Here is a 288358-nt window from a genome sequence, read left to right on the forward strand (position 1 = left end):
AGCCTTCCGCACACTTCCATACACTTCAGTTTTGTTGCCAACCCAGCCAATCTTTATCACCTTTCTCCATATAAATGTTCAACCCATTGACCCCATCTTAAACTCAGTAGATTCTTACTGATTTTGTACAGAGCCTTTCGTACTGCATATCATCCTAGGGTGGCAATCCTCCAAGATATGTTGACATCGTGACTTTAAATGCTTTTTTCGCAATACATGGCAGATACATGTGATTTGTTTGTTTGTTTGTTTATTCATTTATGTTGCGTGCCAGACCCGAAGGTATGAGAGCGCAGGAGCAGCAAGGTTATTCTCAGCTTGGTTACAGTGCTGTACATTAAATTACAGTGTGTACATAGGTTAATACAATTACAATGGGTACAGTGAAATATGGTTTACGAGTATACATATATACAAAATGTACAAAGGCGATGTCAGTTATTGGTCATTGTTCTTTAACCACTGAATGTAATTACGTCTAAAGTGTGGGCAGGTTTGTGGTGTCCTTAAGGAGGGTGGTAAGGAATTCCAGTGTTGGGCTGCTTTCACCTGGAAACTGTTGCCGCCCATTTTGGTTCGTTTGAACCGAGGAACTGTAAGCAGGTTAGCATTGCTAGTTCTGGTGGGTCTATTAGGAGTGTGCCTTCTTATTCTGTTGGCTAATTAGTGGGGGGCTGCATTATTGAGGCATTTGTGTGTTAAGGAGGCTACTTTGAGCAGGATTTTATCGGTGGTTGTGAGCCAGTTAAGGGTTCTCCTGATGTTAGAGATGTGTTCTCTCTTAGGGATGCTAAGCGCTGCTCTGAGAGCATTATTTTGTAGGGTCTGGATTTTATTGGTAACCTGTTTGTGGGCTCCTACATAAAGGGTGTTACAGTAATCCAGTTTGGATAGTACAGGGGCCCTGGCTAGATTAATGCAGTTCTGAGTGGTTAGGAAGGGTTTGGCTGCTCTTATAAGCTTACATGTCTAGGCTGTGGTGGAGGCCATGGAGCTAACCTGTTTATGGAAGGAGAGTGAGGAGTCAAGGTAGATTCCTAGGGTTTTCACTTCCTTGGCTACCTTGATGGGATTGCCGTCTATAATGAAGCTGGTGTAGTTGTGGTCCAGTTTGTTTAGATTTGGGGTGGATCCGAGGATGATGAGTTCAGTCTTGTCATCATTCAGGCATAGACTGTCGGAGGCCATCCATATCTTGATGATGAGGTACACCTTGTTCACCAAGGCCAAATCCTTGTTGTAATCTCCCGTCAATGGGATGAGGATCTGTGTATCATTGGCGTAATTAGTGTAGGTGATACCCAGACAGTCAAGATCATCAAACAGGGGCTTTGTGAACACGTTGTACAGTGTGAGGGGGACGCATGAACCCTGAGGGACCCCACATGTGATGGGGATGGGGTCAGCGGAAGCTGAGGTGGAGAAGACGTGCATAGATCTGTTGCTCAGGAACGACTCAATCCAATCAATGGCTTCGTGGGAGAAGTGGGCAGCCGAGTCCAAGTGGTTGCAAAGAATTTTGTGATCAACTAGATCGAATGCTGCAAAGAGGTCTAGGAGAAGCAGTAAGGCAGTTTTCCCATTATCTCTCAGAGTGTCGATTTGGGCCTTAAGATCGATGAGAGCATTTTCTGTCCCATGTTGGGGTCTGAAGCCTGATTGCCGGATTCCTAGGAGGTGGTTTTGTTCGAGGTATTTTTGTATTTGTAGATAGGCTGTCTTATCTAATATTTTGAGCAGGAAGGGGGCGGTGGTGATAGGTCTGTAGTTAGTGGGTAAAATATAAAAATAAATGTAATGTACATAAAAGAATCCCAGTTTGGTTACTCTAACACAACCAACACATGTACAAGACTTCCTCACTATGATGTATATCCTCGTCTGTGGTTGCGCGTTCCCACTAGTGTGGTAATAAATGGCAGGCCGTGTGAGAGAACTGCAGAGTGACAAGACATTGCTCAATTTCATACCCATTGCAAAAAAGCTCTCTGAGCTTTGTGCTCAAATCCGAGCTCATGCATGTGTACATTGCTGGGATCATTCCTACAGTGCTTGGACAGCAGGTTTACACATAGCAGATACAGCAGGTGAAGTAGCTCACAAGTTGTAATACACATAAATAACAGTACCATCTCCAGAACCAGGGTACAATGGTACGGGGAAGGGGAAACAAGGTGCAGAAAAGTCTGCAGTCAGTTTCCCCAACTACCATGTCAAACACAGGCATGAAACCTTGGTGCCCTTAATCAGAGCATATTGAAATATTTCAGCTCATTTCAAAATGTATGAACATCTTACAAGTGACCAAAGGAGGCACAAGGCACTCTCCAGGAGGTTGATATAGCCATAACAGGGACATTTGTTCACCCCACTGTTATGGAAACAGACTCAACGCTGCAATGGCCATTGCATACTGGAGTACGCAATGGTCCCTGTGTGGTAGCTCCAAACCCCCAAAACCATTTGGAATCAGTCTTTATTAAAATTGACTTACTTTGGTGCTTTTGTTGTGATGGTTTCAAACAATTGTATTACAATACAAAAACCACTAACAGTCACAGTCACATTTAGAGTACTGTTTGTACACCATGAGCAACATCTACCATTGCTGCTTGGATAGCCGATCTGCTCTGTTCACTTGTGTCTCTTTATTGAAACAGCTTTATTAAAACTCATTAACATAACATTTACAGAAGCCATCTGAAACGGGCACACACACAAGTGTGGTCGTGGTCTGAGTGCTACAAAGCAGCATTGGATGCCACTGGGCTTTGAACCTTTGTTTCCCCAACAATGTTGTACAAGGTACACCAGAGCTGGCCCTAACACACAGCAACAATATTGTGCAGCAGCACAGATGACCAATAACATATCGACATATGTCACCATGCACTCGCCTCAGGTAAACGCCTGCACACAGGCAGCTCATTTTCTGGCTACTACAACACGATGGAGGAAGTGGTGCAGTGAAGTAACCTTCTCCTTAAACCTATTGGTGATGGGCTAAAACAAATTAAGCACTGGTCACTCAACAAGACAACGGGCCTAGCATCAGAGCAAAGGGCGCATTTTGTGCTGACCGATATTGCAAGTATCGATGAAAGGTACTGTATATTTATCCACCAATGCGTTTTTCTCCTCTACACACGTCATACCATTAGTTCTGGCTCCTCCAGGTGGGACTTTGGTTCCATCTTTGTTTATACCCTAAAAATGAAAATGAAAACAGCGGAGATGGGAGCACCACTGATGAAAATTCATGAAAATAGAATATAGATATAAAATAAGAAATAGGGAAATTGAATCGATAAATGATTAAAGATAACAATCATCAAAAGAAGACAAGTGCTGCCATGTGCCCACCCTCTGAGATCACCAATGACCTAAAGCTCCTCTAGGCTTAAAAGCCAAAGAAACTATGGACAGATTGTCTTTGCTACTGCATTGATGCTGCTATAGCCAGAGTGATGACGAAGGAAGACAGCAGCAGATTATGTCAGTTCCCTGACTTGATCATGAGCATTATTTCATGGTTGTGTTCATTCAAGCCAATTCATTCCAGTACATCCAAGACATTTTGGCATCAGAGTTTCAGCTAGCATTCTTAGCATTCCTGGGTCTCCTGAGGATGTTGCCTTGTTCCAGATAGTTATGGGTCGGGTCTATTCTGACACCATCTCTGGCATCTTTTCATACGTTGGTATTCCGGTAGCAGGGAGACAGGAGAAAGAGATTGCCTATTATCCTTCCTTCTTCACTCCACTACTCTCTGCTTTCCACTTTACTGCTCTCTGCTGTCTACTGTATAACTCCCATCTCTTGACTCTACTACTCTCCCCTATTCACTCTAGTGCTCTCCACTCTTCATCCTACTACTCTCACCTATGCACGCTAATACCCGCCCCTCTTTACTCTCCGGTCTCTACTCTACTGCTACCCCCTATCCACTCCACAACTCTTTCCTCTGCAATACACTCCACCACTCCTTCTCCCACAGACACCAGTTTGGTTTGGTTTGGTTTGTTTATTTGTATAGCGCAGCCAAACCCTAGGGTAACTGGGTGCTTTAATCTTACAGAGCAACATGGGTTATAGAAAGTTGAACATACAAGAGACAGCAGAAGATGATACAGTACAATAAGTGGCATGAGGGACCTGGTTACAGAATGGTCTGTGATAAAGGTTATAGTGACGTTGTAGAGAGACAACTTGGAACATCGCAGTGGCAGTACACGTTAGATGCAGGAGTACAGGAATGAAAATGTAGCTAAGTGCAGTTAACAGACAATTGCTGGGTTGTGAGCAGTTCCTTTACCTTAGCTCTGAACGACCAGAATGATGTGTCAGCTCTGATTATCATTGGTAGCTCATTCCAGCATTTTGCTGCTAGCACAGGGAAACTTGCTCCCCCAGCTTTTTTCAGGTTGAACTTCGGGATGTTAAGTTGGGGTAAGTATGGGGATCTGGTTGGTCTGGTAGAATTATGTCTAGTAAATGTGTCTGATAATTAACATGGGGCTGTCAGGTAGAGCATTTGTGTGTGATGACAAGTGCTCGTAATTTAATTCTCTCGCCGATAGGGAGCCAGTGAGACTCCTTTCTGAAGGTGGAGATGTGGACCTTGGGGGGAGATTAAAGGCACATCTGAAGGCGTTGTTTTGGAGTATCTGAAGTCTGTTCAAGTTGTGGTTAGTGGGTCCAAGGAAAGGTGTGTTACAGTAGTCCAATTTGGACAATATGAGGGCCCTAGCCAGTGTGAGACAACTGTTGGTGGATAGGAATGGTTTACAGGCATTAATGAGTTTATTAGTATAGGCCGTGGATGAGATGGTGGCGTTAACTTGTTTTTTGATTGAGAGAGTGGAATCAAGATACACCCCCAGCATTTTTACTTCTTTTGACACTTTTATGATGTTGCCATCAATGTTCAAGGATTGGTATCTAGTGTCGAGTTTATTGAGACAGGCCTGGGAACCAACGATAAGTAGTTCCGTCTTGTCATCGTTTAAGCAGAGGCTATGGGTGGCCATCCATGCTTGGATTTCAAGGTAGATCTCGTTTAGTTTTGCAACATCGTCCTCATAGCTCCCCGTGAGTGCGATGACAACCTGGGTGTCATCACCATAGTTAGTATATGTAACACCCAGATCATCAAGGCGGTCGAAGAGGAGCTTGGTGAAGATACTGTAAAGCGTAGGGGAGATACAAGATCCTTGGGGGACTCCACATTGTATTGGGATGGGGTCCGCTGCAGCGCCACCTGAAGGTGCGAAGACCCTGGTTGTTCTGTCCGATAGGAAGGACCAAATCCAATTGGTGGCCTTCTGGGAGAATGCAGCAGCCGAGGCAAGGTGTTTGGTAAGTATTTGGTGGTCGACTAGGTCGAAGGCTGCAGACACATCCAACAAGAGCAGGATGACCAGATTGCCCTTGTCTTTGGCTTCATCCATTTGGATTTTTAGGTCCAGCAGGGCCGTTTCAGTCCCATGTCTGGGTGTAAAGCCAGATTGTCGCAGGCCTAGAAGTTTATTGTCTTCCAAATGTCCTTGTATTTGGAGGTATGCTACTCTGTTAAGTATTTTGAAAAGGAAGGGGACGGTCATAATGGGCCTATAGTTCATTGGTGTGTTAGGGTCAAGGTTATGTTTTTTCTACAGAGTTCAAGAACGAAGAGTTGATCAATGTAGTGATGAAGGGTGCTAGGTCTTTAGCCACATCCTTGATAACTGACGCAGGACATAGGTCCCCTAGACAATTATATGGTTTTAGACTGGCAATTATGTTACTTACTTTATTCTCTGTGACTGGTGAGAACTGGAAGAGGGGGCAGTCAGGATGAGGAGAGATATGTGTGTAGCTAGTGTGATCTTTGGCAGCAAGGTTAGCTATTTTAGACTCTTACTTTGGCTTGCAGGAGGGATATTTTATTAGAGAGAGCTTGTTGGATGTTGTTACACCAAACTTTGTCCTTGACGCAGTCATCAGTGTGGGACACAGGTGATTCCAATTCTCTTAGGATAGAGAATAACTCTTTTGTGCCAGATTTGGCATTGTGGATTCTAGTATTAAAAATATCTTTTTAGTGTTCACAATGGCAGCTTTGTAAGTGGCTGCTGCTGACGAGAATTTTTCTTTAGTGGAGGGGGCTTTTCTCCAGCTAGTTTCAGCTGTTCTTTTGAGATTACGGAGTGCTTTTAATTCTGCCGAGAACCATTTGTTCGCTTGGGCAGTTGGTTTGATTTTTCTTAATTTAAGTGGTGCTATTTGGTTCAGGGCTTGTTCCAATGTGTCGTTGTAGAGTTCGACTAGGGACGTGGGGTTAGAGTTGGTTATAGTATGATCAGCAATGGTGATTGGATGTAACAGGGGTCTGAGATTCTCAATGGTAATGTTGCGTTTGTTCCTGGCTAGGGTTTACAATGCAGCCGTAGGGGGATCACTTTTTTGAATAACTTTGGGTATGGTGAAGGTGATAAGGTAGTGGTCTGACCAGGCGCATGGTGTAATAGCCGTCAGGGAAATGTCACAGTTGACATCGGCTATCCAGTCCAATGTTCTGCCTTTAGCATGTGTAGATTTGTTAATGCGTTGTGTCAGTCCTAATTGAGTGATAGTGTCATTAATCAAGGAGGGGTTTGCATCAATAAGGTCTTGAAGGCAGAGGTTAAAGTCGCCCATTAGGATAATTTGGGAGCATGGTTTTGTATTGGATGTCAGTAGGTGGGAGATGTCTTCGTCAAAAGAGGTGATTGCACCTGGGGGTCTGTGTATGAGGTGGAAAAGTATAGTTCGGGAGTTAGATAGTGGGAGTTTAAAGGATAGGATTTCGGCGGATGATATGTCTGTCTTAGTGACTTCTCTAATGTGTAGGTTGGATTTTGCAATGACGGCTACCCCCCCACCCGCCGTCCCAGATGTTCTGTCTGCACAGATGATCGAGTAGTTCTCTGGGATGTCAATTGTGAGTAAGGGTTCGGAAGCAGAGTGTAACCAAGTTTCTGTTACTGCGAGGAAGTCTAGGTTGTTGGATGTGATCATGTCTGCGATGTCAAGAGTGTGCGCTACTAATGAGCGTGCATTGATGAGGGTGCCCTTCATTGCAGTTACGTCAGGAGCCACTGGGTCATCAAGTAGGAGATCACGTGTCGTTGAGGGGCTGTGGTCGTTGCTCTTGTCAGTATTGGAAACTTGTGGAGAGGGGGGCGGTGATTTGATGTCCCTGAGTGTAAGGTGGGAGTTCTCGGTAGCATAGGCAAGAGGCTGGTGCGTGAGCTTAGTCTAGCATTTCTCAAATCAAGGGGAAATGCAATGTCGAGATTGGTGAGGTTGGGCATGTTAGAGCGGCAGCCTAGTCTTCCGTTTCTGAGATGCGTGGGACATGGGACAAGGGGTGTAGGTGGGGAGGCCAATTTGGAGAGCCACTCTGCTGGTGACAGAGGTGGTTGTAGGCGGGGCGAGGCACCAGTGGGTATAGTAGGAGGTGCTTTTTCCCATGCATTGGGTGGGAGGTTAGAGGGTGATATGTTGTGGAATAGAGGGGGGATGGTAGCCATAGTGACCTGTTTTTCACTTTCCCATTCACTCGGTACATGCACTCTCACGTACACCCCTATTTTTACTCTTAATCTCAGTCACTCTCTCCACTCACAATACATGCTCTCAAACGCAAGTACCACTTCTTCTCACTAAACAATACCTCACCTCGCACATGCTCTTTCCAATCTTCCTTCATGCTCTGCTGTACCATTCTTCTGCCTCTTGGTCTCTCGGACTGCCTCCTTCTCCCTCGCCCATTGGTCCTGGCTCCCGCCTGTTTGCCTGGGCCAATCAATAGTCTGTCTTTCCCCCTGGGTCGTGGCTTAGAGGTGTGACAGCCTCCATCACAGGTCTGCAATGGCGGCCTGTGAAATACACTATCAGTCTTAAAATTCCTAGCTGGATAGTTTCTGAACTTGGTTCTGCCTGAGTTCTCTAAATGCGGCCAGCAATGAACTTATTTCCTATGCAAGTTCTTAGGTGCTTGGTCTGGAGTCTGGAGTCACCGGGTTGCTGCGATTCAGCGTGCACCCCTCCAGCTCTCTTACCAGCGGATCGTGTACCCTTTCCTCTGCTGCAAGCATTTCAGGATCTTGCAGTCCTACAAGAGAAGAGAAAAGAAACTGGTGAGGATTTTGTATGGCAAGTATGGGGTGATAACACCAGGCACTTGACATTTGTTTGACAGGCACAAGTAAAGGGGACAAAGACTGTGTCACTCCCAACTCCAATACCCCACATCTGTGGCAGGACGGCCTCTGGAAAACGCCCTGGTAGGCATCCTGCCCCTGGTTGTGAAAGGTCCCCATCGCCTCTTGACAGGGTCAGATGTCTGATCCTGTCACAATCGCTGGACTGGAATTTGTCAAATGCAACCATTTGAAGATTCTCTAGGAGAAAATAGCTTACAACCTTGACAATACCAACGTGTGCTTTAGAGACATGGTTTTTCTTTGCTCTGTGTCACCACCTTTACTACTGATGCACTAAGCATAACCTGAAAATAGTTATGCCATAACTAAGATCGTTGTGAGGCTGTCTAATACCAAAGGCAGTAGACAGGAAGTATGTTGCCTTATACAGAGACATCTTCGCACTAGTCCCTATTGCAACGCGTCCAGATTGCTGTTTTAGGGAGCAAATTGGTGACCATTGAGAACCTGTACTTGTCGTATCCAAGGAGACAGCCCAGGAATGCATTGCTTTAGAACTGCCTCAATCTGATACCCAAAAGGGAAGGTGTTGTTGTAACCTGAAGCCCCTCCTAGTGCTTGTGGAGTGTCATGTGTAGAGTGACGCGTGGGATGGCTGTCCTCATGATAATAAAAGCGGCACACGGCTCCCTGTGCGCCAGTCAATACCATCAGACACCTGCCTGCAGTGTGTTCTCTGGCACTGCGCCAGCACCGCCTCACAGGCAGTGGGCCTCCACCACATAGCCCCCCACCCCCACTGGATGCCGGCCTCCCCAGCATTCTACCAGTGGAACACCATCGAACCTTGCAGCCCCTGGTGCACTAGCGCAAGGCTAGGCGCTGGTTCTGAACTGGCCCAGTCACCTCAACACTGTTTATGGTCCCTCTGCAACTCAACGGGTGTGTTTTCGCTCTCTATATGAACCACTTTGCAAAATGAAATGTTCTAACATAGACAACATGGCGTCTACTACATTTGTAATGTGTGGGACCTTAGCCACATTGGTTGGTGAGGTCCATGAGTCACAGAAAGTCTGAAGTAAACAGTCACAATGCATCAAATAAGAGTGCCCAGGCCCTGTAAGAGTCAGGCAGTCACCTGCTACCTGCTCCCTGCTTAATGATAGGGTCTAACACAACAAAGGTTGCTGGGATGGCAGACCTCTGGTTACTGCAGCCTTTTTTCTCTTAGTGCGTTCAAATAAATGATGACTATGGTCGTTGTCTATTTTCAGAGATCTTTGCATACTTCTAATAGGTTTAGAATACATTATAGAAAATGATTGCCCTGTTACAGATCACTGTCCCTCTAGGATGGGTATCAGGTAATATTATCCCCATATATGTGGTCGCCGTAAGTAATATCGCCGGGAAAAGGTTGCGGCGATATTATATGGGTGACCATATATATGGGGACAGGGGCAAAAAAAAAAAAGAAAAAGAAATGTTTGGGGGTTGCGGGGGTGTCCCCCACATGTTCCATGCAATAATGTCGCCACAAAAAACGGCCATTTTTCGGCGATATTTTTGCATGGCGAGATTTTTGTGGCGACATTATTACATGGAACCGTAGGATGCTGTCCCCTGGACATTCCCAGACAAACACTGCACCTTCAGAAACAAAAATGAAACCCTTCTTCTTAACTGGACGTACACCTGCTGTACTTCAGAATGACATTTGAAAATATCACTTGTTTTACTCTCCTGAAACTGCCATGTCGTCGACACATATGGCCTCTATTACCGATCCAAAGATGAGGCTGATGCAGATGCATGAGGCCTTGTGTATCATTTCACCACTAAGTATCACCTTGTCACTCAACTTGGGTCATCCTGCCCGCACATCCTTTACATATCCAGAACACACATAGGTGCTCTGTTCTCAGGCACATAAGTGCTCAGGTGCACGTCATAGCCAGAGAATTGGTGGACTAGAGGTTAGAACACTCGCCTATGGAGTGAGTAGCCATAAGTGCTGGCGTTGAGCCTTATCAGTGATGGTATACTTTAACGGTTTTTACTTTTTTAGAATTCAGACTATTAACGAGATTTAAATAAAGGCTACACTGCAGGAAAGTGCTATACGTTAAATGACATTTTTACTGAGCTCATACAAGTACTGCGTAGTAGGTAGTGAAAACCAGATGTGCAGAATCAGTCAGGCATTGGCAATCTAGGGGAAATTGTTGAGCCTGTAGAATTGTACAATCAGCCTAAACTCATATATTTATATTCTAAGAGAGCTGGAGAAGGCAAGCATTGTAATCTCTCCACCTGTCAAATTCTACACCCCAAGATGACGAATGCTATTTTTAATTTATTTTACAACTTCAGTGGCTGTTAGCGTAAAGGCTTTTGGTACAAAATGGGCAATAGGAAATATACTTGCAAAAGTCTATCGACAGAGTAAGCCAACAAAATGTTTACTAAATGAATTCTAAAGAAAAATGTGTTTTCCCATTTCATTACCTAATCTGAGAATGTCTATCTCCAAGTTAACACCTGGCAGAAATTAATTATAACCCCATAGCAAAGAATTTTGTTCTTCTCATTCTAGCATGGTCAGCAATGTTCATCACAGTGCTTCAGGTATTTACAAATGTATTTATGAGTTAAGTAACAAATTAAAGGAATGGTCACACCCATTGCTTTTCATGATGAACCCTCACTCTCACAATCATATCCCTGATACTCACAAGAATTAACTACGTAAACAGCCTCTACCTAGGAATGCCAAAAAGACTCACCAAGAAACTCCAAAGGGTGCAAAATACAGCAGCCAGGATGCTATTTAGACTAAACAGAAGAGGACACATTACGCCTGCATTAAAAAGCCTACACTGGTTACCAGTAAAAAAATGCATGAATTTCAAAGCACTCTGCATAGCCCACATAGCCTTGCACAGACAAGGAGCAGAATTCCTCCAAGACGAGGTTAGTCTGGACTGCCCAAGAAGGGACCTAAGATCCAGCAACAACCTACAAATAGAGACAAAACATTACGAAAAAAGGAAATTCAGCGGAACAGTGGTCTTACGTCTAATTGCTAACCTCTGCAACACCATGCCTAAAGAAATTAGAACTACAGAAGACCACATCCATATCAGGAAATGACTCAAAACCTGGTTATTCAACAGACAAGGACAACCACAAAGGGACACCGACAGCAATAACATCACGGATAAACAACTAGAGAGGTGGCGAGATGGTCTGCTGATCTACAACCAAGAACCTAGGTAGACACCATCAGGCGGCAACAAAAGAGTCACAATAGAAGCTCCAAAAAACAGACAGAATGACTAACCCACTTCCCCTTCCTGCTCCTCCGACATAACCAACGCCACTACTCCAGACCTTGTGCTAGCCACAATGCACATAAACAAACCAAGAATCAATTCTATGTTCACACCCACCATCTCTGAGATGCTGGAAACACACCTAGAGTGAATCACCCCACATAGTCCATAAAATCGTCAACAACGCAAGTACACACCAAGACACCTGATATTCTTACAGCGACGGCCACCTGCGACTCTGGATCCCTTATGGACACTATCTAACCAGTGCGCACCACCACAACCCACCCCAACACCACACAACACACTAACACCAACACACACCAGAGGCACTGAGTCTTACACATATGGTTACAACACGCAGACATTTCCTCACCAACTCCCCCACGCAAATCAACACTCACAGACGCCAGTTCCTCCTGGTTCTGAACCCATCCTCTCATCCTATCCTCACTAACCGCCCCACCCCCTTTTCTTCCAGGGCCATGCAAGCGTCCGTAGAGTGCCCCTGGATGGTACAAGTGCGTGGTATAAATTAACATTACATTATAACATGAACCGTCAGTACACCGGTTCCGCACCTCACAGCGATGTATTATAAGTGTGTTTTTCTATGCAGCATCAATAACTTACATTTCCATGCTCTCATCACTACGACCCATCCTTGTACACCATGGCCTTCTTGTGGTAATATGAATTCAGATGTGGGTGTGTGTCTAGTTGTTTGTTTAGTGTCTGAAACAACATTTCTGCTTTGCCAATCACTTTCTACATCTTGGTGAAGCTACAACACACTGGATCATCATCTACAACAGTCGGAGTAAGTGTTTAATCTGGTATATTTTACCGATGCAGCGTGTATTTGCAGAGGAATGCATTTACCCAGCAATTGATTTTTCTTTTAAATGTTTTCAACTTTGAAGGGATCTATCACGACTGCATTTCACTAAACAGTCTCTGGAAAAGTGATTTTTTACATATGCAATTGCCCAAACTTTATTAACACGTGTAATGTAAAATCATTGTGTGTTAAGCATTTTCACTACATACGTCTCTAGGTTTGTTAATTTTACAAACTGTGTGATTACCATTGTTCTATCATTTAAAATATTTTCACTAATATGTCTTCTATCTATACTTTTGTTTATAGGTCGTTCATCAACGCTATTAGATGTGTTTCCCCAGCCTCTTTAAAATGTATAAAGAATTTATGTTTGGTTCAGAGTGCACTGACGTAGAAATGGAAGCAAGAAAAAGTCAAGAAATGCAAGTGCAAGGCAGTGACACTGAAGATTAAATTCCTGAATCTGAACCAACTCATATGGATGACATACCCACTTGGTGCCAATGCCAGCAGTTTGAAATGATGACTTCATTACCGGAAAACACCTGTTGCCAGGAGAATTCCACTCACAGGCCCACCCATCTGAAGAAGAGCCCACACAACACTGCATTTCTTTACAGAAGGAAGGAAGATTGCCAAAGCACACACCGCAGGAAGTCTTGATTCTATTAAAGACACGGAGGTGAGCATTATGCTTATTTTTCTTTAATGCTACCAATCACAGCAAAGTTTGCATGGATTTCCCGCAGAAGATTGCCCACAAAGCAGATCTCCTAGTGGATCCGAGAGGCACACCTCATTCCCTGATTCAGGACAACTCCCTGAGCCTAATAGCCTGCAGAATTTCAGGCACAGATGGTGCTTGCCAGGCCTTTCAGAAGAAACTACAGAGCTTATCAAAGTACCATGGGCACCATCCACAATCCAGAGCTATATTTCCACTTGGGAAGCCTGGGAATTATGGTCCAGGGGGAGGTGTAACGACTATCCGCGTTATCTATAATGTGATGCATGACTCCAACATGGCGACTCTCGCAGACATGCCTGACTCCAACATGGCGGCTCTCGCAGACCACTGCAGTATGTGCAGCAGTCTAGTCATTGCGCCCCAGAATGCCTTGCAACTTTTCCGGGTCGCTGCGCCGACATCTTATCAGCCTGCAGATCCTAGACAAGGACGCGTTGCTACTCTCCAAGGAGCTGGCGAATGCTACGTGAGTCCGTGTCAGGGAACCTTTTCCTCTTTCTACACAGGCTTGCTTTTTGACTTGCTTTCAACTATTGCCACTTTTACATTGGAACCTTATAGATCATTGTTGTTGTTTGTGTGTGTTTGCTCTAGGACGTCTCGGGGGCATTCAGTTCTGGTTTCTTACCGAGGTTGCCAAAGCAGCTCGCTTTGGAGGATTTTGTTTCCTGCATCTGCCTTCGGCCGGTTTGGTTTCCTAGGGTTTCCTTTGGTAGGCATTCGTTTCGCCTGAAGCATTGATGGGAGTTATGGTTTCTTTTCTTACGGGTTCATTGTCTACTCTTTAATTCGTGATACAGATCCATCGCCCTTTGCTCTCATTCCTTCAGAACACCTGTCATCCCTCAAGGTAGAGCGGGCCTCCGTTTATTCTGGGTAAATATTGCTTTCTTCTTTCATCCTTGAGTTTAGATTGCCCCCAGTTACACCTCATTGTCTGTTTAGCACTTTTTCCTTGCTTTGCTTTGTCCAGTGTGCCCAGTCTTTCAGATCGTACCTGGTCTTCTGTTACTTTCATTTCACAATCTTGTTACCATCAGATCCTGTGGTAAGAGTTCCGCTTCAAGAGTTGTCTTTGCCATTACAAGGCAGACTCTAAACTAATCACTTTGTTTCACTATCTCCCATCAGCCAACCTGACACTTCTGCTCTGGATCAGATCCTTTAAAGACACGCCCATTCATCATCAGACTCCCGGGATAGCATAATCTACATCTATGGGATGTCTCAAGGAGCCTACATTCACTAGCAGCTCCGCAGGGTTTTATTCCCCAAGAGGGTTTCCCTGGGAACCTTCCTGTGTTCTGGCCTTTGTGCCGGTTCGCTGGGTGTTTCTCGGGGGGAATTCAAATTGTCATCTGAAGATAGATACAGACATCAACCTCCATCTGGGTATTCCATTTTCTACATTAACTTCTACTATTCTTGCTCCAACCCCCAGGTGAGAGAACTTTGTTTCTATGTTTTCCTTACACGGAACATCTTTGGTTGTAAAACAGTGAAGTATTGTATTCATTCATAACAGTTAGCAACGCCCAAAAAAGGAGTTTTTGTTTCAGCCTTCAGTTGTCCCTGGTAAGGAATTCATTTTGACCATTAGGCTAGGATGGATCCACAGCAGCAACAGATTCAACAATTGATTCATGCGGTTCAATCCCTAACAAATGAAGTTCAGCAATTGAAACAGGAGAACACCTCCTTGAGACAGCAACAGCAGCATGCTTCTCAACAGATTGCACAACAAGCTGCTGTGTCTCGTATTCCCCATTGTTCCGAGGTTCCTCCCGGACCTCTCCCGGGTGGGCAATTTGATGGGAACCCACATAAGGTGAAAGAATGTCTTGATGCATGTGCTGTGTAATTCACATTCAAAGCCAATTTTTTTCATACGGACCGGGATCGGGTAGGCTACATGGTATCCCAGATGGTAGGACCCGCATTAGCCTGGGCTACTCCTTTGATTACTAACAACAACCCGATATTAGACTCCCACACAGCCTTCTGCAATAGCATTCGTACTATGTTTGGGCGACAGGAGATTAAAGTTGCTTCACAAGAACATCTCCTGGACCTCAAGCAGGGTAATCTAGACATACTAGCATATATCACAAAATTTAAACAAATGGCCAGTGAGACCACATGGTCTGACGATATTCAGGAGGGGATTATCAGAAGATCTCAAAGACGAGGTCTCTCGAGTTCCATGTCCCACCACTCTCGCAGAGTTCATCGCCCTAGTCATGCAGATCGACTACAGGATGAAGGAAAGGATGGCTGAAAGGAGGAAGGGAAGGATCACGAGAACATCCTTTGTTCCTTCAACCTCTAAATCCCCGCCAACCAATGAACCTATGCAACTGGGGTCTGAAATCGCAGTGGGGTCTGAAATCGCAGACGAAATCTGGGACTGTGCATGTATTGTGGCGCCAACACCCACTCTGTCCAGGAATGCCCAATTGCCCCTGTTCGGCGGTCGGGAAACGCCAACGCCCGGTCGTAAGAGGAACCACGGTCCGGGAACCGAAGTCTGAACAAGGTTCCTCACAAACTTCACATTCTTTCTATTGCACCAACCTCTCAACCACCAACGTGTTGGTATTAAAGTTATCCTTCACCATAGGAAACCTTCTCTGTTCCGGCTGTTATTGATAGTGGGGCAGAGGGAAATTTCGTGGGCGATCACTGGGCCGATTCTCAAAAAATTCCACGTTCCTCCAAAGAGGAACCTATTCCTGTCGAAAGCGTGGATGGTAGCCCTCTGATCTCGGGGCCCATCAAAGATCAGACTGAAGCAATCCTAATGTCCATTTCTACCCATCAGGAGATTCTGACTCTAGATATAATCCGAGCAGCCCACCATCCGGTAATCTTAGGGCTACCTTGGCTTAGGAAACATAACCCGTTTATCAACTGGACAGCTGGGTCATTCTTTCTTGGTTCAGAGTTTTGCTTGGCACATTGCATAGGAAGCCACCAGAGGGTAGCCATAGAATCTTCTCCTGCCCTAAGTAATACTAAAGAGGTACATTCTCTCAATCAGATCGCTGGTCTTCCTGAAGTCTACGAGAAATTTCAGGACGTATTGTCGACATCTGAGCATAACCAGTTGCCTCCCCACAGGAGAGAAGACTGTGCGATCGAATTGATACCTGATCAACCTCTGCCCTTTGGACGTATGTATATTCTGTCCAACAATGAAAAAGAAGTTCTGCGTGAATATCTTTGCTCCAATTTGATGAACGGTTTGATAACAGAATCTACATCCCCAGCTGCCGCCTCATTGTTCTTCATTGCCAAAAAGAATTCTAAGGAACTACGTCCCTGTATTGACTTCCGCGGCTTGAACAAAATTACCGTTCCCGACAAATACCCTATGCAGCTTACCCCAGACATTCTGGAAGCAGTAAAAGGGGCTACTATATATACTAAGTTGGACTTAAAAGGAGCATACCACCTGATACGGATAAGGCCCAGCGACAAATGGAAAACGGCATTTAGAACGCTGTTTGGGAATTATCAGTACAGAGTCATGCCATTTGGGCTATCTAACGCCCCTGCGATATTCCAACGTTTTATGGACCATCTTTTTCCGATCTTCTCTAACACAGTATGGTGGTTTACTTAGATGACATTTTGGTATTTTCCTCCTCCATGGAAGAACACATACAACATGTACAAGAGGTGCTCCGACGCCTGCAACAAAATCATTTGTTCTGTAACCCCGAGAAGTGTACCTTTCATCAATCTAAAGTAACGTACGTGGGATACCCTCTATCCGCCAAGGGGATAGCAATGGACCCGGAGAAGGTCTCAGCTGTACGAGACTGGCCTACACCTACGTCAGGAAAAGAAATTCAACGCTTCATAGGGTTTGCAAACTTCTATCGGAGATTCATACCTGAATTTTCAAGACTTACTCAAACATTTACTAATCTTCTAAAGAAAGGGGTCATGTTTGTCTGGTCGTCAGCTACTGATCAAGCCTTTTGCAAGCTTAAAAAGCTATTTACTTCAGCACCAATTCTTCTAACTCCAAACCAGAACCGAAGATTCATCGTGGAGACTGATGCCTCCCAACACGCCCTAGGAGCCGTCCTACTACAACTGGATGACCTCGATCAGGAGCGACCAGTATCATTTCTCTCCAAAACTCTTTTGCCCTCTGAGATCAACTTCACGGTTTTGGAGAAGGAGCTTCTCGTCATCAAGCGTGCCTTTGTGGAGTGGCGGCATTTACTTTTAGGAGCCAAATTCCCGGTTGAAGTACGGACAGACCACCATAATCTTCGGATACTTCAATATGCTCAGACTTGTAACAGCCGTCAGGCAAGATGGGCTCATTTTTCTCTCCCTTCAAGATCACGTTTTCATTTATTCCCAGAAAGGAGAATTTAAGAGCAGATGCCCTGTCTCGCAAGGATCATCCTATCAACAATCCTTTTAGATCAGAACCCATATTTCCACTAATAACCATGGGACTGGTATCAGCCCCAGACTTTCTGTCTCGCCTTAGAGCTCAGTCTTATTCCACCACAAAGAAATCACTTTCATTATCCAACCGATCGGTTCTGGTTAAAGAGGATGGATGTTATTTCATGGGACAAAAGGCTTACATTCTGACTCGTCCTCTTCAGAAGGAGGTTTTGGATATGTGCCATAAATCCAAAATAGCAGGACATTGAGGCTTCACCTCCACGTTGGATCTAGTTTCATGTTTCTTCTGGTGGCCTACTTTTCGAAGAGACACCAAGGAATACGTGAATTCATGCCCCACCTGCTTACAAAATAAGATACCTAGACAAGCACCATTGGGGGAACTGGTCAGAATGCCCTCGCCATCCCGTCCATGGCAAATAATATCCACGGATTTCATTGTAGATCTGCCCCAATCTCAGGGCTATTCTACTATTATGGTTACAATTGACACATTGACAAAATTGGCACATTTTGTCCCTTTGGTTTGGGATGCCCTCTGCTTCTTAAATGGCATGTATTTTCATCAAACATGTCTTTACCCGTCATGGATTACCTGAAAAAATCATTTCGGACAGAGGCCCACAGTACACTTCTCAATATTGGAAATTAGTTTGCCGATTTCTTGGGGTATCCAGGGCTCTTAGTTCTGGTTAGCACCCCCAATCGAATGGTCAAACAGAAAGGCTACATCAAACATTAGAAGGATATCTCAGGAGTTACATCTCTGCGGCACAGGACGATTGGAAGGATCTCTTGCCACTAGCTGAGTATGCGTATAATAACTCGTATCATTCGGCCATTCAAACATCTCCTTTTCAGTGCACGTTTGGGTTCAGTCCTACATCTTTTCCCACTATGAAAAGATCTGACACTAAATTCCCAGACCTAAATAACCTAACGGAACAGATTCATCAAAGACACCGCTTTGTGCTTATCGCTCTACGCCATTCCCAGGACAGGAGAAAACACTTCGCTGATCGGCATCGAACACCTGCACCTATCATCAAACCCAGAGATTGGGTATGGCTTTCGTCAAGATTTCTACCTAGACATCTAGTTCCGTCTAAACTCTCCTCTCGGTATTTTGGTCTTTTCCGAGTAATTGCTGCCATAGGTTCAGCGGCTTTCAGAATCTGTTTACCTAACTCCTGGACAAGAATACACCAAGTTTTTCATGTGTCACAATTGAAGCCCGATAATCGGAGTACATTTCATCCCACAGTTTCAGACCGTCCTGCACCCATTATTTCTGACTCAGGGCCAGAATTTGAAGTCAAAGAAAATTGCGATTCGGGGTCGTCTTCAGTACTTAGTTGACTGGAAGGGGTACTCTCCTGCTGACCGTACCTGGGAACCAGTATCTGCTATCCATGCACCTCGGTTGATTAAAAGATTTCATTTGAGACATCCAGACAAACCGGGAGGTGCCAATCCTAAGGAGGGGCATACTGTAACGACTATCCGCGTTATCTATAATGTGATGCCTGACTCCAACATGGCGGCTCTCGCAGACATGCCTGACTCCAACATGGCGGCCCTCGCAGACCACTGCAGTATGTGCAGCAGTCTAGTCATTGCGCCCCTGAATGCCTTGCAACATTTCAGGGTCGATGCGCCGACAGCTTATCAGCCTGCAGATCCTGGACAAGGACGCTTTGCTACTCTCCAAGGAGCTGGCGAACGCTACGTTAGTCCGTGTCAGGGAACCTTTTCCTCTTTCTACACAGGCTTGCCTTTTGACTTGCTTTCAACTATTGCCACTTTTACATCGGAACCTTATAGATCATTGTTGTTGTTTGTGTGTTTGCTCTAGGACGTCTCAGTGCCATTCAATTCCGGTTTCTTACCGAGGTTGCCAAAGCAGCTCGCTTTGGAGGATTTTGTTTCCTGCATCCGCCTTCGGCCGGTTTGGTTTCCTAGGGTTTCCTTTGGTAGGCATTCGTTTCGCCTGAAGCAGTGATGGGAGTTATGGTTTCTTTTCTTGCGGGTTCATTGTCTACTCTTTAATTCGTGATACAGATCCAACGCCCCTTGCTCTCATTCCTTCAGAACACATATTAAACTTGTTAGCATCCCTTACTTCAAGCAGGAAAGCATTTAGGACAGTGGGTGTTTATAGATCAGCCATCTCAGCGGGGCATGATCTAGTGGATGGAGCACCAGTAGGAGAACACCCAGCAGTGGCCCAGCTGCTCAAAGGAGTTAAAGTGACAAAGCCCCTGGGGCCTAAGTACGCAGTCCTGTGGGATGTCAACAAGGTTCTACAGTTGCTAGAACAATGGCCAAGGAATGATCTATTGTCAGGGACACAGTTGTCCGGGAAACTAGCGACATTACTCTGTTTGGTATCATGTAGAAGAGTATCTGATGTAAAAGCATTAGAGATTGACAGAAAGATTTTCTATCCGGCAGGAATAGCGTTTAACATAGCGCAGTGCACTAAGACTAACTCAAAGGTCATATCTTATCCCTATTTTCCTTCTAACAGTAAGCTCTGCGTAGCCCAATGCATTAAATGTTATGAAGCAGCGACCGCAGCAGTCAGATCACACGGTGTAACTCAGTTGCTCATAGCGTGCAGGAAGCCTTTTAAAGCAGTGGTCCCAGCTACTATGGCCAGATGGGTGAAAGAAGTCATGGAGCAGGCGGTCTTAGACATTTCTGTCTTCGGAGCGCACTCAACCAGAGGGTATATGGCTTCCGGAGCTTTTGCAGCCAGAGTTCCGCTGCAGGAGATCTTGAAGGCTGCAGATTGGTCCAGTGATTCAGTTTTCAGAACCTTCTATTTTAAGCCTGTGGAAAACATTGCAATGGTAGTGGTACAGTGCTTTGAACAAGCATAATGCTCACCTCCGGTCTTGTCATAGAATGAAGATTGCCAAAGCGCACAGCACAGGAAGTCTTAATTCTATTAAAGACACAGAGGCAAGCATTATCCCTCCCAGAAAGAATGTCGCTGAGGGAGAAATAAATGATTTGGAAAATGTATGTGCTTCTCGTGTACAAAAGTGATGAGAACAGCAAATTCCCCCCTAATGTTTCCTTTCTCTTTTACTCAAGGGGAAGAGCAGAACAACTCTTGAGACTAAGTAAAGGTCAGACCAGGAGTTGGTAGCAAATCTTCAGAGAGGAGCAGTTCAGCGAGGGAGCACTTGCAGTCTATGATTTAGACCAGGACACTATAAGTTTCAGTTCAACAAAAAAGAAGAGGAAGGCACCTGCAATCTAGAGGGACTTATACGAACAGGAACCCTCTCATTGGAGGGTGATACTGAGGCTGGGACTACTGCTCACAGAGAGCATCATGGGAGTAGTAGTGGGACACCAGTGCAAGAGCTTTCAGTCTAAGAAGTTTCAAAAGTTTTATTTTTATGTCAGTTTGGAAAAAAAACATTTATAAGGAAATGGTTATATTTGAATTGCTGTGATTGGCAGTATTATAGTCTTTGTATGCTAATTAGATTGATGCAGGAACTACAGGGGACTGCAAGGGGACTGTAAATCTGCTGGTCACCACTAATGAGTGGGTACCACATTACATTACTAAAAAAAAGGCTTTAAAAACATTACTGTACTTTCACCAGCCCGACTAGCTGTATTCTTTTCCATGGGACTAGATAATATATTAATAACCATTAAATCCATCCATGAAAAATGAAAATATCTGACTACAGCACGTTTACTTGACCAATTTCTAATTATTCCTAAACATTTTGTGGTTATGCTCAAAGGTTGGACTGTGATATTCTGTCAGGCTTCAGAGGCAAATTATATGGCCATTGTATGCCCAGTGGAGGTTCCTGTGGCGTGTATGGGACTCCACTTCCCGATGGCCATGGCGGCTCATGATGCCACGCTTGGCTCTTGGCCAATGGGAAGCTGTGGCACGTTATATCATGATGCTGCATGACACGGACCGATGGGAGGACGTTCGCTGCATCAGGAAGCCGAGAGGATACAAGAGGCAGTGAGTACATACAAGCCCTGCTTCTCATTGTTTCCGTGAGTGGCGTTTTGTAGAACCCATGAGTTCTTCCTGGGATTACCTAATCTTTTGTATTTTTACTGGTTTTCTGGTTGTCTGGATGCTCTCTTGGATTGCCCATATTGGATTTGGTGTTGGCTGTATTGTCTTCCGGGTTCCTACCTGTTTCCTTCTAGGATTGGCTCTTGGATTCTGTTCTGCTTTTGTTGCCTGGATTTGTACAGGAACATTGTGTTTGTTTTGTTTTATTTTCTGCTGGGCGCCTGACCTCATCTGTCTTCTTGATTCCCTTTTCTTTGTTTCCTGCTAGGACCCTCTCTGCTCCTACATTCATTACCTGCGATCCCCAGCCTCTTGGTCTTCCTTTGGGTAAGTCCTTGCAGACTTTTAGGATTTGATGTGTGGAACATGCTGTTTTCAGGGTGGTGGGGGGGCAGGGTTCTGGTCTATGGACTAATATCATCTACCACCCTGGGCAAATTAAATTATGTGCAAACTGAGAACTAGGTAGGTCTAGTGTCAAGGGTGGCTGGGAACAGGGGCTGGACCAACAATATGTCATTGTTTTGTGCTCTCTTGTAGGTGATGGTTCCAGTAGGTAGCTGTTGGGTCCTCTTTTTGCTTGCTCAACTGGTGGATGTATATATATATATTAACATTTCACTGGTATATTATATCAGGAGAAAGGTTATTTGTCTATGGTATTGGTCTGTGGGTCTTGACAGATTGAGAAGCCTACTACCCTTTCCTAGACAGTATCGATGCTGTTGTGGACCCTGTGGCTGCTCTGAGTCAGGCCCTTCAAGCTAACATGACATATGCTCATTCAGCTGTTAATCAGCAGGTGGACGCTATTCAGAGCCCTGCTCACTGGTTACCTCCGGATGATGAGTTTGGTGGTCTGCTGGGGCCACCCAGGGCGTTGTGGGTGCTCCTGCTGGCCCCAGTGGCGCTCAGGGTCCCGTACTGCAGGTTCCAGTGGTTATCCTAACCCTGTTTCCAGTAACTGCTCCAGAATGCTTTTCAGGTGACCCCTTGAAATATAGGTCCTTCGTAAACCAGTGTAAACTGCACTACTTGTGCAGGCCTTCTGCGTTTCAGGATTCAATTACCAAGGCAGCTTTTATTCTGTCCCATCTTGGGGGGCTCTCAGCTACTTGGGCTAATCCGTTATTAGAAAACCAACAACTCAGTGTTATATGATGTGGACTAAGTATGGTCTGCTATGAGTCGGGTGTTTGACACAAGGCATAAAGCACAGGTTCTCAACCTAGAGCTGTTGGACCTTGTGCAGGCGAAACAAGGGCTCTTAAAATACCTTGCTCATTTCAACCAGCTTTCTGCGGAAATCTATTGGCCCGAACACAAGAAGAAGGATGTTTTTTTTTTTTATAGAGGTCTGCCAAATTATCTAAAGGAGGCCATGTCAGTGATTCCAGCTGTCCCAAGTGATTTTGCAGCCTTGGTTTACTTGGTTCACTCGCGTTGAACAGAATGGCAAGGTGAACGTAGGAGGGCTTTTCTGCTTCAAAAGACATCTGAACGGGACATGGGGGAAACAAGTGGTATACCAGAATCCATGCAAATTGGGACTATTCAAGGACTCTTAACCCCAGAGGTACAAGACTGGCCCAGGGTGGCTGATCTTTGGGCCTCATTACGAGCATGCCGGTCCGGTAACAACAGTGCTGGTAAGCCTACCGGCACCGCTGTTACCAGACCGGCACACTCTGAGTCTGTGTGCGGCTGCCATCCAGCCCGCCAGGTCCAACCTGGCGAGCGGAACGGCAGCCGCTCGCAGACTTTCACTGAGGCAACGGAATTGTTATTTATGGTGTCGGTGCCTCTGTGTTCCCCATTCCCATTGAGTCCTAAGGGACTGAAATGGGAATGGGGAATACCATTTTCTGGCGCCTGACTTCCCGGACCGGCGGGGTTAGAATCCCCTGCTGTTACTGGTAAACCAGGTGCCTGAAAAATTCACAAGTCCTCCATCTTGCTACCGCCAGACTCGTAATGAGGCCCTTTGTCTCTTCTGCAGGCAGTCAGGACATTACATCCATTCGTGCTCTCGAACACCCAGCCAAATAGCAGGTAAACGCCTGGACTCATCCTCAATAACGGTACAAGCCGGTCAGATTTCGTCATGGAACACAACACCTGTGTGCTTGGGTGCTAGAGTTTCTGCCGCTGGATGTCAGGATCATAAATGATTCTAGCACAACTGCAATTACATGGACACCTCCTGGGCTCAACAGGCAGGGGTTCCGTTGGTGTTAAAGGCCTGTCCCAAACCAGTCAGGGTAGTAGATTGAACTACCCTCATGTCTGGTCCAGTAGTCGAGCTGACTGTGCCTTTGTTGATGACCATTACAGAAGGACACCATTTATTGATACGCTTCAATTTAATTGTGGGCCATACTTCCGGTTTATCATTGGCATTCTGTGGTTGCAACAGCATAATCCTTCTATTGACTGGGTCCAGCAATCAGTAACATTCAAGTTTGACTATTGTGCTAAAAAGGGAATATGCCCTTCCAGTGGACCTATTTTGGTGTGTCAGGCTTTGCTTTCCTGATGTCATGAAATAGGGACCGTGCTATCTACTATTCCGGTAGAATATACAGACTTTTCGGGTGAGTTCAGGAAAAGCTGGTCAGAGGTATTACTGCCATATCTAACCTATGATTGTCCTATACATCTGATTGAAGGGGCTCACATTCCATGTGGAAGAGCCTACTCCATTTCTCAGAACGAGGACACGGTTCTAAAGGAGTACCTAGACAATGCCCTCCGGGCTGGATTTATTCACCATTCGATGTCTCCTGTGGCTTCTTTGCCTAAAAAGGAAGGGGTTCTAGGCCTTGCATTGACTACCATCCCTTAAACCTTGTCACTGTGATGAACCGGTATCTGCTACCCTTGATTTCAGTCCTTTTGGACTAGTGACAGGCTGCAGTGGTCTTTACTAAGTTAGATCTCAGAGGTGCACACAACCTTGTAAGAATCTGTGCTGGTAACGAATGGAAGACCGCGTTCCGAACTCGCGATGGTCTTTTTGAGTACCTGGTGATGCTGTTTGGGCTTTGCAATGCCCTTGCCACATTCCACATTCCACGACTTCATGAATGAGGCCTTCTATGATATTCTGGATTAGTAATTGGTGGTGTATTTGGACTAAATTGTATTACTCTGGACGCCCCTTGAACTCCACTTGCACCATGTCAGGATTGTGTTCCATTGGCATTGGGACCATGTGTTGTTAGCTAAACTGAATGAATGCGTCTTCCATGCTTCCGAGATGAAATTCATTGGTTTCATGTTAACATCACTTATGAGTACTGCTAAGGTAAAGGCTGTCATGGAACGGCCAAGCCCAATGTCTGTGAAGGCATTGCAGTCGTTTCTCTACTTTTAGATTTTTTTATAGACATTCTATACATTCCTTCTCGTCAATTGTTGCCCCGCTAACAGACCTTATGCGGCCTTCAGTTCTTTTTAAGTGGAATGAGCAAACAGAACGTGTTTTTGATATACTCAAACGTGCTTTTACAACTGCGCTGGTCCTGCAACACCTTGCCCCACAGCATCCCTTCATTTTAGAAGCGCATACCTCTTCCGTGGCCATTGGGGCTGTGTTGTCACAGTTTTGTCCATCCTCCAATCGCCTGCACCAAGTGGCCTTTTTCTCAAGGAAGCTGTCACCTTTGGAAAAAGTATGCCTGATCCTGGAACAGGAGTTACTGACCATAAAATCAGCCTTTTTAATGAATGGTGCCACCATTTATTGGGCTTCCCAACATGATGTGACAGTGTACACAGACCATAGAACCCTGCAGGCTTTGGCATCATTGCCTTGTGTTATGGCTAGACAAGCACGGTGGCATCTGTTTTTACTATGTTTGATTTTATTGTTACCTACAGGCTGGCCACGCTGAACGGAAAAGCAGATGTTTTGGCCCACTCATATGATACTTTGACCACTGCTGTCTTACCAGATACGTTCCTGCAACCTCACTGTATCCTCAGTGTCTGCACATCGTTCATGGGTATCAGAGCACCCAAATGAAATGAGTGAGCTACCATACACTCTGTTGAAACCACGTGGAAGGCCGGCCATTCATACCATCTCTAGAAGGACGTATCTTTCGCACTGTAATGGTGTCGTGACATCAAGTTCAGTGGCCACTCAGGGCCAGAAAAGACAAAAGGATTATTGCCCCGTTGGCACTGGTGGCCTGGAGTGGGGAAAATGATAAAAGTATACATACCCTCATGCCCAATCTGCATGCAGGAAAAGAACCAGCCGGGTAAACCCTTAGGGCTAATCATGAACATGCCCGTTCCTACCAAACCATGGTCCATGCTCTCCATGGACTTTATATGAGAACTACCTGAGGTTAGGACAGAACACTGTTTGGGTTATCGTGGACATGTTCACTAAGATGGCACATTTTGTTCCATCAAAACAAAAGAGTTGATGGGTGGAAGGTTTAGAATTAATCCCAACCTCTGGCATTGCTCTGGGCAACCCTTCAAACCATTGTTCTTCACCTGCCAAGCCATTACAGAAGGAAAAGACCATATGCAAATCAGGCCTGCTCCCACCCCAAAAGGGGCAGCCCAGCCCGAACAACTTGATCACATCCTCTCTGCATGAGAACACATGCTTCTCCTCACTGATGACACCCAACACGGCCGAAACATGTCTAGGGATGCTTGTAGTCTTGTGCAGAAGGGATGTGACCTAGCAGCTTGGACTGGCTTACTCCGACAGGGGGTGGGACGAAGTCTGATTTGCATATGGTCTTTCCCCTTTTGTAATGGCTTGGCAGATGAAGAACAATGGTCTGGAGGATTGGCCGGAGCTATGCCAGATGTTAAGATTTATTGTAACCCTTCCAGCCAACACCTCTTTTCTTTTAACATTTTGTTCCATGTCATGGAATGCCGTCATCCCCAGTTCTGACACAGCTATTCTTCCGTCATTTGTCCTGTTTCTTTGTGGGTTTACCTTCTGTTTTGATTACAGACAGGGGCTCGCAATTCACCTCAAAATTCAGGATGGAACTAATGAATCTGCTATCAGTGAACACAAGGTATTCCTCTACTTGACACCTGCAAACAGAGGGCTCCACTGAATGGACCAATCAAATCATCAAGCAACACCTGTTATGTCTTTGTCTCCAATACCAAGAGTCATGGGTGTCCCTGCTCCCTTTTGCAGAGTTTTTCCTATTATAATGCTGCACACTCCACTACCGGGAAGTCTCCTTTCGACACCCTTTTCGATCAACATCCTTGGGCTAGCCTGAAATGGACCTGCTTTTGATTGTTGTGCTGCAGCTCCTCTTGTCCATACGGCAGCACCTTTTGGAAGCCCAAGGAAGGGCAAACTACCAAGCCAACAAGCATAGAAGAACGGCACCCTCCTACTAAGTGGGAGACCAGAGTGTGGCTTTCCACCAAAAACCTTATGACACTGCTGGGGTGCCATAATCACCTACCCTGCTTTGTGGGTCTGTACGTGATAGAACGTGTGGTCAATCCTGTTTCCTACCACCTTTTGTTGCCAAAGACTTGGTGGATCCATCCTATCTTTCATACCTCTTTGTTGCAACCATGTCACCTGGACTCTCAGTTGCCAGCGGCACCGGCCCGATCCTTGTGCAGGGTGAAGAAGAATACGAGGTAGCTGATATCCTGGACTCATAGATTTCTAGGCGGTGGCTCTTCTACCTTGTGGACTGCAAAGGGTACGGTTCCAAGGACAGGACTTGGGAACCGGTGGAAAATGTGCACGCCCCTCAGTTGCTTATCTGTTTCATGCTTCCCACCCACGGTGCCCGCCCATGTCACAGGCTATGAGGGGGGCAGCTGTCAAGCTTCAGAGGCTGCTTATGCAGACACTCTACACCCGGTGGAGATTCCCTTGGCATGTGCAGAACTCCACTTCCCGACATTATGACGCGAAGTGACGCTCTTGGCCAATGGGAGGCCACAGTGCATGACATAATGACGCTGCATGATGCGGGGCGACGGGAGGATGTTCACACATCCAGATGCCGAGAGGCATTAAGTACATACAAATCCTGTTTCTCAACATTTCCGTGGGTGGCGTTTTATAGAATCTATGAGTTCTGCTTTAGAATACCTGATCCTCTGTGTTTTTTTAACCTATTGTCTTTGTTTTTTGGGTACTCTCTTGGATTGCCCTTGCAGGATTTGGCATTGGCTGGATTGCCTTCCTGGTTCCTACGTAGCTCCTTCTTCTAGGATTGGCTCTTGGATTTTGTTCTGTTTAAAGGTTGTGGCTACATAGTGAAGTAAATCAACACAACAAAATGTCACCCTTTGATTAAAAAAACAGACCAATAGTACCATGTTGGCCCTGTACATTTGTCTTTAATATTGCTGCTCTAGATACCTGTCCCAGCTTCAGCTCACCTTGTGGTCTGCAGTCAGGGTGTATGGGGGTAGTAGGAAAGGATGTCTGGCATGAAAAACAAAAATGTCTCATAGGTAATAATTTAACAAATGTTCTTAAAACTTCATCAATTTTGTATCTCTTTGATCAAATGAACATTGTACATCCTCTCAACTGATGGCAATGTGTTCTGTCATACAGAGTACATACTTGGTGCATTCACAGCAGACTTTGAACCAAAGCGCATTGGGGGGTCCCTGAATGTGTCATATGTTCTAACTGTGAAGAATTTCCATCTTCTACTGGACATTTTGTGCAATGTTAGAGTATAGAAGATATAGAAAGAGCATGACTATAACAATATTTTTCCAAAGCATATACATTGCACAGCTATTTAAAAAAAAAAAATAATAAGTGAATGTGAAAGGGCCAATTGTCGTCACTGACAAACTGTCTGTTAAACAATTTAAATGTATTCCTGTAGAATCTTGTTATGCATCAACTCTTCTCTGATCTCTTAAAATCGAACCTGAATATAAAACACATACAAAATATCCAGTTTCAAAATGAAGAGGTAATGAGGTGTCATATGTGTGAATTTGATGTGCCAGGAGAACAGCACAGAATGTTCCTATTACTTTTTCCATGTAACAACTAAATAAATATGTGCCTTTGACTATCATCTAATGTTTTCATTTGGTTCTTTTATTTCGCTGATTATTGCATTGAAAATTGAGAATTGACCAGGATGTGCCACTGGGGTGTGAAAAACACCCTTCATAGAAGACATTACGCTAATTCCTGAACCAGCTTACCTTGATGTGGGCATGTATTTCTTTTACAGATAGTGCACACCTGTTTCAACACAATTATCAAAGGTAAATTGGCCTCAGAGACATTCCACAATCTGCTGCACACATCTCTAGCCATCTCTAGCCATCTCCACACATTGTATGTCTAGCAGGGAAAAGTCAAACTGCTAACAAACATACACATAACACAAAGGACTGTACACATAGAATCCACTCACAAGTTGCATAACCCTGTCAAGAACACAAGATACACAATAGCATTTGCAAATGAGAATTGACGTGGATGTCCCCCAAGGGTGTGCTAGAAGTCTCGAAGATGGCACAAAAGTCCTATTTTCACTGAAAATGTAATGATCAAATGTAAAAAATAGTAATCTTTCCACAGTCCTCCAACCCCAGCCCGAGACATCTATATATATTGTGTCTCTAACTCGGAAAAGCCAGAAGTTGAAAATACAGAAAAACAAAAGAACAGCCTATCCAGGCTGTGCTGCGTGTTGCATACCTACATCAATAGACCACTGTATGTGGGAGTGGGGCCATTTGGAGTGTGATGCTAATCTTTCAAGTTGGGGCATCACTGCTTCTGCCACCATCTTATCTTGGTCAAGTAATTTATCATGTTATTGAGCACTTGGGTGCATTTTTGGTTACATCAAAAGGTACAATAGCTTCAATGACATTCCACAATGCGCACGCTCACAGTCTTAAACATCTGTACACATCATATGTCAGGAAGGGTAAATGCAGACCAGTCAAAGACACAAAAAACCAAGGACTGGCCATCCCAGATCATCCCACATGAACCAAAACCACACCAAGAACACAGGGTATGAAATATAATCTTTCTCAAAACTTCCATCTTCAATGCAGTTTCAATTGGGTACACATCCTAGCCATGCCAGAATCTTTCAACAAGGCCGTGCACTAAAGGTAAGCAACTATTTTATGCTTTAAAGTTGTGTGCATGGACTAAAATTCCTTCTCATTCATCCTTGCTGTAAATTCAGCAACTTACAAATAAATTAATTTAAAATGTGGAGTTAATTGTATTTAGAATTATGATATTGCTCATTCAAACTTTGCAAAGATGTATAAAAACTAGGGCTGTACTGAATAGCATATTTAGTATTCGACCGAACACCGAATAGTTTGTCAACTATTCGGCCGAAGCCGAATATGAAGCCAAATAGTTGCTTTATTTAATAAATCATGTTCTAAACGTAAAAAAACACACTTATTAAAAAAACAAATAAAGCACCATTTTAAATACATTCTATACTTTTATTTCTCATCATTGTAATTAATGTAGCTTATTTATTTAAAGTGTAAAAGCCTGAAATAAATCCTATTTCCCCAAAATGAAGGGACCAAATGTACCGAAGATTGTTGCATATTCAGTGCCAGTTAAAGTAGGAGGTTTCACAAATACAAAAGGACGGCCTTTGTGAATCAAATGCATTGCATTCTCTATCCAGTTGCAAAGTCAATGCGGTTGAGTTTCAAAACTTCTTTGCAGCTCACATAGAAATGTATAAAATGGTTCATGTCGGCTCATGCAGGACACACGTCAAGAGGAAATCTGAAATGTGTGAACTACATCTACCAACTATTCACCCCATCCAAACAAATGCTGCTCAATTTTCACTTATCCTAGCTACTCTTTCTCGTCAATACACAAACATATGCAACTTATAATTTCCTGATAAAATATCAGATAATGTTAAACTCAAGAATCAAGTCCTTACAAAAGAAAAGGGGGGGACTATGACGTACGCAATGGAAAGTGACATGACAGGAACTGAAAGTATCTATGCACATTTCTTTAACTTTATTTTTTCTAACTGAAAAAGTGCATATTGCACATAAACATTTGCCAAAAGAAAAGATGTTCCTGTATTGTTGCAGTCTAAGTATAAAAGATGAGCACCTTTTTGTCTAAGAATCTGTAAAAAACATGCCCTAAAGAGCAGTTTACAATATAAGATATGTTTCAGCTGTGTGATAGCAATTTGTCCGGTCTAATTCTATTCAGTTTTACAAACTGAAGTCTATATTTGCATTTCTGAGTTCATTTTGCATTGTATTCAAATGAGAATGTCAAAGTATTCGGCAAGAACCGAATAGCTAGAAACTATTCGGCCGGCGCCAAATAGCTTTTTTTCAGCTGGAATTCGGCCGAATACTTACTCGAAGCCAAAGTTCGGTACACCCCTAATAAAAACCAATACCATGTTAATATTATATGGTCTTATTTTGGCAAGTGCTTTGTGAAGAATTCTAATAGATCTCATTTTCCTTTATTTTTTATTTTATTTTATTGTTATAGTTGTATTTAGTTCCTAAACACTTTTACAACTGTTACTACATATATATATATATATATATATATATATATATATATATATATATATATATATATATATATATATATATATATATATATATTTGCATAAAATGTATATCTAGATTCATTCAATTCATTATGTTATATTTTCCTTTATTGCAGATTTTGTTTTTGTTTGTAAAATGACATCTTGCATCATCACCAGATGTGCTGACAGTATGCACACTAAGATTCACAATACTGTTTCTGTACCATCCATTTCCCCCCAAACAAATATTCCTCTGATGGCAGTGCAACAACAATGGCTACTCAATTGTGGAATTGAAACAGATGACATCTATAGATGTACCAAGAAGTATTTGAAGATAAAAGAGGAAATCGATTCTGCATATGCATGCAGCATTCCATTGCAAAGTTGTACGTGTTAGTGACATTTACAAAGAAGGGCCATCCTGGACGGATAAAGAAATTACTTGCTGCTACTGTACCAATGTGTTGTAGGGCAGTGAGTCCAATTTAGATCAATGTTGTGAAGTTCTAAGTATTGCCCCATTGCATATGTACTCCGTATGTCTCAATTGGCCCCTTTTGTCTTGTCGCATTTCATGACTTGTCCTCTGGAGGAGACTGGTGCCGTCACTGTTGTTTTGATGCTCTCAGACACATTGCAGGCCACCCTGGTTTTCCAGTCACATTTCGTTTGGTGAGTATCGTAAATGTTGTAAAATCTTCAAATCTGACCAATTATGTTGCAGTCCATGCAGGTCTGATAGTCATGGTAGCAACTGTATGTAATGCTTGATGAAATAATTCAGGTCCACTCATGTGTCTGCCCCACAAATATCCAATAGAGGGGCAACTTGGGCATTTGCCTAAAGGCTTTCCATGCACCTAATAGACCGGCCATGAATTCTGGGTGAGAAAGGGCACACCCAAGACTTTGTAGGCAATAGCGATAGCCGATGTAATTCATCTACTTATTGAGATGGTTGAGGCCTTTCTTCCTATTCCGGCTGCACCAAAAGTTACAAACAAATTGGCTTTCTAAAAGAAGAAGTTATTTCTAAATAGGTAAGAAGCACCCTTCGGACGCCTAGGTCGTGGCACAGCTGCCCCCTCAGATGTGTAGGGCTCTGGGTAAAAGACCTGGAGAACAACATCCTGAGACTGATGCAATTTTTAGAGGAATTTGGGATGAAAAGTATGGTCACATTTTGGGATAAGGGCCTCTGAAGGACAGTTAAAAAGGGAAGGAAAGCACAAATAGTCCCTATATCCCCCGGCCTCCAAGCCAAGTAAAGCACCAGGAGCCGCAAGCCCCGCACTAGAAATGTGAGACAAGTTGCCTCCTAGGGTTCAAGTTGAGGGATCACGTGTGGACGGCGTCCACTCAATTTTTTGAAACGGTGGATGCTGTCCTCCTGTGTTTTTAAGGAATAAAAAAAAATAAACATTTTGTTTACACCCTTGAAGAGTGCAGCTATGTGCCATGAAGTAGGGTTGCGTGGTTGAAAGCCAACACTGTTAGCCACAGACCAGAAGAGGTCTGTGTGAAAACACCATTAAATGTCTTCTGTGTTCACTTTCTGTGATGTCACTTCCCAATGCGTGCGTCACTGTCCCCCGGCTCTTTTATTTAGGAAACAAGCCCTGCTGCCACTGGCCTTCTCCTAGTTCTTGTCAGGATACAGGAACTAGGGATTGTGGGTAAAAGAGGTATTAGATGTCTCCAAGAGGGGTGAGGCGGTGGGTCAATTGAAACCGGTAATGGGTTTCTGTATTGAAGTTGGCTCTTCTCAAAAGTAAGTACTGGGATGAAGAAAAGGATGTGGAGGTAATGTAAAGTGGTTTTACAAAGGTAGCGGGCGCCCCTCTCTCGCAAGAACAGACATGATAACCTGTTCGGTGGTTATTAACCACTTGAGAGTTCGCAGCCACTGCTTTTACTCACTGTGCCTTTCACAGATGGGAAATATCCATTTGCATATCAGTCTTTGTCCCGCCCAGGGGCAGTCCAGCACCGAAATACAATGGCAATTCCAATCTGAACGAGAGTACCACCAGCAACCCCATACACGTGTTTCACCCTTGTTGGGGATCATCAGTGAGGTGAAGCTGATGCCTCTCTAAGCACAGTGAGAGGGAGACCACGTCTGGTTGCCCCCAGGAGACCTAGGGTTACCAATCCCAGGTTCCTTAACAAATAGTTTTACAAAGGTAGCGGGCGCCCCTCTCTCGCAAGAACAGACATGATAACCTGTTCGGTGGTTATTAACCACTTGAGAGTTCGCAGCCACTGCTTTTACTCACTGTGCCTTTCACAGATGGGAAATATCCATTTGCATATCAGTCTTTGTCCCGCCCAGGGGCAGTCCAGCACCGAAATACAATGGCAATTCCAATCTGAACGAGAGTACCACCAGCAACCCCATACACGTGTTTCACCCTTGTTGGGGATCATCAGTGAGGTGAAGCTGATGCCTCTCTAAGCACAGTGAGAGGGAGACCACGTCTGGTTGCCCCCAGGAGACCTAGGGTTACCAATCCCAGGTTCCTTAACAAATAGTTTTACAAAGGTAGCGGGCGCCCCTCTCTCGCAAGAACAGACATGATAACCTGTTCGGTGGTTATTAACCACTTGAGAGTTCGCAGCCACTGCTTTTACTCACTGTGCCTTTCACAGATGGGAAATATCCATTTGCATATCAGTCTTTGTCCCGCCCAGGGGCAGTCCAGCACCGAAATACAATGGCAATTCCAATCTGAACGAGAGTACCACCAGCAACCCCATACACGTGTTTCACCCTTGTTGGGGATCATCAGTGAGGTGAAGCTGATGCCTCTCTAAGCACAGTGAGAGGGAGACCACGTCTGGTTGCCCCCAGGAGACCTAGGGTTACCAATCCCAGGTTCCTTAACAAATAGTTTTACAAAGGTAGCGGGCGCCCCTCTCTCGCAAGAACAGACATGATAACCTGTTCGGTGGTTATTAACCACTTGAGAGTTCGCAGCCACTGCTTTTACTCACTGTGGCTGCGAACTCTCAAGTGGTTAATAACCACTGAACAGGTTATCATGTCTGTTCTTGCGAGAGAGGGGCGCCCGCTACCTTTGTAAAACTATTTGTTAAGGAACCTGGGATTGGTAACCCTAGGTCTCCTGGGGGCAACCAGACGTGGTCTCCCTCTCACTGTGCTTAGAGAGGCATCAGCTTCACCTCACTGATGATCCCCAACAAGGGTGAAACACGTGTATGGGGTTGCTGGTGGTACTCTCGTTCAGATTGGAATTGCCATTGTATTTCGGTGCTGGACTGCCCCTGGGCGGGACAAAGACTGATATGCAAATGGATATTTCCCATCTGTGAAAGGCACAGTGAGTAAAAGCAGTGGCTGCGAACTCTCAAGTGGTTAATAACCACTGAACAGGTTATCATGTCTGTTCTTGCGAGAGAGGGGCGCCCGCTACCTTTGTAAAACTATTTGTTAAGGAACCTGGGATTGGTAACCCTAGGTCTCCTGGGGGCAACCAGACGTGGTCTCCCTCTCACTGTGCTTAGAGAGGCATCAGCTTCACCTCACTGATGATCCCCAACAAGGGTGAAACACGTGTATGGGGTTGCTGGTGGTACTCTCGTTCAGATTGGAATTGCCATTGTATTTCGGTGCTGGACTGCCCCTGGGCAGGACAAAGACTGATATGCAAATGGATATTTCCCATCTGTGAAAGGCACAGTGAGTAAAAGCAGTGGCTGCGAACTCTCAAGTGGTTAATAACCACTGAACAGGTTATCATGTCTGTTCTTGCGAGAGAGGGGCGCCCGCTACCTTTGTAAAACTATAGGTAATGTAAAGTGTCCTGCACAACCCCCAGAATAAGAATACACAATGTCAGAAACATTTTGCACTTTCAAGAATCAGTGATCAGGCGAACACTACAGGAGCATTTGATAGGCACATCTCTCTATACAACAAAGTGATAGGCCGGTAGTGACATTGCTAACCAGAGAGGGATGCTAGGTGATAGGATCTTTACAGTTGTATGTTAGCATATCATGTGAAAGTGTTCGGTTCGGTGCAGAATGGGCTAATCACAACAACACAGCGGTTGTGATATTTTGGGCTACCCACAAGCTAACATCACACATCTACTAATGTAATACTTCGACATTGTGTGTAGGCACACGTTTGGTAGCTTAGTCATTTGTTGCAAGTCTTATAATTGCCACCATTTCAATAATGTGCCACTTATGGAACCGCTAATGACTCACCTGATAGGGGGGAGATGCCTATAACAGATATGTCCTGTGACGTCCTTTAGGACAATTAAGAGATGAAGAATAGAAGTTTCAATTTGCATATTATTAATCTACATTGATTATACAGCCATTAGAAAAGGTTTCATCCCAGGGTTATAATGGATAATAATCACCTATGTTAATTTACCATTTTAATAGGATTTCTGAGACAGAGTTCCTGTAACAGAAAGTTTGCTTTCAATGGCTGTTTCATCAAAAAAGCAGAAAACACTTTGCTTTGTACAAATGGAAATTTAATGTACTTGCCCTTTCTCCTCACCTCTCATTTTCTCTCGCTGCTCTCACTTTGAGCCATTATCTGGCTATTATTGTGAAGTTTAAGGATGTAGCCCAAACTGCAAAACAGAACATTGCATGTGCCATTAAAAAGCATAGCTAGGTAAGTGGGCGTAGTTTAGCTCTCACCGGGCTGCATCATTGGCCTCCCAGAAAGTGAGCCCCCAGCCCCAGGGCTGGGAACCAGACGAGGGCGGATAATAGAGAGATGTGACAGTGTGAGGGCGGGAAGACTCGGACCGATTCACACAATCGCCCCATAGCTCTTCAAAATAACCCCACAAGCAGAATTAGTGTCGACTGGGGAGGAGGAGGACGGCGATTTGTCTTTGCTCACAGTTGGAGCGACAAGAGCAGGCCCGGCAGCGGGAGATCAGTCCTGGGAATAGTTTCTGGGAGGCTTCTGTTCCCGCAAAGTTTTTGCACTTTCCACTGCCTCCTTGGCAACGTTCCTGTAATTTTCCAGACATAAAAGGCGAAAATGCACAAAGGAAATACGTTCTGCCCCGTTTGCCTTCACTACAGTACAGTCATACCTGCCTACATTCCAAAATGAAAAACCCGGGGATCTACGTCACTGGAGTGCTCCGCCCACACGTTCGCAAGGCCACGCCCACACGATCACAATATATTTTAGTTTGTACTATATGAAGTGGTAGAAATGGGAAAAATTTGGTGTGGGATCCAACAAGGGTTTGGGGAGGGGGCAGTGTCCGAGGAGGCAGGGTTTAGAGGGGGCAGAGCTGGCAGTTGACCTCTGATCAAAGGAAATGTCCAAAATAATAGTTTAAAACACTGCAATTTCTTTTATGCTGCTTCTTTTCCATGGCACTGGTGCACCCAAAATAGTATATCATTACCACTTGAAAACCGCTTTGGGGTCCCATTATCTGATGAGGTGTGTAGGCAGGCAGAACGCGCTGTGGTAGGGCTTGCAGTCAGGAATGAGGACGCAGCCACGCTGAATTTCTTTTTCAGTGTTTGCACAGCACTTGAGGGTACAAGCAAAAGCAGCCAGCCTGTAATCGTGCGCAGCGCAAAGCACAGCATGCGCAGCCTGTAGCATGTACGCTGTGCGCATTTAATGTCGTGAATTATTACAGAAATAAGTTGTAATGTCACAGTCTGAACTGAACCCCCCTACTGGCAGTGCCCAGTTTGCACCACAGAACCCCAGCAGGGTGTGGTGAGAGTCCTCTTAGCAGTGCCCCTTCAGTGAGCTGTCTCTTGCAGTGTCTCTCAATACTGGAAAGCACCAGAATTGTGACCTTCATCCGGCCGTGCACCCGGCTGAAGCGCTAAATGTGGCTCGTGCCACATGTGTTAAGTTCCTCAAATTCTTTGGGATTTTTTGCAGGCTTTATTAACACAATATTACAGGTCCCAGAATGCAAAGAGAAAAGAAGCTAAGTACCATATAATAACACAAAAGAACTTAAGAGTTCCCCTAACAAACACCAGGCAGTACCGGCTTCCTCCAGTATTGGCCAGTCAGGGGTCTAGCAGTGCTAATGGGCCCCAACAGTGTGAACTACCACCATCAGTAGTCTAGGACCCACTCTAGCAGGATGACCCTCTTCCCCCATCCGTGTAACCTGTCTCTGCTATAGCACCTCCAAAGTGTGGTCGTGTCTCCTCCCCCACTCCCACAGCAGTGATCTGTCTCTGCTGTAGACCCCAGCAGTATGCACTTCCATCATCAGCCCCCCTTTGCAGCACTGCCTGCTCTTAAAGATTGGGCTGCTGTGTGCATGCTCTCTGCCCCCGCGGGGAGGGAGCGAGTGGGCGACGCAGAGGGAGGGAGATGGGGAGAGTATGGGAGGAAAGGAATGCAAAAATGACCGCAGGGCACGATCGAGGACAAGATACAGAGAAAAGTGCTTACAAGTAACGACAGTGAGTATGAAAACGGCGTTGGTGGCTCCAGAATCCAGAATAATGATTGTGATGGCGAAGGCAGCTACGCAGCAGGCTGATGAAGAAGACATGGCGGCTCCTCAAGATAGTGTAGGCTGAGTGCAGGCCGAGTCATCCTTAAGAAGGCCTTCGGCCTGGTGTCCTGCTGTGTACATGTAGGGGGGCGGAGCTAGAAGAGTGCTCATGGCGGCAATGTGCTGCTCCACCCCCCTACTCCATGCCGTCGAGCACAGAGCATGGGTTTGGGGTGGCTGACTCTGGCCGGATCCCGAGATCGGGCTGCACATCTGGTGGCAGATCTCAGATCCGGTGAGAGCCGGACCAATCACCAGCGCTGACTAGATGAGTTTCATAAACTCCCAGGATTGTAATAAGCACTAAATGTGCAAAACATATTAAAGGATCCATCATAAATGTGTAGTTTCAATTTTGAACGGGTATGTACACTGAGTGCATTATCAAGGTGATAATAGAATTTCTCAAACATGCCACAATATGGCCGCAGTGTACACGCCAAGGTGTTTTCGAATTTTAACTGTTAGCTTTTTTATGTTATGTTAAACGTTCTTGTACCGCACACCGTTGCCACCTGTGTGGTTTCTTTTATCTTGAAATGGGTGAAGTATAACAGTGGTTATATAGCATGTGTTCGCCATAGCGTGGGCCGTAATGTGTGCGCTTCATTACAGTTAACCCGCTTGGAAGGCAAACATGAGCGCATTTCAGGGAGCAGGGGGAGAAGCAAAGAAACCTTTATTCCTGTCAGATGTGCCGTTAAGAAGCGCCGAAGGACCCAACATTACTTGTCGGTATTGCGTGGCGGGAAAGAGATCAAAGCACAGAAATCCAATGAATGTAACTTCATGCTGAGTGAAGACTGAAGCAAAATATTTGTGGGTCTCCGCCCACACATCCATGTAATTGGCTGGGTCTCCGCCCACACATCCATGTAATTGGCTGGGTCTCCGCCCACACATCCATGTAATTAGCTGGGTCTCCGCCCACACATCCATGTAATTGGCTGGGTCTCCGCCCACACATCCATGTAATTGGCTACTAATATCATTCTTGTAGTCAATCACATGGAGGCGTGGGTGGAGACGTTTGGACGTCCGGAAAACCAGGAGACTCCAAGCTCTTCCCTGGAGACCCGGAGAAGAGTGTAAAAACCTGGAGTCTCCGGGCTAAACCCGGAGGTTAGGCAGGTACAAGTACAGGTAAAAGTTAACAAGACTGACACACTGCTTGTGACTTGGACCGCAGGAAATGGGGCAGAACAAGAGGTAGCGGGCAGGAGCGGTCTGGTCTATGGGGATTTCCCGGTAGGCTGCTGCACCCTGGCCCTCTTTTGTGTGGTAACCTATTTTATTTTCAAATGTTTTCATAGGAAAAGGGTTGCGCTTGCTGAAAATGTGTAATATGGGGCCACTTTGAAAAAGAATTCCAGAGCCTCTTTTGGTTCCCAGTCCAACTCTGCTAGCAGAGCTCAGGCCAAGTATGTCTTGCCCTATCGCTGCCAGAGGCATATATCCTAACCTACAAAACTCCCAGATCTGATACCAGAGCAGCCAACACTTCAGAATACTCGGCGCGGTCGACTGAATGCCAAATCCTCATTTCCTGTTCAGAAGCTGTCTGAAATGGTATATTTGCCCTGCAATTTTCACACATTTTTTTTGCTAGGGTGAGCATTGGGACCCATGAAAAGAGCAGGGTGCAACTTCCATTACCTGCTCAAAATGGTTTATTGCTGAATCACTATCAAGAAATGTTTCAAATTTAAAATTGTGGGCATTCTTATACTCCCCAAATGCTCTTTTTTTATCCAAATTGCCAGTCTTGGGCTCCATGAAGAGATACTGAGTTTCATGTTCATCAGGGACACAACTTAGAGCCTGGCATAAGGCTTTCATGCATGTTTAATACGTCATGCCCCATTTTCAATCATTTGCATGGCGGAGAGGAGGGGTGGAACGCAACTTGCATTTTCGCCTCCTTTTTTCCTCTCTGTCATACAAATGCTCCATCATTTGCACCATTATGGATTGTCATGCCATGGCAAATGCTGGCGAACCCTATGGGGTCCTCCTGTATTATGCACCAGCATAAAGAAGGCGGACCCCATAGGGATCCATTGTAAACGCTGCCTGCCATGCTTGCAATAGTAGGCAGCGTTTACAATCACAATGAAAGTCTGACTGGCATGCTTGCATGTAGGGCAGAGTTTAATTGTAATTGTGAGCACCGCTCGCCTTAAGAGCATGCCAGGCAGCATTTACTTACTTTGCACTGTGCAGTGCAAAAGTGAAGGGAAAAACACACATGCATGCCACCTTTAACGCCGCACATTTCCACTCTGTCATTCAAATGACAAACATTTGGCGGCGAGTAGCCGTTTACGTTGCAGTGCTAACGTAATGGCTCCCTGCTGTCAAATTACGAATTTGAACAATATGAGCTCCACTGTGTTGCATGACCTGGCCTGGGCCAACACCCCTTGGCATCAGCCCCGCCCCCTAAGGAAGAGGGGGCTCCCAGAGTAAATTTTCCCATTTCCAGCCCTGCCTTGGACAATGGAAATGCAACCGTTGCACACATTTGTCACTGTCTTGCGATCTGCATAGGTTCTGCTACTTTACGATCTTGTCCCCTGCCACCATGATTCTTTGTGTTTTAACTGGAGATTTCAGCCTCTGTTTGTACAGAGGACGCCCTTATGGCAAAGCAGTGCTTACTGATCATTTGTCTCACTCTTTTCACGGGGGCACAGAGGATAGATTGGCAGAACTGCTATGTTTCAGCATTCTATGGCATGGCATAGAGTCTTCCTATTATGCAACTTATTTGTTACTTTTATTTGCCAGCAGTATGAAAGAGAATATTACAGGAGAAGAGAAGTCGCAGGGCCTCATTATGAGTTAGGTGGTGTGGTAGAAAAGTGGAGATCAGTCTGTTACCGCAACATTTTTAGGTGGTAATGGAATTAATGTCACCATTCCCATACCGCCAAATTCCGAGTTTGGAGTTAAAGTGGAAGATTCCCCTCCAGAAAAAAGCAGTTTTACCCTTTACTCCAAAATTGGCAGATTTACTGCACAGTATTATCTCTCACTGGAAATGCACCAAAAATCCCCATGGTAGTCCTATGGACTCCAGAAAAGGGGTATTTACACCTCCCTGCCACAACTCGCAATTCTGTGGTAATACCACTAGACTGAGTGGCAATAACAGAGTGAGTTTGTTGATAAATCAGCAGATTTACTGTCGATTTAGCGACAAACTCATAATGAGCCCTCTGAGTCCCTTCAGGACGACATGACCCAACATTCCAAGTCTACTGCCATCCTGAGTCCTTAGTCCAGTTATAATGCTACACTCCTCATATAACATCCACCATGCTATTACTCTTCTTACATTCTTACTCAGAGCATGACAGATCAGTAGGGTGTTCCTTTTGTTCTTGGTTCCTTATCTTGGGGTTCTGTTTTAGAGATAGATGGAGGTGTAGTGCGGGTATTGCATTTCAGCTGCATCTAGTACGCAGCGTCAAAGGTTCCCTCCTGGGGAGAGCGCTGCGTCTGGGAATGGACCTTGCGGCGTGGTGTCCCCGGGAGACTCGTGCTGGAGACCAGTGTTCAGGCAGAACGCTGACAGGAGAGCAGTGGATAAGCGAGTCTGGCGAATTCCATGGATGATGCTTTGGTGATCAGAAAGGGCACACGACTCAAGGATTCCAATATGCCTTGGGTGCCAGGCACTGGGACTGGCTAAGACAACAAAGAGTACTGACTGGTGGACTGGCCAAGAGAATGTATGCATTTTGTTGAAACCTCTTTGTCAAGGGTATTGGACAGAGGCTTTGATAAAAAGCTTGAGGTTCTCCCTGAGACTTTTGAGTCCCATATTGACAAAGCCATTATTAGGTTCTCCCAGAAATCTCACACTCTCATCTCCCAAGGGGTGGGGTAGACTTCAGCTAGCAATATGGATTCTGCTCCTTCTCAACCACCAAAGGTAAACAGCAGCAACATGAGGAGTAGCGTGCAGAGACTTTCCCAGACTCACCGACTCCAGGTCCGGAGGCAGTACCATCATTCAGTGTGCTGCTTGCAATTGTGTAAACTTTTGCCAGGAGGAGAACTCTAAACTGGCTGAAAGAGCCAAAGTGGCTCCAGGTCTGTCACCTTTCAGATGTGTGCCCACCTTTATTCCTGGGTGATGATGTTGACAATGATGGGAATGATGGTGATCATGATTCTGGCTTGTTGGGGTATGATAACATCTACAATGGTGGGCATTACCAGTGTAGGGTCCTTCTGGGCTCCGAGAGAACCTAACATGGTGTACCATAGAGTGTTATTGCAACCCGATTTGGAGAGATTATAGAATCATAATTGGTCGATTTTCTTTTATCATCATTCAGGGTCTAACTTTGCTTTGGTTTGCTCTTGACTGCAAATACTGTTTGGTCAAGGCTGGTTCCATCCGCTTATTTTTCATAACTGTATGTTCACCCTCTCCCACATCCACCTTTTCCAGAAACAACTGAAACTGGTTCCTCTTTAGAAAACCCTTCAGCACACAAATGGCCAGGGAATGCCTACTCTATAGAGTCCATGTTGAACTGTACTTAATGTGCCAGGGTGAGTAAGCTGTCTTTGTCAGGGGGAGACAAGGGCCCCTTTAAGCCTGGGGTGGGATGCCTACCAGGGTGGAAGCCAGAGCCACTCCTACCCCAGAGAGGGAAGATGGCAGTTGGGAAGGCCTAAGTCCCTCACCATTGTTTTGGGCATGACTGCTTGACACAAGAACCACCTTAACGTGTTCAATTCCGAAATTACACTATGCTCACCAGTCTATCTCTGCCTCCCCTAGGAAAGTACAAGACCCGGCAGGAAAACAGCAGGCAACTGACCTGACCCGGAGAGAGATGGACAGATATCTCCAGGCAGCGGTAAACCTCAATGAGCAGAACAACAATACAAGCTGCCTACACGCACAGAGCCCCATCCAGGACTGCGCCCAAGAGCTGAGCACACAGCGTTCCGTACAACAGAGCTTCAAAGACAGACATAAACAAGAGACTGCTACCAGCTACTGGGACGTGCACGGGTCCGTTTGTGAATCCAGCAACCCATTTAGGACGGGACGCAGACACTGTGGGTTGCTGTAGTGGGCCGCCAGTACTAAAACCTGGGAGAGCTGTGCATCAGAAAGGGACAGGGTATAAGACCCCATTTATGCCTTTACTCACCTATAGTACATCTCTGGGGGAAAGAGAGCAAGATATTGGCCTTTGGAACCAGGTGAGGGGGATAGCCAATGCAATAATGTCTTAAATTTTTTATAGGACCTACAACTACTCATGTACGAAGTTATGAGCAACCTTTCACCTTGAAGTTACTACAGCCTTATGCAGGTCAGAAATTCTGCCACCAGTGTTTGCTCAAGTAAAGTCTGTAAAGTTGTTATCAGAAAGTTGTGTGTACTTTCCATCTTCAAGACATTTCAGTTGGGAAACTACTTCACAAAAACATTGTGAGCCTAAGTATGATCCCGCTTAAACGAGTTTTCCCAATATTTTCCATGAAGAAACGATATTTGAAAACATTTCCAGGCCCGAAGTTATTCCTGGGATCATAGAGTGAAGGCCAAATTCACACCATGAGATAGATTGTATCCTGTTTCCTGTTTCCCTGGTGGTCATTGTTCTGCGAGGAAGAAGCAGCCATGTCCTGTCCTTTGTGATGTGTGTTACTGATTTACTTGTTATTGTCTGAGTTTGTTAGTTATGGGGTATCCGTGAGGGTGATGCTTTGAGAACTGTGCTGGCGCACTTCACATTTGCCTGGTCTACTCTTTGGAATGCATGCAGAAGGTGAGGCTACAGTGGAGAATGTGAAATGAGGGGCACTGCTTGCATAGGTAGTAGGGAGTGCTAACACAGGCTGTTGCTTAATTAATGATCCATTATGAACTTCATTCGCCATCTTCTCTTTTCTTGTGCCTCAGAACTGCAAGCAGGTGCAGGGCAGAGCCAATTCTCATTTCCTTTTTAATGATTTTATAGTGCACAAGCCTTGTGCTTGATGGTGTTTTGCCTGATATCCAATATACTACAGTCCATTTACAATTTCCATTAAAATATCATGCATGTGTGCACAAGTCTGGGAGCTCCTCCTGAGTACTTACCTGTGTCTGAATCTGACCGTGTGCCTATGATGGGCTTGTGGGGTGGAGAACTATCTAGGTTTGGCAGCCCATGGGTGCTACAAGCCTATATACACTCGATGCTAATTACTTATTAATTTAATTAGGCTGACAGGGATAGGAAAGAGTCATTACTCGCTTTCATTTTCGCAAATCACAATACTTGTGATCGTTGATGTTTTGCCCGATCCTGAAAATGCTGCACATGATTGTAATTTCTTTTGAAATCGCGTGTATGCATGAATAAGTCATGGAGACCCCCCTAACCTTAACCTGCGTCTGATGCTGTCCCTCTGCATAGGATGGTGGTGCGGAGGATGGGTAGGGGTGCGGGCAGGTGGGGGGGTACAGTTCGGCACATAGGGAGTGTCATGCATTGTGGGGTTTGCTTATTTGTAGTGAAGTGAGGCAGTGTCAAGTGAGGGAGTGGTCACTCTAATGGAAGCAGCAATCCTTCGGTGTAACACACATTGTGTACAGGTTAGTAAACCTCTACTTGGAATTGAGAAGTGGTGAGAGCAATCCACACCAACAAGACGTAGGCCACTGTTGCTTGCTTTAGGCAGCGTAAATGGTTAATGTTTTAGGACAGCACTTATGTGAACAGTGCATATCTATTGTGACAGCAGTGTTTCTCTTCTTTCAAGACATTCAAGTGTGTTAAACGTCATGTTGAGTCTTGTGATATTTGTTGTTCACATACCTGCGTGGAACTAAAATAAGTAATCCATTTGTGAAACATCAACATGGCGCCCCAAAACATTGAGCTGCCCAAAAAATAACACCATCATCAAAGTCGGAATGGTAAAACACGCTATTGGCAAAAGCAACGCAGGGGGGCAGCGTGGATTGGATTCCACGGATGTTGTTGCTGCTATCTTTACTCAAGTGGAGTAGTCACAAGATGCAACAGTACCAAGAGAACACACTGAAGACACTATTCCACTACCAGAAGGGCTGTCCAAAGATCTTGCAGCCATTATTTTTCGTCATCTCCCTATTTAATCTGAGAGTGGGGAAGATGCAGAGGCTGAACATGGATTCACAGTGCCTGGCGATGCGGAAGGCAAGACCTTGATGGAGACAGCCCCAGTAGCAGTGCCGAAGCCACGCTCCTGTTTTTGGAGAAAAAAAAAGACTACCACGGTCAAAGACTAAAGTCAAAATCAGCAGCAGTTCCAGGAGCAGCTATCATGAGCAGCACTCGTGACAGGGTTGGATAACACTTCCCTAAACTCCTCCTCACCTGTATCTTCCAAGGAACCTTCGGGTGTTGATTGAGTCTTTCTTCCTTCTGGATTTCTTTAACTCCTTGGTCTTCTTCTCCTTCTTGTGATGTAAGTAGGGGCGTGCTCCCTCGGTGGCTACCTTGACCAGAATATAACCCATGCCCTGGGGACCCCCGAGGAGCAAGCTCCTTGGTGCAGGGAAAAAGCCAATAGGCTAAAAAAATCCTGGATGGTGAAATTAGCTGTGCTCTCTTGTCCGGACCAATAGGAGCTGATAGGCATGTAAGAAACAGCTTTCTAATTGAAGAAAGTCCTTGTCACAAAATCCAGATTAGTCAAAATGAATAGTTCAGCTGGCAATATTGTCCGATGCTCCCACAGATTCCAAGGAGCAGCCAAGGAATAATGTAGTAGGTGGCAGCTCCCACAAGAGTATAGATTCCTGCCCGAAAGCCAGGAAGTATGAGTATGTGAATTTTAGGAGATGAAAGTCTGCCTGCCAAGCCCTACTTCAAAGGAGGCCCATGTTGTGACCAAGCACTGCATATGGCACAGTTAATTAGGGAGACACTTTGATGTACAGCAAACAGGAAGATGGGTGGGACTCAGAAGTATATGTTGTCATCCTTTCCTTGTCTGTTGCCATTCTGACCTGAAGCTTCACTGAAGATTGTTGGTGGGGACCCAGGATTGGATCATTAAGGTGGACTTAGCCTGCACCAATCATTGTGGCCCGTTTGGCTTTAAAAGAGGGCAGAGCCCCTCAGTGATCAGATGATCTGAAGACTTCACAAGGAGTAAGAAGAAGGACTCATTTTGACCCGAGCTGAAGGTACAGTCTACCTTACATCTTCCGCCCGTGAAGGAAGGACAGGAGTTCCAAGAGGGAAGCAAGATCCCTCCCCTAAACATCTCCCAGGGAACAGAGGGAGATACCGGAATCAGAGGACCCATCCAGCAGCTCCAGAACTGGTACCCAGCCAGCACACAGCGTGTCCTGCTAGGTTCTGACAGCAAGCTTCCTAGGTGGGAAATGCCGGAGAGTCTCTGGACAAAGGACAAGGCTGTTGCCTGCTAACACCCTCCTGAGCTTTGGGCCTTCTGGCTTGAAAGGACACAAGCCCTGCAAAGAAGCTAGGAGGAGTGCCACGCAAGCATCATCCAGCATCCATCTTTTCAAGGACAATTTCGAGACAGTCGAGTCCTCGAACCGCATCTGGCTGCACTGCTGACTGTTGTCACGCCACAGTCACTAGAGCCGTCCGAGATGCCTCGACCAGCATTTCAGATCCGCCAACCAGCCCAGAGACAACAATTCTAGGCCCTGAGCCACTGCGCTGGACAGCTTGCAGAAGTCGATCCAGCCTTGCTTGCCGAACTGCCTGCCGCCTGATACCCGCAGCTGTCTCCCACCACTAACTCTGTCTCACAGGCTGCAAAGCACCCTGGAGCTGCCTTGACAGTGTCGAGCACCAAGAACTTCTTCAGCACCAGGTACATTGTGGTTCCGCCCCCTGGCCCTTCTCTGAAGGCCCCTCAAGACAGTTACAACCCTTTGCCCCTTTGGTGTTGAAACCAAATAACCTTGAACTGTAAGACTGATTACTTTACCAACTACCTTTGTCAGTATCCAGAGTGCAACCCTTTCCTTCGTGAAACTATCTGTCCTCTGTGTTCCTTTACAGTGTGGGTTGTAATTGTAGTGTGCTAGAACTGTATGTTGGAGTAGTAATAAAGTAGATATCTGTATACAACCTTGAATGAACAGTCCCTTTTATCATTGGGTAATAATTTTATTCTCGCTGTGTTGCAACTAACCAACGATCCATGACCTTGCACAGATAAGCCTGCTGTTCCGTCCATGTTACCAAAATTGGACAAGAAGGTCTTATATTTTACTTATATTCCAATCTGTTCAGATCCCTTCTGTTGTACTAGAGGTGTGGGGTTGATTGATGGTTTAGAAACCGATATTCATCCCTGGACCACTTGTGCCCTGGAAGTTGATCCATCACAATCAGTAATGCACAGCATCCATCCAACAACAGACATGGGGTGCAGTGGTCAAAGTGTGTATCACCAAATGCCGGGCCAACTTCAGAGCTTTGAACACCAGCGCAAGCACCACCAGCACTGTTGTGCAGTCTGTCCTCCAGCATGAGGTTATTGCTGTATGCAGCATGGAATAGCCCCACTTGGCTACCAAAACAGTGCTGGCATGTAATATGAAGGTATGGAATGGCTTTTGTTGCCTCTGAAAATGGCAAACATTTTGCGTCCACTGACTACTCGCAGATACTACTAAATGCCACATTTTGCATATTGACCCCCGAAATCCATTGTTCAGGACTTTCTAGAAAAAGTTGCAAAGTTGATAGCCATATGTTAAAAGATTTATGGACATTTCAGCTATTGTTTTAAAACACGGGAGAACTTGCGCAAGTTTCAGAAGGAGAGTGGATTACCCCAGCATCGACTCATTCATGTAGCGGGAACTGAAGTCTCTATGCGTTTTAATCTCTCAATGTCTCTGAGTGGCATAACGGCAGCGATTATTTTGTGATGCAGGTTAAAATTGAACCTAGTTTACAAATTTGCAATTCATTTTTACACGTTCGTCTCCCAGGCATTTTATGACTGAATACAAAAAAGTGAAGGTGATATCTAAAACATGCAGAAAGTGCTCATGTGAGTGAGCACTTTATTCCTCAAGGCTTTACCGCTGCGCCACAATTCTGGCTCCTTGATACATATATGGCCTGCCTTCCCTTCTGGCAAATCTGAGGCTGACCTGGAGAAATACCAGCTCTGGGTCCTAACACGTGTTGTCGAACATTGTTGGGACCCACTGTTGGGTCCTAACTTTTGGGTCAAAGCTTGACGCACCCCGTGCAACTGGAGCAGCGTCTGCTACCTTGTTTAATCATAGAGATGTGCTAGCATCATCACCACCACAATAGCCTGAAAGCCAGACAAAATAGTGAGTACACCTGTTTCTAGTGAACCCAGCACTCCTGCATGCACAACCATGTCCTTGCAAACAATGGCCAGACCACCAACAGCTTCTGCTACAAAACGACAACAAAGAATTTGCCAGTGCCTCATTAGGCTTGCGGTTTTGGTTCTTGCCAAAAGGATTGGAGTAACATCAAGGTGAAGTAGGCCAGTGGAGCGCGTGATCAAAGAGTACATGAATGGCAGCGTAGAGGTGGCTCTGGCCCAAGAGCCACTGCTCCAATGGCATGAGAAGATGGATCAGGGGCCTAATTTATGGTAACCCACTACAAAGCACTTGACATAACCTGCAGCTAGTCTTTCTTCTGATTGTGTCTTCGGTGCAGCTGTGTCAAATATATGTAATAGAAGGACATATTTATGCACGGACAACTAATATCTGCTGCTTATTACCTAACTAGCATCTGCAGGATAGGCTCCAGACACTCAGCTGACCAGCAACACATGCTTTATCAGACAATCAAAACCTGCATTTCACTAAGGATTCTGGCATCTCTTTCACTGGCCACCATTTATTTCTGCCCATGCACGCTGCTCTGCAGCCTCTCCACCCAGAACAACCTGCAGTGGCTAACCTCACCCCCAATCACAACATCCCTTCTGTGGCCCACCACCTCCCACTGCCATCTGTGACCTTCACCCTCTTTGGCACACTCCGTCCCCGCTAGGGAAATATAAGTATCTCATGGGAGCTAGCTCCATATACAGTTTCTCTGGTGGCCATTTTAGCTTGTAATTTTGTAGTCTGTGCACAGTTTTCTCTAAACAAAAGGCCATTAGCACGCAGGCGTTTTGGCAGGGTGATAATAGAATTAATGGGTGCTGGAGAGATCTGGATTATCCTGCCTGTAATAGCCCCCTGCCCTCTGTGACATCCCAAACAACGCCTCACTCTCTGGCTGGCAGGCAGGGTAAGCCCACATCGGTGGCCAATAATGCTTAAAAGTTACACTTCTCCAGAGTTAGTCAAACCATCAAAGGCCTCGGCTAAGCTGACAGATGTCGAATTTAGATGGACCCATGTTCATGATATGATAAGAAAGGTTATTCGCGGGGATTGAACCTGTGTTGCTCCATGTCGTCTTGCTTTCAAGGCGAGCACATTGCCCCTGAGCTATCCTCCCGAGCTCATCTCTCAGAAACAGACAATGAAGAAGGAAGGTGTGTATATTGAACTTGAGTGCAAATAGAAGTTTGAATTGTCAGTGTTGGAGAGATGGTATAATGAAGTAGTTATATGAGCTTGCGGCTGCTAAATTCTTTCTAATTTTCCACTGTGATCATTCTCTCTACTCCATCATCGTGGATCGTATGAGATTCACATTGATGAAGTATGAAAATGTCCAAAAAGGAATGGAAGAATCTGGCCTTTTTGAAGCCTGATTGTTTGGCCCATTAGCTAACACTTTCTCAGGGGTCTGCTGGGTACATTTTACAGTCAATCAAAACCTGTATTTGTGAAATTTGGGAACAGCTAACAGAATGTGCTATGGCCCACACATACAAAATGTATACATTCCCTATATCACTCTCTTTTTCCATCCCATGCTCTCTCAAACGCACTCTTGGTACATCTAATTATAGGACCCACTTCAGTGGTAGCAGCACTGCTCAGTTGAGAAAGACTGTCCTAAATCCAGACTGCAATTTGGCCTTTGTTATCATGTGCACACATTATTTATTTATTGGTTATTTATTGGTATTTGTAATGCACATATGAAAAACAGGTTCGCTTAAGAGCGCAAAGGAATCAGCATCAGGCATGTTGAGGATTATGGAAGGAGAGTGATCAGAAAGAGAAGGGAAAGAGGTAAGTCTTCAGGTGTTTGCAAAACTGAAGTCGGTTGTCATTGTTTCTTAGGTGGATGTGTAGGCTGTTACATAACTTTGGGGCTTGGACTGCAAGCCCTTGACCTTCATGACTGTGGTTCTTTAAGTCTGGCTGTTGGTGAAATTAGGAGTCCGCTAAAGGAAGGGGCCTGATTGGGTGTACTTCTTGAAGCTGGCCTGCGGTTAGGTGGGACCAAGTTCAAAGATGGATTTGTATGTGATGCAAGCATTTTGAACTTCACGGGGGAGAGACCAAGTCTAAGCAAAAATATGCACATTTTGAACACACATAGAACAACAAAACCTGAAAAAGATACACACATTATTTATAAAACATGGAAGTGTTAAACAAAGTTGCTGCTCCACATAAAAGAGAAACACTCCCCCTAAATTAAATAACAAGTTAACAGATGTCATCCCCCAAGTCCTAAGAAAATGTGGTTTACTCTGGACTCCCTAGAGCAATAGTATTCAAACCTGTTTAGGCTGAGCCTCCCCTTGACTAATAATAGTGTTGCTGGGACCCCCGCATGCCACATCTAATAATAGTGTTGCTGGGACCCCCGCATGCCACATCTAATAATAGTGTTGCTGGGACCCCCGCATGCCACATCTGCTTATATTTTCTATTGAAAGCAGTCACCATACTCCCTTTTTAAAGAGCCTCGTGCCCCCTGGCCATCCTTCAGGCTCCCCTAGTAAGCCAGCCCCACAGTTTGAAGACCACTGCTCTAGAGGAATTCACTTTTTGGAGGGTGGGTTTTAGGTGTTCGCTTCTTTCTCACTGGAGCACACCTCTCGTGTAGGCTCAAGCAGTTCCCCCGTTTCAGGTGCCCTCCACCTTATTCAATAAGCGCCTCTCCTCAGCGCTCAGTCCAGAGACACTGTGTGTGATACCAAGTTTTAAAGAGTTCCCCATTCTCCCATTGGCTGTGGAAAACGTTCAAATTGATTGGAGAATTGGTTTCCAAGTCCAGGAGAGTAGTTTATAAAAGGCTTACTGCCATTTTATATGTCTTTCACGTTGTCTTTAGTGCAAGAGATGGAGTTGGTTTGACGCATTGCTCCTCCCTTGCTTCCTGGCTGTTCCCTTGCAAGGGACATTGTAGGGTGTTTCAGGTGTTTGAAATGCTAACACGGGGGAGAGGAAAACATCTTGTAAGATTCCCACCTGTGAAAACCCTTTTTCCTTTGGGAAGGTGGAAGGAAACATATCTTTTCTTAAACGCTGTAGCTGCAGGGTAGAGGGAATGGTGATGTGCTTTAAAAGCAGTACTGCATGGAGGGGAAGAGGAAGGGTTGGAATGAGTTAGGTTTTCCGCTTTAAGGATCTTCACCTGTGGTCTACGAAGCCCACTGAATGTGCTACTGTGTCCCCAAAGCACATCTTCCTCTGAATTTCCAGTAGACATTACAGAATCCACCCTGGGCTTTGGAGCTCTAAACAGGATACATGTTGGGAGATTCAGTCCTTAATGTACTGTTTCTTTGGTACATGGTTGTTACCAACCACTTGTTTTCTTAGGGAGTTCAGAAATAATTCAGGTCAGGGAGGCTCTGTCTAACATCTAGGATCTGATTTAGAGAGATGCACTGGTAGAGTCTTAGGGGAGATTCCTGTGGGGTTTTAAGTCACCCCAACCCCCCGTGCATTAATTCTTCTCTTTGCATTGCATAACACGCAGGATGTGTAAATGGTCGACTTGGGGTGTGTATCAGGGTCATGTCAGTCTTACTCTCAAGAGGACAGTGGGCAGGTAAAAAGATTGACACTGCTACTTTGTCACATAGTCTTATATTCATAAGTTTAAAAAAATCTGTTGACACAACCCATATCATTCCCAAAGGTTTTTTTAAAATGTATTTCTGTCTGTCCTTGAACGCTGCACCACGTAGATCCCAATCATTTGTCAAATAAGGATCACATTAAAGGTTGGTGGCCTTAACATTTGTTGGTGCAGAACCAAAACAATTGTATTGGCCACCATCAATGAGACGCCACCATTGACTGTTTTGGGTGTGAGAATCGACCATTATTCCTGCTGACTTGAAAGAAAGTTCACATTGCCTCCCCTTTTCTTGACCTTGATGTTATCCAAGACATCACATTCAATTTCTCTACAGATTTCTTGATAGTGATGCACTAATCTTGTTGGTACTGCACCCAAAGGGATCCATGAATGATACCATTGGAGAATGATCCAAAATGATAGTGAAAGTGATTTGAGGATTGTTCAGTAGAAAGATACTATGAGCTTCTGGGAAGTAATAAATAATCTAGGTACTAGTCAAGCTAATTGCTGGCGAATTGTATTCCAGAAAGAGAATTGGCAGGTTTTCCTTAGGGAAAATATGCTACAAGGGCCTGTGATGTGGAGTCTCAGAGATGGAGATAGAAGCTTGTGAGTCAGTGTGACATGGCCTTTGATAGTGAGGATGTATTTATGATGCTACAAAGAGCTGGTTCTTCAAAGGCCATGAGACCAAATAGGTTAACTAATGCTCTTTTTGAAGCTAATCCTGCTTTTTGGGCACTGGTTCTGGATATCTTGTTTAGGAAAATATTACAAACACATATTTTTCCCTCCACCTGGCATACGTCCCATGTGCTGCCCATATATAAAAAGGACCAGAGAAAATGAGCTTAAGAATTATCGCCCTATAATTATTTATTTATTTATTTATTATAGTTGTTTATAGTTCACAGAACTATAACAACATTAATATTTTCTAAAACATTTAGACACTTTACTATTATAATAGTTAATTACAAAGATATCACATTGCAATTAATAAAATAATCTAGATAACACACATTCGTGCATTCAAATATACAAATTCACATTCTTGAAATTTACCATACTACTTACATTTCATCTGAATGACAATATCAATCTTAAATCATGCTAAAAGTCTAAGACAATCTCACAATTTTCACAAGCTTGTTACAAGACATTCTGAGCTTAATATTCACATATCATTAGACCTTGCCATATACAGACCCAAAGCTAAATGCTTAATAAAACAGTGTATCAAATAGATGTCAAAATCACCCTTTTCACACAATAATGGTCCACCTTAGTTTGGCAACCAACCATACCCTATATAATGCAATATGTAGGGAGTTAGAAGGTGAGTTCAGACAGAATTGCCAAAAGTGTACTGTTGTTTTTGAAGAGTGACAATATACATAGCGATCATACATACATCGGTATACTGTTTCAGGTTTTGGACATTCTGTAAGAATATGTCAAACTGTTTCAAGGTTATCCTTTACCTTACATATCATACATTGGCGTTGATTATCATGAAGTTTCCACTGTGTACCATAGGTGGCTCCTACTGGCAATTGATTAGTTCTCATTAGACGTTTAAACTTACGTACTGCTGGACTGAGGCATCAAATCAGGTATTTTTGAGGTTTAAGATAGAAATAAACTATACCTTCAATACATTTCATATTGTGAAGGTTACTCATATGTTCAAAGTTTTTGAACCAATCATTCTTCTGAAGTTTGTTTTTAAAAGCTGTTTTAATGCCCTTAAATCGACCGCATTGAGAATGATCAATTACCCAATTCAATTCAGCGAAGATTTCACTACATCTTGAGTCACACAGACTCGGTTTCTTCTTATTTGGAATCTGAATAATATCAGTCCCTATTATGCAGAGTATAGGACTCACCGGGTGACAAAAAGCTTTCAATACAAAAAGGCCCCGTTGTTGTAGTATTATACCTATTAATGAAGTCAAATGTAGTTCAGTTCGTATATATTGAATTGGGCACATACATGGTAGACTTAGCACAGTACGCCAGAAAAAGCTAAGCTTTTGATGGTTATTGCTTCCAGGCCACATGATACCACAGGAATAAACCATTGTGTATGAAGCATCACAATGCCCCTAAAAGAATAGCCTGCGTATTGGATGACAAAACTACGAACAAGCATGGCTATGTCATAATCACTATTGCTATCTATTTCTATTCCAAGATATTTACAGGAGTTGGTATACTCAATGGTGCCCCAACTGAGGGTTGAATTGGGAGAATGGAAGACCAGGCTCCCGTCCTTCGCCTCTCGCGCATGGCCTAGAGGGTCACGACCCAAACACCCGCCACGAGAAGAGTTTGTCCATTTGCCAGACGACCAGATACCATGGTACAGGAACATACGGATGTGTCCATCTGCCTGCCCAGCAGCCCGCACTGGCCATGCCGACACCTGCGGCACGGATCAACTAGACTAAAACCTACACGTCGTTAGAGATGCCATGACGACCTAGACAACGGGAAGCACATCTGTACAAATGTACACACTGGACATTCCCACACCAACCTACACGAAGAATATACTCAGTGCTATGACGTAGGCGACAGGCATATTCACGGACGTGCATCTTTATTATTTTTACATAGGCTTTCAGAATGCAGAAACGCAAGACGCGTCATGAACTCTTCTACTAGCTTGCTCACGCTTCTCTTGAAACCAGTTACCGCCATGAGAAGTATAATGAAGACAATACTGGTCATGAAATTATATGCTCCTATAACCTAAAGCACCTGTGCACCAAACGGACAACTTATGCACCAGGCCCAAGGAGGCCTCAAACAAGAGCTCCCGTGGACATTAACAAGGCAAGAGTCAGTTGCTGATCCTGCAGAATGAGCTCGGCGAAGCAACCAGCCAAGGTCGCAATGTTGCAAACCTACGTTCCAAGAGCAAATCATCAAAGGCACGATGTTGCAACCTCGTACTCCATGCACCAACGTTAAAGTCACCCCGACAAATTAAACCAGACGCGCAGTAGAAAAACAATATTAATTGTGCAGAATTCTGCCTCTTTCACAGTCCCTCCCCACGTGACCAAGCCGAACCTGACGAGATGCCAAACCCAGGAGAACAGAGGCGTCTGGATCCCTCGCTACGAGACACTGGCAGATAGACTTGAAAGGCTCAATGGACATCTGCAACAGTGGGAGCGGTCCCCCGTCCAGCTATGAATAAGTCCTCACATTGTCTGCATGTACCCATAGTGAAACATTGTTACAACTTACAGGTACACCGAGAGCTGGGAACGATGGTGGTCCCAGGCTGGGAAGCTCACGGGCGCACCAATCAGAACATGGGGCTCTTATCACTGACGCCAGCAAATTTAGCCAATCCTCAGGAGTCTTCATGTAACAATTCTCATGTATCTAATTGTAGGGACAACCCAGATATACCACCTGACTACACCTTGTCCACTAATATCATTTTCTATATGTGTGCTATACTAACCCTACCACTCGAACACCCAATTAAGAGTGGCGATAGGTTTTTTGTTAACTTTCTGAAGTGACGCAAGTAGCGCGTCATAATACCGTAAAAAGGGCCTGCGAGCCCCACGATTGTGTGTGTGTCAGGACGAACGCGTACGCTCCTTGACCCATCCCTGCCGTTTTGTCTAATAAACAGCAGAGTCACCTTGCTCCTTGTGTGCGTCTCATACTCTATCTCATCTCATCTGGGATATACACGGGAGGAGTTGGGGCCTCCCTGCCTGGAGGTCCGCGGACGGCCCGGCCGACCCCGGCAGAATTTCCCCCCGACAAGTTGGAGGCACTGCTGAGATCTGTTTAAGATCGACTTTTTATTTTTACTTTTTCCAGGCACTCACATTGCGAGGAGGCCCGGCGGCGCGGCCCCCTCTGCCGTTGCCCCCTTCTGAGGACTACAGGACCATCGCAGAGCTGCGAGAAGACCGGACAGCGCAATCCGGATATTGGCCCTCGGGAGCCGGTTGAGAAGTATCCCGCCCGCGGTTGGCGAGTGTCCAGACGTGGTCCAGACGAGGGGAGGTGGCGAGCCGCTTGGAGGGGTGCACGCAGTCGAGCGGCCCTGCATCGAGAGAACTTGGTGAGCATGACACGCACAACGAGCAATGCGAAATTGTGAGGGAGGGGGAGGGAGTAAATAAGGGAGGAGGGAGGTATTGTACAGATGCGCGGCGAAGGTTTAACAACTGAGTGTTGCTAATGGAATGAATAGGTGACGAGACGAGTGCGAGAGCAGTCGGCTACGTCACGCAAAAAGAGGGGGGCGGAGCACGAAAACATCACGTGTGGCCGCTCGTAGACACTGATTGGCCTAAATCGCGACTAACGTGTAGGGGTGGGTGTGTGTGGTTTCCTACGATTTGACAATTATTGATCAATGAGTAGATGAGGTTGCCTATTGTTCGAGCAAGAAACTCGATAGGTAGATGACGAGGTTCCCTATTGTTCGAGCAAGAAACTCGATAGGTAGATGACGTTTCCCTGTAGGCGGTAGCTAGTTACATAGTTGCCCAATACGGAAGATAATTGGCTGGTTAAGCCCTCCTGTTGAGGGGCGTATCACACGCGAGGCGACGCAGCGTGCGCAGTCCGGTTATATTATTGATGAGATTACCTTGTTCCAGGAGAGACAGGAAGACAGCTGTAGGGTTAGCGGGGTAGATTGCAAGTGTATTTTGAACTTAAAGAACATAATAAGAATGTACCAGTAGCTCGAAGAAATCGGTGACGTCACCAGTAGGAATTTAATAGGATATCGCGAGCACAAGGAACTTTGGGTTTGAGAGTGATGGGGAAGAGAAACATGATAAAGGAGCGGATACGGAGATAAACGATAAACGAGTGGATCGAAAGAGGAGAAGGGGAAAGGGGCGTGGCTGCGCACGGAGAACGCCGGCCACGGCAAGTGTAAAAGGGGGAGGAGAACGGGGAAACAGGACGACTGTATAAGATCGTCGTAAGGGGTACGCAGCCACGGGGGGCTGCGTGCGCTTCGGCCGCAGGGGGCCGTAGGGGAAGGAATATAATATAACATCATACATATATACATATATATTTGTTTTTATTATTATTATTTTTTTTTTTTTATATTATTATTGCATAATTTGTCAAAGGATTGTCGTAAGTCCCCACACTTGCGGGGCAAGGTAAGCAATACAAGGTTGTATATTGTAAACTGTTAGTAAAGGGAAGGGTAACAAGGGGAGTGCCACTATGTCATACGGGAGAGGGTCGGGAGGGTGGGGGAACACCCTCACTACCCCACTACAACACATATGCACCACACTGCCACCACATAGGGAGAAATTAATTAAGTACAGCATAGAGTGGACCCAGGGGACGGACAACAAAATGTTAACACCATGGCCGCCTAATGGTAGTTTCGATCCATATGCCCAACATTCACTGCTAAACCATCTGCACAATACATACAAGGGGAAGAAGTTGGCAAACCATGTGGAGGTGTTTAACTTATGGAGGATGTTCCAGGGGTCCCGACCAGGACAAAATGGAATGTTCACTATGGGGGAAACACCGGAAGAAAAGGAGATTAAGAAAGAAGGAACGGATGGGGAAAAGGGGTGTGAAAGGACAAAGAATACGGGGAATGAAGGAGAGGGAGGAGAAAAGATTGATAAATTAGACAACATAAAAAAGGAACCGAGCAACGAGATACCCATAACACCGGGAGTGAAAACAGGGGGAGAAGGGTTGTACCCTTTAAGAGAATTAGGAGAAATAGAAGGACAGTTAAGGGCGGCTGAAGGATACTCGAACCCGGCATACAGCCCTCCACCATATGTGGTTCATAGGAAGATGACAGTGGGGGAGGGGAGGATTGGAGAAGAGCAGATTGTAGAGATAGGACATGATGAGTGGGTAGCTGCACAGATATTATTAAAATTACGGGGCTCACTAACGGGAGAAGAGAGGGAGGCAGTAAAGAGAACAGACGAGGATAGTACAAGGGAGAGTGAGATGAAGGGGGAGGAGCTATTACGACAAAGAGAAGAGATTTTGGAGGAAAAATTGGCAAAGCTAAGGGATGAGCAGAACGAATTAATAAAACAGCTTGAGAAGGAGGAAAAGGAGAGAGTGAGGAAAAAGAAAGAGGGTAAAGACGAATTGGACAAATTAAGGGAACGAAATGAGGAGCAAAGGATAGAAGCTGAAAGGGTAAAAGCAGCAGCAGACAGGGTGTCAAGAGTAGTGTTGAGAGAAAAAAAGAAGGAAGAAGAAGATAAAGAAAGGGAAATGGAAATATGGAGGAGGAGGGTAGTATCAGAGGCAGCTAAGAAATATGAAGAGGGGAAAGCACTAGAAAGAGAAAGGGTGAAATGGGAAAGGAAGAAAGAGGATGAAAGAATATTGGAACAGATGAGCAACGAAGTAATGGAGGAACTAAAAAGGAAAAGAGAGGAAAATAGTAGGGAGATGGAGGAGAGGAGTGAAGGGGAAAGAGAAGGGAGTAATAGGGAGAGTGAAAAATGGGGGGATGTATATAGAAGTAGAGAAGTAGCAACAACATCGACACCAGGGGGAGCAGTTGGTAACAAAGGAAGAGGAGAAATGGAGCTAATAGACTTAGAAACAGTAACAGTAAAAGGGAAAAAGGCAGAGTGGGGGATACCATTTATGACTGATTTTTGCAGTGAGGAGGAAGAAGGAGTAGAGAGGGGAGGAAGAAAGAGTGAAAGGGAAAGCTTAGATAAGCTGTACCTCACTAGAACAAACATAGACTCGCCATGGATCAGTAAGAGAAGGGAGGAGCTAGAACGAAGTGAGGAGAGGGTGCACCAACTAGTGGAAAAACAAACCCATGAAGCCACACTATCACCATCTCCATCACGCCCTCCCCCATCGCACCCTACATGCTCAACCGCCACACGCTCGCTGCGCACAATAAAGCTTGCGCCCTTCATGGACGAATTGACTCCCTATGCATGTCGGCTTAGAGACCTCCCTAGCCGCAGGCAAGACAGACAAATAAACATACCCATATTAAACACAGGAAATGACGAAAAAAGGGGAAAGGAAGAAGAGGGAGGTAGGAGCAGGGGTAGTAAGGAAGAATTTGAAGTGGTAAAGGAAACGGGGGAAGAGGAGGGGTGTGAGGACTCAATATTATGGAGCGTAAAGGGTGACACAAGACACAACTTAATGCCACTGCTGGAGAGAGGAGGGGTTAGACCGCAGTATGTACCTTGGAAGCATACGGATAAAGAAAATATAAAATGTAGGCTCCCATCACTAAGTGGAGGTGCGGGTAAGTGGATATATGAAATGGAAAAACACACCGCAGGACAGAAACTAGCAGTAGGAGATGTGAAGGGCCTGTTAATATCAATATTAGGGGATAGAGCGGACGACATCTGGAAGAGAGCGGGATTCCATGGGGTAACAATAACGAACACATCGCATGATGGGGCGCCATTTGCAAACTGCAGACATGCGCTATGGCAGGCACTGAGAGTACAGTACCCAGACACATCAGACATAGGAGCAATTACTTCCCGTAAGATGCGTGAGAATGAGGATCCTGTTGATTATATCCAGGATATTCAAGAGAAGTGGCGCATGGAAACTAGAGAACAATGGGATAAAACACCAGCCATATTTTATCATATACTAGTACAAGGGCTCCCAGAAGGAGTTCAGAAACAACTAAAGAAAGTAGTGGGAATGGAAGCAAAACCGTGGCCAGAAATACAGCTGACTATAGTACATCACTGCAGGATATGGCAAGGAAAAATGAAACAAAAGGAAGAGGACAGGAAAACAGAAGAGGCCAAACTAGTACAGAAAAAACTTACTAAATACACAATGGAAGGGGCACTAATAACTACGCCCACACCAATGGCCCAAAGCCCCACACAAGTAGTGGCTGCACAAGATCCAGCTCAAATAGCACCCCCACAAAGTATAATACAGCAAGTGCCGCCACTGCAATTACACGCACCAAACGTGGGAGGAGGGTACCCAATGCAAGGAGCTGGGTATTATAGTTATAACAGAGGGAGAGGAGGATTTATGAGAGGGAGAGGATACGGATATAATACCCAACAGCAGGTGGGGGGACGAAATCCCTACCCCACAGGGCAACTGGTATACCAGGAAAACACAGGGAGCTTCCCATGGCAGAGTAGGGAACCACCCGTGTGTTGGAGTTGTGGATTATTAGGACACATGTCACGTACGTGTAGGGTCAGGCCAGGAACACCAGCATGGAATGAACAGGCACAACCTAGGCCATCACAAGAACAGCAGGGCATACAACAACAACAAATAACGCAACAACAGCCACAAACATATTCAATGCCACAACAACAAGTAGCGCTAACACAGCAACCCTAAACTGAACAAACGCAATTGGGTAGGGTGACGGTCTTGGGACACAACCCTTACACAGGGAATGGCCAATCATTGTACCCCCAATAGGACAGCCCACAGACGGCCTTGGTGTGTCCCATCCTGTCAGTAACACCTAATAGTGTGGAGGAGCCACGCATAGAGGTAACGATAGGTGACAAAAAGTTATCATTCCTTGTTGACACCGGGGCAACCCGGTCTTGCATAAGGGAAGGTAAATTTAAGATGTCAGGCGAAGCCATGAACACCCAAGGATTTTCTGGGGCTAAAGGGTTGGTTCCTTTTACTGATAACGTTCCTTTATCTATCGGAGATTATGATCTGTCAGTTCCACTTTTGTATTATAGTGCCTCACCAGTAAATATACTGGGGAGGGACATAATGAATAGGTTAAATATGACAATCTCCTTTACAGAGGATGGTATAATTTGCTCTACTCCAGGGATTAACATGCTAGCAGCACGACAGATTATGCAAGCATACTGCGGACAGACAGCGATTAGGGCGGAACCAGTAGATGGCGAGCTATTCCAGTATGGAACAGACATGGCATTTGCATGGATGCCAGGGATAGAAGGGAAAATATGGAGGAGGCCAGCAGCTTATCTGTTCCGACCAGAAACACCTGTTAATGAACAAGAAGGAAAGGTGTTTGTAATGGACATTGAGAGCATTATTGCAACAGCTGAGTATATTGCTGTGCACGCCCAAGACAAAGAAGGAAGAGCATGGAGGGCAGTGATAGCACTAGCAGAAGGATGTAGGTTGACCCAGGTGTCAGATGAGGAGCTGTTCTCAGAAGAAAAGGAGGAGGGGGAAATGGTGTTCATGATGAGTGTAGAAATATGGCTAAGAGTGGCTCACAAACAAATAGCACAGAAAATTGCGATGGCACTTGAGGCACCTGCATGCACCCCAGTCCCTTTCTTTAAGGAGGATATGTCAAAGGTGCCCAAATCATTATGGACCATTAGCCCTTATGACGTAGGATGCATAAAAAGCATAGGGGGTGTACGGATAAAATTGAAAAAAGGTGCCATACTACCAAGAGTAAAGCAGTACCCACTGTCAAAAGAGGCAGATGAGGGCATATATGAAACTATAACGGCCCTTATAAACAATGGCATATTGGTCCCCTCAGAATCACCATGTAACACGGCTGTGTACCCAGTGCGCAAGGCTAAAGGAGGGTCTTGGCGCTTCATACAGGACCTCAGGCCCTTGAACAACATAGTAGAAGCAGAATATCCAGTAACAGCAAACCCGGCCACAATATTGTGTGGCATCCCAGCAGAAGCATCACGATTTACAGTAATAGACCTTAAAAATGCATTTTTCTCAATACCATTACACCCCGACTCACAAGATTTGACAAGTTTCACTTACCGAAATACAAAATGGAAACATACCAGGTTACCACAGGGGTATTGTGAATCACCCTCAATTTTCAATAGAGTAATACAGATGGATTTGGGTAACGTTGAGGTGGAAAGCACAGTGTTACAGTATGTGGATGACATAATAATTTGCAGTATAAATGAAAGTAAATGTAGAGAGGACTCCTTAAAAATGTTGACTATATTGGCTGAAAAGGGGTACAAGGTAGACATGGAAAAAATACAATACTGTCAGGAACAGGTACTTTACATTGGCCAACTTATATCCCAACATGGAAGAAAGATTGCACCACAAAGAGCACAGGCCATCTCAAGCACTCCCATGCCACAGACTGTGAGAGAACTGCAGCAATTTCTGGGGCTGTGCAACTACTGTAGAGCATGGGTATTTGATTACAGTTCATACATAGGACCCCTGCTTGAGGGTTTGAAGGAAGCAAATAAAGGGGAGAAAAAGTTGGGGTGGAGTATGGAAATGAGGGAGGCATTTGACGAATTGAAGGACGCGATATCAACAGCTCCAGTACTGGCATCCCCAGACTATGAGCGACGCTTTTTTATATTTTCACATTGCGACTCAGCAGTAATGAAAGCAGTATTGGCCCAAAAAACAAGCATGGGCTATAAACCAGTAGCCTTTTACAGCGGTCACTTAGACCCCGTGATGTTAGGCCACTTCCCTTGCGAACAAGGTCTCGCTGCAGCTGCTTTTGCAGTAGAAAAAGCATCAGCGATAACCATGGGGTGTCCAACTACACTGTTTGTGGAACATGCACTATTTGCAATATTGAATAAACCCAAGTCCACACTAACGACACAAAGGGCATCAGGTTATGAGATCATTTTGTCTAGGGCTGAACTAGCGATTGTTAGATGTAGCACTGTTAACCCTGCAAGGTTCCTAGCAGAAATAATTGAGGAGGGAGATTACGCCCACGACTGCACCGAACTAAATGAAATATATTCATGTACTAGAAAAGTTGAAGAAAATGAACTAGAGGGAGGTGAGCTTTTGTTTATTGATGGGTCATCAACTATTGATCAAGGAGATGGGATACGGAGGACTGGGGCAGCAGTGGTAAAAATGATGGAGGCGCCGGTGTGTGTGGCTATGAAGTGTGTACAGTTACCACAGCATTACTCTGCTCAAGCCGCAGAACTAGTTGCACTAATATTAGCATTAAAGGAAAGTTTTAACAAACGTGTAACAATATATTCCGACAGTGCATATGTTACATCCACTGTCCACTCAGGGCTATCAAAATGGAGAAGAAGAGGGTTTAGGAGAGCTGATGGCACTCCAGTGCAACATGCCCTCTTGTTGGCTGAATTAATTGAAGTAATAAACGACCCCCAAGAGCTAGCCCTAGTAAAATGCACCGCACACACCAATGGTGAAGACCACGTCTCAAAAGGGAATGCAGCAGCAGACGCACATGCGAAATATGCTGCATACTTTGGTGAGATATGGAACCCCACAGACTCACAGAGAGGGAGAGGGAGGGGAATGGCTAGGGAGATGTTAATAAGAGAAGGGTACACCCATCTCCCAGCCACACAGATTATGGAATTACAAGCGGCTGCACCAATGGCCGAAAAGGAAATATGGGTAAAAAGAGGATGTACAATGTCACCAACCGACGCACTATGGCGCCAGGGTGGTACTGGGAAAGTTGTAATACCATTGGCACTTTTAAATACCGCCCTGAGCCAATTACATCACCCAGCCCATACAGGCAAGGAAATAATTGCAGCACGAATTAGAGAAGATTGGTTCTGTCCCGAGTTGAATTCCCATGTGTCAAATTTTATCAGCAATTGTCTCACATGTCAACAGTTTACGGCCGGTCATACCCTAAAAGTGATAAGAGGTACCATACCCCGGCCAGAAGGACCTTTTCGGCACCTTCACATTGACTATGTTGATATGATCAACATATGTCAAGGTAATAGGTATATGATTGTAGTAGTATGCCCATTTTCTAGGTGGATTGAAGCAGGGCCCTGTTCACACCCAGATGCATTTAGAGCAGCCAAATTCCTAGTAAGGGAGGTCTTCCCCAGGTGGGGAGTGTGCGAGGTGTTAAGATCAGACAACGGCCCGCATTTCGCAAACGAAATGTTCCAACATATCACAGCCCTGCTGAGCATAAAGCACAAATTTGCATGTGCATATCACCCACAGGCTAACGGTGTATGTGAACGCCTGAATGGCTTATTGAAGGAGGCAGTTGCAAAGATACAACAAACAACAAAGAAAAGTTGGTTGTATTGCCTTCCGTTAGCCTTATTCGAATTAAGGAACAGGCCACGGTCCGACCACCACCTCACCCCACACGAGGTGGTTACTGGACGTCAAATGCGCCTTCCCCTAACGCCAACGTCAAGGGCATTCACTGACCACGAAAGTTCAGCGAGTGTACTAGGTGATGAAATGTATCAATATGTGTCGTCTTTGATTACTAGTGTTGTGTTTGTGTCTCAACAGCTCGAGCGCACGCGGGGCGGGTCCACCAGAAATCAAGAAGAAGGCGCCAGTACAGAATTAGAAAAAGAGAACTTGTGCAAACTTGCCAAAGGTGACCACGTGCTACTTCGCAATTTCAATAGGAAGTGGAACGACAAAAGGTTCACCGGCCCACATCTGGTAGAAGACGTATCACCAAGAGCAGTAAAACTAAAGGACAAGCGTGCCTGGAACCACCTACACGATGTAAAGATATATAAACTGCAGACCCGCCCCAGCGCCAACGACAGGTCCAGTGGAAGAACAGCAACAACATCCCCGACGGCGGAAGGAAGTTCTACCACAGACAACGACCCAATTCACTACCCAGCTACCCCAGAGACAACAACTGACGAAGAAAGGGGTGATCCCTACACTGCCCACCCCATGGTCACACGTTCAAAGAGTAAAAATACTTCCGCCATCTGAGCGCAAAAAACCCCCCCCCCGCCCATTGACTCCCAAGGACAGTTGTAACTTAAACTGAAAGCCACTGGCCGCACAAATACACATGTAAACACGTGAATGTTCTCTTTTTCTCTCGCACATACAGGAACTGCGTATTATTGTATAATTGCAATTTAAACTGAATGTTCTCTCGCACAAATACACATGTAAACACGTGAATGTTCTCTTTTTTCTCTCGCACATACAGGAACTGCGTATTATTGTATTGTTAAGTAGAGAGCTAATTAACAAGTCCACTGTCCAGGCGTAGATGGTACTCCCAGACGATAATTACCCAGAAGAATTGTCACACCAATTTGTATACGAAATAAAAAGGCCAACATACCTAAAAAGAAGAAGGGTACGTGTCTACTACACAGCCTTTCTCCTGGCCATAGAATATTACATGCCCCACCTCCGCCCATACTTGCCGGTCCTAAGAGACCGATCACTTAGAGTAGCGTGGGAGCAGCTCTTCGCCTGGGCACTGAATGACTATTTGATAGGGAGAGCTTAAATAAAACAAAACTAACATCTAAAAACGAGCATTTCTGAGAATTTTTAGGCGGCCAACTTTAACGTCGCAAGAATACGCTGCCAGGACTGCAGCAAGGTAAGAGCAAAATGCCGGTGAAATTAGCAGTTGTAATAAAAATAATAGGGATTTTGATGATCACCGGATTTTTGGCTGCCTCTGTCTGGCAGTACAGCTGTGCTATCAATTTTATTGCTGCACCCAAACCTAATATACCCCCGTTCCTTGCTGCAACAGGTGTTACGTCAGGTGGTAGTAGTAACATTGCACCCAAGCAAAATAGAGTTAAACGCAGCACATACTCAGACAATAAAGGTATTGATAATTATGTACAAGATTCAGCACACGTCACAAACAACATATGGTACCAACACATGACCCGCATTGGTAAGCAGACAACTGAGGATAGCTGCTACGTCTGCTCATTAATACCATACGCCATGAGTGCTTCACGAACATTTGTTGCCACAGAAATAAATGAGAAGATAGCGCAGTGCATAATATACTTGGCACTGTTCCAGACGAAAGGAAGATTCCAAGGAACTGTAGTGCACATGACATGGAAAACACGAGACTCATACCCATATGAAAACAACTTCCTCAAGACCTACTTGAGTTATCACAAGACCAGTTTACATGCTGAAGCATTCAAATATATAACAAGTGGCCCTGCAAAAGGAGAAACACAGAAAGTAACACTGCAGTATTTACCATGTGATTGGTACGCCACTGAAGTTCCGGGTAAACAAGGATGCTGGGAGAGGCCGCTACTGACGATAACAGGAAAGGTGTATCTGGACAACAGCTGGGAGATAGGAGTGATTGGCAGCAACATGGTAACAAAAGAAACTATCTCAACCATCGAGACACACAATCACCGATGTTGGACGACGTGGATCAAGTATGTACCAATGCTCACGTGGGTAGAAGAAGATGAAGACCCAATAACGATACTACCGTTGACTGCGCCCAAGGTATGCTACCAGCATAAAGGAGAGGTGGACGTAGGATATAACACCAATTGTGCAAGTGTGACGGAGTTACCTGAGGGGGGAGCGGGAACAGCAGTAATAATGGACCATTATTGGGCCTGTGGAGAAAAGGCATACCATACGCTGCCTCCCCTGTGGAATGGTGTGTGCACAATGGTACACGTCAATGTGCCATCACTAGTGGTACCTAAGAAGCATGTCAATGTGGCGAAATTTCCTAGAATGAATGAAGGGGATAAGAGAAGAAAGAGATCTGCACCACTGCAGGAGGAGCAAGGGAACAGGACCAACAGCAATGACACTGTCCTAAATAGAAGAAAAAGACAAGGAGAGCCGCTGACAGGAAATTACCTGTGGGGAAGGTCGGAAACGGCACTAACATCAATACCGCCAGAACACAGACTATTTAGCAGAGCAGCAATGTTCTTCTCCTCAATAATACACCCGGGACTACAGGCTTACGCAAACGCAAAATGGCTCCAAATAACTAGATGGGAACTAATGATGACCATCAATTCTACAGTAAATGGGTTCAACGCAATAAAAGAGGAGCTGCGAGCTGTAAGGATGGTAGCACTACAGAACAGATATGTATTGGACCTTCTCACAGCAATGGAAGGAGGAGTTTGTGCAAAGATAGGACAATCATGCTGCACGTTCATACCTGCCAATGATGCTGACAATGGTACACTGACAGAAGCAGTTTCGCAATTGGCCCAGATGCACTCCAAAATGATGGATGAAAGCAACGGTGTGAACAAGGATAAGAGCTGGTTTTCACTGTTATGGTCATGGATGCCATCTTGGCTATCAGATGGACTGAAAATAATAGTGGGCTGTACTATATTGGCTGGAGCTACCCTGATCATAATTAGATTTTGGAAGGCACGGAAGGCACGCACTACTGACGAGTTGCTGGAAATGGTGGGAATGCACCCCTTGATGCCAACAGATGACGGCCAGCATACAGGTGTAATAATACAGGAGAGGGAGAAGCTGCGCACCCAAATAATCACCAACCATCTAGACCCACCATCAGTGAAGATCGAGAACCCAAGAAACCCCAGGAGCTACATAGGAAGATGGGTATACTGTACTCCTGGAGGTACCTGTGAATATATGTATTGGTCCTTTGAAGATCATGTAAACCACTATGGACATCTCGGAGGAATAACTAAGATATGGCGAGTAAGAGGAGATAACGAGAAGGATATGTTTGTGGTCGACAAGTCGACCAGAGGGGGGACTGAATTGGGAGAATGGAAGACCAGGCTCCCGTCCTTCGCCTCTCGCGCATGGCCTAGAGGGTCACGACCCAAACACCCGCCACGAGAAGAGTTTGTCCATTTGCCAGACGACCAGATACCATGGTACAGGAACATACGGATGTGTCCATCTGCCTGCCCAGCAGCCCGCACTGGCCATGCCGACACCTGCGGCACGGATCAACTAGACTAAAACCTACACGTCGTTAGAGATGCCATGACGACCTAGACAACGGGAAGCACATCTGTACAAATGTACACACTGGACATTCCCACACCAACCTACACGAAGAATATACTCAGTGCTATGACGTAGGCGACAGGCATATTCACGGACGTGCATCTTTATTATTTTTACATAGGCTTTCAGAATGCAGAAACGCAAGACGCGTCATGAACTCTTCTACTAGCTTGCTCACGCTTCTCTTGAAACCAGTTACCGCCATGAGAAGTATAATGAAGACAATACTGGTCATGAAATTATATGCTCCTATAACCTAAAGCACCTGTGCACCAAACGGACAACTTATGCACCAGGCCCAAGGAGGCCTCAAACAAGAGCTCCCGTGGACATTAACAAGGCAAGAGTCAGTTGCTGATCCTGCAGAATGAGCTCGGCGAAGCAACCAGCCAAGGTCGCAATGTTGCAAACCTACGTTCCAAGAGCAAATCATCAAAGGCACGATGTTGCAACCTCGTACTCCACGCACCAACGTTAAAGTCACCCCGACAAATTAAACCAGACGCGCAGTAGAAAAACAATATTAATTGTGCAGAATTCTGCCTCTTTCACGGTCCCTCCCCACGTGACCAAGCCGAACCTGACGAGATGCCAAACCCAGGAGAACAGAGGCGTCTGGATCCCTCGCTACGAGACACTGGCAGATACACTTGAAAGGCTCAATGGACATCTGCAACAGTGGGAGCGGTCCCCCGTCCAGCTATGAATAAGTCCTCACATTGTCTGCATGTACCCATAGTGAAACATTGTTACAACTTACAGGTACACCGAGAGCTGGGAACGACGGTGGTCCCAGGCTGGGAAGCTCACGGGCGCACCAATCAGAACATGGGGCTCTTATCACTGATGCCAGCAAATTTAGCCAATCCTCAGGAGTCTTCATGTAACAATTCTCATGTATCTAATTGTAGGGACAACCCAGATATACCACCTGACTACACCTTGTCCACTAATATCATTTTCTATATGTGTGCTATACTAACCCTACCACTCGAACACCCAATTAAGAGTGGCGATAGGTTTTTTGTTAACTTTCTGAAGTGACGCAAGTAGCGCGTCATAATACCGTAAAAAGGGCCTGCGAGCCCCACGATTGTGTGTGTGTCAGGACGAACGCGTACGCTCCTTGACCCATCCCTGCCGTTTTGTCTAATAAACAGCAGAGTCACCTTGCTCCTTGTGTGCGTCTCATACTCTATCTCATCTCATCTGGGATATACACGGGAGGAGTTGGGGCCTCCCTGCCTGGAGGTCCGCGGACGGCCCGGCCGACCCCGGCAGAATTTCCCCCCGACAGGGTCATTGTGGGTCTATTCACATTTTTAGTAGAGAACATGATTTTTGTTTTTTTAATATTGATGTTCATATCATGTTCTTTGGTAAAACATCGTAATTCTTCAAGCAGTCATTTCATGTCTTTATACGTGTGGTCAACTATGGCCAGATCATCGGCATATAGTAATGCCGTTATCTTGGTCTGTTTAAATCTCACTGGACAATTGGCACAGTTCTCCAGTCATATAATCAGTTGAGCTACACAGCTAAATAGTAATGCGGCAAGCATACACCCTTGCTTAACATCTTTGTTGATCTTAATATGGTCTGATAGTCGCCCTTCATTGTCTAGCCTTATACGTGCTACAGTGTTAGTGTGTCATTTTATAATGACCTCTGGTAGCCACTGGGGACATTTCAAGTCCTTCAAGATTTCCCATAGTCAACCTCGATTCACCTTATCGAAGGCAGACCTGAAGTCTACAAAGGTAACATAGACAGATGGATTAGGATGTTGTTTTGCACGGGTAGTAATGGCATCAAATATACGTATATTTTTTATGGTATTACAACCTAAACGAAAACCCAACTGAAAAGGATGTAATAGATTATTAGCATCAACCCAGCACTGAAGATGATCAAGGACAATGGCTATAATTATTGGGTAGTAATCTCAAGCCAGTCTTGTAGACCGGGATGAGGATAGATGTAAACCATGAAGAAGGGATGGTTCTTTCAATGCAGACTTTTCAATACAAATGTATAAAATATCCGCCCATTTAATGGGATCATATTTGATCACCATAGATGTTAGGCCATTAGGGCCAAGTGCTGTAGAATTTTTGAGTATGGCAATAACCTTCATTATATCATCTTTCGTAAAATCCAATGGCCATTCATCCACTTCAGTGTTAAGTCGAAACTCACAAGCCTCGTCATACATGACATTCTGAAGATAATTAATCCATATATTCTCGCCAATAGCATTGAAGGGTTGTGAACAAAAAGAACCTCTAACCTTATTGAACAAGTTCCAAATCAATCGGGTATCCCCATCATCATCATCGCCACATAATGCTAATGGTCGCCGATAGTAAGATCTTTGTATCATTGGCTCTTTTACATGTGGAAAAATGGGCAAAAGAGAAGAACATTAAAACAAAGAATCAGATATGGTTCAGAAGTGGCCATGGGACATCCTTAAATGGGTTTGTGGTTAGGTGTATCCAGGATCTAGCTTGGGCACGTAAATATGATTTCATCTATTCAGTAACTATAGACCTTACAGTTGCTTTTGGTATGTTACTGCGGGGGAACTTTTGGTTAAAGTTAGCGGATTGGGGAATCCACCAGGTCTTCCTTCAATTTTGGTTAGACTTCATGAGCCTTCTAATATATAGGTAAAAATACATCAGGATGGTCGATTGCCTGGGAAAATTGAAACGTTGTTGGGTCGAAGGCAGGGCTGCCTGCTTGCGCCCTGTCTTTTTAACTTGTTCATGTTGGATTTGCAGCTTCCTTTGGAAAAGGTATCCTTTGTGGCACCAAAATTGGGAGATAACCGGGTTAGTTGGATCTCCTATGCAGATAATTTCATGCTTTTTAATGCTACATGAATAAGGTTGCAAAGGCTTATTACGGCCTTTACTGATTTCGCAGAAAATAATGGTCTCCAGATCAGTCCACAGAAAACGAAGGTAATGTGTTTCTCAATAGTAAGAAAACATAAGAGCTTCCTCTGGAAGATAAGCAAGAAAATATGTTGATGGTTGAGAATTCAATATATCTAGGATTTCCATTTTAAGTTAGCCAACAAAGAACAACCCTTGGATCCTACTTAGAAATAAAGCTACTCAACTGGCGGGACAGCTGAGGATGATTAATAATACATTGTGTACATTTTCAGTCCTCCTATTAGTGAAATACTATGAGGGGAAAATTGTACCAAAATTGGTTAAAGGGATAGAGACGTTTCCAGAATGGGTGCACGGGTGGATGGAGAAACTAGAAGTCCTCATGTGGAGAATGGCTCTTGGCTTCCATCCTGTACTCCAATTACTTTTATTAGATATGAACTTGGTTCGACATCCCTACGAGCGAGGGAAAATTGGAAGCTTCTAACATTTTTTTATAAAGTGTGGGCACATCTGTAAATAGACTGTATGAGGACTTGTCTGTATTATTGGATTCAAGACAAAATGTAATCGTGAATACTCTGAAAGATTAAATTAAAGAGAATTGGTGGAAAATTATTGTGAGTGGAGTGAAATTAAAACTTTATAGATATGATCTGATAGCAGCAGTAGAGGGGATGCATGGTGGTAAATCATTGTCTCACATGAATACAGAACATGAGAAATTGGGGGAGATGGCAATGTATTTGAGCAGGTTCCCGAATGGTGCGCACAAAATGTTCTGATGAGATTACGAGCTAATCTTCCCACACAAGAAATTTGAATTAGCAGAGATGTGATACCCAATGACCAAACTTCTGCTGACTTTGGAAGGATATAGAAATGGAAGAAACTTGGAAACCTATATTTTTATTTTGTCCCACATTAGTGTTTTTTCATGTTTTATTTAAAAAAATGTGTGCATAATATTAATTACATTGACGAGGAACTTTTGCTTTGTGGGAGAGTTTGATTGGACTTGCCTTGCACTCAGATGCACTCGCTGTTGGGGATTTATTAATAATTTGAATGTTTATATTTTTAATGGAAGGGACTAGTTTTAATAAGTTCATAATGTATTATATTTTTAATGAAATGCTTATATTTGTTGGAAATGTTGAATAGGGTATAGTGATTTAATGTGGTTTTATTTCCTATTATAAATTGTATGTGGTATAATCTTGTTTTGTAAAGGTTGAAGTAGTTCAACCGTATACAAGAAAGAAAGTTAAAAAAAGATAAATGAATAATGTTCTGAACTCAGACACTTGCGTTATGACTGATAAAAATCAGATTTGATGGGAGCTTCTTACAATAGGGTGAGTTTGAGGGGCATTCTGACCAGGTTTTGGAGGGGAGTAAATGCAACAGTCACCAGGGTCAATATATAAGTGGATATACATAGATTAAAGACCACGAACATTGGACATTTTTTAGGTGCAAGTAGGCAGTACGGCCAGCTGTGCTCAGAATGGGACAATGATCGGTGAAGTGCTAGGGTGGAGGGAGAGGAAGTGAGCGACATAGGCAGGCTAGAGGTGAGGGAAAAATGTTAGCTAGTTGACAGATGAGCTGTAAATTAAGAGAGTAACTCAGAGGCTAAGAGATAGGCTTTAAGTATGGTGTTGGATCAATATGTGTGGACAGTTTCTCGAACTTATTGTTAAGAGAATTCCATGAAAGTGGAGCAAGAAGAGAGAAAGTGGGGGAGTGAGAGGAAGCACCGGGATGGTGAGAACCACAAGGGTAATCAAAGAGGCAGAGCAGAGATTATAAGAAGGCTTGTAGATTTGGAAAGCGGAGAATAGACACAGTGGTGCCTTATCATGGATTGATTAGTGAACCAGGAGAAGACATTTTAATCTGGCCCTGTTTTGTGTTGTCAGCCCTACAGTCTGGCTACGGTACATGAAAGTAGGTGTGAAGTGATGGAGTTCAAAGAGAGTCCTGTTAGTAAAGTCACGGAACTTGTCGAGAGGACCAAAAGCATAGTTGGGGAGACCAAATAGGATGCTGGCACAGTAGTCCAGTTTGGAGAAGACAAGCGATGCTTGGTGCTTTTGAAAGGAAGGAGGTGCCTGATTTTCCTAATATTGAGGTGGTTGAGACAAGCTGCTGTTCCAGTTTTGGAGATGAAAGTAGAGAAGGTGTGAGAAGGATCATAGATGTTGCAGAGGTTTCTAGCTGAAAATGAGTAGGGGAGAGTGACAGGTGGAAACTGGATAGGCATAGGAAGCAATGAGAGAGAGCTTTTGGCAGGGAAGTAGAGGACCTCTGTTTTGGTAGAGTTTAACATCAGAGAGTGCAACATCATCCAATATTTAATGACAGAGAGATAGTTGGAAATTTTGGTAGAGAGATCAGAGGACAGTTCAAGAAAAGAGAAGCAGATTTGGGTGTTGTCCTCAAAGAGTTAGTATGAGAACCCAAAGGAGATTAGTTCCCCAAGAGCAGAGGTGTAGGGTGTAAAGAGAAGCAGAGCAAAGAGAGAGCTTTGTGGAACACCAACAGTTAGAGTGAGTTGAAAGGTGTTGGTGCTCCAGGAGACTGATAATTGGCAAGGTGCAAGGTAGGATTCAATCCAGTCAAGGGCTCAATCATGAATTTCTAGAAGAAAGAGAGTATTATGGAGATCAGAGTGATCAACAGCGTCAAAGGCAGCAGGCAGCTCAAGGTGTAATAGGATAGAGGATAGGTTGGAGTTCTTAGTAGAGGCAATGAAGTTGGAGATATTCTTGAGAACAGTTTCAGTGGATTGACAGAAGTAGAAACCTCCTTGTAGGGGTTCTCTAAGGTTGTGGATGTCTAAGAAATTGGTAAGATGGTTGAACACAACCCTTTCATGCACTATAGGGTAGTGCAGAAGGAGAAACACAGGGTGAAAGCCAGTACTTTTGGGTCAGTCCCTTGCTTTTTGTGGAGGCTGACCGTGGCTGTTTTGAAAACAAAAGAGATTACCGGGATATCTAAAAAATAAATCCCTTGTACAGAATTAGTGTGTAAAAATCTGTTAAAATCGTGCTTTTCGTTTGTGAGCAAACACTGTTTTATCTTTTCAATTTGCAAATTGCAGTTATCACATTGTTGTTTGCCTAGTAGAATATTCATCCTCACTGTACATAGAATAATCATCCCTCCTGGCCACTAAAACTCAGCTCCTCCTCCTTGGTGACCTCAACATTCACCTGGATGCTTCCTGTCGCTACTCCAGATTCTTTCGCGATCTCTGCGATTCCCTCTCTCTCTCTATTCTTTCCTCCGGCCCGACTCATTCTGCAGGGCACACCCTTGATGTTCTGATCTCCTCAGACCACCCCCTCTCTATACCTCTCACCACTCCTCTCTCCTGGAGTGATCACTATCTCCTTTCCTCCCATCTCTCCCTCTCTATCCCTCAGGTCAAGCCAGCTCAAACAGGTCATTTCCTGTTCTTCCAAAACCTTTAAGGACCACATTGACACCCTTGCTCGTCCCCTGGCTGACTTCTGCAACCACTGCTTCACCACTGGAGCCTTCCCATCCCCCTGAAGCACTCTATTGTGCACCTTCTTCTCAAGAAACCCTCTGCCGACTCCTCATGCCCAGGAAACTATCGCCCAATTTCCATCACTCCTTTCTTGGGCAAACTTCTGGAAAAGCTGACCATCTCCCAGCTTAATCTTCACACTGAATCTGTTGGTTGTCTCCATGACCATCAGTCTGGTTTCAGAGCAGACAGAAGCACGGAAACTGCTCTCCTGAACATCCATGAAGTCCTGCTCTCTAACCTCAATTCTAATCTCTCCTCTGTCCTCATCTTACTCGATCTCTCCTCTGCCTTTGATTTGGTTAAACATGCCATCCTGCTCAATCGTCTCCGTGATAACCTGAGTATCACCGATCAGGCCCTGGAGTAGCTGTCCTCTTTCCTCTTTGACCGACCCTCCCAGGTCCAACTTGGGTCCTTCCTTTCTTCTATCTCACTCTCTACTTGTGGTGTTCCCCAGGGGTCTAACCTCTCTCCCTGGCTTTTCAACCAATACTTGGCACATCTTGCTGACCGCATTGCTGCTCTCCGCTCCAACTTTAAGTGCTATCCGGATGACACCCAGCTCGTTTTCCGTCACCCCTCAGCCACCTCTTCTCCTACTGTCATCTCTGACTGTCTTTCTGCTATCCAGGAGTGGTGTGTCACCAATGATCTCTCTCTTAATGCCAGTAAGACGGAGATTCTCCTCATCAACACACCTGCACCAGCCTTTCCTGTCGCTCTCTAGCTGGCCTCCCTTGCCCCTCTTCCTTCTCCCACCTGTGAGGCTAAGAACCTCAGGGTCACCCTCTCCTTTTCTCCGCACATCTCTGACATCTCTAAGAAGTCAAACTACCAACTGCACCTCCTCAGAGGTATTGTTCCTTTTCTCTCCTTCCCCCAGAGGCTCAATAATACAGAGCTCTGTTTCTCTCTAGGCTGGACTACTGTAACAGACTCTTTCTAAATCTGCTTGCTTCTACTCTCCGTCCTCTGCAACTCATCCAGAACAGGACGGCGAGACTTGCCCTTGGCCTCAAGCCCTGGGATCGTATCTCTCTAGCACTCTAATCTATGCATTGGCTCCCACTGGCTGAGAGGATCAATTTCAAGACCCTCTGCATTGTCCACAAGGTCTTCTGGGGCCTGGGTCCTCAATACCTCTAACTATCTCTTCGTAAATACCGTCCTACTCAAGCTCTTCACTCCTTGACCTTCATCTCCCTCGGGGCCAGTCTCTTCTCCAAGCAACGAGTTGGCAGTAGATCTCTTTCTTCGGCTGGGGCCTCCCTCTGGAACAGCCTCCCAGCCTCTCTGTAACTTGAGGAGAACCATCTCCGAATCCAGAAGTACCTTAAAACGTTTTCCTCTTTGCTTCTGCCTTCTCTCTTCCTCTACCCTGCTGATCTCTGTCTGTTCCTGCATTGGGCTTATGGCTACCCTCTGATTTGAGGCCCAGATGCCTTGCCCACCCTGCGACCTCCCCGTACACTTCCACCTACCTACACTCCCTCTGGCAACCCTTGCACTCGGGTCTGTATCTGCAACCCTACAGTCCTCTGACCGGCACTTATTTGACACCAGCTGTGTCTGCGCTTAAGTCATACACTTGCCACCCGATGGCTGCACAACCTTTTGTTGTCTTGATCCTGTGTTTTGCACTTTCCACTCCTCCCCTTCCCCTCGCACGTTCCCCTTCCCTTTCCCCTGCACTTGCGCGTTCTCAATGTCACTTGGCCTAGTAAGATTGCTGTTTTGTCCTCTCTTGTACCCCCTCCCTTGCCTCATGGCGCCTTGAAACACTTATGTATGGGCGCGATATAAATGAAATAGATCATATCATATCATACATTTTTACAAAATGCTGGCTCAGATTCCATCCTGAGATAAATGCTTTGATGGGTATTAATCTTCTGTTCCGCGGTCATAATTGTCTTTTCTTGATGTGCACCAGGGGTGTGTTTTGCTTGCAGGATTACCGGAGAGGTTCAGTCCTGAAATGTAACTTTCTAAGTTTAGATCATGGAATACAAATTGAAATCATTGTTGATTGATTTGTAACGGTCACAATTTTCCATTGGATAATAGATCACCTTCCAAACTATCTGGATTGAACCCCATAGGTATTAATAGAAACCCCAAACCACTGGTTTTGCAAAAAGAGGGTACCAGAGGATGTTAACAGATGTCTATCTTTTGTTTTGATCAAATGTACAAAAATTGTATTTTACTGCAGTTTTGTATTTTGGAGAATTTACGATAGCATCACAGAAGTACAACACATGCCAGCATTCGTTCATTTGCACTGCTGCACCACTCAAGATGGCAAACACTTCACTAATCAATCTATGGCAAAGATAAAGCACACTATTTTCAGGCAAGCATGTAAGTAATTGGAATACCCAAAAGTGAGATTTGAGAAAATACAGAGAAGTGTCAACTGACATTATTTTTGTTCAGCAAGAGAATGACTTGCCACTTGTTACCAGAAGACACATTTTAGTTCAGCATGACACCAGATATCACCCTGGTGATACTTCTATAGGGTCCGATTACAAGCATTTGCACAGAAGAACATCTGGAGATGCCTTGAGCATCTCAGATTTGCTCTTGCTAAATCATGTTTTATTCACAAATCCTAAAACTGGAGCAAATTCGGAATTACCTGAGTCATCCTTGAGATGCTCATATGCAAATGTGATTCACATAGATTTGCTCAAGGGCATTTCATAGATGCTCCAGGCATCTTCAGACGGGCTCTTGTCTTCCTCTTTGTGAATCTGGTCTAAGGTAGCAGGAGCAAAACTCAGAAGAACAGGACATTACCTGATTTGCTTCAGTGCAAATCTTTGTGAAATGTGCCCATAGTCTGGAAACGTTGAGAACTGCATTTAAATGTGTCCATCCTTTCCTGTACCCCAAAAGCTTTTCTTGTTCCTATATTCTAAAGTCAGTGGTGCCATTTTAACATAGCAGCTGTTAATATCTTTTTCTTTTTCCAATTTCCTTGACTAGACATGAGGTTTCTTAGCCTTTAGATGCTGTTTTATAATATTGACACTCAAACTCCATTCCCCTGCTGTGGAGACCGCAATCGAAGATCTGAGGCAAGGGAATCTCATACCTTTCAGATTGATTAGCTACGTTAGGGAGTCATTGAGACCTTTAAACCCTAAAAAAAAGACCGGGGAACACCTTGTAGTATGTGCATGTGGTGTGTGTTTGTGTATGGGTGGGATCGGATTGGGCTTGCATGCACCAGCCTGTGAGTGTGTTTCAGTGGCTGTATCAGTGTTTTTGTGTCTTTTTGCAGTCTGTAGCAGTCTTGATGTGACTATTAGTGTGTGTTTGTTTTACTGTGTTAAGCTCACATGAGAGTAGGTTGTTCCTTTACCACCAATACCTTGTCTGCATGTGTTACTATTGGATTAACGCACAATACCTCTTCACGAGAATACTGTGTGCACGGCATTGTGTGCATTGCTCTGAGTTACAGTCCAACACACAACTAAAATATGACTTCATCCATAAAGTCAAGATCATGGATTTATATATGCACTGTGTTAGGCGGAAACCTGTGCAGTTCCCTCTGGGACCACTGCAAAAGATTTAGGACTACAGGTGTTTGGCGGTGAACCCACTTGGTAGCCGTCTGTACCACACAGATTCACTTGGTAGCTGTGGCTGAGCAGTCAGACTTCCCTCAAGAAGAGTTGAGCAGTATGTGGAGTATACAAAATAGGGCAATTCTTCACAGCAAGACAAGCAAACACGCAACGAAGCTTAGTGTAAAGATATTAAGGTATTTAATTGTAACAAAACATCTATCAAAAACACTATGGCACTTTCACTGCAAACAAATCAAACACAATTACTCTACGAAGAAGAAACGATCAATCCCCCTAACAATATTTCGACAAGTCTAAGTTCTACCGGTATCACTTATTTCCAGACAGAGGTGTATACCTCAACTTAGATGGCACTCTAATATTAGTTAGGACGGGAGAGAAGAAAAATAGGCAGGTTACGAAATCAACACAGTTCAATACTGCACGGGTAGGATGCAAGGCAAGAAGGCAAGAACCACAATAGATCATAAAGTTCAGAGGCCAGGCCCACTCGGAGAGAGGCAAGGTGATATGTCCCAAAAGTCTCTAGTTGAGATGCGTTCGAGTCTTTGTAGCAAATTGTTATCGGCAGGTTGAACCAGTTCAGAACAATACGTTTAGAAAAAGCTTAGAGGCAACCCAACGGAAAGGAGAGGATTAAGACACCTCGCTCAATCCGATCGAAAGGGGAAGTTGTGGAGAGACAGCTCCGGCGGGGGCATTTGGTCCTGGTGGTGGATGCACGTCGGGTCTTTGCCAAGAGTAGAGATAATCTCGTCGTCGAAGAAAAGTGAAGTCCGGTGCACCACCAGGGAAGAGACCAGCCGCGGAGTGCTCCGTCACAAGGCACCACCTTTTGGTCGCGGTACAGGGGTAGTGGCTATCCGGTTGCCAAAGGTGCGCTGCACGGGCAATTCGACCACTGCGTCCTGAGGCGAATAAAAAGTAAAGGGGACAGGTTGTTCCCACCAGTCAGGGGAAGAGACTCTCCGGCAGGGAGATCTCCTCTGTCGTCGGGAAGTGGTGAGTCGGCTCAGCAGGGCTCCACCGGAGGTGTCGTCGTTGCAGGTCGGCTCAGCGTTACCCTCGTCGGATTCTTAGGTCCTGTGGCGACTTCTGAAGATCCAGTCCCAAAAGCCCTGCTTTTATGCAGAAAACCCCCATTCATTCAGCCTAGCTGTCAATCAACACATGCTAAGTGGTGAGCGGGAAGGCTCACCACTTGGGCCAATCACTCCAGAGTGCGACCGGAGTTGGCAAGGCAACTCAGTCCAGGGTGCCTAAACCCCCTCACACGCCCCTGTGGTAACCCAGACAGAATGGCACCACTTTGGAAGGGCTCTGTACAGAGCCCGCCAAAAGTGGAACAAAGGGCTCAACCTTTGGTTTAGGAGTCACAGAGACGAACACAGACGCCATTTTAAAAACCGAGTTCTGGCAGAAAATACCATCCGATAAACTTATTTAAGATAAGTAGATCGGTGGTACGTTAGAGATTAACGAGAAAAAGTATCAATCTCCAACAATGGGACGAATCCCATAGGGTTATGTCCGGAGTCGAACATAACAAGTAGTTTCCACTGCCACCAGCCAAAACTCGACGAGGGGGGACGGGACAGTGCCCCCTCGAGTAACAGATTCAGGAGTAATCGAATTACCCCTACTAGTACGTCCAAAATAAGATGGTTGGTACTAGTTCTGTTAGTAAATTTAGGTCTAGTAAAGCCAATGGTGACTTTACATGCCCGGGGAGACAGTAGTCAGTCCCCGGGTATGGAGTCTATGGTGGAGGTCCGCTAGGACACCCCAGTGTTACGGCACGTAGGGTGCGGTGTAACACACATAGAAAAACATATGAGACCCTATGGAGTAAAAGACCCCATAGCCTATAGAACACATTGGCATTCAAAGGAATTACACACATTCATGTCCAAGAGTGGGAGGAAAAGAGTCTCACTCTTGGCAGGATGGAAAAAAATAAACTGCAGAAATCCAGCAAAGCTGCTGGGGGACTCCGTAGGTTAGGAAATTCAGCCTAAACAGAGAATTCTCCCTAACACTCGCCCCCCCCAGACTAAGGGACAGGAGGATTTAATCCACTCCTGGATGAATCTCATACCTCTAGTCGATGACATACATCCTAGAGAGACCATCAGAATTTTGGTGGTGACATCCTGACCTGTGCTCAATGGTGAAATCAAACCCTTGCAGGCAGATCGACCATCTCAATAGTTTTGGGTTTTCCCCTTTCATTTGCATTAACCATCTCAAGGGTTGGTGGTCAGTCTGAATGACGAAAGTAGAACCATACAAGTACGGCCTAAACCTCTTCAGAGCCCACACGATAGCAAAGCACTCTCTTTCGATTGTTGCCCACCTTGTTTCAGGATCCTTCAGCTTGCGGCTGATGAAGCAAACGGGGTGCTCCCTACCTTTCCCATCCAGTTGACTGAGTACGGCACCTATTCCTACATTTGAAGCATCTGTCTGCACAATGAAGCGTTGGCGGTAATCAGGAGCTCTGAGTACTGGGGCTTGGCAAAGAGCCTTTTTCAGGGTTTCAAAAGCCTGATTGCACTCCTCGTTCCATCTAACCTTCTTAGGAAATTTGGGCGAGGAGATGACATTCAGTGGAGAAGCTATGGTCCCATAGTTCTCTATGAAATTCCTTTAATACCCAGTGAGGCCTAGGAAGGCTCTCACCTGGGTTTGAGTAGTCGGTGTTGTCCAATTTTGCACAGCTTCAATCTTACTGAGCAAAGGCCTTATTTCTCCACCTCCTACCTCATGCCCAAGATAGACTACCTTACTCTGTCCAATTTGGCATTTGCTCGCCTTTATGGTCAGATTGGCTCGTCCAAGAGCCTGCAAAACATCTCTCAGGTGGGTTACATGTTCTTCCCAGGAATTGCTGAACACTGCGATGTCATCCAAGTATGCCATGCAGAAGTCCTCCATCCCATTCAGAACCTGGTTTACCATCCGTTGAAACGTAGCAGGTGCATTCTTCAATCCGAAAGGCATTACCTTAAACTGGTATAAGCCAACGGGGGTAGAAAATGCAGTTTTCTCCTTGGCATGGTCTGTCAGGGCTATTTGCCAATAGCCTGACGTCAAGTCAAATGTGCTGAGGAACTTGGCGGCGCCAAGTTTATCCACCAACTCATCCGTTCTTGGCAAAGGGTGGGCATCAGTCGTGGTGACTGCATTAAGAGCTCTATAATCCACGCAGAATCTAAGTTCTTTAGATCCGGCCTTTGGTACTAACACAACTGGGCTAGACCATGGACTAGTAGAGGGCTCTATTACCCCGAGATCAAGCATCTTGCTGACCTCACCTTTGATGTGGGTTCGTACGTTTTCTGACATGCGGTATCCTCTGCTTTTGACTGGCAGACAGTCACCAGTGAGTATGTCGTGCTGGCCCCAAGGGGTCAAGCCTGGTGAAAGCGAGAACAGAGAGGCAAACTGATTCAACATAGCTTTGCACTCTTCTTGTTGCTCGGGTGTCAGATTGGAGGAGAGATTTACTCCTTCAATTTTTTCATCTAAAGGTAAGCCTCTGAGGAGATCCGGAAGAGCTTCACTCTCTTCTTCTTCCTCGGATGACGCTAGAAGCAACGCTCCTACATCAGGTCGTGAGACATACGCTTTAAGTCGGTTGGTGTGAAAGACTGTCGGAGCCTCCTTGGGATTGCCCAAGTCCACCAGATAGTTAACCTCTCCGGGTTTACCCACAACTCGGAATGGTCCCATCCATTTATCTTGCAAGGCCCTCTGCCTTGTTGGGATCATAACGAGAATGAGCTGGTCTTGAGCGAACTCAACCATGTTAGCCTTTTGATCGTGCCAGTGCTTCACCAATGCTTGTCCAGCTTTCAAGTTATCGCTTGCTTCCGTCATCATGTGCGACATTCTTCTCCGGAGACCTATCACGTAGTCAGTCACTCTGACTGGCTTGGGGGAAGGAGCACTCTCCAACCCCTCCTTAATCAGGGCCAATGGACCTCTGATGGGATGACCATAGAGTAGTTCGAAAGGCGAGTAACCTACTCCCTCCTGAGGGACTTCTCTATAAGCAAAGAGAAGGCATGGCAGTAGAAGGTCCCACTTACGTTTAAGAGGTTCCTCTAAAGCACCTATCATGCTCTTCATGGTTCGGTTGAACCGTTCTACCAACCCATTGGTTTGGGGGTGGTACGCTGTTGAGAACTTGTAAGTAACTCCACAGGTTTTCCACATGGCTCTCATGTAGTTGGACATAAAGTTTGACCCCCTGTCAGAGATTACTTCCTTAGGAAACCCGACCCTAGTAAAAATACCAAGGAGGGCCTTAGCCACAGCCGGAGCTGTAACAGTCCTCATAGGAATTGCCTCAGGATACCTAGTAGCATGGTCTACTACAACAAGTATAAACCTGTTGCCTGAGGAAGTTGGAGGATCAAGGGGACCAACAATGTCAATCCCTACTCTCTCAAATGGGACTCCCACAACTGGGAGAGGCACTAAAGGTGCCACATTCTTGGAGCCAACCTTGCCAGAGGTCTGGCAGGTGTGGCAGCTCCTGCAGTGTTTTTCTACTTCGGCCCCCATCTTTGGCCAATAGAAGTAGAGAGAGAGCCTTTCCTTAGTCTTCTTGAAACTCAAGTGACCAGCCAAAGGAATCTCGTGGGCTAACTGCAAGAACTGTGGTCTGTTCTCTTGGGGTACTACATGTCTTTTGTAGTCTCCAGGTGCAGACTCGGTCGGTTCACTGTAGAAGAGGCCATCTTCCCAGTGCAACCTGTATTTCCCAGGCTCTTGCCCTTCAGCCTGAGCTTCTGCCTGGTGGCGAAGACCTTCCAGAGTTGGACATTCCCTCTGTCCCTTACTGAAGTCTGCCCTGCTGGGTCCACCTTCTGCCAGTAAAGACTGCAGCTCAGGATGGTCAACAGGATCCAGATCTCCAATGAGTTCCTGGCCTTCCATTAGCTCTTCCTCAGAGTCTAATTCTACCACGCAGGGTTGTACCTCCCTCTCGGCCTCGGCTGGAGGTGGAGTTACGGGTGTAACTTTGGACAACCGCTGGGAAGTCCTTGTTGGCTGCACTGGATTGCTGGCTGCTGGTTTCGGGATAGAAGTCTTAGGTTTCCCTTTCGCTTCTGATTTCTCGGAGACAGCGGCCGACAATTCCAGTGGAGCAGGAGTGATTTCTTTCTTCATCATCTCCTGGAGAGTACCGCGCATGGTCCTCTCTCTTGCAGGTCTGGTTAGCTCCTGTAACCGTTTACTAGGAGGTCTGGGAGTATGCGATACAACTCCGAGAGTTTTCAAATCGTTACCCAACAGTACGCGTCCTGGTACCTCACTCTGTATGCTGACAGGTATCTTCACAGTCATGTCGTTACACTGGATGAGAACTGGTAATTGGGGAAGCATCTGCACAGGCCCTCCAGCTAACTTGGTGAGGTGTTTGGGTGCCTTAGCAACATCCTCAGCCTGAAAAAACGATTTATTCACCACAGTTATGCTGGCCCCAGTGTCCCTAATGGCAGGAGTCTCCTGACCATTCACCTGGACACTGTCCTTATAATACTCTTTAGTATTATCGGGGATAGGGTTCCTAGACATAAAATCGAAATCAATAAAATCGAAAGTCAAAATGTCGAAAAAATAATCTCGAAAAAAAAAAAGTCGAATTTTTTTTTAATACGTTTTTTATTCGAAATGGGGGGGTTCCCCCCCAACCCCCCTTTTTTTCTATTTTTTTTTTATTTTACCCCTTTTTTTTACTTACCAAACCCAAAAAAAATATATAAATAATAAAAAAACAAATTCGACTTTTTTTTTTTCGACATTATTGATTCGACTTTTTTGTCATTCGACTTTATTTTTTCGATATTATGACTGGACACCCGGGGATAGAATTATAGACATCTAAATTCTGTTGTTCCCACAACCCCAGAGATACTAAAGAAACGCTGGCTGAGACTCCAATGGGTTCGTCAGCTAGCAGTAGAAAGTTTCCACTTGGCATTTGAACTTCCTCCTCTGGAGCGAAGGCTAAGGAGACAAGCTGGACCCCTGAAGGTTTACCCTTACATCTGGGATCTCCTTTCACGTGGTCAGTCGAGCCACAAACAAAGCATTTACCGAATGCTTTCTGGAATGGTGGCTTGTTCTGACCTCCTTCCGGTTTGGCACCAGAAGACACACTATTCTGCTGTGGTTTTCCTTGTGGCTTACCCTTCTGGTTTTGTTTGGGGCCCTCTTTGGAATGTGAGTTATTAGAATTCTCTTTTGAGTCTTTTTTAGGCTGTTTTCCCTCATCCTTTTTCTGAGTTGCCCCAGAATCCTTATGAGTAGCCCTGTTGGCAACACATAAGTCAGCAGCCTTAGCTAGTTTCCGGGAATCCAATTCCTTCGAATCAGACAAGTGCTGTCTGAGCTCAGGAGAACAGGCATCATAAATAGACTCCAACATAAAAAGATTCCTCACACCCTCATAAGTGTTCACTTTGTAACCCTTAATCCATCCCTCTAAGTTTTTCAACCCTTCACTCACCCAGGTAGCCCAAGGGGTACCATCATGCTTTTTGAGGGTTCTAAACCTCTTAAGATACTGGGAAGGGGTCTTCCCGAATCTAGCTATTAAAGCTAGCTTCACACTTTCGTAATCCGTCTTATCCGCCTCCCCCAACTCCATTACCACATCAGTCGCAACAGGAGGGAGCCTAGAGAACAACCAGGGAAGTAAAGCATTCCCGGTGATGTCCTGGAGCCCATGATTGTATTCAAACAGTTTCAACCAATCCAACACATCCAATCTCGGTTCATACATACCCACTAATTCCTTCGGCATCCGGGGTCTTTTGGGACTGGAGCTCCTAGAGGAACCAGAGGAGAGAGAAGCATTTTCCATAGACAACTTTTTCATCTCTAACTCGTGATTAAGTTCTATTTCCCTGAGTCTTAACTCAGCTTGCTTCTGCTCAGCCTGGGCATTCATCCGTCTGAACTCGAGCTCTTGGTTTCGTTCAGATTGAGCCAAGAACCGTTTGTATTCTAATTCGAGCTTCATTTTTTCAAGTTCAAAATAAGCAGGGTTACTTGTGGGACCTGGTATGGGCCCCGTAGGCACAGCTGGTAAGGCAGGTAGAGGAGCAGGGGAGACAGTTTCGTTAGCCTCTCCGTCCTCGTCAGCCTCTTCATCGCTATCATCAGAATTACGATTTAGATCACCACCATCACTGTTATCTACATTTGCTGGAGAGATTGGTTCCTCTGAACCAGTACCCAGACTTTGGTTCGCCAGCAATCTTTCTATTAGTCGTAACTTCTTGCCTCTTACAGAAAGATTCTCTTGCCTACAGAGAGCTCGCAAACTCTCAGTATTTTCACCTGACAAGGACTCTTGACTGTAAGTTTCCATCGTAGACATGTTTTTTGAAAGTTGCTTTTTGTGCTAAGTTTTGTGGTTAGTTATCCTACAGTGTCGAAAAGCACTCTAAACTGTATACTCGATACAAATCCCACCGCTGTCACCAGTGTTAGGCGGAAACCTGTGCAGTTCCCTCTGGGACCACTGCAAAAGATTTAGGACTACAGGTGTTTGGCGGTGAACCCACTTGGTAGCCGTCTGTACCACACAGATTCACTTGGAAGCTGTGGCTGAGCAGTCAGACTTCCCTCAAGAAGAGTTGAGCAGTATGTGGAGTATACAAAATAGGGCAATTCTTCACAGCAAGACAAGCAAACACGCAACGAAGCTTAGTGTAAAGATATTAAGGTATTTAATTATAACGAAACATCTATCAAAAACACTATGGCACTTTCACTGCAAACAAATCAAACACAATTACTCTACGAAGAAGAAACGATCAATCCCCCTAACAATATTTCGACAAGTCTAAGTTCTACCGGTATCACTTATTTCCAGACAGAGGTGTATACCTCAATTTAGATGGCACTCTAATATTAGTTAGGACGGGAGAGAAGAAAAATAGGCAGGTTACGAAATCAACACAGTTCAATACTACACGGGTAAGATGCAAGGCAAGAAGGCAAGAACCACAATAGATCATAAAGTTCAGAGGCCAGGCCCACTCGGAGAGAGGCAAGGCGATATGTCCCAAAAGTCTCTAGTTGAGATGCGTTCGAGTCTTTGTAGCAAATTGTTATCGGCAGGTTGAACCAGTTCAGAACAATACGTTTAGAAAAAGCTTAGAGGCAACCCAACGGAAAGGAGAGGATTAAGACACCTCGCTCGATCCGATCGAAAGGGGAAGCCAGGCGGACACGGTACCTTGTTGTGGAGAGACAGCTCCGGCGGGGGCAGTTGTTCCTGGTGGTGGATGCACATCGGGTCTTTGCCAAGAGTAGAGATGATCTCGTCGTCGAAGAAAAGTGAAGTCCGGTGCACGACCAGGGAAGAGACCAGCCGCGGAGTGCTCCGTCACAAGGCACCACCTTTTGGCCGCGGTACAGGGGTAGTGGCTATCCGGTTGCCGAGGTGCGCTGCACGGGCAATTTGACCACTGCGTCCTGAGGCGAATAAAAAGCAAAGGGGACAGGTTGTTCCCACCAGTCAGAGGAAGAGACTCTCCAGCAGGGAGATCTCCTCTGTCGTCGGGAAGTGGTGAGTCGGCTCAGCAGGGCTCCACCGGAGGTGTCGTCGTTGCAGGTCGGCTCAGCGTTACCCTCGTCGGATTCTTAGGTCCTGTGGCGACTTCTGAAGATCCAGTCCCAAAAGCCCTGCTTTTATGCAGAAAACCCCCATTCATTCAGCCTAGCTGTCAATCAACACATGCTAAGTGGTGAGCGGGAAGGCTCACCACTTGGGCCAATCACTCCAGAGTGCGACCGGAGTTGGCAAGGCAACTCGGTCCAGGGTGCCTAAACCCCCTCCCACACCCCTGTGGTAACCCAGACAGAATGGCACCACTTTGGAGGGGCTCTGTACAGAGCCCACCAAAAGTGGAACAAAGGGCTCAACCTTTGGTTTAGGAGTCACAGAGACGAACATAGACGCCATTTTAAAAACCGAGTTCTGGCAGAAAATACCATCTGATAAACTTATTTAAGATAAGTAGATCAGTGGTACGTTAGAGATTAACGAGAAAAAGTATCAATCTCCAACAATGGGACGAATCCCATAGGGTTATGTCCGGGGTCGAACATAACAAGTAGTTTCCACTGCCACCAGCCAAAACTCGACGAGGGGGGACGGGACAGTGCCCCCTCGAGTAACAGATTCAGGAGTAATCGAATTACCCCTACTAGTACGTCCAAAATAAGATGGTTGGTGTTAGTTCTGTTAGTAAATTTAGGTCTAGTAAAGCCAATGGTGACTTTACATGCCCGGGGAGACAGTAGTCAGTCCCTGGGTATGGAGTCTATGGTGGAGGTCCGCTAGGACACCCCAGTGTTACGGCACGTAGGGTGCGGTGTAACACACATAGAAAAACATATAGGCCCTATGGAGTAAAAGACCCCATAGCCCATAGAACACATTGGCATTCAAAGGAATTACACACATTCATGTCCAAGAGTGGGAGGAAAAGAGTCTCACTCTTGGCAGGATGGAAACAAATAAACTCCAGAAATCCAGCAAAGCTGCTGGGGGAGTCACTAGGTTAGGAAATTCAGCCTAAACAGAATTCTCCCTAACACACTGTACTGCAGTACTGACGTTACTGGAATTTGATATTTTTATTTGTTACCCCAATGTTATTTTGGCTGTTATGTGTAAAGGAATAGCACGTGTTTTTTTACACGGTGCCGTATCGCTTTTGTGTAGGCTTGGGAAAGGCACAGTGTAATGGTATTACGTGGCTATTGATGGTAGCAGGTCCAAAATGGTGCCAGTACCTGGGCATCTAATAGCAGCGCCTGGCCAATGCCTACAATGTATGCACAAGCCAAAACTGTTGGCTTTACCAATGCTTGTTTTTAACAGGACTTTGGTGAAGACCACACATAGTGCTTATAAATCGAGTGGTAGAAGGCAGACCTGGTGAAGGCATATTTATTACACCAGTAGCGGGTTCACAACTCCAATAAAGTCATTAACTCTCAGAAGACAGCTGTGAAAAAACACTGGCAGGCACTTGGAGTGCAAAGTTGATGGTAAGGCTTGCGTAAAGCGAGCTCAAAGAGTTCCCATGAGGTGTTGTTTTGGGCGGGCAGAGGCAGGAACTAAGTGAGAATGGCCATAGGCATCAGTATGGCCATGGCAGTCAATGGGTGGGCAAATAACCAAACAATACCTACAAGTTGTGTGTCCCTCCTCATATGCTATTTATCCCTATCTGTAATTTAATGCAATACTTTCTGCTGATAGGTGGCGCTAAATCACCACCTAATAGCCCAAACTAATGAGTCCAATGGGGATGGTTGGTGGTATATTCTACCAGATGACCTTGAGTGCAGAGAAGGTAGGACCCACCCAAGGGCTGGTAAAATGTGGGTTACTGCAGGACTAAACATCATTTCGGAACTTTAAGGAATGGTTTGGTCAAATCTCCCAAATGTCTTTGCTGTAAATGTGCACAACCCATACTCACGGATGGTTAACATCCGTAACTACAGTTTTAAAGTAGCCACTGCACCCAGTCTGAAGATCTCATTCGGTGGTTGCGTGTATGAGTCCGAAAGAACCAGTGACTCTTCCTTCTCATTGTAGTCATCATTTCTAGCCCCAGTTTAACAAATAAGCTTGTCACCAAGGTGATTATACTCTATGGGCCTGATTCATGGAATTATCTGCGGCAAAAATCGGTGCCAAGTCCCTGTTGGACGATTCATGGAATTGAATGCGCGGGACTTCTCCTGGACTTGCATGGAGTTTGCGCAGGCTCGGGATCTCTATGCGAGCCGTCGAGGGCCTTGCATGAGACATCACGCAGAGCATAGGCGTGGCTTGCACAGAGTGCCGGGAGGGAGGCGGAATACCAAAAATGGGAAAGAACTTGCAAAAAAGTGGGCGTTCCGAGGGACGCCCACAATTGCGTGGCACGAGACATATTCATGGATTCGATCGTGCAACCTCTCGGCCGGGAAATGGCCACACAAGTCCTTCCTACTATCCGCCACCTGAAGGCAGGCGTAAGTACACTTGTGCATAGGAATCGCAGCGCAAGGTGGGTTTGCATGTCAGATTTCGGGGTGCGTGTATGCAACCGGGGTTTTGATCCAATTTAGGGGTGTGCGTATGTAGTGAAGTGGGGTGTAGAAACGGTTTACGGGGGTTCGCATGCTGATTTTTCAAGATTTCAACTGAGTTAAGATTTTTCATACACATGTTGTCAGGGTGCAGGATACAGCTACAGAGGACCTTGCGCAGGGTCCCTGAGATACAGGCTTGCTTGTGGGGGATCCCACGCACTGCTTGGAGGGTGCATGCATGTACGCCCAGTGGAGCATGCAAAGGTAGCTGTCCTGGCTGTTTTTGCTTTGCGTGTGGTTGTGTCAGGGGCGTTCCCGGCACGACTTGAGAATCTGGTTACTTTACGTAGTAAATTCCATGAATACCCGGGGCGCACATTTTATAATCTGCACACAGGCTCACACAGTTTCCTTCTTGGCGCACGGCCCCTGCAGGATTTCTGCGCACGTTTCCATGAATCAGGCCCTTTGCCTCTCAGTATGAGACAGTCAGCGATGCAGCCGTCTCTGTGTGACAGGTTTATCAACAGTGCCATATGGAGAAAGAGATCCCGATAAGGATTTGTGGGCGATAATCAATGGCACATGTTTTGAATTAATTTAAATACACTGTCGGAAGGAGGTTTGAATTAGGACAGTTACTTGAATTAAAAATAGAAAACGGGTTTGTTTCAGAGTGACATACAATTGTGCATTTGCAGTCTTCGTTGGCTGCTTAAATTACTTTATGTAAATTCAGATTCCAATGACTAAGCGTACAATAGAGCTTGATGAACAGTTACAGTAGGCTGCTAATAACCTACCATCATGAAATATATATAATTTGGCATAATTGCTAGGGCAGGTAATCCGCGTGATTTTTTCTAAAGATTATTTTCTTAGGTCTGTATTAATGTAAAATGATTAGTAGGCGGTTTATTTCACATAAAGAATATTTAATCATTTTTTATAACTGGTTAGCTAGATTACTTTTTTTCGGCGAGTTCTTGGTCAGTTCTAAAAATATATGTAGTGATTTGTTTTCAAGGCCTTTTAACCAAGAAGGGCAGGGTGGTTATCTATCTATATATATATTTGTGAAAGTGTGTGTTTTTGTTCGGGGTTTGCTCCAGCCCCATATGAGTTGGTGGGCTGAAATGTTGGCCCGAGGTCGGCATACCAGTCTGGGGTGTACTGGCAATATTGTAATTTGACCAAACCCACCCATTCACTCTGCACAGGGCGGCGTCCGGCCCTGTGCTATCAGTATAGGCGATTTCAGAGATTGCCGATTTTGCGATTGTTGGCTTCAGCCCCACAACAGTTGGTGGGCTGAAATTGTGGTCCGATGTCGGCATACCAGCCTGGGCTGTACTGGTGACAGTGACATTTTACCAACCTCACCCATTCACCCTACATAGGGGTGGAGCGGGATCCGGCCCTGTGCTATCAGTATAGGAGATTTCGGAAGATTGCCTATTTTATGATTTTTCAGAAATAGGATGTTATGACACAAGTAAACATACACAAGGCTATAGCAGACCCCCTCGTGCATGTCAGCTGCAGACCCAGGCAACCCGGGTGGTACCACTAGTAGAAGTATAGTTTGTGAACATATTAAGGAGTGTTTTACATTAGCTGCTTTACCAAACCACCCTAAACCAGCTGGGAGCCTCCCCTCTGACCCTATAAGATGTCCTTAATGAAGAGGGATGTGTTTCTGTCCACTGTTTAATGTCCACTATAATTATCGTGTCATTGGTAGACTCTCTAGACTCCAAGGGTAGAAGAAAGGGGAGCAACATGTCCAAGGAGGATATCCCAGAAAAATGTAACCGGAGTAGGGGGTTTGAGGGAGTGGGGAACATATTCGGTGGTACACTATCGTACTGTCATAACAAAGTCCTCCATCTTTCACATTCTGTTGCTGTTTTTAGCAGTTCGTATACTTTCTGATTTACCGGTTTCATGTTGAAATCCCAGCAAGGCTTTTTCAGTCTTTAATTCTTTTGAGGTGGATAGATGAGTACAGACTTCACTTGGGTGATAATTGTATGTAAAATGTTTTATGCTTTGGTGAAAGCACTATATAAATAACCAATCATTATCCTACACAAGATCATGAATAATAATGTGATCAGGGTCAATGGTTCGGTCACGCAGATAAGTGGATGGCTTGGGGAGGCAACTGGGAGAGTGTCCCTGTTGCCTCCCCGAAATGAAAAAAAAATAAGTGCCACTGGGGAAGGGCCTAGGGTGGCTGGGACAGCGGGCGGAGATTGTGTATTCCGACCCTCTGTTCCAGCCACCTGATAGGCTGAGCGCCCTTTCCCACGGGTGCGAATGTCTTTTCTTCCCCTGATCTTCTCTACTTTTCAGAAAGTCTCTTTATAAACAGGTTTCTCTTTGGTACAGATATTTCTTAACATAATCTCATTTGATAGTCTCTGTTATCAACTCTTGTAGTTCTTCAAAAGTACTCTTGGGTTTTGTGCATTCTGTGGTCCTATACTTAGAATATCTTTCCTTCAAATAGTTCCCCTCACTCTTGTCATCACTTATAGACTCTTCCCAGTCCATTAATTCAGGCTTTCCTAAATTGGATTTATCTTGATCCCTTTCTAGGCTTTCCTTGTCAAGGATTCTTTCTCTTAGGCTGTCTCCTCTTGTATCTTGTTTACTTGCTAGTTTTATTTCATCTCTCTCGTTATGTTACATGTTTCTGGTTCGGGCTTTTTCCAGTCCACAACTCTGAAGACATTGGATGTTTTCCCTTTCTCCCACGGTTTCTGTTCCCAGTCTTGGATGGCTACCCACCAGGGTTGTTAAAATATCTCTTTTATGTTGTTGCTGTAAACCTTTATTCGGCGTGAGCCATCAGGTACAAAATACAAATATCGAAATATATGCATAAAAACCAGATTACAAAATAAAATCCATAAAAACACAGTGGTGGAACAAGTTCTCCCTGTAGTCAATAAAACAAACTTAAGACATATAGTGCTGGTGCAAAACAAAAGTCAAGATTCAGGATGTTTCAGGCAACACCTTCTTCGTCTTATACCATGCCCGGGGAATATACATAGAGAGAAAAAACGCTACATTCAGATTTTCTGCTGATTTACAGAGGTGCATGGCTTCCCTGGTTGTTGAGATTCTGAGCAGTACAAACAATGGTATCAAATAGTTCCTCCTAAGATCTCTAAAACCCTTGCATAAGAGCAACATGTGGAGGGGGCTCTCAGTCCCAGTACTGCAAATCGGACAGCTTTTACTTTGGGTCTTGTCCCAGCTAGCAGTGAGGGACCTTAGTGGCAGAGTGCCCAATCAAAATCTAATGTATAATTCTCGAGCACATGAGGATGCTGTGAGGTTGAGGTATTTCCCGTATCCCAGTGTTGTTTTACACCTCAGGTATTCAGTCCCAGTGGCCAGTGCAGAGCACATCATGCTGATTTTTTTTCTCTTGAACCTTAAGGCCGTCTTAACCATTGACTTAATGGCTATCGGCATCGATGAAGGGTTTTACCAGTGCACACTTAGTCCTTATGTGTGGCTAGGCCGGGAGTACTCCATACCCTCAGCCAGTAATATATTGGCCTCGTTTCTGCCTCTTTTATATGTTTTCACATTTCTTGTTAACCAGTTTCTTCAATGTTACCTCGTCCTCAGGACATGATACCTATCTTCCCCAACCAGATTATTTGTTATTTGCTTTCTCAGGCTTTTACAGTTCCAATTACACAGTCTTATATTTACTCCCCAGTCGCTAAGACTGTGACGAGTTTCTCCACTTACTCGACTCATATAATGGTTCCTCGGCGGCAACCCATTTTTCCCGGTGCCCCGGTACCTCTGGTTATGTGGGGGAAGGGTGCAGGACTAGGCTCTTCCCTCGGGTAAGCTTTCTTTCTCTTCTCGCTCGCCGGTTTCCCATTCTCAGTTCCTTGTTGGGCTTGTGCCGTATACCAGCACTGGCGGTTGGAAGTTATTCATGTTTCTCCCCACGGCAGTCTCTGCGTCGCTGTTCATGCCACCACCAGGTACATCTTCCCTTTCTTCCTCCTCGTAACGCTTTCCTTGTGGCTGAACACACTGGCCCTCTGCTGTCTTGCACTCGCCTTCTGCATCTCGTTGAAAGTCACAGACTGCGCGACCTGCCTGGGCTCCACTTCTACAAAGAGTGATTATGTCAGGGGGCTTCCACTGCGCATAGCACTCTCTTCCTCTCACTTTGCTTGGACTTGTCCCAATTAAATATATGCTTCTCGTTAAAGAGACATCTTTCTTTCTTTTTCCATATGATTTCTTTTTACATTGCCTTCAGCCAAACTTAAAGATGTCACACTACTCTTTATAGTAGACAGTCCCATTAATGTGGCTGTGGTAGGTAGTTATGAGAGTTCCTCACAGGAACAGGAGTCCTTGTCCCCAAATGGGAGTCTCTCCAGGTGAGGTCCCACTTGCCTCGACCCCTAGGGAGGGTCTTGCGGAGCGGGCTCACCTTCCTAGCCTCACAGGGGGAGGCTCTGACTTGGAGAGAAGGGACGAATACCTGCTATTCGTCACACACCGTAGAAATCGGATGGCCTCACATCAGTCGGTTCTGGAACACTGCAAAGTTAAAAAATCTGAGGTCATGTACGAATCTACCAAAAATTACGTTTCTCAAATGATTTAGAGGTACACGGTCAAGTCAAGAAACAAAGGTTTGAAGGACTCAATTTCACTTTCTTTTTTTTTACAAATTCTAGAGAATCTCAAGCCCTAGGGATTTTCTTCCACGATACGTTCATACCAATTGTTTTTAATGTATTAAACCTACATCTCATACATGTTGGCACTCTATCCTTGATAGGGAACAGGATACAGTATTTTTGTAGTTGCTTATAAACAGGGAAGACTTGTAAATATTCAGAGAAGGAGCACTTTTCAAGTAATTTGCTATAGTTTGTTTCCCTGTCCTTTTTCATCTCCTTCCTAAGAATTGCAATATTTTCCAGTGTCTCTATATTTACTCCAACTGTCTCAATAAGTCACAATTTTCTTTATGAAAGGTGAGCAGTGTGGACATATTACCATCACCAGTGGCAAATTTTATTTTAGCGTACAAAATAATGATATGCTTCAGGAATATAGCTCACACAAGGTTAAGAGCCAAATCACTTTGAATAGCTTGTACCGATGCACTTTGTGGTAAGGTACCTTAGGATATAACCACCCAGTCTCGCTGCCATCTTCCAATTTATTTGTATAAGAATATCCATCCCATACGTTGCTAGGAGAATACATTTTGCCGGATACATTTCCCGAAGTGGTCTCCACGAGTATTCGCCATATTCGATATCCAATTCATTAATTTGACTTCATGTTGGACAAATGTTTTGCTTTAGGCTTTCACCTTCCTTTTTCTTTTTTAATAGACATGAAAACCCAAAAGCATATACTCATTCTCTTTCTCCGATATTTTACCATTTAGTTTCGGAACAGCGTAACTTTATTTCATCTTATTAGAGTCAAATTCCATGATAAAAAAATTCCGACATTAGAAAAAACAGATTGTTTTCAGTAGAATACGGACTCATTGGTTCTTTCTGTGTTTTTTTTAAGAGTACAACTTCATGCGAATATTTTAGTAAACTATACACAATTATTTTGTGTTTCTATATACGTAGATTTTTTCACAAATGGTTATGGGAATTTTGTCTCTGTTGCCCGACGTTTCATTGTTTTGACAATGTTCAGGAACATGTGTGCACAGTTGACAATCTCCTTACTCAAGATGTCACAAGAACATGACCCACCAAAGAGCTGTACATTAGATTCTCTGCAGTTCCCACTTTTCAGCATCTCGCTGCCAGCCTGACCAAGGGTAAGAGCCACAGCCACTAAAGTGAGTAAAATAATACCTGATCATTTACTCTATGCAATATGCTTAGTCCCGAGGCCAACTGCCTCAGGACTGACGACACCTCAAAAATATATGTTACCACCAAGTTACACATTCTCCTCAAGTGTGTTTATTCCATAATCTAAACATGGCATTCGTGTTTACAATGCACTCTGCCAGCAGTGTTTGGCACCCCTTGGTATGTTTTTAAGGCTGCCGAAATACAGAGGATGAAACAAGAAAAAGCGAACAACAAAGAAATGCTAGCTATTTGAAATATACGTTATCATGCACATTATGTAAATATCCTAAAAGCTCAAAATCTACACTTAATTCAGTATATACACAGTAAACCTTATTAATGAAGTAAGCGTGAGTGAATAAACATGGGCCATGTCGAGTACCATACAGAACCTAGCTTGATTATTCCTCCACCTTCATCAAAGCTATACCAGTACTCGAACTTTCTTCATCATGGTCACGTGATTTTCACTGATTGACGTCATATTACACCCAAACCCTCTTTTTATAACATTGAAAAGCTCCTGTAAACAATGCATTTACTGCAAGCGATCATGGGCTGACAGTCAGTACCTCGATAGCTAAATAGATTCCGACATAAGGTTTTTCCATCAAATAATACATCAGACGTCTTTGATAATTAAGAATGCTTAACCTTTCACCTGATTAGTTAAACCATTAATACAACGAATCCCTGCTTTACTCTCAATCTTAAAGTCACTTAATAACAACCATGTATTCCCCAACTGCAAACTAGAAGTACTCATTTAAAGTGTATAGCTAAATGTGAAGCGCACTTCCATAATTACTCAGGCTTTTTTAATTTATATTTATAACATTTTATATAGCGCTTTACGCCAAAGCGCTTTACATTACAACAACCAGATTAAATTAGAAGCATGAGTATCAAACTAGAATCAAACGACCAAGAACAGTATATAGAACAATGTGCTGAGGACAAAGAATAGGATAAAAAAGGAGGAAGAGTAAGAAGGAAGTGATAAGGAGCAGTCAGGAGGGAGGATGAAGAAGGTGAGATTTTAAGGAGGAGCGGAAGGAGGGGTAAGAGGAAATGAAGCGGATGAGGAGAGGTAGAGAGTTCCAATGTAGAGGGGCAAGGAGCTGAAAGGATCGAAAGCAGGAAGGGGAGCAGGGTGATGGTGGAACAGAGAGGAGGAAGAGGTCGGCAGAAGGGAGAGGGCGAGAGGGGGTGTAGAATGAGAGGAGGGAGGAAAGGTAATGAAATAGATTCAAATGATAGGGCCGTAAATAAAATACTGTTGCTTATTTGATACACTTGTGTGTAGGTGCGTTATAAATGCCATATCATATCATAGTTCAGTTAGGCGAAAGGACTTCTGCTCTGCAGGACTTTGTGGATGAGTAGTGGTTTCTAAGCCGCTACTACTATTAAGCAGCAGTGATCTCAGTCATAGAGGTGAAACAGGCACAACATAAACAAAGCAGGTCCTTCACCTCTTTAAGGTAGCACAGTCCTGGGCATGAATATACTCTTCACGAGGGGTTTGAGACAGCAAGGAAGCATCCAAAACAACAATACTAATGGGGTACCAATATAATATAAATGTCCAATCAAGGTCCTATAAAAGAAATTGCAGTGTTTTATTAAACTAAAATACAAACACACTAAGAACCCACCCCTGTAAAGTAACACAAATGATATGCAGACCTTTTGATGAAGCAAGGCCCTCTGTGTATGTAGACAAGTGTATGCAGGCAATTGTCTTTGCAGCAATGTTCACGTTTTAAGTATATGTCTTTAGGAGGTATGGCACAGCATTTTAATTGTCAATAGGGCCAATAGAACATGGCCAGATACATATAACCATTGTTGGATACCTTTGTGTCTTCCTTGGGGTGCTGTGAAGCCCTTCCCTGGGTCACTTAGGAAAGGTGAGTCTGGTTTCTGGCCTTCCCATCTAGGAATGTTTCCATGGACGCTCACAGGCAGAGTCCTGGCTGCCAGTGTTGCAACAGAAGGCAGAGTTTCCCAGCAGCATTTTTCTTGGTGTGCTGTGAGACCCTGCATGGGGTCTCTTGGAAATCTGAATCCTTCTCCTGCCCTTTCCAGCTAGAGCGGTTACCAGTGACATTTGCCGGTCTACCCCTCTAGCAGGCCGAGTACGGGATACTAGTTTATAGGCAGCAGGTATAGTCGCAATGACCAAAGGTTCTGAAAATGCTACCACCAAAGGTTCGAAGACCAAAAGTCCGAACCTTTGGTGGTAGCATTGTAAAAATAAAACGGGGGGCTGCGGGGGTGTCCTCCGCATCGCCTCGCTCACTACACTTCACCTGTGGTACAGGGTCCTTTACTTTTCTTTTTTTTTTAAACGGAAGGCTGCGGGGGTGTCCCCCGCAACCCCCGCTCACTATACCACAAAGTGTAGTGAGCGGGGTGATAGTGAGCAGGAGCTGTGGGGGACACCCCCACAGCCTTCTGTTAAAAAATAAAGAAAAGAAAAGGACCCTGTGCCACCGGTTCCTGATCACGGAAGTGAAAGGGAACTGGCGCTGCAGGAACCCAGCGTGAAGATGAAGGTAAGTGGGGTTTGTTTATGTTGGGGGTGTGGGTGAGGGTTTGCTGAGGCTGTGGGGGTGTTATGGGTGTGTTGTGTGTGTGGGTATGAGTATGTATGTGTGTTCGCATGAGAAAGGTGCAAACTTTTGGTAGTTTGCACCTTTCTCATGCAAACATTTCGCCGATGGTAGTTTCAGCCGCGGGCAAATCACTTAGATTCAGGCAGCAGGCAGGCCTTTTCCAACAGTTGGTGACTCCAAATGTTCCCCCGAAGCGGGTATGACGGGGTATGTCTTGCTATTTCCTTGTAAAGCTCTACCTTCATCTCAATGACTTAGAACGTTGGGAAATCTGTACCCCAATAAAATTCCAGTGAAACAAAAGATGTTTTAATTGAGGGCGGTCACACCCCCTTATTTAGTAATTTTTCCACAGCAGGTTGATTCATTTCAAACCTTCTGGGAGGGGCCAATCTCAGTTGTTGAAACATGCGGTTTGCCTTCTAATGTCAGCTCCAAAAATGCCTGTACTGGAGGAAGTTGGTCAGGGACACAGGAAAGAGAGGTGCTTAAATATATCCAAGATGGGAGAACCCTTCTTCTGGGGACAAGCCCTCTCCTCAGTTCCCCTATTCTCCACCCCCTCTCACGTCTGCTTGAAAAAAGAGACTCCAGTCATTATCTTTCCGATGTGACGTCCCCTTTGTGCTGTCAGACCTTCTTTTGAAGCATCAGCTCCCATACTACCACAGGGGCATGTCCTGTTTCTCTAGGGCTGTGTCAAGCCTTCACAGGCAGTGGAAACAGCAGCAGCTGCTCTGGATTCACCCCCTTCCTGGTGGAGAAGATTCCTGCCCCAGACAGAAAGTTAAGTAAGTCTTGACCACTGTAGGAGACACAGGAAACCAGTTGACACAAAAATGACATCATATGGTTTTGTGAGTTTATAACTGTATTTCCCCAAAGGCCACTATGTCAACCCAGATACAGCTTTATATGTATACTAACATAAAACGTTGTTAACCCTTTAAGTACCAGGCTAATATGTAAGTCTATGCAAAAAGGACAAGCATACTTGTCCTTGGCACTTGAGAGGAACGTCATGGTTAAGTTGCACTACTAAAAAACCAATGAAATTCAATGGAAAAATGTTACAGGGACGTTGTGGTTACAAGTAAAACCGAAAAACATCAGAAATTCGCCAGTTATGGTAAGGCATGCAACCATAACTTGTGCTACCACTGTGCACTGCAAGGACTAACACCCATGACATCAAAGATGACATCACAAATGTCATTAATGACATCACTGATGACATCACATGTGAAATTAATTTTGATGAAAAGTCCCTACAAGGGGATGTGTTTATAATGTTTGGTACATGATTTCAGGGGTGATTGTGTAATGTTTAACATGTAATAACTAGCTAACAATTGAAGACGTACTACACACTTATCCTACTACAAACAATACATATGAAGACCCACAATGCATACAAATGAGTGGCACATACAGGGAAACTAAAGTAAGGAAGAAAGAAACAGCATCATTAGAAAATGTTAATAGCATTAAAGTTTATCTTCATGTAAACAAATGATTTCTGTGTTTGAGACCTGCAAATTGCCCCATGTACGTGCACCATGAGCTGAGACCAAACCCTGAGGAAAGTACTTTAAGAACATATGACAAGGTTAATGTGAATATACAGCACCTTTTGAATTTTAGTATTGTGAGTGTCAGTGCACGACACCACATTGCCTAGTTATTTCACTGAACAAAAACAAGTGGGCCAGATATGTGATTTCATCAGTGATGTCATCAATGACATTTGTGATGTCATCTTTGATGCCATGGGTGTTAGTCCTTGCAGTGCACAGTGGTAGCGTGAGTTATGGTTGCGTGCCTTACCATAACTGGCGAATTTCTGGAGTTTTTTCGGTTTTACCTTTAACCATAACGTGCCTGCAACAACGTTTTTCCATTGAATTTCAGAGGTTTTTCAGTAGTGCAACTTCACCATAATGTCCCTTTAACAACGTTTTTAGTTAGTGAATTTCATAGGTTTTTAGTAGGGCACTTAAACCATAATGTTGCTTTAAGCTAGTTTTTTTCAGTAAGGGGGAAAGGTTTTTAGTAGCGCAACTTAACCATCACATCCCTTTAACATTGTTTTTTGTCAGTGAATTTGATTGGTTTTTAGCAGGATACCCTTAGTTTCTAAAGAAGAACTGTGCAACATAGTGAAACTGCTGACACCATGTTAATACGGACAGCAGTTGCGGACTGTGCATCTGTTTGCAGGGATTGCGTGGCATCCAACCTGCTGAGGAAGGCAGGTGCTCTCTTACGTAATGGTACCAATCACCAAATGCAAAGAACATATACAAACCTCACCATGTGCAAGAATTGCAAGGGAAAAAAAGTAGGTTTGCAAATTGTGTACTTATGAAGCAAACAGGACAAAGGCATAGGGAGTGCGCCATAACGGAACTCATCAACAACAGAAGTGAAGTCTGCCTTTAACAATCTTACCACACTGCTACTGTAACAAAGACCGAACGGCCAGAGTAACCACTGGAAAATGCTAAGACCTGAACGTCACTACAATGTAGTTTGGACATTAAACTTTATCTAATCATTACACAGGTGCTGCAGTATACAATAGTACATAAGCATAACGTGCCTTTGTGTAACGCAGCAATGGCAATCACCTTACAGTGGCAGGACGTAAATGTCCCTCATGATGAAAAGACTTTCTATAGCAACCCCAATGGTACGCACAGTAGAGTGAACTGTAAATTATGTAATATATATTGCTGAATGTACACCCAACACATTCTCTTTTTGGTAAGAGAACATATTGGTAAGGAAAGCAAGGCAGTACAAGCGGAAACCCTTGCACAGCAGCATACGAGTATACAAAAGGAAAGAAACTCTTTGCATAGGGAAATGGACAGCGTAGAAGTGAAAGCAGAAAAAGTGTTGAACAATTGTGCCGCGGTTAAGGTTGCGTACAAGGATATATTTTGAACAAAATGAAACAGCAGTGGCACACCTCCATGTGTACTCCTTCCCCATGTCATAGCCCGCCATCCCCTCAAAAACCGTGTCATGGGAGTTGTTACGGTAATAGATCAAGCTTTTCCTCCCCTTACAACCAAGTTCTGAAAATCCCCATTTCCCCATAATAAGTATCCACTTCTGTTACCCCTTCCCTTTCCTAATAAGGCATATGAATATGTACAAGTAAACAGTAATAATGAGAAAGTTGCTGGGGGTTTGTGCGATATTCTTTTTTCCCTGAAATGGGGTTCGGAATCAGCAGCACACAGTCCTTGTTGCAATGACAGCAATTTTAAAAAAGGTAGGTGTCCTTTGGACATCCCAGCAGTCCGGCCTATCCACAGTGACAATGGAGGCATCCGTACACTGCCAGCAGGCTCTGCATGTCTGCATGTTGTCCACCACCTATCAATGTATGTGGGAGCGGACGTTTGTGCGTAGTGCAAGTACAGGCATGTGTATCTGTTCCTATGTGTCCTAGTAACAGCGCCACTCTGCTGCATATGCAAATGAACTTTAATTTGCTCGAGGCGGCCACCCACTTCCTACAAGTAGCTATACACATGAACATCCCGCCTGCTATGCGCTATAAACATCCAGAATCTCCCAAAACGGTCGGCGCACGTGTGTTGCACTATTATTCAGTAGACAAGTGGCAACGGTGTGCATAGGATACTTCTCATCATGTGCACAACGTATTCCAGCCAAAACACGTCCTGAGGACAGCCATCCCAAAGGCGAACAGTGGTGACAGCACCATGCAACCGCACCAACACTTATTTCGGGAACATGATCTGGACCGTCGGACAACCGAAAAGTGCAGTGTTTTGCAATGTTAGGAGTGTTTTTTGGAAAGTACATGCTTACAAACACACCACAATGTGCCGTTGCACATGTATGTATCCTTTTCAAGAATGAAGGCCTGTTTTCCGAGTGCAAGTTGTCCACAACAGTCCTAGAAAAGGGCACACAGCAAACCTCCACCACAATTTGTTTGTAGCTTTCCAAAATAGAGTAGCAGGCCACAGTACTGTGCCCTGTAAGTGAGGTTGGACTGAGTCTGCTGTGCTGCATTTTCTTTGCAAGTAATGGCTACCCTGCTCAGTACATACAGTAATTGAGAAAAGTATGAACTGCCCTTCCTGTAACCCACACCCTAAGTTGCCATAGCCCCTTGCAGTGGCCTAGCAATGATCACACCAGATGTGAAGGTTGACTTCCTGTGCTTTTATTAACTCTTCACACATACCACTGTCTTCAGATTGTAGTCACCTTGGATCATACATTTCGCATCTACTTATACAAATGTTATTGTCCTGCTGATGGTCCCTGTATTTAGGTGAGTCACAGTCTGTGGCGGAAGGTTGAAGGGGAGACCGTATGACAGCCTCCTGCTGCCTGGTTTGCCAGGCTGACAATGTCCTGAGCGGGAGCTGGCACGCATGATCTCACGGGCACTTCCACGTGACTTCCGCTGTTACCTAGCTAATGTCCTTTCTGTGCAACCCCGCTATACCATTCCCAAAGGTAGCATGCTGCAAACGGTTCTATGTGGCACGTGCGTTTTCCTAAGTACGACGAATGCCGTACCCCAATAAAACACAAACATTCCTTCCTCCCTTTCCTCTTCCTTCTTTGTAGCATGCCAGCAGCGGTCTCTGTTAGAATGTTCCACACGCATCTACCAATCACATTGAAGAGGTCTCCATTTAACTGTATGAGTTCTGTACACCAGTCCTCTGCGTACACACGACACCCAGAAACGGTATGGGGATTTCGTACTTTGTGCAGCCGTGAGTGAATAAAGTGCAACCAAGGTGGGGGAGTTCGTTTGTACGGACAGCTCTGAAAATAGCACTTTTTTAAGTTGTATTGTAGATGCTTCTACTAAACACTGTTTCTTTCAGGTTTCAATTGCTTTTGTGTCTGCTTGTGCTCACATTGTTACAGTAAAGTGTTCAACGCATCCCATGGACGGGCAAACAAAACAGCATTACCAATGGTGTGCAACAATGTACATTGTGCTTGCAAAGACTCTGCATTTCCGCAACGACTGGGTTAATTGTTGGTGAGAAACATCCCACCAGCACACAAAAAAGTGTACATGCTTCTGTTCAAAAGACACCTTCCAACCTCTGCCTCAGAACAATTTACATGACCATTGTCCCATACTCCCATTACTGTTATACACCAGAAAAGCACCTTGGTAGTGCGACAAAGCATCTTTACGACATTTAGCAACCTCTTCAGTGGACGGAGGATACGTAAACAAGCCAGGTAACCCATGTACATATCGCGGTATTGTACAACAATGACATCGCCAGTATGAAAAGTGGCTAGGTTTCTCCAAAGGGCATGTATATCAGCAAAACGGCCGTCATACACAGCGCACCACAATGCGTGCACTCCTTCCAAATCTCAATGGCCATCAAAGTGTCCTTCCAGGGCATACTTGTGCATATGTATCACAAAGGCAACACCCAAAGGCAACTCAATGCATTTTGCCATGTCAGACAGCCTCACTGCGCAGAATAATATAGAATGGTATAACCGGGCCTTTGTGTGCACCACACCCACAGTACCTGATTTCATAATCCCCACAGTTCCATTTACATTGGCCCACATGGTGAGACGTGCAGATTTTAGCACATGCACATCCGAAGGTACGGTGAGGGCTGTGCCTCAGTGAAGCAGGAGGAGTCCCTCTCCCTATGGTCGCCCTTGCCTGTGACACACAACCTGAGCACCTCATTGGTCAATGCCCCAGTCCCATTTACATTGGCCACCATGGTGAGAAGCGCTGAATATGGCACGTGCGCTTCCCCAAGTACCACTACTGGCATGGCCCACTGAAGCATCAACAATTCTTCTTCCCTTTCCACTTCTTTCCTTCCAGCACGCCGTCGTTATGTACTCTTAGATTGTACCACACGCATCCACCAATTACATTAAAGAGCTCTCCATGTAACAGTATGAGTTTTGAACACCAGTCCTCTGCATACAGACCACACCCAAAAACAGCATTGCGCAATACCTCAGCCTGCACAGTCCCATTTCCATGGCCATTCTGAAAATCCCCGGATGAGGTTTTCGTGCTGCGTGCTGCCGTGGATGGATACATTTCGAGTTCCTTTTTAAGGGAGGCTGTCCAAAGACGTTTTTTTTTTATTTCTCATTCAAAATGTTTGTAGCGAGACACCTTTTTTCCTTTTTTTATTGATTTTCTGTGTTCTTGTAGACACAATGTTACAGTAAACTCATCACTGCATACTGTAGATTGGCAAACAGAACCACATTGCCAATAGGCAACAAGGAAAGGCCATTTGCATCAAAAAACTCTGCATTTCCACAACTAATGAGGTCATTGTTGCAGAAGAACATCCCACGTGAGTGCACACAATCTGACAGGCTTCTGTTGATCAGACACCTCCCAGCGTATGGCTCAGAACAACATTGATCACCAGTCACCCATGCTCTTCTTGGTAGTATAGATGAAATGAGCACCTGTGCAGTTGGAAAAAGGCACCGCACTGCATTGAGCAACTTTCTGAGTCGACGGAACAAACCTAAACAAGCCACGTAACCCATATGCATACCGCCGTAGTGAAGGACAACAACATCCACAGTCCCAAACATGGCCAAGTCTCTGGAAAGGGCATACATAACAGCGAAACCTCACTCATAGACACCGTTCCACAAGGCATGCACTCCTTCCAAACCAAAATTGCCATCAAAGTGTCTTTCCGAAGAATACTTGTGTATATCTAGCACAAACACATCACCCAAAATCAACACAATGCATTCTTCCATCCCAGCCACCCTCACTACGCACAGTAATCCAACACTGCATGACTGCCCCTTTCAGTAAACCACACCCTAAGTACCTGATTGGATAATAGCCACAATCCCATTTCTATTGGGCCGCATGATGAGAAACACACAATGTGGCACGTGCGGTTCCCAAATTGCGGGCAGGGCTGCACCCCAGCACATTAGCAGTCTTTCCTCCCTTTCCACTATTTCTTTCTCCACCAGTACCTGAATGGCTATGGGTAAACAGTCACACACACATCCACCAATGCCATCCAAGACCTTAGCATGTAACACTGTGGGGTCTACACAAAACTTCAAAAGTACCATTACTAAATCAGCCTGCAACTGTCCAGTCATTGGAAAACACTTGTAGTAGAAAGTTAATTAAAAGAGTGCAAAGTTTTTGCATCCACGTTCACCCACATGAGCACCAATCACCACAAAATGTAGGTATGCTAACTTCTCCCACAGTATGTTTACATCTCTGTTAGGAACGCCTCTGTGCAAAGCATGTGCCACTGAACGGCCATTACGTTCTTTAAAAGCAAACTGGATGCTTTCCATGTGCTTGCAACATTCTTATTTGCTCACATCATACAGTGTAATATTGAAACAGGAACTCTTTGTTTTCCTTCCGACAATGCTACGAAATGTGTTACCCACTAACCCACCTCCTACATAAATCGTAAAAAACTACTACCAATAGCAGCATCGAATGTATCACACTAGGCGAAAGCAGCTTTCCCAAACATCACTGTCTGCACAGCTGTACTTATGTCTAGGCAGCACTATTGCCACAGTCTTCTTTTAAATCTGCCCCCTTGTACTGTCGGCCCTCTGGAACGCATCCAGATGAGAAGTGTGCGATTTAGGATGGTATATGTCCTGCACTGAAATATCGCCAATAACTCCCAGTGGCTGCTCAAAATAAAGTGAGAAGACTCTGCATTATGCCTCACAACTCTGTTATGTCGGCCCCATATCACCTACCCCCACCACGCGAACCGCTGCACTGGCTTTCGAGCACAACCCGCACTTAAGGACTTTTTCTGTATGCCTCACAGTTCATCCACCATCTTTCTGCACACTTATCTCTGCACTTGGCACAATTGCGCCGTATTGTTACTTATAGTCCTTTGTTCTTCTTCCCGTGTACTGTATCTTCCCCTCCCCCATCCATGCCCTTCCGCTATGTAAGTCACCTGGCCTACTTGTGTAGTTGTCTCCATCTCACTCTGTTTCCCTTCCCTTGGCTCGGTCCGCTCTCCTAGACATGTGTGTAGGGGCATTACAAATGCCACAGCATACAATTGCACATCATGTGATGTCATACACAAAGTGCATGTACAACAGTAGGATGCCTGCCACTTATCCCATACACTGCAAAGATATGTTTTGTTTTCCGCAATACTCCACTTACTGCACACTTTTCAAACAATAACGCGCACATGCAACACAGCTTCCATGTTACTAACTCCAAACAAAAACATACATTACATGCATAAACCCAAGATGGCTGCCCCTTACCTTGCACACTTCCACCATAGCCTTCTGTATTTCTTTGTCCAAAGAGACCTTCGGGCACAGTTTTTCCGTACACACAAGACCCCCCCAGGTTTATAGAGCAGTCTCTTTCGCTCCACAGTTTCATTTCCATGCCTCCCATCTAGAAAAAGTCTGCATGTGGCACATGCAAGCGTGCAAGTACACTTTAATCCACTGAGTTTTCGTGCTAGGGAAGGAGTGGGGTGGGTGGGGGTATGTAAAACAGGGTAGGGGTTTGAGTGTGTACAACTGCCTCAGAAAGCAAACTTTTATTTTTCTGTCCTGTTTCAGTTATGTAAGTGCTTTTATACAATGTTTTTTTTCTCTTTCCATGACTTTCTGTTTCCTTATCCTCGTCACATATTTCCATACTAAACATCAACACCTCCCTTACAGTTCTACAAGAATGTCTGCAAAGCTTTGTGCAGAAATACAAACCAGACGTTTCCTTCGAATCACTGACAATCTTGCTCGTTAATGCTGTCATAGTCAGTGCAGAAAATTCCAGCACTGCACATACATTCACACATTCTTCTGTTTATTAAACAGCTCCCAAACTCTGGCTGTAGGCAAATTACACCACCATGGTTCCAAGCACCTTTTGGTGGTATGGAGGAGAAAATCACCTTGGCAGTGGGAGAAATGTGTATCACATTTTCAGCAACTTCTTGAGGTGATGGAGCAAACGTGAGCATGACATGTACCCCAAATGTAGTGCTGCATAATGCAGTACCATGACATCTACTGTACCGAGTGATGCCACACATGTACAAAGGAGAACCATGGCACGGAAATCCCACTCATAGACTGTGCCCCAAAAAGCTTCCACTCCTTCCAACTAAAAGTTAGTATCAAAGCCTCTTTCCACAGTATACCTGTGCACATCTTGCACAAAGGTATCACTCACGATAAGAACTCTGCGTCCCTCCTTCTCAGTCAACCACACTGCAGTAACATGTGGAGACATCTATCACCACCCCTTCCTTTCAGCCACACCCTCCACACCTCATTTCAAAATCGCCAGAGTGCCATTTGCAAAGGCACCATGGTCAGAAGGGCACATTGTATCACGTGTGCCTTCCCACCTACAGCGAGGGCCACACCCCATTAAAGCTGAGGCACTCTTCTTCTGTTTCCACTATTATATATACATCACTCCCGCATTACGTACTATAGAATAGGCACACACGCATTTAGCATTCACATCCAAGTCCTCCACATTGAACACTATCATTTCTGCACTACACTGCAGACATACCATTACACACTCACAGTGCAGGTCTGGTGTCATATGAAACCACCTCCACGTGACGGCTCTCCAAACTGATCCACTATTTCAGCATCCACATTCACCCACACCAGTACCCAGCACCATCAACTACACTTACCAGTATTTTTTTTCCTCCACCAACTCCAAAGATACAATACTTCAAAGTGCAGTACGGTATTTAGTAATATGTGCAATGCACACTACTCAAGCACATGCACCATACAGTTCAACCCTGTGCACTACTACACACACACTTTCTCAACACAGCACTGAGTGGACACACTGCATAACAGTACACTCCATGCACTTCTAAATGTACCATGTGTGAACAATCAGCACACCCATCGAATCACCAATGCATGCACAACTCACAAAACGCACACAAAAGGCAACATTTTGAGGAGTACTTGCAGGCAACCCACATTCGTCTTTGTGCAAGGCTTCCAGCCATGCATCTAAGATGCTAAGGCCTCACCACACACAGAACACCCTAGTACACCTCACGTTGTACTCCTCATGTCATGTGTAATGTATTCCCCATCTGTAAATGCGCCTGCATCTTTCAACCTGGGCACATCTTTGCATGCATGCCACCATAACGTTGGCTCTGCTAATAGGTGTGTCAGTAGCTCTGTACATTGTCCATAATGCTTCTTTCTGATGCTAATCATTTCCTTTCGTAGTGCAATATATTAAAACACTTCCTCAATCAATGGTCATGGAAAGGGAATCCCATATCAAAAGCACATGCTGACATACGCCTCCCTAAAATGCAACATGTGCAATTACCTACACCATGTGCTCAAATACTCTCTGCACACATTATTGAAAGGTCACCATCCTCCGAGAGATATCAAGGCAACTCGGCAGGGCTGCATTATGTTGTGCTGGCTGCTGTCAAGGGATACGCTCTTGGGTGCATGGCTAACGGCCTACGGCCTTTGCCCATGTACCCAATAGTCTAGTCCTTACCCACACCCAGCACAACATCATTTTCTCATTAAGGGAAACAGTTGCCACATACCACAATCCACAAATTTAACATGCAATGGGTGCTTGAAAAGGCAACTCATGACAAACTCAAATAGTGCCATGTGGCTCCCTAATGTCAACGGTGCTGCAATAATGTACACCATATGGTATTGCACACATTTGAGGTCCTTTGGGCTGTTCTACCATGTCTACAAGCTCCTGCACAACCATTTATTAAACGTCACCACCATTGGGCACATGTATACTTAAAACTGAATGTCTGCATTATGGTGGCGTATTATAGTTATAGTGCATGCGTAGCCTCTTTGAGTCCTAGCCTACACCCTGTTGCCTTTTGCCATACACCCAACAGTATACACCTGGGCCACACCCAACACTACATAACAGAGTCATGCAAGTGAACAAGTGGCCAAGTACATGCAGGTCACCCTAGCCACTTCTAATCATCCATTATGGTGTGCTGGCTGCTGTCAAGGGATACGCCCTTGGGTGCATGGCTAAAGGCCTACGGCCTTTGCCCATGTACCCAATAGTCTAGTCCTTACCCACACCCAGCACAACATCATTTTCTCATTAAGAGAAACAGTTGCCACATACCACAATCCACAAACGTAACATACAATGGGTGCTTGAAAAGGCAACTCATGACAATCTCAAATAGTGCCATGTGGCTCCCTAATGTTAACGGTGCTGCAATAATGTACACCATATGGTATTGCACGCATTTGAGGTCCTTTGGGCTGTTCTACCATGTCTACAAGCTCCTGCACAACAATTTATTAAACGTCACCACCATTGGGCACATGTATACTTAAAACTGAATGTCTGCTTTATGGTGGCGTACTATAGTGCATGCCTAGCCTCTTTGAGTCCTCGCCTACACCCTGTGGCCTTTTGCCATACACCCAACAGTATACACCTGGGCCACACCCAACACTATATAACAGAGTCATGCAAGTGAACAAGTGGCCAGGTACATGCAGGTCACCCCTAGCCACTTCTAATCATCCAGTACTTAACCACTGCACACACAGGACACATTACACGAGTTGTCACTCCTACAAGTACAACCCATCTTCTACTCCTCATGCCATGTGTAATGCACTCCCCAACCCCAATTGTGCCTGCCAGCTTCCACCATGTAAGGAAGTTTGATAATCACCTTGCACACCTATATTTTGAGTGTATATAGTAATGATTCAAAGTAGTTAAATCAGAAATAATAAGTAATTTGAGGTGCAGGGGAGAGGTGCTCAGCCTTGGTATCTAGGCTGGAATACATACATGGAACAATAGTTTCCTATTTAAGGAAACCTGCGTCCCCTGCACACTATCAACAAGAGGCTAAAAAGCCTGTATAGAAGTTTTAATAGGTACAGTCAGTAGCCTAGTAGTTTTCACAGTTTTTAAATTAATTTCATTGCTTTGTTTCGCTCACAAAGTTATTCTTAAATCATCCAATTATTTCTTGACAACTTATCTGTTTATCCAACAAACAGTAGTTTATTCATTTTATAACAACAAATCATAAATCACAATTTAATGTGGCCCAACGCGTTTCGAGTATCAATTTTCACTCTTCATCAGGGGCAATGTGTTCTGTATTCTTAGCATTAAATACAATTTCTGTAGAAAAAAGTAATAAATTAATTATCTAATAATATGTATTCATGTTTATACTTTTGAACCAAAACAAGGTACTTCATTAGTTAGATAGGAGTACAAAAAATGGCATCATCGCATGTTTTCAACCAATAACATTAGTTTAAGAGATTTAGTCTTGTAACAAAGGATGAATTAATTCACCAAATGCTTGGGAGCCTATTGAGTTTGTAGACAAAAACCATCAATAGAATGGGAGTGTAATTAGTAACCTATTAAGAAAAAAGTGGGGAATGGTGTAACAAGATCCTGTTCCTGTGCTATTTAGACATGTAAGAACTACAATGGTGACAAATGCCGAGCTCCCGTGGTGATTTATGAAGTGTAAAATAATTAAACCTAGACTCACTTCACGATGTCATGTAGGACACCACCAGTAGTCTTTTAAAGGCATCAGTGTGAACTGGTCGTAGTATTCTAAAAAAAGAGAAATAACATGGCTATATTATAAAGAAAAAAGGTCAAGCCGCCTAAGAAAAGGTAGCCTTAAAGAATACTTACAGTACAAGAAGGTGACTGCTGGTAAGAGGTAGAGTATGGGCATTCTCCATCCGCACCCGAATGCCGGATAAGAGTGGTATGTATTTTTATAGTCGCGAGTGACGTCACCCGCGCATGCGCGTGATGACGTCACGTCGCAAGCTCCAATTCTAATTGGGTTTAAGTGTAAACATGGTCGCGTGTGACGTCACCCACGCGTGTTGCGTGATGACGTCGACGCGACCAACCTCACATGAAATAATCGTGTAGAGGGAATCATGGGAATTGAAGTTTGTTTTCCCATCGTACTGTATGTCAGACGGCAGTGTCTGCTAAAACGCAGAATGTGTTTTCCTACTGGGCGGCAAAAAAAGGTGGTAGTCCGCCTCGTTTGTCTGTAGATGAATCTATATGTGTATAGACGCTCCCTGGATGCACTAAATGATCGTGTATGAGTGTTTCTGTGTGTTACTCAAGACTTGAAATAGTTGAAAAAAAGGGTTGAAAAAATGTAATTGCACATAATAAATGTCACTGTGACCAGTGGGAGAGTGGGCAATGTATGTCCACAACCTAACTAAGTGTTGTTAGTGAGATAGACTAAAATAATAATAATTTGGTGAGTAAGTAATAAAAATAAAACGTCTTAAATACAAAAGAGACCCCCATGCATTTTTCAAAAAATGGTATCAAAACACAAGTAAAACTGTGTATCTAGATGAATGTGACCCATGAATGGGTGTACATTCTAAAAATCAAAGTATACACTTGTAATAATTTTATATGTCTATTATATTCCATTTGAACCCAGAATTTGAAGGGTTTTTATCCTCTTCGCTAACATCGTGTAGTTGGACATGCTACAATTTAGGGAACTTATTAAAAAATCAATTATATTAAAAAACTGTATGGTATTAAAAAATCAGGGGTGGTCAAAGGAATCAAAAATTAAGAGAAGAGGTACCATGGCTATGTTTCCAGATAAGTATACAAGCTCACAAGAATGGACCCAAATAGTATTCCTCATTTAACCCTAAGGGGTACATGGCGTCTAGTTTTTGTATCCAATACAACTCTCTTTGGGCTAACATTTTTTGGAGATCACCTCCTCTTGAGAGTGGGTGGACAACTTCAAGAACTAGCATTCTCATTTGTGAAATGGTATGTTTTTCATTCATCTCGATAATGTCTGTAGACCGGTGATTTCACATTTTTTGTTCTTATGGAGGATTTGTGTTCTGTCCACCGTTCTTTTACTTTCCGATTAGTTTTTCCAACATAATATTTTCCACAGGGACAACGAATTGCATAAATCACATTTTTGGTATCACATGTTGCGTAATCTCTCAAATTAATTTTTTTGCCTGTGTTGGGGTGTCTCACTTGATCTCCTTTTATGATATTATTGCAATGTTGGCAGTGTAAACAGGCGAATGTACCTTTTTTCTGCTTCGTATGAGTGGTCTGTGTTGTTCTTTTTGGTTTTTCTGCTTTAATCAGTTGTTCTCTGATGTTTCTACCCCGTTTGTATGCCATCATAGGGGGATCTGGAAAGAGTTCTTTTAAAGTATTATCTGTCTGTATGATATCCCAATTTTTGTAGATGATCCTTTTGACTTGGAAGCTTTGGCTTGAGTACTTTAACGTATGCATTAGATTTTTGCTTTCCTTCTTTGTATTCCCTTGGAGGAGGTCTTGTCTTTCTTGTAAAACCGATTCTGTCATTGTAGTTGTTGAGAGTTTCTGCGAATTTCACAAGTACATGGAACTGAAAGTGAACTTGTGAAATTCGCAGAAACTCTCAACAACTACAATGACAGAATCGGTTTTACCATGGAGATAGGAAGACCAGAGGTGAATTTTCTTGATGTCACAATTGAACGCTCAGGTACAACACTCAAGACAAAGATATATAGAAAACCGACAGATGTCAACAGTTGCCTTCATCATAGCAGCTTCCATCCTAAACACCTAAAAGAGAACTTACCTTACAGTCAACTACTAAGACTAAAGAGGATAACATCAGACCAATCTACTCTACAGAATGAATATGATATCATGAAACAGAGATTCCTTGAAAGAGGGTATCCAACAGAGACGGTGGAAAAAGCCATAGTCAGAACCAACTTACAAGAAAGACAAGACCTCCTCCAAGGGAATACAAAGAAGGAAAGCAAAAATCTAATACATACGTTAAAGTACTCAAGCCAAAGCTTCCAAGTCAAAAGGATTATCTACAAAAATTGGGATATCATACAGACAGATAATACTTTAAAAGAACTCTTTCCAGATCCCCCTATGATGGCATACAAACAGGGTAGAAACATCAGCGACCAACTGATTAAAGCAGAAAAACCAAAAAGAACAACACAGACCACTCATACGAAGCAGAAAAAAGGTACATTCGCCTGTTTACACTGCCAACATTGCAATCATATCATAAAAGGAGATCAAGTGAGACAGCCCAACACAGGCAAAAAAATTAATTTGAGAGATTACGCAACATGTGATACCAAAAATGTGATTTATGCAATTCGTTGTCCCTGTGGAAAATATTATGTTGGAAAAACTAATTGGAAAGTAAAAGAACGGTGGACAGAACACAAATCCTCCATAAGAACAAAAAATGTGAAATCACCGGTCTACAGACATTATCGAGATGAAAAACATACCATTTCACAAATGAGAATGCTAGTTCTTGAAGTTGTCCACCCACTCTCAAGAGGAGGTGATCTCCAAAAAATCTTAGCCCAAAGAGAGTTGTATTGGATACAAAAACTAGACGCCATGTACCCCTTAGGGTTAAATGAGGAATACTATTTGGGTCCATTCTTGTGAGCTTGTATACTTATCTGGAAACATAGCCATGGTACCTCTTCTCTTAATTTTTGATTCCTTTGACCACCCCTGATTTTTTAATACCATACAGTTTTTTAATATAATTGATTTTTTAATAAGTTCCCTAAATTGTAGCATGTCCAACTACACGTTGTTAGCGAAGAGGATAAAAACCCTTCAAATTCTGGATTCAAATGGAATATAATAGACATATAAAATTATTACAAGTGTATACTTTGATTTTTAGAATGTACACCCATTCATGGGTCAGATTCATCTAGATACACAGTTTTATTTGTGTTTTGATACCATTTTTTGAAAAATGCATGGGAGTCTCTTTTGTATTTAAGACGTTTTATTTTTATTACTTACTCACCAAATTATTATTATTTTATTCTATCTCACTAACAACACTTAGTTAGGTTGTGGACATACATTGCCCACTCTCCCACTGGTCACAGTGACATTTATTATGTGCAATTACATTTTTTTCAACCCTTTTTTTCAACTATTTCAAGTCTTGAGTAACACACAGAAACACTCATACACGATCATTTAGTGCATCTAGGGAGCGTCTATACACATATAGATTAATCTACAGACAAACGAGGCGGACTACCACCTTTTTTTGCCGCCCAGTAGGAAAACACATTCTGCGTTTTAGCAGACACTGCTGTCTGACATCCAGTACGATGGGAAAACAAACTTCAATTCCCATGATTCCGTCTACACGATTATTTCGTGTGAGGTTGGTCGCGTCGACGTCATCACGCAACACGCGCGGGTGACGTCACACGCGCATGCGCGGGTGACGTCACTCGCGACTATAAAAATACATACCACTCTTATCCGGCATTCGGGTGCGGATGGAGAATGCCCATACTCTACCTCTTACCAGCAGTCACCTTCTTGTACTGTAAGTATTCTTTAAGGCTACCTTTTCTTAGGCGGCTTGACCTTTTTTCTTTATAATATAGCCATGTTATTTCTCTTTTTTTAGAATACTACGACCAGTTCACACTGATGCCTTTAAAAGACTACTGGTGGTGTCCTACATGACATCGTGAAGTGAGTCTAGGTTTAATTATTTTACACTTCATAAATCACCACGGGAGCTCAGCATTTGTCACCATTGTAGTTCTTACATGTCTAAATAGCACAGGAACAGGATCTTGTTACACCATTCCCCACTTTTTTCTTAATAGGTTACTAATTACACTCCCATTCTATTGATGGTTTTTTTCTACAAACTCAATAGGCTCCCAAGCATTTGGTGAATTAATTCATCCTTTGTTACAAGACTAAATCTCTTAAACTAATGTTATTGGTTGAAAACATGCGATGATGCCATTTTTTGTACTCCTATCTAACTAATGAAGTACCTTGTTTTGGTTCAAAAGTATAAACATGAATAAACATTATTAGATAATTAATTTATTACTTTTTTCTACAGAAATTGTATTTAATGCTAAGAATACAGAACACATTGCCCCAGCTTCCACCCTGTCCACATCTTTACATACATGCCTTCATGACATTGTGTTGCCTGTGCTGAACGGTATGGAAGTAGCTGTATACATTATCTATATTGGAAATTTGGAATCCTGAATCCTTCCTTGCACGGCGCAATTTGTTACAACACTTCCTCAAGCAAAGGTTGCAGTAGGGCCTAACCAAAGCAAACTCAAAAGGTAACATGTGCCCCCCTGTTGTACAACAGGGCCACTAATAAACACCATATGGTAATGTATGCATAGCACCTCACTTCTGCTGTTCTATCAAGTGTACAATATCCTCCACAACCATTGCGTGCTACTCACCAACTTCAAACGCACGAAGAGTGAGAACTGCATTGCTGCATTATGTTGTGGTGGCTGTCATAAAGGCGTAGCCTGTTGGGTGTATGGCCTATGGCCTACGGCCTTCGGCTATACACGCAACAATGCAGGCCTAGGCCACACCTACCACAACATCACAGAGCCATGCAGGCGAACATGTACGCATATAGCATATTTCAAAAAGGCAACATACGCACCAGCATTTCCACCCAACCGCCACACCATAAAGCAGGGAGGCAAGCACACGTGTTCCACTTAACGTAATGCAGACACATATCGCTCTGTTTGCCACCACTACCCACTTCCTATTACAAAGCATTATACGCCTGCAGAGTGACAACTGCATTACTCCATTATTTTGTGGTGGCTGTAATGCAGGCTTAGCCTGTTGGGTGCATGGCCTACAGCCTACGGCCTTCGGCCATGTACCAAACAGTGTAGGCCTAGGCCAAACCCACCACAACGTAACATCACCATAAAGGCGAACATGAAGGCATGGACCAGACATCACAAAGGCAACATACGCACCAGCACTTCCACCCAACCGCCACACCATAAAGCAGGGATGCAGGACCACATGTTCCACTTACCTAAATGCGTACACATATTGCTGTGTTTGACACCTCTACCCACTTCCTATCACAAAGCATTATAAGCATACTAACTAAAGAATATAATCTTCACAAGATTGGGCCTACTTCCAACACTCTACTACGCGTACAACATAACAGAGCCATGCAAGCAAACACATAGGCATATACCAGACATCAGAAAGACAACATACATACCAACACTTCCACCCAACTACCGCACCATAAATCAGGGAGGCATGCACACTTGTTGCACTTACCATAATGCAGAAACAAATCACTATGTTTGCAACCGCGACCCACTTCCTATCACAAAGCATTATAAGCATACCAACCAAACAAAACACTCTTGACAACATTGAGCCTGTTCCCAACACTCTACTATGTACATACAACCAATGCTGCGTAGGGCACTGCAACACTCACTAATCTCGGCAATACACATTACACAAGCACATACAAGAACCAGGTGCACCCTCACCTCTTACGGCTCAATGCCGTTGTGTTGCCTGTGCTGAACGGTATGTGAGTGGCTGTGTTGATTGTCCATATAAAACATTTCTGATGCTGAAGACTTCCTTGCATGGCACAATGTATTACAACACTTCCTAGAGCAAAGGTCTTACAAGGGCCAAACCAAAGAAAACACAAAAGGTCACATTTACCACCCTATTGTGCAACAGGGCCCATGATTAACACCATACGCTAATGTGCACATACCAACTCACTTCTATCAATTGTACAATGTCCTCCACAACCATTGTGTGATACTAACCAACTTGAAACGCATGCAGAGTAACAACTGCATCACTGCATTATGTTGTGGTGGCTGTCATGCAGGCCTAGCCTGTTGGGTGCATGGCCGAACAGCCTAGGCCTAGGCCACACCCACCACAATGTAACAGAGCCATGCAGTCAAACATGTAGGCATATACCAGATATCACAAAGGCAACATACGCACCAGCACTTCCACCCAACCGCCATACCATAAAGCAGGGAGGCCGGCACACGTGTTCCACTTACCGTAATGCAGATACATATCGCTGAGTTTGGCACCGCTACCCACTTCCTATCATAAAGCACTAAAAGCATACCAACCAACGAATACAATCTTCACTACATTTCACCTGCTTCCAACACTCTACTATGTGCATACACCCAATGGTGCGTAGTGCACTGCTATACTTACTAATCTCAGCAATACCCACTAGGCAAGTACATATAATAACCAGGTACACCGTGACCTCTTCCATATGTACACCATTCTGTTAGTGCAGCCATGCGACACAAGGCACGACTCGTCACTGCTGCATTTCCACCCATACACCGACAACTGTAGACTGCTCTACCAATCACTACACCCATGCTACCAACATTGTGTGCACTGCAGCCAAAGCACACAAAGGCACATTGTGGCACCTACTTTCAACCAGTGGACACACTTTTCTGTGTTAGGGCTGTAGCCATGCATCGAAAGGGCTACATACTTACCTCACACACCACACCATACTATGTGCTATGTTTACATCCCCAAGTGTCTTGCAATGCATTCCCCTTCTGCAAATGTGCCTGCCACCACTCATCACAGAATGACATTTACGCTGCAGCTGCCATGCCATTACGAATGCTGCCTGCAGAGTAACAACTGCATCACTGCATTATGTTGTGGTGGCTGTCATGCAGGCCTAGCCTGTAGGGTGCATGGCCTACGGCATGCGGCCTTTGGCCACGTACTCAAAAGTCTAGGCCTAGGCCACACCCACCACAATGTAACAGAGCCATGCAGTCAAACATGTAGGCACATACCAGACATCACAAATGCAACATACTCACCAGCACTTCCACCCAACCGCCACACCATAAAGCAGGGAGGCAGGCACACATGTTCCACTTACCGTAATGCAGAAACATACCGCTGAGTTTGGCACGCTACCCACTTCCTATCACAAAGCACTATAAGCATACCACCAAAGAATACAATCTTCACTACATTTCACCTGCTCCCAACATTTTACTATGTGCATACAACCAATGGTGCATAGTGCACTAATCTCTGCAATACTTCACTAGGCAAGCACATATAATAACCAGGTGCACCATGACCTCTTCCATATGTACACCATTCTGTTACTGCAGCCAAGTGACACACTGCACGACTCGTCACTGCTTCATGTCCACCCATACACTGACAACTGTAGACTGCTCTACCAATCACCACACCCATGCTGCCAACATTGTGTGCACTGCAGCCAAACCACACACACAAAAGCACAATGTGGCACCTACTTTGAACCAGTGGACACACCTTTTTGTGCTAGGGCTCCAGCCATGCATCAAAAGGGCTACAAACTTACCTCACACACCACATGATACTATGTGCTATGTTTACATCCTCAAGTGTCCTGCAATGCATTCCCCTTCTGCAAATGTGCCTACCACCTCTCTTTACAGAAAGACATTTATGCTGCAGCTGCCATACCATTACGAACGCTGCCTGTAAAAACCACGCAACAGTGTTGTCTGTTCACGTAACCGCACATTGGCGGAGTAGGCACGCATACCTCTGGCAAAGCACCGTCTTCTTCTAATGAGATGTATCACATGAAGCATTTCTCACTCCCGCACCTTTTCCATCCCTTCTTCCCACCACCAAATAATGTACATTATGTTTCTCCGTCCCTTTCGCCGACGCATTGTCCTCCCATACAACATGCCGCCGTCATTGAACACTTTTAACACACATCCTGTCCCCGCACACTGCATTGCACTCAAACATTACACCGTGCAGTGAACAGGTAAATGGGACGCCGAAACGGAGCCAGATAAGACTACTTTTTGTGTTCCCACTAATATTTACAACACTCTCAGCCATGCACACAATGCTTTATATTTTTGCAACACACACTACAACACTGTCCTCCAAAATATCATGGCGGCGTTTCCCAAAAACGTATATGCGCCGCACGCTTCCCTCCAGCCAACCACCTGCCGTGTCCAATTTTAACTGACATCACGGCGTGCCACAGGCCAACGAGACTTCGGTCTGCAGAGCGGACCCAGATATTAGTAATTATTTGGGATGTACATTTCAGTAATTTGCAACAAAAGTACTCGTTGGATTTCCACGGAACACACAAAAGCATGCTTTCTGGCCCAACCCCCCGCTCCTGTCGCAAATTTGGTAAATATCTGTCCAGCCGTTCGGGCTGTATCCGTGCGCAAAGTTTTTCCCCATTCAGTTTATGGGGAAAAAAACAATTTTGGGACCCCCCTATAACTTTGCCCCCCTCCCCGCACAAAACCTCACCGAACTTGGCAAAGTTTGGTGAGGATTCCTCCAGGGGGAGCGAAGTTATAAGCAGCCGAAAAAGTGCTCTTCCTATGAGTTTAGCAACTTAACCATAACTACACGGCCGTTACCGCGGGCCGTGCAATTAATCCAAACGAACACCAGAGACTGGGGATATACAGTTAATAATTTAAACCCTGCTTGTTTTCTTTCAAAGGGATTTCCATTTTTATTCTTAAAAAGGACAATACAAAATTTAGAAAAACGTTGTTTCTATTCTAGACATGCCAGCAAACAAAACCCACTGTGGTATGTCAGACAGAGGAGGCAGACATGTAGGCATAGTTAAGCAACTCTTTATTAAAAGCAAAGAAAATCTCCCCTAATCCCTACCACTAAGATGGGTTCCCTGCACTACAAACAAATAAACGGGTGCTCGTTAAGATGTCTCACAACTTAAGTTCAGTCCTCTGTTCCAAAACCTATGCTGACCTATCACTATCCTAACTCTGTGGAAAGAAAGACGATAGAGAAAAAAGGATCCTAAGCTATTGCTTATTGTAGGGGCTACTTCATCCCGGGAATTGGTGGCAGCTAGTTTCTGATCTCCACCCAATAGTTCATAGAAAAGAAATGATTCCCAAATGAAAAATGTCTTTCTAAGTTCTTCTGGTAGCAAAATATTGTCCTGATCATGTATTCAGGTGTTTATCCCATCTCCCGGGATTTAGTGACTTGTTCCAAGTAGATCTGTAATTCCAAATCCAAGAAAATGTTCCTGGGTCCTCCTGAGCTCTCTCTCCTTGTGGCCCCGGGTGGTCCTTTGGTTAGTCTCCTGTGGGTTAGGTGCTTCTTTTGACCCTATTGCTTCCTGTGTTCCATTTGCTCCCGTGTTTTGTATAGTTACTGTGTGGGCCTTTCGGAGGTCACAAGATTCTCTCATCCTATCTGGTGCTTGGTTTCATCCACCCCAGCCTGGGGTGGTCCTTCAATTAGCCCCTCACGGTCTACTGGTTTCTCTAGCCCTGGCCGTGTATGCGTTTCATTTGCATCTTCAGTGGTAGTCCTTTGGTTATCATTTGCTGGCTATCAGCTTCTCTGGTCCTTTCGGTTGTGATGTTTCATTCCCCCCTTCCTGGGGTAGTCCCTCCATTAGCTCCTTGCAGGCTGCAGGCTTCTCTAGCTGTGTCGGTTACTGTGTTTTGTTCACCCCTTACTGGGGTACACCTTTGGTTAGCCCCTTGGGGGCTGAGGGCTTCTTTGGCCCTGTTGGTTGTTGTGTTTCATTCACCCCTTCCTGGGGTAGTCCTTGGGTTAGCACTTCATGGGCTTCAGGCTTCTCTGGCCATGTTGGATACTATGGTTTGTTCATCCCTTCCTGGGGTCGTACTTTGGTTAGCCCTTTGTGGGCTGCAGGCTTCTCTGGCCCTGTTGGTTGGTGTGTTTCATTCACCCCTTCTTGGGGTAGTCTTTTGGTTAGCCACTCACAGGCTGTGGTTCTCTGGTGCTTTCGGTTCAGCATGCTCGATTCCCTCCTAGTAGGCTTGAACTGCAGCTCCCAGTATCTTCCTTCGGTTGTGAGCGTCAGCATCGGTACTCTGAGATGCTGGTAAGTCTTGGTGGCGGCGCTTCCTGCCTCAGCAGCCCCTCACTGGTTGGGGGACTCACCTTGTTCGAAGCTACAGCGTCTTGCACGTTGTCTCTGTTCGCCACCCACCACAACATTTAGCTGCCACTCGACTCCTCCTCTGCGCGGCTCCGTAAGCCTGTGATTCTCGCACTGTAGCGAATTTCTCAGTTCTGCTGTTTGGCAGACTTTAAGTTCCTCGCTGGAACCAAAGGAGTGCTTTGGTTGGTCCTAGCGTGTATGGAGTGGTGGTGATAATTGCAGGTCAGAAACCAAGCTGTCCACATTAAAGGGCCCGGCATATAATTACTCTGTTCACTTCCATATAACTAACAACATGTCAGGCTTAGTAGAGGGGGGTAACCCTCAGTAGAATCCCACTTAGCCTGTTCCCCGTGGAGCGTACTAGGACACACCTCCTTAGTCCCAAAGGGGATGGCTCCCCCTGGGGGAGATGAGACAAATTCCCTGGATTCATCACACTACCATTCTTATATAGGGCCTGATTCACAGAGTCTTTTGCAATGGGAATGTGCCATTAAAAACGATTCTGTGAATCAGGCACATAGCTATGAATGTACCTTTTAGATAGTAAGATTCTAGGCTGCTAGCAGATTTTTAGCAGGACAGAAAACCAAAAACGGATTTATACTTCTTAGTGAACAAATCGGTTGGGTCACTTCTAAAGGTGTATCCCCATTGCTGCTAATATGATGCTGGCCTGCCAATTACTGATGCCGAGCATCATGTTTCCGTGGGGTGTCATATATGATTGTTGGTAAATCCCGTTATAGACCGTAATGGATGCCAGACCAATCTGAGTTTATGTTTTCATCCCGGGCCCTTTTGTCTGAGCATATTTTTTGTATCTTAATTCATGGCTGAATATTGTAGCATTATTTGTGTGCACTGGGTGGAATCTGTCACTCTTGAAATAGCTGGTGTGGTCTTTGGGTTTGCAATATACTATGGTTTGTAGCTGGCCATCCTTTATTGTTATAGTGGCATCAAGGAAATTAACTTTTTCAGGCATGAAGCAGAGTTTGAGATTGATGGTTACATGGAATTGATTAAATGTTCTGTGGGCTCTTAGGAGATCCTGTTCTCCAGAAGTTCAAATCAGAAGAATATCATCAATCTAGCACACATATCTCAATGGTCTGCAATCACACCTGTCAAGGAGATCACTTTATAATCATGCCATAAAAATGGGTATTAGGTCAAAAGACCCTTTGAAAAGAAACAACTAAAAGATCAATTTAGAAAGTCCGCTCTGTGACCGCACTGAGCAATCATTCTAAATCAAACGGTCACGCCCCTGCCGCACGCAAGTGTATGCAGGGTCTGACAGGCGCGGGAGTGTCAGGTAAGTGAATGTGGGGCTGTGTGTGTGCGTGTGTGGTGTGTGCGTAGTCAGTGTGTGTTGTGCTGGGAAGGGGTGGGAAAAAGGGGGGTTGAGGGCTTAACCCCCTGAATTAGAAAAATCTAGTGGGAGAGGGTGAATGTGGAGAAGGGGAAGGGGGAATATGCCATATTTCAGCATTTTAAAGCCAACAGAAAAACAACCAAAATGAATCACTCTTTTTGTGATTAGTCTTTAAAATGGGGAAATATGACAGAACCATAAACATGTGCATGCTGAGGCGCAATGGTTGTACCCATGGCTGTTCCTATCATTTGCAGAAAAGTAGCAGTAACGAATGTGAAATTGTTGTGAGTCAAATGAATTCTATGCACTTGGTGGTAGTGTCAACAAGCGGGTTATGATCGCCAAGAATATTCTTGCATGCCTCAGTGCCAATGATGTGGAAAATGTTTGTGGAAAATGACTCCACATCTGCTAATAATGTGTCCATTGTGACGGGGCATATATCATCCAGTTTGTTGAATAGATCAGTTGTGCCCTTTATGTAGCTGGGTGTTTCTCTTACAAGTGGCTGCAATGTGTTCTCAACCCAGCAAGAGATGTTCTCTGTCAGCATGCCTGATCCAGAGATGATTGGGCATCGAGGGAGGTGTTGTTTGTGTATCTTTGGCAGCATTTAGAAAGTACCAGGTATTGGGTTATCTGAAGGTGCCCTGAATGTGCTCCTGGATGTCATTTGGAAGTGTCTTACTGATCTCGCTGAGTTGCCATTTTTAGTTTGTTTGGCTGGGTCCTCTTGCAGCTTTTTGTACTATCTTGTGTCGGAAAGTTTCCTGTGTGCCACCTGCACTCAGTCAGTGGTGTTCATTATGACAACTGCTCCTTCTTTGTGTGCTGGTTTGAATGTAATACTCTGGTTGCCACTTAGCGGTTTTGTGGCCCTCCTTTCAAACGGTGTCAGTTTATTGTAATGTTTAATCGATTTATCTAGTATTGCATATGTTGTTCTATGTCTGAAATGTTCAATGTATCACTCCAGTTTCTGGTTGCACCCTATTTCCAGACTCGAGCTGGAGTTTTGTTATGTCCTTGTTTGTGTCCCAGTTGTTGACAATTCCATTGCTGTTCTGGCTGTCATCCATTTTGTCCTTCAGAACACATCTCTGGGGTGCCCGGCTGATCATCAGAAGGCCTTATTGTAGAGGCTTGCTGTTCGTTCCATATATAAGGTGAGTGCAGTGCCTCTGTGTTGAGGATAGCCATGATCTGTTCTTGTGTCATCCTTCTGTGGTTGTAGCAGATACTCATAAGATTATTTTGCAATCTTTCTGATGTCCTGATGTATATTTGTTGTGAGAATTCGGTGTCCTAAATTGCAGCCAGAGAGTTGTGGGTAATCAGTCCCCTTGGCATTAGATTTTCCATTCTATATTTGCTCAGAGAGAAGAGGTCGCTATTACGCTGTGCTTATTTTTGCCATAGTTACTTTAGCATAATTTTGGTGTGTTACATTGGGGTTCTTAGGTTCTTACATATTTTAAGTTAACTTTTCTTGTACTGTGCAAGCCAATGTTGGTCAAAAAGAAAACAGCAGGTTGAATCCTTAATTAGGCTAACAAAGTAATTGGTTTGCGAGCTTCAGGCAGGGATGAAATTAACCCTTTTAAAAACAATACAACTTTACAGCTTTCATAGTTCCTCTTGGTATTACTTTTTAAGTGAGACAGGGGTCAGTGTAACTAAAGAGCAGAGAAAAAAAGAAAACAACCAGGTAGCCCAACATGTTGGAGTGCTCTCAGGAAGGCAGGGGGCTATGGGATAGTGTCAGACAGGGTCGATTCAGTCTAGTTGAAGCTCAGTATATGTCAGGCTGGTCCCTTTTCAAGATCAGTGGTGGTGCACTTAGCCTCACTTAAGGCTTGTGCCAAAGTACACTTGGTCATGTGTTAGGCAGTTGACTTGTGGAGCCTAATATGCAACGTTTGTTTCAAATACCACCCCGGGATTGTGCTTCCATACATTCCTGAGGAAAGGGCAGTGTCTAACACGAGACAGAGGCTCTCACAAGCCTCTGGGAAGCTTGAGAGGATATGGATTTTTAAGGGCTGATAGTGTTGGGCTGGAGTGAGCCTGCAATGAGCCATTGCTTTAGAGAGACTTGTGGGCTGATGCAGTGTGAGTCAGATGCCAGTGAAAAGCTTTGGAAAAATGTATAGAAAGTGTCAAGTCTGAATGTTGTAATCTCAGCATCTCGAAGGGTGTAAACAGGGAGAGTCTGTTAGATGGGATAGTGACTCATGAAACAGGATATTTATTTGTATATTTTCTTTCTTCAGATATGGGTATGTTCCTAAAGATGAGCATAGCCTCAAATGCGTGGAGCTCACTTATGCCACATCTTGTTTTTTGCACATGGAAGTATAATTTTTGTGACGGATAAAGAAACTATGAATCAATGGAACTTCGTGTTTGTTCTACTGGTGTTTTGAATAACCCAGAATGAGTACTACATATTGATGGAAAATATCCTTGTGTGCACACAGAGATTACATGGTTTCCCTAAATTCCGCAACTGATATTGCCAGGATGTGATAGTCACACATCACCCACAATTAGCCCGTCACTAGAGCTATCCATTTCACCAAAACAAGCTGCACTTATTTGCTCTTCATCTTTCCCTCTACAAAGTTCCTTGTACATGTTGCTTGATACTGGCAACGTATATGCTCACAAATACATATAGCTTGATAAGACAAGATAATGAGGCTGAGGAATACAACCTAAGGAGAATGGCTGTCATGGATTAGTGGGTCCTTACCTGGGCTCTTGTGAAAGAATTCATCTGGTGAGGACGGGATAGCTTGAGCTTGTACAAATGCTACAAAATGCAGACATCCATCCACACAGCTCATACACTACAGTTGCTTCACAGTGCACACTGTGAGAAACCTGAGGGTATTTTCCAAGTAGACCCTGAGAATACATTATTCAGGTGGCCAAAGAAAGGCTGGCGCTTTCAGATCCTACCCCTAAGGGTTGATGAGCGAGGGAGGATCACCTGGATGGGGGAACCCCGGTTTATGCTGGGGGGAATGCCCCAGGTGAGATGCGGTATTACATGGAAAAAGAGAACGAGAAGGACGAAGTCCTTGATGCTTTTGTAGGCTATTCCAAATTAACCTCCCTTCCGTCCCATGAATCCCCCTCATCAGAATCCAACAACCCCTCTGCATCTGGTAAACCTATTAGGAACTTAAACCCTGTAAACTACATCTTCCAGAATCCCTGTATTCTGTTACCTACCCAGGTACTCCTAGTCATTCTTCCCCAAGTCCCTCTGATTATTATTTCCCGAACTTTCAGTTTACTTTAACAAAACACTACTGTTCCCACAATCCCCCTATTCATTTCACAAACCCCACCAAACTCACCCTTCCGAACTTACCAAACCCCCTAGGACGAGGGATATAATTTCTTATGACACCTTTTCACCATCCTGCTCAACAGGATATTTAGAAACTCTACCCCCGTCCTTTTCGACACAAACTCTTTCTCACACAGTAACAAACAACGGACTAACACCAGAGCCATTTACCTTACATGTCCCAACATAAGACTGAGTCAGGCAATTGACAATAACTACACACAACTGACGGCCCTTTGCCTTTCTTGCAGGGATAAAAGGCAGGGACGTCATTTGGGGGTCGCCAGGGGTCGCAACTGCGACCTCTGTGGTGTCCCTTGCGACCTCTGTGGTGTCCCTTGCGACCTCTACTAAAAAAAAAAAAAATTTTTTTTTTTTTATTATTTTTTTTTTTTTTAAAGTTATGCAAGCTCCTGGGCTGTGGCTCTTTACTTCTGGGGTGGCTGGCTTTCTTGTTCAGGCCCCTTAAAAAAAAAGACGAGGCACTTGTTCTTATTTTTCTTCTAACACTTTCAGCACTGACCCTAAATAAGAAAGAATAGGAATACCAAATAATGTGTCTTTCTGGAATTCTATACAGTAATTGCTGGCCTCATTAAATGTTTATTTCAGGCACACTTCAGGGGGTGAGTCACTGATTTAGTCTGTTCTTAAACGCCTCACTAAGCCTAAGCCGTTCATCCTTCTGAGGTCGATAAATGAGTACCAACACAGGTTGGGTGATATTGGGTGTATATTTTTTCTATATAAAGCGCTTAATGATGTGTTATTATATAGCACTTACGCTTATCATTTGGTCATGGACGTCTGCTTGCATACACAGTCATTTGGTAATACGGGCCAATAAACACTGAACTTAATGATACATATGGCGATCCATTCTTGTCTGAATGTACATCATATAGTGATATCATAACTATATTTTTCATAGTGTACAATGCTATGTGATGCCATTTCCTGTTTCGTCAACGGGTGAAATGTCGTGTTCCATCGCTACCCGCTATATCACTTTGGGGCGGGGTCTAATGACATCACTTCCTGTGATGTCATCAGAGGGTCAAGGGTCGGGTGATGTCACTTCCGCTACCCCTGGCATTTTGGTGAAATGACGTCCCTGATAAAAGGGGGAGCATAAGAGCACATTTTGAGCAAGACAACCCACAGAACAAGGTGGCTGTTCCAGGACAGCAGTTCAAGAGGAAGAGAAAGGCGGTGAGACTGAAAAGGATGAAAGGAGGGAAGTGCCCTTGCCCTTTTCGACCCAGACCCAGACCCGCAAAGCCACCGAAAGAGGAATTATAAGACCGGGAGCTACAGCTAGCGTGTGTTGTAACAGATGCCAACAATGTATGTAACCCTCCCACACTGATAACCAAGGCGGAGCGAGGCGATTGCTACCGTGGTACCGTCCTTTACTCCAGAGAGTTCAGCGCAGCCAGTGAGTCAGAGGGAGTACCGATAGAAAACCAAGTTGCACGAAGGTTGCAAACGGCAATATGATTTGAACAAAGAACTTATCTGTTATTGAACTTTTGAAACCCTGGGAAAGACCAGCTGCAGAGTGACCCGGCACCACATGGGCGCTTATTTGAAAGACTCTGGTTGGTCCCCTTTTGTTAAAACTACAGATACCAGGAGACCCTAGGAGAGCAGGACGCAGGAGGTCAAAGTGGGCATACAAGGGTCGAGTAAAACCTCTTGTACACTCGAAAGTCTTTGAACTGGAGCCCAGAGGATTTATGGTCTGAGCCAGAACCGGGAGAGGTCATCATAAACCAAGAGGAAACCAAGGTGAATTGATGCTCTGAGCCTGACCGAGGGAGTCTATCTTAAACCAAGAGGAAAGCTAAAGGGAAGTGAATCCCACATTTGTGATAAAGCACAATGAATTGGGAAGAATGAACTGTGTGAAGCGTGACTGGGGGCTTTAGGGAAAGCCTGACTGCGGGCTTTAGAGAAAACCTGACTGGGGGCTTTAAAGGAAAGCCTGACTGGGGGCTGAGATCTGGACTTGGGTAAAGTGAACAACCTAAGGAGTCTAGAATGACTTTCTGATGGAACTGTGTAACTGGAAAAAGTGAACATCGCTGAGGGATGCCTGCAAAGCGGGTTGAAGCATGATAACCCTGTGAACATTGTGTTGACAAGAGTGAACCCGGCTGAGGGATGTCCACAGTGAAAGGTTGTGTAAAAGGACATTGAGACTTGTGAATACTACAGGTGAAGGGATTTTGAATAAATGGCTGTAGTGAACCCGACGGAGGGAGGCTAACATTCAAGAGGATCGGAGGCCAGTTGATAGGGATCCAGAGGTGAAGAGTCATCACCCAATTTAAAGAATACGGAAAGGAACTTTTGTTTTGTTATTATTGACACATCAGGCCCTCAGCGGTAAGAGACTTTGTAGGAAAGAGACTTGACTACTGAAAGTCCTGATATCGCTGAAAGGAATGGTAACCTCGAGCTGGAGAAGCCCAGGAGCTCAAGAGCCCTGCCTTGTACCGTGCTAAAAACGTTGGAAAGGGAGACTCCGGCTATAACATCCTGACTTATCATTTTGTGAACACTTCTTTCTTTTCTGGTGAATATTATCCAACTTTATTTTTGTAAATTAGCGATAAGGATTGGCAATAGGTTTAGTTAGTATATTTGACGAGAAACCACTAGGACTGCCTTATTATTATTTGATAGTCGTAGTGTGGTTCCATTTTAGAGTCAGGTTTAGATTAGGCATTTTTCTCACCCATTTATACAGTTTAATAAACACCCTTGAACTGTGATCACTTGTGTCTGTCTTTACTGTTGCCACCATGAGCTTCTTACAACGCACTGGTAACACACAGCACCAACTGTGCCCCACATGATTCCTCAAGCGTGATCACCATAGAAGCCACTCCGAGGTGCCACATAAATCAGCCACAGACTTATAATTCAGACTTTCAGCATGGACCATTTGTTTGTCCATGTTCTCATCATTTCACGCACATTGCACAGTATCTTGCCAGGATACCCAGGTGACAACTTATCAAAATATAATTTTGATATAAAATGTGTATTTATTAATTAACTAGTCTATGTATCACATGCAGGGCTGTGTGAGAAAGAAGGGTGAGCGAAAAGAAGACAAATGTGGGGTGGGGGGGTGAAAGGAGGAGGAAGGTGGAGAAAATGCCCATTCTTGCATTCATTCCTAGCACATTATTACACAAAAGACCTTTTATTTAAAATAAATGAGTGAGAAAAGCTCATGCAACGTTTGCAGGCTTGTCAGGTCGGTCGGCACCAAAGTCTACATTTACTCTTTAAGAGGCGCCAGGCGGCCGGGTAGGTCTGGGAGAACAAAAAAATATGTTTCTTTCTGAACTGCAAATGTCCCTTTTGGTGACTAACATCCACTGTGATCTTGTCTATCATTTTGGGGCCAAGGAGTAAAAGAGTCTTGTGCCAACCCAATTCTTCTTGAATTTGCCAATGCAGAGCAGGCCCTTCGTTATTAAATGGTGTTTCCTATGATGGGCATAACTGTTGTGATGCTGAATGGGTTTTTGGCCCAATGCCCCAGGATGCCCTGTGAGTGGTGTCTAAGATCTTAAAGATTATTCAATATTCCACATGGAGCCAGAGTAGATCCTTGAGCACTGCGAGATATGCTTACGCTTCCTAGTTATCATTATCATCTGAGCGGTTTGATATTGAATGTGGGACAATCGCTTCATACTATTCTTTGATGCACCTGCATCAGAACTTTTGGAATACACTGTAGGGTATTATGAAGACTCTGATGGGACCCACCTCACATTGGATGTCCACCAGGGAGGATCTTCTTCAACAATAGATGTTGGACACTCGCTTTCTTTACCACCATGTTGAAATATGCTGAGAAGGACAAGCCAGAGACAAACATCACACTGAGGTTACAAGTTTGGTGTGTCAGAATAGATGAGAGGGCCCAATGTTGATGGCCAGGTGAATTGGAGTTTGTTTGGTAATTGTGAAGCTAAAGAGTATGATTTTGGTTTGGCGCTGACTTTTTCATGCAGAAGTCTATTGCCTTAGCCTGGTTGCCTGCCCCAGTTTGCATTATTTTAACATGAACATTGCCTGCATAGAAATGGAATGGTAGGTACTGGTCCTCATATAAGTCAGTACAAACAATGAAAAGACACAGGAAAATGCCAAGCCTTAAGGTATGCAGTTTAACCTTGCACATTATCTCCTGTAGGAATGGTTGAAACCACTTGGCCACCAATTCGCCTTGTGTGCTGCTAGCTGTGGAGTAGTCTGACATGATCATGACACAGAGGAACAACTCAGCAGGTGAGTTAGAATCCAAGGTCAGAAGTAGTACCCATAATTGGGCAGAACCCAGATTCAGAGTCAAGGACCAGGTTAGTCTATTCGGTTCTACATCATTCTTTCCAATGAAAATCTGTTGTACATATAATCTTATACATATGTCTATTCATTCATACCTTTAATTTGTGTTAAATGAAACTATGCATTGGGAGGTACCCAAGAAGCAGAGGAGAGATTCCAGAGAGTGCGACAGTTAAAAAGTAGTGAAGCCAGAATGGAGCCATTGAGCCTGGGAGTTCCATTGCCATTAACCACACGTATTCAAACAATAAATAGCTTCAACAGAAGTGCCTCTGTACTGATCACAATGCTGTCTCTATATTAGTGGTGACATTGGTGCTCAGTACCCTCAGGGTAGGCATTGTAGTCAACAGAGGCTGATGAAAAACATAGCAGTCTGCTGCAGAACCTTTTTGAAGAGGAATGGAGTAGAAGGTGTCTTCAGGAAAACATCAATGTGTGGTGGGATTTCACACAAACTCAGCACTAAAGCAACAGCAGAACTCCACAGGTTAGTGGGGAGTGATGGAGAGCTGTGTGCGAATGCAGGTTGTGAAATGTGAGGAAATAAGGGGCATTTTCTCTGATGCTTTGAGAATTTCTCCAAAGGGATGCTTAGGAAAATATCAGGGAATGGTGATGTTGAGAACCTACGTGATGATAGTGACTGAGTAGCCTTTTCAGTCAGTGATATGAACAATAATGGCAGGAAAGGAAAAAAAAACAAGCTGAAGTGAAGATGAATGGTAAATTCATTCCCATGCTTGTTGATTCTGGGTCAGAATACACAACAATTGACTTGAAAACATGGATAAAATACAGATAGTCAGGCAAATGCCTATGGGGTGTCAACATTGATATTGTGGGTGGGTTCCAGGAAGACCTGGAATGCAAAGGTTGCAATACCAAAGCAAATTGTCTAAGTGGCCCAGGAGGGAGTCTGCTTGTTAAGATGGTACAGGCAGATCAGTATGGGTATCTTCCTGGATCCCAATGTTCTGGGAAATGTAACAGTGCTCAGTGGTAGCAGCATTGGGAAAGCAGATGATGAACAAAGAACAGACAAAATAGACGGTTTGCACAGTTTCCATCACAAAATAAAAACATGAAGTCTGACTCATTCCCTGTAGTTACTCGTAACAAAGGAGTTTAAAAAATCTGAAGAAAAAAGTTAAGAAACAGTTAACAAAACTAGAAGAACATGATGTAATTGAGCCATTAGAGGCATTACAGTGGTTCTCACCCATAGTAGTGGTACATAAACCTACTGGACAAATTCGACTATGCATTGATCTCAGGGCGATGAATAAATGTGCATTGGAAGACATAGGAGAGCTGATGAGCATTGTGGGTATTACCAAGGTGTTCAGCGCATTAGACAAAGCTTCTGTGTATCACCAAAGAAGGCTGCCTCATGGGCAATTGCTATATTTATCATGCCAGTGGGAACTTCTCAATATAACAGATTGCCACTCTGACTCGTGTTCACAGCTGTAGCTTTTCTAAGAGTTATGCACTCTTTGTTTGGTGTCATGTTTCCAATGTAAGTGATTTCAACCCGGCACTCCACCTAAGTCAATGCCTAGCATGTGATGCACAGCTGGAACCCTTAACTATTTATTTATGTCTATAAGTTATTTTATTTCTGAATGATATACCCTTATATCACGCCCCTCTCTTCAAATCCCCCCCAGTCCCACTGAACCAGGAAGCAAGCTGTTTTGCAAAGTTAAAATATTTATTTCTGGATTTTCACAATATATATATCACACTATTCAATATTTATACAAGGATCACCAATGGGGTGATGTCACAACAACTCTCTTTAATCACACGGAGTAATGATAGGAAAAATGATGCAGCATAGAATAATACTTTTTGAGGATTCAATCAAAAATGCAAGGTGATCACTCTTTCCCCCTGCACACTACTCAATCCCCCCAAGATGCAATATAAAGAGATGGAAGGAGAGAAAACAGGTTTCAGGAATACATACTCAATAAGTACAGTATCAATCCCAATTTCCCCCAGCAAACACAGCGAAAAACAGGAATGATTGCAACTTGTCAAAATGGTTTTCAATGTGGCTTTGAATGGAACGGTAAAAACACTGAAAATGGATTTAATTCACTAAAATGGTTTCAATACTAGTGGGAGCCGCTTTGTATAGTTTCAGATAAACACTAGCAATGATTATTGAATAACTAGCAGATTGAAAACTTCATTCTGAGGTCGGATGCAATGTACAGCTGTTTCACATGTGATAGATTTGAGCCAAACTAAACATTTGTGGCAAACTTTTCCGTGCGCAGTAAGTGCGAGTGCGGGAAAACTACAAGGAGTTGGAATGCGATATTGGGTTTGTTGGAGAGCTGAGGATGTTAGCCTCAAGTGGACACTTACATTTCGTTTCTAGCACGCATGGAGAGAAGGTTATGAAGGTTTTTGTAGAGGTCTTTTTTTCAGAAAGAGTCAAAATTTGTAAAACAAGGTTGCGCTTTTTACAATTACAAACAAGGTTTCTTATACTAGGGAGTCTATGAAGCCACAAACTACACAACTGCACAGCCACCAGTCCAGCGACGCCTCTGTCTGGTTTTTTCCCGCCGAGACGCTTGTCTTTCTCCAGCAAATATATTAGCGCAAAGATGATTTTAACACTACTATTACCAAAGGACTATAGGGATGAGAGAAAGATTCAGGTAAGACCAAAGATTTTCAACAATGCAGTTATGGATATAAGAGAGTGGGTTTGGATAGGGATGACTTATGGATAATACATATGCTAGAAACAATCCTATGATATGGATGCTCACTACCACTGTTTGGAATGGACCCGTAAGAGATCTGGTCAGGGATACTTTCTGGACTGGAATTCTGCTAGCACACCGGACTGGACTCAAGGCGCTCTGGTTCTGCACTCAGCACGGCATTCTGGACACTGCACGGTGGAATTGGGCTGGATCTGACAGGTTGGTTCTGGTTCGCAGCGATCTGGTCACAGCTCTGCTCTACTGGGTCGGATCTCTGAATTCTGGCAAGAAAGCAGCACAGCTCAGCCAGGCTGTTCTTTTTCTTCCGCTTAGAGATCTGCGGTTAAATCTGGTTTCAGATTTCAAAAGGCCAAGCTGAGAAGTGTTCAACTTTGTAAATGGACCTTTCTGCTTTCAAAGTTCTGGAGTCTGGAATATGAATTTCTGTTGCAAAGTGCTTCGCCAGCAATCAAATGGTGGCTGAATGTGTGTGTCTTTCTAGGTCCTAAACTATCTCTATGTATTTTCTAAAAGGGCGGGTATGCTGACTTCTACTAGGCACACCCCCTCGATATTCTACTGGTTAGGGTGTTTCCTCTCCCCTGATTTGAGAAGAAAACCTGGTGTCATGATGACGCTGTATTTTATAATCGAGGGAGAACCTCCCATTTGTTTCTGCACATGAAATCTATTTTTCACACAAGACATATTTACAATTTTGCAACCTTAATACCAATAGCATATTTATATCAGATATTTGTTGGAGCAAGTATTCATCCGAGCCCCGTCTTGGTGAGAGTTCAGGTCTAGATTTAGCAATTTTTTGCACTTTTGTTCCGGTAGCCAATGTCAGATTTGTCCACATTTTTACACATATGTGCGCATGACATCTGGACATAATCATGTGAGGTTTCATGTTTCTGGCATCACCACACTTGCTACAAAACCACACATTCTGTAGTCTCGTCCGTGAACATAGCACAGAGTTCTGAGTAGTTTTGAACTGTGACCAGAATGTTCATATTAACAATACTGTCATTTTACAAATTTTCCCAATTTTGCACAGTCCCCTGTCAGTCCTTTTCAAACATATACTTTCTTGTGCTTTAAGAATACACATAACTGTCTGTACCGCCTCCAAAGTTTTGGCGGGTCAAGAGCAATCCCAGCCTCTTTCCCCTGGCAGGAGTTTCTGTTGACAGTTGCATCTGCATATCTTTTCAATCAAGGGAGTCTTTTGTCTCTCCCCAGAGCAGCAGAGCAAAATCTCCTCCCCTCTTCATTAACACCTAAATGGAAGTTCCCGGCCTTTGATGAGAAGCAGAGGGTGGTGTGTTTCCCAGTGGGGGAAGCTTCTTTGAAGTTTTGCTGAATCAGGTTACTTTAAAGTGAATTGTTACATTGTTCTTTGTTGAAATTAAAGTTACAATTTTTAAAACAGGCAAACATATCTCCAATTCCAGTCTTTTTAAACATAAAAATTAAATAGTGCCAACCTATATTGCTTTTGATAGCAAGTCACTTCATTTCAACCATTTGATTTTACTGTACAAGTTTAAGCTTCCAGGGTAATTAAATGACAGCTTTCATACAGGCGGCCGACGGTACTGCGCCCATATTTTACAGATTTTCACAGGCAAGCACCTTTTTTAGTGTGGATATTCTTGTGATGAAATCTGCTTCTCCTGACGTTGTGTGATTATGTGGATTCTTTAAATAAAGTGACGGGTAACACCCAGCAAGGATGTTGGATCTTTTCTGATGTTTGGGAACCATTATTTTGTAATTTCAGCAACCAAGGAAAAATGGATTTCAGAGCACTTCTGGGTTTCCTTGCAATGAAGCACTGTCTTTCACGTAGTTTACCTTTTCACTCTGTGGGCAGCCCAATGACAGATTTCAGTAGTGTGGTCTCCTGTTCCACTACTGACACAGGCAAAGTAGATTGGCAGCCAACTTTCTGGTTTCACTGCGCAATTCTCAGAGGTTTAGCATGTATAGGGCTTTTTGCGGCCATTTTGTTGGTTCTGGTGCCACCAGCACACAGTGATGTTGCAGGGCAGAGCCTAGTGGGTCAATGCATCCCACAGCAAGATGACATCTTACTTACCGCAGGGACTGAAAAAGAGGATATCTCGGATTTTTAGGGATGGAAAGCTTACATTACAAATTGATAAGTGTAGTTTTAGAGTGGAATCCAAAGATTATCTAGCACATAGGTTGAGTGGAGATGGGATGGAGCAAAGGAAATACCTGGTTGATGACATAAAAGGGCGTCCCATTCCAGGGAGCAAACAAGATGTAATGTAATTCCTTGGTTTAGTAATTATTCAAAGTTTGTGCCACACTTTGAAGACAGATGCAGATGCACTTGCCACCTATGTAAGAAAGATTAACATTATGTGTGGTCGGAAGAAGGCAATCGTGAGTTTGAACACCTAAACAGAAACATAGTTGAGTCAGCTGCACTGGCTCTCTTTGATACGAGTTATGGATGTGCCATTATGAATGATGCCAGTGAAACAGAGCTAGGTGCTGTACTGTTGCAAAATCAAAGTGGTGTAGAAACGGTTATAACATTTGACCACCACACCGTAAAACCCTGTAGTTTAGATATTCTATGACAGAAAAAGCAGCTTTAAGTGTGGTGTGGAAGGTTAATACGTTTTGGTCATTTGTCTTGGGAAGGAAATTCACATTCAGGATGGATCACAGACTGTTAGTGTGAGTGTTCTCTATCAAGGGTCTAGAAGGCATTCCTCATGAGGTGGGTAACCTCCTTACAGTGACACAAGATGCTGGTGGAGTACGTTCCAGGAAAAGAGAATGTGATGGCTCACTTCCTATCCAGATAAAGGGTGGGAGTCCAAGATGTGAGGAGGGTGGTGGTAAGGATGCCAAACGAGAAGGTGAGCATGTTTTTGAGATTGGTGGCAAAGTAGTTAGTGAAGAGGACTGGGGCAGAGCTTTAGAAGAGAATGAGATGCCATGGTGAGTTTGATCTTTGGTGGAGAAGGGATAGGGAGGTGTTCCTATGTGTGAGACTTTGAGAATGTTCTCCAGGGTTAGAGATGAATTGTGTGTGGAGGGAATGTTCTTATACAAGGGCAGCAAGGTTATTCCACCTGTTGGTATCAGGAATAGAATTTTAGAAGCTAGTCATGAAGGGCATCTAGGAATTGCCAAAATGAAAGGGAGAGCAATAGGAGATTGTTGGTGGCCATGAGTCGAAAACATTGTTGAAAAAATAGTGAAAGGGCGTGACATTTGTCAGGATGGTGAAAAGATTGTGAAGATATGGGAGCAATCACGCAGCACAACCGAGGTGTGGCTCGATTTTGTGGCTTTTGATGTATTGGGGCTGTTATGTTGTCAAAGGGTATGATGAAGTATATCCTGGTCCTCATGGACCTATACGGCAATTGGGTTGAGCCAATGGTTTTCTCACAAGTATGACCCTAAGGATGTGATAATGTTTCTTGATGCAATTTCTCCATGTGAGGGTTTCTGAAAGACTACTGATGGACAATAGAATACAGTTGACTATGTAATGGAATATATCCTGCAGCACATTGGGGTGCGACACCCAGAAACAAATGGTGAAGTAGAGAGGTTTAACTGCCCATTGATAGAAGCAGTGGGAATGGCAGTTAATGCATGAAAAAGCTGGGAGGATGAAGTGGAGAAGAAATTGGTAACATACAGATCAGCTACTGAATACACTGTGAGCCAGTTCCCTTCGAGTTCCCCAGAAGAAGAAATCCCAGTACAGTGGTATGCCCACCCTGGGTGTGGATGATAACATTCACAGACTGGAACCCAGAGAGTTTGAGAAAGAGGGTGAGGAAGCAAGTGACAAAAAAGAAAGAAAGATTTGATCACCCAAATTGGGTGGAAGAAGGAGATTGTAGTGGGGGATGAAGTGCTTGTGAAGAAACCAGGTTTGGTACTCAAAGGGGAGAGAAGGTTCTGGGGACCCTACAAGGTGACACAGGTCTTGCAGGATGCTGTTGTCACTGATGATGTGAAGATCTGGAACAAAGGAAGGATGGCCCTCGGGGAGAAAGATAATGTGTAAAATAGAAAGGTTAGACGAGGGGGAGGTGTGTTGTATGTATAATCTTGTGCATATTTCTATTTGTTCTTACCTGCAATCCCTCTTTAGTGAACCTATACCTTGGTAGGGATTCTAGAAGTGGAAAAGAGAGATTCCAGAGAAAGACGGTTGGAAATGCGTTGATGCCAGAAGGGAGCCGTGGGTGGGTTGGGGTCCTATTGCCGTTAGACACATGTATTTACAGAATACATTTCTTGAAGGGTAGTGCCATTGTACTGGTCGTAATCGGTTTATGGTCTTTCCATTGAAAGAGTTTCCAACGAAACCCTTTACATCGAAAGATTTGCAACACATTTTTTTTACATCGAATGTATGTGTGTGTGGTATCAATGCATTTTTAGAAAAAATAATTTGCGGGGGCCATCCCCCCAAACCACCCGTTTTTTACCTTTACAAACCCTCCTCAAACAAAATTAACCCTTTATCCCATACACACACATACATCCGATGGAAAAAAATGTGTTGCAAACCTTTCGATAGAAAGGGTTTTGTTGGAAACTCTTTCGATGGAAAGTCCAGATCCCGTTGTAATCTTCCCTCCGTAACTAGATATTTGACAAGCTATTTGGATGATTCTTTTATGGCAATTTCTTTTTTCTACTTCCACTTTTTATGAATGGGAGTTGCATCCCTCATTCTCTCTTTAGCCCCTCCCCGCTCATCCTTTCCTTTGCCTTTTTTCCAGTTTTAAAAATGGCTTCCTTTTCTCTTCACTCTACCCTATATATGTATGGTTGCATTTGGCTCAAAATAGATTTTCCAATCTCAGATTTGTCAGATTATTTTTTCTTTTTTCTGGTGGTTCTCTGTATGGTACTTCTGGACGTAGTTGGAGGATAGCTCAGGGACAACGTGTTTATCTTGGATCTGAGTCCCAGTCCTACGCTTAGAGGCTGGTTTCCGGCACGAAGCGTGATAAAACAGCTCTTTTCAGCATTTTAGCTCCCTGCATTTCAGATTGCCCCCTGTTAAGTTGCCAATGGGGCAATCTGAAATGGCCTTCTTCAGGAGCGGTAGGGTGGTTACTTCCTTCAACCAATCTGGAATAGTGCCTGTGCTGGGAGGGGCATTTAAGTAGACAGTGAGAAATGGGTTTATTTACAGTAATGTGCACTGTATCGCAAATGGTGACACAAGACGTCCTGGCATCCCTTAGAGGAGGGCCAAAGGGTTTGCCGAAGGGTGTGTGTTTACTGTGTAGAAATAAATTAGCTCCCTCACTCACCCCTCATTCTGAAATGTTAGATTTTTAATTTAAAGCCTGCTCTTCTCTAAACGACTATCATGGAAAGCGGTTTCCAGTTGTAATTGTGAATGCATAAAAATAATGTTCCTAAAATCCCACACCCTGTGGTTATTAAGCAGCTGTAAAAGTACTCTCGCAGTTAAATCAGGACTATACTTTTTTGAGTTGGTTGCTCTGAATTTGGAATCAGCCATTTGGCAAAAGCGGAATGAGTCGCACATCTCCCAGGAGAACAACGACTTTTGCCAGACTCTAATTGCTATTGCTGGAATCTTTCATCGTTTGAAGCCCTCCAGATATTTTGGAGTACGATGGCGAGTGAGGGATCATGGGAATTGATGTCCAAATCATCTGTGGCCAGATTAGCTAATATTTACACCCAGGCAAAACATTAAGCAAATGTACTGGGCACCACTTATGCTTCTTAGTGACTACAGAATGAAGATTATTTCACAATGCATATTATCTCAAAACGTTTGTACAAGGGAAAAATACTGTTGTTATAGTAGGTGATGTACATAAATGAAAAATAATGTGTTTACTACATTTATTTTTATGGTACTCCTTAAACATATAAAAGACAATCTGCTTAAGTATTACACTAGTGAAAACATGTTTCGATTTGTGCTAAATTCCTTTGCTTCATTTAATGAACAAGGGAAGAGTTTGGATAATCTGGCCTCAGGTGGGCAGCGTAATTAGGCTTAACCGGGAGATTTATTTTGTATTGATGTAGGTATCCATTTGAAGTTGACATCTTGAAATAGACCGTACGTTTGGCAGCTTAATTCTTTCAACCTGCACAATGTATCTTTTATATAAATGATTTAAAAATCTGTCCTACATTTTTTAACGCACCTGCCATCAAAAACAACTTTTCGTTGCAACTGCTTGCAGAAACCAGGTCAAATACTACCGTTCCTATTGACTTTTTATCATATGCTATGAGAAAGTAATATTTTAGTATATGTTTCTCACTGCACCAAATCAACTATTATTACAACTCCAAATTAAGCCATTATCTCCCCGGAATGCATTGGGGGCATCCCTGCACACAGTCTTGAGAACACTCCTGCATTGGAGATGGAAATGACTGCAGAGAGTCTCGGCTGTCCGTGTGCCACCTGCACATCCCTGCACCTGCATAGGTTACTCTCCCAAACCCCTCATAATAAACAAGCATTGGCAGAATAGAACAGGGATCATCAACCATCCTTCAACCCACCGCAATAGTTATGTAATTTGGATAAAACATGCCCACTTCCCACACAGCCCCTCAATTAGCATTAAGAGACACTGGCCCTCATTACGACCTTGGCGGAGGACCATGGTGCTATTAGCACCATGGTCCATGCCGCTAAGGTTGCAATTCCGCCATGGTGGTAGGCGGACTTACCGCCCCATTCCGAGGTCGGCGGGGCGGTAAGTCCCCATTTCCCATTTTACCCTTCCCCATTCCCATTTTTGCCCCATAGGGCATAATGGGAGTGGGGAAGGCGTTAATTACGCCACCGTAAATTACGGTGGCGTAATTAACTCCATGGTCCCTTAGCGCCATGGATTTTAACACAGGTGTTAAAAGCTCCATGGCGCTAAGGGACCTCGTACTCAGGCGGTAAGGGTCGACGCTGTTTACGCTGCCGTAAACCCCTTACCGCCTGGGTCGTAATGAGGGCCACTGTGTTACCTACTGCATCCCAGGAATGGTGACACTGCTCCAGCAGGGACCCAGAGAAAGAGAGAGCCCCAGTAGACATCAACGGCTTCCAGAACCTTCTCGACTTTACCCTCACAGCTTCTACTAGCAACGCGTTAACAACCCCTAACGCCTGCACGGGATGCAATTGGAACCGAGCCAGAAGGAGCTCCCCGTGCGCGCATAAAGACAGGTGAATCAATGCAGGTAACAGGGGCCTTGCACATGCTGAGAGCTAAGGCCCCCAAAGACCTCCAGGAAAGGGCTCACTCACGCTGCACTTACCGCAATCAAAGTGGGAGCTGAAGGCAAAGCTGGGATTGATCAGGGAGGATGACATGGCCAAGGCAAGGATGCCTGCAGCAAGTCCATTGCAAAGCATGAAAAAAACACCACCAAAATAAACAGAAGCGAATATGTATATTTTCAAGAGGGGACACAAAAAATAAGGACTTAAAAAAAAAGCAAAATAAGCAAAATGTGACAGCATTATGTTCGGTATGCCTTGCCCTGAGCGGGTAGTACATGAGATTTTGGGCTTGATGGACATGCTTCACCCCCATTGCTGCCGCCCGTGGTGCTTCTTGCTCCTGCAGCCCGCTACTGTATCTCACATACAAAGCATCAAACCAGGGTGCACGGTGCACACAGAGGGCGGACTAACATGCACAGTGCACACACCTTCAGATGGAAAAGAGGAGGGAGGTGAGATGTGAACTGATATTGCAGCCCAGAAAGACGGCAGCGAGCCGAGGACAAGCAGGGACAGGGGCTGCCATCTTCAGAGTTCTTCCTTCTCTAGGAATCAGCGGGCAACATAGCAGAAAGCATGGAAAAAGTGAAATGGTGTTAAAAGATTTTGTTCATAAAGAATGTTTCCTCTGATAGCTGGGTCTTGGAAAATGTTCTCCCAGCCTCAAGCCTCTTACAATGGGACACATATTTCAGACTCTGAAGACATTTCACTAAAAATTCAAACGCAATCTGCAATATTAAAATGAAACAAACTCCCAAAATGCAAATTACTTTATTTAATAAGGATTATACTCACATGATTCATTGTATCATTTTATTTGGAAGATGCATGGTTTCTTTCCCATTCAAAGATGGCTGCTAGTTTTGCCTTGTTTCCAGAGAACTTCCTTTAGAGATAGTCATGCAAGATGGCTGCTTCCATGGAAGAGCTCAAAGAGTTTCAAGATGTGCAGGAAAGGGTGGGATTAGCATGGCAAGGAGCAGGGGATGGGAGGCCTAGCAACTGCGCATGCCCCCTCAAACGTAATCTCTTTTGGAAACATTACAGCCCCTCATTCAAAGCCCATATTTGAAGCTCTTATGTTAAAGCTCTTATTTTAATGACAACAGTTTTGGCTTAAATATAGTGCTTTCAGCACCACCTATTAGCCCAAACTAAAAATGGATAGTGGTAGATGAAATCCCTGCCCACCGTCCTCAGGAGTTGATCAGTCACGCGTTTTCACAGGTGGTACAATTTTGCTGCTAAGACTGTTCCTTATTAAAACATTGCTCTGGCACGAAACATTGAAAGAATATGTTTTTTGAACTAAGGCAATCTTTTTTTTTTCTTCTATTGTGATATTGGCTTCACTAAGGCAACATTACACAAAAATACATCAAAGCAGACCTCCAAAAGAAAAACATAACAAATTCTTCACATAATTACATCAACGTAATAAACATTAATTTACAAGATAAGTAGACAAATCATCCTATATACAACATCCCAATAATATCTATTGAAAAAGACAGAAAAAATATATGCAGTTGTTAAATACATGTACAGTAGAACCAATGAGCTGAACACAGGCTAAACTATCAAATATGAATGTTCAAATTTACGATATAACTTTCCAAAGAGCTGCCTGACAGAAAAGCTCACAGTAGCAATAGTTAAAACAATCTCTTCCCATTTGAAAACCTGTTTAAAATGTTTAATACAAACCATTATGTGCATATTTCCCCATCAGTACAGAGCTAGACTCCTGCAACATTGCATATTCAAATAAAATGTGCTCTCTCGTTTGCAGAACGCCTCCCTCTTTGCACCTATCACATAACCCTTCATTCTTATTTTGAGGCTTAGATATAATCCAACGTATCTTCCCCGTTAATAGTACATTCAGTCTATATCTGAGCAACTGATTACCCCAATCAACATTTCGAAATTTCCTCAGGTAAGCAGGCATAGACCCCAAGGGTTTGTCTAAAATAGATAAGCTCTAATAAAGTTTAAAAGACCTTGCTTTCGCCCTGGTTTTAACCCAGTCCATTTCACACAAATTTTTTTTCACATACCTGGGATTTCTAATCAACTCCCTGACGTCCTGAAGACACTCCAAATTAAAAGCATCATCATACTTTTTCAAATTGCTCAATGGGGCATATGTCATTCGAATCATTACATTTTGCAAGTCTACAAAAAAAGACTTTCCTGGGGGATCGAACAGCATTCATTAAAGTACGAAGAGTTTCCATTTAAGATGACAGGACACAGAAATAAGACCAAATTCCAAATTTAAAGCAGCGATAGATAGGCAATCGGCAAGCTAATCCAGAATAGGGATGCAAGACTTATCCTTATCCTTATCCTCAAGCCCAGGGACCGTATGTCCACTGGCTCCCGATAGCTACAAGGATCAAATTCAAGACCCTCTGCATCATCCACAAGGCTTTCTGGAGCCTGGGACCATGCTATCTCCAACTCCTCCCCCCTAAATACTCCCCTGGTAGAGCCCTCTGCTCCTCTAACTGCAACTCTTTGATTGTCAAATGCTTCTCCAAGCAGAGAGTGGGGGGGGGGGGCAGGTCTCTTTCCTCTGCTGGTGCCTCCCTTTGGAAAAGCCTCGCTGCCCCTCTCAGATTTAGCTGCTAAGACTGTTCCCTATTAAAACATTGCTCTGGCACGAAACATTGAAAGAATATGTTTTTTGAACTAAGGCAATCTTTTTTTTTCTTCTATTGTGATACTGGCTTCACTAGGGCAACCTTACACAAAAATACATCAAAGCAAACCTACAAAAAAAAAACTTTAAAAATACTTAGCATAATTACATCAACGTCATAAACATTAATGTACAAGATAAAAAGACAAAGCATCCTATACACAACATCCTAATAATATCTATATTAAACGAGAGAAAAGAAATGAACTTCCTTAAGTTCTGGAAACTGCTCAAAACTGCTTTTCTCTACCTCTTTCTCTTTCCCTTCCCTGTTAATCACCCCCACTGCCGTTGAGACCGGTGGCCTGGTGAATTTTGAATTTTGAATTTTTTACAACGTGCACACAACAAACTTAATCGAATCCTGGTGCAGATGGAGCAGTAGACTAAAATGAGAATAAAATCAGTCATACACATATTAAATGCCAATTTGAGATTCACAGGAGAGAAAGGACAGAACAGCTCCTATTTGAAAAGATGAGTCTTTAGACCTGCTCTAAAGGTCAACAGGTAATTTGCCCTTCTTAAATTCAATGAGAGGCTATTCCACAGTCTTGGCCCAGCAACTGAGAATCTGCAATCTCCTCTTGTGACACAGTTTGTCCTGGGATTGATAAGCAGAAATGTGTCTTCCAACCTTAGGGCCCGAGCCGGGTGAGACAAATTCAATCTGTTCATTAAGTAGCTTGGTGCCAAGCCATTGATGCACTTATACACCAAGCACCCAATCTTAAACTTTATGCTGTCCTCTATTGCTAACCAATGAAGGGAGCGGTGGAGGCCTGATGTTAAGGTATTTTTGGATACACCAAATACCAATCTTACTCTTGCGTTTTGTGCTTTTTGGTGGCGATAAATCTGTTTTGCTCGAGCTCCAGCTATGAGTTCATTGCAGTAGTCTAGGTTGGAATTGACTAAAGCTCCCACAACCTAGGCACGATCAGTGTCAGGTACGCAAGGAAGTGCTTCATGTAAAGAGAAATGTTGTAAAAACTGATTGTACTTTGGCTGAGCTTGACCACTTCAGCCCAGATAACTCTTCCAAACACATCCAAGATTGTTCACCTTAGCTGGACCCCAGAAACAGGGGTGGAGGTGGGCTGCTTTTCCCCTCTGGTAGATGTTTAGGCCCCAACCGGATTAGGGTTGAGTTGCAGCCAGATTTGAACCATCCAAATTCATATTTCCTCCAGGCACTTGTCTACCTTGGTGTCAAGCTGATTGGCCCGAGAGGGCCGCGTACCTGTAGTCTTGGTGGTTGGTCTCGCAGAGGTCGCCAGTCTGGAGTCCAGGAACCGATGAGATAGCGGCACGAGGGATCAGCCTCTCCACCACCCAAAAGAGGAACTGGGTGAAGGATGGACCAACCCCCAATGTCACGAAGGCACTCTCCCAGGTAAGCGTGACAAGAGGAAGTGGGCTCAGATGGATGGAACCATAGTCCAGGTAGAGCTTGTAGTCAAGACCATGAATCTTCCGAGAACCTCAGTGCAGCGACAGTTGATAGATAGACCAGTGTAGCAGAAAGGTATTCGCAGTAGGCAAAAGGAGCTTGGCTGGTGCAGATGGTTCCAATGGTACACAGGATGAGATTCGAAGACAGGCAAGACAGGAAAGAGTGAGGACAGAACTCCGGAATAGGCTGAGGGAAGATTGACCTAGGGCAGAACCCAGGTAGTAGCTGGAGGCTGGCTGGCCCAGGGCCGGACCCAGGTGATGATTGGAGGCAGGCAGGCCCAGGACAGGCCACAGGTAAGGACTGGAGGCAGGCAGACCCAGGACAGGCCACAGGTAAGGCTGGAGGTAGGCAGGCCCAGGACAGGCCACAGGTAAGGCTGGAGGTAGGCAGGCCCAGGACAGGCCACAGGTAAGGCTGGAGGTAGGCAGGCCCAGGACAGGCCACAGGTAAGGCTGGAGGTAGGCAGGCCCAGGACAGGCCACAGGTAAGGCTGGAGGCAGGCAGGCCCAGGACAGGCCACAGGTAAGGCTGAAGGCAGGCAAGCCTAGGACAGGCCACAGGTAAGGCTGAGGGCAGGCCCAGGACAGGCCACAGGTAAGGCTGAAGGCAGGCAGGCCTAGGACAGGCCACAGGTAAGGCTGAAGGTAGGCAGGCCCAGGACAGGCCACAGGTAAGGCTGAAGGCAGGCAGGCCCAGGACAGGCCACAGGTAAGGCTGGAGGTAGGCAGGCCCAGGACAGGCCACAGGTAAGGCTGGGCAGGAACAACGAGGTGAGCAAAGCAAACCGCGTTGAGACGCGGCCCGCTTTGACTCGCAGCCTCTTTTATGGGCCGCCGGCGCCCGAGAGGCCTGGAACGCAAACCGTTCCGTTTCCGGGCGCCGGCGAACCCAGAGCGAGGCTTGGGAGGCAAGCCCCTACGGCGCATGCGCGGAACCGAGAGTGAGGGCCTCCGCGCATGCGCCGAAGGCCGCCGGCCCCGTAACCCGTCGCTCCCCTCCCGGCGAGTCCCCAGACGCGAACGCGCGGGTAGACTCGCCAGGAGGAAATGGGAGCGGCAGACCCCAGTCTCCCGCGTGACATGACACTATGGCCCCTCCCAGGAAGACCCGGGGCCCCAGGTTTCCAGGGAAACCATACGTAGAACTCACGTATTAGCCGGGGAGCATGCACGTGCTGGCGCGGTTCCCAGGTACGATCACAGGCTGGGTACCCCTTCCAGTCAACCAAATAGTGGAGCACCCCTCTACGGTACCGGGCATCACAGATCTCGTGTACCTCAAACTCAGGGACGCCCTGTACCAAAACAGAGGCCGGACGAGGAGAGGTGCGGCCGTAATCATCGACCACATAGGGCTTTAACAGGGACACGTGAAAAACGGGATGCACACGCCAGGAAGAGGGTAGGCGAAGACGGAAGGCTACAGAGGACAACCGTTTGGTGTTAACAAAGGGACCCAAATATCGAGGGGCCAGTTTGACGGGCAGATTGCGGAGAGGCAGGTTCTTTGAGGACAACCACACCTTGTCGCCCTCCTGGAAATTAGGTTCTGCACTCCTCTTCCTGTCTGCCTGTCTCTTCATCCGATCCCTGGCTTCACTTAAGGTCTTGCGTGCAAGTTCTTGCTGTTCCCGGATGTGTAAGACCAGACCATCAGCAGAGGGAACAGTACTAGATGGAACTGGTTGAAAAGGCATTAACCGAGGATGTAGACCAGTGGAACAGAAAAATGGGCTGACTCCAATGGAAGCATGAACAGTGTTGTTGTAGGATACTTCGGCCAGATCTAACCCACCTTTCCAATTAGACTGTGTGGCATTGGCAAAACAGCGGAGGTACCCCTCCAAAGTCTGATTGGTCCTTTCGGTTAGCCCATTTGTCTGTGGGTGGTAGCCTGAGCTTAGAGCTCGATGTATTCCCAGATGACCACACACCTGTCTCCAAAATGATGAAAGGAACTGGGTACCTCTATCCGATATGATTTTCTCCGGTAGGCCGTAGATGTCGTGCAGAAACGCTGAAGCTATTTGAGTAGCTGTAGGGATTTTCTGGAATGGGATGAAATGGGCCAGTTTGGTGAAGCTGTCCACAACCACCATTATACAGGTGTATCCTTCAGATGGAGGCAAATCCACAATGAAATCGGTGGCGATGGTATGCCATGGATAGGGAGCCACTTCGGTGGGCATTAACAAACCCAATGGCCGTCTTCTGGGAACCTTGCACTGGGCACAAATGGGACAGCTGTCGATGTACTTCTGGACCTCGGTCGCCCAACCAGGCCACCAGAACTGTCGGGATATCAACTCTCGAGTGGCTCTGACCCCGCGATGTCCTCCTATGGGTGAATCATGGGATCCATGTAGAATGCCCCTTCTAATGGCTCCTCTAGGTATGTAGAGTCTTCTCTGAAAAAACAACAGTCCATCTCGTTCTGAAACCAATTGTCGACTAAGAAGGGACGTTCTTTCTGGATCCGACCGAGTGGCTTCCGCGATGGACTTAAGGTGAGAGGACAAGGCCAGCAGAAAATGGCGAGGAGAAATCAGTGGCAGTTCAGGACAAGGCGTTCCATCTACATTTTCCAGGGACCTGGAAAGCGCATCCGCCTTTGTATTGGAGGTTCCCGGGATATAAGTAACATGGAACTCAAACGGAGAGAAGAAGAAGGCCCACCGGGCTTGACGAGGAGTCCGACATTGCAGAGAGCGAAGATATTGCCATTGCGATGGTCTGTCCGCACCTCCACAGAAAAGCGTGCTCCGAGGAGAAAATGTCTCCATTCCTCGAATGCGGTCTTGATGGCCAACAGTTCCCTTTCAATCACCGCGTAGTTTCGTTCGCTGGGACTCAACTTGCGAGAATAATAGGCCACTGGATGTTCTACTAACGTGGTTGGATCTTTCTGAAGAAGGACTGCTCCTACAGCAAAGCTGGAAGCATCGGCCTCCACTATGTAAGGCAACTCTTCCTGGGGATGGCGCAGGATCGGGGCAGCCATAAAGGCCGACTTCAATACGTCGAAAGCCCGAGAAGCCACGAGATCCCATTCGAACGTGATCTTGCTGCTGGTTAGCCTGGTGAGGGGCGCCGAGATCTGTGAGAACTGTGGGATAAAGCGCCTGTAAAAGTTTGCGAATCCCAGAAAGCGTTGGAGAGCCTTGATATCGTGTGGATGTCTCCATTCTTGTATGGCTCGCACCTTCTTGGGATCCATCCCAATGCCTTCTTGATTGATAACAAATCCCAAGAACTCAATGCTGGGTTGGTGAAAGCTACATTTCTCCGCTTTGGCGAACAGGTTATTGACGGACAGCCGATGAAGGACCTCACGAACGTGTTCCACATGCTCGTCTAAGGATTTAGAGAATATCAATACGTCGTCCAGATAAACCCAAACGGATAATCCTAACAGATCACCAAAGATGTAGTCCATGAATCGTTGAAAAACAGCGGGGGCATTACATAGGCCGAAAGGCATAACCCTGTATTCAAAATGCCCAAAAGATGTCTTGAAAGCTGTCTTCCACTCGTCCCCACTCCTGATGCGCACCAAATGATAAGCACCGCGGAGGTCCAATTTGGAGAAGATTCACGCAGTATGCAGGGTTTCAAGGATACTGCGAATTAAGGGTAAAGGATACCGGTCCTTGGCTGTTATGTCATTCAACTGCCGGTAGTCGACACAGGGTCTCAATGTACCTTCTTTCTTCTTTACAAAAAACAGGGGGAATCCTGCAGGTGATTTTGACGGCACAATGTACCCCTTTTCTAGACTCTCCGACAAATACTCCTGAAGAACTAGCTTCTCGTCACGTGTCAAAGCATATAATTTCCCATGGGGAATAACGTGGTCCGGTAGCAGGTCAATGGAGCAATCAAAAGAACGGTGTGGAGGAAGGGGTATGTTGCCGGGTTCAGAAAACACCTGTTTGAATTCGGAATATTCCTGTGGGACCAGAGACGTGGAACATAGATGAACCCCATTGCTGTCCTTTACTAGAGAAGTCGAGACGGTCCTGGTGGGAACCGGTAGCTTGCATCCTTGGGCACACCTTTCAGATGAAAAGGTCAAGGTCTGGTTTCTCCAGTCTATCAACGGATTGTGGTGTTGCAACCAAGGTAATCCCAAGACCATCTTGTAGTTTGGTGACTTAATAACATCAAAGGCTAGTTCCTCGTAATGATCAGCAATCAGAAGGGCCAGTCCAACTGTGAACTGACTAACGGGTCCAGAAGACAAGGGAGTACCATCAATAAGCTCCACCAACAGGGGCGTGTGTCTGGAAACGAGTGGTATCTTATGTCTGGTGACGAACGTTTCGTCGATGTAATTGCCGGAAGCCCCACAGTCCAGTAGACCGGATACTTCCAGGTTCTTGTCTGGTAGTTTAATTCGGACCTTCAGGGTCTGTAGCACCGCTGGTTGCATGGGCAGACGAATAGAACAAATAACAGAAGGGTCTGAGGAAGGAATGGGACCTGTCGTTGCCCTTCCTGTATACGACAGGTCTCCTAGTTTCCCGACTTCTTCTTCTGCGGACGCAAAGGACACGTACCCAAATAATGTCCAGCTGCTCCACAGTAAAGACACAAACGCAAAGACCTCCTTCGTTTCTTCTCTTCTTCCGTCAAAGGTCCCCTCATGGCTCCTACTTGCATGGGCTCAGGTCCGGACTCGGTCGACCCGAACGAACCAGCGGGTGTGTTGGTTGTCCGGGGACCGCTTCTGTCAAGCCGACGTCTCTCAGCCTTTCGTTCGGCTAGCCTTTGGTCAATACGGAGTACTTAATCAATCAAGAGTTGAAGGCTCTCTGGTTCAGGGATGTGAAGTAACTCATCCTTGTACTCCTCTCTCAGGCCTCGACGAAACAGTGTCTTCTGTGTAATTTCGGGCCACTGGGAGTCGGTAGCCAAAAGTCGGAAACGGCTGATGTAGGTGATGACGTCATTGCTTCCCTGTTTGTAGTCCATCAATTGATTCTGTGCAACGGAGGCCAGGTTCGGCGTCTGGAATACCTCAAGAAAGGCCTTTTCAAAGGCAGCAAAGTCATTCAAAATAGGACTGTTCATAACCACAAACGGAGTTGCCCAAGCTAATGCGTTCCCAGTTAGGTTCCCCAAGATGTAACCAATCTTGGCCCTATCGTTGTTGAAGTAGGTAGACCGGAAGAGAAAGTGTATCCTGCAGTGGTTACAAAACTCTGCCACCCGTCTAGGGTCTCCGTCGAATTTGATGGGTGTTGTATGAGCCAATGATCCTTCTACTTGAGAGGTACTAGGTGCTCCTTGCGTTATCATTTGTCGTAATGTTTGATTCTCCTGACGCAGGGCGGTCATCTCGGCCCTGAGCGCTAGCAACTCGTTCCTCATGTCCTGCGATTCATCCATCTCTGAATCAGGAGGAAGGCGTCTCAATCTGTCAAGCTGATTGGCCCGAGAGGGCCGCGTACCTGTAGTCTTGGTGGTTGGTCTCGCAGAGGTCGCCAGTCTGGAGTCCAGGAACCGATGAGATAGCGGCACGAGGGATCAGCCTCTCCACCACCCAAAAGAGGAACTGGGTGAAGGATGGACCAACCCCCAATGTCACGAAGGCACTCTCCCAGGTAAGCGTGACAAGAGGAAGTGGGCTCAGATGGATGGAACCATAGTCCAGGTAGAGCTTGTAGTCAAGACCATGAATCTTCCGAGAACCTCAGTGCAGCGACAGTTGATAGATAGACCAGTGTAGCAGAAAGGTATTCGCAGTAGGCAAAAGGAGCTTGGCTGGTGCAGATGGTTCCAATGGTACACAGGATGAGATTCGAAGACAGGCAAGACAGGAAAGAGTGAGGACAGAACTCCGGAATAGGCTGAGGGAAGATTGACCTAGGGCAGAACCCAGGTAGTAGCTGGAGGCTGGCTGGCCCAGGGCCGGACCCAGGTGATGATTGGAGGCAGGCAGGCCCAGGACAGGCCACAGGTAAGGACTGGAGGCAGGCAGACCCAGGACAGGCCACAGGTAAGGCTGGAGGTAGGCAGGCCCAGGACAGGCCACAGGTAAGGCTGGAGGTAGGCAGGCCCAGGACAGGCCACAGGTAAGGCTGGAGGTAGGCAGGCCCAGGACAGGCCACAGGTAAGGCTGGAGGTAGGCAGGCCCAGGACAGGCCACAGGTAAGGCTGGAGGCAGGCAGGCCCAGGACAGGCCACAGGTAAGGCTGAAGGCAGGCAAGCCTAGGACAGGCCACAGGTAAGGCTGAGGGCAGGCCCAGGACAGGCCACAGGTAAGGCTGAAGGCAGGCAGGCCTAGGACAGGCCACAGGTAAGGCTGAAGGTAGGCAGGCCCAGGACAGGCCACAGGTAAGGCTGAAGGCAGGCAGGCCCAGGACAGGCCACAGGTAAGGCTGGAGGTAGGCAGGCCCAGGACAGGCCACAGGTAAGGCTGGGCAGGAACAACGAGGTGAGCAAAGCGAACCGCGTTGAGACGCGGCCCGCTTTGACTCGCAGCCTCTTTTATGGGCCGCCGGCGCCCGAGAGGCCTGGAACGCAAACCGTTCCGTTTCCGGGCGCCGGCGAACCCAGAGCGAGGCTTGGGAGGCAAGCCCCTACGGCGCATGCGCGGAACCGAGAGTGAGGGCCTCCGCGCATGCGCCGAAGGCCGCCGGCCCCGTAACCCGTCGCTCCCCTCCCGGCGAGTCCCCAGACGCGAACGCGCGGGTAGACTCGCCAGGAGGAAATGGGAGCGGCAGACCCCAGTCTCCCGCGTGACATGACACTTGGCAAGCACATCTTCTGCATCATCCAGCCTGATGTACAGCTGCATGTCATCAGCGTGTGAGTTGAATGCCAGATGGTTATTCTCCAAAATATCCATTTGTGGGCGAAGATAAATGTTAAACCAGAGAGGGGAGGGTGCAGAGCCTTGTGGCACACCACAACATTGAAGTAGAATTTCAGATATGAATCCTTCCACTTGTACACATTGTTTAAGCCCTTTAAGAAATGAGGTGAACCAATCCAAGGCACAAGGATCTACATTCATTAAGTTCTTGATACGATCTAACAAGATACCGTGGTCTATCGTATCCAAAGCAGCGGAAAGGTCGAGCATTACAAGTAGGGATAGTTTACCTGCATCCCCTGCATGCAACATCTCATCCCATACCACCACCAATGCAGTTTCTGTCCCATATTTGGGGTGAAACCCAGATTGTGAAGGGTCAAGAAGACCATTGTCTTCAATGTAGTTCTGTTTCTGGTTTATAGCTATTTTTTCCAGAACTTTCCCCAGCCAGGGAAGGCCAGCAATAGGACAGAAGTTGTTATAATCCTCAGGATCAAGACTAGACTCTTTTTTTACAATGGGAAAACAACTGACAGTTTCAAAGATTCTGGAACCACCCCCTGAGTAAGTGATGCATTTACAAACTCAGTCACAAAAGGAGTGAGTTCTGATGATAATCGCTTTGCAGCTAAAGCGGGGAGTGGATAAAGGGAGTCGTTCATAGGTTTGAGTTGTGCCAAAAGGCCACAAATGGCCTCCTCTGATGCCTCCTTACAACTAAACTGAGCAATCACAGTAGTTGCACTATCTGTTGCCCTGCTAGCTTCTTTAGTTAAGTTAGCAGTATTGAAGTGAAGTATACTGTCTGGTTCTATTTGGAGCCTGATATGGTTCTGAATATTCACAATTTTTTCTCTAAAGAACATGTTCAGGCCATTGACATAAATTGCAGATGAGATCTTCACTGGAATATTCGTATTGAGATTGACAAAATTTGCAATTGTTTTGAATAACTTGTGGACGATTAGCTGCAACTGTAATTTTTTCTTCTAGAAATTTAGACTTAGCTCGAAAAATTGCTTTTTATAATTGGTTAGTGCTGTGTTTTTTTAAATAGGCATGTTCAAGTGATTTTAAAAGGTACCATCTATTCTCATGGTATTTATGTTCCAGTTTAAGCTCAGCAAGTTGTGCAGTATACCAGACCTTGGAAGGACTTCTGGAAATACTAGCTCTGAAAGGGGCATATTTGGTACAAATATTACTCATTATTTGAGTCCCCCTGTTGAAATAAGGCATTGCACCCTTGTGATAAAACACACTTGCCTTCCCCAATTCAGTTCCAGGAATATTATCCAATTCCTTTTTTTTACGGACAAGTTTAGCTCCGCCAGATATGGGGGCAGTAGTTTCATGTTTAGCAGCCTAGATAGAAAACAACCTAAGATAATGGTCTGTCCACTGGATAGGGAGTGTATCATTCATGGCAATCCCCTTCCCTCTGGCCAAAAATGCATCCAAGCAGTGGCCCAATTTGTGTGACGGTGTTTGGACTAATATTGACACCTCATTTTGAGATAAGAGTTCATGTAATTGTTTTGAATCGGGCTTGGACTGATCCTCCAGCCAGATATTTAAATCGCCAATGCACAATAATTCCTTATATTTAGCCCGTGCTGTGGCGAGGAAATCATCCAGACCCTCTAAAAATAGTGTTGACGGTCCAGGGGGGCATATAAATCAAAAGGATCCTTACTGAATACTTTGGAGTAATAGTAAGAGTCATTACACCGATCTAAGACGCAGCGTCCCATTGAATGGTTTTAAAATGGTCAATCTTTAGCTGGGATCGCTAGATGACTACGATTCCTCCTCCCACCTTGCCTTGTCTATTGATATTTTGAATTGAATAACCCTCAGGAGTTAAACCATGAAACATGGCATAAGAGGTGTCTATAAACCATGTTTCGGTCATAAACAGAACATCCAGCTTGTGAGTCTCAATTAACAACTTGATCTCTGTGGCATGGGCAACCGGTGACCTGGTGTTTAAAAATGCAGCTTTCATTTGGGTGTGGGAGTCTCAATATAACTTAGGATAGATACCATCCACTTTAGTTCTTTCAATTCCCAGCCCACAAGTTTTTAGTAGTGTACAAAGGGACAAACCCCCCCTTAGTGGTGTTCATACTTAACAAGTGGTCCCTTGTAAAATACATTTTTTATCATATTTACTCCTAATTTCAATGATGTCACAAGATAAAATCAATAGGATTACAAAGAGGCACAAGCCAATAAAATACCTTTGAGGATGATGGGGCAGAAAAAGAATGAACAGCGTTGCTCGGTGAACGCCGCAAGCCAGGTCACAAACAGGCCAAACAGCGCTGACGCGGGACAGTTATGGCCTGCGGTGTGTGTGAAGCGCGTCAGCAGAGAGTGCGCGGGCGCAAGGAAGGTTGGGCAGTGAAGTTCCAGACTTAATTTGTCTACCACAGAGCATCGGCAAGGTAAGTAATACTTAAGCACTCTGGCCGCAGTCTAACTAATGTAAAAGTTCACTTCAAAACAATGTCACAGTTACTAAAAATGTATTCAATATAATAAGTAGGTTTAAAGGTTCTTGCTAATAAAGACAGTTCATCTAACAAGCCAATCGGCGAGAAACTTTCAATTGCTCTAATAAAAACAATTAAGTGTGTTCATGGAAGTGTTCTTTTGTGAATTTCAATTGGCAATGGCATAAAGCTTAAAGCTGCTCAGTACACTGAGTGAAGTGACCGCTTCACTGGTGCTCATGAATCTCACAGGATACCAGGCCTTCTACCCAGTTGATACCCAGAGAGTTCATGGACCTATTCACAGTAACAAGGCTCAACTTCTCCTCCAAGTTAGAGTTCATAAAAAATCAATCACGAATCCTTTGATTACACTTATGTATGTTGGCTATCTTCCTTACAACACTATTACAACCTGCCTTTACCACCATATTACCACAACCACTGTTTACTTCACCAATCAAATTATAGCCAAATCTACCAATTAATAAGCAGTGAGGACAATGCAAGAAGTCTTACTCCCACTTTTCTATGTCGGGTGCACTGGGACATAACCCTTAACACATTCGCTAGCTATTTTTGAATTCCAATTATCAAAAAAGGCACCCCACCTTTTGCCATTAGTGAAGGTTCTTTTCTTACTTTTGCCACAGCGTTCCGCATGAGAGAAACTATCCAGTGCGTTATGGGTGCATTCAGCCTTAAAATCCCTGGTAATATAGACTGACCTTACCCCTGACCCAAAAAACTCTCAAATACGTCAGACAATTTGAACAGAAAGGATTCCAAGCTGGATCACAAGGGATTCCAATATATGTTAATCAACAGTAGTGGGGTTGCCAATGTTTTATTTTTCAAGGAGATTTTTATCGCAAGCATACCATAAATCTTACCTGAGACAATCTCATGTTAGGTTAGCATTAAATTGTTTATGGAAGTAATTAGATCTCCTGATGGTCCACTGCCAGTAATAGTTAATTGTTGGATGATTCCCATCCATACTAATATGTTTGGTCAACCACACCTTCTGTAGTTGAATCAAATCATGCTCTAGTAAAATAGCACTTCCCTCCGGAGTACCAGATAAACTGCTCTAACCTCTTGCATCTCAGCTTAGCAAAGATAAATGACAGACAATTCCTATGTTCAACTAAATCCCCACCCCTCTTTCCTCCTGCTTTCTAAAATTACCAACAACAGTTTGTGGAAGGCAAAGCCAATTATTACATTCATTTTTATACATAATTCTTTCATTATTTGACACCTGCACCATCCACTTCTTCTGAGAGTCCAAGGGACATATTATTGTCATTGATTCCCTAATCTCCCTTTGCCAGTCCCCACTAGATGTCATCTGTCATCTGGAAATCATAACCATAACCCATAAGCTGCAATGAATCCATTTCTGTCATCACCATGTTAATTATCACTTTCGATACAAAGTCTAACTGTCCAACATCTGTTCTCCTGTCATCAATAAAATACACCCTATCAACGTCTTTTGAAGCGAGCAAGCGTAATTGGGTAATTGAATGAAACAGTCTGAACACATTGCTTCGATTCAACAAGATTTCTCTGACTGTACAGTTTGCTCCAATAAAAATCTTTTGAGCAACTCATTTGTCAGGTGCGTCAAGTTTGTTAAATCTGGAGAGGCAGTACGAGGGGTTGGGACTACTCGGGCTACACATAAGCCCCTTGTTGATTCCGGGGTCATCTGTTGATCACTTTCCACATTTAGTCTACTTGCAGTTGCTCACAACTCACCTTAGTAAAAGGGGGGCCTGGCCAATATTTGTGTCAAAGCCACTTCCCCGATTCTGAACAGCAGTAAACATCGGGGCACACTCCACTGCCATCACATTAAATACCGCCAGCTCTATTTTCACCAACTCCAGTTGCGTTTCATATTAACGGAAGTTAAATCTTTCCTGCTCACTGTAAGTCACACTATCATCACCACACTGCACTCCAGCCTCTTTCATTGCCCCCTACTTGGAACATGATATTGTGGCAGCTTCTTCCGTTAAATGTACATTTTGTTTTAGTTTTTAAAAGTTTTATTTTATGAAATATCACAACACATATCAACATTAAAGCGATAATAAGGAGACAATTATATTATAATTACATTAGAAATATCAAGATATAATTTGTAATATATTAGCAGAAGACCATTTTGGCAATGAAACAGACATAATACAAGTGTGAGTTACCAAGACTGATCAAATAGAGTGAAGGGACGAAAAAGAAGAAAAAAAAAGATAAAACTGCCATTACCGCATCTGGCTAATAGCGTAGAAGAACGAAAGTAATAGACAAGCGGCCATTAAAATAAATGATTCAACAATACAATAACTGGGTGAATTAGACATTTGTATCATTTAAATAATTCACAAAAAATAAGTCATTTTCTGTCATGTTTAAGAGAAAGAGAAGGTGAGTTGGAAATGCATTTTTCTGATCTGTGTACATCGGATATGTTATTCCACCAACCTTTAGTGGAGATTTTGGTAAAATCTTTCCAACTAAATGTGATCAATCAAATTGCCAAAAGTATACATAGGTTAAAGATAATAGAGGCTGCTCTGATTTTGCCCTCATTAAAGGCTACGCTGCCCAGTAAAATATTGGTGAAATTTAGTGGAATTGAGACTTTAAGGATCTGTTGGAGGAGGGACCAGATATGGTTCCAGAAAGGGTTTTACAAGGTGCATTCGAAGAAAATGTGCTTAAAGGTCACAAAGGCTGACTGGCAGGACCAGCATAAATCATTATCTGTACATTTAGCCAGGAAAAGCTTATTGGAGTAATAAAGGCTGTATGTGTGAAGAAATAAAGGGTCTGCGTTAGATTAGCAGATGCTTAATTTTGGACCATATTGACCACACGTCACTCTTAAAGTATGCCCCACTGGCTTCTTCCCATTGCAATTCAGATGCCCACAAATGATTGAAGAGTTTTTCTGACATAATAGCTTTATAGAAGATAGAGGCTTTGATGGTGTCATAAGATGTTATAATGCACAGTCTACTAGGGTCTACAGCTAATAATTGAGAATCGGTTCTGCTGATAGCATCTAAACATGCGTTAATTAAATTAAGATATATTTATTTTTCTATAACACTGTTTATTGAGTTTTATAGAAACAAAAACAATATAAACATAAATAAGAGGCAGCAGGGTCAGAGGATGTACCCTACCATACATAATACCAACCGTAAGCATTTCTTGATAGCACCGAGGTCCACAGACGTTGGGGGTGGTGGAGGGGAGAGGATGGAAAAAGTGTTGGGATGGGTGGGGGCTCAATAATCATCCATCCATTTCCCCCATATTTTCTGGATTTTTTTGGGCTACCTCTCGCTTTGTAGATTCGGTGTTCCATGGATGCACAACTGCTTACTTCGTTGGACCATTGATTTATGCACAATGTCTCAGCTAAGCCCCAGATTGCGGCAGTCAACCGTTTTCCCACCCCAATGCCACTTCAAGGAATGATTTTTCATATTTGGTAAAGTCCCTGACAATATACATTTTGGGTCTTTTGGGATTGGGGACCCCAACGTCTTGGAGATCCTGTTGATGCATTCCACCCAGAAGGTCTGTAGCACGTCGCAGTCGCAGACCGGGTGGAAAAAGGCACCTTCTTCTCTTTTGCATCGAAGACAGACCCTATTGTCTGTCCCACCCCATTTGGCCAGCATTTTTCGGGAGTAGTAAGACCGGTGCAGTGTTCTAAGCTGTATCAGCCTCAACTTAGCATTGATGCCTATATCTCGGGGGAACATCAATGCGTCTACCCATTCTTCTGATTCCAGCCTGCCCAGGACCCTTTACCATTTTTAGGCATAAATCCACACTGGTCCGGGTGAATGAGGGATTCAATCACCTAAGTAGTATATTAGCCACGAATCACGCAATGATTTTCACCTCTCCAGATATCAGGAATATAGGTCTATAGGAGGCACAATATTCCGGGAGTTTTCCTGCTTTAGAAATCACCACTATGCATGTTCTCCTGAGGTCCAGGGGAAGTTTTCCCTGTGTCTTGCTCCGGAGGAACATACGAGCATGTGTCCAATTTATGTTTCACCTAGCCGTTTCCAAGTTTCCTCTGGAATGCCCTTGGGCCCTGGAGTCTACCCTGTTTGGAATTGCGTTAAAGCGTCCGGCATCTCGTTCTCTCTGATTTCCAAGTCGAGCTGTTCAGCCTGCTGTTCAGAGAGTCTAGGGATTGCAAACGAGTCTAGAAAGTGGGAGTGGCTGGGCATGGGGTCCTCCGCTGGCGGGGAGTAGAGTTGTTCGTAATAATTAGTGAAAGCCACCACAATGTCAGAGTCTGCCGTCAGCAGTTCTCCATTGATCGACTGGATGGCTTGTACGTGTCCCTTGCTTTGCACATGTCTCGCTAGCCAGGCCAGAGTCTTTCCCGCCTTATCCCCTTTTTCATAAATTTGACTCCGGACCGACCAATGTGCGGCGCGTGCATTGTCTAGGACTATGTTTCTTAAGGCCTCTGCCATTATCAGGGCCTCCTGTGAGGCCCTGGTTACGAGCTCAAGGATTTGTTCTTCCTGTCTAGACACCTGTCTCTCTGCTTCCACAATCTCCCGAGTGCAGTGCTTGCGATAAGCCGGCACCAAGGAGATAGCTTCCCCTCGAAGGACTGTTTGTATGCCTCCCACGTCGTAATCGGGCAGTCCACTGATCCCTCGTTTAGCTCGAAATATTCTGAGGTCTTATCTGAGAGTCCCTCCACTATTTCAGGCAACCCTAAGTAATATGTATTCAGGCGCCATGTGGCATCCTGTTTGTGCTGTGTGCCCTTCGGTGTTATAAGTAGGAGGGAGTGGTCTGAAATTCCTCTTGCTAAAAATTCTGCGGATGTGAGTCTATGGGAAATATTCCAGGGGATGAAAGCATAGTTGATTCGTGAGAATGGCTTGTGTGCATTGGAGTAGAATGAAAACCCAGTATCGGTGGTGTGTAATGTCCTCCAGGTGTCGGACAGTCCCATGGCTTCGGTGAAGGTGTGTAGTATGGTCGGGCATCCCGGATCCTGTTTCCCTTGTGTGATCTATCACGGGTGACCTCCATAACCTCTTGAAGTCCCCTCTCAGGGCCTATGAATCTGCTCGCTCTTCCAGTAATATCGTTTGTAGCTCACTGAGGAGCTCCTTTGTGAGTTTGGGGGGGTTGCGTATGCAGTAAAAAGGCCCCACTGTTGCCCCACATGTCTCCAAGTACCACCACAAATCAGCCACGGGGATCAGCTAGTACTTTTTTGATCTGAAAGACACTTGTTTATGAATAAGACTCATCGTGCCTCTAGCGCCCCTCGAGAACCCAGCTTGGTATATGAGCGGGTGGTGGACCATTTGAAGAAACCACAGTCTGTACCGATCAGATCAGTCTCCATGAGTAAGGCTACATCGGGGGAATATCGGTTAAGGTATTGGAGCACTGATTTTCATTTGATTCTGGAGGCTAGGCCATTAACGTTCAAGGTCAACAGAGACAGCTAGCCAACTTGTGTCATGTTTCCATGTGAAGTGTGTCATGACATCTAAGAAGGATCATGTGTCATATGGACCCCCTAACCACGAGCGTTCCCCCCAGCCCTATGACTCGGTGTGCACACCATGCTGACCCAGCTGCTGCCTTGTAACTATATAAAGTAAACCATAACTGTTTGGTTCCTCCAGTCCAAAAGTATGGGTGTTTTGTTTTTCCTGCTCTGGGTGGAGAGGGTGCCAAAGCCTCTTTTTTCCCAGGGTTTGATAGCGAATGGTTGTACCCCATTCCTCCCATGTGCACGAACTGTGCCCCATAAACTTCCCACCACCCTGTACTTCGCCCCAACCAGAAGCGCCTGTCGCCCAAACACATAGAACTATAAACTCATGAAAACCTGTTTGGGGAACTCCCTGGGGTTCAGTCGACCGCTCCTCGCCATCGTCCGGGGCGGCCAGTCTTAGGATTCCATTTTGAGAACGTTGAGTATATCGTCAACTGGGGTGCGGGGGGAGAAAGGGAGGCTCTTTCTTCTGAAGCATATCCGGACTACTCTTGTGGATCTCGTCTTGTGTCGTTAGTCCTCAGGTATTTCCTGTGCACCCAGGTGAGTTGTCATCGATGTTCTCCTTAAGTGGCGTGAGGGTCTGCCCTTGGTCTGGACTGTCTCGGCCATCTTCCTTTCACGGTGTGTGGTCCCTCTGGCGTGGGACATACAGAACCTATGTCTCCAGCCTTTCCCACACATCTTGCGGGTTATGGAACACGTGAACTGTGTTATTGTGGTATAGCTTGAGGGTAGCCAGGAAGAAAAATGTGTATTTGATGCTCAAAGATACATGTTTTCTCTTTATAGAGTCATATGACTGACAGGATTTCTCGACTTCTCCTGTATAATTAGGGAAGAACCCAATTCGATGACCATTATATGTAATCGGCCCCTTTGCTCGTGCCATGTGGCAGAGTGTGTCTCGAACCCTATAGTTCAAAAGTCTGGCAATCACTGTGCGAGGGGGGGCTCCGTGTACCAGTCTGCCGGTTGGGATACTATGCGCCCTCTCTATGGAAAAGAAGTTGGAGAGCTTTTTAGGAACCACGAGGTCTGTGAGCCAGCTTTCTAGGAAGAGTTCCATGGATGGTCCTTCTTCCTTTTCCGGAAGGCCTAGGATGCACAAGTTGTTGCGGCGGGATCTACTTTCGCTGTCTTCTGCTCTATTTTCCAGGGTAGTGAGCTTCTGTGCCATGTGCTCCAGGCGTTCTTCCAGCTTCTTGACTGTATCTTCAGTGTCTGAAACCCGCTGTTCTTTTTCCCCCATTCGGGTTGTCAAATTCTGCAGGTCCTGCCGCAGGAAGGAGACCTTAGAGGTTAGCCCATCAATTTTTTCTCCACTGACGTCCTGGATTCTCCAATGGCCGCCATAATGTCTGTGAGTGATGGGATCTGAAATGTCTTGCGAGTTGTGGCACCTACGTCTTCTTCATTGACTGCAGATTCGGGAGCCTTTGCTGAGGTGCTGATAGTGTATTTATCAATTTTGTTCTGTGTCGCCCCTTTGCGAGGTTATGTTTCCCCATTGGTTTCAATTCAGCGGGCTGACCCTGGGGTAACCACCCTTCCGGTCCCTCGGCCGGTAACAGCAGCCCAGGTGCGTGGTAAGGTGAATGGTTATTGTTCCGTGGGACTCGCAGGCAAGTGAATTGCCTCCACCCCAGGACTGGAGCCCAATAGGGTGTGGCCCAGTGTCTTAGTCCACCTAAAGGGTTCAGCGACCTTTGTTCCATTTAACGGTGGGCTGAATATATTGTATTTGTCCACTGTGGCGGGGGGGAAGTCTTGTAATATGGAAGGCCTCGTGGTCCTCTGTCACTCAATGCCTGCTCTGCAACCCTCAGTGTGACCCCCCAGTTTCAGGCATCCTTCGGCTCCCTTCGGTATCCCCCTTTTTCCAGCTTGCAGTTCAGTAAACAATACTGTATCTCCGGATCGGGTCACTCACATTATTGGGTCGGGTGCTCTCTAAGGTCTGAGTGTCACCCAATATGGCCACTGTCGTTGTTAATTCCCTTTTTGCCGCTTGCACTGTGGAACCGCAGGGCCGAGGCACGGCCCACCAGCACAACCCATCGAGTACACCAGTCTCAGTACGCTCCCAGAGCGAGGTGACCCCGCCCTCCCAATTAGCACAGAGGGGGGTTGCAGGGTGAGGTGAATCGGGTGATCAGCCAACCTTAATGCAGCTTCTCACCTCCACAGACCTACTCGTCCTGAATCTTGCCGGTGGTGGGGGTTTTGATTCTGAGGCTCCCTATGTGTTCCTCTGTGGTCCATCTCTTCCATAAAGCACTTCCACTTATGCACGAGTAGTGGCACATTCACAAAGTCCCTGCTGGTTCGCACTTACTTGGCTGGCCGTGTTCTCCTCCGAGGCGGCCGCCACAGTCAGTTGTGTCCTGTCCCTTCGGTGCGAACCGGTACCCCCTTAGGTGTGGGGAAGTCCGTGAATGAATACTGTTTCAGCGATAGCCCACAACGTGTCATTTCATTAAAATATTGACTGACGAGGAAAGTAGGTAGTGAAAATTTGGTTTTAAATTCTTCTACTGAAAGGATATCACTACCCCTAATTATTTGATACATAAATGTAATTCCTTTAGTAATCCAAACTGCGAAAAATTGGTCTTTTATTTATAGTTATATGTTTATTGCACAATATAAAGGAGAGAGGGCTCTACTGGGTTTGTTGATTTGATGAAATAGGTAATCCTTCAAATATGAGTTGGTAAAACAGATTGTTTTCAAGAAGCCCACCTTAGCACAATTGAAAAGATCAATTATATCTTTAATATTAAATGGTGACACAAGAGAGCTTTCAACAATCAGCCCAGTAGGCAGGTTCATGACTTCATTAGAGGAGAACCAATATTTGCCTTGTTTAAGAACGAAGGCTCTATGATAATTTTTAAAATTTGGAAGGTTAACCCTGCCACAGGTTCTTGGAACCCCATAAGAATTGAATTAGAATGTTGTCAATAGATTTGAAAAAAGAGGAAGGTAGAGGAATGTGAAGCATTTGTAGGTAGTATAAAATCACAGGTGTGAACATCATTTTAATGGCCTCCAATATTCCCCAGCATGACAAGTACAGAGGGGACCATGTAGCAACCAAATCATTTCCTGTTGGTACTCTTGTTCAAAGGAGATTTGCCTGGCATTTTGGTGCTGGACTGCCCTTGCGGGCAGGATAAAGACTCATATGGAAATTGATATTCCTCCTTTGTGAAAAATACAATGAGCTTAAAGTGATGCCTGAGGACTCTCAAAGTGGGAAGAAAACACAGAACAGGTTATCATGCAATGTTATTCCTAGACAGTGGTGCCTGCTACCTTTTTAAAAAAAATCTTTGCATGGAACTTGGGGTTGGTCACCCTAAATTACCTGGGGGAACCCAGACATGGACCCCTTGCTCACTGTGCTCAGAGAGGCACAACCCCACCTCACTGATGAGGCCCAACAAGGCTGAAACACCTGTCTGTTGTTGCTGTTGGTACTCGTGTTCAAAGGAGGTTTGTCTGGCAATTCTGTGCTGGTCTACCCTGTGGGCGGGACAAAGACTGATATGAAAATGGTTATTCTTCCTTTGTGAAAAGTACAGAGAGCAAAAAGCGATGACTGCAGACTCTCAAAGTGGGAAAAAAACACAGAACAGGTTATCATGCAATGTTCTTTCTAGCGAGGGGCGCCTGCTACCTTTTTTTTGTATCTTTGCAAGGAACTTGGGCCTGGTCACCCTAAGTTACCTGGGGGAACCCAGACATAGACCCCTTGCTCACTATGCTCAGAGAGGCACAGCTCCACCTCACTGATGAGGCTCAGCAAGGCTGAAACACGTGTCTGTGGTTGCTGTTGGTACTCTTGTTCAAAGGAGGTTTGCCTGGCATGTCGGTGCTGCATTGTCCTTGTGGGCGGGACAAGGACTGATATGCAAATGGATATTGCTCCTTTGTGAAAAGTACATGGTGCAATAAACGATGGCTGCGGACTCTCATAGTGAGAGAAAACCACAGAGCAGGTTATCATGCCATGTTCTTTTTAGAGAGGGGTGCCTGCTAAATTTTTTTTGTATATTTGCAAGGAACTTGGAGCTGGTCACCGTAGGTTACCTAGGGGAACCCAGACGTGGGCACCTTGCGCATTGTGCTCAAAGATGCAAAGCTCCACCTCATTGATGAGGCCCAACAAGGCTGAAACACATTCCTGGGTTTGCTGTTGGTACTCCTGTTCAAAGGAGGTTTGCCTGCAATTTTGGTGCTGGACTGCCCTTGTGGACTGGACAAAGACTGATATGCAAGTATATATTCCTCCTTTATGAAATGTACAGTGAGCAAAAAGTGATGGTTTATGGAATATTTTGACCCACTCAGATGTGCCTCACTACATCACTTTACTGCAATGGTGAAAGAAACAGCCCAAAATGACTCTGCTGACTCCTGTGGGCGCCAAAATCTTTAAAACTTAAATACCTATTTGCACTGAACTTTAAAGACATTTAACTTTGCCACAAGAATGAGGAAAAATTTGAAAGTTGGTAGCTTTAAATCTAATTTTATGCTCTTTGAAGACGTGATTGAACCGTGTACTGCATAAGGAACAGAAGTTGTGATGAATATCCGTTTGTGGGGAAAATGTGGAAATTGCGCACATGACATTTTGTACACATATCCCAGGGGTAAATGCACATCTATGCACAAAGTTGGGACATTTTAGGCCAAATCTTTCATGGTTAAAATTGCCAAAATATCATAGAAAGCCTAAACCAAGTCCCACAGACTGGGGATTTGGATTGAAATGTGACCCACGAAAGATGTAACCTGCACGTCTGATTTTTTCCGAGGGCATCACTGTATAAATATGTATTTGTAGGAAAATTTGATTTTGGTTCTAGGAGCTGGGGGAGGTTCCTAGACATTGTGAAAGTAACACCATAAAACATGACATCCTTTTCTGTTATCCAACCAGCAAAGAGCAAGGCGGAAACTATGCTCTTGCCCAATCATGGCATCATGGGCGTGGGTTGTAAGATGGCCCCTGCCATATAATTTAGTGTTGTCGTTTGGTATGATAAATAAGGGAACCTCACAGCACACAACACACATTGATTCCTGACTTCATCCTGATTTTCTGCGTGGCGCCCTGTTCCTGAATTCTCCATCCTTGTTCCCAATTCCTGATTTTACTTACCAAGCTAAGGCCTCAGCATTGCTGAACTCCTTTTCAGCTAGGCTTCAAATTCTGAAACAAATCCCAAACCCAAGGGAAGCATCTGATCCAGCTGGCTTGCTACTACTAAAGGCTTGCCTGCTTCAAACTCGCCATCCTACTGATCTCCCATCTCCAGTAACCAGCGCTGTCCAGTGTGCAGTCCGGTGAACAGAACCGCCCATCTGACCATATCCCACCCAATGTGCCCTGCTGTCCTTGGTTAGACCGATCCGTGTGATGACCAGAACCCTTGACGGTCCAAAATCTTAAATTAAAGTGGACTGTAAGTATTAATATGAAGCATAGAAAAATCATAGCATACTTTGCCTTGTTTTGTTCCATCCCAATCTCTAAAATATCCGCTCCTTACCTTAATAACTTGTTACATTGTCAGAATCCTTATTGCAATCCTGTCTTTGATCTATTTTGCTAAGCGCCATTTCTTAAGTCATTTTCATCTTGTGTAAATCTTAACCCATCCATCCTACTTCGAGTGATCTGACTGGTTCCGCCAGGAGAGGACATTGGGGATTTGGTGTTGAAATCATGAATCAACTCCAGAGCTTACTTTGTCCCTCCTTGGTATTCTAGCCAGAATGATCTAGTCATAGAGTAAACTATAGTAAATATTTTCTTGTCCAAACTGAGTTCTTTTCTGTTTTCACTGGCCAGATTTTCTAAAAACGCCTCTCATTCAACCTTGCATATCTTCCTCGGTTTAATAGCTAGAGACTTAATTTCAACTCTGACTTAAACATAAGACCTGTAGCTACATCCCAACAAAAAAAGCATGCTAAAAACCGTTTAGTGAAATTTAGGCGGGAATTCGCATTACTGCAAAGTTTTACACGTGTGATTGTTGTTTTAAATTATTTAGAAACTTCCATTAAGATTCAAAGTGTTTACTTTTGTTCAAACCATAGCTCATGATTTTTAGCATCTTCCCAATGTTGCACCTATAGACATTTATAATGATTTAAGGATTTTTGCACACTTTTCATTGTTTTGCTAAGCCATTTTCGAATGTAATTTTAAAAGTGTAAGATTTCAAATCCGTTTTTCTCTCTTGTTTGGGGAGGGAAGGTGGTATTTAAATTCTGTTCACTGTTCTTTATTCCTGAATACCTGCTGCTTCCTTATATCTGTTTAGAACTGCTTATTTGTGGGTTAAGGAATTTTGAAATCCTAACTTAAGTTCCATCCTTCCAAACAACCCAAAAGTGCTCATTGGTGATTGCTGCTCCCTATTCAAAAGTATACGTTTAATTTGAATTTTAAATAAATAAATAAATATTGCCTTTACCAACCAGCCTGATTCCTGGTCCATTGTGACCTGGGGTATTTTGAGAAGGGGTGTTATATGAGTGGTATATCACTCAGAATATTGAACCTGTAGATATAAGGTCTGTCTATACAAAGTATTTCATGTGTGTGCTGCATACTAGGCTGAGACCAGGTTGTATCACCTGATTGAAATCCTTAACAGGTTACAGACTCTCAAAGTGGGAACAAAACACAGAACAGGTTATCATGCCATGTTCTTTCTAGAGAGGGATGCCTGCTACCTTTTTTGTATCTTTGCAAGGAACTTGGGGTTGGTCACCTTAAGTTACCTGGGGCAACCCAGACGTTGACCCCTTGCTCACTGTGCTCATGGAGGCACAGCTCCACCTCACTGATGAGGCTCAACAAGGCTGAAACACCTGTCTGGGGTTGCTGTTGGCACTCTTGTTCAAAGGAGGTTTGCCTGGCCTTTCATTGCTGGACTGCCCTTGTGGGAAGGACAAAGACTGATCTGCAAATAGATATTTCTCCTTTGTGAAAAGTACAGTGAGCAAAAAGCGATGGATGCAGATTCTCAAAGTGGGGAAAGACTACAGAACAGGTTATCATGCCATGTTATTTATAGAGAGGAGTGCCTGCTACCTTTATTTGCATCTTTGCAAGGAACTTGGGTTTGGTCACCCTTCGTTACCTTGTGGAACCGAGACTTGGACCCCTTGTTCACTGTGCTCCACCTCCCTGATGAGGTCCAACAAGGCAGAAACACGTGTCTGGGGTTGCTGTTGGTACTCTTGTTCAAAGGAGGTTTGCCTGGCATTTCGGAGCTGGACTGCCCTTGTGGGAAGGACAAAGACTGATATGCAAATGGGAATTCCTCCTTTGTGCAAAGTACAGTAAGCAAAAAGCAATGGCTGCGGACTCTCAAAGTGGGAAAAAACACAGAACAGGTTATCATGCCATGTTCTTTCTAGAGAGGGGCACCTGCTACCTTTTTTTGTATCTTTGCAAGGAACTTGGGGTGGTCACCCTAAGTTACCTGGGGGAACCCACACGTTGACCCCTTGCTCACTGTGCTCAGAGAAGAACAGCTCCACCTCACTGATGAGGTACAACAAGGCAGAAACACATGTCAGGGGTTGCTGTTGGTACTCTTGTTCAAAGGAGGTTTGCCTGGCATTTCGGTGCTGGACTGCTCTTGTGGGTGGGACAAAGACTGATATGCAAATGAGTATTCCTCCTTTGTGCAAAGTAAAGTGAGCAAAATGTGATGGCTGCGGAATCTCAAAGTGAGAAAAAACCACAGAGTAGGTTACCATGTTCTTTCTAGACAGGGGCACTTGCTACCTTGTTTTGTATTTTTGCAAGGAACTTGGTATTGGTCTCCATAAGTTACCTGGGGGAACCCAGATGTGGACGCCTTACTCACTGTGCTCAGAGAGGCACAGCTCCACCTCCCTGATGAGGCCCAAGAAGTCTGAAACACGTGTATGGGCTTTCTGTTGGTACTTTTGTTCAAACTAGAATTGCCTGGCATTTCAGTGATGGACTGCCTATGTGGGCGGGATAAAGACTGATATGCAAATGGATATTCCTCCTTTGTGAAAAGTACAGCAAGCAAAAAGTGATGGCTGTGGACTCTCAAAGTGGAAAAAAAACACAGAAAAGTGTTCTGGAGGAGAGGAATTCACTGACGGACCCATAGGTCAGTGCTCACTCTCTAGAACTTGTAAGACAAGATAGCTGCACCATGTGAGGACAGGGGGTGCAGGATTCACTTACTCCAACATGACAATGACAAGTACATCAAACAGAGAAACAAATCGAAATCAGCAGCATTGCGATCACCTGTCTCGCTCCGACTTCCTCGAACTTCAGTCGAACCGTCATTGTTATAGGCAAAACTCGTCATCACTGACGTCTAATTCTATAAAAAATCATCATGCCATATAATTGGTTAGGAAAGGTAACTTAAGTATAGGTGTTATATCTGTATATGATAATAGGGCATGCGGATTGGATAACTCTTATCGGGTGGGCGTCTATGCCATTCACTCTACATCACGCATGATAGACGTCACTACAACTACGATGTCTCATTGGTTCTACTATCTATAGGACTCCAGTGACTTGGTCCATTGTGATTGGCCAGGTTACACCCCTAGACATACATTTCCACTTTTAATTAGCAGCATGCAGAATGGACACCCCTGTGCCTGGTGTCCCAAGTTTCACCCTGCCTCCCTTCCATCAATCAGTGTTTTAGGGCGATGTGTCAATTAGTTGGCTAAGGATGACCTCGAAACTGTAGTCTCTTATCGGGAAAAGTTATGGCATCCTCGGGACCTGGATGACATCAGGCGGTGATACTCCTTTGTGCCTGGCTGGTCACGTGTTAGTTCACCATGAATCTGCTTCAGTTTCCAGCTTTTAGTGCATTTAATTCTGTTTCAGCCTCACCACCTGCATGGGCCCCCCTTATCTTGACCTCCATGAGGCAGGCTGGTATGCTCTGAAGTTTGAGTCTTGTTAGCTGACACTCTCCTCCCTTTCTCTGGTTGACCTCGATTTCCTAGGCATGAGCCACTCTTTGTTGGGTTTCGATTCCACTCCTTCTCTTGCATTTGGCTGGGTTACGAAACTTGGCCTGTCAGGCCTCTGGCCGCCTGGGTACATTTCTGCTTTTACAAAATGGAGTCGCACTTGTATAAAGTGCCTTATTGAGGTAGATATATGGTTGCCGCTTGCCGCTCTATCTTCTACTAAGCATTGCAAGCAGTATCGATTTCTTAGCATCTTGCGTTTCAAGCCTATTTACACACGTTTTAACAGGTCGGTTGCTTCCGTCTTGTCTCGTAGTACCGTTTCCTTATGTTTTAACATTGTCTCTTCCCTGTGTCCATTACATTTATTTTCGTAGTTACTCTCACTGGCGTGCTTGTCTTCGATGACCGCTTTTGTTCATTCACGAGTCTGTTCAGGCCCTTGAGTCATTTCCTCTGGCCTTCCATTAGGGCTCTTTGGGTCTCTTCATGGAACGTCTGTAGGTACTCTTTGTTTCGTATCAGTGGCTGATACGGCTGTCTGATAGGGTACCGTGCTGCCCAGGGTTGTCTGGTTATGGGTGCTTCAACAGGTGTGGATCTTCTGATGTATACCGGGCAGAGTGCCAGTGCAGTTCTTTGTTGGTTCATTTGCTCCTCACACATCACATACCTTGGTGAGTACGCTTCTGGTACCTCAAAATGAGGGGAAGGGGTGCAGGCCATGTCTGGGACCCCTTTCTACAACAGGTTATCATGCCATGTTCTTTCTAGACAGGGGCGCCTGCTACCTTTTTTGTATCCACATTAAAGTTGTAGCAACGATTCTTCTGAACCGCTAACACCAGCAGCAACTTCTTGCTCCAAAATACAAAGCGGCACTGACACTTTGCAGCACTTTGCATGAACCCTGATATTTTAAAAAACAGCTCTTTCTAGGATTTTAGCTCCCTGCGATAAGTTGGGAATGGGGCAATAGTTAGACAGCATTACTGGGTCTGAAATGGCCTTCTTCAGGAGCGGTAGGGTGGTTACTTCCTTCAACCAGTCTAGAATAGTGCCTGTGCTGGGAGAGGCATTTCAGTAGGCAGTGAGAAATGTTTTTATTTACATTAATGTGCACTGTATCACGAATGGTGACACAAGACGTCCCGACATCCCTTAGACGAGTGCCAAAGGGTGTGTATTTACTGTATAGAAATAAATTAGATCCCTCGCTCACCTCTCATTCTGAAATGTTACCTTTTTAATGGAAAGCCTGCTCTGCTCTAAAGGACTATCCTGGAAAGCGGTTTCCAGTGGTAATTATGAATACATTAAAGTAATGTCTCTAACATCCCACACCCCAAGGTTGTTAAGCAGTTTTAAAAGTACCCTCGCAATTAACTCAGGACTATCATTTTTTTAGTTGGTTGCTCTCAATTTGGAATCAGCCATTTGGCAAAAGCTGAATGAGTCGCACATCCCCCAGAAGAATAACAACTTTTGCCAGACTCTAATTGCTGTTGCTGGAATCTTTCATCTTATGAAGCCCTCCAGATGTTTTGGAGTACAACTCCCACAATGGCGAGTGAGGGATCATGGGAATTGATGTCCAAATCGCATGTGGCCAGATTAGCTAATGTTTACACCCGTGCAAAAAATGAAGCAAATGAACTGTGCATCAGTTATGCTTCTTAGTGATTACAGAATGAAGCAGACAGATTAGTTCACAATGCATATTTTCTAAAAACGTTTGTACTCGGGGGAAAATACTGTTTTTATAGTAGGTGGGCTACATAAAATAAAAATAATGTGTGTACTGCATATTATAAAAGACAGTCTGCTTAATTATTACACTATGAAAATGGTATGCAGTGATATAATCGTGGCAAAAATGTCGCCTGTACAAAAGATTGCAGCAAAAATTCCATGGTTTGACCCGTTAAAGGTGTACCCCATTACACCATTTAAGGGGAGCGGGGGTTGCGGAGGTGTCCCCCGCATCCTTTACATGGATTGCAGCGGCAAAACCACAGCCTTTTGACGTGATATTTTGTGGCCATGGCCATTTTTGGTGCGATTTTAACACATGGAACCATGAAAACATGTTTTGATGATACACATTGGGGCAGAACTTGTTTGGTCCATTTCATATTATGGAAGAAGCTACATTTGGGCTAAATTCCTTTGCTTCATTTTATGAACACACAAACAGTTCGGATAATCTGACTTCAGGTGTGTAACGTAATTAGGCTTAACCAGGAGATGTGTTTTATATTGATGTAGGAATCCATTTGAACCTTACATCTTAAAATAGAGATAACGTTTGTCAGATCAATTCTGTCAACCTAGACAATGTATGTTTTTTCAAAACTTTGTTTTTATTTTCATTTATATTATAATACAACCACCGCACCTTCAGTACACATCTCCAGAAAATTACTTCCCCCTCAGAGCCTCCCCCCCCATAACTTTCTCAATGCATCCGGATCCAACATTATCACAGACAGAAATGTGCATAGCCCCATGGATATCAGTAAGAGTCCATAGCAATCACTGATTGTCTCCCCCCACTTGAGGTTTCATCCGTGACCGACTATCAATTACTCAAACGAGAAGGGTCATGATATTCTTTATCCCACCAGTTTAGCAAAGGCTTCCATCCCTTTCGGAAGGACCGTAAGTAGTCATGAGCCAATGCTGTCAGCTTCTCCATAACCATGATGTCCTGTAACCTTTTCTCCCACTCCTTTTTCATGGGTATCCTTCCATCCTTCCTTCAATTTTGGCCTATCTTCAGTCTCCGAGCTCTCATCATTGCCTCCCACATCATGGGAAAACTAAATGTCTCCCTTTCCCTTGCTGGGATGCCTAGGAGCATCTGGAGAGGGTCGAAACTAAACTGTGCGCCTGTGGTGTCTTTAATGCAGCTTAGAAGTTCAACACAAAAAATGTGTATCTTTGAGCATTGCCACCACATGTGGGAGAGAGAGACCACTTACCCACATCCTCTCAGGCAGTGCGGGGAGGCCCCCCAAAACATTTCGAGATCTTCAAGGGATCACAATGCCAATCTTGTAACATTGAAGATATTCACCCACTCTTCATCTGTTATATCCCCTCCAGCAAGCTCAACCCACAATATCTTAAATGTTTGTCTCCCTGTCATGCTTTACATCACCAGTACTTTGTATATTCTTTACAGATTACACTTCTGAGAAACCGAGGAATCAAGTACCTTCTCTAACGGGGTCTGGTCTATAGACAATGAGTGATACAATTTCTGGTCTGTGAATATCCCCTTGATCCAAAGGTAATCAAAAATAGTAACTGTGTCTCTGCCCAGGACTTCACTTATTTCCTCAAGTTCCAGAAAGGTACCCTCTCTAAACAGCTGGTAAGCTGGCCTGCTCTTTTGAGACCCATGTCCCCCCAGTCAGACCGTAGGACCACTGTTGGGAGTACCTCAACCCTTGGTGGGTCAGATAAAGTGGAGGGCGGCAAACCACCGACATTGGGTGGAGTCATGAGGATAACATCCTAGTATCACTGTTATTTTCCAGATATCCTAAACAACGCCTAGTGTGGGGTGCTCCCTAACTCTCTTGGGAGCTTCTTTCAATGGAAAGGAGGTATCTTACTTTCAATGGATGAGTTTCAAGATCCTCGCTATATGACCATTAGTTCCTCATATCCTCCCTCATGTGTTCGAACATAATCCGTAATTGGGAGGCTTTGTAATACAAACAGAAATTGGGTAGGCCAAATCCCCCCTGGTCTCTTGGAAGAGTGAGCGTAGTTTTTTTCACCCTAGGTGTCTTCCTTTGCCAGATAAATCTATTCAATGCACAGTTCAAGTCTCTAAAATACCTATCCGGGAGAGTAGTCAGGTGTGCAGTGAAAAAATAAAGAAGACGGAGGTGTACATTCATCTTTATTGAGGTCATACAAACATGCCAGGATATTATTGGTGTTTCCCAGCATTTAAGATCTGCCTTAATTCTTTCCGTCAAAGGGTCATAGTTCGCTGTAACTAGCTCTGTGAGGCTCCTAATCAATTGAACCAGGTATTGTATACTGTGCTTCTCTACCCTCATTCCCATGAATCTAGATCTAGAATCAAGACTGGACAGACATCCCTTATTGGCATTATGCAGGACTTATCTATATTTATTTTTAAACCTGAGTAGCGGGTAAAAATTGAGATTTGCGACAACATTTCCAAGAGAAAGGAACAGACATTAGTAAGATACCCAAGATGCCATTGATGAAAAGAGACAACTTAAACGCATCCTCTCCACAGAGGATGCCTGTGATTAACTGATTTGATCTAATAGTGGCTCCATTGTGAACGTGTATAGTAGTGGCGAGAGAGGACACCCTTGCCTCATTCCTCTCGATAGCCTAAGGGAGTTAGACAACTCCATGTTAACTTGAACTCTTGCTGTGGGAGCTCTGTATTAGGATGTGACCCATTTCAGAAAGTCGCCCCAAACCCCATTCTTTACAGAGTTTTCGTCATGTATGGCAACTCCACCCTGTCAAAGGCCTTTTCAGAATCAATCGCTATCAGACACACATCAAGATCTACATCTTTAATGTGGTGCATCAAGTAATTTGTCTTCCAAATATTGTTGGGGGCCCTGCGTCCCCCGAATGAAGCCCACCTGATTCTCGTGGACCAGGGAGGGAAGAAGACCCTCCAGTCTACTGTCCAGAATTTTTGCCAGAATCTTTATGTCGGTGTTCAGTAGGGAGATTGGGCGGTAGGAAGAACTGCATGCTGGATCCTTACCCTCTTTGTGGATGGCCACTATGATGGCCTCCATCATTGTGTCTGGCAAAGCATCTCCCTTTAATATCTCATTAAATACTCTCACCAAGTGGGGAGCTACTTTGAGGAGCTGCAACTACCCGGCGCCGTACCCAATTTCATCCCTTTAATAGTCTGTATAACTTCTTCCTGGGTAATTGGTAAATCTAAATTATCTGCCATGTCCTGTTCAATACCCAGGACAGACAACTGGGTAAGATATGTGGCAAATTGCGAAGTATTTCCTGGATATTCTGATGTATACAATTCCTCACAGTATTTTGTGAACTCCCTCCCAAGTTTGCTGTGTCTTACTAAGTGGTTCCCCCCTTCTGATTTAACGTAAACTAACATTTTCCTTTTCCTCTCCTCCCTTAATCCCCATGCCAGGATCTTGTCAGCCTTGTCCCCTTTTTTGTGGTATTTCTGTTTCAGGAATAACAGTTTCTTCGTGGTGTCCTGAGCCGAAATGGCCTTGAGATTTGCCCTATAATGTGGAGTTCACTGGCTTTTGCCAGAGTAAGGCAGTTACCCGAGGCCCCTCCCTGTTGTAATTCCTCTATCATCTTTCTAAAATGATCCTCCTGTACTGATCCCTCTTTCTTTTTCTGGGAACCCATCCTTATAAGGAACCCCCACTTAGTAGCTTTATAGCCCTCTTAAAGAGTTTGACCGTTACCTCTCCATTGTCATTATGTTAAAAATACTCTCTAATCTCTGCGAGGGGTGTCTGGGCTAGTTCCCTATCCTTAAGCATGATGTCATTGCACCTCCATCCCCCGTAGACCTCCATCTTGGCCAGTTCCCCAGTGAGATTGTTTCCAGATCATGGTCCAAGCATGGGCCTGGGAGCACCTGAATTTCTCCGACCAGCGCTTTCAAAATCGCTTTCAAATTGCACAAGAAATAAAATGCGCTAACACATCTCATCACTTGCGCCCCAAAAAGGTGCATCCCAATCCACAAGGGAGACATGAATGGGCACATTTTATATGCGCGCCCATTCAGATGGCCTTTTTCACCTCCTTGATCAAATAAAGTGGCGTTTCTGCCAATTTAAAAGCGCATCCCTCATTTACAAGCAAGATGCACTTTTAAATGTGCAGAAATTGTAGGCAACCCTACGTGCACGGGATGTGGGGCCGCCACTGCATGACAGGGTCTTTCCTGACCCTGTCATGCATTTCTTTTAAGGCATAAACCGCTGCTGTGTCGCTTGCATTTCTGTTCCTCAAACAGGATAAAAATGCATTTTTTGGGCTGCATTTTACAGTGGCCGGTCCCTGGAGGGTCTGTCCCTGTGAAAGGCGCTGGGAGCTTGCAGAACACTGTCGGGAGAGCAATTCTATTCAAGGTACTGCCCATTTTGATGACAAAAATTGGTCGAATGGTGCAATTTGACCTATTTCGTCCAGTACTATTCGATCGAATTTTATAAGTACCGAACATGTGTTGCAGGGGTGTCACCCGCTCCCCATGTTCAGTATTTTTGGTCTAGGGTGGTTGCAGAAATGTTTTCCCCTTTTCCCTCAAAATTGGAGACGGGGACAGAAAAAAAAGAAAATAACAAAAAAGGGACCCTGTGGAGTCGGATCCGACCAACGTTAGAGGGACGGATCTGGCACCGCAGGGTTGCAGGGGAAGCGGCAGCGACCAAGCAGTTAAGTAGGGGAGGGGGTGGGGTGGTGGTGAAAGGTACATTTTGGTTTTTTTGGCTGAAGTGCAAATCAATTCGCAGCAAAATTGACTACGGTCAACTCCGCCGCAAATAATTGCACTTCGGTCAAACAACCCAGAACACCATTCAAGGCAGCTGGCCAGCGCGCAATTTGCGCTACAGCTCAAGCCTGTGGAAATGCTCCGATCACGTTTGAGAATGAGGTGACCTGCTCATTTCCAAAAATGGGTTGTCTAAAAATAGCATATCCTCCGTTCTTTTTTTAAATGCCCCATTTTTTGAGGCTTTGTGTCAAAATCTACATTTAAAAAAAACATGGTAACAATATGAGAGAGGGAGAGTGATGGGGGAGATGTGAAGTGATCGGCAAGAAAGCAGAGGGAGAGCAGTGGGTCAGAGGAGGAAGCACTGGACAAGAGAGCAGAGGAAGCAGTAATGCGCTGGGCCAGAAATCTGAGAGCGAGCCAAGGTACAGAAAGTAGAGGGAGCGTGTGGTCAGTGAGCCAGAAAGCAGAGAGGAAGCGGTTGGCCAGAAAGGGGCAGTGAGCTGCAGATTGGGAAAAAGGATGAGGGAAGAGTGCGATAGAATGGGGAAAGGATGCAAGATGCAGAAGCAGCGTAAAAGAATGAAGGACTGTATATTGCGGGAGGAATTGTAGAGTGTAAGGTGTGAGTTGGGAATATGATTTAGAGTGTGGCAGGGGCTGGGCAGTGCAAATTGTGAATTGACAGTGTGACATAGTATGTGAGTATTTGTATGACAGAGTGAGAGGTTAAGGAATGCAAGTTGTGATGGGTAGTTGGTGAGATGTGTGTTGGTGACAGAGGTGTGTGGGTGTGTGGGTGTTTGGGGGATTGGAGAACATTGAAGGGGAATATTTTCAGCATTACAATTGATAATGATCAATTTAGTTAATACTATTAAATAGGCATGCACATTAAACCAAAAAATGTAGTCAAATCAAACACTGTTCTGCCAAGCCAGGGACATCTGGGACTCTTCCTATTAAATTAATAAAAAAGATACATAATAATGATGCCCCGGCTCTCTTGTAGCCTTGCACTCTGCCTACTTCCTGCAATGTGGCAATCTTACACCCTCCAGTTAATACAAAATGTCCCGCAAAAATGCCACAATAAATAAAGGTTTGTGCCGCAAAATTTGCCATTTCATGCCTTACAATTTGCCATTTCATGCCGCAAAATCCTGGAAGGTCTGGTTGTTTACTTGTGAATGGCACGTGAACTGCTTGTCCCCTCGAGTGGGAGCAATGAAAGAATGTGTGAGTCCTAGTTAACGGGTCACCCTCCTAAAGTGTTTGGATTCACTACCACTGGGTCGCACACTTTTCCCTTCGCCCAACCTCTTCTGGTCCCTTAATGGATCTAACACCATGGTAAAGTCACTCACAGCTATTAGATTCTCTTACACAAACAAAACCAGTTTTTCCTTCACCCCTTCCCAAAACAGGATTTACCCCAAGTTTGGGCAGTACACTGAACCCATGATGAACCTCCTACCATTCAAACTCCCCTCTATGAACACATATCGTCCATTTGGGTCCCTCAATTCCTCTTCCACTGTAAACCGCAGTCGGGCTGAGATGGCTATGGCCACCCCTCTTTTTCCCCCCAGGCATGATGCTGCATATACTTCACCTACTGATTTTGCTCTTAAATTCAGTTCCTTCCTCCTTTTCCAGTGGGTTTCCTATAAGAGGAGGACATCCAATTTCACTCTCTGAAATTCCTGAAGAACCAATGACCTTTTTTAAAAAAACGTTTTAATAAACTTTATTTATTACTGCACACAGGAATAGCACATACAGAAATGTTCAAGATTTCTATCATTACATCGTACACAATCACATTTAATTTGAGTCTGTGTCTTCGGTTTCGGCTTTGTCCGATAGGTACTGTTTGTATCGGGCCCATATGTTTCTGGGTCTGGAAGAGGGTAGTACCGAGTCTATATATAGCTCCTCTGTGTCATTTGTCCACAACATACCTCTGTCCGAGTCCGCCTTGGTCGGCGGAGCAGCACATTTCCACTTCATTAATATTGCCCTTTTGACTATCAACAGGCTCAAGTTCAAAGGTTTTCGCCATGTTGGGTTCATCTTCCCCACTGCGCCCAGCAGGCACAACCGAGGTGTCCATTCCATGGGCTGGTCTGCCATTTCAACCAGGGATATGCAAACCTCTGCCCAGTTGTCTCTTAGCTTTATGCATGCCCAGAGCATATGGTACATATCTGCGTCTTCGGTTTGGCACCTCAGACTGGTTCACAGAGAAGCGGGGTAGATGCATTTGAGTCTTACAGGGGTATAGTGTGTCCTGTGTAGTATTTTATAATGTATTAGTTTGTACCTAGAGTTACATGATATGTGTTTGGTCAATGTGCATATTTGGGTCCATTCGTGATCTTCTATATGCTGCCCCAGGTCTTGTTCCCTCTTATTTTTGGCTGTGTGGTTCCCTGCTGGGCGCGTTTGAACTATAGTTTTATATAGAGCAGAGGCTGTGATTTTCCACGTCCCACCTATAAATATATATCCCAACCCCATGTTTATCTCTGGTTCTTCTAGGAAGGTGGGGCATGCATTTTTTATGGTTGCTTTTATACTCATATATTGTAGCTTATGTGTGGTTGTATTTCCCACTATATCCTTAAGAGCTTCCCATGTCGCAAAGTGCTTGCCCGGGAATAGCTGCCCCCATTGAACAACGCCTCTAGTACTCCAGTGTGGGGCTACCTCTCCATCCAGTGTGACTGGTGTATGAGGGATCGGCATGCTCGGGTGGTATAATCTGTCTGTACCAAATATATCTGCAATTTTGGCCCAGGGTGTTGTCGTCACCTGTGTAGGGTCTATAGAGTTGTGGTGTTTGGGGCCTGATCTCATCATTTTATGCAGCGTTATGGTTGATTCTCATGTACGCCGCTCTTGAGGTGGACTCACTGGGCCGAGAAGGTTTGTGGCCCAGTGGGAATCGTAGTGTGCCTGTGCTGCCAGGTAGTAGAGCTCTAGGTCCGGTGCCATCAGCCCACCCTGGTGGATATGTGTCTGTTAATGCCCTCCAGCTTAGCATGGGATGTCCTCCCCACACAAACGTGATGCAGGCGCTTTTCATTTTTGTGAACAGTGCGCGACCTGGCCAGACCGGCACTGTATTAAATAGATAGAACAGTTTTGGAAGTATTATCATTTTGATAAGGGCAATCCTTCCCATCATTGAGATGGGCAGGGTGCTCCAGCGTTTCATCTTTGCACATAGGCTATCAGCTAATGTGCTGTAGTTTAAGGCTCGGGACAGTTGGGGAGTTCTAGCCACGTATGCTACAAGATATAGTATATGCATCGGGCTCCAAATGAGACAATGTAGATCTTGGGGTTCTACTGTGTTTTTTGTGAGTGGGAATATCTCCAATTTATTGCCATTGAGCCTTAGGCCGGAGTAGTCGCCGAATTTCTTAACTTTTGCCAGGACTTTGCCCAGCGCACGATCTGGGTTCTGCAGATACAGAAGAATATCATCAGCGTATAATGTTATAATCTGTAGTTTACCCTCAACCCACAGTCCGTGTGAACTGTAGCAAGCCCTGAGAATGTCTGCCAGGGGTTCTATCACTAGAGCGAATAGTAGTGGTGACAGCTGGCAGCCTTGTCGGGTGCCCCCTATAACTCCAGCGTGTCCGTTAAAGTGCCATTCACTCTTATCTTGGCGTAGGGGCATGCATATAATATTTGAGTCCATTTAATGAAGTTGGGGCCGAATCCATAATTTCATATTACCCCAAATAGGAAAGGCCAGTAGACTGTATCAAATGCTTCTTGCATGTCGAGAGAAACCGCTATCCCTTGAGTTTTGGGGCGTATTGTCGCCAAGATTTTGTGGCACCGTCTAATGTTCGTCGCTGTGGACCTACCTATAATAAATCCAGCTTGGTCCTCATGAACCATGTAGGGCATCAGTGGAGTTAATCGGGTTGCCAATATCTTTGCGAAGATCTTCGCATCCGTGTTTATTAGTGACAGCGGCCTGTACAAGCCGCATTCTTCTGGGGGTTTCCCTGGCTTAAGCAATAATGTGATTACTACCTCCCTGGTGGTTTCGGGCAGCTCCCCTTTGTTTAAAGCTTCCACCCATACTGCATATAGTCTGGGTGCTAAACGTTGACTGAATTTTTTATAAAATGCCCCCCGAGACCATCTGTACCTGGCGCTTTCCCATGAGGGAGTGTTTTTATTGCCTCCGCTATCTCAGCTTCAGTGATCAGGCTTTCTAGAGACTCTCTAGTGGCATCAGCTAGTAGTGTTGTTGGTATTTGGGAGAGGTATTGATCTATCTCCTCTTCAGTGGTATTACACTGAGGGGTGTACAGATTTTTGTAGAAGTCATAGAATGTTTCCTTCACCTTACTATTCTCCGTGGTCACTGTACCATTCGGCAATTTTATGCATGGTATAGTTGTCGAGCCCCTTTCACCCCGCACCGTTCTGTTGTAAGTGACTCCAATCAAGCAATCCCACTAAGTAAGTGCCTTGTCTGGGATGCCCAAGGGAAGCCCTTATTTATATATTTTCATGGCAAGTTATAATCTGGATGATGAACCCTTGTATAACACCCCTCTCTTAGAATCCCCCTGGCAACACTGAGCCAAGAGGTAGATTTGTTTTGCAAATTTAAAAGGTTTATTTGAAAAAACAATATATATATATCACACTTTTATAATAAATTAATAATTGATATCACACTTATGAATATAATGTTGATCAACAATGGGTAATCTGACACTAGCACACCTCTTTACAATCAATGAGGAGTTGGTATAGGATGGATAAGGCAGCGAAAATACTTTTATGGTTTCAAGGGAAAAGCAATGAGGAATGAAATGCAGTGCAGAAATAACTTGATATGATTTTAGCAAAAGATAATATAATCACTTTTTCTCTGGCAATTCACCCCCCTTATGCAATGTAAGAAATGGAAGAAGGAGCACACAGTTCTCAGGAATGCAATCAAATACAATACGAAATTCAGTTCTCCCCCAGCATGCTTAGAGGAAAACAGGTAGAAATTTGAAACACAGGCGAATTACTTTAATGTGGTTTGCAAGGAAGTGAAAAGGTGCTAAAATTGCTTTTAATTCCCTCTAGAGGTTCAGGGTAGGTGATGGCCACTTTATATTAGTTCAGGCTCACCTTAGCAATGCTCTATGAGTAACTAGCAGGTTAAACGAATTTTAGCAAAGGAAAGCAAGGAGCTGCTGACTTTTTTTACTGGAGAAGAAATCAGGCCAAATCGCAAATCGCGGTAAAATTCGCGAGTGCGTGAATCGTGATTACGGCAAAAGTGTAAGGAGTATCGGTTTTAGGTTCAGTTTTAGGTTCGTTGGAAAGCCTAGAATCTTATCTTTTAAATGAAAGTTAAACCACGTTCCTAGGACAAACGGTTCCAGAGATACGGACGATTTAGTAAAGGGTGTTTTTCGGATTTAAAGTAAAACTCAAAATGACAGGTGACCGTTTGCAACTTTAGAATGACAGATGACAGCTCGCAGCTGTAGAATGACAGATGACACGATTTCTAGGAGGCAGTTCTACTTAGGTTAAAATAGTTTGGATTAGATTATTTTAACTAAGAGATTGGGTTCTGCACAGTTCTGGCGGATACTCACTCCTAATTTTGAAATGAATGGGCCTCGTCACGGATCTGGTCAACTGGACTGGACTTCGGGCGGTTCTGCTCACAGCGTCTGGGTCAGCTCTGCTCTGCTGGTCTAGCCTCTCTGGATACAGTGGCCTCTGGTTCTGGATACTGCTCTGCTTTCCGGTCCGGATCAAGTGGATTCTGGATGTAACACTGCTTTCTGGGTACTGGCAAAAGTTCTTGGCAAAGAATTCAGACAACTCGCCCGGCTTTGGAATAGTTTGCAAATGATTTTAAGGATGCTGAGGCCTGCTGAGAAGAGTTCTCAGTTTGTGGGTTTAGGCCCTTGCTTTAAGTTCTGAAGTAAAGTTCTGGTCTCTGGAGATTGATGGATGTGAAGTCTGGAGTCTCCCGGCAGAAAATGGAATTGAATGTCTCTACCTGGGTTTCAATGTTCCTTTTATGTGTTTTGAAAGTGGGTGTGTGCGTAGCATCACTAAGCCTGCCCCTCTCTTGATTTGATAGGTCAATAGATTCTTTGGTCCCTGATTTGGGAAGGGATAGTGTGTCAGAGTGATGTCATTTTTATGGCCTCCAGAAAGAACACTCCCCTGTCATCTTTACACACAAATCTATTTCTGATCCAAATACATATTTCCTAGGTACACAAGTGGTTGACATTACATGTACATATTACACATTGCTTAAGGTAGTTTCTGTTCCGACTCTGGCGTTTCTAGGAGCTTGCATTAAAAAATGGCAACTTATTTTCGATTTTAGTGGGTTTTGCAACATTGGTTTTTCATCAAAAATTATACAAATGTACACCCCCCTTCTACACATATCCCAGTAAATTTCCAGGTTGCTAGCTTAAATACTGTGTCTGCAATATTCATAATTAGCGGGTTTTGCACCAGAACATCACACACATTGGAGTTTGGTCTTGAATTGTGGGCACAGTTTTCATTTTAAGGGTCCCCAAATTGCACATTTCTGTCATCTGGTCACAAAGAGTTATCAGTATTTTTATGAAACATATATTTGCCTTCAATTCAACTCCCCAAAGTGTTTGGGTCCGCCTCCAGAAGCTTGGATGGGTCAGGAAACACATGTCTCTCCTTGCTGGCAGAGGGCTGTTGACAGTAAACAATCAAAATTAACATACCCCATTCAAGGGGAAGAGTCTTTTGTGTGGGCTCCAGCAAGCTGGAGGAAAACCCCTCCTTCTCACTCAAAAGGGCCATGTGATATCCTGCCTCCTGGTGTGGGAATCTCTGAGGTGTTAAGGTTTCCCAGCCTCTTGGCCTCTGGGAACAGCAGGTGGCTAAGATTTTTTAATTAACCAACAGGCTTTGAAGTCCGGGTGACTCAGGTCCCTTTGTCAGCTATTGAACTCAGTTCTCCTGTCAGAGTTTAGACCGCTAGTGTCGCCTTGTGGAATTTGTCGGTACTGCATCCATTTAGGAGTTGTCTTGAATTTGACAGGAGATTTTTGCTATTGTTTTGATAGGCATCCTTACATTAGAGTGGTTATGTTGAACCCCCCCACAAGAAGGTTGAATCTTTAGAGTGGTCTTGTGCCCATGATTTCAGCAACTTTTTGACATCAGTAAAACGATTTTTGAACAAAGGTCTCCGGTATTAGCTATCTTGCAATGTTTGAACTTGAAATTTGGAGCTTGCCCTCAAAGAAACAGAGGTGATTTAAAAGCGCTTTTGCTCTGACAGGTGCTGCTATTTTTCCTTTGGCACCACCTTTCACCCCTGGCGCTTTTGGTATGCACACAACTGCGCGGTTCTCCTGGACTCTGGGATGGAATGATGGGCGGCGGCAGCTCATCCCCACATCTACCCAGTCTATTGATTCAGCATGAGTCAAAACCCTTCACACTGTCCAACAGTCTCCCCGGGCGTTCACTTTCCCCATATCGACGTGCTGCCGCCGGTTTTTCGAAGTTCCAGATCTCACGATCCGCCGCTTATTTATATTCATCTAGCTTAATTTTAATCCCCGAACTTAGCTGTGATGATGGGGAGTGTGCGTACTGTGGTTGTAAAGAGGCTATTTGTGCCTCTAGGCACGCCAAACTACCACGGATATCTTTGAGGACCCCGTATTCAGAGGATATTGAATTGCCTCTTATACAGACCTTAGATGCCTGCCATAATATTGCCTGACTGGACACGGAGCCCTCATCGATGTCGAAGTATTCCTGTATCTGCTGGGCCAATGTCGTTCTGTAAATTAAATCTTACAGGGCCGCAGGTTTAAATTTCCATGGTGGCCTGTTCCCTGTAATATCAGGGGTTTGTAATGTTAGCTGTATTGCCGAGTGATCAGAATATGTTCTGGGATAAATATGGGCACTAGTAACCCAGCTCAATACCTCGCTGGAAACCAACCACAGGTCTATTCTGGAGTGCATGTTGTGCACTGTGAATTAATATGTGTATTCCCTTTTGTGAGGTTTAGAGCTCTCCATGCATCCTTTAGGTTTAGGTCGGTCATGTGAATGAGTATCTTCTGTGCTGCCTTGGTGGGTGCTCTAGGTTGTGTCGATGTGTGATCTAAGTGTACATCTAGGATGGTGTTGACGTCACCACCACATATCAAGTAGGTCATGGGGTAGCTCGCCAGTTTTTCAAATAATGTAGAATAGAAGTCAGGGTTGTCAATATTTGGACCATATTTGTGGAGTAAGACTATCTCCCTATCATAGAGAGTGCCGTGGATAAACACGTATCTTCCCTCGGGTCGCATTCAGGGTTAAGGCAGGTAAACGGCAGAGCTTTATGTATAAGAATCGCCACCCCTCTTGCCCCTTTGGATTATGTTGTGTAATACTGATGTGTCCCCCAGTTTGGGACAAAATGCCCGACTTGCCAAGGTCCTAAATGTGTTTCTTGAATGAAGATTATTTTAGGGCTCTGCCTGTTTATATATGCTAGTATCTTGCTTTTCTTGATCTGGGATCCTAAACCACGAACAATCCAGCTCAATATTTTTATGTCGTCCGTGCCTGCATTAGCCATCATCTATAAAGTGGATGTAGTCATATGCATCACGGTCCATTTCGGTTGTGTACTTAACATCAGTAGTGCTTAGTGCCTGCATGCTTTTTGTTTTGAAACCTTTCATTTCGTAACTGAACCCCAACAAACTCACCCTGGCCCCTCCACCCACCCTCATAGTTCCCCGAACTTCAACTATGCCTGTTAATCCCCCCTCTCCCCTCCCATTAACTTCTTGTGCACCTGCTACAGGGGGGACTGTAGCGACATCCTTTGCCATCGCCGTACATAATCATTTACAGTATGTCGGGTTACTTATGTTGTTACTCTCACTCATGTCGACACATATGGGGTTTAAGCTCTACAACATGGTCTGCAAGGTAACTCGTATTCACCCCCGTGTGGGCCACCCGGAGGGGGCCTTCATTTTCCCAAGTCCATTATTCATTATTTACATGCCTGCCATTGTGTGACTTCAGGGTTTCAAGAGTCTTGTTCAATTCTAGGTTGCCTGACCGGAGCTGGGATGTGTGTTTCCACGAAGCTCGCTGCCTCTTCGGGGAACGTGAAGAAGTAGGTTTTGTTCTGATGTTGTATCTTTAGCCTTGCTGGGTATAGCATAGCGTACGGGACCTGTCGTTCACGCAGTAGTTTCTTAACCCTGGTGAAGAGTCGTCTTTCCTGTTGCACCGCCAATGTGAAATCCAGAAAGATATGTATGGTGTTGGCTTCCCATCTTAGTTGTTGTTTTTCTCTAGCAGTTTTCAGTATTAAGTCTCTGTCCCTGTAGTTTATCATACGTGCTATGATAGGTCTAGGGTATGCACCAGGTTTTGGCTTTGGGGCGAGTGACCTATGTGCTCACTCCACGATGAACATTGCAGACCATCCGGGGTCTCCCAGGAGATTGCGCAAAAGATCTTCTACTGCCTTTTCCATCAGCCCCTTCAATGCTTCTTCCGGAACTCCAATTATGCTGATGTTGTTCCACCGGGATCTAGCCTCTAAATCTTCGCATTTGGTTTTCATCGTCCCCAGTTCTATTGCCATTGTGGACACTGTGGTCTTTAAGGCCTCTAGTGTATCCTCTGTGCCCGAGATTCGCGTCTCTGCCTCCGTGCTGCGCGATGTCGTTTTATCCAGTTGCGTTTTAATGGAGGTGACATTTGCTGTTATCCCATCTAGTTTTTCATTGAGGGCGGAGAAGCCCTGTTGCATGGCCAGAAAGACCGCATGGGGGTACATCATTGGTACTGGGGTAGCTGGTTGCTCTTGTGGGGATACTTCTTAAGACATCGTGGGTTCTGCTTCTTTCCTTGTTGACGTTGTGTATTTTTCCATGGCTCCTTTCCCTTTCTTGGGACCAAAGCCCTTGGGCATCGTTTTTCAAAGAAAAGTCACCCAGGTGCAAGCCCAGCAGTCTTCTTCCTTTGCATGATTCCTATACCTTGCAGCTGTAGAATGGTGGTTTATACAGTTCTCATGGAGGCGTTTGGTTCGTTGTCTCGGGTGGTTATGCGCACCTACTCGTGCCTTATCTGTTTATGTTTCAGTTCTGTTGTTAGTTGCCCCCTCCTGTTGTCAGCCTCGTGCCTTTGTCAGCATCTTCTATGATTACTTAAAGTACTTAGGGGTTAGCTCGATGTCTAAGAGGTGAGGTCTTGCTCTTGTCAATTCGGCAGGAGAATGGGCTTGTTGTGCCTTGGAGTTATGTCTCTTATGGGCCTTTTTCCTGGGAAGGCTTATTTGCCTGCCGAGCTGTGGTAAGGTTTGAATCCGCTGCCAGTGGGAAAGATCAATGTGCCTCCGAGTGTGTTGAGTTTTATTGGGTCGCTGTCCCCCGTGCTCCACTTGCTGCTTAACTTGGAGGTTATACTCTATAGGCACCCCTATTGCCTATATATGGGTCCCTCTTCCCCACAGGGGTGTCTCAATGTCTTAATTCCTGTCCCCTAATGTCTGTTTCTTGCGACACCTGGGGTCTGCTGGCACTGTTTCATCTGGGGGTCATGTGGTAGGGGGTGTTATTAATCCTGGTGCCTCTGTAGTTTCCCTCCTGCTGGGCCAAGCTATTGTAATATGAAGCAGTGTTGCTCTGCAGAGACGTTTTTCACCAGGGAGGGCTGTCACTTGGTGGCAGTTCAAGGCGAGGGGCCCCTACTTGGCCTAACTGGGGCCACCCGATCCCCAGGGCGGCAAACCGATCTGCGGGCCCAGGTGCCACGAGCGGGGCCCGCTCCAATGGTCACCGGGGGGGCACCTCTCCGCGCCCCCCACCGGCGCTCTAGTGTCCTCAGCTCTGGGGTGCAGGGTGCCAACCACCAAGGAAATGCCTGGGCTCCCTCCGCTTCTCTTTCCAGGCCCCCCCGAATGCCTGAGGCAGCTGGCCGAGCACCCGAGGGACAGGCCGCTGCACGGGGGCCAGATGGCGCTTGACTCCATGCTCCTACCTGCAGGGTGATGGGTCCCACGATCCTCGGGCACTGCTCCGCCCCAGCCCCAGAGGACGCGTATCTGGAGTCAGTGGCCGCTCAACGGAGACCAGAGCACCCGGGACTTTCCAAGCACAGATGGGCCCTGTATCCGTCTCCCGGCACTCGCGTTGTTTTGGCGCCAGACTCCTCCTCCCGCTCTGCGGCGTGCTTCAGGGTTGCTTCCCTCGCTGCGCGTAGGAGTGTTTCTTTGCTGCAACTTCGGTACCTTGCAATCAATTGTGCCCAAACTCCACGTGTGTGGTCTACTTGTATTGCGGCACGTTTCCTCCGATTTTCAGGTGGAACTGGGTCTGCCAGGCGTTTATAACGGTATTACGGCCAGGATGTCACCGGAGCTCACACAAGAGCAGCCATTTCTTCTCATGCGCAACAGCGCCCCCCAAACAATGACCTTTTAGCAAGTTAATGAATGCACCGTGCATTGAGGGAGCCCACCATAAGATCACAGCCTGAACCTATATCTCTTTCTCATGTACTTCCCTGAACAAATGTCTGCCCTGTGTCCCCTCAGCAGTGATGGGTGTAGAAGAAGTAACCTATGTGCGCCAATAAAAATAACCCACTGAAACATTAGAATCAACTTGTAACTTCCCAAGGCCAACAAACAACCCCCAACAATCCCCTCTCCACTCCCCCAACAGAGCATCCAACCCTGCATGACTTCCTTGCACCGTCCAGGATCGGATCACCAGCGGACCCTGAAAAAACAGAGCCAAACATGTAAAACATCACATCTAATTCACACCTTTGTTCCCTCAATACCCCCTAGGACAACACAATTCTGTCTCCTACAACCCCCCCCCACACTTGATAATCATCCAATAACCCCAACAGGCTCACTATTTCAAAGATAGTACCCCCCTATTCTTTGAGTTCCTGCATCACCAAGGCGAGGCCTCATGATCCCTTCTTCCCCGAACGGGGGAGTATTCCGTTTTTTAAATTTACGTGACCCCAGGTTGTTTCGTCTGTTCCCCTGCTTTTCTTTTCCATGGCATATTTCTGTTACCATCATCAGAGTCACCTTCTCATTGTCTGGAGGTTTTCCAAGAATTCCCATAGGATCCATCGTACATCATCTTCCGTTACCAATTTGTAATTGTGGCCCCATATTGAAAAGAAATCGAGAAAGGAAATTCCCATTGATACCTCACTCTCTTTTCATTCAACCATTTGGTGAGGGGAGTGCACAATCTTATCCTTGCGAGCGTGAATGCAGAGAGATCCTGGTAGATCATGATCTGAGCATTACCATGTTGTATTGGTCCTTCCCTTCCAGCCTTGTCGAGGATATTTTCTTTCTCTGCATAGTAGTGAGAAAGCGAGCCAGGATTGTTCTGGGCCCCCCGGAAATGGTGCTCGCCTGATGGGCTCGATCTATGGAGGGCTTGTCAATAATATCATTCCCAAACAATGTTGCAGTGTAACCAATATGGCCCTCTTTATGCCTCTTTCAGTCTCCCCCTCTCTTTCTGGGAACCCAAAAAATAGCAGGTTATTGCGGCACTCTTCATTTTCAAAATCGCCCATTTTAAGGGAAATGTCTTCTCTTCTTTCAAGTTACGAGAGTTGCATGTCTATTTGGGATCCCATAGTGGCAACAGGGGATTGGTTCACTTCCAGACCTTGTATTATGCCATCCATGGAGTCCATCCTGTGATCCATTTTATCCAGCCTCTGACCTAAGTCTGCAGGTATGCCCCTTATCTCCTTATATCGGCCATGTTTTCCCTTGGGGTATACTCTGTGTCACTGTGTTGTTTCGAGAAGCCTGGGAATCTATACTGCTGCAGGTAGGCTCTCCAAGACATCAATAGCTGGGGCTCGATGCCCCTTCCCTCGAAATCCACACCACCTTGAATCGAATCCAGTTACGTTCATGCAACAGTTCAACTGGGATGAAGACCCGCTTCCATCACATCCGCATTGGCCCGCTTAAAATTTGATTTTTCTGGCCTATCAGCATCTCTAGACCACTGTGGGTCCCCTTCAGACAACCGCCACTCAGTGTCTGTGATGAGCACCCACCGGCTGACAGACCTCAGTCCAGAAGGAACACTGTGTTCTGGCCCTCCCCTTATTCTGGCCTCTAGCTGAGACTGGGAGCCCTTGGGTGAGAAGTAGCTCTCCACCGACCCTAGGCCCAAGACTGAAAGGTCCTTTCCCTAACCGTCTCCTGCTGCCCCCTGGGACACCTTACGCCCTGTCCCTCTCATCGTGGCCCCAGTACATGGCACCGCCATCACCCCAATACCAGGTTTGTGGGAGGGCAGACAATTTTGCTCTTGCCTAAAGGGGAGGTTCACTGTGGGGGTGTGGTCCTGGACCGCAGTGTACAGCCTGGAGATTCCCAGACCGTTTTTAGCCGTTATTAGCTGTATGCACGGATGTGGCATAGGCTCGTCTGGGAACAGCGGCCATTTTTTCTGAAATGCGGACCTCATACAATAATATTGAAGTGTTTTGAGTGGTCCATCTCCCAGTGCCCTTAAGAATAATTTCAGATCTACAAATTTTCCATTTACAAACATATCCCCCAGTTTCATTTCGTTGTTAGGGTCCCAGGATTCCTGTATATTTGCGTCGTGTGTGGGGGGGTAAGCCCAGGAAGTTCCAAAGAGGTATCTCCGGGTTGTAGGGTGTTTCCAGTTTCAATCTTTTAAATATGGCCTCCCATGCCCTTACTGTGCAACTCACTGGGTTGTATTTGCAAGTGTCTCTGTGCTGTGAATCGAAGAGAACAGACTGTATGTTCATGGGGTGTGTGGTATACTCCTCTATCCATGCGTGGGGTGTACTATCCGAGGCCTCATACCAGTATTTTGCAAACTGTGCCTGGGAAACATAACAATAAAGCTCAAAGTCAGGGGCAGATATACCTCCTGTGGAATAAGGCTCCACCATTTTCTCCCAGCCTATCCTTGCTGTCTTCCCACTCCAGAGAAATGTTACTACCATCGATTGGAGTTTAACAAAGAAGGTTCTGCCCTGCCATATGGGGATGTTAACGAAGAAATACAATAGCTTGGGCAGGATCACTATCTTAAGGATAGCGACTCTGCCAGCTCGTGAAATTGGGAGGCGTGCCCACATCTGGAGTTTTGTATTCAAAGTAGTTAGCACATTTTCGTAATTATTAGTGTACAGTGTGAGTCTATCTCTGGAGACCAAAATACCTAAGTATCTGATGTGGTTCTCCGACCATGTGAGCCCCCCTGTGTTGTCAGGACATTTGGTGGCCGGGGTGAGCAGGTATATTTCTGATTTGGTTCTGTTTATAGTATACCCAGAGTAGTCTGCGAATTCCTGTATCTCTTCCATAATGGGTGTTATGTTTATCTCAGGTTCCCTAACATAAAGTAATTTGTCATCTGCATATAGTGAGATCAACTGGGTGGATCCCTTCATCTTGATCGCTCTATCCGCATGTCTCAATCGCTCCGCGGCTACCATTGGCTCGATGGTCAATGTGAACAGTAGGGGCGAAAATGGACAGACATCCCTGCCTAGTCCCCCTACCCAGAAGAAACATTTTGGAGATGGCCTTGTTAGTTAGAACCCATGCACCTGGCTCTGTGTATAGTAACCCTACGTATTTTACAAAGTTGGGGCCCACCCCGAATGCCTCCAGAACCACCAGAAGATAGACCCATGAAACAGAATCGAATGCCTTTTCAGCATCAAGAGACATGGCTGCCGCGCTTCTCCCTGGGTCTATCTGCGCCATTATGCTCAGGGGAGACTCCCCAATAGCTGCCTCAGACTCCCCCTCTGTTACTAAGAGCTTTCCTTCCAGTAGTGAACATGTTTTGTTGTTCCTTGGGTCCTCCTGGTGCACAACGGTAGGTCTTATCACCATTCGGGCACCTCTCTTCCCATTTATCCCTGGGGATCACCCCGAGGACCAGTAGGCCCCACAACTCCACCTCACAGGCCAGCCCCTTGCCCCCTGTGTCTGCCTGCTCCTCTGATAAAGGCCGGAACTCCAGTCCAACCATAAACTTCCTCTACAATTCTGAGACCGACCTGAAAATCACGGACTGAAAGTGAACACTGCTACCCAATTCTCATGTCTCAGGGCTTCATAGTCTACCACTGTGCATCCCCCCCCAGCTCGGGGATCTGATCTCTACTTGGATATCCTCACAGTCAAGCTCCTCTGACCTAGGTCTCACACGGTCTCTCCACAACCCCTCCTGCAGCCTGGCCACTGCGTAGGATCTCAGGCTCCCTCGGGACACCACTGTGGGTTGGGCAAACAGACCCACCCTGGCCGTACTCTCACCTGGTGCACCTCTGTCACTGGGATGTTTGCAGTACATAAGGACTTTCCGCGACACGGCTCTCACGTTGTGAGTTCTAGCGGTGCCCTTATGGATCTCCTCTACGGGACGGGCATAGATCCAAGCACCGATATCTCCGGCCCGCTGCACCGATTACTCCGAACATGCAGCCTCATTTCTAGTCACGCGATCTGGTAAAAAAGTGCCGGTATCTGTGGATACCGGCACTTTACCGGACCACCCAACTACGGGATTGCTGGTGGGACACCTGGGTTACCTCCAGCGAAATGCTGGAGGTTTAGCCAGGTTCCCTACTGGCCAAAAAAGCCCTTGTTAGCTGCACAGGCATTGCCGGTGGCATTAATGATGGAGAATCCCTTCATGGAGTCCTATAGGACTCCATGAGTGGGTGATTTACACCGTACCACCTGCACCCATAATCTGGCAGCAATGCCGCTGGACCGGTGCCAGTAAAGCTAAGTACCAGATGCTGGTATCCTGGCCGCTCTACCGCCAGGATACCAGCATAGTCGGAATGAGGCCCATTGAACCAAGTGAACCTCGGTGCTCCGTCAAGTGGATGTTGAGGTCTGTTTTGTTTTGGAGGGGTCCTGGCGGGGTCATGGGGGAGGGCCCAGTTCCTCATTAGGCGCGCTGATGCGGGAGCTGCAACAACTAGGCTGTCATTTGCTGCACGTGCCCTCATGACTCTCACAATGTATCTTTTATGCACATTATTTTTAAACTGTTATACATCATTGCACGTACCTTGCATCAAAAACACCTTTTCAATTCAACTGCTTGCAGAAACAAGGTCAAATAATACCGTTCGTAGGACCTTTGAGCCTATGCTATCAGGAAGCGGATTTGGTCGGTAACACATTTTCACAGGTGGTACAATTTTGCTGCCAAAACGGTTCCCTATTAAAACATTGCTCTGGCGCAAAACATTGAAAGAATATGTTTTTTTTTTAGGGTGGCGCTGTTGTGCAAGAGCAAAATGGCTGCCTGACTCCGGAGCTCCCGCTCCACTGTAATATCCTGAGTTCCAACATCCGTACTGGGGCTGTCTAGGAGTCTGAAAGCTACGCTACCGATGACTCATACACGCGGGTGCAACCAGTGAAAATCCTGGTGAAATACCACCATAATCCTCCAAGTTACGGCCGTCGGAAAACTGGCCGGTGCCTGGCGCTGAGGAGATCCGGTGAGTGGAACCACACAGATTCACCTGTACGCCATAGTCACAAGAGCACTCCAGGCTGTGGGTGGGAGGGGCCTGCCCCCATGGTTCACGCATTGGAGAAAATACTGGCCCTCGCTGATGCAGAATGAGGGGACTGAGGACGCTGGTGCGCACCGGAGGCTCCCGTGCACTTCCGACGTCCGGGTGCTGCTCCGGCTGTAAGGAAAGGAGGTGGCAATAGAGGCGCTCACTGCCCTCCCGTGCACGGCAATTGGTCGAGACACGGGACGGAGCCACAGTGTCGCGGCTGGCGCTCCGGCACCCTGGTTCGTGCTCACTCACAGACGAGGTACCGGAGGGGCAAGGTGGGGGTGGCGCGCTGTGTGGCGGCCTTAGTCCTGTTTTTCCTGGGCCTCCCGTCTGGCCCGCGGCTACCGCCGCATCAACACTGGTGGCCACCTGGGAGAGCCATCGCCATTGCCTGCGGGGGAAGAAATCCTTAGCTCCGTGCACGCGGGCCCGCCCAACGTGGGCAAACACAACATCACCCCACTGTGAGGTGCACGATACAATCAGCCCCCAGAGACATTGCAAATTGAGCCTAAAAGGCACACTGTGATTGCTGCATATTGGTTATCTGGTGCAGGAGGGCTTCAACAATCTAGATACTGTTGCCTCCAGACACTGGGAGGCACGAGGCGACTGCTCCCAGGGCCCTCTACTACTAGAGAATAAAAGAAACACCTGTGACATAGAGGGGGAAAGAAGAAATCACCTTAATACACCCCGCTCTGAGGATAGTGCTGGTGAAGACATACTGGGCATACATAAGCCAACTACAGTCCTGGATGGCTTGAGACTCCTGAATGAGGCCTCTGTATAACCTAACACGAACTTGACAACCCTGTAATATAATACGTGGGGAGACACAGTCCACTCGTTACACCAGGTACTGACGGATGAATCTCCGGAGGGCGTACTCCATAACGCCTACATCCCTGAAGCCCACTCCTACCCCGAGGCTGTGACATAATACAAGAGGCAAAAGTGATGGTTACACAGAGGTGGGGCAGGCTGACCACTGGGACACCGCAGAAACTACAAGAGGGGGAGATCCAGCAGCATTATGGTGGAACCACCCAGGGCAGGCAAGGGCGTCAAAACCCCAGGGAACAAAAAGAAAGGCCTGATGGATGTCTACACTGGGAGCCAGAACCAAACCACTGCGGCGGACATCCACACTGATGCCAGTGAGGCCCATAATTCATAAGCTGGCGATCACGAAGACAAGTTAACAGCAATAGTGCAAAATGGGTTTCGATCTGTCAATATGAAGTTGGATAACATTGTGTCCACTGTAGGTTTCCTTAAGGCTAGAGTGGAGAAAGAAAGTGCGTGTGTAACAGAGACCAAAAACAGAATAAGCACCAATGAAGACAGCATTGTGCACCACAGCCGCGACATCACCCAGATCAAGGAAAATATGGCAACATTACAAAATAAATGTGAGGACCTCGAATCGCGATCGAGGAGAAACAACATTAGTGTGGTGGGCATATCAGAATCCTTCGGGAAAGGTCAGATGGAAAAACAATTGGAGGAATTACTCAAATCTTTGTTCGGGCAGGAAACATTCTCTGAGCATTTCTTGGTCGAAAGAGCACATCGTACTCTGGCCCCAACACCTAAACCAGGCGCTCTGCGGCGCACTATAATTAAAAGACTCCTGAACTACAGTAATAGAGACACAATCCTGCGAAAGGCAAGAGAGGCCGGAACACTCAAATTTGAGGAAAGTTGCATACATATCTACCATGACTTTTCTGCTGGGGTTCGGACGAGCAGAAGATCCTATGAGCCGGTCAAGAAGCTCCTAAGGGAGCGTCAAATCCTATATGCCCTTATTTACCCAGCCAAAATGAGGATCCAACATGCAGGCAGGGCACATTTTTTTGAATCTCCGACTGAAGCTACTCAATACATTGAAACCTCCATACCCCTGCCTCCCAGGGGGGGAAGACCTGCACAAAACAACCGGCCCAGTCCGGCAGACTAAGTAAACACTTAAAAGGCAGATAGGTTGAATATTCTACAGTGCATTGATGGTCGTAGTCGAGATGACTTGAAATTTAAGCGGCCCAGGCAATATGGTTAAGTGGAGATTGGGACCCAGTCGGGGGCCATGTCAAGCAACATGGCTACCCTTGGAATATTCAACGAGTTTGGTATGGTACATCGTCAAGTTGGGGGAGACGATGAGGGTGGTGGGGAGGGAAGAGGAGTTGGGATCAGATGTTATAGTCCTAAAGTGGATCTACTGTGGCACAATATTGGAGTCTGTGGCCACTTGAAGACGCCATGTCCTGTTGGAAGGTTGGTGAAGATAGATGGGCGTTTGAAAAATAAAAATGTGGTTGCATCTAGACTGGCACTGATTAAGCTGCACAAATACTATAAACCTGATATACGAGACAATGTCAAATACTTATTTGCAATGCACTGGCGATGGATTGAAGATTAAACTGTTAACATGGAATCACCGGGGGTTAAATAATCAGATGAAAGTTAAGAAAATTGGAAATTACATTGCAAGACATAATCCCCAGATACTTATGTTACAAGAAACTCACATGGTAGGGACGAGCAACATGCATATATTACCCAAATGGGGTGCTCTAAGGTTTTTACACAAACCACTCATCTGAGTCTAGAGGGGTCATCACACTTATACATCCGGGCTTGGGGTTCAAGCTAGAGGTTCACAAGGTCGACCCTCTGGGAAGATATGATATAGTATGGGGGAAGATTGCTACCCAACACTTACTTCTAGTCAACACCTACGTGCCTAACATCGATGACCCGGCTTTTTATATGGATATGTATCAGATAGTTGTCTCACTCGATGTATCCAAAGTTATCTGGGTAGGAGATTTTAATTTAGCCCTTGACCCAGTTCTTGATAGAGCCTCAAAGACTGTTAAAGCCCCCAGCAAGTCTGTACTTAGTTTGTCACATGTTTTGTCACAACTTATGTTGGTGGATGCCTGGAGGGAGCTACATCCCGGTAATAGAAGATACACGTTTTTCTCTTCGATACATGACTCTGAATCCAGAATCGATTACTGGTTTGTCTCCTCTTCCATGATGACTGCATTGAGGGAGTGCAAGATTTTGCCACGTACAATGTCTGATCATTCCCCAGTTCTGTTGGAATGAATGCTCCGAAATGTACCTGGGCCTGCTAGAAGGTGGAGAATTCCTGGTGGCGTACTAGCCGACCCTGGGGTGGCTGAAACACTGCATGTTGATATTACAGAGTTTTTTGCTAATAATGTGGGATCGGTTGATAAATACTCAACAGTATGGGAATCCTTTAAGGTCTGGATAAGGGGAGTGTTGATATCCAGATCTGTGGGTATGTTGAAGGGGGTGAGAACTGAATTATCAGATATTGAAAACAAACTAGACGCATTAGAGACAGAATACACGTGCACAAAAAATAGAGAAATATTAGCTGACATACGCACACACCTGCAGGAATTCAACAAGTTGGCAAGCGGAGAGGTTCATTATGGGGCGGCCCCTATACGGGCACGCAGATATGGTGAAGGAAATAAGGCAGGTAGAACACTATCCAATTTATTTAAGCATGATAAACAACCCACTCAGATTACAAGCATACACACGGCGCAAGGTGACATACTCCTCAGTGATGAGGATATTAATGGGGAATTTGTAAACTTCTACAAAGAGCTTTATTCAAATAAGAATAAGAAATCATTCACAGAAATTAAGGCATACCTCGGGCTCTTTCCCTCCCTAAGCACCCAGATGAAGATCGTCTGGCAATGGACCAACCGATATCTCCGGACGAGATCACAGAGGCAATCAAGGCACTGTCGTCAGGCAGGCCACCGGGGTCGGATGGGATAGGGGCTGAATTCTACAAAGAGTTCCGTGAGGACCTTGTCCCAATACTGATGCATGTATGGGAGGAGGCCCTCGAAAGTAACATAATACCCCCAACTATGAGAGAGGCTGTGATAACCGTACTTCTGAAGCCTCGGCGACCCCCACAGGATTTATCGTCATATAGACCCTTGTCACTTATAAATACTGACGCCAAGATATTCTCAAATGTCTTGGCGAATCAACTCCTGCCGGCAGTCCCTACCCTTGTCCATCCCGATCAGAACGGGTTTATCCCTACAAGATCCACGGCTCTGAACCTCTGAAGGTTTTTTGGCATAATGGCGCAGATAGACCCAGGGAGAAGCGCGGCAGCCATGTCTCTTGATGCTGAAAAGGCATTCGATTCTGTTTCATGGGTCTATCTTCTGGTGGTTCTGGAGGCATTCGGGGTGGGCCCCAACTTTGTAAAATATGTAAGGTTACTATACACAGAGCCATGTGCATGGGTTCTAACTAACAAGGCCATCTCCGAAATGTTTCTTCTGGGTAGGAGGACTAGGCAGGGATGTCCATTTTCGCCCCTACTGTTCGCATTGACCATCGAGCCAATGGCAGCCGCGGAGCGATTGAGACATGCGGATAGAGCGATCAAGATGAAGGGATCCACCCAGTTGATCTCACTATATGCAGATGACACATTACTTTATGTTAGGGAACCTGAGATAAACATAACACCCATTATGGAAGAGATACAGGAATTCACAGACTACTCTGGGTATACTATAAACAGAACCAAATCGTAAATATTCCTGCTCACCCCGGCCACCAAATGTCCTGACAACACAGGGGGGCTCACATGGTCAGAGAACCCCATCAGATACTTAGGTATTTTGGTCTCCAGAGATAGACTCACACTGTACACTGATAATTACGAAAACGTGCTAACTACTTTGAATACAAAACTCCAGATGTGGGGACGCCTCCCAATTTCACGAGCTGGCAGAGTCGCTATCCTTAAGATAGTGATCCTGCCCAAGCTATTGTATTTCTTCGTTAACATCCCCGTATGGCTGGGCAGAACCTTCTTTGTTAAACTCCGATCGATGGTAGTAACATTTCTCTGGAGTGGGAAGAAAGCAAGGATAGACTGGGAGAAAATGGTGGAGCCTTATTGCACAGGAGGTATAGCTGCCCCTGACTTTGAGCTTTATTGTTATGTTTCCCAGGCACAGTTTGCAAAATACTGGTATGAGGCCTCGGATAGTACACCCCACGCATGGATAGAGGAGTATACCACACACCCCACGACCATACAGTCTGTTCTCTTCGATTCACAGCACAGAGACACTTGCGAATACAACACAGTGAGTTGCACAGTAAGGGCATGGAAGGCCATATTTAAAAGATTGAAACTGGAAACACCCTACAACCCGGAGATACCTCTTTGGAACTTCCTGGGCTTGCCCCCCACACACGACGCAAATATACAGGAATCCTGGGACCCTAACAACGAAATGAAACTGGGGGATATGTTTGTAAATGGAAAATTTGTAGATCTGAAATTATTCTTAAGGGCACTGGTAGATGGACCACTCAAAACACTTCAATATTATCGTATGAGATCCGCATTTCAGAAAAAATGGCCGCTGTTCCCAGACGAGCCTATGCCACATCCGTGCATACAGATAATAACGGCTAAAAACGGTCTGGGAATCTCCAGGCTGTACACTGCGGTCGAGGCCCACACCCCCACAGTGAACCGAGTTAAGGAGAAATGGGAAGCAGATTTGCAGATACCCATTGGGGAGGAGAAATGGCCTAGATATTGTATGCTTACCAAGGATGTATCACTTAATGCAGGGTTGAGGTTGATTCAATTTAAAATTCTGAATAGGCTCCATTATATGCCGGCCAGGGTGCCAAAGTTTGCGCCAGGCGCCTCAGACACCTGCCCCAAATGCAATGCGCCTCAGGCTGGTACTTTTCATATGCATTGGGAATGTCCGGTGGTAGCGGGCTTCTGGAGGGCTGTGGCAGAATTGTTGGAAGAAATAACACAGGTTCCCCCTGAATTGACCCCCCAGAAATATTTGTGTGGCGATATCGGTAAATGTTCTGAAAAAAATTGAACATCATTTGTGCTGTGGCCAAAAAATGTATCCTACAGAAATGTAAAGACACTACTCCACCCAGTATGAATCGATTCCTACAAGAAGTAACGCATGTTAAAGAAGCAGAAGAACAGTTTGTTTCGACCCAACCTGTGTCATGCAGGCCCAAAGCCATTTGGGGCCCATTTAGAGTTATTTGTGTAACATGATTTCTGATGATGACATGTCTACGTAACAACATTGAACATGGAAGTATAGTGATAATTTATTTTTGTTATATACACGAGATAAATTGTGCAATGGTGCCATCATCTCTTTTTGTGACCACTAATAAAGTTTTTTTTTTTTAAAAGAAAGAATATTTTTTTTGCGCAAAGTCAATTTTGGCTCTAGTGCTAATACCGTGCAAAGCGTTACTTGCACCAGTGAAAGTATACCACAAAGGAGCGGGGGGGGGGCTTGATTGCATCGTTTGTGTTTGAGTGACTGACTATCTTTGAACTCGTGATGCCTTTTTGGTAGGTGAGCGGCCGCATGCGTGTATGCTGGCTTATAGTCATTTTTTCGAATGCAAAAAATGTCGAAAGTCATTTTTTCGAAAAAATAATGTTGAAAAAAAAGTCGCTTTTTTTTAAATACGTTTTTTATTCGAAATGGGGGGTTCCCCCCAACCCCCCTTTTTAAAATTTTTTTTTTGTTTTAACCATTTTTTTTTACTTCCGGACCCAAAAATAAATATATAATTAATAAAAACGGAATTCGACTTTTTTTTTTAAGACATTATTTTTTCGAAAAAATTGTCATTTGACATTTTTTTTCGAAAAAATGACTGACCACCGTGTATGCCAGCCTTTGAACATTTAAACATCATCATTATTACATCATTGTCGTGCTGCCTATTTCAGTGTGGCTAATACAGTATCTTCGAACTACATCAGTGAATTCAGTTCTGTCTCGGGAAGAAATTCAGTTCTGTCTCGGGAAGATAGCTCAGGGGCATCGTGCTTGCCTTGAAAGAAGGACGACACGGAGCAACACAGGTTCGATCACCGGGTCCGCGCTATAGAAACCTCTGGTTCTTTAACGTGTTATCAATAACGAATCATATCATGGAGCTAAAAATAGACCGAGATTGGAAACCCCAAACAATGACAACTAAGGGCCCACTAAGGGCCCACTTTACACTGATGCCGGTTAATCAAAAAACAATATCACGCAAAAAATATGCGGATCAAAATTTGAGCAAGTTCTCTTAAATTAAGAAGAATGTTAAACACAAGGCTACTAGATAAGAGAATGACAATGGAAACTATTCATCCAGTGTATGTAAATAATCTACCACTAGAGGGCGACAACACTGCGCTGTTCCTCTCGTTGCTGAAAGTTTCGAGATAGGCAAATCAGTGCGAAGAGAGTCACTGAAGAGGTTTCTGTCCGCTCAAGCACAGTGCAGCCGAATTAGGAACAAATGTCCCGTTTAAACCAAAGAGAAGGTTTTGGTTGTATTGAACGCGGATTCGGCGACATACAGAGCCTGAGGGTGTGTGCGCATACAAGGCGAAAACGAAGAACACACACACATACATAAAATACACTGGTAAAAGCGCATGCATATGTCCTGTATGCATGCCGCACACTCAGAACTTTGTTTCCACATATCAAATAAAAAGACTGAGTGCCGCTTTGTGGGTATGGTGGTAACACTCATGCTGGGTTTAACGCTCTGCGAACCTGCGATCCGCTGGCTGCACTTCGAGCCCCCCAGCCGCCTGCTCAGCCCATTGTCGTGGACCCGCATCAATCAACCCGATGGCAACTGATTCGACCCAACAGACTCATTGCTGGACTTTTGGAAGCCAGAGGTTTGACTGTCGCTAACGCCAACTCTACCCAACGGGAGCCCGCATATCGATCCGACTCGACGCCCACGCACACCTCGTATCGACATGGGACAGTGACTCGAATTTAGTCCGATGCTGTCGAGCACCTGAAGACAAGAACTAATGTATTTCTAAGAGGCTCTACCCCCACTGGTACATTTTAAAGGACCATAATGCCTTTTGTGACCACCCTCTATACCTCCCTTAGGCATACCCAGAGGTGGAAATGTAAAATAATTGGCGGAGGATCCCACAACCAGTGTTGCCAACTCCTCAGTAAGAAAAGTAGCTATTGGCCGTCATGAAAGTAGCTAGAAGTAGCTAAATTACGTCATTGCCTAATTTGCATAATTAGCCAGGTGCATGGTGGGTGATTGCCGAGGGCATGGTTTTTATAGCCTCTCATTGAGCCCACCCTTTTTTGTAATGAAAGTCACAAATGCATTATCCACAAGGCCTTCTGGGGCCTGGGGCCGCATTATCTCTCTTCCTAAATACCTTCCTTCTCGGGCTCTTCGCTCATCTGCCTCCAACTCCCTCAGGGTCAGCCGCTTCTCTAAGCAACGAGTTGGTGGTCAATCTCTCTTTTCGGCAGGGGCCTCGGAACAGCCTTCCTGCCTCCCTGAAACTTGAGGAGAACTTGAGGAGAACCATCTCCGGTTCCGGAAACACCTCAAAACCTTCCTCTTTGCTTCTGCTTTCTCTGCCTCTCTCCCCTGCTGAAATCCCCAGCCGAATCTGCACTGGTTACCTGGCCACCCTTCTGACCTTGGGGCCAGGTTCCACCCTTTGCACTCCTGCCCTGCCTCCCTGGAAACCCCTGCACTTAGGGACTGATTTTCTGTATCCCTACAGTCCCCCCCATCTTGCACTTGCCACCATCAGGCCGCTTTTACCTATCGTATTTCTTCTTCTATCCCATGTACTGCACTTTCCCCCTCTCCCTTCCCCCAGGCACTTTTTCCCTTTCTCCCTACTCTTGCACTTGCGCAATCTGAATGACACTTGGCCTAGTAGGATCGCTTGTCTGTCTTTCCACTGTTTTCCCTCCTCTGCCTCGTCGCGCCTTGAAACACTTGTGTATAGGCGCGTTATAAATATCATATCATATCATATCATATCAATGGCAGATGCAAACTCATTACATCCATATGCATACATTGACGTTCAAATGCATTAGTATTTAATTAAACCCCACAATGATTAGGTTGGCTGTTATTAATATAATGTATTGCGCGTTCTCTTGTAGCTTCTTAAACGTGTACTGCCATTTTTAATATGCTAGTATTTTATAATCCAGCTATTCTATGTATGTAAATACATTGTCACAATATTGCATTAGTTTGACAAGTCTAGAGAAAATATATTTATTATTAGACAAAAACTTAGCAGGTAAATCTATCAATGCAGAATAAGGTGCAGGGCAAGGACGTTCTCCTATTGGTCAGAGCAGGAAAGCCTTCAAGATAAGCCGAAGCAATAACAAGCAGCCATTGCACACATGCAAGGCCATATGACCAGTGTTTCCAGCAAGATTTATGTATTTAGCGAGAAAGCACGGCCCCACTTTTTTCTATTGGTTTGGAAACTTGTGTAAATGACACAAGTCTCCAAACCAATAGAAAAAAGTAGCTAGATTTCTTGCTAGCTGCTTTTTCCAAAAAAGTCACCAGGGGGCCGTGCTTTCTCGCTAAATATAGCGAGAAAGTCGCCAAGTTGCCAACACTGCCCACAACAGCTGGGGTGGAGGCGGAGTTTGGTGGGGTGAGCGGTCGCTCCCCGAGGAGGCGGGTTTTAGGGGGGGCGGAGCTGGCAGTTGACTTTCAATCAAAGGAAATGTCCAAAATAATAGTTTTAAACGGCTCTATTTCTTTCATGCTGCTTCTTTTCAAACTGTACATCAATTCCACTTTAAACCACTTCCATGGCACTGGTGATGAGTTAATTCACTATGCGGATAATAGTTTTGACCAGTGTTGCCGTGTAAATATTCTTTGAAATGCACAATTTGCATCCCATTTTAATTAAAAAAAAAAACTCCCCCTTGGGTACTATTCAACCATGGTGATTTCTGTTCGCCATAAGCAACTTTTTCTTTTACTTGAACCACACCCGGCACAGCTCCTGCAGTTCCCCTGTGAAAGCAGTTGGGTGGGGGTATTTATTTATTCATGCAATGTTTGTCGGATACCTGTATATTTATTTATTTATGCAATGTTTGTCGGATGCAGGTATCTGACAAACATTAAATAAATAAATAATCAGGGTCCATGTATCCAACAAACATTGCATGAATAACTAAACCGGGTCGTGGCTAAGGACCAGGTCGTGGCTGAGGACTATAACTTCCTCTTTTGACCCCTTGCATGGGGTCACCAGAGGAAGTTATCGTTTGCTAGCAGGCACTTTCTTTTTTTTTTTTGCAGCAGCGCTGACTCTGGCTGGATCCCGCGATCCGGCTACACATCTGGTGCTGGATCTCGCATCCGGCGAGAGCCGGCCCAATCGCCAGAGCTGGGCATACCGTTGAACAACTGAAATTGCTGATAACTATCCAGTGGTGTAACACAAAATTTAGGGCCCCACCTGCGCGCCATTCTGACGGGGCCCATGGCCAACTCAGCAACAAATCCAAAAGCCTAGATTACCACGCTTGCACAATACACACGAATGTGCTGCTGCAGAGGTACGCTGCACACTGCACTAGCAGAAAGATATGCATAATGTATTTCAATGCATTATGCAGCACACTTTGTGAGAAAAATTGCCTAAAATGCCAGAGCGTTTCCAATTGTTTTGTAGGCTAACACCAATCCAAAAATCCAATACATGCAAGTCACCAACAGTGCACAGGAACATTAATGCTTTAATATATTGCTTTGCTATTAAAAATGACATGACACAATGAAAACATGTCCAACTGGTCGCACAATGTAGACCGGTCTAAACACTTAATAACATATTACAGTAAAGCATGGCAGGCCCCATTTAGACATATCCAGACTGGTTGCACTAAAATGCCAGTCAAAGCAATAACACTTATCATGGTTATTTTATCACAGATGCCCAGAAAAATATACAAGGCTGCAGTAAGAAATGGCTAGACTGGCCGCATCCAAATGCCAGTCCAGCCAGGTAATTACACTCAGCAGGACTGCTTTATCAGAGATGCCCAGTTACAGAAAAAGTCAAGCCCAACTAAGAAATGACTAGACTGGCTGCACCAAAATGCCTCTCTAGCCACTAATGCCACCTATCATACCTGCTTAGCCTGGACATGGATGACCCCACACATCCCCTCTTCCTCCCACTCCCTGCCCCAACCCCCAAACAGCTTCTAGGCCCAGAATTACCTCCACATCCCTTTTCCTTGTCCTATTGCTTACATATGAGGCTCCTTGTCTCATGGGTAAGTACTGGGACGAGGAAGAGTGGGACTAAGAGTAATAAAGATTACATGTAACTAAGCAAGGCATTACCTCCATGTCCCTCTACCTCATCCCAGTAGTTGTGTATGAGTCAAAGTGGCCCATAGACAAGTACTGGGATGAGGAAGAATAGGGCTATGAGTAATGAAGATTACCAATAAGTAGCCATGGGATTAAACACAAGTAGTCGTGCAACACCATTGAGCTGACTGGGATTCAGTCCCCACCCCACTTGAAAAGGGCTATGTTGACTCAACCTGGCTGACCTACAGAGACGTTGCCAGACAGAACAGGACACAGATGTTAAACGGCACCGGGGGTTCGCTGTTAACAAAGACCCAGCAATTACTAACGTAAAGCATTTCACTGTTAGTACCTGCATTCAAATGCATAATTCTTTAGGCAATTAAAATCTTGATATGGGTTTAGTACTTGCATGCCAGGGAAGTCATTGGAAGGATGGAGAGGGGGCAGGAGACTGCTTATTCTCACAGCAGTCCATAAATGAGTGCTTTCAGACTAAAAGGAGAGAGTTAACTGCTTGTAACATTGAAGCTGCACTAGAATAGTCTCATTAGACTGCATAAAGAAGTCAGATGCCCCACAAAAATATGCGTGCCTCTCCCCCATCGCCTGTGAAGTTAGCACTTCTCCCAACATTTAAAGGGTTAGCACCCCCCACATTTAGGTTTTGTTGCACCCCAACACAAGCACACACACACCATTCACCATATGCACACTCAGCCACCCATACATTTAAGTCTTTTCCCGTTCACCAGACAGGCACACCCAGGCAGCATCCCATACATTTAATTGTGCACCGGTTCATCATACAGGCACACCTAGGCAGCCACCCATACATTTAAGTGTGCACCCTTTCACCATACACTTACACAGGCAACCACCTATACATTTAAGTGTGCACCATTTTAAAATACACTCACACAGTCAGCAACCTATACATTTAGGTGTGCACCCTTTAATCATTCAGGCACACTCAGGGAGCCACCCATACATTTAAGTGTGCACTCTTTCACCATACACTCGACACACATGCCCAGCCACCCATACATTTAATTGTGCACACTTTCACCATACACTCACACAAGTAGCCACCTATACATTTAAGTGTGCACCCTTTCACCATAGATTAACACAGGCAGCCACCTATACATTTAAGTGTGCACCCTTTCACGATACAGGCACACCCAGGCAGCCACCCATACATTTAAGTGTGCACCCTTTCACTATACACTCACGGAGGCAGCCACCTATACATTTAAGTGTGCACCCTTTCCTCATTCAGGCACACGCAGGCATCCACATTTAAATGTATGCATTTAAATGTGCACCCTTTCACCATACACTCGATACACACACCCAGCCCCCCATACATTTAATTGTGCACCCTTTCACATGCACTCACACAGGCAGCCACCTAAACATTTAAGTGTGCACCCTTTCACCACACAATCACCCAGGCAGCCACCTATACATTTAAGTGTGCACCCGTTCACTATACAGGCACAACCAGGCAGTCATACATACATTTAAATGTGAACCCTTTCACCGTACACTCAACACGCAAACCCAGATATCCATACATTTAAGTGTGCACCCTTTCACAATACACTCACACACGCATGCATCATAGGGTTGAGGGGAGCCCTATTACTTAAAAAACAAATGGTTTCTTTTTTAGTCACTCTGACCCCACTCTGACCCCATTCCATCCATCCTCGCCGAGGGTAGAGGGCAGGAGCCCCCCTCCCATCCCTGAAGCTGCTCCACGCACATGGAGTGCATTGCAGCACCATCACTGGCATCATAGAAGGGCCTGCCTGACCCTGTCCTCAAAGGTGCCAGACTCCCGCATGCCGGGCGCCGCGCGGCATGAAAGCGAGGCTGATCCTCGCTTAAAGCAGTGTAAAACTGCATTCATCCGCCGGTAGGCGGAACTGCCGGTGGCCAGCACGAAGGCCACACAAAGGCCTGTTCCTGCGCCTGTGCCCCCATTCCATCCATCCTCGCCGAGGGTAGAGGGCAGGAGCCCCCCCATCCCTGAAGCTGCTCCACGCACATGGAGTGCATTGCAGCACCATCGCCGGCATCATAGAAGGGCCTGCCTGACCCTGTCCTCAAAGGTGCCTGACTCCCGCATGCCGGGCGCCGCGCGGCACGAAAGCGAGGCTGATCCTCGCTTGAAGCAGTGTAAAACTGCATTCATCCGCCGGTAGGCGGAACCGCCGGTGGCCAGCACGAAGGCCACACAAAGGCCTGTTCCTGCGCCTGTTTCGCGCATGGGAGCGCGGCGTGGCCACCCCCCCTGCTCAATTTAAACTTCCCCGACCGCCTTCCGCAAAGTCCGAGGCAAGCTATCGGAACCAAGTATCCAAATATCTCCATTCATACAAGGAGAACCTACTGTAAGTACTTTGCCCCTGTCCTTGTTCCAATTACTGACATTGCAATGATACGACTCCCCCTCAGTCGGCTTATATCTGTACTCCATTTACTACGTGGACCGTCATACCAAGGAGTATAATCACGCATGCCAGTACCGGGGACACTACTGTAGGCATGTACTCTGAGCCACTACTATTTGAATGTGTTTCAGGCCATCCTTGAAACTCTCGAACCTTAGCATATCATAAGTATTTTGTGCCTTATGGTCACTAGTAGACCACCTTATAACTGTATTGTGCCTCATGGTCGCTTACAGACCATTTCAATTGTGTTGTGCCTTAAGGTCGCTTACAGACCATTTCATTGTGTTGTGCCTTATGGTCGCTTACTTACCATTTCAATTGTGTTGTGCATTAAGGTCGCTTGCAGACCACTTCAATTGTGTTGTGCCTTAAGGTCGCTTACAGACCTTTTCAATTGTGTTGTGCCTTAAGGTCGCCTACAGACCATCTCAATTGTAATGTACCCTATGGTAGCCCACTGACCATTTCAACGGTGTTGTGCCTTAAGGGCGTTTCAAATTGTATTGTGCCGTGCCTGACTTGGGTCACGTCTAATCTAGGTTTACCACTCCCTGGGCACATTTCAATTGTGTTGTGCCTTATGGTCGCTTACAGACCATTTCAATTGTGTTGTACCTTAAGGTCGCTTACAGACCATTTAAATTGTGTTGTGCCTTAAGGTCGCTTACAGACCATTTAAATTGTGTTGTGCCTTAAGGTCGCCTACAGACCATCTCAATTGTAATGTACCCTATGGTAGCCCACTTACCACTTCAACGGTGTTGTGCCTTAAGGGCGCTTCAAATTGTATTGTGCCGTGCCTGACTTGGGTCACGTCTAATCTAGGTGTACCATTGCCCTGGGCGACAGCCTGTGATTACGCTAATCTAGGCCTGCCCTGACCTTTGCATTCCAGCCATTGGGTTATCCCTATCTAGGTGCCTAGGCTTCCAGCCATACCATAGCATCCTCACTCCCTTCCATTATCTCACCAGTCCCACTCAAGGAGACCCTATCTTGTCCCTGTCAACAAGCTCATAGGGAACCTATTCTGGCAGCCAGCACCACCATCATGCACATCAGCGTGTGCCTTCTATTGCACTACCTCCTAGCCACACACCTTGCCCTAATCACTCAACCACCCAAGTCAACCACTCCTACCTTTGGGGTTAATAACCTGGCCTGCCCTTACCTACGTGACCCAGCGTCACCCACCATGACTTTGACACCCTCAACGAGTCCTTCAGCAACTACCGTTGACGCTCACCACCCCTGCAACCAGATTAACCAATACCTTAATGACCCAGCTCTCTGGCCCAAACACTTTGCCACAAAACCAACTCCTAACCAACCTTGCCCCCTCACTCTCAGGAACAAGAGGCTAGGCACCAGATTCCGCATTCGTCCTTCCCGCACCAACACCAATAAGCAAGCCCCATGCACACCATCCAGCCCGCCTTCGCCCACCGCCACTTGCAAAACTAAGACCACAGGGGTTAAATTGCCTGTGTTCAAGGGTGCCCTCATCAATGCTAGATTCCTCACAGCACACGCTCTTGACATAGCCGACCTTATCACCACTGCCGACCTTGACTTCATTGCCATATCCGAAACCTGGCTACATGCCGCCTCTGGCCCTTCTCTATCCTTGGCCTTACCGCCTGACTATGGCATCACAAGCTGTGACCGCTCCTCTGCCCATACTAGAGGTGGCGGCGTGGCATTCATCCACAAAAACTCCCTTGACCTAAGAGTGGTATCCGACTCCAAACTTGAATCAGCTGAACTGCTGAAAATCAAATTACTACTAACACCTAACTAAACGGCCACCCTTCACCTTATCTACAGGCCCCCAGGGCCGGCACCCACCTTTATCAGTGAAATTTCCACTCTTCTTCTTGACAAAACAAAAAACAACTCCCAAACAAAATCTTAAGTGACTTGAATCTAGGTCGCGGCGACCCTAAGGATCCTGTAGCAACTGATCTGGAGTATGCTCTTACTGACCTTGGTCTCACCTTGTACATACAAGAACCAACCCATATCAAAGGCAGGACCATCGATTGGTTAGCCGGTTCCAACTGCAACATCCAGGTCCTCAATAACTCCCCATGCTTATGGTCTGACCATCAATTCATAACATTTAACATTGAAGCTACCCTGCGAGCCCCAACACCCATAGCCCCAGCCCTCCCCACCCGCAATAAAAAAAATATAACAAGAGAACAACTCCTCTCACTGTTACTCCCCTCTCTTAATGCTGCAACCAACGCCTGCTCTGATCCCACCTCCCTAGCAGACATCTACAACCAAACGATGCTCACGGCTATTGACACTATAGCACCAATCAAACCTAGGAAGGCTAAACCACGAGCACATCTCAACTCATGGTTCACTCCACAGCTAAGAATCCTCTGCAAAGCCAAACGCTGCGCGGAAAACCATTGGAAAAACCACCCATCTGATGAGCATAAAGACGGCTTCCTCCTCGCCTCCCTCACTTATAAAGACGCCATCATCATTGCTAAAAAAGAATTGCTTAATAATCGTATCATGCAAGCCGACTCTAATTCCAAGGAACTCTTAAGAGTCCTAAAAGAGCTCGAAACCCCAGTCTCCCCGCCAGACACTTGCACGAAAGACAGCAAATGGTGTGCTAACATTCAATCAGCCCTCCTAAACAAAATCTCTATGCTCCAATCTAAAATAAAAGAAAAGCAGGACTGCCTGAGGCGTGACAACTGCTCATTCTCCCCTACTAGGCCCACCCTCTCCAACTCTGCCAACATCAAACCTTTCACCTTCGCACCGCTCACTGTCACCGAAGTAGAAAACATCATCCTCAGGATGAAACCATCCAACTGCCAAGGTGACCCGTCCCCAGCTCCCATCATTAAGGATTCCGCCCATGACCTAGCCCCATTCATTACAGCCTTCATTAACTCATCCTTTGAAACAGGTATTGTCCCGGACAACCTTAAAGACGCCTGGGAGATCCCGCTACTAAAAAAACCTTTCCTTGACCCAAGCATACCCTGCAGATCCAAAACTACCTTGAATCAAACAATCTGTTAGTTCTACGACAATCCGGATTTCGGCCGAGACATGGGACCAAAACGGCTCTATTAGACCTAAAAACCCAGATCGAAGTCCTGAAGGACAAGGGCAAATTAGCAGTGCTATTACTCCTCGACCTTTCTGCCGTATTTGATTTGGTTAACCACCAGATCCTTTGCAGGCACCTCCACTCTGCTGCCAACTTCTCTCCCTCCGCAGCGGCCTGGATCAAATCCTTCCTGAGCAACAGATCTATGAGGGTCTTTGCACCTTCCGCTGCCGCAGTTCCCTCCCCTATTCATTGCGGTGTTCCTCAGGGTTCTTGCGTGTCACCTACTCTTTACAATATCTTTACGAAACCACTATTTGATGTGCTTGATTATCTGGGTGTCTCCTACACCAACTATGCGGACGACACCCAGATACTCATTCCCATCTCTGGTGATTATCTAGCTGACACCAAGGCCCTCAATGACGTCTACTTGGTCATCCAAGCCTGGATGGCCCAGCACCAGCTATGTCTGAACGACGATAAGACGGAGCTACTTATCCTGGGTACATCACAACCTCTGAGCAAACTTGAGCCATCCTATCAGTCATTCATCATAGACGGCAACTCCATACAAGTCTCGAAAGACACTAAAACACTAGGCTTTTACCTGGATTCCACCTTATCCTTGTCAAAACAAACTAATGCAGTCAGGTCCACCTCTGCCTACACGTGCAAACTCATTTCAGCCTGCAGACCATTCCTCACCACCCACGATAGCGTCACACTAGCGAGAACACTTATCATGGCAAAAATAGATTACTGCAGTGCTCTATATTTAGGCACCAGCCAAGAAAACATGTCCAAACTCCAAGCCACGCAGAACAATGCAATTCGAGCGGCCCTGAACATCCCTCGTAACCACCACATCTCAGAAGCCAGAACTAGCCTAAAGTGGTTACCCGTGAAGCAGAGAATTTCCCTAAAAACGCTTGCCCTCACGCACAAATGCCTAGCCAACAAGGCTCCGTTCTATCTCCGCAGTCGGCTTTCGCGCCATTCCACTGCCCGTCCACTAAGAATTGCTCAGACTCACTGCCTTACTATCCCAAGGTTTAAGCTCCAAAAAGCGGGAGGCACTAGCTTCCCTGTCCTAGCCTCCAAACTTTGGAACACCCTCCCCGCTGCCATCAGAGCTGAAGACTCCTTCAACACCTTCAAGAAGAAAACCAAATCTTGGCTCTTTGACCAGCAATAGTTGTGTTAGACATCTGTCCTACTTACTCAGCCCGCCTGTTCCCCAGCATGATTTCCGGTCTGCTACCTTCCCAACTACCTCAGGGATACTTCCTCTGCGGAGCCTAGGGACACTGTACCATGTGTTATATATGTAATTATTAAGATTGTTATTATGTGGTATTGGTATACTTTTATTGTAATCTATCTGCCTGTATGTTCTTTTCTTGCAACCCTGTACAAATTGCGCCCTGATGCCCCCGGGCCTGATGGTCTGCGCGTTATAAATAAACAAATACAAATACAAAATACAAATAAGGAAATTGTTAAGGACCAAAATATAATGGAACACATTTTCTTATGAAGGCAGAGTGGCTTCAAAAAGAAACTATTTATTTTTGAAGTCATAGAGCTCCCCCATCCCATGGCATGGAGGCCTCCAGCCTAGAGGCTTCCATTTTATCAGGTCGGGAGAGCCCTCGGAAAAGAAATAGTTTCTTTTTGTAGTCACTCTGCCTTCATAAAGAAATTAATTCTGAAAGAATTTCATCATGTAGGCAGAGTGACTAAAAAACAAAGTTATTTTTTTTAGTCCAAGGTGGGCCCATCCCAGGACATGTGGTGGCAGGGACCCCTGCACCGTGGGGAGTGCGAGGGGCCCTGTTACACCAGTGTAAGTATCTCTTGCCTGCACACATGTGCTTATTAACCCAGAGTGCCCTTTCACATCAAAGTTCTGCATTTTCTGTGTTTCTTTCATAGGGGTGGGTTTTTAGTTGTTTGCATTTGATTGTTTTATTAAAGTTCCTTATTTTATTTTGGGACCCTTGTACCAAAGATGTCTGAGTTGCCAGTAGCCTCAGCTCACACTGCTCCTGAAGTAAAGTCTGCCCTCGGCCCACGTTACCAAAAGAGGTCAAAGAGCTATTTCTCTTGTGCTGTGCCTGTTTCACTTTTATGATTGGGTTCACTGCTGATTTAGTAGTAGCGTTGGGCTGAGTAGGCGGTGTAGCCACTACTTATAGCTGGACTCCTGCAGAACAGTAGTCATTTTTTCACAATGATTATTTTATATTTCTATCCCAATGTGTACTTAATTAGTTGGATTTCATTCAGCGCAACTAATGTGATACGATCATCGCAGCAGAAAGCGACAAGTTATCAGGAAGCAACAGTGTGTGCTCAGTTGCAGTGGGTGCTCACCTATAATGGGGCAGCCGAAAACAATATGCTAACCAGAACATGCTTATCAGGTTAAAAGCTCCAATTTATTAGGGCCAAGTGGAAGTGGCACGGACAAATCTTGATAGAACATGGAAGAGAGCGGGATTATAGGGAATCTTCTAGGCCGATGCACCTGTATTTAGTGGCAGCATGATAATAGTGGCTGGCCCCCTGCATACGCCCCTCACGACTTTGTACGCTTCAGCTAGTGTGCGTTGTCCTTGCTTGTCCCATCAGCTCTACGGATCCATAGCATTTTAATGTGCCATTGTCATTACACTGATGCCCTTCCATATCTCTGCCATTAGCACCTTTAAGGAAGCTAGCGTCCAGATGCTGAGTGGTAGCTTGGTGGCCCTGTAGCACAGAGGTGCAGAGTAGCAGTGGAGCAGCTTGGACATTCCCAGAGCAAGGTATTTATTTATTTATTTAATTTATATTTATTTGTAATGCGCCAATCAAAGGCCCGGAGGCATAATGGCGCCATCAAGACAGATAACACTGTAAGGGGGCAAAGCACAATCAGCAGAAAGGCAGTGTTTTGAATCCGGCCTTGAAACCGTCCAGGGATTTACACATATTTAAGTCCGGAGGGAGATTGTTCTAGCTTCTGGGCTCTGCATAACTGAAGGAACCTTGAGACATCATCTCCAGCTTTGTGCGTGGAGTGTGAAGGAGGCCCAAGTTATTGGACTTCACGGTTCTTCGTGCCAGAAACCAGCTAATCCGGTTAGAAAGATATGCTGGGCTGACTCCATACAGGCATTCATGTGTTATCATCTCTCCCTTGCTTATTCCATGCAGCAAACTGAAGCCATAATCTAATTTGGTTCCAACAATTGTCCTTGCAATTGTCGCACGATTCTCCTTAGGCAGGAAGGGCCTTAACTGTGCAAGCAGTTTAATATACTAAGAGGTGGAAGACACCAGGTAGCTCACAGGAGCCCTCATGTTACGTTCCTGGTGGAACACCATCCCCAGGGTCCTCACCTTGCGGAGAGTTGGAAGAACACATCCAGCTATGCGAAACTTGTTGTATTCTGCCCCCAGCTTTCTCAGACGGGTACCCGTACCTACCGTCATGATCTCAGTTTTCCGGCCATTCAGCGCCAAATCATTTTCCATCATCCAAGTTTGTATTATGGAGTAAACCATGTTTCTGCAATGACAGGGGACACTTTCAGCTCAGACTCTGCTCTGCCAAAATGAAAGATTGCCACCTGCATCCTAGAGGCAACAGGAGAGAGTGTTGTAGAATATCTGGATACAAGTAAGCCCATGCTAGGACGAGGGAGGGAAAAGTAGGAGAATAAAAGGGGTGAAGGATGAGAAGGGGTTTGTGACTCTGCTTGAGACTTTGCCATGACATCTTTAGGCATGACTGAAGTATAAAAGTGTTTGACAGTAATAAGAGTAGCAAAATTGTGAGAGCCCCTCTCCTAAAACCGAACACAGCCAAATAACCTTTGCTATTGGGAGGTTCTCACTCAGGAGGGTCCACGCGCATGTTTTAGCTCACTGCACTTTTCTGTATTTGAGCAGCACCGCTGGCAGGTTCACACAGAGTTTCCCCTACATAAAAGGTGCTATTAGCACGTGCTAGATTACTTCCAAAGTATAGCTGCCTGTTGCTCAAATCAAATAATAATCCAGTTTGCTGCTAATAATAGCATCCTCAGTTTGTGAACCTGTCAGGGGTGCTGCTCAAATACAGAAAGGTGCAGTGGACTTTGTACTCTTAGGTAGGATAGTGTTCAGCTGAAAACGACAGCCTATACGTTTGGACATCACTGTGCCAATTTCCACATGCCCATTCTACTTCAAACTGACCTGGTTGGTCAAATGCTCTTTGGCCCGTTCCATCAATGCAATCTAAGCCCTTGTTTATTGCCTCCAGAAAATGGTCATGCCATTATCAATAGTCACATCCTGTTGTATCTTAGTTTGTCACCACCTGTGCACTAGAGCAGGCAGGGCACTATGTCATCATGTCTCATGTGTGGAAGCCTGCCATTGTCATTCTACTTTCTACATTTCCGATGGAAAAGTGCTATGCCCGTTTTGCGCTGCACCCAGAAATATACATTCTACTTTCGCATTGCACCCAACATAATATCATACCTGTTTCAAATGTTCTGTTCCAGTGTGGCCCTGGTAAGACATAATGGGCCTCATTACAAGTTTGGAGGTAGCCATGCCTTTTTTACAGGCATGGCTACCCCCAAACCCGGGCCCGGGTCCCGAAAAAAGGGAATTACCGGCCCATTCTGACATTTGCGGGCCCGGTAATTCCCATTTTCGGGACCCGGACACGGTACGTCCCCATTGCCATTCGAGCCCCATAGGGTTCAATGGGAATGGGGAGGATGCTAACAACGGTCCCGTTAATGACGGGACCGTTGTTAACATACTGGTCTGCTCACGGGTGCCGCTCTGGACGTCTGGTCTGACCAGGGGTATCGACGGATCAACTTTCTCCAAGAAACCATAGACACTTTAAAAACCGACTACCCGCCTCACCAGGTTATGCTAGGCAACCTCACAAATCATGCTTGGCAATCTTCATAGAAGCACCTGCCCACATACTCAATACCTTTCTCAATGTGATATCAATGAAGGGTAAAAGGCCGCCATACTCACTAACTGTTGAAGGTAGAGAGATGAGATGAGAGCTGGATAGGATTCGATGCCTGAATAAGTTTACACAATCCAGGAAAACATGCCAAAGACTGGCAAAACTATAAAAGCACCATCAGGAAAGTATAAACAATACACAATAATGAAACCTTGTTCAAAAAGATTAATTGTCAATTTGGATATATTGTGCAGGGTGTAGCCCATCCAGAACAGGCCCTGCTCCTTAGGTGGTGAGTTAATGTGCCTTGGGGAGGAAAATCTAAATGATTCCAATGCAGCTCAATCAATAATCAAAGTTATGCTAAAAAAGTCAATAGCCGGGGTCCTTTGGGGTTAAAAATGCCTTAGAAAAGCCAGAAATCCAATTAGTGGCCTTAAAATCCCGTCAAAGAAAAAAAGAGGGAGTTGGCCCCTCTCTTCTGGAAAGCCTCTGTCTTCTCCCTCCAGTCTTCCAGCCATCCGTGTCTGCCCCTTGTCTGCTTGCCTGGTCCACCACCCCAAACAGCTGTCTGGGCTTTGAGCCTGCTCTATTAATAATCCTTTGGCGCGAGGTGTCACCTCTCATTATCAGCATGCCCATCCTTCAACAGACTAAAACTGTCCTCCACCTACAACCACTAAAGTTGTCTACACAGAGGGGAGCGTGAGACCTGCCCTGTGGCAGTAGTGTTAGCTAACAGCATCTTTCTTGTGTAAACTATAGCAAGGACGATCCTGTCACCCAGCACTAAAAATCTTTCCAAGCATAAATATCATCAATCAACATCTTTCTTGTGCAAGATCTAGCAAGGACTATCTTGTCATTCAGCTCTAAGAGTCTTTCCAACACAATTGACAGCGGACAGCCCTAATCCTGTGTAAACCACAGCCTGGACAGAGGTTTGTAGTTCTTCCACAGTCCCGTATTTCATTTGCATTGTTATCTCTTTGTTTACTATTCATCAAGACACTTGGCGCTCATCCTGGAAAGGTCCAAAGAGCAATGAACAGCTATGTTTATAGAAGAGGACTGTACTCAACTTGACTGAAGGTCACCAGTGCTCAGCCCGGACTACAAGAAAAAGACCTTGAATGTACTGTACTTCAATATAATAAATTAATGCTTTCGGCTCACGTTTACTGAATATGAAAGTGTTTGCATCGCACTGTCCACTAGCATGAAAGCTGGACCTACAGCTCACACAACGTGCCACTTTAAGCATGGTTGACATGGGTAGGCCCAAAATGACATGCCAACTTGCAATCGATAAATGCTTCTGTGTACTGTGGCGGGTCCAGCATCAGAGGAAGTGGAATATCACAGAGTTTCCTTTTAGAATTACCCGTAAACCCAATGACTTTTTAAGACAGATGTCTCTCTATTATGGGACACCTTCAAAGTTTTTTGAATTGCAGATGCCCACCTATTGAATGGATTTTGCCTAAAGGCTAGGTCTATCAGACAGCCTCGGTTTGATAAAGCCCAGTAGCCTCAAAGTTGATGTAGATGGAAAATGGGTAATGAATCAGAAGTGTGTTACATCCAAATTGCCCATCAATTTTGTTCTGGACCAAACAGGTCAGTGAAAGGGTTTTTACATCATGTTAACTGTCTCCACCTCCGACACGTTTACAGATGTTCTCCTGCCCAACTTTTCTGTAGCTCCTTGTCTTTAGCTGGCTGTTTTGGTGTTTTCTGTGTAGCGCTTGCTATTTGCTTCCGTTTGCATGTTGGTATTGTTGTGTCCCCACTCCCACCAAAGGACACCCACAAGAAAAGGACAGGGTAGACACAAGTATGTTTAACTCTCTCCTTTATTCTCCTTTTCTTAAGGGACCTCCTTTCGTCAACAGGGTTGGACTGGGGCATAAAATCAGCTCAGGCACCAATGGAAAAAATGGGCCATTGTTGCAAATGGCAATTCGTTCCTTTTAGGAATGACTGCTTCAGTAGTAACCATGGCAGTGTGTTTTGGTAAAATGTGACCCACATTGAGCATTTAAAAAAAAGAATTGTTTAGTATAACTATCAAAACTTCTACCTGCACAGTGAAATAACTCTTGAAACTGGCCCACTTTGGCAAAATAATTGACCCACTTTGACCAGAAAAAACTGGCCCATGCTAACATGTGTGCCTTGAAAATCAGACATTGCTCTATTGCCGCCAGTCTGACCCTGCTTGTCACTTCTTTTCTCCTCCCATTTCCTTATACTCCTCCTTCTTAACCTAAGGACGTGACATCTCCCCCTCTTATGTGTCCAATTCTATATCTCTTCAACCCATTTACAAGGTCGGTGAATAACTCTTCCAGATCGTACCTGCAGACCCTGCACATCCAAAGTTGCACTCAAGTCATGTTCCTCAACCCCTGTTCTTGCTTCCTCCTCTCTCTGTGTTTCCGCCTCGCCATCTCCTCCTATGCTTCCTTCTCCAGATCTTTTGAGGGGGTGAAAATGTGACGCATTCCTGGTCACTTCCTGGTCACAACCATCACCATGTGTCCCTTCTGTCCCACAAATACTCCAGGATAGATCATGTATCAGGGATCAGCATTCCCTGTCTGTCTTTGTTTCACCAAGACTTTGGGCCTCATTACGACCCAGGCGGTAAGTTACCGCCTGGGTCGTACCTTTACCACCATGGCGTAAACTCGGTAAGTCCCCATTAAACCATTTACCCTTCCCCATTCCCATTTTTGCCCCATAGGGCATAATGGGAGTGGGGAAGGCGTTAATTACGCCACCGTAAATTACGGTGGCGTAATTAACAACAAGGTCCCTTAGCGCCATGGATTTTAACACCTGCTAAAAGCAGGTGTCAAAATCTCCATGGCGCTCAGGGACCTCGGAATCAGGCGGTAAGGGTCGGCGCTGTTTACGCCGCCGTAAACCCCTTACCGCCTGGGTCCTAATGAGGCCCTTTGTCTCCGATCTCAAAGCTTTTAAGGGCAGCCCTTCTTCACTGATCAGCATACACTGTTGCTGCCACTGTCCCAGGGCTTGAGGCTAAGGGCAAGTCTCGCCGTCCTGTTCTGGATTAGTTGCAGAGGGCGGAGAGTAGAGGAAGGCAGGTTGAGATAGAGGCTGTTGCAGTAGTCCGGCATGGAGAGAACCAGAGCTCTGGAGACAGTGAGCTTCTGGGGGAAGGAGAGGAATGGAAGACTACCTCTAAGGGGGTGCAGCTGGTAGTGAGACTTCTTGGCAATGTCTGTGATGTGAGGAGTGAAGGAGAGAGTGGAGGCGAAGATGACACCAAGGTATTTTGCCTCACAGGAAGGCAGAGGAAGAGTGCCCAAGGAGGGCGGCCAGAGTATGGCCCAATAGGCTAGGGATCGCAGATGGGTGCCAAAGGGATTGCGAGTGATAGCAGCTAGTACCCTGAGCAACTCCTAAATGACATCCATGGTAGAGGTAGAATAGAGAAGAGCGTAAAGGAGAGTGAGGCTTGAGGACAGTAGGGAGGCATTGAGGAAAATGAGCCCATACTGAGATAAGTATTCGATGTGGCTTGCCAGTGACCTGCTGGGAGCAGAGTTTCCCAGACCCTGCTGAGAAATCCAAAATCTTATAAGAATGGTGAAGCCTGCTGGGGATGGAGGAACCCATACAACTCTCTGCGGCCTTTGATACAACCAATCACAGCATTATGACTCAACGGCTAGCACAGGCAGGTTTCAGAGGCACGTCATTAGACTGGTTTATTTCTTTTCTATCTGACCATCAACAAACAGTCTCGATGTTCCATTTTTCTGCTGCACCATACACAGTTTTGTGTGGTGTTCATCAGGGGTCCTCTCTTTCCCCTCTGATGTTTAACCTTTATCTTCGTTCTCTTACTGATCTTATTACCTCTTTTGGCATCCGATTTTACACATACATGGATGGTACTCAATTACTCTTTCTTCTCGACTCTCAGATATCTGACCCTCCTTCTACTCTGTAGAACTGTCTGACAGCAGTTTCCATCTGGATGGCTAACAATAGACAAACATAACGGCTCTAAAAGCAAATTACTTATTGGTAATCTTCATTACTCCTAGCCCTATTCTTCCTCGTCCCAGTGAGTATGAGACAGTACTTGTGTATAAGGCACTTTGCCTCATGCACAAGTACTGGGTTGAGGTAGATGTACATGGAGGTAATGCCTGACTTAGCTACCTGTAATCTTCATCACTCCTAGTCCCACTCTTCCTCATCCCAGTACTTACCTCTGAGGCAAGGAGCCTCAAACGTAAGCACTGGGGCAAGGAAGAGGGACGTGGAGGTAATTCCGGGCCAAGGAGCTGATTTTGGAGGTTGGGGTGGCAGGGAGAGGGGATGTGTGGGGGGCAGGATTGTATGGCAAATCCCAATGGCTGTCCATATCCTGGCTAAGCAGGCATGATATATGGTATTAGTGGCTAGGGAGGCATTTTGATGCAGCCAGTCTAGTCATTCCTCAGTTTGGTATGACTTTTTTTAACTGGGCATTTCTGGTAAAGCAGTCCTGCTAAGTGAATTACCTGGCTAGACTGCCATTTGGGTGCTGCCAGTCTAGCCGTTTCTTACTGCGGATTTGTATATTTTTCTGGGCATCTGTGATTAAATGATATGATATAAGTCATTTATAGCACGTCTGCACACAAGTGTTTCTAGGTGAGACAAGACTAGGGAGGGAAGATAGAGGGAGGACAAGACAAACAATCTTACTATGCCTTGTGTCATTCAGATCGTGCAAGTGCGAGAACGAGAAGTGCAAGGGGAAAGGGAGGGGGGAAGTGCAAGGGAGAGGGGAGGGAAAAACAGGGCAGCAATGCTCTGAGTAAGTGCAGCCATGGCAGCGCGGCTCTGGGTAGTGCAAGGAGAACAAGGGACTGTAGGGTTACAGTTACAGCCCCTACGTGCATGGTAGGCCCAGAGGCAGTGCAAGGGTGACTGATCAAGAAAGAGTTTGGACTCAGTGAGACTCTGAGGGTAGCCAAGCAACCAGTCGGTACAGCAGACAGGAAGGTCAGGTAGGCCAGCAGGGGAGGGAGAGAGAGAAAGCAGAGGAGAAGAGGAAAGTTTTGAGCTGCTTCCGTAACTTCAGGTGATCTGGCTCACGTTTGAGAGGGGCAGGGAGGCTATTCCAGAGGGAGGCAACTGCAGAAGAGAGAGATCTACCCCCCACTCTCTGCCTGGAGAAGCGTCTAACCCTTAGAGAGTTGTAGGTAACTGAGCGAAGGGCTCGAGAAGGAAGATATTTTGGAAGAGAACTTTGGATGTAGTGCGGGCCCTGGGCCCAGAAAGCCTTGTGGACAATGCAAAGGGTCTTGAACTTGATACTTGCAGCAACTGGGAGCCAGTGGAGAGATTTCAGGCGATTTCAGGGCTGGAGAGATACAATCCCTCTCGCAGTCTTGCAGTCCTGTTCTGGATTAGTTGCAGAGGCTGGGGAGTAGAGGAAGGCAGATTGAGAAAGAGGCTGTTGCAGTAGTTCAGCCCAGAGTGAACCAGGGCTCTGGAGACAGTGAGCTTCTGGGGGAAAGTGAGAAAGGGGAGAGTCCCTTTAAGGAGGAGCAGCTGGTAGTGGGACTTCTTGGCGACATCTGAGATGTGTGGAGAGAAAGAGAGAGTGGAGTGAAAGATGACACCATGGTTGTTTGCCTCACAGGAAGGTGAAGGAAGAGGGCCCAAGGCTGGCAGCCAGAGTGAGAGAGGGAAAGCCGGGGCAGGAGTCCAAATGAGAAGGAACTCCATCTTACTGACATTAAGGCAGAGATAGTTGGAGGCACACCAATCCTGAATCTCGGACAGACAGTCGGGAATGAGCGAGAGAGGAGAGGAGTCTGAGGGGAGCCTGAAGGAAAGCAGAGTATCATCCATATAACACTGAAAGTTAGAGGATAATGTAGAGATCAGGTGGGCCAAAGGGGCCACGTAGAGGTTGAAAAACCAGAGTGAGCGGATGGAGCAGAGAGAAAAGGACCAAGTTGGACCTGGGAGAGGCAATCCAAGAGGAAGGAGGTCAGCCACTCAAGGGCCTGATCCGTGATGCCCAGGTTCTCATGGAGTCGATTGATCAGGATTGATCAGGATGGCATGATTGACCGTGTCGAAAGCAGAGGAAAGATCAAGGAGGATGAGTACAGAAGGAATGCTGGAATCACGGTTAGAGAGAAGATCTTCACAGGTGTTCAGGGCAGCAGTTTCCGTGCCTCTGGCAGCTCTGAAGCCAGACTGATGGTCATGGAGACAACCAACAGATTCCGTGTGGAGAGTAAGCTGGGAGATGGCCAGCTTTTCCAACAGTTTGCCCAGGAAAGGGGTGATGGAGATTGGGCGATAGTTTTCCGGGCAGGCAGGATCGGCAGACAGCTTCTTGAGGAGTGGGTGCATAAGGGTGTGCTTAATGGGAGGGGAGAGGGGAATGTTCCAGTGGCAAAAGATTACAGAAATTGGTCAAAGCTGGAGCGAGGATATCAATATGGTTCTTGATGGTTCTGGTGGAGCAGGAGAGCACCTGTTTGGATGACACTTTCATAGATCGGATTTGTCTAGAAACCTCGTCAGGTGTTGTCAGAGAGAAAGAGGAGAAAGGAGGAAGAGAGGTAGAGATGGCCAAGGGGGGCCCGAGAGAGGAAGAGGGGGAGGAAAATGAGATGGATGACAGGATGTCCTGAGTTTTAGCGGAGAAGTGAGATGACAGAGCCATACAGAGGGTCTGGGAGGGAACAGGAGAGGTAAAGACCCCAACAGGATTGACCAGTTCTTTTCAGATTTTTAAGAGTTTGGCCATGTTGTTAGAGGCCACCGAGACACAGGCTTGAATGTGTGTTCTCTTCTTGATGAGTGTTATTGCTTCGACTGGCATTTTGGTGCAACCAGTCTAGATATGTCTCAATGTGGCCTGGCAAGCTTTACTATATTGTTAGTACGTGTCTACACTGGTCTACATTGTGCAGCCAGTTGGACATGTTTTCATTGTGGCACGGCATTTTTAAAAGCAAAGCATTAATGCTGTTGTGCACTGTTGGTAACTTGCATCTATTGGATTGGTATTACGCTACAAAACAATTGCAAACACTCTGGATTTTTAGCCAATTTATCTCAGAAAGTGTGCTGTATATTATATTAAAGCACATATTTATATCTTTCTCCTAGTGCAGTGTGCGGCATACCCCTTCAGCAGCACGTTTGTGGCTATTACGCAAGTGTGAAAATCTAGGCTGGCCCAGAGTGTGGCATGACCCCTGATTTGTTGCTGAGTTGGGGGGGCCCTCAGCATGGCTTGCAGGGGGGCCCCTACATTTTGTGTTACACCACTGAAGAAAATGACTGTAAAGGCTGCTTTTGTGAATGAGACCAAGTTAGGCCTGGCCAGCCAAATGGCAATCCTTCCCTTCAACTACAGCAACACAGCAAACGGAAGGGGGTGTGGGTGACTTGCTTTGAAGCTCAACTGTGAAAGTGTATGACTTTGCCTGGGGCTGGTTCTCAGGAATAAGACATTGCAGTCAAAACAAATGCTCCCCCATTTACAGCTTCCATCTGTCTCTGAGATTATGTTAAAAATTCTTAAAATACAATTAATTTGCTCTGCAAAGTGGTCTGCAGTGATCTCCTATCAAATAATGAAATCTCCCCATCAGCCAGGAGAAGGGAATTAGCACCTTTGGAGACTGGAGGCTTGACACAAGGGAAAAGCAGATGCTGGAGCCACTTATGTTGCGGGACTGAGCCATTAAATCTAACAGGTATGGCTGCTCACCCCATGAGCTGTTCATTTTCATTATTTTATTGCATTCTATTGGGATCACATTTTGCTTTCCTTTCAGGCTCTGCGGACTCCGGGGCTGTGGCATGTGAATGGACGCTGCATTCTTACATGCATTTCTATTCATTTGAATATTATAATTTGAATTATTAATTTTAGTTTAATTTGCTTTCCTTGTACATTGGCTGGTGAGGGTGCCTGGCCTCTTCAACACACTGAGACTCGTGCTCGGTTTCTGCCATTTTATTTTATTTCTTCACACACTCTCCTGAAAAGTCTCTCTTCCCTGCCTACTGGTAGGATCACGGGATTGGCTACCTCAGACCCTTAGGTCCTCATTATGAGTCGGGCGGCAACCCGCCTGTGCTACCGTGGGTTGCCGCTGGACCCATAACACTTTTTGGGCACCGGATTTCCCGGTGCCACCACAACATTACAAGTCCCAGCGGATCGGGAAGTCAGGTGTCTGAAAATGTAGTCCCCATTCCCATGGTGTGCCATAGTAGTCCATGAGAATGGGGACACAGAAGAAGCGGCACCATTGCTAACTGTGCTGATGCTTCCAAGACAGCTCTGCCTACCGGGGCGGTCACTGCGCTCGGCAGGTCAGACCTGCTGGCCGCAACAGCCCAGGAAGGCAGAGTTGTAGTGTGGCAGTCTGGAAAGGGTGCCGGTATGGTGCTACCAGCACCCTTATTTCCAGACCACCACACTTGTTTTAAGGCCCTTTGTCTCCTTGGTGCCCACTCCCCATCAGATCTAACAAGTACGCTGCTCATCCCCTTTGCTGTTACTTTTCATTATTTTCTTGCATTTCTATTGGGATCAAATTTTGCTATCATTTCAAGATCCGGGGACGCCCAGCCTGTGGCGGGTGACTGGATGCCACATTCCTACATTCATTTTTATTTATTTTAATATTATTATTTTAATTATTAATTTTAGTTTAATTTGCATTCCTTGTAGATTGGCTCCTGAGGGTGCCCGGCCTCTTCAACACACTGAGGCTCGCGCTCGGTTCGTGTCATTTTATTGTATTTCTTCGCGCACTCCCCTGCACATTCTCTCTTCCCTGCCTTCTGCCTACTAGCAGGGTTGTGGGATTGGCTTCATTAATATCATGTGCCTACATAAAGAACAGGGGACTCGGAAGCGCAGCTCGTGCCAAAGTTGCACTAAAGTTCAGCCCATCTGTGCTCGTCCATGCGCAGGCCGGGCCGTGGGTAAAACCTCTCCCTCGGATACATCTCCTTGTGGAACCTGTTCATTACAATAGTGATGAAATGCTGCTCCTTGCTCCACCTAACATAACACTGCCCACGCTGCCGTCGCTTTGCCGACAAGACTGTCCTCCTTATAATCTACCGGCTGGTGGGGTATATGACTGCCTTCTTTTTAATACACATTTGCTTGCTGCTCATGCTGTTGCCTGCTACTATCTGCTTTCAGATATAAGTCCTGACTTCCCCTTTGCTACGGAAACATGGCTGAGAGATTCCTCAGATCCTATAATCATTCAGGCTCTGCCTAAGGACTGCAGCATTATTCGCTGTGACTGCAACTCAAGACACCCTGGGGGTGGGATTGCTGTGATCTAGTGCTCCAATCTCCCTATGACCTCTGCGCCTCTCTCATACGATATTAAATATGAGGCCTTCTTGGTGCACTTTATGATCTTAGCTTCACTCTCAACCCATGTTTTTAATTATTTACCACCCTCTTGGCAATGACTCACTCTTTTGTGAGCAATGTCTGGAACTGGCTGCCAGTCTACATATCAAATTCTCTTACTTAATAATTATGGGTGACTTTAATCTGAAGTCCATCTCCTCCTCTCCCGGCTCAGCTTCTCAATTTTTTGCTGCAATGACCAAATTGGGATTAATGCAGCTTGCAACTGAACCTACGCATTGATTAGACAACACTCAGGATCTTGTTTTCTCAGATGAATCACCTACCACTATTTTCCACAGTGGCAGTTAAAATGGTATGACCACTTGGTTGTGCCTTTTACTTTTCAGACCCCAGTCCTTTGTGCTATCCCAGTAGCTATGGTTGTTTTTAAACGCTGTTGGCACTCAGTGCCTCGGAAAGAGATGATTTGCTTCCTTCAGGACAAATGCAACCATTCTGAAGTAGCGAACCTCTCATTTTTATGGAGACAATGAGCCTCATTCCGACTTGGGTGGGCAATTCCGAGGTCCCTTAGCGGAAACCGCAAAGGACGTGTGGTCTGACCACACGTGCTCTGTGGTTCCTGTTAAGGGACCTTGGAGCTAATAACGGTATCGCAATTTGCGGTACCGTTATTAGCGCCTTCCCCATTCCCATTGAGCCCTACCGGGGCTCAAATGGGAATGGGGAATGGTCTACGGAATGGGGACTTACCGGGTCCTCCAGGGTCAGAATGATCCGGTAAGTCCCCATTCTGCCAGACCGGACCCGGTTTGGGAGGCAGCCATGGTGCTAACAGCACCATGGCTACCGCCCAACTCGGAATGACACCCAATGGCTTTGCTCTGTTGAACCCTAAGAAAGTTATCTGTCGCTCTTCTGCTCCCTGGTTTAATGAAACATTTCAATCTTTCCGCCTTGAACAGAGGAGTGCTGAGCTGAAATGGCACGCAGCCTACTCCCCTGCTGCTAGAAAACAGTTTAAATTGGTTACTAAGCAATACCACCTTTCCATTAGGAAGGCAAAATGTTCCTTCTACTCTTATAAAGTGGCTGATGCGGTCAATCAACCCAGGGAGTTATTTTCATTGCTTCACTCTCTCTCCTTCAACACTAACCCTTCAGCGGGTGCCAACCATCTCAATCTTTGCCTCTCTTTGACTTTAATATTCAGAAAATAGAGGATTTCAGGAATCACATTTCTTCTTCTTTTTTAATCATGAATTCCAGCAACTACCGCTTTGGCTACTGGCCCTGGTCACTCTTGGTCTTCCTCTCTAGGCTTTTTGGCTGACGATATTATTGTGGCTACCAGGTGCCTTAAATCATCATCCCTGCTTGATTCCATTCCATTAACGGCTATTAAGGAGGTAATGCCAGCTATTGCTCTGCATGAGTCCCATGCAGTTCATCATTCCTACTCTCATGGTTTCATTCCTTCGAGCTGAAGCATGCATTTGTAATGCTTCTTCTAAAGCAACACTCACTTGACCCCACCGTTCCTGCACATTTCCATCCTATTTCTCTACTTACGTTCTTTATGAAACTCCTGGAAACTCTGCTCTCTCCTCTCTTTACTACTTTTCTGGAAGAATCCGTTTTTTTACACATTTCAGTCAGGGTCCGGCCAGGTGGAGGCACGGAGAATGTGCCGGTCTCGGTGATGGATGATCTCACTTGGTTGGTTGATCAGAGGGCAGTAGGGGTGCTGATTCTGCTCTGCCTATCACCAGCCATTGATACGGTTGACTACTTCCTCCTGATCAGCCGCCTTGTTGCGGATGGCTGTTCCAGCAGAGTCCTGTCACAATTTACATCCTTCCTGACTGAGAGGGGTCAAACTCTTGCTCTGGCTTCTTTTTTCTCCTCCTTTCGCACTTGGTCATATGTTGTTCCTGTGTCTTCCCTCTTCACTAAATTTTTCAATGTTTGCATCCAGCCTCTCACGTGCCTAATCCGCTCCGGTGGCTTCCGCTGTTACTTCTATGCTGATGACACCCAGATCATTGTCTGGCTTGATGTCTCTCAGCTGAACACAGTGTCTCGGCTTAGGGGGTGCGCGTTGGCTGTCACTGGTTGGATGGGCAGCAATTGGTTTAAATTGAATGAGGATAAAATGGATGTGCTGGGCGTGGGATGTTCTTCATCCTCATTCCCTCTCTCTATTTCTCTTTGGACTTCTTGTCTTTGGCCGAAGGACTTGGGCCCGCTGCCTACTCCGGTACCACTGGTAAAAAATCTTGGGTTCAAGTTCTCTGCATCTTTATCTACCAAGGCACACGTTAGTGCTGTCTGTCAGACTGGCAATTTTCAGTTTAAAAGGTCTTTCCTTTTATTCCCTCCCATCTCCATCCTCCGGTCATTGCAGCACTTGTTATCAGCCGCATCGACTATTGTAAATCTCTTCTTTTAGCTCAACCACTTTATCTTACTAAAAAACTTCAGCTCCTGCAACATCTGGCAGCACGTGTATCCACTGAGACCCCTTATAGTTCCCACATTTCCCCGGATCTCTGCTCCATACATTGGTTACCCGTTTCTAAGTGAATCTCTTTTAAATCAATATGCATATTTCAAGAGGCATTCTTTGAACAATGGGCAGAGTACTTTCAGTGTAGGTTTCCTTCTTACTGCCCTACTCGCTCATTATGCTCTCAAAATGGCTGTTTAATTCTGGTTCCTCAATTTCCAGACTCGCTGTTCACACCTTCTCTGTGTCTGCAGCAACACTGTGGAACTCTCTATCACTCACTCTCAGGGCCACCGAGAACCATTTGAAGGTTAGGCATCTTCTGAAAACGTATTCATGTTAGTTATTCCATTATCTATCTGACTGACGTTCTGTTGGTGTCCTTAGTGCCAAGTTGTTTCAGGTGTTTGTGCGCTTTACAAGAATACATAACTTAACATAAATGGCCCTGCTAGCAGCTGGATTTTAAAGGGCATTTGCTATTACAACCAGCCTTCTCAAGAGTCATGAATGACCAGCTCTCAGCTTCAAAAGGACCAACTGTATACACCACTACAGCTTGCTGCATGCGTGATCTTCCATCATATAGTTTGTGTGATTAACTCCCTTTCTTATCAGATTATTTATTTATTTTAAAGAGTTTTTATTGGCATTTTGTATAGAATGAAAGGCAGTTAAGCACGAATGCATCCTAGCATCCGGAGTGTTACAAGATTTATCCAATAAACATTACAAAACAATAACAGTGAACAAACGAACATTAACTTGGCCGTCCCATCCCCCACCACCATAGAGTTACTTGTTAGCCCTGCGCCGGGCCGCGATCCAGGCACCGCTTGGCTGTCTCAAAGAGTCGCAGTGCCGGGGTGAGCATGGGTGTAGTTCACCGGTCTTTTCCATGGCAACTGTCTATGACAATGGATCTGCTCAGGGGGGCTTGAAGTCCGTCGAGAAGATCATGTCTCTCAAGAGGGCCTTCCAGGATTCCAGTGCTGCACTCACATCCTCGCCTCCCCGATTGTTCCCTTCTTCCCAGGCCCTGGTTTCAGCACTGGTCCATCTCTCCATTTCCCTGATCCAGGGTTCAAATCTGGGGCCTCCGGGAGATTTCCAAGCCATTGCTATCGTCCTCTTCGTTAGAATACAGGCCATGTCCATTGATTTCACTATATGCTTAGTTTTGCTCGGTCTGGGATACGTGCCCAGGAGGCATTCCTTGGGTGTCCACTCATATCTTTCCACTCCGGCCCCCCTGCAGGTCCTCTCGACAGCGAACCAAAGTTTCTTAGTTCTGGAGCAGGTCCAGAACATGTGGATTAGGTCTGCAGGCTCGCTGGTACACCAGGGGCACACTGGTGGGGCTTTATCACTAAATGTGGACACCCTATGTGGGGTCATGTAGGTCCTGTAGAGGACATTCAGCTGGATGAGCCTGAACCTGGCATTGCGGGATACTTCCTTCGGGTACATCAGGGCCCTGCCCCACTCGTTCTCTGTGATGTTGGTCTCCAGATCTGCCTCCCACCTTTCTTTCAGGTGCTCACTCCTCGGGTTGCGTCTGTCATTTAGCTGGGCATATAGTCTCGACGTGGGTTTCCAGCCATCGCTCAGGTTGTGCATCTCCTGCACTAGGGGGTGTGTTTCCGGTTCCTCGGGCCATGTGCTCCAGGTCTTCTTGGCAGCATGTTTCACCCTCTGATACCATAAAAATTGGCCAGCGGCAAGCCCTTCTTCCGTCTGTAATGAGTCGCAGTCCCGGAATATTCCGTCCGCAAACATGTCCCCCCACGTGTAGAGGCCAGAGTTCTCCCATTTCCTCATTGCCGGTAGGTCGGTAGGTGACTTGCAGACACCTGCGAGCAAGGGGATTTCGGGCATATATGGTGGGCTCGGGCCGAGCGATGAGCGGACTTTGTTCCAGACTTGTCTCCCCAGCTTGACCAGCATGGGGGGATCGGCGGGCCCCACCTGCGAGTTCCATATTACTTCTTTGGGGTACATTGGTGCTATCAGTTGGCGAAGGAGGCCTGTCTCGGCTGTTGGTTCATCGGACAACCGCTTGACAACGTGTGTCAGTTGTGCTGCGAGGTAGTATTTCTGGAAGTCGGGGAGTTGGATTCCACCCTCCCTGTGTGGAAGTGTGAGGGTATTCAGCGAAAGTCTGTGTCTGGCCGGGCCCCATAGGAAATCTCTGAGTAGGGATTCCAATTTCCTGAAGAAGGGGGGAGGAATGTAGTACGTTATGTTGGTGAAATAGTACAGGAATCTCGGTAGTATTATCATTTTAGTGATAGCCGCTCTGCCCATCACAGAGAGTGGGAGTCTGGACCAGAATTTGGTGGATTTGCGCACCCCTCGCATTGCTGCCTCCGTGTTGCTTTCGTGTGTGGAAGCAGGCGTGTGCGTAATGGTGAGTCCTAGGTAGCGGAACGCTTCTGTCTGCCACTGGATCCCAATCTCAGGTAGTTCATCCGTTCCCCTCCCCAGGAGCCCAGCCAAAGGAAAGGAGCATGACTTCTGCCTGCTGAACTTGATCCCGGAGTATTTCGCAAAGTTGTCTAGAATGTCTAATGCCAATGGTGCATTCATTCGGGGTTTGCTCAGGTACAAGAGGACATCGTCTGCGTACAGCGAAATGATGTTATCCGTCTCGCCCGTCCTGATCCCTGCATCAAAAAGCTGCTTCCTGAAATAGATCGCTACAGGCTCTAGGCCGAGGACGTACAGCATTGGCGACAGTGGGCATCCTTGCCTCGTTCCTCTTTGAATGTCCCAGGATTTTGACACCATGCCCCCTGTCTTTACCCTCGCCACTGGGGTGTTATAGAGCACTCTGACCCACTGGATGAAGTGCTCGCCGAGCCCGAACTCCCTCAGGGTTTCAATCAGCTATTCCCAGAATATTGAGTCAAATGCCTTAATGGCGTCCAGCGAGAGTACTGACAGTTCCTCCTCACTCTCTGCGGTTTGAGCTATGACATGTTGGAGCCTCCTCAGGTTGGCTGTGGTACTGCGTCCCGGGACAAAGCCGTTTTGGTCCTCGTGTATTATAGACCTCATCACCCTGGACAACCTTTTCGCCAGTATGGTTGTTAAGATTTTGCTGTCATAGTTCAGCATTGCCAGAGGACGATAAGAGTCGCACTCATCAGCGGGTTTACCAGGTTTAAGCATTGGGATAATAAGCGTCTCTCTCATGGTGCCAGGTAATGTGCCAGTCTCGTATGCCTCTTCATACACTCCGTGGAGTATCGGGGCTATGATCTCCTCATAGGCTTTGTAAAATTCTGGTGTGAGGCCATCCGTTCCGGGAGTCTTGCTTGTGGAGAGGGACCTGATTGCCTCTGAGATATCCTCCGTCGTGATGGCCTCGCCCAGCATCTCTCGTTGCTCCGAGCTCAGTCTGGGGAGGCCTACTTCAGCCAGGGTGTCCCGAATGTCCTCTACTGGGACTTGTTTATCATGAGCGTAGAGCTTGGCATAGAAGTTTGAGAAGACATCGTTGATCGCCTGTTGTGCCCTCTGGGTTGCGCCGTGTTCGTCCTTGATTTCCTTGGGAGTGTGCCTTGGGTGCTCCTTCCTGCACAGCCAGGCCAATATCCTGCCTGGTTTATCCGCTTCCTTGTGTGCCTGTGCAGTGCGTGTGGAGAAGTCGAATTTGGATAGCCTCTCCCAGGCGAGACGGCAGCCGTCCCTGATTTCTGCCAGCTTAGGTTCCTTCTCGCTGGTTGGGGTCGGGCTGTTTTCCAGTTGTATAATCTCCTCTTCCATGGTCTCAAGTTCTCTTTTTAGTTGCCTCCTGATGCCGCCTGCTTCTGCTATCACTTGGCCTCTGGTCACTACCTTCATTGCCTCCCAGAGCGTGCTCCACTTCTCGACCGACCCCTTATTGAGCCTCACGTATTCTTCCAGCCTTTCCCCTAGGGTGTCCTTGAAGGAGGGGTCGGCCAGAGTTTCTGTGGGCATACGCCACATCGGGATGGGGGGCCTCGGGCCTTTCAGACTTAGTTGCATGAGCAGAGGGGAGTGATCCGAGATCGACCTGCCCAGGTAGTTTACGGATTGCACCTGTGGGAGTAGTTCGCCGTTGACGAAAAAGTGGTCTATCCTGGTGTGGAGGCCATGTGGAGATGAGTAATATGAGTAGGATCTATCGGCTGGGTGTAGGTCTCTCCAGATGTCGACCAGTGCCAGGTCGTCCACTGCTTTGCAGAGTGCCCTCGAAGCGGAATTGTTGGAGGCTCGTGGCGTCCTGGACCTGTCCAGCTCTTCGTTCATGACGTAGTTGAAGTCTCCCCCCCATAGGAAGGTGTCGTTTCTGTGGTGCGCAATTCTGGCGCATATCTGGTTCAAGTGGGAAGGCACGCCGTGCTGGGGGAAGTATGAGTTTACAATGCATATTCATGTGTTCTCTATCATGCCCCACACCACTACGTATCTTCCGTCCTTATCCACATCTGTCCCCATTTGATGGAATGGTGTGTCTGGGCTCACCCATGTATACACTCCCCGTGCGAATTTGGAGTAAGATGCGCCGCAGCCTTGGCCCCCCCAGTAGTCTGCCAGTTTGTGTGTGGTGTCTGCCAGGAGGTGTGTCTCCTGGAGGAGCGCGATCGACACCTTCTTGCGCCTCAGGTATGAGTGGACACGGTTTCTCCTTACGTAGGATCCCATCCCCCTGACATTCCATGTGATTATGTTAAGTTGTGATGCCATCCCTTGGGTGTGGTTGTCGTCGTGGTTGGCCCCTTGTCTCGCCCCCACAAGATCTCTTGCTACTGCGCATCATGTCTTGTTCTGCATTTGCGGCTCGGCCAGCCTCATTTCTCGGCGTCGGGTGCTCATTGATTGCTTGGGTGGTTCTGGGGAGAGGGACGGTTTCAACGGGAACACAGAAGAAAAGAAGGGGAAGAAAAAAAGAAAAAAAACAACTGTAACTGGTGCACCCAGCTCCTGCCGGTGAGGTGCAGTGCTCAGGTGCTCTCGCGCAGTCTGGCCCCATCAGGGTTTCCGGCGCGAGCAGGTTTGTGCTGGCAACAGGCCTGCACTGATCTTCCGGGGGTTGTCGTTGCGTGCCCATGTGTGGGAGGCCCGGCGGGCCACGTAATCTTGTTGCTATCTCTTATTATAGTGGTGTTCCAGCTTGTTTGTTGTACCCTTTTGCAGTGAAATCCATTGTACACGCCAGGAGAGAGGGGCTCCAGCGCCATGTTATCTGTCTTTGCGGGTTACAGCGCGGTTCTCGGCGGTGGGTTCTTCGGGGACCTCGGCCAGGTTGTTATGTTCCATCCACATGGTGGCTGCATCTGGAGTTTCAAGGAATATCGCTCTTCCCTTGTGGATCACTTTCAGCCTGTAGGGATACAGCAGCATGTACTTCAGGTTTAGCTGCCTCAGTCTGGCCTTTATCGGGATGAAGGAGTTCCTTGCTCTCTGTACCGCTTGCGTGTAGTCCGGGTATATGGTGATTTTGGAATTACTTCTGTCTATCACCCCACCCTCTCTCGAGAATTTCAGGATCACTTCCCTGTCTCGGAAGTTAAGGACCTTCGCGATGATGGGTCGGGGGTGGGAACCCAGAGGGGGCTTCTTCTGTAGTGATCTGTGGGCTCTCTCTATGGCGAAGCCCTGAGAGAGCTTCTCCGCCCCAATTTCCTGCTGAATTAAGGATTCCACATATGCCGTCGGGTCGGAAGTCTCTGTCCCCTCAGGGACACCGAGGATTCTGATGTTGTTGCGCCTGGCGCGTCCTTCCGCCTCCTCCGACCTTGCCTCCAGGATGCCCACCCTCCTCCTTAGGTCTACCACCTCAGCTTTAAGGTCTTTCGTGTCTTCCATCGCTTCCTTCTGGGTGGTTTCTATATTGGTGACACGCTCTGTCAGGTTGCGGGCGTCTTGACGTATAAGCTGTATGTCGGCCTTTACCTCTCCTATCTTAGTGTCTATAAACTCCCTTAAGGCCGCTATTGCTTCCAGTACCTGGCTGTCTTTGGGACTTTCCTCCTGGGTAGCCTGCTGCGTCGCGCCTTTTGGAGTGGATTGGGCGACGGGGGGGGCCTTGGTCGTGAGGAAAGGGTCCATCGTGGCGGTCTTGGCCTTGTTTCTCAGGGTGGACATTGCGGTGTTGCTTGAGCCTTACGGTTGGTGCTGGCGGCTAGCCCGCCTCTTCAGGCCGGGTTTGTGTATAGACCCGTCCAGGGCCGCGTCCCACCCAAGCTCGTGGGGTGTGTTGCTGTCCTCGGTGGAGCCCCGCCTTGGGTTGCCACGGTCCTGTGGCCAGAGAGACCCCGACAGGCGTAAGGTCCTGGGGGCTTATCCGCCCCGAAGGTGCAGGGCCTGCGTTCGTGGCGGGCAGAGGAGGCGTCCCAGCGGGGCCGGGTGGGCGGTGCCGGTGATGAAGGGCGCTTGGCGCCTAGTGCTGCAGTGTGCCGGTTAGCTTTGGGCCCTCGGAGGGGCGGTTCACCGGGTCCAGGCCGTCTGAGCCTAGCGAGTCAGGCAGTTCGTAACGCGCGCTCCCACAGCGCGGCGGCCTCCGGTCAGAGTCATCCAAGGCAGCTCCGCCTCCAAAGGGTCCCCCAGGCCCCCGGATCTCCTCCGACTCTCCGGGCGGCTCCCGCCGCGGGCTCCCCAGAGGGGGCTCCGCCCGCTGTCCGCCACCCAGGCGGTCCGGAGTGCGAGGTGCAGGTGGCGGTCTCCCACCCGAGGCCGCCCGGGCGCAGAACGCCGCCTCTCCTCGGCCGACCGAGGACGCACCTCGGCTGGGTCTCGCGGCGCCAGACCAGCGCTTTCTTCGCCCCGCCGTGCTCCTCCGAGCGGCGGCCAAGGCAGGGTCTTAGTCGGCCGCTCCTGTTGACGGAGCGCCGCCTTCACTGCTCGCGATCCCGTCTTATCAGGCGGTCATGGCGGCCATCTTGTATATCTCGCCCGAGGCCGGGGGGGGGACGCCGAGTCGAGGCTTCGCACTCGGTCCCCAAGCTCCGATTCTCATCGGGTGAAGCTGGAAAGTGGGCAGATTCGCCCAGGCTTCAGCTGGATCAGCTTGGTTTCGGCGCCACTGGTCGCAGGGATCGTTGTGCAGGATCGGATTACGGGCTCGTCCGGAGCTCGAGGTTTTAGCCTCCTCACTCCATGAGCACCAGGCCACGCCCCCTCATTCTTATCAGATTATGACACACAAACCCATTTGGGTTGGGATTTAATGCTGGTGGTAGGTGATACCCTTGGTTTAATTTCCAAATTTCTGGTTTCACTACACCATTTTGACTGTTCACCATCTTTCATTGAGACAATTTTCTGTAGGACCATGATTTACTTGGGGGTATTTTCCCCCTCTCAAATGTTGAAGGAGATTAATTGTTTCAGCCAATTAATTCCAATCTTATTTTTGATCTTTTTTCTGACATTGGTGATCATCACTGAACTCATTTGCTGCCCTCAGTCCTTACCTGAACTGTGGTATGATATTTGTGTACAATTTACTCCTCTTTTGTTGTTTTTCTATGTTTCAATACTGTTTCCACATGAATATTGTATGAAATTTATTATTTACTTGTACTTTTGGTTTTGGTCAATGTTACTCACATTTTGTGATGTTATTTCTTTTCTCAAAACTGTTTTTCTTTGTTAATTCTCATTATGTTTATAATTCTATGGTTTGTGTAACTATTCAGCCTTGAGGATGACCATCGTGTCAAAACGTGTGTCGACTCGATTTACTGAGTATTATATTGGTACGAGCCATTACGGCAAGACTTTGTCTTTTCATTTTTATATAACACACCCATCCTTTGCGGTGTCCCCAGTCATACCTGACTATTCTTCAAGATTATGAAGTGGGGGATCATCTAAGTATCCTGTGCCTTGAGGACGACCATCGTGTCGAAACACGTATCGGCTGCTTGCTATTGAATTAAAATCACTATTTAATTATCGAATGTGCTGAGCGCATCATTATCCCTCACCATCAAATCTGTACTTAATTTGTACCAACCCAGGTGGATGGGTTGGTGGGATCAGAGTGATTTGTTGCCAGCACACATTGAATTGATTTCACGAATAATAGAATTTGAAGCTGAACACTAGCGCACGGATATCCAGTCTTGAATCCACCAGTGAATCCGTTTGTATACAACACTAGATGTTCTCTTACCGGGCAGACAAACTGAAGATGCCATTTAATATTTGTTAAATGAGAAAAAACTGCCATTGGAAAATTACAAATGCAGTCATATTTTAGGTTGTATCTTTTGAAAGGAATGTCCTAGAGACTTAGGGGCTGATTCATGGAATTTGTGCGCCGAAAAACAGGGATTTGTGCGCCATTCTGCCCGCAAATCCCCATTTGTTAAACAGGGATTTGCGGGCAGAATGGCGCACAAATCCCCATTTTTCAGGGCACAAATTCCATGAATCAGCCCCTTAATATTTTCTATGTTCATGGTGAAAAGCTGTATTAGCAGAATGTAAAATTATACTTTTTTGATGTGTGTTTCATTATGTAAATAAGGCAAATTTGGATATTTTCTAGAAGAAACTGAGCATGCCAGTGATTCATAAATCCTAGCCTAGGTGCTGGTGAGCCCATTAGTCTGAGATGTTAATGCAATTTTTATGTGAAAGTATCAGAGTTCCAAAGACAAAACTCTGTAGCACATCTCATGTCAAGGTGAAAATTGCATTATTTTATTCATCTGATGGGTAGCAATCTGATGAACCAATTAGTAACATGATCACATGTGAGGAATATTATGTTTTAGAAGGTTACAATGGTTTAATGTAGACATTTACAACATGACATCACATCACATGGGATGAAAACTGGTTTAGAAGTCACTCGCACTCATCATTACTATGCCCCTTGAGTATGGAGGGAATGGTTTAGTGTGATCTCCCTTTTGGAATACTGTCCAATCACATACACTGACCATTTAGATTAAATACATTTTACCTACCTCTAAAGGGAGGGGTTACTAATCTATACAAAGTCCAAACCCCTATTAATAAGGGGCTTCATTCTCATACACTCACTTGCTCACTGACTAGCTGACTGATGGAAGGAAGGAAGGAAGGAAATGAGTAAGGAAGGAGGGAAGGAAGGAAGGAAGGAAGGAAGGAAGGAAGGAAGGAAGGACCGAAAGGAAACGTGATAACAACAGAAAGGAGAATAGAATAGATTGCTTTCCTTTGTACCCATTTTGGATTATTGACAGAGCACTGTAATACAGGCCTACCTATAGTTAAAGACCCAGGCCTTCTTCAGTGGAAAAGACAATAGACAGGCCAAATGCAGAAAGAAAGGATCCAGGCTTAGAGGGAAGCTGATCCCATCTTGCTGACGGATGTCGTGCCAATCCTTAAGATGGTGACCACTTGTCTGTGAGACAGCCAAAATACATTCCTACATAAGTATAATGCTATAGGGAAATAATCCCCCTGTGTATTCAAGGGGACTAGACTAAATCGCCGCCCCTTTTCTAGTTGTAAAACTACTAAAGGGATGGAGGTGTTTAAATTGACTGTACAGCCTGGAAAGTTAATACATTTTTCAGAAGTGCATGTGCTTCTGGAATTTCAGGTTTGATCAAATAGATACTATGATGTGTACACTGGGAGACCCCCTGCCCCCTTCTCTTTATAATGATCAAGCACAAAATAAGTATTTTAGGAGCAAAAGGATATCTCACTGTGTGCGTGCCTAGAAAAATAAGGTAATTTAAATTATCTCCTGGTTACATCACCAAGCTCTGTTCTGTTACTCATGCTGCATCATTCAAGTTAAAAGGGGAAAGGGTGATTAGCCGCTATCCATTTTTCCACCTTTAAGTTGCTCATTGAAAATGAGAGATGTACACTTTTACACAGTAATGCAATAGAAGCACCATTGAAGGGTATCTAGAAGACATAGGGCCTCATTACGACTCTGGCAGTAACCGTGCCGGTAAAAACTGCACAGCAGCCACCAGAGTTGTGTATTTTTCCAGCGCCTGGTTTTGGGGAATTACGGGTCATTACAGGCCTGGCGGTCCCGGAAGACAGGCACCGGAAAAAGTAACTCCCTATTCACATTTGTGTCCCATAGGATTCAATGGGATTGGGGAGGAGGGAAACACTGGCACCATGTGCAACAGAGCCGATGCTTCCGTCAAAGTCTGTGAGCGGATGCCGTTCCGCAGACTTGTACTCTGCCGGGCCGGTTACAACGGTGCACCGTTGTTACCGGACCAGCAGGGTCCTAATGAGGCCCATACATTTTTATTTTGTAAGTCATTCATGCAGGAATGTTAAGGAGCTTGTGATTCAATTGAGTGGGGGGGGTGGAAACATTTATTTTTCAATGAATAAGAAGTAGAGAGATTTCAATATGCAGGGATGTTCTACTTTAATTTGGTTTCCTATAAAATGACAATTATATCCCGAACCCTCATGCACTGTTCATCTCATTGGTGGATGTGCACTCAGGATAAATCAAATGTACATAGGGTTATGTGGGTGATTTAAAAGGCCACATACATGTAAACATAGCATAGAAAATTGATGCAACCATTGTATTGATCATTGTTCATTGAAGGTGCAATTTTATAGATGCATAATGTGTTTATTTTAAAATTGATTAAATGATTCCGATTTTATTAATAAATAGACCTCATGTGCAACCATATGTGTTTCTTGTCCCAAAAGGGGAGTACTTGTTGTAGGGAAACAATATTGTTAAATTGGGGGTGCAGGTTCATAAAAAGAAGTTTATTACATAAATAAAGATTGTGTGTGCCTGATTTGGGGTTGGTAGAAAAATACCCCAAATTAGATGTCACACAATTAAAACATCCTACCAATCACCAGGCACCAACACCTGCTATGTGATATGGGGCTCCGGGGACTGGTATTGGGAGGATACCTTCTCCCCCCATAGTCTGGTGATCAAGTGGCAGCAGCTCATCACATGTGGCCCGGTTCCCAGTGAGACTCTGAGGGTAGCCAAGCAACCAGATGGTGCAGCAGACAGGTAGGTAAGCCGGGGAGGGAGCGAAAACAAATGAGAAAAAGAAGGTCTTGAGCTGATTCCGGAACTTCAAGTGGTCCAGCTCAAGTTTGAGAGGGGCAGGGAGGCCGTTCCAGAGGGAGGCACCTACAGAGGAACATGATCTACCCCCTACTCTCTGCATGGAGAAGCATCTGACCGTCAGAGAGTTGGAAGCAGTGCAGAGAAGGGCTCAAGAAGGAAGGTATTTAGGAAGAGGGTGTTGGATGTATTATGGGCGCCGGCTGCAGAAAGCTTTGTGGACGATGCAGAGAGTCTTGAACTTGATCCTTGCAGCCACCAGGAGCCAGTGGAGAGACTTCAGTGCTGGAGAGATACGGTCCCTGGGATTGAGGCCAAGGATAAGTTTTGCGATCCTCTTCTGGATTAGTTGCAGAGGGCGGAGAGTAGATGAAGGCAGATTGAGAAAGAGTCTGTTACAGTAGTCCAACCAAATGAGCTTCTGGTAGAAAGTGAGAAAAGGAAGAGCCCCTCTAAGGATGTGCATCTGGTAATGGGCCTCATTGGAAAGGTCAGTGATGTGAGGCGAGAAGGAGAGTGTGTAGTTGAAGATGGCACCAAGAATATTTGCTTTGCAGGAACGCGATTGAAGAGGGCCCAAGGAGCGCGGCCAGATGAAGCGAGGGAAAGCGAGAGCAGGGGTCTCAATGAGTAGGATCTCTGTCTTACTGGCATTAAGGCAGAGATTGCTGGAGGCCCACAACCCTGCATCACAGATAGACAGTCTGGAATGTGCGAGAGAGGAGAGGAGTCTGTAGGGAACCTTAAAGAGAGCTGCGTGTCATCTGCATAACACTGAACGTTTGAGCAGAAGGTAGAGATGAGGTGGGCCAAAAGGGCCACGTAGAGATTGAAGTGCCAGGGTGAGGGGTTAGAGCCCCTCAAGTAACACCACAATGTGAGATAGAGGTGGCAGAGAGAAACAACCTAGGTTGGACCTGGGAGGGTAGGTCCAGGAGGAAAGAGGTCAGCCATTCCTGGGCCTGATCTGTGATGCCCAGGTACTCAAGGAGTGGATTGATCAGGATGGTGTGAATGACCGTGTCAAAAGCAGAAGAAAGGTCAAGGAGGACGAGTACAGAAGGGGTGCTGGTGTCGAGATTGGAGAGCAGATCTTCACAGGTGTTCAGGAGAGCAGTTATTCTGGCTCTGACTCTGGCTCTGGCTGCTCTGAAGCCAGACTGGTGCTCATGGAGAGAGCCAACAGTTTCAGTGTGGAGAGTAAGCTAGGGGATGACCAGCTTTTCCAGAGGTTTGCGCAGGAAAGGAGTGATAGAGATCGGGTCATTAGTTAGCCGGACAGGTAGAATTGGCAGACTTTTTTTAAGGGTGTGAGGGGTGAATAAGGGAGTGCTTGAGGAGCGAGGGAAAGCACTAATGGTGAAAGAGTGATTGCATAAATCGGCCAAGGCTGTAGCAAGGGTGTCGATGTGGTCCTTGATGGTGCAGGGGAGCACCTGTTTGGTTGACACTTTCATAGATCAGACTTGTCTAGAAACATCATCAGGTGTTATCAGAGAGAAAGCAGAGAAAGGAGGAGGCGAGGGAGAGGAGGCCAGATGGGGGACAAGAGCAGTAGAGGAAGAGGAAGAGGAGAGAGAGTACAGGATGTCCAGAATTTTAGTAGTGAAGTGAAAAACCAGGGCTGTACAGAGGGCCTTGGAGGGAACAGGGGAGGTGGAGACTGCAGAGTACTGGCCAGCTCGTTGCAGATATTAAAGAGTTTGGCTGTGTTGTGAGAGGCCGCAGAGATGCAGGCTTGGATGTGGGCTCTCTTCGTGGTCAGTAAAGAGAGTCTGTATTGCCTTTGGAGAAGGTGGCAGGCCAATTTGTCAGAGGAGGCACCCGAAGCCCTCCACCTCCTGTCAGCCACACTGCACGCGTTTCAGGGCAGCGTGGTCAGTGTCATACCAAGAGTTGCACTTTGAGGTAGGCTTCAGATGGATTCTCATGGCAGGGGCAGGGATGTCCATAGTGTTGGAAATGGCTGATGCAGATTAGAGAGGGCTTTGTCAGGGTGTGAGTCAGCTGCAGGAGTAGGAGGAGCAGACAAGGTTGAGGCAAAGGCATCCACTGATACACGCTACATTGGCTGAGTAACCGAGAAGGTAGGTGGCAGTGCTGGGTTGGTCTTTGCCTGTGGACAGAGAGTGTCAGGTGAGAGGAAAGAAGAAAGTGGTCAGTCCAAGAGAGAGGAGTAGTGAGAGGTTTAGAAAAAGGGATGTCTGAGGAGATGAGTACATCCAAGGTGTGTCCGGCAGTGTGTGTCGGGCCAGACTGTAGAATAGAGAGAGAGAGTCGCAGAGGTTGCGGAAGAGCCCAGAGGAGGTCTCTGAGGAGGAGAGTTGAGAGGTAAAGGCAAGGAGAGAATAGTAGAGATCAGCCCACTCTGAGAGGAAGAGGGCAGCCTAGTCAGGTGTCCTATAGATGGTGGCCACAGTCGGAGAAAGGCCTGGAGAGATAAAGAGCCTGCAGAGCAGGCATTGAATTAGGACTAGGCCTGCGTAGAAAGGACAGAGGAAGGGACCCACTCTGGAAAGATGAGATCTACCCCCATCCGGGACGGTTTGTTCTGGACACAGAGTGGATATTGTAGCCATCAAAGAGGAGAGTGTCAAAACTTGTGACAGAGTTGGCCACAAACCATGTCTTAGTGAGAGCGAGGACATCAAGGTCAAGCTCTTCGAGGAGGTGGCAGATGTCAGAGGCGTGTTTGACAGTGGAGCGAGAGTTGAGAGCAGCACTGTGGAGCAGCTTGCCCCATTTGAAAGATTTCCGGGGAGGGGTACAGGCTTGAGGTACACCCGGTGGAATTGGTAGAGGGGCCCGAGAATGGGCAGAGGTGATAGCAGGCGGTGGAAACGTAGCCAGAGAGGAGGAGGAAGGTACGGAGAGGCAGCGGAGGAAGGTGGTGGCAGAGAGGTGACGGTAGGAGCAGCAGGAGAAGGAAAGAAATTGATGCCTATTGAAAAGGAAGAGATTGGGCTGAGGCCCCTGGACCAAGACAGCGCCTTTAAGATAGACATTTATGATGGTCTTGGAGGAGTGGAAGAAGGCCAAAAGGACCTCCCACCATGTGCCACCATTAATGGGAGTGGAGGAGATAGGAGAGAGAGCCGAGACCATGTTAGGGGTCCATAGGTTTGGTGAGGGAACGATAAAGAGCATGCCAGTGAGAGTCTGTCGATAGGGAGGCCTGGGTTGGAGACCAGGATGTTCCTCTTGAACTTCTTCCTTGCGGATTTAGTGAGAGGGATAGGATAGGGGATAGAATAGCAGTTAGAGATGATGGGGAAAACGGAAAGCACCATAGGGGGTGTTAGGAGGATAGTAGGCAGAACAGGGGAGCAGTGAGAAGGAGAGGCGCACAGCGCAGTATGCGCAGGGGGAGGGCAAGGGTCAGACACAGAGGAACACACAAGAGGAATACACAAGTGACGCACAGCAATAAATGGAACACCAACCGGGGTGGGTACCTAGATTGTGGGATAGAACCTAGTGAGACAACACAGCAGCAATGATTTCTAATACTCACCCACAATTCTACAGAGTGATCAAATTCCCAAGCAAAGGAAGAACAGACAGTTTGCAGGTCTGTGCATCACGGGGCATGCCTGCCAATAGCAAACCTAAAATGGCAGACCATACTTTTTTAGGTTTGGTTCCCCCATTGCCAAGCCTAAGCATTTCTCCAACTGATTTCAATCAAGATTATGTGTTGTTAGCTTATAACCAATAAAGTGCATATATTTAATTCTAGCCCTGTCCCAGGGGTAGAGAAAAATCTTCTACAAAGCGGGTGCGACAAATGTCCAGTGTTAGAGTTTTGAAGTCTCGCAGCAGTGAGCAGGTGAGTGGATAGAATTTCAGAAAGAGAGAGACAGACGGACTGGAGGGGAGGTGAAGAAAAGTGACAACTTTGAAGCAGACATGGTACTGAGTTAGAGAGGTGGGTGCTGTGGAAACAAACAAACAGGAGGAAAGAGGCAGGAACCAAGGATTCGGGAAAAGGAGTAACATCAGTGAAGGGTGGAAGAGCAGAGTTGCAGAGAAGAGGATATAACGAAAAGGTCAGTAGAGGAGAAGAGAAGGGACTCCCTTGGAGACATAGAGTGCCAATGAGGAAAAAGCAAAACTTGCATCTACAGTTTGTATGGTACGGGTGGGTGAGTGAATGAGCGTGGTGCAGAATGTCAAGGAATCCAGCATTAAAAAAGTCCAAGGGCCAGTGGAGAGGATAAGCCATAGACTCATTGGCACGTGCAAGCTTCAGCATGGCGAGAAGGAGAGTAAGTGCAGGTCGGGCAGTTAAATCATCGAGACAGTGTAGGATGGAAGTGATCAGGAGCCCAATAGAAAGATAGCCCGCAGGTCTTCCGAGCCACTCTCACATCAGGGACAAGGTGTGGAACCTATTGACCAAAACTTCAGAGCTATAAAACGACTTGTTGAAATTCTTCTGCAGCACTACCCACCCCACGTCCTAGGGAGCACCCATCAATTTGTAAATATCTTGATGTTAAAGAGGAACTTTTGCAAAGAGACTAAGTGGTGCCAGGGAGATACCCTGGGAGACTCTTTGAAGGGAAAGAGCATTTTGCTTGGAATCAGAGACTTTTTGTTTGTTCCATTTCTGACTTTTAAGTTGCCCTTGAATTGTACATAGGTCCAATAAAACTTGGGAAACTGAACCATTTAATTTGAGTCCTCGTTGTAGTCCACTTGCCACACTTCACACATTAGAAGTATTTCAGGCAGTATACCTACCGTTACCGGCGCCTGATATCCCGGCATTACTGGGATATTACAGGTGCCTAAAACAGCTGTTATTCCCCATTGCTTGAAGTCCATTAGGACTCCATGGGGGCAATTGCCAGTATTTCTTGTTGGTACCAGTTCCCCTGAGCATCCTGGTGGTCCCAATGGCTGGCATGTCAGTACTGACACCACTGAAGACCCACCATCGGAGCTCCATGTTTATTAGAGACCTAATGGTGTACATGATGAGATGACTGGAGAGAGTAGAAGGAAATTCAGGTTACCTATACTTAGCATCAACTGGATAGCTATTTCAATCAACTAGAAAACATTCAAACTTCAACAAATACAAGCTCCAGACTTTCCTTATACATTTTCACTGCCATAGTAGGATGTCCAACTACTTCACAGTTGAAAGGGTCCTGATCCACAGCCTTCAAAGCAGGCACATGACATACTGGATGCACCCTTCAGTTAACAATCCACCATGGACTCGAGTGACCGACTGCTCACATTGAAGAAGGCTTCATCAAACCAGGATGCGACCTTTACAGTCACAAAGACAAGCGGAAAGCAAATTGCAAGAGCAGCCACACTTTGCCAATCAGAGATCTGCCAAAGGATTCCTAGACAAATCATTTCTCTTCATAACTGTTACGAGGAGAGAGCTGGCCATGGACATCGCACCAGCTCCCCCGTAAGATGCTATGGGACACCAGCATCAGGAGGCACAGTGCCTCAGAGGTCGGATGGGTGGGGGCTGGCCATGGACATCGCACCAGCTCCCCCGTATGATGCTATGGGACACCAGCATCAGGAGGCCCAGTGCCTCAGAGGTCGGAAGGGTGGGGGCTGGCCATGGACATCGCACCAGCTCCCCCGTATGATGCTATGGGACACCAGCATCAGGAGGCCCAGGGCCTCAGAGGTCGGAAGGGTGGGGGCTGGCCATGGACATCGCACCAGCTCCCCCGTAAGATGCTATGGGACACCAGCATCAGGAGGCCCAGGGCCTCAGAGGTCGGATGGGTGGGGGCTGGCCATGGACATCGCACCAGCTCCCCCGTATGATGCTATGGGACACCAGCATCAGGAGGCCCAGGGCCTCAGAGGTCGGATGGGTGGGGGCTGGCCATGGACATCGCACCAGCTCCCCCGTATGATGCTATGGGACACCAGCATCAGGAGGCCCAGGGCCTCAGAGGTCGGAAGGGTGGGGGCTGGCCATGGACATCTCACCAGCTCCCCCGTAAGATGCTATGGGACACCAGCATCAGGAGGCCCAGGGCCTCAGAGGTCGGATGGGTGGGGGCTGGCCATGGACATCGCACCAGCTCCCCCGTATGATGCTATGGGACACCAGCATCAGGAGGCCCAGGGCCTCAGAGGTCGGAAGGGTGGGGGCTGGCCATGGACATCGCACCAGCTCCCCCGTATGATGCTATGGGACACCAGCATCAGGAGGCCCAGGGCCTCAGAGGTCGGATGGGTGGGGGCTGGCCATGGACATCGCACCAGCTCCCCCGTATGATGCTATGGGACACCAGCATCAGGAGGCCCAGGGCCTCAGAGGTCGGAAGGGTGGGGGCTGGCCATGGACATCGCACCGTATGATGCTATGGGACACCAGCATCAGGAGGCCCAGGGCCTCAGAGGTCGGATGGGTGGGGGCTGGCCATGGACATCGCACCAGTTCCCCCGTATGATGCTATGGGACACCAGCATCAGGAGGCCCAGGGCCTCAGAGGTCAGATGGGTGGGGGCTGGCCATGGACATCGCACCAGCTCCCCCGTATGATGCTATGGGACACCAGCATCAGGAGGCCCAGGGCCTCAGAGGTCGGAAGGGTGGGGGCTGGCCATGGACATCGCACCGTATGATGCTATGGGACACCAGCATCAGGAGGCCCAGGGCCTCAGAGGTCAGATGGGTGGGGGCTGGCCATGGACATCGCACCAGCTCCCCCGTATGATGCTATGGGACACCAGCATCAGGAGGCCCAGGGCCTCAGAGGTCGGAAGGGTGGGGGCTGGCCATGGACATCTCACCAGCTCCCCCGTAAGATGCTATGGGACACCAGCATCAGGAGGCCCAGGGCCTCAGAGGTCGGATGGGTGGGGGCTGGCCATGGACATCGCACCAGCTCCCCCGTATGATGCTATGGGACACCAGCATCAGGAGGCCCAGGGCCTCAGAGGTCGGAAGGGTGGGGGCTGGCCATGGACATCGCACCAGCTCCCCCGTATGATGCTATGGGACACCAGCATCAGGAGGCCCAGGGCCTCAGAGGTCGGATGGGTGGGGGCTGGCCATGGACATCGCACCAGCTCCCCCGTATGATGCTATGGGACACCAGCATCAGGAGGCCCAGGGCCTCAGAGGTCGGAAGGGTGGGGGCTGGCCATGGACATCGCACCGTATGATGCTATGGGACACCAGCATCAGGAGGCCCAGGGCCTCAGAGGTCGGAAGGGTGGGGGCTGGCCATGGACATCGCACCAGCCCCACCAGGATGTGCTATGGGACACTCAATGCCTCGATGGATGCCAGGGCTGGCCCTGCCAACTCAGGCGGGACCTGGCTGCCGGCTGGCCAGGGGATCCCCATGGCAACGTGGCCTGCAGGCCCTGTGGGTCAGGGTGGGCCTGCAGGCCACAGTAAGAGAGACACACTCAGCACATGTCGTTGTGGAATCTGCAGCCGTTGTTCCGCACGTGCCTGCAGGGCTCCCGTTTATTAGCCTTCATGGCCCCTCTTAAAAGGGCAATACACAGGGGAGGGACACCCCCCCTTAAAGGGTCAATACACACGGGAGGGTTCACTACACAACAATAACTTCCAGAGTAGCATCAACTCACTCTGCAAACAAAAAAGGGCAACTTAAAGGTCAGAAATGGAACAAACAAAAAAGTTTCTGATTGCAATAATGAGAAGCTAGAAGTCGAGGGGGAGGTGAAATTCGACATTTTACCTTCAAAAATGTCGAATTCACTGAATTTTGCTCACCATTTCACTTCTCATTGCGCCACACAAAAGGGTGATGTGCAACATTGTGAAATGCCAAAGTTAAGAGGTGTCGAAGTAGCTGTGCAACATTTCACCATGATTTTTCATGCCTAGAAAGTCACGCATTTGCAATGCTACCATGATCGGCTCCACCGGAAGTGCTCAGGTACTGTGAGGCCTGAGCACCAGCCACTGGTCGTGAAAGCGCAGCAGCACAGACACTGGGCTGTGAGCTGCTCCTTGTCTCCCTGGTCACATAAGGCTGGTTCTGTGGATTTCTACTGAGCTGCAGAGAGAGGCCGCTTGAAAATGTGCTGGCTGTCTTCCCAAAACACACCAGGAAGTACTACCCAGAGAGGTACCTGGCTGTCAGGAAGGTGGAACTGGCCATCAGCGAGAGGACACAAAGGAAGAGGGGCACATTTTGAACGGTGGAGAAGGTGCCCAGGAAGCCCAGCATAGAAATGATCTCCAAGATAATCTGTGTGGAGAGGAGGGCTACGATAACCAGTGTGGAGGATCTAACTCATCAGGGGGGCAGACCTGCATGTTTATTTGCATGTTTTCCTCTCTATAACTTGCTCGCTCTTTCTTGCTTTCCTTTACACTTTCTCTCTCACTCTCTCTCTTGCTCTCTCCTGAGACTCACCCTGATTAACTTTCTGTTTTTTTCTTCCCCCTGGCAGAGTCGTCTCGGGGGGGAAACTTGGTGGTGGAAAAACTGAGTCCCCGCCAGAAGACCCAGTATTCAGTGAGCTGGAAGATGGCAGAATAACTCCCCCAGAAAAAAAGAAGTGTTCCATCTCTCTCATAATACAGCCCTCCCTCAGTACCTTGTACTCTCACACTTTCTCTCTCACTTTCACTGTCTCTCTCAATCTCTTATATGTTCTCACATTTTCTCTCTCACTTTCTCTGCTCTCTCAATCTCTCTCATGTTCTCCCTGGTGCCCCACCCCAATTCATCAAGTACGTTTTTCCCTGGCAGGGTGGACTTGGAGATGGTGATGGTGGGGCAGGGAGTGGTGTCGGAGCCTCATCAGAAGACCCTCTTTTTAGTGACCTTGAAGATATCAGACCTACCTACACACCCATAAAGGATAAGTTTCCACTCTTTCAAACACTTACAATTTCTGACTCTCTCTCTGTCTCTCTCTGTCTCTCTCTCTCTCTCTCCCTCTCTCTCTCTCTCTCTCTCTATATATATATATATATATATCTCTGTACCTCTTTCACTCCATGTCTCGCTCGCACACACACACCCGCCCACATACACACAGCCACACAATCTCTAACTCATTCTCCCACTCTTACGTTCATATTCCCTCTCACAGACTCGCAATCTCTTGCTCTTACTCTCATTCTCTCTAACTCTCTTAATCATTCTCTCTTACACTCTCCCAAGCCCCAGCTAGAAGAGATAAGTATCCACTCACACTCCCTCACACTCTCTCTCTCTCTGTCACACACACACACACACGCACACGCACACACACATGCACACACATACACACACTCTCACGTTCAGATTCTCTCTCTCACAGACTCACAATCTCTCACTCTTACTCTCATTCGCTCTGTCTTTCTAATTCTCTTACACTCTCCCAGGTCCCACCTGTACCAATCTTCCTGGCAGAGTCTACTGGGAGAGAGATGCGACATTAATATTGGGCAAGTAGCTGTGTTCTGGCACCACCAGAAGAGCCGGTATTGAGAGACCTTGAAAACAGCAGACTCACACATCCAGAAAAGATAGGTATTCACTATCACTCTCTCTGTCTCTCTCAAACGTTCTCTCTTTCCCTGAGTCACACTCCGACTGCCCACCTATTGTTTTTCTTCGCTCCAGCAGAGTTAGGCTCTAGTAGAAGGCCCCATTGACTGTGAGGATGGCAGAGCCAGTAAAGCAGGCTAGACACTCTTCATTCGGTACCATGTCATTTCATTGAAAAAATGACTTCGACGTAATTTTCTTCGAAATGAATACTTCTAAATGTTACTTTGATTTTTTTTTGGGGGTTCCATCCATCCCCACTTTCACTTCACTACTACCACTACCCCAAACCCCTCACACCCCCCTTGTTGCCCATTAACCCACAACTGCAAATATAATTTCCGACATTGAAACCACGGGAGACCCTTCATTCAGCTTGTAGTACAGTGCCCACTGGGACACACATTGGGCCTCATTCCGAGTTCGGAGATAACCACGCTGCTAATTGCGGCATGGCTGCCTCCAAACTCATCCAAACTCCGGCCTGGTGATTGGAGTAATTACTGGTCCATTTCGAGGTCGGAGGGACCGGTAATTCCCCATTCACCAGGGCCATTCCCCATTCCCATTTGAGCCCCCATAGGGCTTAATGGGAAGGCGGCAATAACGGTACCGTAAATTACGGTACCGTAATTGACCCCGGACTCCCTTTGCGGGTCTCGTCCTTAAACCTGCTAAAAGCAGGCGTTAAGGAAGGACCCGCAAAGGGAACTCGTAGTAGGGCGGTAAGGGTTTAACGGCACCAGTCTCGTTACTGGTGACCGTTAACCCTTACCGCCCTACTCGGAATGAGGCCTGTGTTGCAGCCGGTTAGACATGCATAGCTGCAGTAGGGCGACTTGCCCACCAATAAAGGATGGCTGCCAGTGGTGCCTATGGCACGCCAGTGTCAAGGAACATGGACTACCATGTGATGCACACATGTAATGACTAAATGCTGGTGGGTCTGTTTAGCTAATGCTGATATTTAGTTTGTGCAGTTTATTTGAAGTCATGCATGTTCATTTACACTGTGACAAGCTATTCAGAAGTCAGTTGACGTCTTGTTGAGAGAAATCATGAATGACAACCATACAGCATCATCAGCGTCGCTGCTGGCATCTTCATTGTGAAAAGCGGTTAGTGGGAGGGAACCCACTAAACGCTGCGCTTCATTTCTTTTTTTTAAAGTAAGCCTCTGTATAGCTGTGGTGGACAAACATGTCCTCTTCTCTGAGACTATCCAGCTAGCAGCGCTGAAGACTTGCTCTGATTCGTGACTTGCTGGGGGGGAGGCTAAAAGGAATAATCACTACCAGTGCAATCTTGGGGGCACACTGCTTTATTCTCTTGCCAGTACTTCATTGGCTCACCTAGCACACCCATAGAGCATTTATCTTGCACGCATGTTGCTATGGTATTTGAGGCACTATGACCATGCTCTTGAACATAATGTGTCGAATCAACTTCGGGGCGCCAGTGGGCCAGTGTTGAATATCGGTTTCTAAACCATCAATCAGCCCCACACCTATAGTACACCAGACGGGATCCAAACAGATTGGAAACACACGTAAATTATAAACCTCCTTGCCCAATTTTGGTAACATGGATGGAAGGGCAGGCTTATCTCCGCAAGGTCGTGGATCGTTGGTTAGTTGCAACACAGCAAAAATACAATTATTACCCAATGATAAAAGGGACTGTCCAGTCAAGGTTGTATAAAAAAGATTTGCTTTATTATTATTATTGCAACAGGCAGTTCTAGTACACCACAAAATACAATCCTCCCTGTAAAGGGACTCAGAGGACATGGGATTGTTAGGGGAATTTCTGGGGGCCATACCTGGGGCCACGGACCTACAGCTCTTGGAAGGCCCGAACTCATTCTGTGTCCCAAAGAAGTAGAGGGTCCACACAAGAGCAATTAGTTAGTGCCGTTTATTAGAAGAAACAAGCAGGGACATATCCATGGAGCGTAGGTTTCAAGCAACTTCTCATCCCAGTCGGGCTCGCAGGCCTGTTTTATACCTGCGTGACGTAACAATTTGTGTCACCTGAGAAAGTTCATCCCCAAACCTATTGCCACTCCGGGTTGGTTCCCCAAGTGGTAGGTTCGGTATAGGACCATAAGGAGAAAGGCATTTTTGGTGGATGAAAGGTCAGGTGGTATGCTTGGTTCGTCCCCAAAAATTGCTACACCGAAAGTCATACATAGAGAGGCCTAGTGATTGGTTATGTGGTATTGTCGTCAGTAGTTAGCCCCCCCGTGTCTTGATTGGTCAATCAGCGAGCCCCCAAGCCTGGGACCATCTTTGTTCCCAGCCCGCGATGTACCTGGTACTGGCAACAATGTATGACTGTGTGTCAGTGAGAAGCAATGGACAGGTTCTGCTGATGCCGTTAGAGTGCTCCTCTCGCAGCGTTGCCTGTGCATGGGTTGTTACAACTTTGTTGCAAGCATGGTCCCAGACGTGGGACACCAGTGCTCCTTCAGTCTCTGGTGATACGCATTATGTCAGTTCATCCAGGTCACGTGTTAGGAGACCGTTGCTGAGGCAGAATTACGACGTTTTGATTTGTGTTTTTGATTCGGATAGTCATAGCTGGTCCATGTAATCATTTCCAGCGCCGTCTTGGTTCCCGGCGCGTATCTTTCACGGCATGCTGCCCGGTTTCACAGATGGAGCATGGGCGCGGGGTGTCTTGGCGTTCAGGGCAGTGGGCAGAGGTGTAGCCTTGCGTTGCCGGTGGTTATTTAGCCGTGACATCATCTTCCAAATAGGAGGCATGGCCTGAGGGAAGGGACACTCCCATTTCTCCTCTTCAGTCCCCCCTCTGGTCCACTTGTCGACCTCAAAATTATCTATTCTCTTGTCATCTCGTAGGTGCCACACTTTCGTTATACCTTAATCTTGCCATACATACTCTTATTCCCAGCTGTGATGCCAGTCCCAGTATTATACACCCTGCTAGCACCTTAAGGCCATCTGCTAGCCATGATGGCATCCATGAGCAGTGGCGTTGAATCCATTCACCGTGGAGTTTATTGTCATAATCAGCTCCCATCTTGTTATCTGCAGCCATTTTGCATTTGCATATGCTTGTATCCCTGGGTGTATTATCGACGAGAAGAAAATCGCTTCTCTACTGAATAGTCTGTCAGGGGCTGGTATTTCGCTGAGGGCAGATTCTGATGTGCCCCAGAGGTAGTTTCCGGTGAGAGAGTCTCCTTGTCTTTTCTCGCCAGTGCCTTGTATGTGGGGCTGTCAGCCTGTGAGGGGTGTCCAGTTTGTCCCAGGGACCTTCTCCTCCTTCTGTTTCCTTTGTCCATTTTGGAGAAGTCGTCCAATTTGATGTGTTTCTATGGTACTACCAGTGAAAGTACGTTGAGGTGTACCAGTGTAAATACTCCTCCCCAATTTCGTGGTAGGATGTGATATGCTTTTGCCCCGCAGGCCCAATAATGGTCCATTAGTACTGCTGTTCCTGAACCCCCCTCTGGAAGCTTCTCTATCCTTTTGAATCCTTCGTTTACTCCTACAGCTATCTCTCCGTCATGTTGGTAGCATAGCGTGGGGGATGACAGGGGAATTTTGTTAATCGTTCCTCCACTTTATCCAACCAAGTAAGCAGGCTTGCACTCTTTGCTCATTCCTTGTAGCACTTGTCATTTCCTTCTTGCACTTTCACCACTGCAGCTTTCGCCAACGTCAGTATCTTGCTCCCTACTACTCCATCTACCCATCCGTCCTTCGTGTACACCTTGCCAAAATCAATATCAGCAGTCTTTCCCAGCATCAAGGTTCTCCTCCTATCTCTCTTGTGCTCCGCTTACATGGCAAATAGTTCAGTGGTGTCACTTCCTTAGTCTCCCCTTTGTCCGGTCCGTCTGTTATGTACCGAAGTCATTTTGTGAGCTGCCATTAGTTGTCAAACATAGGTAGTGTTTTGATGAAATTATCTTCGTATGGGTATGTTGATCTTGATTTCCATCTAAGTGATGCTTGTTTACCTTGGAACCATCTTCGGTCTGAAACAGTGCTAGATACAGGAGGCACTGTACTGTGGGCGCTGGTACTTCTGTGGTAACAAACGTTTGGGTGGCACTCATGGCATAAGGAATCAATGAACAAACGTAGCAGTTGTCCTTTGTTGTATCTTTACCAATTTTATATGTTTATACCACATGTTGTTTGAAACGTGTGCTGTTTCTGTGAGATATGTGTCGACTCCGTTTACATCAGTAGAAACACTACATTTACCTCTTCTTACCTTTTTGTCTGAGCTGTCTGTACCACCCAACACAGTGCTCCTGGCAGCCTTGGTAGGGGAAGTATTAGTATTGGGTGTTGCAGATACATGCAAAGCACAGGGGTCCTGCCAGACAACGGCAGTTATCAGTCCAGTGGTCAGCATTACCCATAATATTTTAATCACAATCTTTACGACCACTGGCATGTTGACCTTACCTGTGCTGCCTTACTGCAGCTGTTGAGTCTGGATGATATAGGTGCCCACCTGAAATTGTCTAAAACGTTACATTATTATTGTTAGTATTTGTCAGTTATTTAAACCCTGTGTATTAAGTAATCATTCCGTGCCCATGCAAAAAGTTCCTCCCATACCATTCTCACTGCCCTGTTTCGCAGGGCCGGTATGGCCTCATGAAAGTGTGGGTCTGACCGTACTATAAATTGAACAAAGACGTTATACTAAATGCCTGGCGGTCTAGATCTTGAATGGGTTGGTCTTCTGAGCTTGCATGTGAAATGGTGGGACAGCGCTTTTGGGTGGTCGATGGGAGGTAACATTTAAGCCTGGGCAGTGATTAGTGTGCTTTTATCATGTATTCACATATAACATCACGATGCGCAAAACGTGCATGTGCGAGACAAAAAGGAGAAGAGAACATGCAGGTGTTACATAGTGTGGTGTACTGCTGATACCCCTGTCAACATGTATTGTTTATTAACGATTGTCTGTCACTTATTTTATTGCACACTGCATTGTTTCAATAGTAGCTTCATATCAAATGTCAATCAGTTGTGCAGTGGGAACAGTTTGTGTCTGCGATCTCCTGAGCATGGGGTGTGCTACGGGCTGTGACTCGCTTGCTGTCCTTAGGGGTATCTAATGCTTGTGAGGTGATGTTTTCGTTGTCTGTCATTGTAGTTGCTGATGCGTCGGTCCTGTCACTGCTGTGGTGGGGCAAGGTCGGTGCTTTGTAGGGCTTGATGTTGTGGATATGGTTCCAAACGTCTTTACCTACTAGTTTGACAACCCTAGGTGCCACTCCTTCAATTACATGTGGCCCAGTAAACTGGGGGTATTCCATTTGCAGTTAAAACTTCTCAATAACACACTGTCCCCCTATTTCACCGTACACCGTCCTGTTTGGTCCTCACTGCCAGTTGTTTCTTGTTGATCGTTCTCTGACCCGCCCTGTGTCTGTCGGATCTATTGAGAAATAAAAGAGGCACTAGTAACCAGGGAAGTAACATATTCATACATTTCTCTTCCGAATACATCATTAGCTCCTTCACAGTCTTACATAGCCCTTGTGGCGGGCGTTAATAGGAGGTGCATTTGGCGCCTGGTCACCACCTCGTGGGGCATGAGGTGGTGGTACGATCCAGGCTTGTTTCCCAACTCAAACAATGCCAGAGGAAGGCAGTAGAGCCAATTCTTCTTAGTAGCCTTTTGTGTTTTCGCTATGGATTCCTTTAGGAGGCTGTTGAGGCGTTCCCAGATGCCATTGGCTTGTGGGTGATACGCACAGGCAAACTTATGTTTGATCCCTAGCAACTCAATGATGTGCTGGAAAAGTTAATTCACTAAGTGGGGGCCGTTGTCTGATCTTAGTACCTCACAAAGCCCCTACTTCGGGAACACCTCCCTCACCAGGAATTCTGCTGCCCGAAGTGCATTGGCATGGGAGCATGGGCCTCCCTCAATCCACCTTGAGAAGGGGCACACTACCACAATCATGTATCGGTAGCCTTGGCCTACATTAATCATATCAATGTAGTCAATGTGGATGTGTAGGTAGGGTCCTTCAGGCCTTGGTATTATACCGTTGATCACTTGTAACGTGTGACCGGTCGTAAATTGTTGGCAGTTGAGGCAATTGCTAATGAAGTTTGCTACGTGTGCATTCAATTTGGGGCAGAACCATGACTCTTTTATTCATGCTGCAATTACCTCCTTTCCTGTGTGAGTAGGGTAGTGCAGTTGGGCTAAGGCTGTCTTTAGCAGGGCCAGGGGCATAACAACTTTTACTGTGTTATTTTGTCTCCATAGTGCATCTGTTGGGGACATTGTGCATCCTCTTTTTACCCACAATTCTTTCTCTGTCATTGGTGCTGCTGCCTGTAGTTCCATAATCTGTGTTTCTGGGAGGTGAGTATCACCTTTCATTATCATCTGTCTTGCTCTCCCCCTCTCTTTTTGTTTTTCTTGGAGGTGCCACATCTCGCCAAAATATGCAGCATGCTTTGTTTGAGAGTCTGCTGCCTCATTTCCTCTAGATATTGGATCTTTGCCATTTGTATGTGCCTGACATTTCACCAGTGCTAGTTCATGTGGGTATGTTATTACTTCTATTAGTTCACCCAGGAGGAGAGCATGGTGCACTGGTGTGCCATCTGCTATCCTGAATCCTCTTCGTAGCCATCTTATTAATCTTGAGTGTACCATTGATGTGACATAGGCACTATCTGAATAGATTGTTACTCTCTTGCTTTTGCTCTCTTCCAGTGCCAATATTAGGGCCACTAATTCTGCTGCTTGTGTTGAGTATTGTGGGGCTAATTTAACACATCACCCTGGCTCGCTTGTCGAGTCCTCCCTCAATCGCACTACAGCTGCTCCCGTTATTCTTATGCCATCACTCTGATCAATAGTCAATGAACCATCAATGTAGAAAGCATCACCCCCCTCTAGGACATCTTCCTCTACCTTACGAGTGGATGAGTAGTACTCAATGGCATGTGTACAATCCTGAGCGTGTTCCCCCACTTTTACCTCTTCTGCTATGAAATGTGCAGGGTTAATGTTGTTGCATCTCACTATTTTCAGTTCTGGTCTTGATAGTATGATCTTATATCCTGTTGCTCTTTACGTAGTAAGTGTACTGTTTGGCTTAGGCAGAATTGCAAAAAGGGCGTGCTCCACATAGAGTGTTGTTGAGCATCCCATCGTTATGGATGATTACTTTTCTACAGCGAAGCCTGCAGCAGCCAGGTGTTGTTCGCACGGGAAACTGTCCCATCATTACTGGGTCTAGGTGCCCGCTGTAAAATGCAAGAGGTTTGTGTCCCAAGCTTGTCTTTTGTGTAAGCACTGCTTTCATTACTGCACCATCGCAGTGCGAATAGATGTAGAATTCTTGTTTATAATTGGGGATGCCCAGGACTGGTGCAGTTGATATGGCCTTTTTTAATTAATTGAATGCCTCAGTCATTTCTCTTGTCCAGCCTAACTTTCTGCCCCCCATTTGCGCTTCTTTGAGAGCTGCTAGTAGTGGTCCTATCTATGTGCTAAACCGATGCTCTGCAATAATTGCACAGGCCGAGGAATTGCTGTAATTTTACCACCGTTTGTGGCTGTGGTGTGTTCATTATTGTTTGTGCTCTTTTTAGTGCTATGTTCCTCCCTTTTTGAGGTATTACCTGACCTATGTATAGAACCCGTTCCTGTATTCCTCTTCAGTAGTGCTGCAGATGAGAATGTCATCTACATACTGCAATACCGTGCTCTCAAGCTCGACATTCCCCAGGTCCATCTGTATGGTGTCCGGTCAAATGTTCGAAAACAAAGGGTCGAATGACCTTTTGTTCGAAAGTAAAAGGATCTAAAAAAAGGTTTGAAATATTTTTTTCATTTATTTATATATTTTTTTAGTTTAGAATGTAAAAAATGTTTTTTATAAAAAGAAACGGGGGGTCTGGGGTGAACCCCCCCCATAAAAAAATGAATAATAATAAAAACATTTGAACCTTTTTTTCGGACCTTTGACTGTCGAGAAAAAGGCCTTCGAGCCTTTTGTTTTCGAAACTTTGACTGTGAACCCATCTGTATTACCCTGTTAAAAATGGATGGTGATTCGCAATATCCCTGGGGTAACCTAGTGTGTTTCCATTTTGTTTTACGGTATGTGAAACTTGTCAGATCTTGTGATTCCAGATGCAGGGGTATTGAAAAGAAGGCGTTCTTGAGGTCAATCACAGTGAATCGTGAGGCCTCTGCTGGTATCCCGCACAGTATCGTGGCCGGGTAAGCTGCTACTGGGTACTCTGCCTCTACAATGTTGGCGAGAGTTCTCAAATCTTGTATGAAACGCCAAGACCCTCCGTTTGCCTTGCGCAGAGGGCACACAGCAGTATTACATGGTGACTCTGATGGCACCAAAACACCCCTCTCTGTTAAAGCACTTATTGTCTCATAGATCCCTTAATCAGCTTCCTTTGACAGTGGGTATTGTCTAACTCTGGGTAATATTGCTCCCTTTTTTAATTTTATCTTCACACCTCCAATGCTTTTAATGCACCCCACATCATAGGGACTAGTTGTCCATAGTAGCTCTGGTACAGTAGCCAAATCTTCCTCGCAAACATTGGGTGGCGTAGGAAGGGGTGCCTCCAGTGCCATTGCTATTTTCTGTGCTACCTCTTTGCATGTCATTCTTAACCAGATGTAGATGCTCATTCCAAACACCATCTCGCCATCTCCTCTTTCTTCTGAGAACAGTTCCTCGACTGACACCTGCATAAAACTACACCTCTCTGCCAGTGCTATCACCGTTTTTCATGCCTTTCCCTCCCCATCTGTAGCATACACGGCTATCCACTCCTGCCTTGCCACTATCCCTTTGATTTCCACTGACATTACTGTACCTTCTTCCTCACCTGCGGGTTTCTCTGGTCTAAATAGATGGGCGGCCGGTCTCATCCTTACTTTACCTGCAATGCCTGGTAGCCATGCTATCGCCATGTCTGTTCCATATTGGAATACTTCGGGGTCCACTGGCTCAGCTCTTAGTACGCTTTTACCACAATACGCCTGAAGTATCTGTCTCGCTGTGAGCATGTGTATGCCTGGTGTAGAGCATATTATGTTTTGTCAGTGAATGAGATGGTCATGTTCAATCTGCTCATGATGTCACACCCGAGTATGCTCACTGGTGCTTGTTTTGAGTATAACAATGGCAGAGATAAATCGTGATCTCCGACAAATAAGGAGGTGTTATCAATAAATGGAACCAATCCTCGAGCCCCAGAAAATCATTGAGTGTACATGGCATCGCCTGACAATTTAAAATTCCCCTCCCTTATGCATGACCTAGAGGGCCCTGTGTCAACTAGGAAGGAGAATGTCTTGCCACCTATTGCCACCTTAATGCGTGGTTCCTCTGCAGGCTTATGTGTTACCGACAGGATGGGAAACAACAAGGTAGTCTGTGGGATGTTCTATTGGGGGTATAATGATTGTCTGTTACCCGTGTAGGGGTTATGTTTCATTATCGTCACCTCGCACATTTGTGTAATTGGTACAGTGGTGTCCATGGGTTGTTGTAAATTGTCTTGTATTATGTTAGTTGCTGCACTGTTTGGACATGTTCTTGTTGTGCTGTCACCATTTGCTGCTGTCCCTGTTGTTGGGCAGGTTGGTGTTGTTGCACCTATTGTGCATTAGGCATTGCGTATGTGTGTTGTTGTGGCTGTGGCATGTTATAATGCTGTCCCATTCACACCTGGCCAGTCTGTTGGGCGTCTTGCTGGTAGTATCCATTTGGTCCCCCTTGGTAGCCCTGCTGTCCTTGTTCGCCCCATCCTCGTTGTGCCAGCCTTGATATGCATGTGCGTGATATGTGTCCTACCAGCCCACATTTCCAGCATGTGGGCGGCTCCCGTGCCTGCCATGGAAATGCAGCTGGGCCATCCTCGTATCCCTTTGGTCCTTGTTGGGGTATCCTCGGAACCCTCCCCCCAGGTGGTGTGCCAGTGGGCCAAATCCCCTACCTCTGTTTGATCCTCCTCTACCTCTATAGTTGATTGCGTAGCCATTGCCCATAGTCATGTAACCTTCTCCCATGTGTTGTGTATGTTGTTGCTGTGCTGTATATGGGGGTGGATGTGGTAGTTGGGGCATGGGCTATAGTGGTTGTTGCGCTACGGTCTGTGCCTGTGGGGTGGGGCTTGTTATGAGTGCTCCCTCTAGGGCATATTTTGATAGTTTCTTCTGAACCAGTTTTGCCTAGTCTGCCTTCCTGTCTTTCTCTTTCTGCTTCATCTTTTCTTGCCGTAGTCTACAGTGGTATACTATAATCAGTTGTATTTCTGGCCATGCCTTTGCTTCCATCCCCACCAATTTCTTTAATTGTCGTTGCAGAGGTTCTGGGAGACCCTGTATGAATATATGATAAAAAATAGGTAATGTTTTGTCCCACGGCTCCCGCGTTTCCAGACACCACTTGTCCTGTATTTCTTGGATGTAATTAACCGGATCCTCATTGTCTTGCATCTTGCATCGTGATGTAATCGCCCCTATATCTGACGTGTCGGGGTATTGTACTCTTAATGCCTGCCATACCATGTGTCTACAGTTTGCAAAGGGAGATCCGTCATGCGATGTGTTATGAATAGTCACTCCAGGGAATGCCGCTCTCTTCCAGATGTCATCTGCCGTGTCACCCAAAATTGAAATCAAAAGCCCCTTTACATCACCCACCGCTAGTCTGTGTCCTGCGGTCAATTTGTCCATTTCATATATCCATTTCCCTGCCCCTCCACTCAGAGAGGGCAATCTGCCCTTAACTTTCTCCCTGTTGGCATGCTTCCAATGCAAATATTGTGGCCTTGTCCCTCCCCTTTCCAATAACGGCATCTGTGTGTATTTGGCCATCTCCTCCGGTGTGCGTTTAGGCTGGGTGATCTGTATGAGTTCCGTGTCGTCCTCCATATCGGACAACCTGTCAGGGAGGTCTATGTTGTTGGGTGTATAAGGCGTATCTCCTGTTCCCCTATGCCCCCGCGTTGGCATGAATGTCCCCTGTTGTGCTCTATCATTGATCCCTCCCTTCTGCACCCTGGGAGATCTCTGAGTCTGTTGACATATGGAGTATGTGTGGCTGACGGTGTTATTGTCTGCAGTGCATCTTCCCTTCCCGCATCTGTACTCCCCTGTCCTGGTACTCTCCCGTCTTGTGTTCTGCGTTCCCATGACTTCCCTGTGCTTGTACGTGTGATGTAGAGTTTGCTGAGCCCCTCTCCATTTACATCACCTGGTCATCTGCACGTTTCTTCCTCATCCTCATCACCGCAGAACCCCCCTGAGAATGTAAGCTTTGTGTGTGGGCGTGGCCTTCGTATCGTTACTGTTTCCAAATCTATATCCATGAACTTACCTGCTTCTTATGTATCAGCCCCTGCCCTTTTTTGCTGCCACTAATTTAGTAACGCGTATACTCACCTTACCCCCATGTCCCTTTCATCTTCCTTTTGCGCCCGTACACTTGGCCACTCGTTCTGTTGTTCCGCCTCCGCCTTGACCCTGTTTAGTTCCCTCATTATTGCATCACTCCCCTCACTTAGGGCCTTTGCATCCCGATCCCTCGTACTCTGGTTTTCACAATCCCTTGCTAGTATGCTGTCTATTATCCGGCCCTCTTCGTACTCAAGTGCGCTCTCTTTTATTATCTTTTTCTTCCAGAATGCCATTTCTCTGTCAGCCTCCTCCCTCTCTTCTTCCCTTCTCCTATTCTCCCGTTGTTCCATATGCGCTGCCCGTTCTGTGATGCCCCATATAAGTGCCTCCTCCCGCTCTCTATCTTCCTTCCCTTTTTGCTCTAGTTCTATCCTCTCTCCTCTTTCCTGCTCGAGTTGCTCATGTCTCTCTAGTTCCTGTAGCTCAAGCTGTTTGGTGAGTATGTTTCTTCTTTCCTTTAGTTCTGCTATCTTTGCTTCCAATCCCTCTTCCTCCTCCCTCGTTAAGTTCTCTTCCTCTCTGTTGCTTACCTCTTTCTTCTTTCGCGCTTGTTCTGCTTCCAATCCTTTTATTGCCTTGGTTGCCCCCTCCTCCTTCCCCTTGATCGTTCCCTGTAGTTTTAACAGTACCTGCGCTGCTATCCATTCATCCGGCCCTCCCCCTGTTAACTCAAGTGGTGCTTTTCTTATGCCGTCATCATCCACTGCGTACCTACCGTGCCCTTGTTAGGTGGGGTGTTTCGGTAGTGTTCTCCCGGGGCATACGGTGGTGGGTTGTATGTAGGGTTCGAATATCCCTCTGCTGCTGTCAACTCTCGGGCTCGGCTGCTTCCTTTAATTCTCTCATTGGGTACAATCCCTCCTCCTCCTCCTCACTCTCCTTAGCGTTGTCTGGGACACCGCTGGAAGGGGCATGAGGTGGAGTGCACCCCGCTCCCTCACCATTCTTCACTTCTCATACACTCATCATCCCAGGGCCATATCCCTGAAAGATTTTACAAAGCTGTAAAATTTCTAATCGGTTTCCCAACTTCTTCCCCTTGTATGTGTTGTGTAAGTACGCTTGCAATGAATGTTGAGTTTCCTTGCAAAAACTACCATTGGGCGGCCAAGCAATTCTTATTCTTTCGTCTGTACCTTTAGTCCACTCTACACTGTACTTCACTATCATATCTCTGTAGGTGGGCAGGGTTTTACAAATGTATTGGAGTGGTGTTGACAACGTGTGGCCCCCATGCTGAGTCCCTCCCCATAATACATCATTTTCAATACGTATCACCTTTACCTGGCCCCTAATTGGGGACTTCTGACTCTGCGCTGTCTGCAGGAAGGAAAACATGTGCATTAAAATCATGTTAATTGCTTCAGTGTCTATCTTCCTATTATCATGCACTGGGCTGCCGTCCTCTGGTACGCCCCTCTGTGCCTCTAGGGTCCCCTTTGGCACATGGCGTGTGAGGTCCCCTGTAACCCCACACCCGGCGCGGCATACTCTTGGGCCGCCCGCCCTTTCGGGGTAGCCGCTTCTCGGCACTCCTGTGTTACTGTTTGAAACGTCCCCTCTTTTACTGCCTCCCAGCTTGCGCTGCGTAGCCCCGTACCGTCCCGCCCACATGGGGTTCCACTGCTACCCAGCTCCCCCCCCCCCCTTGAGGACGTGCCAGCGTTCTGTGTGTGTGGCCGCCTGCTCACTTGCAACCCATCTCAGTAGTTGGCTGTGGCTCCACTCTTACATGAAAAACGCTATGTCCTATGTAATAGCTAACCACAAAAAGTACTTACAAACATGTTGCGTGCACCAATTTTCCCACAATAAATCCCCACAATCCCCACAGCTGTTTTCCCACTACACCTGCAGTGGACTATACGTCATCAATCACCTTTCTCAATATAGTTGTCGTCTGCACTCGCTGCGTCGCCTTGCGTGTGATACGTTCCCTTACTGGGGTAACTTAACCAGCCAACTATCTTCCGCAATCTGAGAGAGACTCTAGCTACCTCCTGCGGGAATCTGTCATCTACTGACCGAGCTAAAACACTCAATTAAAAGGAAATCCTCATCTACTCATCGAACTACAACGCCGACCCATAGGAAAACAACCTCCCCATACATGTGTTCGCTATCCAGACCAATCAGTGCGGCACTCTGTCCAACATGTGGGGACTCGTTACCCCATCCAATATGCTCATCAACACAGGAAGGGACTACCTCGGCTCCGTTCCCTACTACAATTCCCGTGCCGATCAACACCGATACACCAAATTTTGTGACAATGTAAAACCACCCGCCACCCTATTTACAATTCCTCACCCCACCCGCACAACACAATATTGCTTGTTGTGTGGTCCATACTCACATTAGGCTCAGGTCTGTCGGTGCAACTTGGCTCCGGACACCCCTCCCAATCGGCTCGCCACTTCCCCTCTTCTGGACCGCGTCTGGACACTCGGCAACAGCGAGCGGGATAATTTTGAAATCAGCTCCCGATGACCAATCTCCGGTTGCGCTATCCAGTTGTACCGCAGTTCCGCGATGGTCCTGCAGTCCTTCAAGGGGGCAACGGCAGAGGTGGCTGCGTTGACAGGCCACCTTATCACAGACGATCTTACTGGGGTCTCCAACGTGTTAGGGGAATTTCTGGGGTCAGCAGAGCCGTAGTTGGGGTCCGTGGAGTGACTGCCGTTTATTAGAAGAAACAAGCATGGACAAATCCATGGAGCGCAGGTTCCAGACAACTTCTCATACAAGTCGGGCTCGCAGGTCCGTTTTCTACCTGCGTGATGTAACAATTTGCGTCACCTGAGAAAGTTCATCCCCAAACCTATCGCCACTCCGAGTTGGTTCCCCGAGTGGTAGGTTCGGTATAGGACCATATGGATAAAGGCGTTATTGGTGGATCAAAGGTCAGGTGGTACGCTTGGTTCGTCCCCAAAAATTGCTACACCGAAAGTGATACATAGAGATGGTTAGTGATTGTTTATGTGGTATTGTCGTCAGTGGTTAGCCCCCCCATGTACTGATTGGTCCATCAGTGAGCCCCAAGCCTGGGACCATCTTTGTTCCCAGCCCGCAATGTACCTGGTACTGGCAACAATGTATGACTATGTGTCAGTGAGAAACAATGGACAGGTTCTGCTGATGCCGTTAGAGTGCTTCTTTCCCAGCGCTGCCTGTGTATGGGTTGTCACAACTTTGTTGCAAGGATGGTCCCAGACATGGGACACCATCGCTCCTTCAGTCTCCAGGGATTGGCATTATCTCAGTTCGGCCAGGTCACGTGTTAGGAGACCGTTGTTGAGGCAGAATTACGACGGTTTGATTCGTGTTTTTGCTCCGGATAGTCATGGCAGTGGCAGGTGTCACCTTGGCTTGGCGAGTGCGGAATGTCGATTGCAATATTGCGACCTTGGCTGAGGTGGCTCCGGCCAGGGGCTGTTCTGCGCTCTCAGCATCTTGTAGCTCTGGGGTCTCCGTGGGCCATCTCTGGCCTGTCGGTTCTGTTCTGAGTCCTACTTCGGCTTGGGTTGTGCGTCCAACCAAGCATCCAGAGGGTAGGGGGGTGTGGTGCTTGGTGTGATCCCTTATAATTCAGTCTGTCCATAGGTTCCTATCCACGGGGTTAGTAGCATGAAGCATCTGCAAGCATATACACAAACTCTTCCGGCCTCTTGCGTTCCTGCAATGCAGTTGCTGGCCTATGTGAAAAATAATAAAGATGCACGTGTGTGTGTGTGCAGTCTGCTAACTCATAGCACTGGACATGTTGTTCATGTAGATTGGTGTGTAAATGGTTCAGGTGTGTGATGGCCCATATGTTTTCTGTCTGACGTGGCTATGTTGTCATATCATCTCTAACGATGCCAGTTTTAGCTTGCGTGGTGTTTAGTCGAGCTGGTCCATGTAATCGTTTCAGCTCCGTGTTGGTTCCCATCGCGTATCTTGGGCGGATGCGGCCTGGTTTCACAGATGGAGCATGGTCGCGGGGTGCGTTGGCGTTTGGGGCAGTGGGTGGAGGTACAGCCTCACGTGGCCGGTGGTTCTTTAGCCGTGACGTCATCTTCCAAATAGGAGGCATGGCCTGGGGGAAGGGACACTCCCATTTCTCCTCTTCAGGATACACTCTGGATACTGACAGGAGGGTAGTCGGTAAAGCAATCAGTCTTAACTGTTCAAGATTATTTGGTTTCAGTACCAAGGGATCAAGGGCTTGTAAATATCAATAGGGGCCTTCATAGAAGGACCAGGGGGACAGAACCACAATGTACCTGGTGCTTGAGATGATTTTGATGCTTGACAGCATGAAGTCGGTTCCAGGATGCTCTGTAGCTCCTGTGACAGAGTTCAAGATGGGAGACAGCTGCGGGTATCAGGCGGCAGGCAGTCTGGTGGATGAGGTTGGACAGATGGCTTCAGGCTGGCCTACACAGCGACTCAGGGTCAAGAATCATTGTCTCTGTGCTGGTTGGTAGATCAGGAACTCTGGTCGCGGCATCTCAGGTGGCTTTAGTGACTGCAGCGTGACAACAGTCAGGGGTGCAGCCGGTCACAGTTCGAGGGCTTGACTGCTCAAAATGGTCCTTAAAAGATGGATGCTGGTTGATGCTTGTTGTGGCACTCCTCCTAGCTTCTTCACAGGGCATGTGTCGTCCTTTAAGGTGGATGGTCCAAAGCTGAGGAGAGTGCTTGCAGGCAACTGCCTTGTCTTTTTGAAGAGGGAACATCGAAATCAAACTCCTGCCCCCCTCATCCCAGGCACACTAACAGAAAGAACAGCAGGAAAAATAATAAGCACACTCGTCATTTTGCACCAGGCCCCAGTGCGTCCATGGGTGACAAATATGCAACACTGCAACCTAAAGGTAACACAAACCTTGCCCAGAGTGAAGGAAGATCTTCTGGGTGCTAGCAGAGACACTTTAAATGACATTATTGGCTAAAGGCACTAAGAAGACATGCTACATTAGCCTCAATGCTAATGCGGAATCTACAAAACACAACAATTCCTGTTTAAAGGCATGCAGATGCTCACATGAATTAACCTAACAGCACTATAACTCATCAATTCATGCATTATCAAATCGCACAGTGTAAAGCCATGCCCGGCTTCAGGAAAATTAAAGCCAAATGCACTTGTCTCACTGAAGTCCAGTGGCGATGGGACAGTGCAGAGACAGTAATGCATCTTGCAGGCTCAGCTCAGCCAATGTCGTCTTTAACCAGACAAACTCTGTTTTGTAATAAGATGAAATTCATTTGTTCTGAACGACAGTGAACAGAGCGCAGATAGCTCCAATAATTCTCATTAAATACAGCTAATTCAACCCAGAGTGTGGGGGCAAGACACGTGATTCTGTGGCTTCTCTATGAGAATGAAAAGGCAAGCTCAGGCAGTGGTGATTCACACATAGTTATGATGCACAATAGACAGTTACTTTGTCGAGCTGGGAGCAGAGTTGTCTTAGGCTTGAAGACCTCAGCTCTGGCCAATCACCACTCGAGCCCCAGGGCCGGAGAGCCTTGCTCAGCTAAAACTGATGGGAACACATTCACAATGCAACCTCTTTAGAATGAGCTCACTGGGAGAACATCCAAGCCAGCCCTCTGACAACGGAGGACCAATCATCTGAGTTTCTATAAGGGAACTATATGTGACCAATCACTCAGCAGCCAATCTCCGGAGGAGATAGGTTTCTGGGAGCTGGCCCAATTTTGTGATGTCAGCCTGCAGTGTGTTACAAAGCTGAGACAGTGCCTGGATTTTCTCTGTGCATGAATCGCTGTGTGTTTTTTTGCTGCCCAGAAATGAACCACAGTTTTTGGAACATGCTGCTTTTTTCTTGAACTGTGCTGCATTCCCTTGGGCAAAATGGGAGGTGTTGGGGCCTCCCATACCCCTGGACCCCCAGAAGCCCTGGTGGGGTGGTCCAACTTCTCCCCAACATTTTGTTCAGAGACTTTCTGGCACTTCCCACCTAGGAAGCTTGCTGGCAGAACCTAGGAGGGCACGCTATGTGCTGGCTGGGTAGCAGTTCGGGAGCTGCTGGGTGAGTCTTCTGAGTCTGGTAACTCCCTCTGTTCCCTGGGAGATGTTTAGGGTAGGGATCTTGCTCCCCTCTTTGAAATCCTGCACTTCCTTCGCTGGCGGAAGAAGTAAGGCAGACTGTACCTTCAGCCAAGGTCCAAATGAGTCCTTCTTCTAACTCCTTTCAAAGTCATCAGAGGATCTGGCAAAAGAAGGGCTCAACCCTCTTTTAAAGCCAAATGGGCCCCAGTGATTTGTGCAGGCTAAACCAACCTTGATAAACCAATCCCGGGTCCCCAACAACATTCTTCTGTTATGAGTGAGGTCATAACCAGAGTGCTTTGCAACAGGGAAGGTAAGAGGTGGCAACATGTACTACTAAGTCCCACCTATTTTCCTGTCTGTTGTGGATCAATGTGTCTCTCTAGTTAATTGAGCTCTCTGTGGCTCCCGATCAAAGCGCAGGTCTCCCATGAAGTTTGTGGTGAGAACAGACTTTCTGTCTCCATCAAATCACATACTTCTTCCCTCTGAAAGGGGGTTCCTTGCAGGGGTTGTCTACTGTAAACAGTTCTCCCAGACATGACATTCACTGCTCTTCATACAGAGGGGTGGAAGCAAGCTTCAAGTTGACACATTGCATATCAAAGAGGTGTTAGTTTCCTGTCCCTTGTGATAGTTCTGTCACCAAGCCTCTTCACAGGCCTGCTTTCTTTTAACTCTCATCAGTATGCGCTGCCACCACACAGAACCTAGCCAATAGAACAGGGTGGATCCATGAGCCTTTGATATTTAATTAGGGTGGCCATGGCAGTAGGAAGGTATTGCCTTCCCCATCTTGAGATGCTTTGATGTACCCGTGGCTGTCACATTCCAGCTAAATGTGACAGGGAGGACTGCACATGTAGGCTGTGTCCCCCCCATAGTACACTTGACTATGTGTTTATTGTGCGGTAAGCATAGGAAAATGTGCATGGATTAGCCCCACGAATGGTCTGAGGTTGATTTCCCATCATTCCTTTTCTTACAAAATTTCAGAAAAAAAGCCCAGGTAAGCGCACACTCCCTGTGTGGATGGTAGAATTCCTCACATGCACCCCAGCCTCAACATGTGAACCACCACCCTGCGGAGGGTCTTGTTCGTCATCAAGGCGAACGTACCGGCTGAGGTCATCTCCATTTCCATGCTGGGCGCCTGGCTTGTGCTGGATGTCCATAGCTAATCTCTTTAGGGACATGCCCCAACGCAAAAGCTTAGGCTTCTCTGCTTACAGGGCCATTAACCATCGCAGAGGCCGGTGGTCTGTCTGGATCGTAAAGTGGGACCCTAATATGTAGGGTTTCAGCTTCTATATGGCCCATACAACTGTGCATGCCTCTTTTTCTATGACAGCCCGGTTCCTACCTTTTTATCAATTGCCTGCTAATGTAGGCAACAGGTTACTCTACCCCTGTGCTAACACTGCTCCAATCCCAAAATCACAGACGTCTGTATGGATTATGAACTCCTGGCCATAGTCTGGCGCTTTCAGAACTGGGTCCCTGCCCAATCCATCGTTTAAATCCTGAAAGGAGGTTTGACAGGCGGGAGTCCAAGTTACCTTCTCTGGCATTTTCTTGCATCATTCAGGGGCAATGCAATGGTCCTATACCCTCTGATGAATGACCGGTAATACCCAGTGAGACCTAAAAAGGCTCTCACCTCCATCTGTGTGTGGGGATGTCCCAATCCTTCACAGCCTGTACCTTTGCTTCAAGAGGTTGTTTCTTACCTGCAACCTGTAGCGCCTGAAGCACTTTTTTCAGGTGGGATAAGTGATCCTCCCAGGTGTGGCCGAAGACAGCAATGTTCTCTAACTAGGCAACATCGAAGCCAGAACTCTGAATGAAATGCCTCAGTACCTTAATCTTTTTCCGGGTGGTCGGTGATACATTTATGCGACTCAGATTCAATATCTTGCCAACTCAAGAAATCCTGGGGATCAGAGCACAAGGTAACTTCCTGGATCAGGCGTGTAGATTCTGCAAAGTCGTCGAAGTGGAAAGCCTCTATCATCTCCTAATGCAATGTCCAGCCCTCTCAGAAAAACGGCTCGCCATTGGACAATTGTACTTAAAGGACAAAAAACCTCTAGACCAGGAGGAACGTGGGTCGTTGATCCTATCTGGTACTAATAGAACAATGACAACTGCAGTGATCTGATTTTGGACGGCAATACAGCTAGAAATAATGAATGTTTAAATGTTCTTTTTGGCCTCTAATGAATTCATAAATGCACAAATGTAAGGTTTAACGATATAAACCATATGCATTTTAATAATAATAAAACAAAAATAGGCAACACTGAAGTTTTCCAGACCCGACAAAACCTGGTTAACCATCCACTGAAAAGTGGCAGGGGCATTCTTCAATCTGAAGTGCAGCGCAGTGAACTGATAATATTCTTCCGAGGTTGAGAATGCTGACCTCTATCTCGCTCCATCTGTCAAGCCAACCTACCAAAAAACCTGCCGTGAGGTCAAACGTACACGTGACATTGGCAGCTTCTCAACAGGTATTCATTTTTTATTTCCTGCAAATAAGCGTAAATACGTGTAAATTAGCTACATTCTCTATCTTCATAGGTCAGTTTACAAGGCACAAGTTTAGATACAACTTGTTATTCTTTGAAGGCATTAGTAAATTCATTTGAATATGAGGAAGACCTAAACCCACATCGCGCTACAGACAGCTTTTTCCTTGAATATTATGGTCTAGGTGAGTTTAGTTATGATCTGAACAAGGCAATATGCACGGAATGTTGCACCTGACGTAACTAAAGCATGTAGGTTTCCTAGTCATCCATTGGTAACAGCACCTTTGGGGCCCGCAGTACACCTCAGGGGTGTGCACAAATATCTCTTTTACGAAGTACGAACAATCACTGGGTGCAGCACAATTCTTAGAGAGACAAATTGCCATAACCAAAGCCTAAGCTCTCTTACCAGCATTTCACTTTGCATGAGATGACTATTCAAACACACACAAGATATGCAATTACTATAAGACCACTGGGCTATAACAGTACACCCTTTATCTTAAACAGGAACTCTATATTTGGCTTTATTGTAGTTTTACTGGACTACAACACATTTGCATCTCAACCTGATGAACAGACAATACATGCTCAGCTACTTTTGAGGGGCATAGTCCATAAGTGGGTAAGTAATAGGGGTTACACATGGCATTATTTGCCATAAGTCGCCAAGACTTTCTGTCCGTTTGAGCTCAGTTTGATTCCTAAACGTAACTTCAGCAGCAATGTTCAGCAGTTGACTCAAGATTACTTATTTTGATAAACATGGTTTTCTATTGCAATCAGAGGAGTTATCGTTAAGACTAGAATGCCATTGGCACTATCTGTGAAAGTTAATATAATCAATGGCAAATGAGGAATTTGTGATACTTACATCTCTTACACAGTACTTTTAGAACGAATGTCAAGCAGTTGACTCAGGACTATCAATTCTGATTATTATGGATTTTTATTGCTGCCTTTTGGAATTATCGTAACATAGAGCAAACTTTTAACAATAGTAGACACTTTTCTGTTTCGTTATGACCGGATTGGCAATGGCACTGTCTGTTATATTCAAGAATACAATTGAGGACAAAAGAAGACATTGCGATACTAAAATTTGTTTAAATGTCTTTGTGTCTTCTCCCCTTTTCCTATTTTCATTTCTCGTCTTTTCATTGGTTTCATTCATCATCGATAATTCTTCCAATTGACATAATCATTTCGGATCACCTATGGATTTTTTCTGACTGTTATTGTCAATTTGTTTTTTCAAACCATGCAACGCAAATTCATTTGTGATGTGTGCAGAAACTAAAATGTAGATTTGTTGACTTGCCTTGAAAAAAGACTGACAAGGTCAAAACACGCGTCGGCACAGCAAACCAACCTCATTGGCACAGAATACCAATCAGGAGACAATTAAATAAATTACCACTTTCCTAATACAATTTTGATGGTCTATAATGTCATAATATGTGTTCCCTAGTTGACATCATCTGTATTAGCGCATGTACTTGGCACATTTATGTTACTTGTCAATTACACTAGGCAGGGGTTAGCCTAGAGTGCCATAGTATGCAGCTGATCAAATCTCAACTATTTTCTTGCACATTCATGACCCATTAGCCACAGCACCCACATACCTGATATCCCCAACCTGTTTACTTAGATATCCCAAACAGGCATCTTAAAATACCAGCCAGAACTAGTCTCGGGCCAACAACAGCCCTTGTCCTAGGATACAGCTATGCCATGGCCAAAGATGACCAGCCCCTCTCACACACACACCAAGAAGGATAACGGATAGTCATGTGACCCCTCAGGTGTTCACAGGAAACACAGACAACCTCCCTTTTGTAAAATGGGGGAGGGGGCCAAAAAAGACCAAGCCAGGTAAAATGGACAACACACCTCCCTTACCTCACGCAGTAGCACTGGCTTCTACAAATACATGATCCGATAGCATAGTGCATTCATTTTTCACCACTTAGGAGTTGCATTTATATTTACTATTTCTATATGTTTGTGATGGGAGGAGGCTGCTCCATAGTGCATAGTTATACACTAAAAATATGTTTTAGGGGGAAAATAATTCAGTTTACCCGTCCCTCTAGCCCAGCTGCAACATCTGCTAAAGTTAAGGAGAGAGACCGGCCACCCAGAGAAGAAGCCAGGAATATTTACAAACAGGGATCAAAGTGCCGCCTTTACAGAAACGAGCGACCACATCATGGTGAAATATTGTATAAAGAATTGCCCCTTTCTAGAAACCCGGGCTACTGTGCAGGTTGAAAGTAGGGAGAGTTGTAAAATATAACCTCGAAGAGCAATTTCACTGTTTGGCGTGAAAATTTCAGTGCTGATTGTGGGGTGTCTCGCACTGTTGTATTTTTGTCCACATAAATCCATGCCTTTAGCAGCGGCTCAAAACTTAACACAGTTCCAAAAATACCCCTAAGCACTGACATACTTTTTTTGGCCAAGACAATCTATGTAACACCATTTTTTGCATTGTCTCTATTTGTTCTTCCCCAACCCCAGTCCATTTGCTCAAGTGACATAACATTTTGGCTTAAACAAGGCTTATGCTGCAAAACCGCTATTCCATATATATATATATCGATAGTTTTCGCATACTTTTCCCCAAATTATATCTATCAGTGTTAGGTGGTTTGGACACTTAAATCCATGGACACCGAATTACAGCGAAATTCATAATTCCAGTAGGGCATTACCTGAAGCTTTGCCTCTGTTGATGGTTCATGCTGTGTGATGTGGTCTGGAGCCCTGGGTGCGGTGGGTTTGCCATTGTGCTAGTTCGTTGGCTGTGGTAAACATGGTGACTGTGGGCCGATGGAGGGGAAGAAATGCAACGGTGTAAAGTGAGAGAAGTCCAGCCTGTGGGCCTCAACTGGGGTCGTATTGATGTCCCATCCCGACCCGCTGGCCTTGAAAGTATGATTTAAGTGGACACGATGGTTTGGTTTTCTCAAGAGCTGGTTTTGTCAACCAACTGCCCAATATCAGCTAGATGCTCTAGTTTCCTAGTTTGACTGACTCTTGTGTTAGTGGACATTTTAGACTTTGCCTCACAGCACTGTGGTGTCTGTTGGCGTGGCTTTATCTTGTCCTGCAATGTCTATTCTTACCGAACGTCTATTATTTCTGATTTGCTGGTTCACTGGCTGGGGCACCGGTGACAGCAGTCGTGAGTACCCTGCATGTGGTTGAAAGTGTCCCGGCATCTCCTCCAGCAGTCCTCCTAGGTTACGAATGATTTATCTCACACTGGCTTTTTGTTCTCCAAAATGCACCTCTAAATGGCGTCACTATTTTTAATGGCTGCAGCAGATACTGAAGCATGGGCCCTTTTATCGGAAAGGTTTAATGAAGTGCTAGGCTATTATTGAAGTATATGCAAAAAAGGACGAGCATACTCGTCCTTGGCACTTAAGAGGTTAAATGCTAATGTTGATCATTTGATTTAGAAATGTTATGACTATTTTGCATAACAACAGATGCATCCCTAGGTTAAACAGCAACCCCAGAGAGGTCACAAAGACTGTTTCTTGGGCACTTCCAAAATCTTGAAGGTGGTGACAACCAAAGGACAATTTACAGGGATCTCAAAGTGTCTGGGACAAAATGGTTTCTGCTCTGCATGAGTACAAGGATGAGTAGTGGCAAAACCAACCAATCAACAAAACCAATAGTGATACCAATCGTAAAGGTAAAACAAACACAGTCAAGAGATACACATCCTTAGCTTGTTGTGGTAATGTTGGCTCAGGTAAGGCTATACTCTCAGGGGTGTGCATGTAATCCAGTAACAACCCAAATAGCAAAGTAAACAATCCAAAATAAAAAGAAATGTCCAATCAAGATTCATGAAAAACATAGACACCAATATACACATAATATATAATTATATATAAAATGCTATAACAACTCACCTGGGTAAGAGAGAACATAGAATATTCAATAGATAGAAAGATGTAGCATTCTGGGTGATGAAACAGAGGTGAAAAGGCAAAAAGCAACCACAATGAATTTAAAAGAAAATTAATTTCAGTGGAAAATGGTGCAAACATGATATAACCAGTATCTAGGAGTCAACTTTGGACCAGGGGGGGTAGTTATGTGTCAATAGTACCTTTCCTCTGTTTATAGAATGTTTGAAAGCATTGAACCAGGCTTCGAGGTGTGCTGAGGTGTGGGTCGAGCCAGGTGCAGGTGCGACAAGGCGTGCAGGGTCAGGATCTCAGAAAGTCTTGATTGCAACGTTTGGGTCATGCAGTTCAGATGACTTGCCTGGGTCAGAATGGGAGTCGAGTCAGTTTGATATGTTGGCAGTTGCTAGTTTGGGGCAGCATGTGAGACCATGCTCCAGCGGTTCGAATGGATGTCCTTCAGTTCAATGTGTTGACCTTGGTGCTCCGATGCAAGGTTCAAAGAGGCAGCGTTTTGAGATTGGCCTGCAGTGGAGAACAGGTTGTTTGTGCTGCACAGGTGACATGCTCCACTTGGGATGATGAGGCAGTGAGCCAGTTTGACAGTTGCCAAGCAGCAGTAGTTCAAAGTTTAATGGAGGCTCAAAAGCAACACCTGCGAGTCCCCTGGTTCGATTGCAGTGAATACGGTTCAAATGCAGTTTGACCGGTTTGATGTGGCAGAACAGGGAGTTTTGTTGATCTGGTCCTCCAAATGCAGTGTGACCCACTCCAGATGCTCTAGGATAGGATTAATCTGTTCAGGGTCGGCTCTCCCAGGCTAGGGAGGTTTGATACAGATTGGCAGGGCTGTGCCATCATCAATAGTCCCCCAAATGTGCCCTGGGAGTGTGTAGGGAGCAAAGCTTGCTTCTGCTTTGTACTGCTGTCTTTACCTCAATAGCTAAGGGGTTTGGAAACATTAACTCTCCCAAAGGAGGTCTGGGTAAGAGAGAACTGAATTCCTCATTAAGTTTTGATGTCTAAAAGTGAAACAAAGAAGGAGTGGGAGACCAACTCTTTTATGGGCAAACGTCCACAGGTGATTGGCCTAAAGCATGCTTCTTTGAATGGGTCCAGCCCTTGTCCTTGAGAGAAGTAGTCTTTGCCTTCTGACATCATACCCAAAGTATTTTGTATTAAAGGAAGTGGGGGAGGGGAGCAGTAAAGAAAGAGAGGAATAGTGAGAAACAAGGTGGTGGAATCTTCTTCCAACTGTGTTGAAATTCCCCTGTCTACACTAACCCCAATCCCCTTCCCTTGTGTATAGCAACAAAGACCCCATTGGGTATGCATCCTATGTCTGTGAGGCTAGTCATGTTATCTATGTCTGTGCCCTTCGAACCCGGTTTCACAAGACAGCTCCTGCTGAGGTGCTGTCTTACTGGAGAAAGGTGTTACCTGGCCTCACAAAGGATCAAAAGAGATTCAACCCCTACTGGCTCCTGTCCTGCTGGGTGCAGCAAGACAGCTAGTCTAGGCGGAATACACATATCCTGTTCATGGCTGAACTGGACTCAAAGGGTTGACATTAGTATGATACCAATTTGATGTGCCTTTAATAATTATGAGAGATACTAGCCACCATACCTTAAACTCAGGTATGGCTTATATTTAATATTTACAACTGCTACCAGGATAGTAGCTGTACTAGTTGTGTGGTTTGGGAACAGATGCTCATACTTTGATCTTCACCATCAACACAACTGTATTTGGAAATTAATTCCATAAAAGTTAGCAGTACAAATACAGAATAGAGTAAAACCATTTCAAAGGTAAAACACCATGCACATTAAATACACATTCCTCTATACAAATAAATACAACTATTGCACAATCCTCAATAAAAAACCTCTCTTCTTCCAACCGCTTAGTACATAGGTAGAAACTGCATATAAAACATCGATAGATTTTAGATTTTCACAAAGATGTTCCGCAGCAATCAATGATGACATGCCCCAGTTACACATACAGGCTTTTAGATTTCTTTTTCTTGTAGCATTATATTGTGGACAGCAAAGAGAGAAAACGTGGCAAGGTTTCTCTCTTAAAAGAGAAAAAAGGGCACATTGGTGACAAATGTTCTTCACACTTGGCAACAACTGTGGCCAAGGCTAGATTTCCAAGACGCATCTTGATTAATAGAGTGCGGTTTCAGGGATCGTCGAAAAGGGATAAGTATTCTTCCATCCTAAATGTGTCTTTGCACATCAAATATTCATACCCCATAGTTAGATTTAAGCACTTCATGTCATATTCGACTCAGACAAATTGTGTGCAAATCTCAACAACAGGTGTTTTAAATGACACATCAATATACTCAGGGCGGATCCAGAGCTCCTCCAAGTCCAACTTGAATGCAAGCTCTTTTATTTGCCTGAACCACTGAATAGAGGTCACAATCATTTTGGGACAGCATGTCTCTCAGTGCTTCTCGAAAATTCATATGACTTTCACCCGCCTAGATACATATCCCCAAAAGCATGGGCTTAAGTGCAATCAAATCTAATATACAAAACAAACCCTATTCCAGGTGCAAAGGTATATTTGGGGTGCTACTCGGGTGCCTGAAAAGCTTTTTCAGAAAATGATTTTCTGTCACTGGTAATGTTTTAGTCTTCCTTGAGCTCCACACTTCTGCTCCACAGAGGGCGCCTTCTAAAACTTGGACTCTCTAAATGTAACAGTGGGTGGCACGGAATTACATGTTGCTCTATTGGCAAAGGCATTTTTTTTTTGGGCAAAATGGAACATAGTGGCCCATCTGTTTCTTTAAGCCCATCGGAGTACGTGACAAAAAACAGGATTCCTATTTTCTCACCTGCCAACATGGCGGCATCCATTGAGAAATCATCCAACACACCATCAAAGAACACATTAAAAAGTAATAGGGCAAGCATGCAACCTTGCTTAACACCCTTCATTACGCCTCATCTTCCCCTGGCTGATGAATCATCTTTAAATTCAATAATTGCTTTCAGAAAATCTAATGGAACCCCCTTGTTGCATAGAGCATCCCACAGAGTCAGCCTCGGGAGGCTGTCAAAGGCAGTCTTTAAATCTTGGTTGGTTTCACATACTTGCCTTGGATCAGGCTCAGCCATAATATCTGGTCAACAGTACACAAGCTTTTCACGAAGACCACTGCAAGTGGCTTATCGAATCCTGATCTGCCACCCATGCTTCCGGTTTCATTAGCAGGACCTTGCCGAAAATGTTACTTCTAAAACAAAGCAGAGAAAATGGCCTGTAGCTTCCGGGGTCAGCAGCCTCTCCCTTTTTAAATATCGGCAGAATTTCGGAGAGGCTCCATGCCGGCAGTTTAGAACCAGTCTGCAGAATTGCATTAAACAACACACACAAATATGGCACCCAATTTTCTGGTTTACTTGTCTACAAATCGGCTGGCATGTAATCGGGGCCCAGGGCTTTTCCCACGACCGAGCATCCCACAGCCTCGGCTATTTCATTGAGGCACATTGAAAGTGGTGGTTTGTCCATACACAAGGGGGGAGCACCATTAAGTATTTCTGGGTAACTTACAAAATTGTGCCTGTTTTCCTGATACAATCCCGAAAAATGATCAAACCACGTCCTTTCTGGGATGCAGCTTGTATAGGTTTTGCTGCACTTTTGCACCCATAGTCACAATTTCCCAAAATTCACTGGCGTCTTTATCAGCCAAGGACATTTTAGGAACTTCCACATATTTAAATAGTACACTATTTTTTTCGTATTCATGATTTTCTTATAGTCCTTCCTTAAAACATGAATTTCATTACCAGGCTCATAGGTTCTGTTTTTTAGGGCTTGCAATAGCATAGATTTAGAGGCCCTACATACCTGGCCGTACCAGCCCACTTTTCGTACCTGGAGATCCTTTTTATCTTTTACCAGCTTGGTAAACCATTTACTGAAAATAGTCATAATCCTATCTACCGACTCGAATATGGCATTGGCATTTTCGGGCCCCACGAACCTTACATACTCTAAATCTGGCATTGCCAGTCGGTAAACTGGCATTGCCTCCGAATATTGTGAGGAATTCGGCCATATGCATGGCGGGTGTGCGCTCACATGGGCTTTTTTGAACTTTTAAATGAAATTGAATGATGGTAGATCAACCTTCGGAATATGTTTGGGGCTAATCCGCATACATTTTCCTATGCTCACCGCATGACATATACATAGACCTGTGTACTGTAGGTGGACACAGCCTACAGGTGCCGTCCCCCTGTCATATTTAGTTGGGATATAAGAACCAGGATTACACCATGTCATCTCAGAAGGGGGAGGGCCATTACCTTTATTCTGCCATGGCCAGTCTAATTAACTAACAAATGCTCCATGGATCCGCCATGTCCTTTTGTTTACCTCTGTTGCTGGTGGCAGAATTCCATAACAATGAGAGTTTCATTTAAACAGGCCGACATGGGGCCTGGCTGCAGAGGTTAACAAAGGAGACAGGAAACTCCCCAACACCCTTGCACATGCACTGTGTCAACCTGATGCCAGGTCCCACCTTCATCATTGATTGACAGGGAAATGTCATGTCTGCGACGGCATGTTTACAGTAGTCAGCCCCACAGGGAGACCACATTCAGAAGGTACGAGTATGTTGATTGATGGCACCAGAAATCTAGTCGCTGCATCTTCAAGGGAGACCTGTCACTTTAATCAGGAACCACAGAGAGCTCCATTAACCAGAGAGACCCTTTGATCCACAACAGACAGGAAGATGGGTGGGACTTAGTACTACATGTTTCCACCTCTTTACCTTTTCCGTTGCAAAACACTCTGGCTATGTCCTCATCCATAAAGGAGATTGTTGGTGGCGACCCAGGATTGGTTCATTAAGGGAGGCTTCACCCTACACCAATCCCTTTGGTCCATTTGGCTTTAAAGAGGCCAGAGCCCCTCTTTTTTCGGCAGGTCATCTGAAGGCTTCACCAGAAGCAGGAAAGAAGAACTCAGCATTGGACCTTGGCTGAAGGTGCAATCTCCCTTAAATCTTCCGCCAGTGAAGGAAGGCTAGGACCTCCAAGAGGGAAGCAAGATCCCTCCCTAAACATCTTCCAGAGAACAGAGGGAGATATTGAATCCAGAGGATCCTCTTAGCAGCTCCAGAACCGGTACCCAGCTAGCACACAGCATGCCCTGCTAGGCTCTGTAAGAAAGCTTCCTAGGAGGAAAGTGCCAGAGAGTCTCTGAACCAAACCAAGGACAAGGCAGCTGCCTGTACACTCTCCTCGGCTTTGGGCTTTCTGCCTTAAATGATGGCACAAGCCCAGTGAAGAAGCTGGGAAGAGTGCATCGACAAGCATCTACTGACTTCCACCTTAAAGGTCATTTTCGAGCTAGTCCAGCCCCTCGAGATGCAACCGACTGCAACACTGACTGTTGTTACGCCGCAGTTGATAAAGCCATTGGATACGCCTCTAGCAGTGCTTCAGAATCACTGACTTCAGACTCGCTGACCAGCTCTGAGACAATGATTCCTGACCCTGAGCCGACGTGTAGACCAGCGTGCAGCCGACTGTTCAGACTCGCTTGCTGAACTGCCTGCTGCCTGATACCCGCAGCTATCTCCAATCTTGAACTCTGTCGCAGAAGATGCAATGCACCCTGAAACTGACTCTACACTCTCGAGCACCGAGAATGTCTAAAAGCACAAGGTACATTGTGGTTCTGTCCCCCTGGTAGTACTCCGAAGGCCCCTAGTGACATTTTACAACCCATTGCTCCCTCTGTGTTAAAACTAAGCATCCTTGAACTATTGTGATTAATTACTATACCGACTACCCTTCTCTCAGTATCCAGAGTGCATCCCTTTTGCTTCTTTGAAACTGTCTGTCCTCTGCATTCCTTTACAGGGTGGGTTGTATTTTGTAGCGAGCTAGAACTGTTTGTTGTGATAATAATAAAGTAGATATGTTTATACAACCTTGACTGGACAGACTCTTTTATCATTGGGTAATAATTGTATTTTTGCTGTTTTGCAAAATAACCAACGATACACAAGGTTGCAGAGATAAGCCTGCCATTCCGTCCACAGTTACCAAAAATGGACAAGGAGGTTTATAATAGACTTGTGCTTCCAACCTGTACAGATCACTACTGGTGTACTAGAGGTGTGGGGCTTATTGATGGTTTAGAAACCGATATTCATCCCTGGGCCACTAGTGCCCTGGATGTTGATTTGTCACAAGTATGCTTAGTTCAGTGCCGGTTCCCCCCATTTCAATCTCCGTCAATTATTAGATCCACAGAGCACTTGAGCGACATTTGGTGGATCCTTGTTACGTAAGTGTGCAACCAGGGTCAGAACAAGCACGTTGTCATTGCTATCCCTTCTCTTGTTCACCTCAAAAGATCTAACCAGGGCCTAAGTGTCCAGGTTTACCATAGCATAGTCAATGTGGCTATGCTTATTACCATTATGGTAAGTTGGAGCAGGGGGAACAATCGGGAGCCCATGTTTCCTGAAAACACAGTATGTCATATTCTCTAACAATTTTACCCAGTCAGGGTCGATGAAATGTCTCAAAAGGCCAGCCACATTGCATGATACTATCTTCACCTCCTTTGGTGAAAAGCCAATATCGTCTTGGTTGATAGTTTCATCCAGGCTATTGAGTAGAGAAGGCGAAAGGTGTCAAAACAAAGGGGGGCCTGTTGGGCGATCACAGCCAGAGGGGTTTGGGTTCACCTTGGACCTGGAGTTGGGGGGGTCTTCCCCTTTTTTAAATTTAAAGATCAGTCACTTGAATCACTCTCACATCTATAGATAACAGACCTGACCTTAAATAATGGTTTGCCAAACACAATTTTATACAATCTAACCCCAATTGTGGATCTTGACAGAAATGGTCTGCATTTAAAATACCAGATCTTATCACAGAAAGGCACAGTTTTTTGTGTCTTGGCCAATGCGTGCATTTATTGATGATGCTATTGTGAGAAACAAGAGGGTGTCTCACCCGCAAGTCCCCGGGGATCTCTCTCGCTCAGGTGGCCAGTGCACGGCCATCGCCTTTGGATCCAGACCCTGGGGGTGGACCAGTACGGGAGGATGACCTGGGTGAGGGGTCTTCAGGGAGTGGGGGTGAGGCCACCAATGGTGAGATGCTGTATTCTCCCCTCTTTTGTTTATCTAGCCCATCCTATTTTTTAGGATTCTCTGAGTTCCCAACTCCCCCTCCTTTTTACACAAACACTGGGCCGAGGAAGAAGGTTACTGAGAGTAAAAGGATTAACTCTCACACATCGTACTGGACATGTCCCGTTAGTTGGGTCAGGAAAAGTCAGGCACGTGATTGTAAGTGCATACACCTGATACCAATTAGCTCTCTTCACACAGATAAAAGGCAGAACCTAGAAACACAATCAGAGCAAGGCGGAACATGAGTACGAGCAGAACTTCTGGGCTGAAGGCAAACCTACTGGAGCAGAGCGACGGACCAAGGGACGAGAGCAGCAGGTCGAAAACCCCAAGAGTTCTCTACAGCAGGTCATTGGAGCTTTGTTCTGAAGAGGTCTGAGTCTGACAGAGGGGGCCCTATGTGAACTTTGTTGTGAAAGGTCTGAGCCCGACAGATGGGGACCCACGTGAACTGCGATTTGAAGAGGTCTGAGCCCACAGAGGGGTGTCAAACCGGATATTAAATTATGCGTCTTATTACAAACGATTTGTATTTACATTGGCCTACGCCAAATTGCTTGAAAATTGTACGCGAATAACTCTCTGTGGCAAGGTCTTGACCTTAGAAATTGATGTAAGCAGCCATCTTGAATCAAGCCTCCATTTTAGGTTAGAAAACTGCCATTTTGGGGTTTTATACAAAGTCACCCTGTAATCTAAAATGGCCGTCTCGTTTGTCCTTGTTCTTGCCTTAACCTCTCCAACCTCTGTAGGGAAGTTAATGTCCAACCTGCCTTCAGGCTACATGTTAGGGTCATGTAGACCTTGTCCTTTGTTGACCTCGGAGCAGGGGATTACTTGAATTAGCAATGTTAAACTACAAGTATACAAGAATAGTAATGCTATCCGAATATAATATGCAAAACATTGTTTGGTCTGTATTAAAGCAAAAGAGTGTAAATGTTAAATTGAAGAATAATGGAGTGTGTTAGTAAATGTATTGAAAAGTAAACCGCATGCACGAGATATGTAAATTAGGAAAGTGAACCTGGCTCGACCCTAGCCCAGTGCATGATTAACCTGTAAGGGGGCTGGACATCATTTTACAAATTGCATAAAAGCACCGATGTCCAGCTAGGAAATTCCCTCACTGCTCATATTGGACCTGCTGGTGGCCTCTGTGATGTATTGACGGCCAAATAGCTATTTGTGTACTTTGTTGAATACTGTTCAGTTTTGTGATAAAGATTCTGGGAATCTTTATAAACACGTGCTAGTGTATTTTCCTTTGCTCGGTGTAACAGCCGTAATATTTAATTTTTCTGATTCCACAGATGGCGCCTGAAGGTTGAAGGTTGGCTCGGCTATCGGACCGGGATCGGACAGTGTCAACAGAACCGGCCACTCTAAAACGAGAAGTGAATTCCTCGACGAAACTGCACGATCCGATCCCTGGACGGTGAGCTATAGCCCGAGACGACGTCTTGACAAGGGTCCATATATTTGAGGTGGGTAAATTTGCCGAAAATCACCAGACACGTGGGTCCATTGCATTGTCCTTAGTAACCCGATCGGGCCTCCCAGTCCTTTGGTCAGGTGAATCGTGTCCCGATTCTTAATTTAACCCTGACAAATTTGAATTTGGAGCATTGTACTCACGAGCACAATTATTTAACCAGGTAACACCAGAACTTTGATATGCCTGGGAAATTGTCTGCCTGCTTTAGGGCATTTTTCCGCAGTGACAGACAATCTTTGGAAGATAGCCGTCCCGCACCACAGGAGGGGTCGCCGGCATGTACTATGTACTGTAAGAAAGGCTTTGGTAGTATAGCATTTAATGACATTTGGCACAGACAAACCAGACATAATTCTAATCTTCGGTGGCCGACCAATGGTAGTTTTGAAATCCCTCGTATAGAATATTTAGAGTCTGTATTAGTAAAAAAGAAGGCTAGGCCTGCAGCATTTGACGCGTTGCATAGTTGGAAAATAGAAGCTTTGCAGCAACAAAAGAGTAGAGAGAAACATATGAGTCGACATATGACGAGTGTCGAAAAGGCACGGTTATATGATCAAAATAAGCAATTGGAGTTAGTTAGGAACACGGACAGGGCATTTCAATTAGGCATTCAGAAAATCTACCCTTCAAAAGATTTTCATACGTCAGACGAATTGATCAATAAACTTTTGCATGAACGAAGGCCTGATGCCTCCGCGCCACCTCCATATGTCCCTCCTCCTGGCGCTTTGCCCCTTCCTGTTGTAGTTCCCCCTCTCCTAGATTTTTTTTTTTTTTTATATTTTTTATTTTTAAAATAAAACATTACAAACCAAACTTGCAGCATTATACATTACACACTGTAAACATCAATTAATGCCATGTTACTGCACTTCAAACCCTCCCCCCTCCCCCCAAGAGCTTATCAACCTTACAGTTCTGTGTACACTTGGTGGGGCCGGGCGTCGCCCCTCTCAGAAGCAGCAGGGTCCATCTCCGTGCCAAACAGTCCCGTAATTAACATTCTCCAAGCCGCCAGGTTGCCCACTTCTTCCTCCCCACAATTACCACACGCTTCCTGCCATACCACCGTTTCAGCCTCCGCCCACTTCTGCAGGTCCCGCCACCATATCTCTATTCTTGGCCCATGGCGTTGCTTCCAACTCATAGCTATCCTTCTCTTAGCAAGTACATACGCCAGGTCTCTCAGTTTCCCGAGATGTTTGGTGTTCCGTGGTCTAGGGAACCCTCCCAGGAGGCAGGCCCAGGCCGTGTCAATGCGTAGCAGAACACCCTTATCTGCTAATTTCTGTGCCACTTCCCCCCAAAAGCCTTCAATCACTGGGCAGGACCAGAACATATGTGTCATACCTGCGTCTTCTTCATCGCATTTCGGGCATGCTTGTCTACCTGCGCTCGCAAACTTGGCTATTTTCTTCGGGGTCATATATGCTCTGTGCGTGATGTACAGCTGTATTTGCTGCAATCTAGCATTCCTAGACACTTTCTTATGGTATCCCATGGCCCGTTCCCACATCACATCAGTCATCTGTGCCCCCACTTCCACTTCCCAATCGAGCCTCAAATCCATCAAGTCCTTCCCCACCCGGGTCATCACCACCTCATATAATCTGGAGATCTCATGCCCGCCCTCTGATATATCATATATCGTTCCGATCAGTGCGTCCGGATCTTCCGCTAGCACCGTCTCCGGCCAAGTCTTGCGGATGATCTGTACCAGCCTTAGGTATGTAACATATTGGCCCCCGTGCAGCCCTGTTTCTTCACCCAGGTCTACAAATTCTCTAATGGCCCCATCCTGCCATATGTCTTCCAATGTGGCCAGCCCAACCGTTTCCCAATATGTCCTGATAATTTTCCTGAGCTGGCTGTCCCCCATAGTTAGGGCGGCCAGTGGCACATGCGGGGAACACGGGCACGGGTTCTCAATCAACTGACACATTCTGCGCCAAATTCTCCACCCCAACAGCAACATACATGGGCGTCCTTGCAAGTCCGACCTAGGGACCCAGACAACCTCCTTTAGATAAAACGGGGCGCAGTCCCTCCCAACCAGCCTAGACTCAGGAGTTTCCTCATCAGAGAGCCATTTGGTCACGTATTGCAGCTGGCTGGCCACATAATAGGCCTCAAAGTTCAGCAGCTTGATGCCTCCCCTATCGTGGAAATTTTGCAGTTTCCACAAGGCCACCCTGTTACGGATGCCGTGCCACAGGAAGTCCCTACATACACTATCAAGTTTGACAAAGAACTTCCTGGGTATCAAGTATGGCATATTGCTGAAAAAGTGCAAAAGCCTGGGCAGGACCACCATTTTGAGCATCGCCCCCCGGCCCACCATTGCCAGCGGCAGCTTCTCCCAAAAGCGCATACTATCGCGGATTTTCTCTACCGCCGCCTCGGCATTGTGCAAGTGTTCTTCCTTCACAGCATGATATACATCAATTCCGAGGTAACGGAAAGACTCAGTTGCCCAGGGCACGGGCAACACCGGCAACCGTTCCAGAGGGACCCCAATGAAGCTCCCCAGCGGGAACATGCTCGATTTTCTGGGATGAACCGCTATGCCGGGCAGCTCCGCATACTTTTCCATGACCTCTAAAATGTACTGGAGGTTTTCCTCCGGATACTTCAGGTACAACAACAGGTCGTCAGCATATAGGGATATCAAATGGTTCTCTCCTCCCACCTCGATGCCAACCAAGTCATATTGTTGTCTGAGGTACACCGCCAGGGGCTCCAGGGCCAATATGTACAGCATCGGGGACCAGGGGCATCCCTGTCTGGTGCCTCTGCTAAGTCGCCACCTTTTGGATATCACAGATCCCGTGCGCACCCTGGCCAGTGGCTCGCTGTACAGTAGTTTCGCCCACCTCACGTAGCCAGGCCCAAACCCGTACCCCTCCAAGGCCGCCAGCAACCACGGCCACCTCACTGAATCAAATGCCTTAACTGCATCTAGGGACACCACCACCATCTCTTCATCACTTCTGTTCCCCTCTTCAATCACCCGGTGAAGTCGCCGGTGATTGTGAGTTATGTTTCTGTTGGGGACATAGCCCGTCTGATCCGGGTGTATCAGTTTACTGATGACCCTTCATAGCCTGTTGGCCAGGACCGCCGTCAGGATCTTGCTGTCCTGGTTCAACATCGACAGCGGCCTATACGATCCACAGCTTTGTCGGGGTTTATTAGGCTTGGGGAGCGGCACTATCAGCGCTTCTCTGAGCGTTTCCGGTAACCGACCCTTCTCAAAAGATTCATTGAACATTTCTAGCATCGGGGGGAGTATCTCTGCCCCATACACTTTATAAAACTCACTCGGGAGTCCGTCCGTGCCCGGGGTCTTACAAGTGGGCAATCCCTTCACTACCTCCTCCAGTTCCTCTAGTGTGATAGGTGCATCCAGCTCCTCTCTTTCTTCATCACTAATCTTGGGCAGCTCTATGTCTTCCAATGTATTTCTGATCTCTGCCTGATATTCTCCCCCTTTGTCCTCATACAGTGCTCTATAATAATCAAGGAAGGCTGCATTAACTCCTTCCTGGGTGTCTACCTCCTCTCCGTCCTCTCCAACTATCATTCTGATCGGGGGCCTAGGGGTTTCTCTCTTATATAGCCATGCCAGTAGGCGGCCAGTTTTGTCTCCACCCGCATGCTGCCTCTCAACATATTTCCTATAGTTAAGGTTACAGAGCCTTTCCCAAAGCTCCGAACACCGCTGCTGCAACGCAAGTACTAGGTCTGCGTCCCCTCCTGCCTCGCTACATTCGCGCTCCAATTGTCTCTCCGCCTTCTCTAGCTCCATCAGAACCCCACCCTGCAGGCCCTTCGACTTGGAAATAGCGTCCCCTCGTAACACAACCTTGAATGCCTCCCAAAGTGTACCAGCCGAATCTACACTGCCCGTATTAACCTCAAAGTACCGCTGGATCACCTCCCTGATATCCTCCCTAAAAACCGTGTCCCTAAGCGCCTCCGCACGGAGGCGCCATGTAGGTATCCGTACACGAGGGCGGCCATACTGCCAGGTCAACACTAAGGGCGAGTGGTCTGACAGGACCCTCGCTTTATATTCAATTTGAGTGGTCGCCATCACCACTTCTGACGTGGCAAAGAAGTAATCCAATCTCGTGTGTAGGCGCTGTGGAGCAGAGTAGTGAGAATACTGCGAGGTATCAGGGTATTTCAGTCGCCAAACATCCGCCAGCCCAAAGTCGCCCAGCAACGTTTGTAATACTCTGGCCGCCGGGGTGGGCCGATCAATCCTATCATCAGACCTATCTGCCCTTGGGTCGAGAACACAGTTAAAGTCCCCTCCCCAAATGATCGCTCCCCCCACGCATGTGCCCAGACGGGTGCATAGGGTCCCGAAGTATGCAGCAGCATTTTGATTGGGGGCGTATGTGTTAATAATGCAAACCTCTCTATCCTCAACCAGGTCTCTGAGCATAACCAGCCTGCCCTCCGTGTCCACCTCCTGCCACGTGACTCTGAACGGAACGTGCGGTGCTACCCAGATTAGCACTCCCCTGGCATAGGCAGAGTACGGGGAGCCCACCACCATGCCACTCCACTTTTTCTCAACCAGTTCTAACTTGTGCCGGTTCAGGTGTGTTTCTTGCAATAGTGCAATGTCAATCCTCTGCCTTTTGAGGTACAACATAACTTTATTCCTTTTTAAATAACTATTAAGTCCCCTGACATTCCAGGTGACAATCTTAAGGTCTCCCATGGCAAGTACGTTCCTCCCTGCCTCCCATGTAGCGACCCCCAACCGCCCACATGACACAGATAGCGTTTCGGTCCAGTAACTCCTCATATAAGCTCAAACTCCCTTCAACTATATACACAACTAAATCCCAACTTCCCTCCCCTCCCCCCACCCGTGCCTTCCCCAACATCACACACCCAAACTGCTGCCCAGCTCCAGCATCAGAGCTCAGGCACCCCCACATCTAGCTCCGCAAGCACCGGTCGGTGAACGGAGCCCAGTAGGGTGAGGTCACCCTAACGGCCACCCAACTAAAACTATTGTGGGGTAGAGAGTATCGCCCCGTAGGGCTCCCGATCAGATAAACATTCACAGTGTCTTGACAAAATAGTGCAATCATCTGACCTTCTTTACCGAAGGTGTCACACCGACTATATTCAAGTCCCTTGAGCCACGCCATCTTGCGACGCCATTTTACGATTCCCGTATCTCTTCAGAGCCCTTTCTGGGCCGAACTTCTGATTCCTGGGGGCATCCTTGCGCATCGAGCCATCCCATAGCATCCTCCGGGGTTTCAAAAAACAAAGTTTTATGTGCATGGAAGACCTTCAATTTTGCTGGATAGAGTAACATATATTTGTGGCCCGCTTCTCTCAGCTTTCGCTTTACAGACCCGAAGTTCATGCGACTACATTGTACAGTCAGAGTATAATCTGGATAAGCCGTGATGTTTGCCGCTCCTCTCGTGATCGTCCCTCCTTTACGGAAGTATTCCAGTATCCTCTCCCGGTCGCGGTAGTTAAGGATTTTGGCGATCACAGGCCTAGGCGGGTTCCCCGGAGGTGGCCTCCTAGTTAGGGCTCTATGTGCTCTTTCTACTGCAAATCCTTGAGATAGGGCCCCTCCAGGTATCTCCTGTAAGAACATGGATTCGATGAAATCCGTAGGGTCACGGCCCTCTATCCCCTCCGGTAGGCCCACGATGCGGATGTTGTTGCGACGGGCTCGTCCCTCAGCCTCCTCCGCTCTGCTCTCCAGGTTGCCAATCCTTTGTGTCAGGGCATGCAAATCGGCCTTATGAGTGGCGCAATCTGCTGTATTCGGGCCAACTTCTTTTTCAAGGGACTCCGTGCGCTCCGCCAGGGCCCTGACATCTTGTCGTAGCAGATTAACGTCCTCTTGGACCTCCCCAACCTTGCGGTCCAGTGCAGTCTTTAGTTCAGTAACGGCCAGTTCCAGCTTTGATTCCCAGGCCGCCCTCAGTTCCACAATCGCCGCCAGGATTTCTTGGTTGGTGCACGAGGACGTGGTGCCACTCCCAGCCAGCGCATCCTTACTTTTGGTAGTGTCCTGGCTCGGGGGAGTTTTAGTGAAATCGTCTAAGGTAGGCTGTTTCACCTTCGGCCGCACCGGCCTGCTCGACATGACTCAGGAAATCGATCGGTTGCTAAAGTAGCAAGTTTGTGTACAGTGCACCTTCACAGCCAGGCCATCGTTCAACTCGCTCATATTCGAGTCCCGGGCCCTGGTCGGCCATTTTGAATCGCCCTTTGTTCGCGGGGTCTTTTAACTCGTAGCCACCGATCTCCGTCGCCGTTGATCCTATTCTCTCCAGAAGTTCACAATGCGTGGCCAATACCTTCACACACCATCATGTGTATCGTCGGTGGTCAGCGATCCGTCGTACCGCACATATTTGCCCGGATCGTTGCAGGATCTCGGGAGCTCCTCCAGAACGCGTCCTCCTACATGGCTCTCGTAGCCACGCCCCCTTCCCCCTCTCATAGATCCTCCGGCCCTCCCTGTTGTTCTTCCTGTTGTTCTTCCAGCCGTCACCCCTTTGCCTGCCCCCTTGCCTTCACCTGTTGCTATTCAGAATGTGCCTACTCTTCCTCTTCCAAGTGATCCCGCATCGCTTGTAGTAGACCAGGGAGCAAGACCAAGGGTTGTGGCTCGTAATACTGTGTCGCCAGACAAGAGGAATGAATTGACTGCTTGGGCTAAACATTGTATGGAGAAGGGTGAACAAGCTGATGTTTTTTCCACACTCAAAAATGTAAAAGATATTCCTGAGAAAAATGTTTTTATCAAAGGTTTAGGGACTCATTTAAGCATAATGTGGAATAGACTAGATGATGTAGATTTCCCGGGATTTGAACGCCTTAGCATTGTCCAGAGATACTGCGGAGAAGGTATATGAGCATGTCGAGAGGATTTTTGAGTATAGGAAGGAGTTGGAAGAGTTACAGAACGAGGAAGTAGATGGTGATAGTTTAGGTATTATGTACTTACAGAAACGGTTTTCTCCTCGTCGAGAATTAAAAGGTGAGGAAGTACGAATTTGTACAAAGGATGCGATAAGATGGATTTCGGATATGTTGATAACTCCAGATGAAGTATATGGCACATACAGTCAGTATTGTTAGAAATGCAAAAGAAAGTGATACAGGTGATGGTAGAGCACCTGCAGAATGAGTGTGTAAGAAGAAAGATTTGTTGTCCCGCAGAATTGTTGAGTGTTTATAAGAGAGCTTTTTTGATTGATACTTCTTCGACTGCCTTAACGCTTGACTTGGCTTTGTTGCTTAGTAAGTGTTTGGAGCTGCCTACTTCTCAGTTGCCTATGAGAGAGGTCCCTCCGACATTTGTCCCAAAAGTTGAGATTGTGGCTGATGCTGCACAAGGTATAGTAGCCGGAGAAATTCCTGCACATTACGTTTCACAGTTTGTTCACGTCCCGTTTTCAAGACAGGAAGTGAACACCATAAAGCAATCTATTCCTGATATACGAAAAAATCCGACCGGATTCTATAAAGAAATAGAGTCGGTCTTACAGTCGTCGGTATTCACTTTAAGTGATATTGACCTATTATTTCCCGTACTCCTGCCAGTCAATCTGTGGAAGCAGATTAGGACTATAGATGACATACCTGGATTGGGAGACTAGGCTGGACAGAGAAAGACCAGCTGGCGAACGACCACCTCAAGTGATATTAACCTTGCCTGATAGAATTATTGTAAAATTGAAAACTATGGTTCCAGAAAAAAGAATCATATGGGAAAAGCTTACGGCCTGTGTCCAAGGAAGGACAGATGGTGCTACTGATTTTTTCAATCGGTTCGAGCAGGTATTCTCGGATTTCAGTGGACAAGATTTGGGCATAGAGTCAGGGAAAAGGTTGTTTGTCAACAAATGTGTACATGGATTGCTGCCCGACATCCAGTTACAGATTATGTCCTCTGAAAGCGCTTGGCAGGCGAAGTCCCAATCAGAAGTATTGCATATGGCTCAGTATTATGAAAACGTGTAAACACTGAAAAAGAGAAGCTGGAGAAAAAAAGGGGTGACTTGAAAACTAAAGTTTTATTGCAGCAGATCGTTAGAAACCCTAGATGGGGTAATCAATTTAGAGGTCAGTACATTCCACAGGGAAGTGCGCCCTTGGCTCCGGTAACCATTAACCAGTGTGCCTACTGCCGGCAGGAAGGCCACTGGCGCGCACAATGCCCGACCTTACAGCAAAGGACATTTGGGAACATGGGTAGACAATCCAGAGGTCGCCCAGGTGCAGGGGGCCCTGGCAGAGGTCAGTTTGCACCAGAATCACAGCAGTCTCCTTCACAAGATAAGCAAGTTTCGAATGTGGATAATAGAAACATTTTTTATCACCCTTCTGCCGCGTACCTCTCTGAAGAACTTCCTTTTGATAATATTTTGTTCCGCTAGGATTGGCCGAAGCAGGATTTGGAACCTACACCTATTCCCATTCATCGGAAAGGCCCCTACATTGAGATGGCGGTGGGAAATAGGAAGCATCTATTTTTAGTAGATACGGGAGCACAGAAATGTTCCATTGACCATTCACGGGTTCCAAATATTCCCCTGTCAGGGCAATCCAACTTTTCCGTAGGGTTTTCAGGCACACCTGTAGTTTGTCCGGTCTCTTTGCCGGTACCGATAACACTGGGTCCCTTCACGGAACAGTGTCCATTTTTACTTACCACAAACTGTGGGGAGAACTTGCTGGGGCTAAATTTGTTGAAAGCATTACACGCAGTAATTCATTGTTCTCCGGATGGGATTTGGCTAACAATTTCACCCCAGCAATCACTCGCCTCTCAGTTTTTGACTCGACCTTTACCGCCAGAATTTAGTAATGTTCCAGAATGCTTATGGGCAATGGATGATAATGATGTGGGCATTCTCCAAATTGAACCTGTTAAAATTATTTTGAAACATGGAGTAAAATTGCCTCGCATCCCGCAATATAAGATCTCAGTTGAAGGCGAACAGGCTTTGAAATGTATAGTTTCTGATGTTGTACATCGTGGAGTAATTGAGGAGATTACGGGTAGCATATGTAACAGCCTCATTTTGCCAGTATACAAAAAAGGTGATAATGCGATTCCCTTTCATTTTATAATTGATTTACGCGCTATTAACAAAATTGTGGCTCCTCAATTTCCTATTGTACCTGATGTTAGAACGATATTAACCATGATTCCGGCTTCTGACACTCACTTTAGCGTTGTTGATCTTAAAAACGCGTTTTTCAGTATTCCTATACACAAGGATGGTAGGTATTTGTTTGCGTTTACCCTAGGTGGACGCTCGTTTACATTCACTCGTGCACCACAAGGGTACACTGAGAGTCCAAGTATTTATAGTAGGGCATTGAACAAGCAGCTTGATACCCTCGAGTTGCCTACTACTTGCACGTTACTACAGTACGTAGATGACCTCCTCTTGGCCGCTGATTCTGAGAGTGCCTGTAAAGAAGGCACTGTGTTGCTGCTTTGTCATCTAGCAAAACATGGCCACAAAGCTTCACTTAAGAAATTCCAATATTGTTGCCAGGAGGTCGCCTATTTAGGCTATCTCCTGTGAAAGGAGGGAAGACGGTTGACACCTGAACGAATAAAGACCATGACTTTTATGTCTGTCCCAAATACGCAAAAGGAAGTTAGAGCCTTGATAGGTATGGCTTCTTATTGTAGATTGTGGATCCCGAATTCGTTAACGATTAAACCAATGTTGGCTTTGACAAAGAAGGGCATTTCTTTGCCATGGACCTTGGAACACCAGACAGCATTCGATTTGCTCAAATCCGCGCTGTGTTCGGCACTGGTTTTAGGAACTCCGAATTATGATAAGGCCTTTGTATTGTTTGTGCATGAACGTGATGAATGTGCTTTGGCTGTGTTAACGCAGGAACATGGAGGGAAAAATAGGCCGTGCGGCTACTATTCCTCCGCCCTTGATCCTGTAGCATGCGCTTTGCCAAGACGTTTGCACGCTGTTGCTGCTGCTGCTGCGTCTGTAAAACAGAGTGAGAAAATGTTCCTGGGTCATGCGTTAACCCTAATGGTACCTCACTCTGTAGATATTCTATTGAATAGAACTCAAATGCAACACCTCACTTCTGCACAATTTACAAGATATGAACTGATCTTATTTGCTCCCACACATTCAAATTCAGAGGTGGTGCGTATTAAATCCGGCTGAACTTTTACCTGTCTCGCAAAATATTGTTGATGATGACGATACGTCACACGATTGCCTTTATATGACAGAACAAGAGACTAAAGGCAGAATCGATTTGAAAGATACGCCTTTGAATAGCCCTCAAGGAGAGCTATTTTGTGATGGCTCTTGTTTTAAACTTCCAGACGGCACATCCACGGCTGCCTATGCTGGCACTACTTTAAGCACGGTTGTGGAAACCAAAAGAATTATGCATAACTCTGCGCAGGCCACAGAAATTATAGCGTTAACTCGGGCTTGTGAGCTTTCTGAAGGGCGTACAGTGAATATATATACTGATAGTCAGTATGCCTTTGGGGTGGGCCACAATTTCAGTAGACTTTGGAAAGAACAAGGTTTCTTGACCTCGCATGGAACGAAAATCCAGCACGGCACTTTAATAGTGAGATTGCTTTCAGCACTTGCACTCCCTGTTCAGTTAGCTATCATAAAATGTT

Source organism: Ambystoma mexicanum, chromosome 5q (genome assembly GCF_040938575.1).
Source record: "Ambystoma mexicanum isolate Mex_15411 chromosome 5q, UKY_AmexF1_1, whole genome shotgun sequence".
Taxonomy (NCBI): Eukaryota; Metazoa; Chordata; class Amphibia; order Caudata; family Ambystomatidae; genus Ambystoma; species Ambystoma mexicanum.